The 278,167-nt window shown below is 45.0% G+C and overlaps 2 protein-coding genes, 1 long non-coding RNA gene and 3 pseudogenes across 15 annotated transcripts; 5 read left to right on the plus strand and 1 right to left on the minus strand.

The window, feature by feature from the left end:
- Positions 1–777: 777 nt before the first annotated feature.
- LOC105719408 (arrestin domain-containing protein 2-like) lies at positions 778–1,983 on the plus strand (annotated as a pseudogene).
- Positions 1,984–12,273: 10,290 nt separating this feature from the next.
- On the plus strand, positions 12,274–21,325 carry LOC105719429 (uncharacterized). 9 transcript variants are annotated; one of them, XR_010342819.1, is made up of 4 exons: positions 12,274–12,336; positions 14,224–16,621; positions 17,898–18,157; positions 18,518–21,325. It is a non-coding gene; the product is annotated as an uncharacterized LOC105719429 (long non-coding RNA). The 9 variants fall into 9 exon arrangements; XR_010342814.1 differs by lacking the exon at positions 12,274–12,336 and adding an exon at positions 18,337–18,406 and having other exon boundaries at positions 12,382–16,621; XR_010342818.1 differs by lacking the exon at positions 12,274–12,336 and having other exon boundaries at positions 12,382–14,334; positions 15,424–16,621.
- Positions 21,326–48,783: 27,458 nt separating this feature from the next.
- Positions 48,784–104,080, plus strand: USP42 (ubiquitin specific peptidase 42). 3 transcript variants are annotated; one of them, XM_064376451.1, is made up of 18 exons: positions 48,784–48,870; positions 54,427–54,676; positions 58,108–58,308; positions 77,855–77,965; positions 81,089–81,191; positions 82,117–82,184; positions 82,879–82,949; positions 84,765–84,847; positions 87,066–87,177; positions 87,915–88,055; positions 88,532–88,632; positions 90,120–90,273; positions 91,505–92,224; positions 92,334–92,428; positions 95,822–97,270; positions 99,446–99,747; positions 101,978–102,021; positions 103,079–104,080. In XM_064376451.1, the coding sequence occupies exons 2-17, from the start codon at positions 54,436–54,438 to the stop codon at positions 101,983–101,985; spliced, it is 3,960 nt and encodes a 1,319-aa protein (XP_064232521.1). In that variant the 5' UTR covers positions 48,784–48,870; positions 54,427–54,435; the 3' UTR covers positions 101,986–102,021; positions 103,079–104,080. The 3 variants fall into 3 exon arrangements, with proteins under 3 accessions (XP_064232521.1, XP_064232522.1, XP_064232523.1); XM_064376452.1 differs by lacking the exons at positions 48,784–48,870; positions 54,427–54,676; positions 58,108–58,308 and adding an exon at positions 59,598–60,046; XM_064376453.1 differs by lacking the exons at positions 48,784–48,870; positions 54,427–54,676; positions 58,108–58,308 and adding an exon at positions 65,884–65,938.
- A 213-nt stretch (positions 104,081–104,293) lies between these two features.
- Positions 104,294–216,741, minus strand: CYTH3 (cytohesin 3). 3 transcript variants are annotated; one of them, XM_064376454.1, is made up of 13 exons: positions 216,676–216,741; positions 132,131–132,213; positions 129,264–129,328; positions 128,646–128,712; positions 119,932–120,050; positions 116,452–116,532; positions 113,926–114,038; positions 113,556–113,704; positions 113,260–113,371; positions 108,144–108,220; positions 107,955–108,026; positions 107,682–107,836; positions 104,294–107,418 (listed from the first exon to the last, which is right to left on the minus strand). In XM_064376454.1, the coding sequence occupies exons 1-13, from the start codon at positions 216,707–216,709 to the stop codon at positions 107,346–107,348; spliced, it is 1,200 nt and encodes a 399-aa protein (XP_064232524.1). In that variant the 5' UTR covers positions 216,710–216,741; the 3' UTR covers positions 104,294–107,345. The 3 variants fall into 3 exon arrangements, with proteins under 3 accessions (XP_064232524.1, XP_012310905.1, XP_012310906.1); XM_012455482.3 differs by lacking the exon at positions 216,676–216,741 and adding an exon at positions 203,719–204,037; XM_012455483.3 differs by lacking the exon at positions 216,676–216,741 and adding an exon at positions 135,248–135,270.
- Positions 135,949–136,307, plus strand: LOC105719425 (small nuclear ribonucleoprotein Sm D2-like; annotated as a pseudogene).
- A 25,880-nt stretch (positions 216,742–242,621) lies between the features above and the next one.
- LOC105719407 (small ribosomal subunit protein eS6-like) lies at positions 242,622–243,369 on the plus strand (annotated as a pseudogene).
- The last annotated feature ends 34,798 nt before the right edge of the window (positions 243,370–278,167 follow it).

The following is a 278,167-nucleotide window of genomic DNA, read 5'->3' on the forward strand; positions in this document are numbered from 1 at the left end:
GACTGAGTTTGGGAACATTGCTTGAGGCTAGGATTTCAAGACTAGCCTGGGCAACACAGTGAGACATAATCTCTACAAAGCGTACAAAAGTTGGCCAGGCGCGGTTGTTCACGCCTGTAATCCCAGCATTTTGGGAGGCCGAGGCAGGCAGATCACAATGTCAAGAAATCGAGACCATCCAGGCCAACATGATAAGACCCTGTCTGTACTAAAAATGCAAAAATTAGTCAGCCATGGTGGCTGGCACCTGTAGTCCCAGCTACTCAGGAGACTGAGGCAGGAGAATCACTTGAACCCGGGAGGCAGAGGTTGCAATGAGACGAGGTGATGCCCCTGCACTCCAGCCTGGTGACAAAGAGAGACTCTGTCTCAAAAAAATAAATAAAGAGATAAAAATATACAAAAATTAGCCGGCCATGGTGGTAGGAGCCTGTAATCCCAGCTACTCAAGCTACTTGGGAGGCGGAGGCAGAAGAATTGCTTGAACCTGAAAGGAAGAGGTTGCTGTGAGCCGAGATCGTGCCACTGCTCTCCAGTCTCGGTGAGAGAGCAAGACTCTATCTCAAGAAAAAAAATAAAAAGTATAAAAAAGTTAGACTGGGGCCCAAGTTCGCCGGGGGCCCGGGAGGAAGCTCCGGGAGCGCCCGGCAGCGCCTGGGGCCGCGAAGGGGGGGCCGCGGAGACCCAGGGGACCTGCAGGCGCACCCCGGCTGTGCGCCTCCCCGCCGCGTGTCCAGGCTGTGGCCCTCGCCGGGCGCACCGTCCCCGCCGCGCGCCATGCGCCCTGGGGGCGTGAGCAGCTTGGCGCTGGAGCTGGCGCGGGGCCCAGGCTGCGCCTACCGCAACGGAGAGCGGCTGTGCGGCCGGGTGCTGCTGGAGGTGGCGGCGCCGCTGCGGGTGCGAGCGCTCGAGGTGAAGGCGCGCGACGGAGCGGTCACCCACAGGCTGGAGGGTCGCAGCGTGGGCGTCAACGCCGTGTCCAGCTACTACGCGGCCGCCGAGACCTACCTGCGGCAGCGGCAGCTGCTGCTCCGAGACACGGGGGAGACCACGACGCTGCCTCCTGGGTGCCATGAGTTCCTGTTCAGCTTCCAGCTGCCCCCGACCCTGGTGACGTCCTTCGAGGGCAAACACGGTAGTGTCCGTTACTGTATCAAGGCTACCCAGGGGCCCTGGATCCCAGCACGCAGGGCAAGGAAAGTGTTCACTGTCATCGAGCCTGTCGACATCAACACGCCCGCCCTGCTGGCACCTCAAGCAGGGGCTCACGAAAAGGTCGCCCGATCCTGGTACATTAACCGTGGCCTCGTCTCCCTTTCAGCCAAGATCGACCGCAAGGGCTACACACCAGGAGAGGTCATCCCCGTCTTTGCCGAGATCGACAACAGCTCCACGCGTCCTGCGCTTCCTCGGGCGGCCGTGGTGCAAACGCAGACGTTCATGGCCCGAGGCGCCCGAAAGCAGGAACAGACAGTGGTGGCCAGCCTCGCGGGCGAGACAGTGGGCCCGGGATAGCGGGCGCTGTGGCAGGGCCGGGCGCTGCGGATACCCCCGGTGGGTCCTTCCATCCTGCACTGCCGCGTTCTCCACGTGGACTACGCACTCAAGGTCTGCGCGGACATCCCGGGCACATCCAAGCTACTGCTGGAGCTGCCACTGGTGATCGGCACCATCCCCTTGCACCCCTTCGGCAGCCGTTCCTCAAGCCTGGGCAGTCACGCCAGCTTCCTGCTGGACTGGGGGCTGGGGGCCTTGCCGGAGCGGCCGGAGGCTCCTCCTCAATACTCAGAGGTGGTAGCGGACACCCAGGCGGCAGCCTTGGGGCAGAGCCCCTTCTGGCTCCCGCAGGACCCTGACAGGAGCCTGGAAGGCCCGTTATTCGCCTACTTCCAAGAGTTCCGCTACCGCCCGCCACCCCTGTACTCCGAGGAGGATCCAAACCCACCCTCGGAGGCCATGAGGCCGCGCTGCACGACTTGCTGAACGGCACAGGGACACCTCGAGGAACGAGGTTGTACACCTGCTTTCAGCCACCGTGACTGTGGAGAGAGGCTGGACCAAGGACTGATCTCCAGCCACATCGAAGTTGGGGAAACCAAGTCTCCCAGTGAGGCGGGTCCTTTCCGACATCACAGGGACAGAGGAAGAGCTAGGCTGGAATCTGACTTACCTGGTCCGCTGCCCTTGCGAGGCATTGAATACCCAGGGCAGCATCTGAGACACTGTTTAATAACCTGTCTTCCCAGCCTGTCGGCAGCGCTGGAGTCCTCCAGGAACCTTCAGTCTGGAAGAAGCAGAGCCATAGACAGTTCCAGCATCATGGAACCAGAAGAAGAGACCCGCAGCTGGGAGAGTCCAGACAGGAAGCAGAGAAGTCTTCCTTCCGGAAGGAGGATTTTTAGCTGAGGCTTTGGAGTATGAATAGGAGCTCAGCAGGCAGATGAATGAGGAAGAAAAGTCAGAGAAGGTCAGAGCTGAGTGATGTTTGGAATCTACCCCATTTATTGTAAAATTGGGGGTTCAGAGGGCAAGTGCCTCCGAGTTGAGGGCACACAGTGAGGTCCAGTGGGTGAAAGGACTCAGGAACCAGGCGTTCAGGAAAGAAAGCAGGTTGTCAGAGCTCTGTGGAGTTTGTGGGTGGCAGGGGCAGCCGCTCCAGCCTTTGAAGACTTTGAAAGCCAGAGATCCCTGGCGCAGGCTTGGATTTCCTGGGAGTTCTTCCAAGTACCCAGGGGCATCAGAGCTGCCTGAGTCTTACATGGCCCCGGGGAACCCAGGTTCAGGGTAGGACAGGCAAGACCAGACACCTAATATGCAAAATGAAAACACTGGGCTCACGGTTAAACAATGAAGGATTCGAGACAGGGGCAGCATCACGCCATGCCTGGCGACAGAGGTCAGCCTACAGGGACTGCTGTGCTTCCGGAAGCTCTGTGTCCTGGAGAAAAGCACTAAAAAGGGCAGCTGGACAAGCCCCCAGCTGCAGAGTCGCCGCTCTGCAGGGGCAGGGCCCGGCCTGGGACTCAACATTTCTGATATGCCTTAAGAAATCATTGTTTTGTACAATTATTTTTTAAAAGTAAACGTGTGGAGAAAAAGAAACAAAAAAAAAGTTAGACTGAATCAACTAGTTCATATACATCATCAAGAACATTGAAATCAACACAACAAAAACCTAAATAACATAAGGCAACAAAAATAATCATAATTGCTAATATTTATTGATCACTGTGTCAGCCTAATTCCCCCAGCCTGTTCCTCTTCTAAGTGTTTCTAAAAGGATTTCTAAAAAGTGTTAACTCCACCGGGCACACACACACACACACAAAGTGTTAACTCACTCAATTCTCACAACAAAATTAATAGCTAGAGGCTATAATTATCTCATTTTATAGATAAGGACGGGGAGGCAAAGAAAGTTGTTTTTTTTTTTTTAGATCGAGTCTTGCTCTGTCACCCAGGCTGGAGTACATGACACCATCTCAGCTCACTGCAACCTCCACCTCCTGTGTTCAAGCAATTCTCCTATCTCAGCCTCCCAAGTAGCTGGGACTACAGGTTTGCACCACCACGCCCAGTTAATTTTTGTTTTTTTAGCAGAGACAGGGTTTCACGTTGTTGACCAGGATAGTCTCCATCTCTTGGCCTCATGATCCGTCTGCCTCGAACTCCTGTGCTGGGATTACAGGGATGAGCACCGTGCCCAGCCCAGGAAAGCTTTTTAAATATCTTATCCAAGGCCATGCTACTCATAGTGCATCCAGGATTTTTTTCACATCTCAGCTTTCATTGTTACCTATATTTTTATAATAGCTTTATTGAGATATAATTTACATAGCATAAGTCACTTTTTTTTTTTTTTTGAGACAGAGTTTCGCTCTTGTTACCCAGGCTGGAGTGCAATGGCACGATCCCGGCTCACCACAACCTCCGCCTCCTGGGTTCAAACAATTCTCCTGCCTCAGCCTCCTGAGTAGCTGGGATTACAGATTCATGCCACCAAGCTCAGCTAATTTTTGTATTTTTAGTAACAACTGGGTCTCACTATCTTGGCCAGGCTGGTCTTGAACTCCTGACCTCGTGATCCACCCGCCTTGGCCTCCCAAAGTTCTGGGATTACAGGCATGTGCCACCACACCTGGCCAGAAGTCACTCTTTTAAAGTGTAGAATTCAGCAGCTTTCAGCATACTCAGAGAATTGGGCAACCATCACCACTTATCTAATTTTAGCCACTCTCACTGGACCAAAAAGAGATCTCTGGCAGGCAGGATTTAAACCCAGGCACTTTGGCTCTAAATTCAGCCTCAAAAGGTGCAGAATGATGTCACATACATAAAAAATTTTGTGTATACAAAACAATGTACATTGGCCCGGTGCAGTGGCTCACCAGGTGTAGCCTGTAATCCTAGCATTTTGGGAGGCTGAGGCGGACAGATTGCCTGAGCTCAGGAGTTTGAGACCAGCCACAGTGAATCCCCGTCTCTACAAAAATACAAAAAATTAGCTGGGTGTGGCAGGCATGTGCCTGTAGTTTCGGCTACTCAGGAGGCTGAGGCAGGAGAATTGCTTGAACCCGGCAAGTGGAGGTTGCAGGGAGCCGAGATCACAGCACTGCACTTAAGCCTGGGCAACAGAGAGAGACTCAGTCTCCAAAAAAAAAAAAAAGTATGTTATTTACAGATACATACATTTCTAGTAAAAATAAGAATAGAATGACACCTATTTAAGAATTTAATTACATTTCGAGAGAGAGAGGAGAGTGGGATCAGAAAGGATTATCATTGGAATGTAGCTATATTTGTAAACTTTATTTATTTATTATTTTTGAGATGGAGTTTAGATCTTGTCATGGCTGGAGTGCAGTGGCATGATCTTGGCTCATTGCAACCTCTGCCTCCCGGGTTCAAGTGATTGTCCTGCCTTAGCCTCCCAAGTAGCTGGGATTATAGGCACCTGCCATTGTGCCCTGGGCTTCACCATGTTGGCCATGTTGGTCTCAAACTCCTGTCCTCAGGTGATCCATCCGCCTCAGCCTCCCAAATTGCTGGGAATACAGGCGTGAGCCACCGCATCTGGCCCATTATTTCTTTAAGAAAAGCAATTCTTAGGCCAGGTGCAGTGGCTCACACCTGCAATCCCAGCACTTTCATAGGCCAAGGGGGCAGATCACAAGGTCAGGAGATCGAGACCAGCCTGACCAACATGGTGAAAAAATGTCTCTACTAAAAATACAAAAATTAAAGGCCAGGCGCTGTGGCTCATGCCTGTAATCCCAGCACTTTGGGAGGCCGAGTCAGGAGGATCACGAGGTCAAGAGATCTCAAAAAATAAAAAAAATTAACCATTGTAAGTTCACCCTCTGTCAACAGTATCCACACACATCTTTTTATTTTTACTTGTTTGTTTTTTGAGACATAGTCTTGCTCTGTTGCCCAGGCTGGAGTGTACTGGTGTAATCTCAGCTCACTGCAACCTACACCTCCCAGGTTCAAGCGATTCTCCTGCTTCAGCCTCCTGAGTAGCTGGGACTATAGGTGCCCACCACCCAGCCCAGATTTTTCATTTTTAGTAGGAATGGGGTTTCACTACGTTGGCCGGGCTGGTCTTGAACTCCTGACCTCAGGTGATTCGCCTGTCTTAGCCTCCCAAAGTGCTAGGATTACAGGCATGAGCCACTGTGCCCAGACTATACACATCTTTTTCAATCGTGATACAACTGTCCACCTAATGTGACACAACGGTCTTGTATATAATGAAAAACGCACTAATCGCTTTCCCAGAAGAGGATGTAAAGTTCTTGGGTGATGTTTGTGCTTCTCCTTGATATTTCATAACTTAAATAGTATGCTGTAAGGTTAACAATATTGAAATACTATGATGTAAAGTCAATATATCTTTTGTTATGTAAGAAGGTAAGTGGAGGCCGGGCGCGGTGGCTCAAGCCTGTAATCCCAGCACTTTGGGAGGCCGAGGCGGGTGGATCATGAGGTCAAGAGATCGAGACCATCCTGGTCAACATGGTGAAACCCCGTCTCTACTAAAAATACAAAAAATTAGCTGGACATGGTGGCGCGTGCCTGTAATCCCAGCTACCCAGGAGGCTGAGGCAGGAGAATTGCCTGAACCCAGGAGGTGGAGGTTGCGGTGAGCCGAGATCGCGCCATTGCGCTCCAGCCTCCTGGGTAACGAGAGCGAAACTCCGTCTCAAAAAAAAAAAAAAAAAAAAAAAGAAGGTAAGTGGAGAATGAAAACAAAGACATTTGAGACACACACACACACAGACACACACATCCTATCACAAAACAAAAACAGCATCAATGGCAATTAAAGCCCTCGGTTCTGCAACTGGTGATGTGGTTGTAGTTGGTGTTTATAACCATCTTCTTCCATCACACATTCCATATTCCCGTTATCCTCAGCAAACACCTCAGCTGGCCATGGGTCACCTGGTGGGGCAAGCCAAACCTTTCCCGGACCATTCATAGTCCTGCCAAGATTGGGTTGTTGCAGTTTTCCATTGACACTAATCACAGGGTATTCCAATTCTAAGAGAGATCCTAAGAGCTCTCCTGTATTCCAGACTGTAGAAAATGAAATAAATAAAGGTTCCTCTTTAAATTCTTTTAGCCTATTAAGAATAGATAGTGGTCACTTTCTCTAGGTTAATCTACTCAAAGGCTTTTGTTACCTCTGCTAGCTAAAATAAAGAAATCAGTGTATTTTACGTTCTTAGTTCTTATATTTTAGTCTAAGTATCTCCTCTGACATGCCTGGAAGCCCAGGCAAGCCTTAGGTCGTAGATTGTTCCTCTTTCCTTATTTAGAAGTATTTTCGCCTCTCTCAGCATTCCATAAGCTACTTCCTCTCTTCCTTTGTTCTCCTCTGCTGTTACCTCTTTAGGAAAGGTAGCCAATTGGGTATAGCCTACAATGTGAGGTCCAGTTCCAGCCAATGGTATAAGGACACAGCAACAGGGCCAGATGAGTTCGACATAAATATGCCTGCTCTTCCTCTGTTCAGTGCACTCTCACGGCAAGACTGCTGGCGAGCAGTGCCTTTTCTGCAGAAAGTAAAAGAAAGCCTTGCTGAGAATCCCTTTGTCTGAATGCTGATTCTACCCTGCAACACTGGAAGACAAGCCCTTATTCCCAACACAGACATATGCTTTCCTATCTCCATTGAGGAGTAGTAGTCCAATTTCTTTGGTAGTCAGGGTGAATCACCCAAGCCAGCATACTAACTCCTTTCTTTGCCTATTGATTCAGAGGCAAGAGGAACCAAAAGTGGACAGGTGGCACTTAAGTCAGTTCAATGAAATCACTGTTATGTCTTGGTCCATTTTCCGCTGCTTAAGGCAGAATACCTGAAACTGGGTAATTTATAAAAAAAGAAATTATTTCTTGCAGTTATGGAGGCTCAAAAGTCCAAGATCAAGGGGCTGCATCTGGTGAGGCCTTTCTTGCTGATAGGACTATCCAGAGTCCCAAAGTGGTGTAGGACATCTCATGGCCAGGGGGCTCAGCATAGTAGTTCACATCTCTCCTCTTTTTATTTATACAGTTTTATAGCCACCAGTCCGATTCCTGTGATAATCCATTAATCCATTATGTGATAACCCATTAATCCATTAACCATTAATTTATTAATCCATGGATGGATTAATTAATTCATAAGGACAGAGCCCTCATGACTCAATCAACTCTTTTTTTTTTTTTTTTTTTTTTTTTTTTTGAGACTGAGTCTCACTCTATCACCAGGCTGGAGTGCAGTGGCGTGATCCTGACTCACTGCAATTTCCGTTTTCTGGTTTCAAGCAATTCTCCTGCCTCAGCCTCCGGAGTAGCTGGGACTACAAGTACACACCACCATGCCTGGCTTAATTTTTGTATTTTTAGTAGAGATGGGGTTTCACCATGTTGGCCAGGATGGTCTCCATCTCTTGACCTCGTGATCCGCCCGCCTCAGCCTCCCCAAGTGCTGGGATTACAGGTGTGAGCCACCGCGCCCGGCCTCTTTTTTTAAGACAGAGTCTCACTCTGTCACCAGGCAGCAGTGCAGTGGTGTGATCTTGGCTCACTGCAACCCCTGCCTCCCAGGTTCCAATGATTCTCCTGCCTCAGCCTCCCAAGTAGCTGGGATTACAGGCACCTGCCACCACGCCCCACTAATTTTTGTATTTTTATTAGAGACAAGGTTTTGCCATGTTGGCCAGGCTGATCTAGAACTCCTAACCTCAGGTGATCCACCTGCCTTAGCCTCCCAAAGTGCTGGGATTACAAGCATGAGCCACCATGTCCGGCCAACTGAATCAACTCTTAAAGTCCCCACCTCCCAATGCTGCCACTCTGGGGATTAAATTTCAACATGTGTTTTGGAGTGGACAAATAGTCAAACCAAAGCATGTCTCCTGGTAGAAGCATTGCTCTCTTTGGAACTAAGACCTGTAGGCTAGCAGGGCATAAGTTTATGGGAAGAGGAAGTAAAGATTTGGCTAGTGGAGTGGGCTGAGAGTGGTGGCTCACACCTGTAATCCCAGTACTTTAGGAAGCTGAAGTGGGCAGATCACCTGAGGTCAGGAGTTTCAGACCAGACTGGCCAACATGGTGAAACCCCGTCTCTACTAAAAATACAAAAATTACCCATGTGGTGCCTACCTGTAGTCCTAGCTGCTTGGGTTGCTGAAGTGGGAGGATCACGTGAACCCAGGAGGCAGAGGTTACAGCAAGCCAAGATTGTGCCTCTGCACTCTAGCCTGGGTGACAGAGTGAGACTCCATCTGAAACAAAAAAGATTTGGCTAGTGGGTCACTAGGGGTTATGCTAAGTGGTGCCATTCTCATTTCCAACACTTGATTCCTGGACCCATGCAGAAAGAAAGTACAAGGGCCCTGAGGTAGAAATGAGCTTAGTGTGTTTCAAAGAAAGAGGCCAATAGTAAATAAAGAAGGCAGGAGTGGAAGCAGGAAGATCAGCCTTGTGGTGAGTATTTCCACTGCACTTAGAGCAAAGTACAGACTCCTTCCCCATGGCCTGTAATTTCCATAAATACCTGTTGTTGATCCATCTAATTGAAAGAGTATCTTTTAACTCCTTGCTATATAGATATGTTTACCTCTTCTCATTACTTCCAAACATATATGGATAAAGCATTAATTTTACTTTTTGGCCAGGTGCAGTGGCTCACGCCTGTAAGCCCACCACTTTGGGAGGCCAAGGTGGGCAGATCACAAGCTCAGGAGTTTGAGACCAGCCTGGCCAACATGGTGAAACCCTGTCTCTACTAAAAATACAAAAATTAGCCAGGTGTGGTGGCAGACGACTGTAATCCCAGCTACTTGGGAGGCTGAGGCAGGAGAATCACTTGAACCCAGGAGGTGGAGATTGCAGTGAGCCGAGATTGAGTCACTGCACTCCAGCCTGGGCGACAGAGCAAGACTGTCTCAAAACAGCAACAACAACAACAACAAAATTATACTTTTCACAAGTGCAGAGACAGCTTTCCAGAGCTGTCACCGTGGTCTATGGCATCACACGGATGAATGGACAGAAAAGTAAGACTCATGACTTAAGCATTCATAGAGACAGCTAGGGAGGGGGGGCTTGTTCTTGAGGTCACAACCTCTGGAGCAGGGACAGAGAGTCACCCAGAAAGACAGAAATCTAAGTGACTGATCAAATAATCGTTGACCTGGCTGCATAGATGGCCCTTACCCATCTTCTTCACTGGTGTCACATTTACCATGTATCTTTTCCCTCGTGGTGAAGCAAAGACAAACTCTTTAAAGCAGTGTGGGTGAGTGTCTGTATATATCTACGTCTATATATGTATCTTGGCTGTGTGTATGTCTGTGTGTGTCTGTGTTTTTATGCATAAATTGCTTGCCCACTCTGTTCTCTACCTCCCTCATCACCAAACCACCTAATTTGAGACCTTCCCCTCAATAGCCACATGGACTTGAAAGTCAGTTCTCTCAATTAGGAGAGAGGTCACTAATATCAAAGGAAATCCCCTACTAGCTACCTTTCTTAATCATCATGATTTCAAGAATACTTAATTATGGTTACTCAGTAGAAGGTAAGTGCTGGCCGGGCACAGTGGCTCACGCCTGTCATCCCAGCAGTTTGGGAGGCCGAGGTGGGTGGATCACGACGTCAGGAGTTTGAAACCAGCCTCACCAACATGTGAAACCCTGTCTCTAATAAAAATACAAAAATTAGCTGAGCATGGTGGTGCCCTCCTGTAATCCCAGCTACTCAGGAGGCTGAGGCAAAAAAATCACTTGAACCCAGGAGGCCGAGGTTGCAGTGAGCTGAGATCAGGCCACTGCACTCCAGCCTGGGCTACAGAGCAAGACTTCCTCTCAAAAAAAAAAAGATATACAATTTCTTTTTCTGTTTTTTTTTTTCTTTTAGATGGAGTCTCACTCTGTCTTGCCAAGGCTGGAGGGCAGTGGCACCATCTCAGCTCACTGCAGCTTTCACCTCCCGGGTTCAAGTGATTCTCCTGTCTCAGCCACCCAAGTAGTTGGGATTACAGGTATGCTCCACCACCCCTGGCCATTTTTTTTTTTTAGACAGTCTTGCTCTGTTGCTAGGCTGGAGTGCAGTGGCAGGACCTCGGCTCACTGCAATCTCTGCCTCCAGGATTCAAGCAATTTCCCTGCCTCAGCCTCCCAAGTAGCTGAGACTACAGGCACACACAGCCATACTCAGCTAATTTTTTGTATTTTAGTAGAGATGAGGTTTCACCATGTTAGCCAAGCTGGTCTTGAACTCCCAGCCTCAAGTGATCTGCCCACCTTGGCCTCCCAAAATGCTGGAATTACAGGTGTGAGTCACCATGCCCAGTGAAACTTGTCATTCTTACTCAAGTTTTTAAAATAATATTTTTTCTTATATAGCTAAGACACAGTATATATACATTTTTCTGACATTTCACCCCCTCCCAAAAAACCTCCATGAATAGGATAAACTTTTCCTCACCTATTGACTGTTGTCAGCTTAGCATGTATTATTAATATTCCAGATCTTTTTATAGTAATGTGTATACATCTTTTTCTGTCCATTTACATAAGTATATACCACAAAAACAGTATTGTTTTGAGGGGTTTTTCTAAAAAAAATAAAAAGAATAAAAAAAGGAATTACTGGCCGGATGAGGTGGCTCACGCCTGTAATCCCAGCGCTATGGGAGGCTGAGGTGGGTGGATCATTTAAGGTCAGGAGTTCAAGACCAGCTTGGCCAACATGGTGAAACCCCATCTCTACTAAAAATATAAAAATTCGCCGGGAGGCTGACGCAGGAGAATAACTTGAACTCGGGAGGTGTAGGTTGCAGTGAGCCGAGATCATGCCACTGCACTCTAACCTGGCTGAGCAAGACTCTTGTCTCAAAAAAAAAAAAAAAAAAAAAAATTTACTAATACCCCTTTTTCTGCAACTTTTTAAATCCACGCCCAAATATGTCTTGGGGGAACTTCCTATGTCAGTATAGCGTGGTATTCCATAACTGGATTCTGCAGTACATCTAGCTATTTCCCCAGCGGAATGGGAATTGTGTGCAACATTTCAAACATCTCGAAAAGTAAGGTCTGTATGCAATGTAATGTTTACAGCGAATTCGGCCACTGCTGGCTGATTTTAAATTATTTACCCTGTGCCGCAGTGCTTTATTTATAATGATATTCTACCACCTAATTTACAAGGCTGTGGTGAGGATTACATTAATTGACAAATACACGGCAAGCTCTCAGCGAGTGTTGTACCTAATACCACTATCTGCTCTGATCCTTTAGACCTGGCTCCTAGGAGACTTGATTCTGGTTAACGTGCTGCGACTGTCATATTTCGGATCAGAATAACTTTGAGCCTAGTGGGAGTGTCTTCCCCAGACACCCCTTATACCCCCACTTTAAGGTGAGAGAATCTTCTGTCGGTGCTGGCGTTCAACGACTAACGGAGGTGAGCTGGACACACGTTCCCCAACACCCTCCTCCTGGCCCGCGACCTAAATCCCCACCCCGCTCCCCAGCATCACATTGAGGGCCGGGCCCGCCGCGGGGAAGTTGATGGCAGGCGGCGCAGCCACAGCCGCGGCCCCGTCACCCTTCACTTCGCGCTCGCTTGCCCCAGAACTGCCCTTCAGCATCGCCAGCGAGCCTGACCGAAGATCTCGCCACGCTCCTTGCCCACAGCCTTTGCCCTCCACTCCGGAAGTAGCCCCTCTCCAGACGGAAGACCCGCCCCAGCACTCGCGCGCCGTAGTTTGGGGGCGGAGCCTGTCGCAGACCGTGTACCTTCTACGTTCCGGCGGAGAAAGCGAGGCGGGGCGGGCAGGTCCGGCGCTGGAGGATTCTTGGCGTTTACTCTCCGGTGGGCTCGTTTTGGGGCGGTGGCCAGTGGAGAGCCGAGGAGAGGGTGGTCGCGGGGCTTAAAGGCCACTGCGCCCTCGTGGACCGAGGCTTCCCTCCGGGCCGCCCCTCCGGGCTGTCCACGAGGAAACCTAAAGTCCCTGTTGACCCATGAAACCCGATCTCGGTCTTTCTCCCTTCCTCAGAGTTTACCAGCTAAGTTTCCTGGCTTTTATATTCGTTAACACTCACGTATATAAAAATATAAATAAAATACAGTATACCAATATAAGGAAGTTGCAGAACAACACGTAAAATAACGTATTCCGTGAGACAGTAAAAATATAAACTCCAATAATAGGTATTTCTGTGGGGACTTGTATTAAAAAATGTACATGTATACATATTCGTATGTGTAAATACATAAAATATATACATATACGTGTATGTATGCAGGAAACATTTATGGTAAATATACATCTAAACATATGAAATATATTTTTAAGCTGGGTGTGGTGGCTCACACTTGTAATCTCAGCACTTTAGGAGGCAGAGTCAGGAGAATGGCTTGAATCCAGCAGTTCAAGACCAGCCAGGGCAACAAAGGGAGACTGCATCTCTATTAAATTAAGTGTGTGTGTGTATATATATATATATATTTCTTTTTTTGAGACACAGTCTAGTTCATGCTATCCTGACTCACTGCAACCTCTGCCTCCCAGGTTCAAGCGATTATTCTGCCTCAGCCTCCTGAGTACCAGGAATTACAGGCACATGCCACCATGCCTGGCAAATTTTTGGATTTTTAGTAAATATGAGGTTTTGACATGTTGACCAGGCTTGTCTCCAGCTCTTGACCTCAAGCGATCCCCCAGACCCTGGCCTCAGCCTCAACCTCCCAAAGTGCTGGGATTACAGGCGTGAGCCACCACACCCAGCCTTAAATACATATATATGTATATATACATACATATACACACATATATACCCACAAACCCCAGAGAATATAACGCCAGAATATATAGGTAGTAAATATATAATAGGTAGTATATGTAACGGCAGAATATATAATAGGTAGAGATATGTACACACACACACACACACACACACACACACACACACGCCTTCAGGAAATACATAGTATCAAGTGGCGTTTATGTTTTTATTGTCTTCCAGTGCCTTGTTTAAGAGCCCTCCATCTTAGGGCATGTAAATTCCTCTTTGATTTTTTCCTGGCTTCCTTAATCTGCATAGTCAGAGCTGTTAGGGGAGACGTTAGAAACGAACCAGATGTATTCTGGGGTCTCTAGCAAGGGTAGATTTGTACTGATGCCTAACCTAGTTAACCTCCTGCCTTTCTTTTTTTTAATCTTAAAGTGATTAAGGGTACCCAACTCTTAAGCTGGTCAAGTAGGTCGTCCGTGAGTTAAGGTATATATATCGCACAGAAAAGGGTTTGGGTTTTTTTTATTTTTTTGTTTTTTTTGAGACGGAGTCTCACTCTGTCGCCCAGGCTGGAGTGCAGTGCGCTATCTCGGATCACCACAACCCTGCCTCTCAGGTTCAAGCGATTCTCCTGGGTCAGCCTCCCGAGTAACTGGGATTACAGGCATCCGACACCCTGCCCGGCTAATTTTTTTCTTTTTGTTAGTAGAGACAAGAGTCTTGCCATGTTGACCAGGCTGGTCTTGAACCCCTGACCTCAGGTGATCTTCCTGCCTCGGCCTCCCAAAGTGCTAGGATTACAGGCATGAGCCACCGAGTCCAGCCCTGAAGAGGGTTTTGATCTATTGTAGGTTTCCAGTAACTTTTAGTCCTTGTTGGTATCAATATTTTGTCTTGTGAATGGCTGATGTTTTCATTTTTGCCCTAGGAAGCTTGACTCAACCTGCTGGACACTAAAGGACATCAGTCTGAGCCTGAGGGAGGGCCTCTCCTTTGTTCTCTCTCTTTGTCCAGCCTTGCCCCAGGATATTTCTCTAAGGTGAGTTAGCCACGAGGTACTCCACATTCCTGGCCTCCCTTACCCCTACAAGGACTCTGCTGCATCTACTGTTCTATCTGCTATCCACAAGGCTTTCACCAGTACCCATTGCACCTGGCTCTCTGGTGCAGATAATTCTCAGGTCTCCTTAACGCCCCTCCACTCCTCACCTGATAGCACATGGACTTTTTTGTTGTTGTTTTGTTTTGTTTTGTTGAGACAGAGTCTTGTTCTTTCGCCCAGGCTGGAGTGCAGTGGCACAATTTCAGCTGAACACAACTTCCGCCTCTCAGCAAGCCTCAGCCACCTGCCAAGTAGCTGGAACTACAGGCGCATGCCACCATGCCTGGCTAATTTTTATATTATTAATATAGATGGGGTTTCGCCATGCAGGCCAGGCTAGTCTTGAACTGACCTCAGGTGATCTGCCCACCTCGACCTCCCAAAGTGCTGGGGTTACAGGGGTGAGCCACCATACCCGGCTGTCATTCCCTTTTAGTAGTTGGAACTTGTAAAATGGAAATCTAGTTTCCTCCTAGTGTTGCACATAATTAGAGAGTTAACATGTATAATTCATATAGATTATATAGAAGAGAGACCTGGCGTATAATAATGTCACAATAACAAGTATTATTAGTTCATATATATATATATATATATATAGAGAGAGAGAGAGAGAGAGAGAGAGAGGGAGGGAGGGAGAGAGATGGAGTCTCAGTCACCCAAGCTGTAGTGCAGTGGCACCGTCTCAGCCCACCACAACTTCTGCTCCTCTGATTCAAGTGATTCTCCGACTCCAGAGTAGCTGGTACTACAGGCATGCACTGCCATGCCAGGCTAATTTTTGTATTTTAGTAGAGAGGGGGTTTTGCCATGCTGGCCAGGCTGATTTCGAACTCCTGACCTCATGACCCACCCACCCAGGCCTCTCAAAGTGCTTTGATTACAGGCATGAGCCACTGTGCCTGGCCTATTAGTGTATATATATATATGTATATATGTGTGTGTGTGTGTGTGTGTGTGTGTGTATCTTTTTAAAATAAACTGATATGTTTATTACCTTAATGCCCTATAAACCACTCTTTCTAGGGACCTTGATGCCACCACAGATATTGGCTGACAACATCAAGATGAGAGAAACCATCCTGGTGATAACCACACTTATTATTATTTATTTATTTATTTATTTAGAGACGGAGTCTCACTGTGTCACCCAGGCTGGAGTGGAATGACACAATCTCTGCTCATTGCAACCTCTGCCTCCGGGGTTCAAGAGATTCTCCTGCCTCAGCCTCCCAAGAAGCTGGGATTACAGGAGCCTGCTAACTTGCCTGGCTAATTTTTCTATTTTTAGTAGAGACTGAGTTTCACTGTGTTGGCCAGGCTGGTCTCCAACTCCTGACATCATATGATCCACCCGCCTCAGCTTCTCAAAGTGCTGGGATTACTGGCATGCAGCATCTTGCCCCACCTTTCTTACTTTCTTTTCTTTTTTCTTTTTTTTGAGATGGAGTTTCGATCTTGTTGCCCAGGCTGGAGTGCAATTATGTGGTCTCAGTTCACTGTGACCTCGGTCTTCTGGGTTCAAGCATTTCTCCTGCCTCAGCCTCCCGAGTAGTTGGAATTACAGGTGTGCGCCACCACACCTGACTGAATTTTTTGTATTTTTAGTACAGATGGGGTTTTGCCATGTTGGCCAGGCTGGTCTCCAACTCCTGACCTCAGGTGATCTGCCCGCCTTTGCCTACCAAAGTGCTGAGAAGGTGTGAGCCACCACGCCTGACCTACATACTTTTTTTTTTTTGAGACTGAGTCTCACTCTGTTGTCTAGACCCAAGTGCAATCATAGCTCACTGTAACCCCAAACTGCTGGGCACAAGTGATCCTTCCACCTCTGCCTCCTGAATGACTGGGACTGTATGCACGTGCCACTGTGACTGGCTCATTTTAAAATTTTTTGTAGAGATGGGGTCTTGCCATGTTGCCCAGGCTGATCTTGAACTCTGAATGAAGCAATCTGCCAGCCTCAGCCTCCCAAAATGCTGTGATTATAGGAATGAGCTCCCTGCCTGGCCTCACAGTTCTTTCTCTTTTATTATATTAAATTGAGATATTTTTCAGAGACAGTGTGAATCTTCTCCCACAACTCTTTGAGATAAGTTACACCCTAGTCTTGCCTCATATATTTCCTTTATTCCCTTTTATTTCCGTTTTTGCATATGCTGTCCCATCTGCCTAGAAAATCCCTCTATGCCCAGTCCCCGGAGAGAGGTGTTCCATACTGATGGTAAGACTGTGAACAACATACTTAAACTCTAACCTGTATAATGCATCTGTTTTATAGTCGTGTTGGAAACAGTAAATGAGTTAACATGTCTAAATCATTTAGGAGAGGGCCTGGGACATACATAATACCTCTCGGCAGTTACCTGCTATTAATATCAACTCTAGGCCAGGCATGGTGGCTCACACCTGTAATCCCAGCACTTTTGGAGGCCAAGGTAGGAGGATTGCTTGAGGCCAGAAGTTCAAGAACCACCTGGGCAACGTAGCAAGACTTTGTCTCCTCAAAATATTAAAAAATTAGCAAGGCACTGAGCCATGATTGGACCAGTGCACTCCAGCCTAGGCAACAGAGCAAGACCCTGTCTCTAAAACATAAAAATTTTAAAAACCCTACTCACAGCTGGGTGTGGAGGCTTACACCTGTAATCCCAGAACTTTGGGAGGCCAAGGTGGGTGGATCACGAGGTCAGAAGTTCAAGACCAGCCTGACCAACATGGTGAAACCCTGAGTCTACTAAAAATATAAAAATTAGCTGGGCACGGTGACACACGCCTGTATTCTTAGCTACTCAGGATGCTGAGGCAGGAGAATCACTTGACCCCAGGAGGCAGAGTTTGGAGTGAGCCAAGATAGAGCCATTGCACTCCAGCCTGGTGTCACCCAGGCTGGAGTGCAATGGCTCTATCTTGGCTCACTCCAAACTCTTGCCTCCTGGGGTCAAGTGATTCTCCTGCCTCAGTCTCCCGAGTAGCTGGGATTACAGGCACTCGCCACCGTGCCCAGCTAATTTTTGTATTTTTAGTAGAGACGGGGTTTCACCATGTTGGCCAAGCTGGTCTTAAACTCCTAACCTCAGCAACCTGCCTCAGCCTCTCAAAATGCTGGGATTACAAATGTGAGCCACTGTGCCCGGCCTCCTACTCTCTTTTTTTTGGGGGTGCGGGGACAGAGTTTCACTCTTCTTGCCCAGGCTGGAGTGCAATGGTGCGATCTCCGCCCACCGCAACCTCTGCCTTCCAGGTCTAAGTGATTCTCCTGCCTCAGCCTCCTGAGTAGCTGGGATTACAGGCATGCACCACCACGCCCGACTAATTTTAACTTTTTAGTAGAGATGGGGGTTTCTCGATGTTGGTCAGGCTGGTCTCGAACTCTTGACCTCAGGTGATCCGCCCGCCTCGGCCTCCCCAAAGTTCTGGGATTACAGGCAAGCCACCACGCCCAACCGCTCAGCCTCTTTCTCTTATTACTCTTATTCACGATCCTTCCTTGCTCCTAGGAGGCTAACTTGTCCTGCCAACCCTGACCGACATCACTACCCCAGTGGCAGCGTCGATCTTTCACCATTAGAATCTCCCTAAACAGAAAGATTTCTTCTGAAAATTTATAATTTCTCTTTCCACCAACTCATCAAGGTGAGTTTAACATTTTGCTTTCCTTCTCCCTTGTTCTTTCTCAAACCTCTGAAGCCTGAAGTTTCCCAAGAATGGAGATGATGGACATGGTATGGGACAATTAGTGCAGCCACAGGAGGAGAAGGTGAGAACTAAGCTTGGAAGGAAGACGTCTGTATACTGGCAGGTTCAGGGAGGGGCTCACCAAACGCCAGGAAGGGCCACAGGGGAGTGCCAGGTTTTGGTCAGTTGGCAGAAGCCTGAACCAGAGCTGTATTGGGGTTTCTCTTATTTATTTTTATTTTTATTTATTTTTTGAGACAGAGTTTCGCTCTGTTGCTGAGGCTGGAGTGAAGTGATGCGATCTCAGCTCACCGCAACCTGCACCTCCCAGGTTCAAACGATTCTCATGCCTCAGTCTCCCGAGTGGCTGGGACTACAGGCCCCACCACCAAGCCTGGCTAATAGACTTTTATTTATTTATTTATTTATTTATTTATTTTAGGATGAAGTCTCGCTCTGTCGTTCAGGCTGGAGTGAAATGGTGTTATCTCGGCTCACTGCAACCTCCACCTTTCGGGTTCAAGCAATTCTCCTGCCTCAGCCTCCTGAGTAGCTCCGACCACAGGCGCGTGCCACCAAGCTCAGCTAATTTTTGTAATTTTAGTAGAGACGGGGTTTCACCATGTTGGACAGGCTGGTCTGGAACTTTTGACTTCAGGTGAAACAGGGTCTTTCTTTGTTTCCCAGGCAGGGTGGGGAGGGCACGTGCAGGAGCATCCTTGGTGCATGCGCTCTGGTGGGCTCATCTTCCGGGCGGTCTGGCTGCAGCTGAGAGGGTGATCGCAGGGCTCAAAGCCCACTGCGCCCACGTGGACTGAGGCTTTGCTCTGGGCCGCCCCTCTGGGCTGTCCACGAGGAAACCTAAAGTCTCTGTTAACCCATGAAACCTGTTCTCGGTCTTTCTCCCCGCTAAGAGTTTACCAGCTGAGTTTCCTGACTTTTATATTCCTTAACATTCATATATATATATATATATATATATATATACAGAAATAAAATACAGTATACCTGTATAAGCAAGTTGCAAACAACATATAACATACCCTGTGAGACAATAAAAATATAAACTCCAAATAACAGGTATTTTCTGTGGAGACTTCTGTGTATTAAAAGAAAATGTACATGTATACATACATATTTGTATGGGTAAATATGGAAAACATATACATATTCATGTATGAAGAAAATATATATTTATGGACACATATTTATATATCTAAACATATGAAATATATTTTCAGACAGGGTGTGGTGGCTCACACTTGTAATCTCAGCACTTTAGGAGGCAAAGGCAAGAGAATGGATAAATCCAGGAGTTCAAGACCAGCCAGGGCAACATAGGGAGACCATGTCACTATTAAATTGTGTGTGTGTGTGTGTGTGTGTGTGTGTGTGTGTATATTTTTTTTTTTTTGAGACACAGTCTAGCTCTGTCACCCACCAGGCCAGAGTGCAGTGGTGCTATGTTGGCTCACTGCAACCTCTGCCTCCCAGGTTCAAGCGATTCTTCTGCCTCAGCCTTCCAAGTAGATGGAATTACAGGCGCATGCCACCATGCCCGGCTAATTTTTGTATTTTTAGTAAATATGAGGTTTTGCCATGTCGGCCAGGCTGGTCTCAAACTCCTGACCTCAAGTGATCCCCCGCCTCAGCCTCCCGAAGTGTTGGGATTACAGGTGTAAGCCACCACATCCAGCCTTAAATACATATATATGTATACATTATATGTATATACACACATATATATATACCCACACACCCCAATAAATATATGTAACACCAGAATATATAAATACGTGGTATATTGAGATATGTACACACACACACACAGAGGAAATACATAGTATCATGTGACATTTATGTTTTTATTGTCTTCCAGTACCTTGTTTTAGGAGCTCTCCATTTTAGGGCATGTAAATTCCTCTTCATTTTTTCCTCTCGCTTCCTCCATCTACATATTCAGAGCTGTTAGGGGAGAAGTTAGAAACCAGCGGGACATATCCTGGGGTCTATAGCAAGGGTAGCTTTGTACTGATGCCTAATCTAGTTACCCTCCTGCTTCTTTTTTCTAACTTTAAAGTGATTAAGGGTCCCTAACTCCCAAGCTGGTCAAGTAGGTCCTCTGTGAGTTAATGAGTTAAGGTATATACATCATACAGAAGAGGGTTTTTTTTTTTTTTGAGACTGAGTCTCATTCTGTCGCCCAGGCTAGAGTGCAGTTGTGCCATCTCGGCTCACTGCAACCTCCACCTCCCATGTTCAAGCGGTTCTCCTGCCTCAGCCTTCCAAGTAGCTAAGATTATGGGCATCTGCCACCACGCCTGGGGCTAATTTTTGCCTTTTTGTTAATAGAGATGGAGTTTTGCCATGTTGACTAGGGTGGTCTTGAACTCCTGATCTCAGGTGATTCCCCTGCCTTGGCCTCCCAAACTGCCGGGATTACAGGGGTCAGCCACTGCGTCCAGCCCTGAAGAAGGTTTTGATCTATTGCAGGTTTCCAATAACTTTTAGTCCTTGTTGGTATCATTATTTTGTCTTGTGAACGGCAGATGTTTTCATTTTTGCCCTAGGAAGCTTGACTCAATCTGCTGGACACTAAAGGACATCACTCTGAGCCTGAGGGAGGGGCTCTCCTTTGTTCTCTCTCTTTTGTCCAGCCTTGCCCCAGGATATTTTTCAAGGCGAGTTAGCTAGGAGGCACTCCACATCCCTGGCCTCCCTTATAGCACCGCAGCATCTGCTGTTCTTTTTTTTTTTATACCAAAGGAAATTCTTTATTGTAAACAAGATATAAAGTACAACAAAATAATGTGCAAACCGTAAGTCACAAGGATTTTTTTTAATTAAAAGAAAACTTTTGTTTTCCAAGGGTCTGAGTTTTGATGTCAGAAATCTATACCCAATATACAAAAACAATGTTAAACGGGAAGATGTAGTGACATTTTTCACTATATATTTTAAACAATTTACTTTTGTTTTGCCACTGTGTGTATCATCCACTATATAACAGAATAAAAGAGAAATACTGTTAACAAAAGTGAATGTTCTAATAATAATTTTCCTATCCACCTACCTCCACATCCCCAAAAAACTCCTATAAATTAACAGGACAACATTTGTCCACCTGTGAATAATGGTCACCAGTTTTCTAATTCAATAAAGCACACATTATATCCTCATAAGGGTACTTTACTGATGACATAAGCCCCCTTTTTCAGGAAGTTATCTAAAATTCTTAATATCCCTTCTTTATAATATATATTTTCATCTTCAGATTTTTTTCCTAAACAAAGTGCAGTGTATCTTAGAGTCTACAGAAAACACATTGGTATACAATTTTCGAATCTACACAAGAAACTGCAGGCAAACTAAAGTTCAAAGCATAATGAAATGCCTAGATACAGTCATTTGTTAAACTTTCAAAACAAAAATGCAAATAACAAATTGCAGCTATGCTTCAAAGCAATTAAATTAAGGAGGATTCCAATTCTTTGGGCCCTCTTAGCAATATACAGCCATTTAATTCCAAATATTCACAATAGTGTAAAAATGATAGTTCTAGATATATTTAATCACTACATCCACGATGTTGACTGGAAAGACTAGGAATAATAAAGAAGATAACTCTAGAAAAAGATGACAATATTTGTAATAATACAAACTGATTTTACATCTCCATCTCTGTACCGTAATGTTTATTTCCAGCCTCCATATTCTTGAAACCAGTGCTTCAGAAGAATCACATTGAAAAATTGGTCTCAAGTATAAACAGCAAAAGTAAAGTAACAAATGTGCACACAAATCCAAAATCTGTGCTACCTGTGTTGACCTCATCTGAAACCTTCAAAAAATATTCAAAGAAATAAAAGCTTTCTCATCTCTCTTATGTGATAAGAAATGAAACCTGCCATTCTGTGACTTGCCTGTGGCCAAAGCCCTTTTTGTCACCTAACCCAGGCTGGGCCTTCACGCCAGGCTGTGGGCTTCTGCTTTAAGCCCATGTTGAGGGGCCACAGACTTGCAGTGGAAGCATTTTTACATCACCACTGGCTCCGCTGAGACCAAAGTTAGTTCTGACTCTTCACTTTCCAGTCCGTCACTGTGTGGGAGCAGGGGCTGGAGGTAGAGCAATGTCGTTTAACTCGCTCACTTCCATCTGCCAGTTTGGTAGCTTCTTGGCTAATAGATGGCGCCGGGCATGCTTGGTCAAATGGTCACTCCTCATGAACCGCTGGTCACACATGGGGCATGCAAATTTCTTCTCACCCGTATGGGTTCGCCTGTGTCTGGACAGTTCATCAGAACGGGCAAACCTCCTCTCACAACCTTTCCAGCTACAGCTGAAAGGCTTTTCTCCTGTGTGCGTTCTCGTGTGGGCCTTCAGATGGGAACTTTTAAAGTACGTCTTGCCACATCCTGGGTGGCTACAGATGTGACTTCTTATCCTTGATGAGTCAATCTGAGGAATGACTTTTGCTGCTGAATTCGAAAACCCAGGAGCAGGGGCAATGGGAGAAAGTCTGGTGCCATTTGGGCTTACCACCGGAGGCTTTGAGCTCTGCACAACGGGCTGGGGTACCAGAAACATGACTGTGCCTTTGGGGACTTGTGTGCCCATGAACGGCGCGGAGCGCGGCGGCGGCGGGAGCAGCGTCGAGAGTCTCCGGGCGCCCATCTGTGGCCAGGCAGTCAGCAGCCTAGCAGCCAGTCAGCTCGTGGTCGGCGGCCAAGCAGCCAACCATGCTCAACATCGGTGCCTCTCTCCAGCAGACTGCGGAGGAAAGAATGGAAATGATTTCTGAAAGGTCGAAAGAGGGTATGTATTCCTGGAACAAAACTGCAGAGAAAAGTGATTTTGAAGCTGTAGAAGCACTTATGTCAATGAGCTGCAGTTGGAAGTCTGATTTTAAGAAATATGTGGAAAACAGACCTGTTACACCAGTATCTGATTTGTCAGGGGAAGAGAATCTGCTTCCGGGAACACCTGATTTTCATACAATCCCAGCATTTTGTTTGACTCCACCTTACAGTCCTCCTGACTTTGAACCCTCTCAAGCATCTGCTGTTCTATCTGCGATTCACAAGGCCTACGCCAGTGCCCATTAATTGTACCTGGCTCTTTGCTGCAGGTATGTCTCAGGCCTCCTTAACACCCTGCTCCACTCCTCACCTGCTAGTGCAAGAACACTTTTTTTTTTTTTTTTTTTTTGAGGAGTCTCGCTCTGTCACCCAGGCTGGAGTATAATGTCGTGGTCTCAGATTACAACAACCTCCGCCTCTCAGTTTCAAGTGATTCTCCTGCCTCAGCCTCCTGAGTAGCTGGGACTACTGCCATGCACCACCACGTCCGGCTTTTATAGTTTTAGTAGAGACCGACTTTCATCATGTTGGCCAGGCTGATCTGGATCTCCTGAACTTCAGGTGATCACCCGCCTTGGCCTCCCAAAGTGCTGGGATTACAGGCGTGAGCCACCATGCCTGGCCCCCTAATCTTATTACTTTTGTTGACGATCCTTCTTTGCTCCTAGGAGGCTAACTCGTCCTGCCAACCCTGACCGACATCACTACCCCAGTGGCAGCGTCTTGTCCTCGATCTTTCACCATTAGAATCTCCCTAAACAGAAAGATTTCTTCTGAGAATTTATAATTTCTCTTTCCACCACCTCATCAAGGTGAGTTTGACATTTTGCTTTCCTTCTCTCTTGTTCTTTCTCAAACCCCTCCTTGAAGCCTCAAGTGTCCCAAGAATGGAGATGATGGACATAGTATGGGACAATCAGTGCACCCACCAGAGGGGAGGGCGAGAACCAAGCTTGGGAGGAAGATGTCTGTATACTGGCAGGTCCAGGGAGGGGCTCGCCAAATGCCAGGAAGGGCCATAGGGGAATGCCAGGTTTTGGTCAGTTGGCAGAAGCCTGAACCAGAGCCTGCGCTGGGGTTTCTGTTGTTTTCTATTTATTGATTTATTGATTTTTATTTTTATTTATTTATTTATTTATTGAGACAGAGTTTGCTCTTTTGCCCAGACTGGAATGAAGTGGCATTATCTCAGCTCACTGCAAACTTTGCCTCCCAGTTTTAAGCGATTCTCGTGCCTCAGCCTCCACAGTGGCTGGGATTACAAGCACCCACCACCAACCCTGGCTACTTTTTGTTTGTATTTTTAGTAAAAACGAGGTTTTGCCGTGTTGACCAGGCTGGTCTTGAACTCCTGACCTCAGGTGATCCACCCACCTTGGACTCCCAAAGTGCTACGATTACGATTACGGGCATGAGCCACCATTCCAGGCCTATTTATTTTTAAATGATAGAGATGTGGTCTCACTTTGTTGCCCAGGCTAGCTTCAAACTCCTGGGCTCAGGCAGTTCTCCCTCCTTGGCAGAGGAAGCCATCACACCTGACCATGTGACCTCTTTTTCTTTTTTGAAACAGGGTCTTGCTGTGTTGCCCAGGTTGGAGTACAGTGGCACTATCACGGTTCACTGCAGCTTCCATCTTCTGGACTCAAGCAGTCCTCCCGACTCAGCTTCCCCAGTAGCTGGGACCAAAGGCATGTGTTACCACATCTGGCTAATTAAAACAAAATTTTTCCTCATAGAGATGAAGTCTTGCCATGTTGCCCCAGCTGGTCTCGACTTCTGGGCTCAAGCAATTTTCCTGCCTCAGCCTCCCAAAGTGCTGGGAATACAATCCTTGCCACTGTACTTGGTCTTGTATTGGGGTTTCTGAAGAAAAAGAAAGGCAAAGTGAGTAAACGTTTTAAGACTGAAAAAATTGGAACACTTCTGTTGGGCTTTGGGTTGTAGGGGTGGTCTCTAGTTGCCTGGTACCTGCTCCTGGATATTTTGAATAGGGGAAATATTAGCTTGTGTGTGAGAGTGAGATAAGGGAGTAATTCGGGGCATAGATTTGGGATTGGTTAGTTTTTATATAAAAGATACGCTTCTGGGCCTGGTGCAGTGGCTCACGCCTATAATTCTAGTACTTTGGGAGACTGAGCAAGAGGATCGTTTGAGCCCAGGAGTTCAAGACCAGCCTGGGGAACATAGCAAGACTTTTTTTTTTTTTTAGACAGAGTCTTGCTCTGTTGCCAGGTGCCAGACTGGAGTGCAGTGGCGCAATCTTGGCTCACTGCAATCTCCACCTCCTTAGTTCAAGCAATTCTCCTGCCTCAGCCTCCCGAGTAGCTGGGACTACAGGGGCATGCCACCATACCCAGCTAATTTTTGTATTTTTTAGTAGAGTTTCACCATGTTGGTCAGGATGGTCTCGATCTCTTGACCTCGTGATCTGCCCGCTTCGGCCTCCCAAAGTGCTGGGATTACAGGCGTGATCCACTGCACCCGGCCATAGCAAGACTTTGACTCTACAAAAAATAGAAAAAAATTAGCCAGGTGTGGTGGCACCTGGCCACTACAGGTGGTTCAAGCTGTAGTTCCAGCTACTTGGGAGGCTGGGGCAGGAGGATCTCTTGAGCCAGGGAGGCAGAGGTTGCTGTGAGCTGTGATCTTGCCACTGCACTCCAGGCTGGGTGACAGAGCCAGACCTTGTCTCAAAAAAAAAAAAAAAAAAAGATTAAAAAATGGGCCGGGCACAGTGACTCATGCCTGTAATCCCAGCACTTTGGGAGGCTGATGCAGGTGGATCACGAGGTCAGGAGTTCAAGACCAGCCTGGTCAACATCGTGAAACCCTTTCTCTACTAAAAATACAAAAATTGGCAGGGCATGATGGCACATGCCTGTAATCCCAGGTACTAGGGAGGCTAAGGTACAATTGCTTGAACCCGGGAGGCGGGGTTTGCAGTGAACTGAGATGGTGCCACTGCACTCCAGCCTAGGCTACAGAGCAAGACTCCATCTCAAAACAAAACAAAACAAAACAAAACAAAACAAAACAAAACAAAAATGTATAAAGATATCCTTCTGGTTGAGCTCTTTGGTGTCCTGAAGGAGAGGGAGTCTCTCCCAGGCCAGCAAGCTTTGTAAGATGTCAAAGCATCATAAACACAGAAAATTAAAACCTAATACATGCAGCTTCTGTTCCTTTCATCCGGAACTCTCTTCTGACCCTGTCCCTGTTTCACTTGACTTTCTGATACTCATCCCTCAAGTGTGTGATGAAATGTGGCTTGTTGTGGCTGGGCTGGTGGCTCACGCCTGTAATCCCAGCATTTTGGGAGGCCAAGGCCAGGATCACCTGAGGAATTTAAGACCAGCCTGGCCAACATGATGAAACCCCATCTCTACTAAAAATGCAAAAATTAGTCAGGCATGGTGACGGGTGCCTGTAGTCCCAGCTACTTGGAAGGCTGAGGCAGTAGAATCTCTTGAACCCAGGAGGTAGAGGTTGCAGTGAGCCGAGATTGTGCCAGTGTACTCCAGCCTGGGTGACAGAGCCACTCTGTCTCAAAAAAAAAGTGTCTTGTTGCAAAGACATCTAACTGCTTTCCTGTGTTAGTTTCCTGGTGCAGCCATGACAAAGTACCACACACTGCATGGTTTGAACAAGCTTTGCAGGTCAGAAGTTCCAGATCAAGGTGTCAGCAGGACTGGTTCTTTCTGGGGGCTGTGGGGGTTGTAGGGGAGAATCTGTTCCAGGTCTCTCCCCACCTTCTAGTGGTTGCTGACAATATTTGATATCTCTTGGCTTGTAGATACATCACCCCGTCCTCTGCGTTCATCTTCACATGCTGTTGTCTCTCTCTCTCTCTTGTTCCAGCACTTTGGGAAGCGAAGGTGGGTGTATTGCTTGAGCTAGGAGTTTGAGACCAGACTGAGCAACATGGAGAAACCCTGTCTCTATTAAAAATACAAAAATTAGGTAGGTGTGTGTCATGCATCTGCAATCCCAACTATTTGGGAGGCTGAAGTAGGAGAATCTCTTGAACCCAGGAGGCAGAGGTTGCAGTGAGCAGAGATCACATCATTGCACTCCAGCGTGGGTGACAGAATGACACTCTGTCTAAAAAATATATATATATATACATGGCTGGGCGCGGTGGATCATGCCTGTAATCCCAGCACTTTGGGAGGCCGAGGCAGGCGGATCACCTGAGGTCAGGAGTTTGAGACCAGCCTGGCCAACATGGTGAAACCCTGTCTCTACTAAAAATATGAAAGTTATCCAGTCATGGTGACACACGCCTGTAATCCCACCTAGTTGGGAGGCTGAGCCACCATATCTGGCAAAACTTGTCATTCTTTCTCAAGTTTTTGAAATAATTTTTCTTATGTAGTGAAAATATATATATATTTTTCTGACCACATTTCACCCCCCTAAAAAAAACCTTCATGAATAGGATAAAGTTTCCCTCCCCTATTGACTATTGCCAGTTTAGTGTGTATTATTAATATTCCAGGTCTTTTATAGTAATATATATACATCTTTTTCTATCCTTTTATGTAAATACATACCACAATAAAACAGTATTGTTTTGAGGGCTTTTTCTGTAAAAGAATTACTAAAAAAAAAATAATAAGAAGAATTATTGACTGAGCACTGTGGCTCACGCCTGGAATCCCAGCATCACGGGAGGCCAAGGTGGGTGGCTCATTTAAGGTCAGGAGTTCGAGACCAGCCTAGCCAACATCGTGAAACACCATCTCTACTAAAAATACAAACATTTGCAGGGAGTCTGAGGCAGGAAAATCGCTTGAACCTGAAGGTGTAGGTTGCAGTGATTTGAGGTTGCGCCACTGTATTCTAGCCTAGGTGACAGAGCAAGATTCTGTCTCAAAAAAAAAAAATTACTAATGCCTCTTTTTCTGCAACTTTTAAAATCCACTCCTAAATATGTCTTAATATGTCTTGGGGGAACTTCCTATGTCAGTATAGCGTGGTATTCCATAACTGGATTCTTCAGTACATCTAGCTATTTCTCCAGTGGAATGGGACTTGTGTGCAACATTTCAAACATCTTGAAAAGTAAGGTCTGTATGCAATGTAATGTTTACAGCGAATTCTAGCACTGCTAGCTGATTTTAAACAAATTCTTTACCCTGTTCTAGCACTGCTAGCTGATTTTAAACAAATTATTTACCCTGTGCCGCAGTTCTTTATTTGTAATGATATTCTACCACCTAATAATTTATAGGGCTGTGGAGGATTACATCAATTGACATACATACGGCAAGCAAGTGTTGTACCTAACACTATTATTTGCTCTGATCCTTTAGTCTTGGCTCCTAGGAGACTTAATTCTGGCTGACGTGCTGTGACTGTCATATTTCTGAGCACAGTAACTCTGAGCCTAGTGGGAGTGTCTTCCCCAGACACCCCTTATACCCCCGCTTTAAGGTGAAAGAATCTTCTGTCGGTGCTGGCGTTGAACGACTAACGGAGGTGAGCTGGACACACGTTCCCCAACACCCTCCTCCTGGCCTGCGACCTAGATCCCCACCCCGCTCACCACCAGGACATTGAGGGCCGGGCCCGTCGCGGGGAAGTCGATGGCAGGCGGCGCAGCCACAGCCCCGGCCCCGTGGCTCTCCACTTCGCGCCCGCGAGCCTCAAAACTGCCCTTCAGCATCCCCAGCCAGCGCGACGGCAAATCGCGCCTAGCTTCTTGCCCACAGCCAGTGCTGTCCACTCCGGAAATAGCCCGTCTCCAGACGGAAGACCATCCCCAGCCACTCGCGCGCCTCGGTTTAGGGGCGGGACACGCTACAGACCCCGCCCCCGGTTCAGCCACAGGCCCCGCCCCTTCTCCGTTCTGGTGGGGAAGGCGAGGCGGACCGAGTGCCCCGCGGAAGCATCCTTGGCGCTTGCACTCTGGTGGGCTGGTCTTTGGGCGGCTGCCAGTGCAGCGCCGAGGAGAGAGTGTTCTTGAGGCTCAAAGCCCACTGCGCCCATGTGGACCGAGGCTTCCCTCCGGGCTGTCCACGAGGAAACCTAAAGTCCCTGTTGACCCATGAAACCCGATCTCGGTCTTTCTCCCCTCCTCAGAGTTTACCAGCTGAGTTTCCTGACTTTTATATTTGTTAACACTCACGTATATAAAAATATAAATAAAATACAGTATACGTATATAAGCAAGTTGCAGAAAAACACATAAAATAACGTATTCCGTGAGACAGTAAAAATACAAACTCCAAATAGGTATTTTCTGCAGACTTCTGTGTATTTAAAAATGCATATATATATATATATATATATATATTCGCATGTGTAAGTATATAAAATATATGCATACACATGTATGTATGCAGAAAATATATATTTATGGGTACATATTTATGCATCTAGACATATAAATATATTTTTAGGCTGGGTGTGGCGGCCCATACTTGTAATATCAGCACTTTAGGAGGCAAAGGTGGGAGAATGGCTTGAATCCAGGAGTTCAAGACCAGCCATGGCAACATAGGGAGACCACGTCTATATTAAATTGTAATATATATATGTTTGAGACGCAGTCTAGCTTTGTCGCCCACCAGGCCAGAGTGCAGTGGTGCTGTCTTGGCTCACTGCAACCTCTGCCTCCCAGGTTCAAGCGATTCTCCTGCCTCACCCTCCTGAGTAGATGGAATTACAGGCGCATGCCACCATGCCCGGCTAATTTTTGTATTTTTAGTAAAGATGAGGTTTTGCCATGTCGGCCAGGCTGGTCTCGAACTCCTGAGCTCAAGTGATCCCCCTCCTCAGCCTCCCGAAGTGTTGGGATTACAGGCGTGAGCCACCACATCCAGCCTTAAATACATATATATGTATACATTATATATATACACACACACATATATATATACTCACACACCCCAATAAATATATGTAACACGAAAATATATAAATACGTGGTATATTGAGATATGTACACACACACACAGAGAGGAAATACATAGTATCATGTGACATTTATGTTTTTATTGTCTTCCAGTACCTTGTTTTAGGAGCTCTCCATTTTAGGGCATGTAAATTCCTCTTCATTTTTTCCTCTCGCTTCCTCCATCTACATATTCAGAGCTGTTAGGGAAGAAGTTAGAAACCAGCGGGACATATCCTGGGGTCTATAGCAAGGGTAGATTTGTACTGATGCCTAATCTAGTTACCCTCCTGCCCCTTTTTTCTAACTTTAAAGTGATTAAGGGTCCCTAACTCCCAAGCTGTGTTGAGACCGAGTCTCATTCTGTCGCCCAGGCTAGAGTGCAGTTGTGCCATCTCGGCTCACTGCAACCTCTGCCTCCCAGGTTCGAGCGATTCTTCTGCCTCAGCTTTCCAAGTAGCTAAGATTACAGGGTTCTGCCACCGCGTCTGGCTAATTTTTGCCTTTTTGTTAGTAGAGATGGGGTTTTGCCATGTTGATGAGGCTGGTCTTAAACTCCTGACCTCAGGAGATCCCCCCCACCCCCCCGCCTTGGCCTCCCAAACTGCCGGGATTACAGGGGTCAGCCACTGCATCTAGCCCTGAAGAGGGTTTTGATCTATTGCAGGTTTCCAATAACTTTTAGTCCTTTTTGGTATCAATATTTTGTCTTGTGAACGGCTGATGTTTTCATTTTTGCCCTAGGAAGCTTGACTCAACCTGCTGGACATTAAAGGACATCAGTCTGAGCAGGTTGAGTCCTTTAATGTCCCCTGAGGGAGGGGCTCTCCTTTGTTCTCTCTCTTTTTCCAGCCTTGCCCCAAGATATTTTTCTAAGGTGAGTTAGCCATGAGGCAGTCCACATTCCTGCCTCCCTCACATGGAGGCAGCATCTGCTGTTCTATCTGCAATCCACAAGGCCTACCCCAGTCCCCATTGCACCTGTACACCAGTCCCCATTGCACCTGGCTCTCTGCTGCAGCTATTTCTCAGGTCTCCTTAACGCCCTGCTCCATCCACTTTTCACCTGCTAGTTCAGGAACTCTTTTTTTTTCTTTTTTTTTTTGAGACAAAGTCTGACTGTGTTGCCCAGGTTGGAGTGCAGTGGCACTATTTTGGCTCACCACAACCTCCGCCTCTCCGGTTCAAGCGATTCTCCTGTCTCAGCCTCCTGAGAAGCTAGGACTACAGGCACGCACCACCATGCCCAGCTAACTTTTGTATTATTAGTACATATGGGGGTCTCACCGTGCTGGCCAGGCTGGTTTCGAACTCCTGACCTCATAATCCGCCTGTCTCGGCCTCCCAAAGCGCTGGGATTACAGACGTCAGCCACCTTGCCCTGCCTATTAGTATATATTTTTAATAAACTCTGATATGTTTATTACCTTAATGCCCTATAAGCCACTCTTTCTAGGAGACCTCAATGCCACCACAAACACTGGCTGACAACATTGAGATGAGAGAAACCACCCTGGTGATAACCACACTTCTTGTTTTTTATTAATTCATTTATTTTGAGACAGAGTTTCACTCTGTCACCCATCCTGGACTGCAATGGCAGGATCTCGGCTCATTGCAACCTCTGCCTCCCAGGTTCAAATGATTCTCCTGCCTCAGCCTCCTGAGTAACTGGGATTACAGGCACCCGCCACCACAAGATGCTGGATTTTTTGTATCTTTAGTAGAGACGGGGTTTCACCATGTTGACCAGGTTTGTCTCAAACTCCTGACCTCAGGTGATTTGCTTACTTTGGCCTCCCAAAGTGCTGGGATTGTAGACGTGAGCCACCGCCCCTGGCCGGCACACTTTTTTTTTTTTGAGATGGAGTCTCACTCTATCACCCAGGTGGGTATGCAGTGGCGCGATCTCAGCTCACTGCAACCTCCGACTCCTGGGTTTAAATGATTCTCCAGGCTTAGCCTACTGGGTAGCTGGGATTAGAGGCATGCGTCACCATGCCCAGCTAATTTTTGTATTGTTAGTAGAGATGGGGTTTCACCATGTTGTTCAGTCTGGTCTCGAACTCCTGACCTCAGGTGATCCGCCCTCCTAGACCTCCCAAATTGCTGGGATTACAGGCATGAGCCACTGAGTCTGGCCTATGCACTTTTTTTTTTTTGAGACTGAGTTGCACTCTGTTGTCCAGACTGGAGTGGGATCATAGCTCACTGTAGCCTCAAATTGCAGGGCATAAGTGATCCTCCCACCTCTGCCTCCTAAGTAGCTGGGACTACATGCACGTGCTAATGTACCTGTCTCATTTTAAAATTTTTGGGCTGGGCATGTTAGCTCACACCTGTAATCCCAGCACTTTGGGGGCTGAGGCGGGCGGATCACAAGGTCAAGAGATCGAGACCATCCTGGCTAATATGGTGAAACCTTGTCTCTACTGAAAATACAAAAATTAGCCGGGCATGGTGGCACACAGCTGTAGTTCCAGTCTCAGGAGGCTGAGGCTGGAGAATCACTTGAACCCAGGAGTCAGAGTTTGCAGTTAGCTGAGATCTCACCACTGCACTCCAGCCTGGCGACAGAGCGAGACTCTGTCTCAAAAAAAAAATTTTTTTTTTTTGTATTAGAGATGGGTTCTTGCCATGTTGTCCTGGCTGATCTCAAACTCCTGGACTGAAGCAATCCAGCTGCCAAGGCCTCCCAAAGTGCTGGGATTACAGGAATCAGCTCTCTGCTGATTCCTCACACTTCTTTAATTCTCTTTTATTATACTAAATTGAGAGATTTTTTCAGAGAGGGTGTGAGTCTTCTCCAACAACTCTTTGAGATAAGTTACACCCTAGTCTTGCCTCCTTTATTCCCTTTTATTCCCGTTTTTGCATATGTTGTCCCATCTGCCTAGAAAATCCCTCTGTCCCCAGTCCCCGGAGGAACATATGTTCCATACTAATTGTAAGACTGTGAACAACACACTTAACCTCTGACCTGTAAAATGAAAGTATTAACTGTATCTGCTTTATCATCACGTTGCAAACAGTAAATGAGTTAACATGTGTAAATCATTTAGGAGAGGGCCTGGGACATACATAATACCTCTCGGCAGTTACCTGCTATTAATATCAACTCTAGGCCAGGCATGGTGGCTCACACCTGTAATCCCAGCACTTTGGGAGGCCAAGGCAGGAGGATTGCTTGAGACCAGGAGTTTGAGACCCACCTGGGCAACACAGCAAGACTTTGTGTCTACAAAATATTTTAAAATGTAGCCAGGCACTGAGCTATGATTGCACCAGAGCACTCCAGCATGGGCAATAGAGCAAAACCCTGTCTCTAAAACATAAAAATTTGAAAAAACCCTACTCACATTACTTTTTGTTTTATTTTGTTTTTTTGAGACAGTCTCACTCTGTCACCCTAGGCCTAAGTGCAGTGGTGTGATCTCGGCTCACTCCAACCTCTGCCTCCTGGGTTCAAGAGATTCTCCTGCCTCAGCCTCCCAAGTCGCTGGGATTACAGGCACTGCCACCACACCTGGCTAATTTTTATATTTTTAGTAGAGATGGGGTTTCACCATGTTGGCCAGGCTGGTCTGGAACTCCTGACTTCAGGTGATCGCCCGCCTTGGCCTCCCAAAGTGCTGGGATTACAGGTGTGAGTCATTGTGCCTGGCCTCCTACTTTTTCTTTCTTTCTTTTTTTTTTGAGAGGCAGTTTCACTCTTGTTGCCCAGGCTGGAGTACAATGGCTCAATCTTGGCACACTGCAACCTCTGCCTCCTGGGTTCAAGAGATTCTTCTGCCTTAGCCTTCCAAGTAGCTGGGATTACAGGCATGCACTACCATGCCCGGCTCATCTTGACGTTTTAGTAGAGACGGGGGTTTCTCAGTGTTGGTCAGGCTGGTCTCGAACTCCTGACCTCAGGTAATCTGCCTGCCTTGGCCTCCCAAAGTGCTGGGATTACAGGTGTGAGCCACCATGCCCAGCCACCTGGCCTCCTACTCTTATTACTCTTATTGACGATCCTTCTTGCTCCTAGGAGGCTAACTCATCCTGCCAACCCTGACCGACATCACTACTCCAGTGGCAGCGTCTTGTCCCCGATCTTTCACCATTAGAATCTCCCTAAACAGAAAGATTTTTCTGAGAATTTATAATATCTTCTGAGAATTTATAATTTTCTCTTTCTACCAACTCATCAAGGTGAGTTCGACATTTTGCTTTCACTCTTTCCTGTTCTTTCTCAAACCCTTGAAGCCTGAAGTGTTCCAGGAATGGAGATGATGGACATGGTACAGGACAATCAGGAGGGGACGAGAACCAAGCTTGGAAGGAAGATGTTTGTATATTCACAGGTCCAGGGAGGGGGCTCACCAAATGCCACAAAAGCCCATAGAGGAGTGCCAGGTTTTGGTCCGGTGGCAGAAGCTTGAGCCAGAGCCTGAATTGGGGTTTATTTTCTTTTCCATTTTATTCTTATTTATTTTTTAAGATGGAGTTTTGCTGTGTTGCTCGGGCTGGAGTGAAGCGGCACAATCTTGGCTCACTGTAAACTCCACCTCCCAGGTCCAAGCAATTCTCCTGCCTCTGCCTCCTGAGTGGCTGGGATTATAGGCACTTACCACCAAGCCTGACTAATTTTTTTTGTATTTTTAGTAGAGACAGGGTTTCACCATGTTGGCCAGGCTGGTCTTGAGCTCCTGACCTCAGGTGATACACCTGCCCCGGCCTCCCGAAGTGCTAGGATTACAGGCGTGAGCCACTGTGCTTGGCCCATTTATTTTTAAATAATAGAGATGGTGCCGGGCGCAGTGGCTCACGCCTATAATCCCAGCACTTTGGGAGGCCGAGGCAGGTGGATCACGAGGTCAAGAGATCGAGACCATCCTGGTCAACACGGTGAAACCTCGTCTCTACTAAAAATACAAAAATTAGCTGGGCATGGTGGCGCATGCCTGTAGTCCCAGCTACTCAGGAGGCTAAGGCGGGAGAATTGCTTGAACCCAGGAGGCGGAGGTTGTGGTGAGCCGAGATCGCGCCATTGCACTCCAGCCTGGGTAACAAGAGCGAAACTCCGTATCAAAAAAAGAAAAAAATAATAATAGAGATGGGGTCTCACTTTGTTGCCCAGGCTGGCCTCAAACTCCTAGGCTCATGCAGTTCTCCGACCTTGGCCTCCCAAAGTGCTGGGATTACAAGCAGCCACCACATCTGACCACCTGACCTCTCTTTTTCTTTTCTTTTTTCTTTCTTTCTTTCTTTCTTTTTTTTTTTTTTGAAACAAGGTCTTGCTCTTTTGCTCAGGTTGGAGTGCAATGGCACCATCACAGTTCACTGCAGCCTCGACCTTCTGGGCTCAAGCAGTCCTCCTGAGTCAGCTTCCCCAGTAGCTGGGACCACAGACACGGGTTACCACACCTGGCTAATTAAATCAAATTTTTTCTTTGTAGAGATGAGGTCTTGCCATGTTGCCTTGGCTGGTCTAGACTCCTGGGCTCAAGCAATCCTCTTGCCTCAGCCTCCCAAAGTGCTGGGAATACAAGCCTGGGCCACTGTATTTTGCAGGTCAGAAGTCCCAGATCAAGGTGTCAGCAGGATTGGTTCCTTCTGGGGGCTGTGGGCTGTAGGGGAGAATCTGTTCCAGGTCTCTCCCCACCTTCTAGTGGTTGCTGACAATATTTGATGTCTCTTGGCTTGTAGATACATCACCCTGCCCTCTTCATCTTCACATGGTGTCTTCTCTCTCTCTCTGTCTCTCTCCCCCCACCCGCCGTGTGTGTGTGTGTGTGTGTGTGTGTGTGTGTGTGTCTAAATTTCCCTTTTTGGGGCAGGTGCGGTGGCTCATGCCTGTAATCCCAGCACTTGGGAAGCTAAGGTGGGTGGATTGCTTGAGCTAGGAGTTTGAGACCAGCTGAGCAACAGGGAGAAACCCTGTCTCTACTAAAACTGCAAAAATTAGTCCGGTGTGTGGCATACGTTTGTAATCACAGCTACTCGGGAGGTGGAGGCAGGAGAATCTCTTGAACCTGGGAGGTGGAGGTTACAGTGAGACGCGATTACACCACTGCACTCCAGCCTGGGTCACAAAGCGAGACTGCATCTCAAAAAAAAAAAAAAAAAAAAAAAAATATATATATATATATATATATATACACACACACACATATATATTTTCCATTTTTAGTAGAGACAGAGTTTCTCCATGTTGGTCAGGCTGGTCTCAAACTCCCAACCTCAGGTGATCCGCCCGCGTTGGCCTCCCGAAGTGCTGGGATTACAGGCATAAGCCACCGTGCCCAGCCCTGGCATCCTTTTTCTATTTGTTAACTGCCTGGAAAAACTCCTACGTAGTCCTTAAATACCTATTTCTTTCTTTCTTCTCATTTTTTTAAACAGTCTTGCTCTGTTGCCCAGGCTGGGGTGTAGAGGTGTGATCTCGGCTCACTGCAACCTCCACCTCCTGGGTTCATGCAATTCTCCTGCCTCTGCCTCCTGAGTAGCTGGGATTACAGATGCCTGCCACCACATCCAGTTAATTTTTGTAATTTTAGTAGAGTCAAGGTTTCACCACGTTGGCCAGGCTGGTCTCAAACTCCTTACTTCAGGGGATCTGCCCACCTCTGCTTAACTAAGTGCTGGGATTTCAGGCATGAACCACCGTGCCCACCTCAAGGACCTATTTCAAGTGACGTTTCTGTTGCAAAACTTTTCCTGAACAACATCCACTTTAGGGGTAAACCCACCCCCTAAGTATCACCTTCCTCATTTGAGGCATCATGACAATGTGTAGTAACTAATTAATACCCACAGCTCCGGGTTCCAAACAAAATAGTCTCTGGAAAGTAGGCACAACATCTCCAATGAGCCACTCTTTTTTGTTTTGTTTTGTTTCGAGCTGGAATCTCGCTCTGTTGCCAGGCTGGAGTGCAGTGGCACGATCTTGGCTCACTGAAATCTCTGCCTCCCAGGTTCAAGTGATTGTCCTGCCTCAGCCTCTCAAGTAGTTGGGATTACAGGTGCGCACCATCACATCCAGCTAATTTTGTATTTTTAGTAGAGATAGGGTTTCACCTTGTTGGCCAGGCTGGTCTTGAACTCCTGACATCAGGTTATCCGCCTTCCCCAGCCTCCCAAAGTGCTGGGATTACAAGCGCCAGCCCCTGTTCCCGGCCATGACTCACTCGTTTTTTTGTTTTATTTATTTATTTATTTATTTATTTATTTGGTGAGGACAGCATCAAACTCACTCTTAATTCTAAATTAATATTTTGTCAGTCCATAAAGGAGTGATTTGAGATCTGTCTCCTAAAAACAAGCTGGGCCTGAGACCTGGCCAGCCACAGTCTCAAGTTTCCTTCCTGGGAGACACTGGTCCTCAGAAGGTTAAATATATCCCTCCTTGAACACTTTCACACTTTAATGTCTTATGTTGGTGTGCAGGGCAGTGGTGTTAATCATCCATTGGGATAAACATGGCTTAAGATAAATTAAAACAGCCTTTCATTTCATGAGAGTCAGAAGCAAGGCTCAGAGAACTTAACTGATAAATATAAGCTGGAACTGGGATTTACACCTAGTCTGTGTGTTTCCAAACAGCGCTCTCTGTGACTGAGTCACCAAGTGGGCTGCTGGGACAAGTCTATTGATTGGTGTCATCTGAGCACTCTGAGCAAAAGAAAGGTACTCTTTTTTTTTCCTTCCTTCCTTCCTTCTTTCCTTCCCTCCCTTCCTTCCTTCTCTCTCTCTCTCTTTCTCTTTTTTTTTCTGGCCTTGGGACCGACCAAGTCTCACTCTGTCCCCAGACTGTAGTGCAGTGGCGTGATCTCAACTTTCTGCAACCTCCACCTCCCGAGTTCAAGCGATTCTCATGCCTCAGACTCCCAAGTAGCTGGGACTACAGGCATGCACCGCCATGCTCAGCTAACTTTTGTATTTTTTGGTAGAGGCGGGTTTCACCACGTTGGCCAGGCTGGTCTCAAACTCCTGATCTCAAGTGATCCTCCGCCTCAGCCTCTCAAAGCGCTGGGATTACTGGCATGAGCTATGGCATCTGGCCTCTCTCTTTTCTTTTTTTCCTTCTTCCTCCTTCCTTCCGTCCCCTCCCCTTCCCTCTTCTCTCCTCTCCTCTTTCTTCCTTTCTCTTCCTCTCCCTCTTTCTCTCCCCCTCCCTTCTGTACTTTTTTGTGGTAAAATATGGTAGGTACTTCTTTTGAATATATTTTGTGGCCAATCTATTTTTCACTGTTTATATTATTTTCTTTTTTTTTTTTAATAGTGGTTGTAAAATCTCTAAAAGGTCTGGTTCATATTTGCTTTGAGGGGCTCAGAAAAATGAGGATCAACTATAAGGTTTTGTTGTTGTTGTTGTTGTTGTTTTTAAGACAGGGTTTTGCTTTGTCACCCAGGCTGGAGTGCCGTGGTGTGATTATAGCTCACCGCAGCCTTGACCTCCGGGGCTCAAGTGATCCTCCCACCTCAGCCTCCTGAGTAGCTGGGACTACAGGCACCCACCATCACACCCAGCTAATTTTTTATTTTTTGTAGAGTCAGGGTCTCCCTATGTGGCCCAGGCTGGTCTTGAACTCCTAGCCTCAAGCGATCCTCCCGCCTCAGCCTCCTAAAGTGCTGGGATTACAGGCATGAGCCACTAAGTCCAGCCTGAAGATTCTAAACACAATTCCATTTTGTTGTGAATGTAGAACTCCAAAGGATGGAGTGGGTAGTGGTGGAATTAAGCTGATGCTAGATGAGTCCTTGATAATTATGTTTGCAGTGGTTCATTGTCATCTGTGGTCCATCCAGTTTTTGCAGGGGTCAGACTGGTGAATTAAATGAGCAGATGATGGAGACACCAGTCCTGCATCCTTTACCACTCTGAGCATGGCATTATCTTCTGCCATTTTCTCTTATTAACCCCCACCCCCGGCCTCACCAACTTACTCTCTTGGCCAGAAAGGGCAGTTTTAGGGGCTTCCACTTGGCCTTTTTTTTTTTTTTTTTGGTCTTGCTCTGTTGCCCAGGCTGGAGTCCAGTGATGCCATCTTGGCTCACTGCAACCTCTGCCTCCTGGGTTCAAGTGATTCTCCTGCCTCAGCTTCCTGAGTAGCTAAGATCATAGGCGCTTGCCACCACGCCTGGCTAATTTTTGTATTTTTAGTAGAGTTGCAGTTTTGCCATGTCACCAGGCTGGTCTTGAACTCCTGACCTCAAGGGATCTGCCCGTCTTGGCCTCCCAAAGTGCTGGGATTACAGGTGTGAGCCACCGTGCTCAGCCCCACTTGGCTTTCTTTACTACAATAGCTCTTACAAGTCAGGGAACCCATTGTTAGGTATGACTATTTGAATATCATCACATCTGGGAACCAGGGAAATGACCACTGTGGGCTCAGTGAACCCAGGGAGGGATGTGGGTCAGGACCGAATGTATTAGCTCGATTCCCTTGGCAATAAAGGAAACCTGAGGGTGCTTCAGGTCTGCATTAACTTAGACTCTGTAAGCAAAAGCCTGGAAACATCTGAGTAGGCCCCTTTCCCCAGCATATGATTACTGAGTAAATTAAATGGTCAGAGGTCTCTTTGGGGAAGGACTTGGAAAATCACTACTATGTATACTTGGATGGATCTGGCTTCTCCTTTACTGGATGGGTATTTCAATTTTTTTTTTGAGAAAAAAAAATTACCCAGGCTGGAGTGCAGTGGTGCAATCACAGCTCACTACAGCCTTGACCTCCCAGGCTCGAGCAATCCTCCTGCCTCAGCCTCCCATGTAGCTGGGACTACAGGTGCCACCACACCTGTCTATGTTATTAAATTTATTTTTTGTAGAGACAGGGTCTTACTGTGCTCAGGCTGGTCTCAAACTCCTGCACTCAAATGATTCTCCTACTCCAGTTTTCCAAGCATTGGGATTCCAGGTGTGAGCCACCTTGCCCAGCCTGCATGCGTGTTTTGGAACTGAGAACTGGCTCAGGTGGGGGAATCTGGGTAGGTGTTCGTGTTTTTCCTTTAAGACAGCTAACCTCAGTCTTCTACACAACCATATATTTTTTTCTTTTTACACAACCAGGTTTTTATAGATATATCGTATATCTGGCCAGGTACAGGGGCTCACACCTGTAATCCCAGCACTTTGGGAGGCTGAGGTGGCTGGATCACTTAGGACAGAAGTTTGAGACCAGCCTGGCCAATATGGTTAAACTTTATCTCTACTAAAAATATAAAAATTAGCCAGATGTGGTGGTATGAACCTGTAAACCCAGCTACTTGGGAGGCTGAGGCAGAAGGATCACTTGAACAAGGAGGCAGAGGCTGCAGTGAGCCAAGATCACACCACTGCACTCCATCCAGCCTGGGTGACAGAGTGGGACTGTGTCTCAAAAAAAAAAAAAAACAAAAAAACAAAGGAGATATACACATATATCTGGTGAGCAACAAGTGACTCTCCAGGAGAAAGCAGGTTCAGATCAGTAGTTTTATTACTTGGTGCCAGTAAGAACACTGGGAGTATTCTCCAAAGCAATGTCTCCCCAAGGGAAAGTGACAGGAGGGTTTTATGGAGAGATGGAGAGGGGAGAAGGGTGCATCATTGCTTGGAGAGGAGGGGTCCCAGTGGTGCAGATGCAGTGAGTCATCCTGCCAGCCCATAGGTTGCATGAGATGGGAATGAAGCTGTAACTTCTCCCGGGATGGATACTTTAGCGTGGTCATGCAGAGAGTTCACTCAGGTTCATCTATACATTGCCAGGGTCTGTCAGAAGCTGGGTTTTTGTTTTTTTTTTTTTTTTTTTTTTGAGATGGAGTTTTGCTCTTGTTGCCCAGGCTGGAGTGCAAGGGCACGATCTCGGCACACTGCAACCTCCACCTCCCGGGTTCAAGCGAGTCTCCTGCCTCAGCTTCCTGAGTAGCTGGGATTACAGGCATGCGCCACCACGCCTGGATAATTTTGTATTTTTAGTAGCGACGGGGTTTCTCCATGTTGGTCAGGCTGGTCTCGAACCCCTGACCTCAGGTGATCCACCCGCCTTGGCCTCCCAAAGTGCTGGGATTACAGGCGTCAGTCACAACACCCAGCCAGGAGCTGGTTTAAACAAGGTGACACATTCTGCCCAAGGTTTGGGGAAGAACAGGTGCACGGCAGGAGGCTGTGAAACAGGCTGATTGCTCAAGTTGATTAAATTCCTACAATCCCTGGAGATCCTCCTTGTCTGCTTACAATGATATATATATATATATATATATATATATATATCATGTGTTTGTTGACAGCCTGTCTTGCCCTGTGTTCTATTAGCCATCTCCTTCGATCCCTGCAAGTCAGTGCCTCCCATCTGCAACTCTGACTTGTTGCTCACTACAGCAATCATGCCCACCTTCTGCTGTGTAAGCACTGCTACCCAGCCTCTGATACTTCAGGATCCCATCATCCTTTTTTTTTTGTTTTTTAAAGATAGTCTCCCTCTGTCATCCATGCTGGAGTGTCGTGGCATGATCTCAGCTCACTGCAACCTCTGCCTTCTGGGTTCAAATGATTCTTTTGCTTCATCCTCCCAAGTAGCTGGGACTATAGGTGCATGCCACCACACCTGGTTAATTTTGTATGTTTAGTAGAGCTGGGCTCCTATCATCCTCTTTGCTACCAGATATCCTAGTTCTGTAACAGCATCTCCTGTCATTAGCCCTGGCTTATAGGTGACAGCCACCTTGGGATACCACTTTTCCAACAAAGCTAATGCTGCCTGGGCCCTCCATGGTCCTGATGAAACAGTGCTTTCCAGGCCTTGTGATGGAATGTCATCAGCTGGTAGCAGGCATTTTAGCATGTCCTCTTCCCTGAGAGTAGTACTCCTGTCCTCCACTATCTACCATGGAATTCATGGCCTCTCAACTTTGTTCCATGTGGATCTTTTTCGTTTGGAGACAGGTCATGCACTGTTACCCTGGAGACAGAGCGCAGGCTGGAGTTTGCAGTTGCATGATCACAGCTCACTGCAGCCTCCAATTCCTGGCCTCAAGTGATCCTCCCAGCTCAGTCTCCCAAAGTGTTGTGATTATAGGCGTGAGCCACTGCACTCAGCCATGTGGGTTATCTCTGTTGTCAAGTCCCACGGTGTATCAGAACCTGCCCATCCAGCATCCTTGACAAGGTGTAAGATCTGTATTAAAGGATAGTCACTGCATATCTATAAACTCTCTCCTATCTGCTCCCCACCCTTCGCTCTTTGATCTAGGCCCCTTAGCATTCATTCCTAGGCTTATTTTCAGTTTCTGCTGGTGTATATTAGCCTGGTCTTACAGTTCCTTCAATTTATGATTCCACTCCTTTCTTAGCAGGCCTGATGGGTCTTGATCTTGGTGCCTGATCTGGTGGCCGGGGTGGGGGTGGATACAGGAGCAGTAAGAATGCATTGTTTTCTTGTTTTTGTTTTTCTTGAGATGGAGTCTCTCTATTGCCCAGGTGGGAGTGCAGTGGCGTGATCTCAACTCACTGCAAACTCCACCTCCTGGGTTCAAGGGATTCTCCTGCCTCAGCCTCCTGAGTAGCTGAGATTACAGATGTGCACCACTCAGCCTGGCTAATTTTTGTATTTTTTAGTAGAGACGGGGTTTCACCATGTTGGCCAGGCTGGTCTTGAACTCCTCACCTCAATTGATCTGCCTGCCTCAGCCTCCCAGAGTGCTGGGATTACAGGTGTGAGCCACTGCGCCTGGCCAGGAATGCATCGTCTTGTAGGTACCTGCCTCGTTTGAAGTGTCTGCATAGTCTTCGGGTTGGTGGTACTGTTCTGAAACAGAGTTCAGAGGAGCTTGAAGTTCCTTTTTGTGTGTGTTTAAGATGGAGTCTCGCTCTATAGCCCAGGCTGGAGTGCAGAGGTGCGATCTCGGCTTACTGCAATCTCCGCCTCCCTGGTTCAAGCAATTCTCCTGCTTCAGCCTCCCGAGTAGCTGGGACTACAGGTGCACACTACCATGTCCAGCGAATTTTTGTATTTTTAGTTGAAACAGGATTTCACCATGTTGGCCAGGATGGTTTCTCTCTCTTGATCACCTCCCAAAGTGTTGGGATTACAGGCATGAGCCACCGCACCCAGCTGACCTGGACATTTTTATACTCTGCTTCTTAGGGACCATTCTTGGTATCCACTGTCTTTTTTTTTTTTTTTTAGATGGGAGTCTTGCTCTGTTGCCCCAGACTGTAGTGCAGTGGTGCAAGCCCACCTCCCAGGTTCAAGCAATTCTCCTGCCTCAGCCGCCCTAGTAGCTGGGACTACAGGTGTGCACCACCACACCCAGCTAATTTTTGTGTTTTTGGTTTTTGAGACAGAGTCTCACTCTGTCACCAGGCTGGAGTGCAGTGGCGCCATCTCGGCTCATTGGAACCTCTGCCTGCCAGGTTTAGGCAATTCTGCCTCAACCTCCCGAGTAGCTGGGACTACAGGCGTGTGCCACCACGCCCAAGTAATTTTTGTATTTTTAGTAGAGACGGGGTTTCACCATGTTGGCCAGGATGATCTCAATCTCTTGGCTTCGTGATCCGCCCACTTCAGCCTCCCAAAGTGCTGGGATTACAGGTGTAAGCCACCGTGCCCAGCCTAATTTTTTGTATTTTTAGTAGAGAAGGGGTTTCACCATGTTGGCCAGGCTGATCTTGAATTCCTGACCTCAAGTGATCTACCTGCCTTGGCCTCCCAAAGGGCTGGGACTGTAGTTGCGCGCCACTGAGCCTGGCCAGTACCCACTGTCTTAACCAGGATATCTAGACATGGGGCTTGAGACAGAATTAAGGTGGACATAATTTAGGTGCAATTTGGCCTTGACAGGTGCGCTCTATGGAGGAAGGTAATGAAAAGAGAAGGCAGTGAGAGGAGTGAAGCAAGAATATTGTCTCAGTGGGAGATGAGTCTCCCCTTCAGCTAAGAACAGACTCAGGAGAAGAGGCAGCGAAGCAGTGAACACCACAGTAGTTTGGAAGGGATGTGAGCATCGGCCAGTAACAAGGACCTGGGTGGGGCATTAACAGTGCCCGCTGCAGGCTCCCTATCCCTGGAGGTCGTCAGAAAATAAAATTCACCCCTCTTTGACACTTATTGCTCCATGATCCTGTGATTGTCCGGACTTGGGGGTGGAGCACTTGCAATCAGTTTGCACTCTGCATAAAAACCATATTGGTAAAGGAAACAGTCTAAGTAATTTCTGTGGGTTACACAGCTTATAAGAACAGAAGCAAAGTGAAATCTTCTCCAGGCAGCATTCACTCTGCATTAAACTCTGATCTGGAAGAGAACAAGTTTTGGGGGCCAGTTTGTTCATCATCTCAGCCAAAGACCCAGCTGTTTATAGGCAAGAATGTCTTCATATGCTTTTTTTTTTTTATGCTTTTTGATTTCTCCATTAATGTTGCCAGTTTTCTAGAGTAAGTGGTACTCTTTTTTTTTTTTAGATGGTGTATCGCTCTGACACCAGGCTGGAGTGCAGTGGCGCAATCTTGGCTCACTGCAACCTCTGACTCCTGGTTCGAGTGATTCTTTGGCCTCAGCCTCCCAAGTAGCTGGGACTACAAGCACACACCACCATGCCTGGCTAATTTATGTATTTTTTAGTACCGATGGGGTTTCACCATGTTGGTCAGGATGGTCTCGATCTCTTGACCTCGTGATACACCCACCTCGGCCTCCCAAAATGCTGGGATTACAGGTGTGAGCCACCGCGCCCGGCTGGTGCTCTTTAGAGGAAAAGGGTCTCTACGTTTGCTTTGATGGCATGGGGGGAGGTAGAGTGGGGAGGTAACCCCCAAACCCCTCTAACCTTAGAGCCTGTTTTGGGTAGGCAATGCCAAGAGATGATTTAAAAACAATTCCTTTTCTGGCCGGCCATGGTGACTCACGCCTGCAATCACAGCACTTTGGGAGGCTAAGGTGGGTGGATAACTTGAGGCCAGGACTTCGAGACCAGCCTGGCAAACATGGTGAAACCCCATCTCTTCTCTAAATACAAAACAAATTAGCTGGGCCTAGTGGTGTGCGCCTGTAGTCCCTGAGATAGAAGAATCACTTGAACTGGGAGGTGCAGTAAACTGAGATCGTGCCACTGCACTCCAGCCTAGGAGACAGAGTGAGACTCCATCTTAATTTTTTTTTTTTTTAATTCCTTTTCCTATCTAAGTTGCTCAGATACTCTAAGATTTTTTTTTTTCTTTTTTGAGAGAGTCTCGCTCTGTTGCCTAGGCTGGAGTGCACTGGTGCAATCTCAGCTCACTGCAACTTCCACCTCCCAGGTTCAAGTGATTCTCCTGCCTCAGCCTCCCGAGTAGCTGGGACTACAGGTGCCTGCCACCATGCCTGGCTAATTTTTAAATTTTTAGTAGAGACCAGGTTTCACCATATCAGCCAGGCTAGTCTCAAATTCCTGACCTTGTGATCTGCCCGCCTTGGCCTCCCAAAGTGCTGGGATTTCAGGTGTGAGCCACCACAGCTGGCCTCTATTAAGATTTAAGGGGCAGCCTGGAGGAGCCAGTTTGTCAAGAGTATGAAATGGAAAATGAAGCCAGGCCAGTGTGGTGGCTCATGCCTGTAATCCCAGCACTTTGGGAAGTCTAAGCAGAAAGATCCCTTGAGGCCAGGGGTTCACAACCAACCTAGGCAACATAGCAAGACTCCCATCTCTTTTTTTTTTTTTTTTTTTTTTTGAGACGGAGTTTCGCTCTTGTTACCCAGGCTGGAGTGCAATGGCGCGATCTCGGCTCACCGCAACCTCCGCCTCCTGGGTTCAGGCAATTCTCCTGCCTCAGCCTCCTGAGTAGCTGGGATTACAGGCATGCGCCACCGTGCCCAGCTAATTTTTTTTTTTGTATTTTTAGTAGAGACGGGGTTTCACCATGTTGACCAGGATGGTCTCGATCTCCTGACCTCGTGATCCACCCGCCTCGGCCTCCCAAAGTGCTGGGATTACAGGCTTGAGCCACCGCGCCCGGCCAAGACTCCCATCTCTTAAAAAAAATTAGGCCTGGTGTGGTGGCTCATGCCTGTAATCCCAGCACTTTGGGAGGCCGAGGTGGGTGGATCATGAGGTCAGGAGTTCAAGACCAGCCTGGCCAACATAGTAAAACCCTGTCTCTACTAAAAATACAAAAATTAGCTGGGGATGGTGGCATGTGCCTGTAGTCCCAACTACTCAGGAGGCTGAGGCAGAAGAATCACTTGAACCCGGGAGGTGGAGGTTGGAGTGAGCCAAAATGGCACCACTGCACTCCCGCTTAGGTAACAGAGAGACTTTGTCTCAAAAAAAAAAAAAATTAGCTGGGTATGGTGACCTGTGCCTATGGGGACACACTGCGGGCTGCATGGAAGAGGCGGCATGGGTGGGGTTTTCTATAAGCACATGTGATAGTGGGGTGGGGCAGGGTACTGGAATTGAGGAGTGTGTTATGGTTGTAACACATAAAAAAAGAAAGGGAACTTGGAGCTGTTGATACCAAGCTAAGGAATTTAGACTTTGCTGTGAGCCATAGAATGCTGAGAGCAAGGGTATCAAGTGATCTTGACATTTTTTGGAAGACCACCCAGGCCCCTGTAGGGTGGGAAGGGAGTGCAGCAACAGAGAAGAGACTGTTGAGATGAAGTTGTTGAGCGAAGAAGGGCTGACTCAGGGAGGGTCAGGACAGCAGCCCCTGGAGAGGCCAGGTGAACATGACTTGGTGTAAGGACCACGAGGGAAGGGAAAGAGGCAGTGAGAAAGGAAGGGTCTGGTGAGTACAGGAAAGTCCTTAATCAATGCATGTAGGAGCAGGGTCACAGTGGAGGAGAGATGCAAAGATGAATTAGTTCTGTTAGGCCTTGAGGTGGAGATGTCCAATAAACGATTGGAAGTATTGACTTGGTACCTGGGAGCAAGAGCTGGTTCAGTTGTCGCCTAAGCTTGTAGAATGTCAGGATTTTTTTTTTTTTTTTTTTTTTGAGATGGAGTCTTGCTCTGTCACCCAGTTTGGAGTGTCATGATCTCAGCTCACTGCAACCTCAACCTCCCGGGTTCAAGCAATTCTCCTGCCTCAGCCTCCCGAGTAGCTGGGACTACAGGCATGTGCCACCATGCCCGGCTAATTTTTTGTATTTTTAGTAGAGATTTTGAAGAGTTTCATCATGTTAACCAGGATGGGTCTCAATCTATCTCCTGACCTCGTGATCTGCTGGCCTCCTCCTCCCAAAGTGCTGGGATTACAGGTGTGAGCTACGGTGCCCAGCTGAATGCTAGGATTTGAGATAAAGTCTTGATGGGGTGAATAGGAGTCTATCCCTTTCGGAGCCAGGTTTAAAATTCCCCACCTGAGGTCAGAAGTTCGAGATCAACCTGACCAACATGGTGAAACTCCATCTCTACTAAATACAAAAAGTTAGCTGGATGGGGATTCGGGCGCCTGTAATCCCAGCTACTTGGGAGGCTGAGGCAGGAGAATTCCTTGAACCCAGGAGGCAGAGGTTACAGTGAGCCGAGATCGTGCCATTATACTCCAACCTAGGCAACAAGAGCTAAACTCAGTCTCAAAAATAATAATAATAATCCCTTTCTGTAACTCAGTTCAGTGTGAGTCTGATGGACACTGGAGCCCCGGTGGGGTCAGGTGTGTTTAAAGGCTGCATCAGGTCGTGGGCAGTGGCGCCTGACTGTAATCCCAGCGCTTTGGGAGGCTAAGGTTGGAGGATCGCTTGAGCTCACAAGTTGGAAACCAGCTTGGGCAACATAGCAAGACCACTGTCTCTGAAAAAAAAGCTTTAAAAAAATTAGTTGGGTGCAGCAGCTCATTCCTGTAATCCCAACACTTTGGGAGGCCACGGAGGGAGAGCTGCTTGAGCCTAGGAGTTTTAGACCTGCCCAGGCAACACCGTGAAACTTCCATCTCTACAAATCAAAACCAAATCAAAAACCAAAACCAAACAAAATCCTAAAATTAAGTGGGCATGGTGCCACGCATCTGTGGTCCCAGCTGCTAGGGAGGTTAAGGCGGGAGCATCGTTTGAGCCTGTGAAGTAGAGGCTGCAGTGAGCTAGGTCCTGACATTGCACTCCAGCCTGGGCGACAGAGCCAAACACTGTTTCTTTTCTTCCTTTATTTTTATTTTCAGACGGAGTCTTGTTCTGTCGCCCAGGCTGGAGTGCAGTGGCGCAATCTGGTCTCACTGCAACCTCCACCTTCTGGGTTCAAGCAATCCTCCTGCCTCAGCCTCCTGAGTAGCTAGGACTACAAGCGCGCACCACCATGTCCAGCTAATTTTTTGTATTTTTAGTAAAGACGGGGTTTCACCATGCTGGCCAGGCTGGTCTCCAACTCCTGATCTCGTTATTCCCTCGCCTCGGCCTTCCAAAGTGTTGAGATTACAGGCGTGAGCCACCGCGCCCGGCCAGACCCTGTTTCTAATAAACAAAAAATAAAGTCTGCGTCCACTAGGCCAAGGGAGGCGCAAGGTAGTTGCAGGGGGCGAAGCCCACGAAAAAGAGGTTTCCTCGGAGCGGTGTCCGTTTTCGGGGGCGGGGGACTTCAGACTCTACGGCCCTAGGTGTCCGGCTTCTGGAAAGGCGTCGGGGTTCAAGCGCAGGACAAGGCACAAACCAGGGTTCCTCCCTCCGCCGCGCACCGTTTGGCTTTGCCCCCGGGAGCACAGGGCGGAAAGAGCCCTTCTTCCGGCGCGCAGACGCGCGGCCAGCCCAGCCAATCAGCGCGCGCCCTCCGCCGGCCCGACCGGCGCTCTGGTGACGCGCGACGCCGGCCTTCGCCCACGGCTCTTGGGCGACCGCACCTCCCGCACTCACCGCGCCCGTTAGCTGCGCGCCGCGCTTCTTGTGCGACGGCCCCTGGGCGGCGGCGCGTTCGGGCGCGGTCCTGGCGCGCCCCCTGGCGGCCCGGCGGGGCGCGGCGGGCGCGGCGCTGACCCGGAGGCGGCGGCGGCGGTGCCCGGATGGAGGCACGTCATTGTCCCCCGCCGGGCGGCTGGGCTGTGTGCGGCGGCAGTGGCGGCGGCGGCCGAGGGGGATGGAGCGAGCCCCGAGCCGGGTCAGGTAAGCTCCTGCCTCTTTCCCGCCCGCCGCAGGCCGGCATGGGGCCCGCGCAGCACCCAGCTAGTCTGGGCCGCCCCTGGCCCGGCCGCTTCTCAGCCGGCGCGGCCCGCCGGGGGCTGGCGCGGCCCCTCGCCCGCCTCCCCCTCCACAGCCGCGGGCCGCCCGGGACCCCGTCGCGCCGGGGGCTTCGCCGCCACCGCCCGCCAGGGCCAGGCCGCTGGGGAGGGGGCGGCGGCCGCGGCGGGCGGGCGCCGGGGTAGCTGGGCTGCGCGGGGAGGCCGGGCCCCTTGGTTGCCATAGACACTGCTCTCCCACCCCCACCCGGCCCCAGCCCACCCCCTCGGCCCGGAGGCTGGGCGGGTCAGCGGGGAGGCTCGGGGCGGCCGGGGTGGGCGTGTGCTGGCCGCTGATCTCGGAGTCGGGCGTCCCCGGCCCGCCCGCCGCCCCCCGCGTGGCTGCCACCTCCCGCCGCGGAGCGCCCCTCAGAGCCCCGGGCCGGCTTCCCCGCCCCCACTGCATCCCTAACAGAGACAAACTTTCCCACCCTGGGCGCCCCTCTCCCCGGGCCTGGCCACCTGGCTGGCTGCTCCGCCGAGCGTCCGAGGTGCCCACGCCGGGCTGATCGGCCACCCCGAGGGGAGAGGAGGAGCCGGGCGGCGCGTCCCCAAAAGCATGTGCGCCTCCCTCCCGTTCTTTATCTTAGGGGCAGTAAGAGCCAACTTACCTGGAACGGGGTGGTGATCGGTTGCAGATGTTGGAAATGAAAATTGGACTAGAGTTTTCCCATCTAGGGCTTTAACCTCTCTAACATGCATGCAGCGGAGATGACTTTTGTTGAATGGCTCTTAGGAGGCCGTGGGGTCACTTGTTTATGGGAAAACGTGTTGGTTATGTAAAGTCAATACCCTGGCAGCGAAACTGTTTGATGAACTAGTTAACGCCTCCTTTTCAAGGTAACCACAGAATCCTAGGTTCTCATTTTGGTGTCCTCTCAAAAGGTTTTGAAGAGTTGTAAATTTTAAACCTGATTCTTTTTACCGTGTTACTCATTCAAAGTGCCTAGGGGATATGAATAATTAGTTTCACTTATTTGTTTTAAATTAGGGCCAGTTTCACTTTCTTTTCTGTATCTTTGAATCAAGTCTACAGTTAGTATTTGGTTTGTAAAGCTTAAGGCAAGTCGTTTTGTTTACTTAAGTATAATTAAGATCAAGGTTGTGTCTTTTTAAAGCGTGTTTTCTCTTATAACGGAAATGGTATAAGAACGTGGATTGCATTGTTTACGAAGAAGCAGAGTGTAACACTTTCTTTTTAAATGTGTTGATACTATTACCTCAATGTTTGTAGAGTGCCACAGTGTCTAAATAGTGATACTCTTTTACAAATGAAAAAAGAATAATGCATTCTGGCATTTGATAACAAGGGAGACATACCATATAAAAGACTGGGAATTTTAAGGCGTTGAGTACAAGATTGTAGTAAAGGAAACACTTGTGAAGTCTCATTCCTCCACACTTACCCAACCTCGATTCATGTTCCTGTTGTTTTTTTGAGACAAGATCTCCCTTTGCTGCCTAGACTGGAGTGCGGTGGCGCAATTGTAGCTCACTGTAGCCTCAACCTCCTGAATTCCAGCAGTCCTCCCACCTCAGCCTCCCAAGTAGGTGGGGCTACAGGCACATGCCACCATACTCAGCTAATTTTTTTTTTCTTAAAGAGACAGGGTCTCAGCTGGGCACAGTGGCTCACACCTGTAATCCCAGCACTTTGGGAGGTCGAGGCGTGTGGATCACTTGAGATCAGAAGTTTGAGACCAGCCTGGCCAAGGTGGTGAAACCCCATCTCTACTAAAAATACAAAAATTAGCCAGGTATGGTGGCAGGTGCCTGTAATCCCAGCTACTTGGGAGGCTGAGGCAGAGAATTGCTTGAACCCAGGAGAGTGAGCGGAGATTATGCCACTGTACTCCAGCCTGGGTTGACAGAGTGAGACTCCATCTCCAAAGAAAAAAAAAAAGGATCTCACTGTTGCCCAGGCTAGTCTGGAACTCCTGGGCTCAAGCCATCCTCCTGCCTTGGCCTCCCAAAGTGTTGAGATTACAGGCTTTAGCCACTATGCCTTGCGTGTAAGTGGTAGTTGTTGCTGCTGTTTTTAATGCTCTTGTAAGTTTTGTATATCATCAGAAGATGTTGCTTAAAAGTCCTGATATTTATCGGGCATGGTGGCTCATGCCTGTAATCCAAGCACTTTGGAGGCCAAGGCGGGTGGATCACCTGAGGTCGGGAGTTCAAGATCACCCTGACCAACATGGTGAGACCCCATCTTAAAGAAAAGAAAAAGGAGCTTTGCTGAGAGTAAAGAACATGTAAGCATATGAATCTTAAGTTCTGTGTAACATTGTTTGGCTTCAAGAAAGGTTATGTGTGTAGCAGATGGAGTTCAGTTTGATACCTGATGGTTTTAGGTCAAGACTTCATTGGCTGAATATACAAATAAAGATGAACGGATAGTTTTGGTTTGTTTTCCACAATTATAATGCTGTAGGGTTACTGATGACTTGTTCTTTCCTTAAATTTTTTTTTTTTTTTTCATTTAAGAGGCTTTCATCTCTTCTGAAAGGTAATCGGAGCAAGTAAAATGGTTTTATTTGGTCATTTGTTAATGATCGTTCTGAAGGTATGTTTATCCCTTGAAAATCAAGGTTTTTGCTGCTGTTGAGTGTTACTGTAAATAAGGCTGGATTAACCATTTCTTATAACTCTGTTTGGGTTTTCTTCTTCCTTTTCTTTCTTTCTTTCTTTTTTTTGAGACAGAGTTTCATTCTTGTTGCCCAGTCTGGAGTGCAGTGGCACAATCTTGGCTCACCGCAACCTCCACCTCCTAGGTTCAAGAGATTCTTTGGCCTCAGCCTCCTGAGTAGCTGGGATTACAGGCATGCCCTACCACGCCTGGCTAATTTTGTATTTTTAGTAGAGACAGGGTTTCTCCATGTTGGTCAGTGTGGTCTTGATCTCCCAACCTCAGGTGATCCGCCCACCTTGGCCTTCCAAAGTCCTGGGATTACAGGCATGAGCCCCTGTGCCTGGGCTCTTTTTCCTTTTCTTCTTGCATTTTTTTCTTCTCTCCCCATGCCATTTCATAATTTTTTTAACTGTTAGATGAGGAAAAATGTAAACTGTATTTGGATTATAAGGGTCAAGCTTTCTTCCTGATTGAGGGTCATGTATCTCTAATTGATATAAAATTTCAATTCAGTTTTTTTATTAGTTCATTGAAATATAACAAACATCTTTTCTGTTTCTAGGTGAGTTCAAAAACTTTAAGATTGTATTTTTTTGGGTGATAATTTTACCCTAATTAAAAATTACACCAGCCTGACCAACATAGTGAAATCCTGTCTCTACTAAAAGTACATAAAAAATTAGTTGAGTGTGGTGGCATGCATCTGTAGTCACAGCTACTCAGGACGCTGAGGCAGGAGAGTTGCTTGAACCCTGGAAGTGCTGAGCCGAGACAGCACCATTGCACTCCAGCCTGGGTGACAGAGCAAGATTCTGTTTCAAAAAAAAAAAAAAAACTACGAACAACAAAATTGATGTTTTTTAAAAACAAACTTGGCCTGACTTTGTGGCTCATGCTGATGATTCCAGCATTTTGGGAGGCAGAGGCAGGAGGATCGTTTCAGGCCAGGTGTTCAAGACCACCCTGGGCAACATAGTGAGACCCTGTCGCTCCAAAAAAAAAAAAAAAAAAAAAAAACCCCGCTAACTTTTTGTGAGCAGCCAATGCATGGTTTCGTTTGTTCATTGAAGTGGCAAGCACATGGGTATTTTATTATCCCTACTTTGTAGCATGGATCATACTTTTTTGTACTTTACAGTATCAAATATTTTTTAAAACAAATTTTAAGGGCTGTTTCTACTCTAGTGTTTTTTAGGGTCAAATGACATACTGAATATAAATCACTCAGCACATGCTGGTGCTGAAAGCAAACGCTAGTTGTTTTCTGTTTCCAGACTTTGTTCATTAATTTGTTCTTCATATATATGGAAAGCTGTCTCTCTATGAGGTCAGAGGATGTCAATAAGAACGTGGTAGACAGCAGCAAGGAAAACAGCTGTGGAGTAGATGCTAGCACGCTACCGTAGAAATCAGTGCAGGGTGCTTTGGGGGCCTTTTGGAGGGGTTTCTAACCCAGTCTTGGGGGAATGGCGGTGTCAAGGAAAGTGTCCCAGAGGCAGGAAATTATAAACTGAGAAGTGGAAATGTTAACTGGCTGGAGGTGGAAGGATGGAAGAAAGAGCAGGGACCAAAAAAAGAAAAAGAAAAAAGACTTCAGCATGGTGGGAAAGTGACATAGTGTTTGGAGAGGTTATTAGGTCAGACAGTGCCAAGTCCAGGCATTAAGATGTTGTGCTGTGGGCAGTTAGACCACTCCTGAAAGGTTTTCTTTTTTCTTTTCTTTTCCTTTCCCCTTTCCTTTTTGTATTTGAGACAGAGTCTCACTCTGTCATCCAGGCTGGAGTGTAGTGGTGCAGTCTCGGCTCACTGCAACCTCCGCCTCCCAGGTTCAAGCAATTTTCCCTGCCTCAGCCTCCCAAGTAGCTGGGATCACAGGCATCTGCCACCACGCCCAGCTAACTTTTGCATTTTTAGTAGAGATGGGGTTTTACCATGTTGGTCAGTCCCAGTTGCTGACTGGTTGCAGACTGGTTGGGGTCACAGTTTCTTCATTTTATAGACTTTGGGGATTCTGTCTCATCTCTCATAAGTTCCTTATGAAAATTAAGTTAATGTATGTTTAGCAGTTGATGCAATGCCCAATGCATAGAAAATGCTCAATTAGAGTGGTAGCACTAATATTTTAAAATAGGACTCAGAGAAAATTATAATCGAGTACTTTTGTAACAGCTATTTGTGTTCAAGTTTGATGTCAGTATGGCTTACGGGTTTCATTTAAAAAGTCATACATTCCATATAAATGAGCCTCTTCGGAAAAATGGTTTGTTTTAAAGGTGAGATCTTTATAATTATAATTTTTAAAAATGTAATTTATTTCACATGATGCCATTTATGCTTTAAGTACAAAATTAAGTCTAGATTTTCTCTGTGTAGTTGATGCTTTTCTCTGAGGAATTTACTCAAATTGAAGATTTGGTCAAGTGTATTACTATGTATAATTTTTCTAGTTTTAAGCAGTAGAATGGGAAAATATAGGTACTTAGTAAATAAATAGAATTGAAAATTGAAATGCCCCATTATAAACTGAAATGCCAGACTTTTAGGGGGCATGAAATAAAATGAGAAGTTCTAATCAGATACGTCACTGAAGATTTTAAAATAAAAATTGTTGACATTCAGATTAGCGTAATGCTAAATATCCCAAGGAGATTATTACACAAATGTTAGAAAGTGCCGTTGTTTTTATATTTGGGTGATACATTTGAAAATAACTCCAAAATGGCTGAAATGATTTTCCAAGATCTAATGGTAGGGAAAGTAGATTGCTTTTCTTGAAACCTGATGAAACAAATATGTACTTTTCATCTTTTGCAGAGTTGAACAATGACCATAGTTGACAAAGCATCTGAATCTTCAGACCCATCATCCTATCAGAATCAGCCTGGCAGCTCTGAAGCAGTCTCACCTGGAGACATGGATGCAGGTTCTGCCAGCTGGGGTGCTGTGTCTTCCTTAAATGATGTGTCAAATCACACACTTGCTTTAGGACCAGTACCTGGTGCTGTAGTTTATTCGAGTTCATCTGTACCTGATAAATCAAAACCATCACCACAAAAGGATCAAGGTATTGTTTTTGAAAAGAGAGAATTACTGACAGAAACTCCTGTGTAAATGCTGTTGGTGGGTTGGTGGTTTCAGAGACGGGCTTACCTTGGAAGGCAGGAGGCCACCCGAGTGGCCAGCAGAGTTACATTACTTGATGGGCTTTGTTTTCCTGTTACTTGTTCACAATTAACTTATGTATCACTACAGAGTAGATTATTTTTAGTTACTAGAATATTAGTAGTTTATTTTATTCCAGTTTTTTTAAGGATAGACTTTATCTTGGTGAGAATTGAGATGGGCAAGTATTACGTTAACTTGTTAACCAGTAGTTACTCTAGTTTCCTAAGTAGATGACTTTTACAAATTTAAAGATGTTTTGTGAAATGGTTGTCCTTTGATAAATGTTTACCCAGCGTTTTTTTTTGTTTGTTTGTTTGTTTTTCCTGGCAATTAAAAATCATTTGTAGTAATAAAGCTCTTTGAAAGAAAACAGGCCAGTCGTAGTGGCTCACGCCTGTAATCCCAGCACTTTGGGAGGCCAAGGTGGGCGATCACGAGGTCAGGTGTTCTAGACCAGCCTGGCCAACGTGGTGAAACGCTGTCTATACTAGAGTTACAAAAAATTAGCTGGACATGGTTGCACGCGCCTGTAATCCCAGCTACTTGGGAGGCTGAGGCAGGAGAATCACTTGAACCCAGGAGGTGGAGGTTCCAGTGAACCAAGATCATGCCATTGCACTCCAGCTTGGGTGATAAAGCGAGACTCCATCTCCAAAAAAAAAAAAGAAAACAGCCTGGGCACGATGGCTCACGCCCGTAATCCCAGCACTTTGGGAGGCTGAGGTGGGTGGATCACCTGAGATCAGGAGTTTGAGACCAGTCTGACCAATATGGTGAAACCTCATCTTCACTAAAAATGCAAAAATTAGCCGGAGATGGTGGCGTGTGCCTGTAATCCTAGCTACTGGGGAGGCTGAGGCAGGAGAATCACATGAACCTGGGAGGCAGAGGTTGCAGTGAGCCAAGATCGCACAATTGCACTCCAGCCTGGGCAACACAGCAGTACTCTGTCTGAAAAAGAAAAAAAAAGAAAGTACAATACAAACATTGGTGTAATGATACAAGTGTAGTTACATTTGTTAAAACTCATCCAGATAAATGAGACATTAACACTTTAAGGTGTTACTTCTAAGGCTTTTGGATATGAGGACATGAAGATCTGAAATACAAAGAAAGATAATAAATATAATTTGTTCCTAGTTGGATTGTTGTTTGGCTTAGATGATCCAGCCCAGGACAGCTTTGAATGTGGCCGAACACGAACACACAAATTCATAAACTTTCTTAAAACATTATGAGATTTTTTTCGCAATTTTTTTTTTTTAAGCTCATCAGCTATCGTTAGTGTTAGTGTATTTTATGTGTGGCCCAAGACAGTTCTCCTTCTGATGTGGCTCAGGGAAGCCAAAATGTTGGACACCCCTTAGCTTCGAGTAATTTGATGGTCATGTTGTTTTGAGTCCCCTTAGTAAATTTCATATTGTGATGTGGGAGTGGGTGTTGCAGTTTGGTTTGCTGAAGATGCTTTGGGTAGGGGAAAGTTTCTATCATCAAACACAACCTGATCAAATGTTGCAGAGAGGTGTAAAGGCCTTTGGCTTCTCTCCAGCAGCACTTTTTCACAGGACCTCTTTCTCCACAGCCTTTAACCTCCTGTCATGTTGCTGGGGCTCCTCTCTCTTCTTAGGGCTTAACTCAACATCTCCCCACTCTGCCCTTTTCTGGGGCTCTCATCTCATTCTCCACAGAATCCCTTCTCTTGTCCTAATTTTGCCGTCTATTCCCCAGCAAGCTGCAGCCTGCCTATGCCTGCCTAAATAACCACTAATATCTGTTCAAATGAAGAATGATTCCACATGGCATCTCAGCCTTTTGTTAGAGCTACAAAGCCTTTAAAAAAGTCACTCTTGCCATTGATGATTTTCAGATTTCCTAAATAAGTTGTTTCTTGAGCTTCACCTTAGTTCCGTTAGCATTCTTAGTTATTAGTAATCTGTTGATAATCTTCAAAATGGATAAAACCTTTTTAGGTCACAGACAGTCTACTCACAGATGTGTATAGTGGTGCCTTACAGCCTGAGTTCAAAGCCTGCTTCCTTAGCAGTAAAATGGGGATGACATCAGTACCAACCATTAGAATTGCAACTATTTGGCCTGGTAAGGGCTCCCTACATGAGATGATAAGGATGACAGTGATGGTGGTACTGAAGTAGCATCCATGGCAGATGTTATAAGGAATCAGTTTATCCCATTCTTTTTATTGATTGTGTTACTTATTTTTAAAATGTTGAAACTAGATATAAAAGAGTAATTATAATGGCCATCAGCCAACTTTGACATTCATCAACTTGTGGCCAGTTATACCTGCACCTACTTACCTCTCATGACATTATCTTAAATCCAATACTTCATCTTTCATTTGTGTTTTAGTCTCTACATCTAAAGAGTTTTTTTCTAAAAATAAAAAATGTCTTTATATGAAAAAGCCATTCAGTGTTTATATTTCTCTGGTTGTTCATATATATATATATACACACACACACACACACACGTGTGTATATATATACACACACACGTATACATATACACACACACGTATATATATATATAATATATATGTACATAAAATACGTGTGTGTGTGTATATATATATGTGTATATATATTTTTTTTTCTTTTTTTTTTTGAGACAGAGTTTAGCTCTTGTTGCCCGGGCTGGAGTGCAGTGGCGTGATCTCAACTCACTGTAACCTCTGCCTCCTAGGTTCAAGCAGTTTTCCTGCCTCAGCCTCCTGAGTAGCTATTATTATAGGCATGTGCCACCCCGCCTGGCTAATTTTGTGTTTTTAGTAGAGACAGGATTTCTCCACGTTGATCAGGCTGGTCCAGCCTGACCTCGTGATCCACCTGTCTTGGCCTCCCAAATTGCTGGGGTTACAGGCATCAGCCCCTGTGCCTAGCCCTGAATGTGTGTGTATATTAAATATATATATTAAAAAAAATAGACAAGAAAAAAAATCTCCTCGTTGGCTGAAAAAAGAAAAAATAAATAATACATATATATGTATTTAAGCAGTTGTTCAGAGCAACATCCTAATGACGTCTACACTTTGCATTTGGTAGATATCTCTCTCAAGTAATCTGTAATCTCTCTTTTAATCTGTAACCCTCTCCCCTTTCTGTCCTTCCAGTTTGTTTATTGGAGAAACTAGATCATTGAAAATTTCTCATGTTCTGGGTCTTTTAAAATGTCCCTCTTCCCCCTGTATTTAGGCAGGCTGGTCATGAGATTTCAGATCTTGAACAGATTGAGGTTTGACCAAGTGTTGCTATTTATTTAGCTTCAGTATGCAAAGATTGGTTTCTGACTCTTTCTTGTTTATTTTTCTAGCCGTAGGTGATGGCATCGCTCCTCCACAGAAAGTTCTTTTCCCATCTGAGAAGATTTGTCTTAAGTGGCAACAAACTCACAGAGTTGGAGCTGGCCTCCAGAATTTGGGCAATACCTGTTTTGCCAATGCAGCACTGCAGTGTTTAACTTACACACCACCTCTTGCCAATTACATGCTATCACATGAACACTCCAAAACATGTAAGTGTTCTGTGTTGTGTTTGTAATATTGTGGCATGCTAACCTACTTTAATTCTTTTATCTGAAATGAAAGTGAAGAATTAAGCCAAGAGTTCTATGATTACTAAGAAGTTGGTTTATTCTTTTAGAAACCAAGGAGGAGGACTCAGGGTTGGTATTCAGGTTGCATAAAAAACATTTTGTACCTCATTGGATCTGTGAAGGTATTTAAAAAGAAACATTTTATCAGCTTTTGGCATTTCTGAACTCCTTGCTGGTTTTCTACACTTACTAAAAAAAGTGAGTGACAGAAATAACTGACATTAGCTGAGCTTACACCTGTAATCCCCGGCGTGTTGGGAGACCGAGGAGGGAGGATCGCTTGAGTCCAGGAGTTGGAGACCAACCTGGACAACATAGTGAGGCCCCATCTCTGCTAAAATAAAAATTAAAAAATTAGTCTAGCATGGTAGCACACACCTGTAGTCCCAGCTACTCAGGAGGCTGAGGCAGGAAGATTACCTAAGTCTGGAAGGTTGAGACTGCAGTGAGTTGTGGTCGCACTGCTGTACTCCAGCTTGGGCAACAGAACAAGACCCTGTCTAAAAAAAAAAAAAGTCTGACATCAGCAACTTGGGACAAGCAGGGTGTTAAGAAATCCTGCCTCTCCTGGCATTTATACCATTTTGGAAGACTTGATTCATTTACAGGGTTATAAGCCTTAGAGGAGAGGAACTCTCTTGCCACTGCCCTCAACCTCCTGGAATTCAGAGTAGACTTTCCCTTTAGCATTTGAGAACCTCATCTTCAACCTAAATGGCAGGAAATCAGTTAAAACATTAAAATGTCTTTAATTAGACAGAAGCCAACTCAGTGGTTGACTGTCAACATTCAGAATTTGGTATGTCCATTTTTGAAGTTTTGGCCTTCTACATATGTTGTAAATACTCTTTTTTTTTTTTGAGATGGAGTTTCGCTCTTGTTACCCAGGCTGGAGTGCAATGGCGCGATCTCGGCTCACCGCAACCTCTGCCTCCTGGTTCAGGCAATTCTCCTGCCTCAGCCTCCCGAGTAGCTGGGACTACAGGCGCGCGCCACCATGCCCAGCTAATTTTTTGTATTTTTAGTAGAGACGGGGTTTCACCATGTTGACCAGGATGGTCTCGATCTCTTGACCTCGTGATCCACCCACCTCGGCCTCCCAAAGTGCTGGGATTACAGGCGTGAGCCACCTCGCCCGGCTGTAAATATTCTTTACTCTTTATAAATGCAGTCTCCCTGTTCTTTGATCTAAATTAATGCTCAGATTCATATGTGTATGTTCTGGTGCTATTCATTAGTTACTAGGATTTAAAAAAAAAAAGCTCCTTGGTTTCTTTTTGAATAGTTCTTTACTTAATGGAGATTTAAATTGATTCTTTAAACTGATTTTTTTTTTTTCCTCCAGAGAGCCAAATAATGTTTGTAAAGAATTTGGAAAGTACAGAAAAATTTAAAGAAACTAAAGAAAAATCACCTAGAATCTCACCACCTACCTAGAGGTGTCTGTTATGCCAAGGGGTTTTAAATTACAGAATAAACGTTCTGTTTGCCCTCATTTTCTCCCTTTCTAAGTCCATAATTCATTCCCCACAGACAGCTTTCCTATCACTTTTGCGCTTAATGAAAGTAGGGTGTGGATGAAAACCCAGCAGTAGCACCTGGACAGCAAGAGAGAGGACCAAGACAAAATTCAGAAGCTCCCGGTGTCCAGAATTAGGTGCCTATCTTTTATGCTATTGGTAGTTTTTGCGCTTGCTCCCTCCCTCCCTTCCTCTCTTTCTCTCTCTTTTCCCAGCTTTATTGAGGTATAATTGATGTATAATAAATTATACATATTTAAAATACATAATTTGATGCATTTTGACGTTTGTATATGCTCATGGAACTAGCATCAAGATTAAGATAATGAACATGTTCATCACTCTGAAAAGTTCCCGGATGCCCCTTTGAAATCACTCTTTCCATCCTTTCCCCCACCCCTCATCCACTCCTACCCGGCAACCACTGATCTGCTTTCTGTCACTGTAGATAAATTAGTTTAGATTTTCTAGAATGTTGATTATGTGGAATTGTACAGTATATATTCTTATATTATCTTGCTTCCTTCACTCAGCATATTTCAACATTCTTCCATTTGTGACATGTAACAGTACTTCATCGTATTGCTGAGTAGTATCCCATTTTATGGCTGGATCACAATTTGTTTCTCCATTCATCTGTTGATGGGCATCTGGGTTGTTTTTCACTTTGTGCCATTACAAATTAAGCTGCTATGAACATTTGCAAACAAATCTTTGTTAGGGCATGTTTTCATTACTCTTAGGTAAATATCTAGGAGTAAAACGGTTTGGTCCTGGAGTAGGCGTGTAGTTAACATTTTAAGAGACTTCAAAATTGTTTCCAAAAGGGATTGCAGTGTTTTATAGTCCCACCACTGGTGAATGAAGCTTCCATTTGCTCCACATCCTTCCCAGTACTCGGTGTGGTCAGTCATCTTCAGTTTTAGTCATCTCTGTAGGTATGTAGGGTGTAGTATCTTGTGGTTTTAATTTGTACTTTCATAATGAATAATGCTGAACATCTTTTCTTTCTTTTTTTTTCTTTGAGATGGAGTCACACGCTGTTGTACAGACTGGTGTGCAATGGTGCGATCGAGGATCACGGCAACCTCCGCCTCCCAGGTTGAAGTGATTCTCCTGCCTCAGCTTCCCGAGTAGCTGGGATTACAGGTTCCTCCCACCACACCTGGCTAATTTTTGTATTTTTAGTAGAGATGGAGTTTCACCATTTTGGTCAGGCTGGTCTCAAACTCCCAACCTCAGGCGATGCGCCCACCTCGGCCTCCCAAAGTGATGGGATTACAGGCATAAGCCACCTTGTCTGGCCTTGTTTTTATTTTTAAACATCCTTTCATGTGATTATTTGTCATCGGGCATTTTTCCTTTCAAATGTCAAACAGACATTCCTTCAAATGTCTGTTGAAATCTTTTGCCCATTTGAAAACTGGTAGTTTTCTTATTGAGCTTAGAGAATTCTTTATTCTCAATTTAAGTCTTTTGTTAAATAGGCTGGGATTTTTCTTTTTATTCTTTTCAGTGTCTTTTAAAGTGCATTTTTTGTTTTGGGAAATTTCATTTCATTTTTTTTTTCTTTTTTTTTTTTTGAGGTGGAGTCTCGCTCTGTTGTCAGGCTGGAGTGCAGTGGCACAATCTCGGCTCACTGCAACCTCTGGCTCACTGCAACCTCCACCTCCTGGATTCAAGTGATTCTTCTGCCTCAGCCTCCCAAGTAGCTGGGACTACAGGTGTGCACCACCACACCCAGCTAATTATTTTTGTATTTTTAGTAGAGATGGGGTTTCACCATGTTGGCCAGGATGGTCTTGATCTCTTGACCTCGTAATCCACCTGCCTCAGCCTCCCAAAGTGCTGGGATTACAGGCATGAGCCACTGTATCTGACCTTTTTTTTTTTCTTTTTATTAATTGTGCTGTAGGTGTTTTAAGAAGTCTTGGCTGGGCTCATGGCTCATGCCTGTAATCCCAGCACTTTGGAAGGTGGAGGCAGGCCAATCACTTGAGCCCAGGATTTCAAGATTAGCCTGGGCAACATAGGGAGAACTCATCTCTATAAAAAATTCAAAAATTAGACCAGGTATGGTGGCTCATGCCTGTAATACAGTGTTTTGGGAGGCTGAGGCGGGTGGATCACTTGAGTTCAGTAGCTTGAGAACAGCTTGAACAACATAGTGAAACCCTGTTTGTATAAAAAACACAAAAATCAGTGGAGCATGGTGGTGCACACCTGTAGTCCCAGCTACTTGGGAGACTGAGGTGGGAGGATTACATGAGCTCTGGAGGTTTAGGCTGCAGTGAGCAAGACTGTGCCACTTTATTCAAGAAAAGACAGGAAAAAGAAATGTTTGCTTACCTAGAGGTCACAAATATTTTTCCTATACTTTCTTTTGGAAGTTTTACAGTTTTAGCTTTTGTATTTGGGTCAGTGATCCATTTTGAGTTAATTGTTGTTTGAGGTGTGAAGATGGAGCAAGTTTATTTTTTTGCATATGGATGTTCAGTTGTTGGAAAGATAATCCTTTTATCACTAAATTGTCTTTGCACCTTTATCAAAAATTGGTTGATTGTAGCACCAGAGACAAGAAAAAAAAATCATTAAACCATGTAAATACGATGTATTTTTGGACTCTATTATGTTGTATTGATCCATTTTTTATCTTGACACCATAACAAAATGTTTTGATTACTATGTATTTTCAAGTTTTGTGGCAACTGCAGGGACTTATGTCTGTAATCCCAGTGTTTTGGGAGACTGAAACAGGAGGACTGTTTGAGCTCAGGAGTTTGAGAACAGCCTGAGCAACATACCAAGACCCTGTCTCTAAAAAAAAAAAAAAAAAAATTAGGTGCATGTGGGAACTCATGCCTATAGCCCTAGCTACTTGGGAGGCTGAGACAGGAGGATCGCTTACACCTAGGAGTTTGAGGCTGCCATGAGCTATGATTGCACCATTGTATTATAGCCTGGATGATAGAGAGTGAGATACTGTCTCAAAGAGAAAGTTTTAGAACTAGGTAAGTCCTCCAACTTTGTTCTTTTTCTGAGTTTTTCTGTAGCCTGGGCAACATTGTTAGACCTCATCTTTACAAAAAATAAAAAAATTAGGTGAGTGTGGTGGCAAGCTTCTGTAGTCGTAGCTACTTGGGAGACTGAGGTGAGAGGCTTGCTTCAGCTTGGGAGGTAGTGACTGCAGTGAACTGTGATTGTGCCACTGCACTGCAGCCTATATCAACCAAAGTAAAAAAATTGTTCTGGCCATTCATGGTTTCTTGGCTGTATTTCCAAATGAATTTTAGAGTCAGTTTGTCAGTTTCTATATATAATCTTCCTGGTATTTTGATTGGGACTGTGCTGAATCTTTAAATCAATTTGATGTGAATTGACATCTAAACAGTATTATTTTCTGACCCATAAGCAAGGTATATCTGTTTATTAAGGCCATCTTTTTTTTTTTTTTTTTTTTTTTGAGATGGTCTTGCTCTGTTCCCCAGGCTGGAATGCAGTGGTGCACAGTCATGGCTGCCTCAGCCCCATGAATACCAAGACTACAGGCATATGCTACAACACCCAGCTAATTTTAAATTTTTTTGTAGAGATAGTCTCACTGTGGTGCCTGGGCTGGTCTCAAACTCCTTGGGTCAAGCAGTTCTCTTGGTTCAGTGTTGTTTTTTTTTTTTTTAAGACTGAGTAGTCTTGCTCTGCCACGCAAGCTTGTGTGCAGTGCCACTATCTCCATTCACTGTACTCTCTACCCCATGGGCCGTGGGTTTAAGTGATTCTCCTGCCTCAACCTCCCAAGTAGCTGGGATTACAGGTGTGCACCATCACACCTAGCTAATTTTTGTATTTTTAGTAGAGATAGGGATTCACAGTGTTGGCCAGGCTGATCTCAAACTCCTGACCTCAAGTGATCTGCCTGACTCAGCCTCCCAGAGTGCTGGGATTATATGAGCCACTGTGCCCAGCCTCTTGCCTCAGCCTTTCAAAGTGCTGGGATTATAGGCATGAGCTACCATGCTTGGCCTAGGCCATCTTTAGTTTCTCTTAGCAGTATTCTGTAATTTTCAATGTGCATGTACAACGTACATAGTTTTTATCTGAGTTATCCTTATTAAATACATAGGGATCAATTTCTTTTTTTGAGATGGAGTTTCGCTCTCGTTGCCCAGGCTGGAGTGCAATGGCGCAGTCTCATCTCACTGCAGCCTCCACCTCCTGGGTTCAAGCAATACTCCTGCCTCAGCCTTCTGAGTAGCTGGGATTACAGGTGCCCACCACCACGACCGCCTAATTTTTGTGTTTTTAAGTAGACATGGTGTTTCACCATGTTGGCCAATCTGGTGTTGAACACCTGACCTCAAGTGATCTACCCTCCTTGGCCTCCCAAAGTGTTGGGGTTACAGATGTGAGCCACTGTGCCCAGTCAGGATAAATATTTTCATTAACTATTGCAAATGGTATTTTATTTTTTAAATTTCAACTTACTGATTGTTTATTGCTAGAATATAGAAATATATTTCAGATATTGATCTTATATCTTGGAACCTTGCTTAACTCACTTATTCTAGTAGGTTTTTTTTTTTTTTTTTTTTTGACACAGTTTCGCTCTTGTTACCCAGGCTGGAGTGCAATGGCATGATCTCGGCTTATTGCAACCTCCGCCTCCTGGGTTCAGGCAATTCTCCTGCCTCAATCTCCTAAGTAGCTGGGATTACAGGCACGCACCACCATGCCCAGCTAATTTTTTGTATTTTTAGTAGAGACGGGGTTTCACCATGTTGACCAGGATGGTCTCAATCTCTTGACCTCGTGATCCACCCGCCTTGGCCTCCCAAAGTGCTGGGATTACAAGTGTGAGCCACCACGCCCGGTGGTTTTTTTTTTTTTTTTTTAAGGATCTCTTAAGATATTACAGAGGCAACCATGTGATATGTAAATGAAGATAATTTTACTTCTCCATTTCCAATCTGTTTAGGTTCATTTCTTTTTCTTGCTGTTTTGTTCTGGTTAAAAGACCTCCATTACATTGTTAAATAAATGTCATAAGAGTAACCATTCATGTCTCTTAGAGGAAAAGCATTCAATATTTCACCATTAAGTATGGTGTTGTAGGTTTTTCATAGATGCCTTTTACTAGGTTGAGTTGTTTGATGCTTAAATGTTAAGCCAACCTTGCATTCCTGAGATGACCCACACTTGGTCATGATGCATTATTCTATGTATTATTGGCTTGGATTTGCTAAAATTGTAAAACAGTTTTGTCTTCATGAGTATTATTAGTCTATAGGTTCTTATAATGCCTTTTTTTTTTCTTTCTTGTTTTGGCATCAAGGTAATGATGGCATCATGGCATGTGTTGGGATATGTTTTCTTCACTTCTGTTTCCTGGAAGAGATTGTACAGAATTGATGTTACTTCTTTAATAAATGTTTGGTAGATTTCAGCAGTGAAGCTATCTGGGCCTTGCAGTTTCTCATGGGCAGGTTTTAAACTACATATTTAATTTCTTCTTTTCTTTCTTTTGTTTTTAGGAGACAGGATCTCGTTCTTTTGCCCAGGCTGGAGTACAGTGGCAAGATCTTGTCTTACTGCATCTTCCACCTCCTGGGCTCAAGCAATGCTCCCACCTCAGCTTCCTGAGTAGCTAGGACTAGAGGTGTGCATCACCACACACAGCTAATTTTTAAATTATTTTTGTAGAGACGAGATCTCTATGTTGCCCAGGCTAGTCTTTAACTCCTGGCTTCAAATGATCCTCCCTGCTTGGCCTTGAGAAGTGCTAGGATTACACCACCATACCTAGCTTTCTCTCTTTTTTGTTACATCAGTCTGACCAGAAGTGTTTTAATCTTACTGATCTTCTCAAAGAACGAGCTCTTGGTTTCATTGTTACAGTTTTCTGTTTTATTGATGTTTGTTGTTATTGTTATTATTCCCTTTCTTCTGCTTACTTTGGATTTAATGTGCTCTGTTCCAGTTTCTTAAGGTGGAGTCTTAGGTCATTTGATTTGAGATCTTTCTTCTTTTCCAATGTAAGTGTTAAATGCTATAAATTTCCCTATGAGTGCTGCTTTAGTTATATCCCAAACATGTTGATAAGTCATGTGTTAATTTTTTTTTTTTTTTAAAGACAGGGTCTCACTCTGTTGCCTAGGCTGAAGTGCAGTGGTGCCATCATAGCTCACTACACCCTCAACCTCCTGGGCTCAAGTGAATCCTCCCACCTCAGCTTCCCAAGTATCTGAGACTACAGACATGCACTACCATGCCTGGCTATCAGTAGAGACTACAGATATACACTACCATGCCTAGCTTTTTTTTTTTTTTTTTTTTTTGAGACAGAGTCTCTCTCTGTTGCCAGGCTGAAGTGCAGTAGCATGATCTCTGCTCACTGCAACCTCTGCTTCCTGGGTTCAGTTGATTCTCCTTCCTCAGCCTCCTGAGTAGCTGGGATTACAGGCACACACCACCACACCCAGCTAATTTTTGTATTTTGGTCAGGAGATTGAGAGACCATGTTGGCCGGGATGGTCTCTCGATCTCCTGGCCTTGTGATCCACCTGCCTTGGCCTCTCAAAGTACTGGGATTACAGGCATGAGCCACTGCACCTAGCCTAATATTTTTTTTTAAATAGAGATAGGGTCTCTCACTAAGATGCCCCAGCTCATCTCAAACTCCTGGCACCCAGGCTAGAGTGCAGTGGCATGATCTTGGTTCACTGCAGCTCTGCCTTTCAGGTTTAAGTGATTCTTGTGCCTCAGCCTTCTGAGCAGTTAGGATTACAGGCATGCACCACCATGCCTGACTAATTTTTGTTTTCTTTTTAGTCATGATGGGGTTTCTCACCCATGTTGACCAGCTAGTCTCAAACTTCTGACCTCAGGTGATCCACCCACCTTGGCCTCCCAAAGTGCTGGGATTATAGGTGTGAGTCACTGTACCTGGCCTCTTATGCCCTCTTGATGAACTCGCTTGGTTATCATTTATGAAATGACCCTTTTCATCCCAAATAATATTCTTTGCTCTGAAATCTTCTTCCGAGATAAATTTAGCCACCCAAGCTGGGCATGATGGCTCATGCCTGTAATCCCAACACTTTGGGAAACCGAGGCAGAATGAACAGTTAAGCTAGGAGTTCTAGACCAGTCTGAGCTACGTAAAAAAATTAGCTAGGCACAGTGATGTGTTTCTATTGTCTCGGCTACTCGGGAGGCCAAGGTGGGAGGATCACTTGAGCCAGGAGGTTAAAGGTTGCAGGAGAGCTGTGATTATGCCAGTGCACTCCAACCAGGGTAAAAAAATGTGACCTTGTCTCTTTAAAAAAAAAAAAAATTAGCCACTACAGTTTTTGTTTACTTTTTCTTTTATTTCTTGTTTTGTTGTGTTGTGTTGTGTTGTGTTTTTGAGGTGGAGTCTTGCTCTGTCACCAAGGCTGGAGTGCAGTGGTATGATCTTGGTTCACTGCAACCTCTGCCTCCTGGGTTCAAGTGATTCTCCTGCCTCAGCCTCCCAAGTAGCTAGGATTACAGGCACGAACCACCATGGTTAACTTGTATTTTTAGTTGAGATGCGGTTTCACCATGTGTTGGCCAGGCTGGTCTCAAACTCCTGACCTCAGGTGATCTGCCCACCTCAGCCTCCCAAAGTGCCGAGATTATACAGGTGAGCTACCATGATTCATGTCAGCATAGTATATTTTTTTCATCTTTTTATCTTTAGCATATTTTTGTCTATATATTTAAAGGGGGTTTCTTTTTTTTTTATTTTGAGATGGGGTCTTGCTCTGTTGCCCAGGCTGGAGTGCAGTGGTGCAATCTTGGCTCACTGTAACCTCCATCTCCCAAGTCCAAGTGATTCTTCTGCCTCAGCCTCCTGAGTAGCTGGGACTACAGGCACACATTACCATGCCTGGCTAATTTTTGTATTTTTGTTAGACACGGGGTTTCACCATATAGGCCAGGCTGGTCTCAAACTCCTGACCTCATGATCCGCCCTCTTTGGCCTCCTAAAATGCTGGGATTACAGATGTGAGCCACCTCGCCTGGTTTGCCCCTGCCTCCCATCCTCCCCCCGCGAGATGGGGTCGTGCTCTTTCTCCCAGGCTGGAGTGCAGTGGTGGGATCTTGGCTCACTGCAACCTCCACCTTCTGGATTCAAGCAATTCTCTTGCCTCAGTCTCCCAAGTAGCTGAGATTACAGGCATGCACCGCCATGCCTGGCTAAGTTTTGTATTCTTAGTAGAGGCGGGATTTCACCATGTTGGCCAGGCTGGTCTCGAACTCCTGATCTCAAGTGATCCACCTGCCTCAGCCTCCCAAAGTGCTGGGATTATAGGTGTGAGCCACTGCCCTGGCTGTACCTGGCTTTAAAGTGGATTTCTTATAAATAGCTTATTAGTTTGATCTTGCATTTTTATCAATAGTAGCCTCTGCCTTTTGAGGTGTTACACCTTTTACATTTAATGAGATTGTTGGTATGATTGCGTTTAAATCTATCATCTTGCTATTTTTTTTCCTATGTCTCCCATTTATTCTTTGCTCTTTTTTGAAATCTTTTTTCTGCCTTCTTTTGGATTGAGGTGTGATATTTAATCTGCTTTATTGGCATATTCAATGCTTTTTTTTCATGGTGGTTACTTGAGGTTATATCTTTAACTTATCACAGTTTACTTTCAAGTAATATACCACTTCTCAGGCTGGGCGTAGTGGCTCACACCTGTAATCAGTACTTTGGGAGGCCAAGGCAGGTGGATCACTTGAGGTCAGGAGTTCAAGACCAACCCGGCTAACATGGTGAAACCCCATCTATACTAAAAATACAAAAATTAGCCGGGCACGGTGGCGCATGCCTGTAATCCCAGCTACTCTGGAGGCTGAGGCAGGAGAATTGCTTGAGCCTGGGAGGCGGAGGTTGCAGTGAGCCAGAATTACGCTACTGTACTCCAGCCTGGGCAACAGAGCCAGACTCTGTCTCAAAAACAAAACAAAACAAAAAACAGGCCAGATGTAGTGGCTCATGCCTATAATCCCAGCACTTTGGGCGCTGGAGGTGGGAGGATGACCTGAGGTTGGGAGTTCAAGACCAGCCTGGCCATTATGGTGAAACCCTATCTCTACTAAAAATACAAAAAATTAGCCTGACGTGATGGTGGGTACCTGTAATCTTAGCTACTTGGGAGACTAAGGCGGGAGAATTGCTTGAACCTGGGAAGCGGAGGTTGTAGTGAGCCAAGAACATACCACTGCCCTCCAGTCTAGGCAACAAGAGTGAAACTCTGTCTCAAAACAAAAAACAAAACAATATTCTGGTTCTCATGTAGAATCAGAACATTTTGACAATATACTTCTTAATCTTTCCTTTCCCACCTTTGTGCTATTATTGTAATGCATTGTTGTATTTTTTTCTTTAAATATATTTTAAAGGTTTTGTGTTAAATAGTTTAAAGCTTTTAAAAATTATTTATATTTACTTGTTGACTGTATCCACTGCTTTTTATTCCTTTTTATATATACAGATTTCCATTGGTATTTTTCCTTACTTTTATATGTTTTGGGTTTTTTTGATGGGCAGGGGTTATTTTGCTTTGTTGTTGATTTCCAGGGTTTTTTTTTTCTGGTCTGAAATGTCTTTATTTTGCCTTTTTAAATAACTCAATTTTTTATTTGGGGGTAACTATAGATTCACATGCAGTTGTAAGAAATAATACAGAGAAATCCCATGCACCCTTTCTCAGTCTCCCCCAGTGACACACTGTAATGTAGCATCACAAGCACAAGCGCAGTAGTGACATTGATAGAGTCGAGATACAGAGTATTTCCATTGCCTATAGAATCCATCGTGTTTCCCTTCCATAGCCAAGCCCACTTGTGTCCCTCCCTTCTCCTTTACCTCTGATGACCACTAATTTATTCTCCATTTCTATGATTCTGTCATTTCAACAATGTTACATGAATTATATAGTATGTAACCTTTGGAATTGGCTTTTTTATGTAGCATAATTCTCTCAAGATTGATCCAGATTGTTGCATGTATTAATGATTGTTTCATTGGTAGGTAGTATTTCATGGTATGGATATGCCAGTTTCTTTAACTACTTTTCCATTAAAGGACATCCAGGTTGTTTCTAGTTTCGGGATATTATAACTAGAGCTGCTGTAAACATGAGTGTATATAGCTCTTTTCATCAGCAGGTCTTCATTTCTCTGGGATAAATGCCCAGGCCTGCAGTTGCTGGGTTATATGCTAGTTGTATGTTTGATTTTATAAGAAACTGCCAAAGCGATATATGAAAGTTTCAGTTTCCCTGCATCTTTGCCAACATTTGATGTTGTCACTAGTGTTCATTTTACCTGTACTGATAGTGTATAAGTGATAACTCATTGTGGCTTTCATTTGCATTTCACCAGTGCCTGAAGGTATTGAACATTTTTTCATGTGCTTATTTGCCATCTGTTTGTCTTCTTTGGTGAAATGTTTCTCTGAATCTGTTGCTCATTTTCTATCATGTTCTTTGTTGTTGTACTGTCAAGTTTTGAGGATATGTGGTTTCCAAATATTTTCTCCCTGTCTGTAGCATGTCTTCATCCACTTAATGGATGTTTTACAGACAGAGGTTTTTAATTTTGGTGAAGTTCAATTGGTCAGCCTTTAATGAATGGTGCTTTTAGTGTCAAGTTTAAGATCTCTTTGCCTAGTTCTTGATCTAGCAGATTTTTTCCTATGTTAATTTTTTCCTGTAAGTTTTACCGTTTTGTGTTTTACATTTAAGTCTGTGATCCATTTTGAGTGAATTTTTGTAGTAACTGTGAGGTTTAAGCTGAGTTTTTTATCTGGATGTCCATTTGCTCCAGTGTCATTTTCTAGAAGAAGCTGTTTTCCCTCCGTTGAATTGCTTTTTGTATCTTTGTAATTAAAAAAAAAAATCATTTGGGCATATTTGTGTGTCTGTCTCCGGGTTCTCGATTCTGTTGATGTGTGCATCTCCCTGCTACACAGTCCTTCTCACTGTAGCTACCTAATAAGTCTTGATATCAGATAGAATGACTCCTTCAACTTTATTCTTTTTCAAAATATTTTCAGCTATTCTAATTCCATTGCTTTTCATTACAAATTATAGAGTAATCTTCTGTATATCTATAAAATACTTTACTGGGATTTTGATAGGAAGTACAGTAAAATTGTATCTTAATTTAGGGGGAATTAACATCTTTACTATGTTCCTAAAGTCTGCTTTATTCTTTATTAATGTAACCATTACTGCTTTTTTTGTTGTTGTTGGTTTCTTTGTTTTTGTGACAGAATCTTGTTTTGTCACCTGGACTTGAGTGCATTGGTGTGATCATAGCTCACTGCAGTGTCAAAATTTTGATCTCAAGCCATCCTCCTGCCTCAGCCTTCCTAGTAGCTTAGGATTACAGGCGTGTGCCACCATGATCAGCTAATTTTTTATTTTTTATTTTTTATTTTTGTAGAGAGTCAGTCTCGCTATGTTACCCAGGCTGGTCTTGAACTCATAGTCTAAAGTGATCCTCCTGCCTTGGGCTCTGAAAGTGTTGGAATTACAGGTGTGAGCCACTGCACCTGGCCCCTGCTTTTTTTTTTTTTTCCCTTGAGATGAGGTCTCACTCTGTCACCCGGGCTGGAGTGCAGTGGTGTGATCATGACTCACTACAGTCTCCAACTCCTGGGCTCTAGCGATGCTCCCATCTCAGCCTCTGGAGTAACTGGGACCACAGGCATGCACCACCATGCCCAGATAAAATTTTTTTCCCCATTTTGTTTTGAGTAATGCTTGTATGACATATCTTTTTCATCCTTTTACTTTCAGCCTGTCTGTATCATTACATTTGAAGTGAGTTTTTTGTAAACAGCATATAGTTAGGTTCTGTTGTTCAATCCATTTTGTCAGTCTGTGTCTTTTAATTGTCTGCTGCTCTAGGCTGGGTGTCCTTTACCCTCATTTATTTAGAACATTTACCTGTAAAGTGATTATTGATATCTTGAGACTTAAGGCTTATTCTGCCATTTAATGTTTTGTTTTTTGTTTGTTCTGTTATATATATATATCTTTGTTTTCTTGTTCTTCTCTGTGAGTTATTTGAATACTTGAAAATATTTTTCAAAACTACATCATTTTGCTTTACTTGAGTCTCTTTTTTGGGGACGGGGGAACAGGGTCTCACTCTGTTACTAGGCTGGAGTGTGGTGGTGGCACGATCTCAGCTCACTGCAGCCTTAATCTCCCAAGCTCAAATGATCTTCCTTCCTCAGCCCTCCAAGTGGTTTGGACTACATATAGGTGTGTGCCACCATGCCTGGCTAATATCTGTAGAGGCAGGGTTTCACCATGTTGCCCAGGCTGGTCTCAAACTCCTGGGCTCTAGCGATCTGCCTGCGTCAGGCTCCCAAAATGCTGGGATTACAGGTGTGAACTACTGTGCCTGGAGCTTTTTTAGTGGTCACTCTTAGGGACCACATTACACACACATAACTTACCACAGTTTACTGGTATTGTCATTTTACTAGTTTGAGGGAAGTATAGAAACATTACTTCCTTATGTCCTTTACTCTCTACTAGTTATAATTGTTTTAAAATATTTCTTGTAGGCCAGGCACGGTGGATCACCTGAGGCCAAGAGTTTGAGACCAGCTTAGCCAACATGGTGAAACCCCGTCTCCACTAAAAATACAAAAAAGTAGCCGGGTGTGGTGTTGGGCGCCTGTAATCCCAGCAACTCGGGAGGCTGAGGCACGAGAATCACTTGAGCCCAGGAGATGGAGACTGCAGTGAGCTAAGATTGTTCCACTACACTCCAGCCTGGGTGACAGAGTAAGACTCTGCCTCAAAAAAAAAAAAAAAGAGTGAGACTCTCCCTCAAAATAAATAAAGGCCAGGTGCAGTGGCTCACACCTGTAATCCCAGCACTTTGGGAGGCCAGGCAGGCAGGGAGAGTTGTGGAGGTGGCTTTTTACTACTGGGTAGGTGGAAACCTGGGCTCCCCATGTGATTGTCACTAATAACGTGGGGTGGGACAGGGTTTCTTATCATCCAGTGTGGTTTCAAGTCCCAGCTCCTTGTCTACTTTCTCTACTGTTAACCCAGTGGGTGGGGTAGAGTGCCTAACTACAGCCTGCTGAGTGCAAGTGTAGGCTGTTTACTTGGCTTTTGTTGGTGTGGGTAGAGGTGAGGCCACAGTTCTTCTGTGGTATTTGAATGTCTTTTGTATTCTTTTATGAGATGGTCAGTCAGGCGCAGCCACAAGAGGAGACATAGGAGAGGCTCAGGAAGACAAAGATTTTATGCTCACAGGTCACACCATGCAGGGCCACGTGGAAAGGACCCCCAAGGGGTCAGGAGGCAGAAGACAGGAGTGAAGGGAAGGCATCATTGGCCAGAGCCTTCGTTGAGGTTTCCATGAGACAAACAGGGTAGGGCAGGGGGAAGAATTTGGGATTGGCTGGTTTGAATAATTTCAGCGGGCTCTAAGCCACAGGCATGTCCCAGAGTTGCCTGGCACCTGGCCCTGAGGTGATTAAGGCAGGAGTGTTGCCTCCTTGGGTGCTCTGGCAGGTGGAGGAAGAAGGAAGGGCTCTGGATTGGTTAATTTGTATAGCAAAGGCTTGCACCAACTCTGAGTCCTTTGCTACTTCTAAGAATTGACTAGCCTTGGGGGCAGTCTCTCCCCAGCCAGAAAGATCTTTAGAATGTCAAAACATCATAATAGTTCCTCAATTCCAGCAGTTTGGGCGTAGGAGGGCAGATCTCTTGAGCCCAGGAGTCCAAGACCAGCCTGGCCAACGTGGTGAAACCCTGTCTCTACTGAAATACAAAAATTAGCCGGGTATGGAGGTGCACGCTTATCATTCCAACTACTCGAGAGACAGGTTGGGGGATCACCTGAGCCTTGGGAGGTTGAGGCTGTAGTGAGCCATGATCCCACCACTGCACTCCAGCCCAGTGACAGAGTGACACCCTGTCTCAAAAAAACCAAACCAAACATCATAATATAAAAAAAATAGACACAGAAGCTGAAGTAGAGCGATGATTTCAAAAGGTTTCTATTGTGTGAGGCTGCCCCTTCCTCATCCTTTGGCTGGAGAGAGCGGGAGCAGGCTTTCGCTGGAGCTTTGTTGTGTGCGTTTGTTGGGGTTTCTGGGTTGCTGACTTCTTCAGCTCCAAGTCTGGACTAGAAGCAGCACAAAGAAACCCAGGGAACTCAACGCTGTCTTCCATGGGTCCTGAGGTCCCTAGCATGTCTTTTTCTCTTTCACAGCCCTTTTTTTTTTTTTTTGAGACGGAGTTTCGCTCGTTACCCAGGCTGGAGCGCAATGGCGCGATCTCGGCTCACCGCAATCTCCGCCTCCTGGGTTCAGGCAATTCTCCTGCCTCAGCCTCCTGAGTAGCTGGGATTACAGGCACGCGCCACCGTGCCCAGCTAATTTTTTGTATTAGTAGAGACGGGGTTTCACCATGTTGACCAGGATGGTCTCGATCTCTTGACCTCGTGATCCACCCGCCTCGGCCTCCCAAAGTGCTGGGATTACAGGCTTGAGCCACCGCGCCCGGCCTCACAGCCCTTTAAGGGTTGTTTTATACATAGTGGTCAGGAATTTTTGTTGTACTTGGCAGGAGAAATAGAAAACTACCTCTACTCCATCTCTCAGAAGCGCAAGTCTCATGTTTGTTTTTGAAGGATGTTTTCATGGGGTGTAGAATTCTGTGTTGATGTTATTTTTCTTTTTCTTTTTGAGACAGACTCTCACCCAGGCTGGAGTGCAGTGGCGTGATTATAGCTCACTGCAGCCTCAACCTCCTGGGCTTGAGTAATCCTCCCACCTCAACCTCCCAAGTAGCTGGGACTGCGGTTACCCACCACCAGGCCTGGCTAATTTTTTGTAGAGACAGGATTTTGCCATTTTATCCCTGCTGGTCTCGCTCAAGTGATCCACCCACCTTGGCCTCCCAAAGTGCTGGGATTACAGGGCAGCCACCACACCTGGCCCATCCTTTTCTTTTAATACTTGAAAGATGTTATTCCACTGTCTTCTGGCCTGTACTGTGCCTAATAAGAAATCTGTTGTCAGTTTTACCTTTGTTCCTATATACATAATGTTTTTTTTGTTTGTTTGTTTCTTGTGTTTTTTTTTGAGATGGAGTTTCACTGTGTAGCCCAGGCTGGAGTATAGTGGTGCGATCTCAGCTCACTGCAACCTCTGCCTCGTGTTCAGGTGATTCTCCTGCCTCAGCCTCCTAAGTAGCTGAGATTACAGGCATGCACTACCATGCCCAGTTGATATTTTGTATTTTTAGTAGAGATGGGGTTTCACCATGTTGGCCAGGCTGGGCTGGTCTTGAACTCCTGACCTTAAGTGATCCCCCCACCTCAGCCTCCCAGACTGCTGAGATTACAGGCGTGAGTCACTGTGCTGGCCTATGTAATTTTTTTTTTTTTTTTTAATCTCCAGTGCTTTTAAGATTTTTATTGCTGATTTTAAGCAGTAGTCCTTTGTGTAGTTTTCTTCATGTTTTTACTGCTAGAATTTGTTGAGGTTCTGAGATCTGTACATGTATTATTTCTGTTAAATTTCTGTCAACTTTCACTAACTTTTAAAAACTTAACTTCTTTGGTGTAAGTTTTTCTTGAATATTAATATAGATTAATGTGAACTGACAGCTCGGTCAGGATACGAAACCATGCCTCATCCCAAAAATCTCCCTTGTGCTTTAACTTTGTAGATAATTGTTATTTCTTGAAATATTTATGTTATCCTTTTACCTTCAGACTCTAATAATGAATGTCAGGGACAACTTAAAATTGTCCCATAGTTTACTGATAACGCTGTGTTGTTGTTATTTTTAGGTTTTTCTCTTTGTGTTTTATTAGAGAGATTTTCTACCCATAATGAATATCTTCAAGTTCACTAATCTTCTGTGGTGTCTAATCTGTTACTAATCACATCTGGTGTTTTTGTTATTGTTTGTTTTTGTTTTTTTGAGACAAGATCTTACTCTGTCACCCAGGCTGAAGTGCAGTGGTGCTGTCATAGCTCACTGCAGCCTCCAACTCCTGGGCTCAGGTGGTTCTCCCATCCCACATCAGCCTCTGGAGTAGTGCCACCACACCTGTCTAATTTTTGTATTTTTAGTAGAGATGGGATTTTGCTGTGTTGCTCAGGCTGAGCTCCAAACTCCTGGGCTCAAGCAGTCTGCCTGCCTCAGCCTCCCAAAGTGCTGGGATGACAGGTGTGAGCCACCGTACCTGGTGTATCTGGTGTATTTTTCATCCCAGAGATTCTGCTGTTCATGTGTAGAAGTAGATTTATATCTGTTTCCATGTTTCTTCTTAGTGTGTTCTTCCATTTTTCCATTTTCCATCTCCTTGAACATACGAATGTATTTATAATATCTTTTTCAGGGTCATTGTCTTCTGATATCATCTGTGTTATTTCTGGGTCTTTTTCTATTTATTTCCTCCTTGTTACTGGTTATTCCTACATCTTTGCATGCCCTGTACTGTTTGATTGGATGCCAGACTGGATGCTGGGGTTTATATGTTCCTTTAAAAAATGTTTTGAGCTTTATTGTGGGACAAAGTTAATTGGAACTAATTTGATCCTTTTGCGGTGTTGAAGCTTTATTAGGTAGGTCTCGGCAGCCTTTAGTCAGGCAGTTTCTCAGCCTCAGTACTGTCGGCACTTCAGGTAATTCTTTGTTGTGAGGGGCTGTCCTGTGCATTTGAGGCTGTTTAGCAGCATCCCTGGCTTCCACCCAGTAGATGCCATAGCACCACTTAGCACGCTCTAAGAATGATTTTTACATTTTTAGAAAGTTGTAAAAAAAAGATACGCCATAGAGACCACCATCTGTGGCCAGCAACACCAGAGTATTTACACAGAGATTACTTTCCTTTTTCTTTGCTTTATTTTTTTGAGACAGAGTCTCACTCTGTTGCCCAGGCTGCAGTGCAGTGGTGTGATCACAGCTCACTGCAGCCTCAACCTCCCTGGGCTCAGGTGATCCTCCCACCTCAGCCTCCTGAATGGCTGGGATTACAGCCTTGCGCCACCACACTGGGCTAATTTTCTTTTTATTTTTTGTAGAGACAAGGTTTGACCATGTTGCCCAAGCTGGTCTCAAACTCCTGGCCTCAAGAGATACACCCACCTCGGCTTCCCAAAGTGCTGAGATGATAGGTGTGAGTCATGGTGTCTGGCCTACACAGTGATCTCTAATCCCTGCTGTGGGAGACATTCTTTTAGTATTTGAGATAAATGGTGGTATGAGGGGGAAAAAAATCTTGCTTTTCCAGTATGGAGAGTAGCTAGAAGCATTGGCTTTGTAATTAGAAAGAGTATGAGTTAAGTCCAATTATGTCTGTCACATAATAACTCTTTTGACATTGTGCAAACTTTTAAACTCTTTGAGCCTTTTTCCTTTGTTGTGAAAGAGAGCTAATACGTACTTATCACTTAGATTTGTTAGAAAAGTAAATGAGGCCGGTTGTGGTGGCTCACACCTGTAATCCCAGCACTTTGCGAGGCCGAGGCAGGTGGATTGCCTGAGCTCAGAAGTTCAAGACCAGCCTGGCTAACATGGTAAAACCCTGACTCTACTAAAAATACAAAAAAAAAAAAAAAAAAAGCTGGGCGTGGTGGCACATGCCTGTAGTCCCTGCTACTTGGGAAGCTGAGGCAGGAGAATTGCTTGGACCCGGGGAGGCAGAGGTTGCAGTGAGCAGAGATTGCACCACTGCACTCCAGCCTGGGAGACTCCGCCTCAAAAAAAAAAAAAAAAAAGTAAATGAAAATGCATAAAAGTAGATAGCTCAAGGCATGCATATAGCAGCTATTATTTCACTACAGATGTGTGCCCCTGATCTGTAATTAGCTTCGATGTGTGTATATAGTTGTATTTTGCTAATTTGGAGGATTATCATCTATCTTTCAGGTCATGCAGAAGGCTTTTGTATGATGTGTACAATGCAAGCACATATTACCCAGGCACTCAGTAATCCTGGGGATGTTATTAAACCAATGTTTGTCATCAATGAGATGCGGCGTAAGTATTTACTGTTGTAGTTTATATTCATATTTATTATCTAGTTATTTTTTATTTTTTGAGACAGAGTCTCGCTGTGTTGCCCAGGCTGGAGCATAGTCTTGCTATCTCGGCTCACTGCAACCTCCACCTCCCAGTTTCACACCGTTCTCCTGCCTCAGCTTCTCGAGTAGCTGGGATTACAAACATGCTCCACCAGCCTCTTTTTAGTAGAGATGGAGTTTCTCCATGTTGGTCAGGCTGATCTCGAACTCCTGACCTCAGGTGATCCACCTGCCTTGGCCTCTCAAAGTGCTGGGATTACAGGTATGAGCCACCACACCTGGCCTATTACCTAGTTATTTTTAATGTCCAACTAGTAAAAAAAACTGAACCCATTGTGTGTTAGAAAACAAATGTATTTTTATCATATGTGGCTGTGTCTTCAATGACAAATTTTTAGTAAAACATTTGCTATATAAACACATTTTGAAACTTTTAAGCAAAAGATGACAATATAATAAAGACTATTCAATTTAATATAACAAATTTTAAATTATTTAAAATCAGTATGTTAAAATCATTGGTAAGTTTTACAGTGTTTTTGCTCCAACACTTGGATTTCTATGCTGAGTAATACTAATTCTCATATTGTCTGGCAGGTTTTTGTAAACAGCTTTTAATTAGTTTCAGTTTGGTAAATGAATATTATACTATACACAGTGACAGGAAATGTCAAAAATAAAGGTAATTAGGCTACTCTGGACACACTGCCTGTGGATTAGCAAGCTCTGCAAGGAGCAGTAAAAATAAAATAAATAAATAAATAAATAAATAATGTTAATTCTCTTTTTTCTTTTTCTTTTTTTTTAGTGAGACTGTGTCTCACTATGTTACCTAGGCTAGGCCTGAATTCCTAGCTCAGGTGATCCTCTTGCCCAGTTGAGTAACTGGGATTACAGATGTGTACTAGTGGGCCCAACTTTATTATAGTCTTCAAAGAATTTATACTCAGAGCCTAGCAAATTTGTGGATAAATTTAACTTTTTTATAGTTAATTTTTAAATTTTAAATGGATAGGTGCATGAAATTTTTTTTGCATACTTTTTGTGTGTTTTTGCAATAAATTTTTACATCATGTTAATTAACTGAGTTGGAATAAAAAATGCAAACCAACAAAACTATAACTCTTCATCTGGTATCTAACTGAATAATTATAGGGATGCATAATTATACACTAACAAACTGTAATCTTTTTCCCTAGAAAGCCACTGAAAATTAAAGAGGTGTTATTGGCCCTTGGCATTATTGATAGACCACAACAGACAAGCCAAAAACCTTTGAAATATTATAGAAGCCTGGCAAAATTTAGTCAGGCAGGTTTGGATTGTTCATTCATTCATTCATTCATTCATTCATTTGAGATGGAGTCTTGCTCTGTCGCCCAGCCTGGAGTGCAGTAGCATGATCTCGGCTCACTGCAGCCTCCACCTCTTGGGTTCAAGTGATTCTCCTGCCTCATGCTCCCGAGTAGCTGGGATTACAGGTGTGTACTACCACACCTGCCTAATTTTGTAGTTTTAGTAGAGACAGGGTTTCACCATGTTGGCCAGGCTGGTCTTGAACTCCTGACCTCAGATGATCCATCACCTCAGCCTCCCAGGCATAAGGTACTGCACCCGGCTGTTGATACATATATTTATTTTTTAAATTTTTATTTATTTTTTTGAGACAGAGTCTCACTCTTGCACAGGCTGGAGTGCAGTGGTGCCATCTTGGCTCACTGCAACCTCTGCCTGCTTGGTTTAAGCAATTCTCCTGCTTCAGCCTCCCGAGTAGCTAGGACTACAGGCACATGCCACCACGCTGGCTAATTTTTTGTATTTTTAGTAGAGACGGGATTTCACTGTGTTAGCCAGGATGTTCTCGATCCCCTGACCTCGTGATCTGCCTGCCTCCGCCTCCCAAAGTGCTGAGATTACAGGTGTGAGCCACCATGCTTGACCACATATATTTATTTTTATACATACTTATATAGCAGGCATGACTAACATTTTTAAACCTAGTCTTTTAAGAAAATGTCACTGTGCTCTGTGTGTGTGTGTGTGTGTGTGTGTGTGTGTATGTATACATCCACTGATACACACATGGTTGAATCATGAAGTTGTCACTTGTAGGTCTAAACTGGTGGAGTGTTGGCAGTTTCATATGATTTAAGCTAGAACATATTTTTATACATTCATACACACGTAAAATTCAGTATGTATGTTTTATTGTGATATTGCTTATACTTTTGTGTTAATTTTTAATTATAATTTAAAAAATAACTTGGTCTTGTAGCTGTTTAATTAGTTAGAAACAGGACTGAAATATTACTGTGCACCTGCAGATATAATTTCTTCTGTGGGTCATTGGAATAGAGTTAGATAGGATGTGATATTTATGTTTTGAATGGATTCTCTTACAGAGATCTAGCACCAATTTAAAATCACCAACATAACATTTTGGACAAACTTGAGACAAAACAACCAGTTTATTTAAGTGTAACTTTATTAACTTGCTAAAAACATGAGTCACTCTGTAGCTACTCTCTGGACTCTCAGAAACTCTAGGCGCTGTGGACTTTTAATGGTCTAAAGCAGGGGCCCCTAACCCCTGGGCCGTGGACTGGTACCGGATGTGGCCTGTTAGGAACTGGGCTGCACAGCAGGAAGTGAGCAGCAGGTGAGCATTACCGCCTGAGCTCCGCCTCCTGTCAGATCAGCAGCAGCGTTAGATTCTCATAGCAGCGCGAACCCTATTATGAACTGCGCATGCCTGGGATCTAGGTCACACGCTACTTATGAGAATCTCATGCCTAATGATCTGAGCTGGAACAGTTTCATTCCAACCTCCTCCTCTGTTCTGTGGAAAAATTGTCTTCCATGAAACTGGTCCCTGATGCCGAAATGGTTGGGGATTCTCGTCTAAAGGGCATGATCCTGCTTATAGCTTTTATATTAGTGGCTTATGTTAGTGCTATTTCCTCATGATATAAGTATTTGGGAGTTTTCCAACCAACATATTATAAGATATATTTTGGGGGATACCACTTAGGGTAATTATATGTAATGATAAAGCCTTGTCTTTACTGAAATTTTATAGGTATAGCTAGGCACTTCCGTTTTGGAAACCAAGAAGATGCCCATGAATTCCTTCAATATACTGTTGATGCTATGCAAAAAGCATGCTTGAATGGCAGCAATAAGTAAGTACAACAAAGTGCCAGTTGTTCCTTCATTTGGCATATCTGGTTGTAACTTACCAGAATCATTTTCACCTTTTTTGTTGGAAGCACATAGAACTTCATTCACTTTACCTTTTGGCTTGCTCTGCCTCTTCCTCAGATGATAGGCATCATTTTAAAATGGTTGAAATTTATAGATGTATCTTACTATAACAGTTTGCATTTTCTCAATGACAGATGTCAGGAAATAAGCATTGGTCTTGCCCGTATTTAATTTCTGGTTATCAGCAGATGTCTGCACATCTCACACTAGCTGCTTCTCCTTTCTAATTGTGCCTGATGTTTTCTTTTCTCTGCTGCCCTCCAGCCTGTATTTATTTCCTGAACCTCCACCCCAGTCAGTTACTGATTTCTGCAGCTTGTTCCTTAAAATGTAAATGCAGAGTCGAGGAAGATGAGGCGACAGTTAAATATTGCATCCTAAGCCTCTTGGTGCTGTCTGAGTACACCTGGTAGCTCTCACTCTGTGTTCTCCCTGCCCTGGCACCACCCTGTCTAGACCTTCAACGTCTGGCTAGTGACAGACTCGGGTCGGAGGAAGACTCTCTGCCTTTTCTGCCTCAGCTGCCTTTCCTCCCGCCCAGGCTGTGGCACCCCGAGGCTGCCTTCTTCCTGCTTCACGACCAGACTCCTGCCTTGCTTCCCGAGTCCCTTCCTGACAGACACAATTCCCACAGCTCTGCCTCTCCTCCCACCGCTCCCAGACCTCCCTGTGTTCTGGCCAGGCAAGGCTGCTCTTGGGCTGCCACACATGCGTCCTTTTATTTTCTGTGGCTGTCCTGTTTGAATTCTTGCCCTTTTGTAAGCTCATGTGTTTGAAATCTGGTCACAGCATCTGCAGTTTTTGCAAAGCTCTTCTCTCATGTCACTGTTCGATGTTTTTCAGATTAGACAGACACACCCAGGCCACTACTCTTGTTTGTCAGATATTTGGAGGATACTTAAGATCTAGAGGTAAGCTTTTGCTTTTAAGTTGATAAAATGATATACACATGCGGTTAAAAAATGCTAATCGTAGGACAGGGTTAATAAGGAAAAGACTTCTCTCTAGCCCAGATTCTCATTCTTTTTACCCAAAGGCAACCCCAGTGCCAGGTTGTAGTAAATCCTCTGGTAGTTTCCTATGCGTGAACAAACTGGGAGCATACTGTGTGCACTGCTTCCATTTGTCTCTTCATATTAGTCTTTTCACATTTCAGCACACAGAGGTCTAACAGAGCCTTCGACAGTTGCATTAGTGGCTGTTTATTTCGTCCCCATTTAGGTTGTTTCAGGTTTGTTGTTGTTACCATCTGTGCTTCATTGAGCATCCATGCACACATGCTTTATGTCTGGGTAAAAGTGTATATATAGGATCAATTCTTAGTATTAGAATTTCTGGGTCACAGCATGTGTGTATTGTAAATTTTAATACTGTCAAGTTGTCCTTCTAAGAGGTTATATCAGTTTTGATTCAAACCCATGAGGGGCCAAATTTATGACACTTTTCACCCGCATTATGAGTAGTAGTAATTTAAAAAATTTTTTGTTCAATTGATAGAAAAATTACAGTTAAAAAATTTTAAATTTCAAATTGTATTTTGTCATTTCAATAGTTGATGTTGCTGTAATGATTACACTTATCTTTTGCATTTTGTTTTTATTTCAGTCAAATGTTTAAATTGCAAGGGCGTTTCAGATACTTTTGATCCATATCTTGATATAACATTGGAGATAAAGGTAAATTTCATAATTATGGGAGTAATTACATTTTTAAAATAAGCCATTTTATATAACTGTATAGTTCATTTATAATTTAGACTACTTGTTAGAGAATATAAATTGAATAATTCAGTATGCTAAGATTTCATATGGAGGGATTATTCAAGTTTTGTAGTAAGTATTGTAAAAAAAGCTTCTAAAAGTCTTTTATTATCCTTTGAATTTTCTTTCTTCTTCTTTTTTTTTTTTTTTTTTCTTTTTGAGATGGAATGTCACTCTGTTGCCCAGGCCTGGAGCACAGTGATCTCAGCTCACTGCAACCTCCGCCTCCCAGGTTCAAGTGATTCTTCTGCCTCATCCTCCTGAGTAGCTGGGACTCTACGGTCATGCACCACCATGCCTGGCAAATTTTTGTATTTTTAGTAGAGACGGAGTTTCACCGTACTGGCCAAGGTCTCAAACTCCTGACCTCGTGATCCACGTGCCTCAGCCTCCCAAAGTGTTGGGATTACAGGCGTGAGCCACTGCAGCTGGCCTGAATTTTTCTTTAATATGTTAATAAAACCAGTTTTTCATGTCTATATTAGCCAAATATAGATGGTTATTCTTTAGAAAACTGTTTTGCTTCTTGCATTTTCCTTTTTTTTTTTGAGACAGGGTCTCACTCTGTGCCCAGGCTGGGGTGCATTGGTGCAATCTCACTGTAGCCTCAATCTCTCAGGTTTTAATGATCCTTCCACCTCAGCCTCCCCAGTAGCTGAGACCATAGGCATGCACCACCACGTCCAGCTAATGTTTATATTTTTAGTAGAGATGGGGTTTCACCATGTTGCCCAGGTTGGTCTCAAACTCCTGAGCTCAAGTGATCTTCCAGCCTCAGCCTCCCAAAGTGCTGGGATTACAGATGTGAGCCACTGCACCCAGCCTGTCTTTTAGATTTTCTGAATTCCTATTTTTTGTCATTCTTGAGCTTGCATTTTTCTGATTATAGATGTAATACATGCTTATGATAAAAATGAGTAACATTGGAGATATATGTAAAATGCTGTCCCTCAGAGTGAATTCTTTTTAACAGTTCGATATGTACTGCTTCAGAATATATTGTTTACTTTTTATATAAATGGGATTGTGTCTGATGTCTGGCCACTCACTACTTGCATGTAATTCTGTTGGAGACCTTTCTGTGTGAATGTGTTCTCTGGGCAGTGTGTGGTGCAGTGAATGGATGGACTGGGATTCCTATGCTGAATTCCTTGCTGGTAGATATTTGGTTTGCTTCCAGTTGCATGCTGTTTTAAGTAATGCTGCAGTGAGCATCCTCAATATATTTTGTTCACTTTAATCTGCCCATTTTAATGAAAGGGATATAATTTGGTGTGTAGATGTATGAAAGTGAACATCATACTACTAAAGGAAAATTTTTTCATAAAAATTCTTATTTGCTTTTATATCTTTGAGTCTTCCATTCTTTCTTTTAAAAAATAGGTGGCACGGCTGGGCATGGTGGTTCACATCTGTAATCCTAACACTTTGGGAGGTCAAGGTGGGAGTATCGCTTGAGCCCAGGAGTTTGGGACTAGCCTGGGGAATACAGTGAGACCCCTGTCTCTACAAAAAAATGAAAAAATTAGCTGGGCATGGTGGCCATGCCTGTGGTCTGAGCTGCTCATGCCATGGTCTGAGGCTGAGGTGGGAGGATTGCTTGAGCCCAGGAGGTCAAGGCTACAATGGGCTGTGACTGTGGCACTGCACTCCAGTCTGGGCAGCAGAGCGAGACCCAAACACAAGTGGCAGTGTGTGGTGATGTGGTATTTGTGCCTCTTCTTTTCCCAGGCTGCTCAGAGTGTTAACAAGGCATTGGAGCAGTTTGTGAAGCCGGAACAGCTTGATGGAGAAAACTCATACAAGTGCAGCAAGTATGTTGGGTGGTGACTTGTTTCTTGCTGCTGGCTCTTCCAGTGGGGACAGCCGGCAGGCTTTGTTTGAGAGCGTTTGGTGTGTCTGAAAGCCCCCCTCTAGGTTGCTTGAGTTTCCGATACTCTTGGGGAAGACACTGGGTTCCTGTTACCCAAGGACCAGAGCCTGCAGTGTCTCAGTGTGTGCATTCCTCTAAGACACGCAGCTCCGTGCCTGTCAGAGCCTGGGGCATAACATTATTGGGCAGATTTGGATGGTAGGAGAGAGGTAAAATTATCTTTGTATCCCATGGCAATGCTGCTTCCGGTGTGGCTGGGCACCCCCCATCTGCTGAATAGCATTCTTACTGACTTTCTTATGATGAGAGGGCTGATGTTGGTGGAGAGTCACTTTCTTCTGTGATAGCTAGGATCCTTCTCTCTTAGGGTGGGTACCCAGGGCTTGGAATAGCATTTGCTGGAAAACGCTAATTTTGATTATTCAAACTAATATGTTTCCCTGTGAAGTCAAGAGTACCTATTTTAAGAAAACTCATGCCTGTAATCCCAGTACTTTGGGAGGCCAGGGTGGGTGGATCATAGGTCGGGAGTTCAAGACCAGCCCAACCGAAATGGTAAAACCCATCTCTACTGAAAATACAAAAATTAGCCAACCATGGTGGCACATGCCTGTAATCCCAGCTACTCAGGAGGCTGAGGCAGGAGAACCACTTGAATCCAGGAGGCAGAGGTTGCAGTGAGCCGAGATTGTGCCACTGCACTCCATCCTGGGTGAGAGAGTGAGACTCTGTCTAAAAAAAAAAAAAAAAAAAAAAAAAAGAAAGCTCTTTCATACGCTGTTAAGTAGATTTCCATGTTGTAGTCAGGTAATATGGGTAATTTTTTTATTATCAAATCTTCAAGACCAGAGGGATTTTGCTTTTGTTTTAAATTCCACAGACATTTCTAATCTTTATTTTTCCTCCTTTTATTTCTGATTCGGGTTTTCTTTTCACATAATAATAATTATTATTTTTTGAGATGGAGTCTTGCTCTGTCATCCAGGCTGGAGTACAGTGGCGCGATCTCAGCTCGCTGCAACCTCCACCTCCTGGGTTCAAGTGATTCTCTTGCCTCAGCTTCCTGAGTAGCTAGGACTTCAGGCGCGTGCCACCACGCCCAGCTAATTTTTGTATTTTTAGTAGTGATGGGGTTTCACCATGTTGGCCAGGATGGTCTTGATCTCTTGACATTGTGATCCGCTTGCCTCGGCCTCCCAAAGTTGTTGGGATTACAGGCGTGAGCCACTGTGCCCGGTGAATTCTTATTTTTAAATCAGATGAATTTAAGACTTACTTTTTTGGCCGGGCACAAACATGGTGAAACCCATCTCTACTAAAAAATACAAAAAAATTAGCTGGGGTGGTGGCGCACGCCTGTAGTCCCAGTTACTCAGGAGGCTGAGGCAGGAGAATAGCTTGAACCCAGGAGGGCGGAGATTGCAGTGAGCTGAGATGGCCCCACTGCACTACAGCCTGGATGACAGTGCAAGACTCCATTTAAAAAAAAAAAATTCTTTTCACATGATTATACCAGTCTGAACATGTTCATTTTTCAGTTTCTTTTGAATTGAAATAAACTTGTGTTAACCTAATTTTAACATTATTGGTGGCCTGTGTGGCTTGGTTTTTCAGAATTGTCCTATCTTTCTTTCCTTTCCTGCTAATTAAGCAGTTTCCCCCTGTATGTGTATATATATATATTTTTTAATTTTTTTTGAGACGGAGTTTCACTCTTGTTACCCAGGCTGGAGTGCAATGGTGTGATCTTGGCTCACCGCAACCTCCACCTCCTGGGTTCAAGTAATTCTTCTGCCTCAGCCTCCCGAGTAGCTGGGACTACAGGCGCGTGCCACCATGCCCAGCTAATTTTTGTATTTTTAGTAGAGACGGGGTTTCACCATGTTGACCAGGATGGTCTCAACCTGTTGACCTTGTGATCCACCGGCCTCGGCCTCCCAAAGTGCTGGGATTATAGGTGTGAGCTGCCAAACCCAGCCCTCCACCTGTATTTTTAATGTTAATATTTTCACTGTTGGTTGAAGGCTGGTGGTTCTCATCCAGTGTCCTTTTTGGAACCTTAATGTAAAATGTTTAGAATTATAACAAGAAAGACCAAAATATCAAAAATTGTGTATATATATTCATCTTCTTAAACTTTTGTTTCTGTTTATTTCAAGGTGTAAAAAGATGGTGCCAGCTTCAAAGAGGTTCACTATCCATAGATCCTCTAATGTTCTTACACTTTCTCTGAAACGTTTTGCAAATTTTACTGGTGGAAAAATTGCTAAGGTATGTGGATAATGTCATTAATCATCTTTTATGTGGAGCCTTTCAAGGCTTACATGTCCGGAGCTATTAAGGATTCTAAATAACCTGGTTGAACAACTTTGGTGACCAGTTTTCTAAGTTCTGTCAGCATTTGGTGGTAGAAAAAACAGGTCAGAGCATGGAGGCAGTGGTTCTGCATGTGTGCTTATGAGGATGGGCCCTGCAGCACACTGGACTTTCTAATGACAAAATTGGTAACTGTTACCTCCATTTGGGCTTCATTGTCAGTTTTGTTGGTACCTGTGGTTATGAGGGGATATAGGGAGAGCCTGTATAATCTGAAATCCAAAGAGGACTTCCTGCTAGACTTTGGACAGGAGGTCAGGAGTTCGAGACCAGCCTGGTCGACATAGTGAAACCCCCTCTCTACTAAAAATACAAAAATTAGCCTGGTGTCGTGGTGCACCTGTAATCCCAGCTACTCAGGAGGCTGAGGCAGGAGAATGGCTTGAACCAGGAGGTGGAGGTTGCAGTGAGCTGAGATTGTGCCACTGCCCTCCAGCCTGGACAATAGAGTGAGACCTCATCTCAAAAAAAAGCAAAAGGTGGCTAAATGCATTAGGTTTTTGCTAGAACATCACAAGGTGCAAGTGTTCTGTGGGTCTCCCCACCTAGGAAGTCCTAAATACCCTCGACCCTGAATGTGTGGAATGATCTGTGCCCTTAGAAATGTTTCTCCTTTTTCTGTTTCTGTGTAGGATGTGAAATACCCTGAGTATCTTGATATTCGGCCATATATGTCTCAGCCCAACGGAGAGCCGATTGTCTACGTCTTATATGCAGTGCTGGTCCACACTGGTTTTAATTGCCATGCTGGCCATTACTTCTGCTACATAAAAGTAAGCTGTGCAGATTTGCTGAAGACTATTGTTACATACATGCTGAAAGACAGCACTAGCATTCTTGGGGTGGGGAGAGATGGAACTTTTACAGTTAAAATGTGAATACCCGTTGTAATAGTATCTTGGCTGGGCATGGTGGCTTACACCTGTAATCCCTGCACTTTGGGAGGCTCAGGCAGGTGGATCACTTGAGGTCAGGAGTTAAAGACCAGCCTGGCCAACATGGTGAAACCCCCTTTTTACTAAAAATAGAAAAAATTAGCTGGGTGTGGTGGTGTGTGCCAGCAATCCCAACTGCTCCAGAGGCTGAGGCAGAATTGCTTGAATCGGGAGGTGGAGCTTGCAAGATCATGAGACTGCACTCCAGTCTGGGTGACAGAGTGAGACTCCATTGCAAAAAAATACAATTCTCTTGACTCTGTTTCACGTTTAATTAAATCTAATCTCTCTTTTTTACTGGCTCTCATTTACAGGCTAGCAATGGCCTCTGGTATCAAATGAATGACTCCATTGTATCCACCAGTGATATCAGATCGGTACTCAGCCAACAAGCCTATGTGCTCTTTTATATCAGGTATTGTCATGAAAACAAATTGTCAAATTTTTTGGTATGTCATTTCTTCTCTTGTTATCAACATATTTAAATTCAGTATTCAGTGTTGTTTTTTTTTTTAAAAAACCCAGCAGCTTAAAGATCAACTCTGGCCTGGCATGGTGGCTCATGCCTATAATCCTAGCACTTTGGACAGCCGAGATGGGAGGATCACTTGAGCCCAGGAGTTCAAGACAGACCAGCCTGGGCAACATAGTGAGACCACAACTCTACAGAATACAAAAAAATTAGCTAGGTGTGGTGTTGTGAGCCTGTGGTCTCATCTGCTTGGGAAGTTGAGGTTAGAGGATCACTTGAGCCTGGGGAGGTTGAGGCTGGAGTAAGCCATGATTGAGCCACTACATTCCAGCCTGGGTGACAGAGCAAGACCCTGTCTCAACAAAACAAACCAGCAAAAACCATCAACTCTGCCGTGTGCCTGAAAAGTATGGAAGGTAGTCTGAGTGTGATGATGAGTTTGCTCCGCTTCCCACTCTATGGCCGGGAGCACTGAAGGTGCAGCTGCAGGCAGAGGTGGTAGCTGAGCTGGGTGGGCTTCTGCTGTGGGCAGCAATGGAGTGGGCCAGGAGCCACAGGACAGTGAGTAGAGACCTCTGGAAGGGGCCTCTGAGCACCTGGTGTGGTCACAGCCAGCACCTCCCAATCGTGGAGCACAGGTCAATCATCGCCTTCCGGGCCAAAGCCAGTGCCCACGCCCAGCTCTGTCCTATTGTGGCTGCATACTCTTTTGACTCACTCATTCCATTTTTGGAAAAATTTTTGATAGCAGAAAATTAAGAGTATCCTAAAATGTCTTAACTGGCAGAATGCTCATGTCTGCATGTTGAAATAGTAAACACTGGCATTGAATTTCAGCAATTGGGCTGAAGCACAGATGATGATCAGAGGAGGCCTCTGAGGCCAAGATAAGGGGTAGGGTTTTGTTTCTCACTTTTTGGGACACTATAGATTTTCTAGAGTGGCATATATTTATATTTAGAAAAATATAAGCCTGGGCAACAAAGTGAGACCCCATCTCTACAAAAAATGAAAAAGCCAGGACTGGTGGTGCATGTCTGTGGTCCCAGCTACTCAGGAGGCTGAGGCAGGAGGGCGAGGCCACAGTGAGTGATGACTGTTCCACTGCACTCCAGCCTGGGCAACATAGCAAGACCCTGTCTCAAGATAAAAATACAAGCAACAGAAAAGAAACACCTTTCAGATAAAACAGCACTTTCAGAACACACAGTTTTAAAAACGTCATTTACCCAATTATCCTTGTTTCCTGATCTGAGTGCCTGACATCAGCCTAAAGGAGAAGATGCCTGTAGCTCTGTACCGTGTAGCATAAACATGCTATTTTTTCCATCAGTTTTCTGCCTGAAGGGTTAAATGGTGTTGAATCTGTGAATGAATCTCTCCTAAGGAGGTATCCTGTGTCACCCTAAGTATCACTCTCCTTGCTCCAGGTCCCATGATATGAAAAATGGAGGTGAACTTACTCATTCCACCCACAGCCCCGGCCAGTCCTCTCCCCGCCCCGTCATCAGTCAGCGGGTTGTCACCAACAAACAGGCCGCACCAGGGTTTATTGGACCACAGCTTCCCTCTCACATGATAAAGGTAACGGTCCATAGGGAAAATAAAATTTTTATGTCAATTTTAAAAATGTAACTTCAAACACTCAAGTTACAGTTGTAGTGGTTGCTGTGTCCCCATATATATCTGAATTTCTTCTCACAGTATAATCAAACCCTCTGTTATATAAATATTTTAAATATACAGAACATGGCCAGGCACAGTGGCTCACGCTTGTAATCCCAGCACTTTGGGAGGCTGAGACAGGTGGATCATTTGAGCTCAGGAGTTTGAGACCAGCGTGGGCAACAGGATGAAACCCTGTCTCTACAAAAAATACAAAAATCAGCCAGGTGTGATGGCGTGTGCTGTGGTCCCAGCTGCTCAGGAGGCTGAGATGGGAGGACCGCTTGAATCCAGGAGGCAGAGATTGCAGTGAGCTGAGATTGCTGCATGCTTTATTTTATGGACATCAGGCAGTTTTTGAGGTATGACAGAGTCACACATCAAATATCCAGCAGGCTCCCCTAATGGGCTCTGCTCCAGAGTGACATCAGGGCTCTGGCAAACAGGAGGGCATGTGCCCTGTAGGAAGGGGTAGTTGGCATTGCTTTTCCAAAGACTGTTTTTGTTTTTATGGTGAAGCTTTCCATTGTTAAGATAGCAGCTAATTTGGGTATCTGAGAAGGCCATGTGAAGGCCACACATGATCTATTAACCATGTTTCAGGCCTGCGCCTCCATGGGGATGCAGCAGCCCTGGTGGGAACCTGCAGTGAATGTGTTACTGCATGAGGAGAATTTGGAGACATCGAGGGGCAGTGGTGGGGGTCATGGCTGAGTGAGCGGTGCCTGAAGCAGCCCCTCCTTTCTGCCCACATGACCGTCTCCTTTGCTCCGAGGCCAGGGTTATTCCTCCTTCCTTGCACTCCGTGCAGTGGTGAGCTCCCAGGAAACCCAACCAGGGAGCAAGTGTGTGACTCCATGCCACAGGGCCTGCTGATTTCTATCTGATCTGGAACAGAGAGAGTTTGGTCTGAGGATTGTATTCTGTGAAACATGTATGTCCTATTTGTTGACTGATTGCCAGAAAAGTAGAGCCTGTGCAGAGTATGCATGGGTAGGAGGGATTGAAAAGAACAGAGAACATTTCTAGATGTGTGAAACTTGTTAGTCCTGAAAAAGCAAAATGGGAAAGACCCATCAGCCAAAATGGGTTCTGTTTCTGTGACCGTGTTTCTGGAGCTCTGACCCGGTTGTGCTTTTCTTTCTTCCAGAATCCACCTCACTTAAATGGGACTGGACCATTGAAAGACACGCCAGGCAGTTCCATGTCGAGTCCTAATGGGAATTCCAGTGTCAACAGGGCGAGTCCTGTTCATGCTTCAGCTTCTGTCCAAAACTGGTCAGTTAACAGGTCCTCAGTGATCCCAGAACATCCTAAGAAACAAAAAATTACAATCAGTATTCACAACAAGTTGCCTGTTCGCCAAGGTCAGCCTCAGCCTAACCTTCATAGCAATTCTTTGGAGAACCCTACCAAGCCTGTTCCCTCTTCTACCATTACCAATTCTGCAGTACAGTCTACCTCGAACGCATCTATGATGTCAGTTTCTAGTAAAGTAACAAAACCGATCCCCTGTAGTGATTCCTGCCCCCAGCCCGTGATGAATGGCAAATCCAAGCTGAACTCCAGCGTGCTGGTCCCCTATGGCGCTGAGTCCTCTGAGGACTCTGATGAGGAGTCGAAGGGGCTGGGCAAGGAGAATGGGATTGGTACGATTGCAAGCTCTCACTCTCCCAGCCAAGATGCCGAAGATGAGGAGACCGCTCCGCACGAGCTTCAAGAACCCATGATCCTAAACGGTGCTAATAGTGCAGACAGCGACAGTGACTTGAAAGAAAATGGCCTGCCGCCCGATGGTGCCAGCTGCCAAAGCCAGCCTGCCCTGCACTCAGAAAATCCCTTTGCTAAGGCAAACGGTCTTCCTGGAAAGGTGAGCATGCACCAGGATCTTCAGCCTTGTCCATGGCGGTTCCCTTGGCTGGATTTCAGGAGGCATGGAGCTGGCACCTGAAGCTGAAATATTTTTGTTTTTATTGCAGTTGATTCCTGCTCCTTTGCCATCTCTCCCAGAAGACAAAATCTTAGAGACCTTCAAGCTTAGCAACAAAGTGAAAGGCTCCACAGATGAAACGAGGTAAGGCAAGAATAAATTAGAAGCACTTGTGGCTGCATAGTAGGAAATCCAGTCGCGCCTATAGATGTGTCAGTATTTTAACACTGTAGAAGTTTTATAATGAACATTTTGAATCCTAGAATGATTTGAATTATAATGTATAGGATTTATTAGCTTGCCTTTTAAAAGAGTAAAGAAAAAAGTGTAGCGTATAGGACTGAGTCCATGGAAACTTGATGTGCTCACGGTGCCATTTCTCCTCCTGTGTAGCCACCTCTCTCTGGTTAGCAGTGTTATTGGCGCACTTTCAAGCGCCATCTCATTTCGTCTTTTCATGAGGAATGATTGTGTGAGGTGTGCTGAGGTTCTAGGGCAGGGCCAAGTGGCGGATACAGTCATCCCTCCGTTAACAACAGGGATGCTGAGAAATGTGTTATTTGGTGATGTTGTTGTCATGCCTACACCACAGAGTGTCACACAAATCTAGAGGGTGTGGCTTGCTGCTCCTAGGCCACAAATTGCACAGCCTGTGACCGCACCGGATACTGTAGGCAACTGTAACACAGTGGTAAGTATCTGTGTCTAAGCACATCTACACATAGAAGAGGGACAGTAAAAATATGGTACTGGCACACCTGCAGAGGGCACTTCCCATGAATGGAGCTGGCAGGACTAGAGGGTGCTGTGGGTGAGCCAGTGAGAGGCGAGTGAGTGTGAAGGCCCAGGACACGACACTCCTGTAGACTCTCTAAACACAGCACTAAGCTACACTCCATTGTTTAAAAATTTTATTTCTCCAGTAGTAAACACATCTTAGCTTACTGTTAACTTTTTACTTTATAAGCTTTTAATTTTTAACTTTTTGACTCTTTTGTAATAATACTTAGCTTAAAACACAAACATTATACAGCTTTACAAAAATAAGTTATTTATATCCATATTGATAAGCTTTTTTCTACTTTTAAATTTTTTAACTTTTATGTTAAAAACAAAGACACAAACACACACACTGGGCTAGGGTCACAGGGTCAGTGTCATCCATACCACTGACTTCCACCTCCACATCCTGCTCCACGGGAAGGTCTCAAGGGCAGAACACTTATGGAGCTGTCATCTCCTGTGACAACAGTGCCGCCTTCTGGAGACCTCCTGAAGGACCTGCCTGAGGCTGTTTCACAGTTACCTGACATCTCGTAAGAAGGAGCACACTCTGCAATAATCATAAAAAGTACAGTTGGTAAATACATAAACCAGTAACAATCATTTTTTTGTTTTTGTTTTTGCGATGGAGTCTCCCTCTGTCGCCCAGGCTGGAGTGCAGTGGTGCAATCTCTTTCCACTGCAGCCTCCGCCTTCCGGGTTCAAGCAATTTTCCTGACTCAGCCTCCTGAGTAGCTGGGACTATAGGCATGCACCACCACACCCAGCTAATTTTTTTTTTGTTCTTTGAGTAGAGATGGGGTTTCACCATGTGAACTCCTGTCAGGCTGGTCTCAAACTCCTGACCTCAAATCATTTGCACGCCTCGGCCTCCCAAAGTGCTAGGATTACAGGCATGAGCCACTGCGCCCGGCAAACGGTCATTCATTACCATTACCATGTTTTATGTACTAATTGTATGCACTATACTTCCATGGGACTGGCAGTGCAGTGGGTTTGTTCACACTAGCACCACCACACTCAGTCATGCGCTGCTCTAGGCTGTCAGGACAGTTAAGAGGACAGGGATTTTTCCACCTGTTGTCATCCGATAGACCACCGTCACATGTGGTCCATTGTTGACCGCATGTATGAGGCATGTGACTGTACTTTGTAATGGCCCCTCTAGGATTCTGAAATTATAGATAATAAAACCTCCCCCATAATTAAAAAAAATCAATATAGTAACCTAAATGTAATTCTAGTCAAGAATAAGAGGAAAGGAATTTGTCATGCAGTGACAGTGGCTTCACTATGCAAAGAATCAGGCAGGACGGTCCTGCAGCGAGAGGCTGTGGCACGGGTGTTGCTTGCATCTGTGCGCAGGTTGGCTGTGAGCGATGGCTTAGAGCATGGCCGGATATCGGCCTACTTGGTGCCAGGCGCAGGTTCGCCATCAGGAAGTCACGTTCTCACGGTGAACAACTTCTGGTGAAGTTCTGATCAAATCACAGCATGACCATCTCTAGATTTATATACTAGTTGCATTCCTGGAAACTTCAGTGTCTGTGAAAAACGTGCCAGTAACACACTGTGCTTTTACCTGCATGGTCGTTGGCACTCACTCACCTGTGGGGTTGCCTGTTGTGCTGGTGGGGCTCCCATCATTGTGGCAGCTTCAGAATGGCCCCTGGCAGGGGAGTGCCCTCACTGAGGCCCTCTGTTAGGGGGGCTTAGATACTAAAATCAATGTGGTGAACCCTGCAGGCAGGGAACACTCACTCCCAACCTAAGAATAGGCTAGCTCAGACACTCACTCCCTCGACCAGGGGACTCTCACCTTTTGTAGGCCAGGTAGTGTGAGGATGAGGCAGGTGGCTGTGCAGACAAGCCCAAGCCACGGCAGCTTTCATTAACCTTGAGGATACATTGAAAGCTCTGCGGGAATCAAAGGACAGAGTTAATTTACTACAGAAAGTGTTTCTAAAGCCTCAGTGATGCCTCACAATTTGTCAGTAATTGGAGGAGCTGCTGGCTCTGTTTGGAGGTAGCTGCTCTACCTTTGAGGCTCCAAGAAAAATCAGAGAAAGGGAGTCCAGAGGAAAAGGAGGAGGCCCCGTCATTACTGGACTTTTTTCTTTAGACTTAGTTGTTAGGAAGAACTAGAGGAATTGCGGCCAGTGGCTCACACCTGTAATCCCAGCACTTTGGGAGGCTGAGGCGGGTGGATCACCTGAGGTCAGGAGTTCAAGACCAGCCTGGCCAGAGGATCATGAAACCCCATCTCTACTAAAATACAAAAATTAGCCAGGCATGGTGGTGGGCCCCTGTAATCCCAGCTACTTGGTTGGGAAGCTGGGTCAGGAGAATTGCTTGAACCTGGGAGCTGCAGGTTGCAGGGAGCTGAGATTGTGCCACTGAATTTCAGCCCGGGCAACAGAATGAGACTCTGTCTCTTTAAAAAAAAAAAAAAAAAACTAGAGAAATTAGAAGAACTAGAAGATTATCTGGAAACAGGAAGAGCCTAGAACTGCAGGATAATTGTTGTGAAAAATAGGCTAGGAGCTGGGCTTGATGAGATAACATTTTTATTTCATAAGAGAAAGAGAAAATTGGGAGTTTCCAGAGATGATAGGCCTAATATTGGGCTTCAGCCAGATATATTTAAAGATATGAAATGTGAACATTTTGAAGTATTTGTCCCTGTAATGCAGTGACACGAGCCTGTCAAATCACCACACTAATGGTGTGTGTGTGTGTGTTTGGGGTCCACAGTGCACCTGGAGCAGAGAGGGGCCCTTCCGAGGACTGCATCGCAGAGCCCCAGCCCTGCAGCCCCGCCGCTGAGTCCCTGGAGGAGCCGGACCTGGCCGCCAGCCTCAGCAGCACCAAGGTTCCACCGCCCCCCGACCCCGGGACCCCCGCTACCAAAGAAGGCACCTGGGAGGCCATGTCCGCTGCCCCCGAGGAGCCTCCGCCCAGCGCCGGCCAGGACATAAACACAGGGGACACCACGCCCCCTGACCTGTGTGACCCCGGGAGCTTAATAGGCGACCCAAGCCCTCAGTCCCAGGACACGGGGATGATCGTGGAGAGTCCACGAGACTTGGTGTCAGCAGAAGTCCAGGAGGGGTTAAGCCCGGCTCCACCCATGGGGTCGGAGGAGTCCTACGAGCAGCCGCTTCTGGTTCACCCCAGCAGGGACCACACCCGGGATGCTCAGGATCCGCCCCAGAGCTCTGGCGCGCCCGAGGCCTCAGAGGGACTGCCAGCTCCAGCACTGGAGGCGGCCCCGCCCAGTCACCCAGTGGGGGACCCTGAGCCTAGCCCTGGGGAGAAGGGCGAGGATGCTGCGGTGGGGCCGAAAGTCCCAGGCCCTTCCCCGGCGAAGGAAAAAATCGGCAACCTCCGAAAGGTGGACCGAGGCCACTACCGCAGCCGGAGGGAGCGCTCGTCCAGCGGGGAGCCCGCCAGGGAGAGCAGGAGCAAGACCGAGGGCCAGGGCCACCGCCACCGGCGGCACCGCACCTGCACCCGGGAACGCGACCGCCAGGACCACCACGCCTCGGAGCACCACCCTGGCCACGGCGACAGGCTCAGCCCCAGCGAGCGCCGCTCCCTGGGCAGGTACGGCCACCACCACTCCCGACACCGCAGCGGGGCTGAGCTGGACTGGGGCCGACACCACTACGCCGAGGGCGAGCACAGCTGGGGCCGGGAGAAGTTCTACCCCAACAGGCCTCGCTGGGACAGGTGCCGGTACTACCACGACAGGTATGCCCTGTACGCCGCCCGGGACTGGAAGCCCTTCCACAGCGGCCGTGAGCACGAGCGGGCCGGGCTGCACGAGCGGCCACACAAGGACCACTACCAGGGCCGCAGGGGCTGTGAGCCGGCCCGGGAGAGGGAACGGCACCGCCCAGGTAGCCCCCGCGCAGGCGCACCCCACACCCTTGTCCCGCACCCCGACCGCTTTTCCCACGACAGAACTGCGCTTGTAGCAGAAGACAACAACTGTAACCTCTCTGATCGGTTTCATGAACATGAAAGTGGAAAGTCACGAAAACGGAGATACGACAGCCTGGAAAACAGTGACAGTCATGTCGAAAAGAAATCCCAGAGGAGCGAACAGAAGGATCCTCTAGAAGAGCCTAAAGCGAAGAAGCACAAAAAATCAAAGAAGAAAAAGAAATCCAAAGACAAACACCGAGGCCGCGACTCCAGGTGAGGCTGGGGCCTCATGCTCACCCGGAGGCGCTGTCAGCTCTGGGGCCTGGCCCTTCTCACCCAACTCAGGAACAAGGGACCTGCCAGGCCACCCTTATATCCATTTGATTTGTGTCTTTCATCTCTAGGTTTTGAGATTTCACTATTTTTACAGAATTGTAAAAATTTGCTCTGCTTTGAAGCTGTATCTTAATTTGATGATGATGTTAACTGCCTAACAACCACCTTTTTCAAAATGATAGTGCCATATTTGGTGAATGCTTCATAACTCTTCCAGGAGTAAGCATGCAAAGTCCCATAAATGAAAAATCAGGAGTCTCTGACTTTAGAATTGGTGTTAACTTTTTTTTTCCCTCAGACACAGAGTCTCACTCTTGTCACCCAGGCTGGAGTGTAGTGGCGTGATCTCAGTTCCCTGCAACCTCCACCTCCCAGGTTCAGGCGATTCTCCTGCCTCAGCCTCCTGAGTAGCTGGGATTACAGGCGCCTGCCAGCACACTCAGATAATTTTTGTATTTTTAGTAGAGATGGGGTTTCACCATATTGGCCAGGCAGGTCTTGAACTCCTGACCTTGTGATCCGCCCACCTGGGCCTCCCAAAGTGCTGGGGTTACAGGCATGAGCCACCGTGCCTGGCCTGGTGTTAATATTATTTGTCAGATGTAGTTATGTTTTCATATCTGTTGTATTTTCCTGAAACTCAGTGGCTGTGAGGTCAGCAGACAGCGGGAGGCACACCTCTCACGTGCCTGCCCACCTGCTTGCCTGCCCAGCATCGCATCTGAGACACCTTTGTTTCTTCGGCCTTTGTCTGTTTTTGTCTCCATTTCTTAACTCGAAATCCAATTAGGATTTTTTTTTTTTTTTAAGAGACAGAGTTTCGCTCTGTCACTCAGGCTGGAGTGCAATGATGCCATCATAACTCACTGCAGCCTTGACCTCCTGGGTTCAAGCGATCTTTCTGCCTCAGCCCTCAGCCTCTGGAGTAACTGGGACTACAGGCATGTGCTACTGCCCTCAACTAGTTTTTTCTTTTTGTAAAGACAGGGACGGCCGGGCGCGGTGGCTCAAGCCTGTAATCCCAGCACTTTGGGAGGCCGAGGCGGGTGGATCACGAGGTCAAGAGATCGAGACCATCCTGGTCAACATGGTGAAACCCCGTCTCTACTAATACAAAAAATTAGCTGGGCATGGTGGCGCGTGCCTGTAATCCCAGCTACTCAGGAGGCTGAGGCAGGAGAATTGCCTGAACCCAGGAGGCGGAGGTTGCGGTGAGCCGAGATCGCGCCATTGCACTCCAGCCTGGGTAACGAGCGAAACTCCGTCTCAAAAAAAAAAAAAAAAAAAAAAAAGACAGGGTCTTGCTATGTTGCCCAGTCTGTTCTCAAACCCGTAGGCTCAAGTGGGCCTCCTGCCTGGGCCTCCCAAAGCTCTGGGATCACAGGCATGAACCACTGCACCTGGTCTGTTTTTGTATTTTAAAAAAGCTAAATTGGTCAGTGATTGTCTTGAAGATGACTTACCTATGATGAGATGGATGAGCAGGAACAGAATTAGTAACTTTAGTTGACATCTCTTGAAATTGAAATGCTGGGAAAAGATTACCAAAAGCCATATGGAAACTAGGCAGTGGTTACTTGAAGGAAAAAATAATATTGCTGCCAGGTGTCCAGGCACATGGGAGGGAAGGAGGCTTAGTATTTCCTTTCCCCTCAAGTAACCGCTGATTTTGGGAAAAGCTAGCAGAATCCTCCCTGCAGCATTTGTCCAGCAACCTTAGTTCCTGAGAAAGCTGAAGGCAGCGGTGGGAGTCTTCAGTGATGGAGCTGAGGCTGGTGAATTTATGACCCTAGACTTAAATAGTTATTATAGTGAAGGGAGACTTTTTAAATTTTTGTGAAAAGGTCTTGCTCTGTTGCCCAGGCTGGAGTGCAGTGTTGCAGTTTTTGGCTCACTGCAGCCTCAGCCTCCTGGGCTCAAGCAAGCCTCCCGCCTCTTCCTCCTGAGTAGCTGGGACTGCAGGTGCTCACCACCATGCCTGGCTGACGTTTTTCATTAGAATTGTGGATGTTTGCAAAGTGCATGTCCTCAGTGGTGTGAAGGCCAAGCTCCAGGGTCTGCTCTGGTGGTTCTGTGTTTTAGGGGTTTGAATTCTGGCTTTTCCTTCTGCAGACATCAGCAGGACTCAGACCTCTCAGCAGCATGCTCTGACACTGACCTCCACAGACACAAAAAAAAGAAGAAGAAAAAGAAGAGACATTCAAGGAAATCAGAGGACTTTGTTAAAGATTCAGAACTGCACTTACCCAGGGCCGCCAGTTTGGAGACTGTTGCCCACTTCCGGAGAGCACAGGGCGGTTTTCCCCTCCCTGGTGGCCCGCCTCTGGAAGGCGTCGGACCTTTCCGGGAGAAAACGAAACACTTACGGATGGAAAGCAGGGAGGACAGGTGTCATCTCTTTGAGTATGGCCAGGGTAAGAGGAGATACTTGGAATTAAGAAGTTAGAAACTATTTCTTAATACAGTTTGTTTGCAAAGGTGATCAACACATAGAAACCCTCAGGTGGCATCAGAGGGTACACAGTTACTTGGCACACCCCTGCCCTGTCTGGTCCAGCCTCAACGCTCAGGCCTGCAGTGTAGTTCCTTGTGCGGTTTGGCTCCTTAGCACCAACCCCTTAGCGTTTATTGAAGGCCTGAGTGACCCAGGACTGAGCGCAGCATTACCTGTGTCACCAAAGCCCTGGAACTTAGGGCCCTGGGCTTCTGAGTGTCTGCCTTGTGAAGGACCAGAACTCTTGGTTTTAAAGCATTTTTTTGTGTTTTTTTTGTTGTTGTTTAAAGCATTTTTGATAGAAATACTTTCGCAGTGTTTTAAGTTACTCTCCCGAATCCTTAAGCCCGTAGCATTCTGAGTATACCCTAACGCTCGGTACTGATTTGCTGGCTTGGGTCATAGAAGCATGGGTGCCGGCCTTTGCCTGAGTGGTGCCACAGAGGCCTCCGTGTAGCGGGCACTGGCTGCCACTACTGGCTGTCCTGGATTCTGCATCTGTCCTGTGGGGCTGTGTCTCCTTTGTCATGTGGCCACACACTGTGCTCTGATGGCACTTGAGGCAGCCCTCCCTCCCTCTCTGGTTGGTATCCAGTGACCGCTGGCCCTGGAGAGGAGCCCTGAGCCTGTTAGAAGCGGGTGTCACTCCACTCAGTGGACCTAGAGCAGAGCTTGGCAAACTGCAGCCCCAGGGCCAGCTTCAGCCGGTTGCCTGGCTTTGCATGAACTGAACTTGGAGTTAAGAATGGTTTAACCTTTTTAAGTGGTTGGAAATAATCCCAAAGAAGAAGTTTGTTTCACATGAAAATGCTGTGAAATTCAGATTGCAGTGTCTGTGGCTTTATTGGGGTGCAGCCAGGCGCGTTTGCACATTGTCTGGTGGCTTCACTGTCACTGTTCAGCAGAGATGATTGGCTGCAGCAGGGACTGTGTGGCTCACAAAGTGGAAAATGTTTATTATTTGCCCCTTGACAGAAAAAGTGTGTCACCCCTGCCTGGACGCCCGATGTTTGCTCTCACATGTGAAGCGCACGCCCTCCTCACAGGGAATTGGACATATCATCGGGACTGCCCTGACAGGCCTTGGCTGCTCGGCTGTCGTGGGCTTGGTGGAGCTGTGTGTTCTGGGAAGGCCTCTTCTGCCAACAGCCCAGAGCTGGCGTCCACTGTTGATTGAGAGGCAAACGGTCCTTAGAGTGTGTGAGCGAGAGCCGGGGGCTGACGGGCGAGCCTTCCGTGGGGGACACTTGCCCGTGGAGTGCTGGGGAAACGGCCAGAGTCGAGGACAGGCACCAGCACTGCCGGCGAGGAAGGGAGCCTGCCGGTGTTTGCTCTTTGTATTGTAGACATTCTGGATGTTTCAGTGAATTGGGGAAGGGGATTGGAGAGGGCTGCTTGGTACCTGAGGATGTAGTGGGTGGGCTCATCCTGCATGTGGTGCAGGCTTCCAGGATGGCGGCAGGATCACGGCCCACTCTCAGGCCTCTGTGCTAAGTTCTGTAGCCCGGGGCTGCTGGGAGACAGTGATGGCCCCAGAGGCAGCTGGTCCAGCGAGGAGGAGGAGGTTGAATGTGAACCTGTTTGCCTTGCATCTCAGGTGCTGCGGTCAGGCGTGTGTCTGTGTGGTGTCCCTGCATTTCTGTTCCCCGTCCCCAGTCCCACTGTACCAATGACAGGGTTTGCAGCTGGTGCTTCTGCCATGAGCACAGACTGAGGAGACTTCCTCATCCTCCCAAGAAGGCTGCTGCCCAGCTGCACCTTACCCAGCATCCCACAGTCCTGCAGGCCTCCCTCTGCCCTGGGTTTGGCCCCTTGCCTTTCTCTTTCAAACTCCTCCTCTGGCTCTCTTCTGCTCAGTTCAGTTCTTGGGCCTGAGATCTGTTTTCCTCATGTTGAGGTGCGTGTGGGTTGGATGGAGCCAAGGATGGGCATGGCTGGGGCCCTCAGTCATCACGTAAACCCTTGATGTCAGTAAAACCCTGGGAGCAGCAGCTGCGCGCTGGGACACTCCTGCTCACCTGGCCGGGAAGCGGCCTCAGGCACTCAAATGGAACAGCAGTGACTGTCTGTAGCCACTTAACACGCAGAGTACAGGCACTGGCAATTTTGCAACCATAATTAAAATCTCTTTCCTGACCTTTGCTTTCTAGGTGATTGAAAACTCGGCCTCAAAACAAAAAATTCACTAGTTATGGTAAGCTGTTTCCCATCTGTCCATTTCTTCATTGTTTGTGGTGGTGTTGAGGGGGCGCAGGCAGAGGAGTTGTAATTCTGCAGCTCTGCCTGGGGGCTGGGCCCACAGGAGTAGGCAGAGCCATGGAGAGGCCCTGGCAGGTTCCCAGCCAGCCCAAACCCAGGCCACGCACTTGGGGACAGATTTAGACTCCACCTCATCACCTTTGCATTACTGGCCAGGGAAGACCTGCATCTGTCACATAGGCAGTGTCTCCCCATTCCCTTGCCCTTCACTAGGAAAAGCCAGCCCAGCTCACAACAGCTGAGCCTTTGAGAAACAACTGGGAGGGAGAGGCCTGGTCCCTCCACAGATGTCTCACTGAGAATGGAGCCTCATTCCCTCCCCCGGCCCTCCCCCTTCCCGTGCTGCTGCAGCCCCCGAGGTCGCAGTGAGCCAGAGCCAGTACTCACCACACAAAACCACCGGAAGGTGCTGGATGGCAGATCAGGACCTTGGAGCTGCAGGGCTGTGTTCAGTCACTTCACACAGGGGTCCTGGGAGAGTCACTGGTTTCATACCTGAGTCTTGGGGAGCTAAAAAAGGGGACAGTGAACCATTTTTCCCTTGAAAGGAAACCTTGTCCAAAAGTGTCTGTCACATGTAGTCAGTCAGCAAAGGGAATTTAAAATGAATTTCCAAGTGAAGAGTCTGTGGATTAATTGGCCATTAATTAAAAGGCTTTATCAATGTGTCCTCAAGGGAGAGGCCCAACCCTAATTAAGGAGCTAAACTTCCCAAGTGAGGGGCTGTGAGGATGGAGGCAGAGGAGGCAGCTGGGGTTCGGCAGCTGCCGGGCCCAGCAGATGGCGCCTCCCTGGCTGAGCCCCCTGCACCGCCAGTTCCCTCATTTCGACTCAGGAAGGCAGAGTGACCTTCTCAAGGAAGAACAGCTTCCCCAGCCCTGGGGAGCAGCTGGCAGGGCATCCAGGGATAAGCTAAGCTGCGGCCTCACCAGGCCCCCGCGCAGCCGCCTGCCCGCCTTCTACTCACTAACCCTGCGCCTCTTGTCTTTCAGATTCAATGCGTTCAACAGAAGCCATCCCCAGCCCAGCTTAAATTATAAATATAGAAAATAACTGTTCCAATCTGCGTGGTGCTTCTTTAGTAAATACTGTACAGATTTTACCATGGAGAACTTTTTTTTGTTTTTACCTTTTCTTAATTACCCTATTCCAAATGGATGAACACTTTCTACCACTGCTGACCATTGTAAAATACCGTGTATATAAATCCCACTGAAATAATGCCCTGGAATAGAACATCTCAAATGCTGCTTAATTACAGACTCAGGTCGATTACTTGTATTTCATGTAATGTTCCTCCAAGTTAGACATCTGGTGCAAGACCAACCGGGAAACCATGGAATTGTCAAAAGTACAAACTGACAGTGTGTATATTTAATTTAAAGACTTATTTAAAAACTCACACGCTCTCACCTAGACTTTCGAGAGCAGTCTGTTTTCTGTAATGTCTGATACTAGAAACTAATTTGCTTATTTTAGTTGTATTCAAGATTTGAAGATGTATTTTATAGACAAGTTCTGTTTTTGAACTTTGTGGAACTGTTCCAATCAATTTCCCAGTTATGATTATTTACATTATGAATGTATAACCCAGACATGATTTGTAAGCCTATAGTATGTTTCTATTACACGACACTTTTTGATACAGCGTCTTTTGTCTTGACTATGATACTGGAGTCTCAGTTGTCTGCTTGGTCCCTTCGAGTTTCTAGTTACAGACACAATCATACTGTGATTTTATTTTTAATATGGATATGCTATCAAACTGTGATACACTTCTTATAATTCACTGGTCCTGCATCAGGAGATGGAGTGGGGAAAACTGTATTTAATACAGTTTGTATCTGAATAATCTGTATGGTTTATACAGTTTGTGTTGTTCAGAGATGTTTAAAGTTTGATCTTTGTTTTTTTAAAGATTAAAAAAGCACTTGCCCCACTGTAAATATACAGCATGTAAAATTTCTATAGTATATAAATGGCAGCAAATCACACACTTTGCGTCTTATTTTTTTACTGCTGTTTTCCCCATTTGCTTCCAGACTCCTTCCTGTCATCTGAATTCACTTTCTTAAAACCTTCAAGTGTTCCTGCTGAAGTCAGCACCTTCGGCCAGGCTGTCCTGCCTGGGACAGGGAAAGGAAAATCGGAGGGGTTTGCTGGACCCAACAGTATCTGTTTCAAAGAACTGAGTCTTTCTTAGACAGTCTTGTTTTAACATGTGATTTTTATTTAGTGAACACAGTATTTGCGAGAGCTCTGACAGCCATCCACCCTCCAATCAATCTTACTGTTCACTTTACAACCAAATATCGATAGAGGCTATTTCTTCATGCGAGCTGTGGGAGTATATACATTGAATAACACTCCAGAAATCAATAGATGTACATTATTTACATATTACTATGTTTATCGCAAATAGAAATATTTTCTAAGAAGAAAGTTACAACTTGTGGTCTCTGGTTTACCACAGACCTAACTTCTCGGCAAAGCACATCTATGTAGATATCTGCATTTGTAACTTTAAAAATAGGCATTGCTTTCTCTGAAGCACTAAGTGCTGCTCCATCTATAAATAGCTCCGATTTTCACTCAGTTTGGTACCACATTAAACTGCCCAAAAATGTTCTGTGACCCCAAAGACATTGCTGCTTGTCTGGGTCCAGGGTCAGCCCAGTTAAACTCAAATGTAAACCAGGGCCCAGCAAGACAGAGGCTGGAAGGGCTGTGGCAGCTGCCGCCTCCCCACAGGGCTCCCTCACTGCCTCCTGGCCTCTATCCCTGGAAGAAAGTATGTCTTTGGCCAGAGTTGGGACTAACAATTCAAGCCCTGCGCTCAGACATCGGGGTGGGGAGGAGGATCATGATCGTGATGGGTCACACCTGCCCAGGGTGAGGGACAAAGACAGATGTCCTGCTTCAGGGCCGTCCTGGTGGCAGCTGGCCCTGTGCAGTCACTGACCCAGAGTTTTCTGGACCAGGCCTGCCTCAGGGCTCAGCAGGCATGATGGCTGCATGGCCTTCATGCTAATACTGTCGTAACATGGCCTGGAGCCGGGAGATTTCTAACACACTGACTGCCAAGTACCTGGAGTCTAACTCGGCACCACAGCCTCTGCGCAGCTCCCGGATGCCCACTGCCCAGTGAAGCTCACTCACAGATGACTGCAACAAGGGAGCTTGATCATCCAGCGACTCCTTCCTGCTGCTGCTCCCAACACCCAAACCACACAAAGCTCTGCATCCCCAGATCACACCTGGGTCAGTCAGGAGGAGGACATGGCTCGTGTGAGCATGACATGCTGACAGAGCTGGCTGCTGCCAGTCCTAAGTGCGGGGCCAGCCTGAGGGGTGGGCACCGCTGGAGCCGGCCGTCAGTGTGTGGTCTGGGTGGGGATCCAGGCAGCATTTGTTTTCATGGAAGACTGGAGGCCAGAGCTGCAGATCTACCAGCCAGGCATTTCAAGAACGCTGACTTGTCTTTCTTGAAACTAGTTTCCAATGTGAGGTATCAGTGCAGTAAGAAAGCCTAAGAACTTGGGAATGAACCAGTCTCATGCAGGACGGGGCTTCTGGCCTCCAACCCCTCTGCAGTCTAGTGTGACTTAAAGCTACATCAAGGTCAGCCACAGGGAGCCTCCTCCTCCCTCAAGGCAACTCAAAGTCTCTGATGCTGAGAAGGAAACCTGGGGGCACACAGCCTGAGGTTTTGTCTCCTGGACTGTGCATTTTGCACAGGAGTCCAGAGCATGCGGATTCAAAGTGTGTGCACCTGTGAAGGTAGGGTGGGAAGTGGAAAAGCCAGCCACCAACCCAGCGGCCCAGTGTGCAACAGGGTCCTCTAGACAGAGCAGCGTCTGCCACCGACCCAGGTCAACCCAAGCACGCCATGCCCCCTTCCAGCCCTGCACCCTCTCTGTAGGTGGGGCCCAGATCCACCTTTCTTGGAGCAGAGCACCGGGTACCTGCAATCGTTACATCCACAGCAATCTGATGGCCTCCTAGGCAGGCGTGGAGCTTCACCAGTTCCAGCACCAGCATCTACCTGGGGTTCTCAGCTTCCCAGAACCCTAAGTGCTGGGCCTCTGCACCCATGGCCTGTTCTTCCCTCCCTGTAGGGAAAGCACCTCTCTCAGGACACGGCACACTACATGGAGTGAGACTGATTCCTTCCTTCCTTCTGTGTCTATTCATTAAGAAGCCTGTTCAAATGATAAGGTCTGTAAAATAAGCATTGATTTTGCCACAGGTTTTAAAGTGCGATATGGTCAAAAGCCGGTCTAACCCATGGATTGCGTTGACCTATATGAAAAGCTGCCGTTTGTGTGCGTCTAAGCAAAACATTAGCAGTTTCACGTGGTTCAACGTATGGACCATCTGTGTCCAAGGAAAAAGCTGTTTCCTAGGATTTAGCAGTTACAGGCTAAACACCCCCAAACCATTAACTGTTACAATTTAATGATTTGTTTTTTAAAGTATTTGTGGGGCCAAAAAGCCTGGATTGAAGGGAGGCCACAGGGGAGTCACACTGGAGCCCCCAAGCGCCATGGTCATCCCTCCCCAGCCTGCCTGCTGCCCCCAGGGCAGCCCTCCCCTTGGGTGCTGCATCTAGATGGGTACTTTTTCAGTGCACAGTATATACTTGTGTCCAGGAGTTAACTTTATAGCTGCCATTCTAAAAATACTACTGTTAGAAAGTATCTTTTGTTATAATTTCAGTATATAAAAAGGCATATAAAAGCTATAATCCTATATATCTGAGAAAAAATTCTGAATAAAAAACTGGTAGCTTTTCCTTTCCTGTTTTGCTATAAAACAGTGGCTTTCTAGAACAGCTGACACTGCCACAAGTGGACATGTTTGGCATGTTACAGATGAGGCTCCCGTCTGTGGAATCCATCCCGTATCTGCTGTGGAGAGAGCAGGAGCTACTGTCCTGGCTTCTCCCCCTGGGGCACCGGGACGGTCGAAGGAAGGAAATGCTTCTGGACACGCACAGCTGACCACGACCCCAGCCACGGCACAAGGCCTGGGGGATCAGTCTGGGCCACGGTACGCTCTGGAGAAGCAGCAAGCACCGCAGGATGACCACCTCCCAGGACCCCAGCCATAGCATGAGGCCTCGGGGATGAGTCTGGGCCACGGTATGCTCTGGAGAAGTGGCGAGTAACCGCAGGGCGACTGCCTCCCTGCCACGCCTTCTGCGGAGGGGCGGCCCACGGTGTCTTTCTGCTGGGGCTGGGTCTTTTACCAGGAAAGCTATTTTTTATTGGCAATCCTTCGTTTCCTTGTTGCCAACATGTCATAGAAGGGATCCCTGCTGATACTGGCTCTGGTAATAAAAAAAAAAAAAAAAAAAAAAAGGAAAACACCCAGGTTAGGTCGTGTCCCCTTCCCCACCACCCCAGAGGCTCCTCAGACAGGACTGCAGGCTCAGATCTGAGCATCAGCTTCGGCAGCCAGCCCTCCAGGGTTTCTGGAGGCAGAGGGTGGTCCACTCTTGCAAATGGAAGCGTCCATGTTCCAGACCATACACCCCACCTCCAAGTGGCACGAGAAGATGGGCGTGACCCCGGCCCCCAAGGTCCCACTTACTTGATGGATTTCATCCACTCTTCCTTCTCCTCCGGGCTGGGTGCTGAGATCCGGTACACCACGTGGTTCCCCTCTACCACACGGCCGTCAGCCTCTGTCTTACAGGCCTTGATGACCTGCCCTTTGTGGCTGGGATTGTAGAGCTCAAAACAGTTCTGGTGGAGAAAAAGAGAGGGGAGGCCATCACAGGGGCTTCAGGCCAGGTTCCCTACAAGCAGTAAGCATGGCTCCCAGGTGGCTGGTGGGAGAGAAGGTGCAGGAGGAGAAGCTTACGGGTTTCCGGGGGTCCTCCACCTCCCTGATGCTGAGGTTTTCTAATGGGATGATTCCCCTGGGCTCCTTATCCTACAAGAGAAAAGTGCATGGCAGGACTCACTGTGGGTCACCGGCCTGAGGGTCCCTTGGCCCTGGGACAGTTCTGTGACTGCTGGGAGGAGGCCAAGAAGGCCTGGCCTTACTTACTGTTGTGTATTCAAAGTAATAGAGGCAGTTATCGGTCAGGATGAACCACCGGCGCTTCCAGGTCTTCACGCGCCCTCCTAGAAGCAGAAGGGCCCCATGAGTCCACGTTCCGTGCACAGGGAGCCCGTGGGTCCAAGAGGGGGCCCTGGACCTGCAGAGACCACTGTGTTTTCAGAAAGGCTGCCAGGCACCAGGCTTGGGTTTAGGTGTCCTTCGGTGTTCCCACTGCGGGGCCCTGCATGCATCCACCCCGCCCACGCCGGTGCCCTCTCCGTGGCACCGAGGGGCCCCCTCCATGACACGACCGCGCTCCAATTCACTTCCTGGGAGAGTTAGTGGGATGGATGGCCTCATTTCCCAACATGAGATGGCAGCATGATGAAGTCAGGGCTGCTCGCCCGGCTCTGTGCAGGGCCTGACCCCACCGTGTCAGGCGGTTATCACATTATGGAGGCCCTCAGGCAGCCCTGGGATCCATCAAAATCAATCACCCTGGGCCCAGGGAATCATGAGATTGAATTAATTTTGTAACAAGATCTGGAGCACACATGCACACTCACGCACCCCCATCTGTACCTGCCCTCCTCTAAGGGAAGGAAATCTCTGATCCTTAAACATTCAGCAGAGACAAACTCACTTCAGCTGCTAGCCTTGCCTGTGTTTGTTTTTTAAATAATTCAACAAAAAACGCGCATGGCAATGAATTCAAGTGCTCCCTGGGGCACTAGGCCCTCTCTGCCCCATGACTCCCCAGCGCTGTGGAGCACACTGGCTTTCTCTGTGACAGGTGGGTAGGGGAGGAGCCCTCGGGGCTGAGGGTCCCAGGCCTCCCTGCGTGGGGGCCAGCACAGGTGTTGGGGCCTGGAGGGAAGATGGTGGAAGAAGGGCTCTGCGGGTCACCAGGACACAGGGTGCTATCCCTGTTGGGGCCTGGTTTGCAGAGACCATGGGTGAGGGGAACCAGCTGCAGGTGGGAGGAAACCCTGGCCCAGCAGAGCAGGAGGCCAGACTGGGTCTCCGCAGCCCCTCTGGGACCCTCTGGCCCCTGCCTCACTCAGCGCTGCCATCCTCCTTTGATGCCTAACACAGCCTGCAATGCGGCTGCCACCTCCAGCTTGAGAGAGGAACCCAGCATCCAGCGGCCCTCCCCTCCCCCCAGGACTCAGTCTCACCAGTGTCCCAACAGTCCACCCATTAAAGGTTCTGTCTAGACCATGGTCTGGCCAAATACGCCCCCAAGATTCTGGCTGCATCTCTCCTGCCCTCAAATCTGCCCCTCCCAACATCTCTCCTGTGCCCTGGCCGAGGCTTCCACTCCCCGAGCCCCTACAAGCTGCTCTGTCACTGGAACCCTCTGCCCCAAATGTGCAGGTCCACCTCACTCATCCCCTTGAAGACCCAGCCAGGCCCACAGCAAGACCCAAAGTCCTCAGGGCCCTCGTGTGCCTGTTTCACCAAGGGTTCCATGCTCCATATGCAAGCTGTTGGCCTTCACCTTCCCCACCTCGGCTGCAGTGTACCAGGGGGGCCCAGGTCCACGAGGGAGGGCAGGAGACCCTGGGGGCAACCCCACCTTGTCTCACAGTCCTCCAGTGAGCAGGGAGACACGTTCTCTGTCCCCAAGACCCTGGGACAGGAGGACAGTGCTGATTCCTTCCAGGCACTTGCTCCAGCTGGAGCTGCTGTGGCAGAATCAGCTGACAGCAACTCCACTACCCTGACATCCATCACTGTCACTGTCACCTCTGTTTCCCTCCAGAGACTCCAGAGCATGCCCCGCTCCAGCTGCACTTATGCCACCTGCCATCCCCCAAGCAGTGGCCAGAGGCATCTTTTCAAAAAATGTGGCAATCATGCCCCTCCCTGCTTGAAGCTCCTGAAAGGTCCTACTGCACTAGGCCTTAGACAGAACTCCTTGGTTGGCAGCAGGGGCCACCCTTCCAGGCTCACTAGCTGTGGCCTTCCTCCCTGGCCAGCTGTCCAAGTCTCGAGCTCTTGGAGAGTTCATCCAGGAGCCCCCAGGCCGTGTGCTTCTATCCAGTGCCTGCTCCACGGTGGACAGCCAAGGGCCTGTGTGTTGTACTAGCCTGCCTGCCTGGCTCCTGCCTGGGAAGGGTCTGCCTGGAGGCCTCTCAGCTCCACCCTGGGCCCCCGCTCACACCCGCCATGGAGAGCCCCATCCCTGTCCAGTCCACAGGGCCAGGGGATTCTTGCAGGCTGGGACTGCAGGCCTGGGGCAGTGGGGTGAAGTGCTTGGTCTCAAAGCCCAGCCAGGCTCTGCTCATGTTTGTTTCTGGCCACATCACACAACACTCTCACCTACAGACGAGAGCCTGGCTTCTGGAACCTGCCGACAGGAACCACACTTTCTCTCTGCAAGTTTCTGTTTTCATTGCTGTGACCAGGCATGTGCGTGGGCGTGCACACATGGGTCCACATGCATTAACACTCACAGCACGTGCACACACTTTCTCCACGACAGCTCAGCTTGGACCACCTCCTATGATTCTTTTTTTTGGTAACTGAATGATTCAAGACTCAAAGTCTTAAGTTACCAACAATCATAAGCCATCCCTGTGTACACAGCAGGGCTCCTATGCTCTGGCAAAGCATCCAGCCCTTTTCAAGACCACCTGCTCTACAAGCAAATCTACAATAAGAACGCAACCAAGCCAGGCCACACTCCCTGCTGAGCATACGCCTGGAAGCACATTCTAGATTCTGCACCCATCTCGTCCGCCTCCAGCCAGGGCCCTAGCTCACCAGCCTTTGGTCTCAAACTTTGCTCCTGAGACCACAGTGGACACAGAGGCTGCCTGGGTGGGAGAGGCCAAGGAAGCCAGCACCCTGGAGCAGTAGCCACTCACTGCGCCACCCACCACACTGAGGCCATGCCAGCTGCACCAGTCTCACCAGGGCCCCCGCTTGGCACCCGGCGCCCAGCCAGCTCTTGGTTCCCGTGAGTGCTGTGTGCACTCATTTCATGGCCTGTTTATCTGCCCAACCAGAAAACAGGTTAGACAACACGAGCTCTGCTGTGCCTTCATTTCATTCACGAGTTTACATCTCTAGAGCCGATCCCTCCCTGGTGGCAGAGGACACGTGAGCTGCCAGGCAGGCTGACGGCATCACTGTCCCTCGAGAGGACACTGGGGGGCAATGCAGGAGCCAGAAAGGAGGCATCAAATCCAACAAACACCCCAATGATCCCGGCCAAAGTGCCTACTGGTGTTTCAGACACATCCCTCCTCCCGCCCTCACTCTAGAACATCGCAGGATGTTATCTGAATCGGTCTCTTAGGCACCCACGCCCAAGGCCATGGTGCTAGGTTTTCAGGCAAATATCTAGAATTACCCTAAACCTCAGCATAGCCAGAAGAAAGTCAAACAACAATGGCCAAGGTCAAAGACCCTAATGGGGACAGCAGGCCTGTGGGGCTCACATCCGTTCAATCAGCTGAGGAGGCCTGTGCCTTTCACACCACCATTATGCCATGTCTCATCCTCCCTTGATAATTTTTTTTTTTTTGAGACAAGGTCTCACTCTGTCGCCCACACTGGAGTACAGCAGCAGAGTCACAGCTCACTGGAGCCTCAACCTCAAGGGCCTCAGGCGATCCTCCTGCCTCAGCTTCCCTTGTAGCTGGGACTACAGGCACACACCATCATGCCAGGCTAGTTTTTATTTTTTGTAAAGACGGGGTTTCACTATATTGCCCAGACTGGTCTCAAGCTCCTGGCCTAAGCAATCCTCCCGCCTCAGCCTCCCAAAGCACTAGGATTGTATGCATGAGCCACTGAATCTGGCTGATAAATTTTTCTTTTGAGACAGAGTCTCACTCTGTCACCCAGGCTGCAGTGCAATGGCACAATCTCAGCTCACTGCAGCCTCCACCTCCCAGGTCAAGTGATTCTCCTGCCTCAGCCTCCTGAGCAGTTGAGATTACAGGTGCACACCACTATACACAGCTAATACTTTGTATTTTTAGTAGAGATGGGGTTTCACCATATTAGTCAGGCTGGTCTTGAACTCCTGACCTCAGGTGATCTGCCCACCTCAGCCTCCCAAAGTTTTGGAATTACAGGCATGAGCCACTGCACCCGGCTGATAAAATTTTTTAAAAATCACTAGGATGCTCCACCCCAGGTCTTACGTGCTGCCCAGTGGCCACTTGCTCTCAGAAGGGCTTGCGTGAACTCAGTCACTGCATCTCTTGGCTTCACTGTGGGTATAAGGCAACTGTCCCCACCCCACAGGCAAAATGCCCCTCAACATTCCTAAAACTACCTGTAAGTGCCCTAAATTGCCCCAAAAGCCTCTAGAGCGCTCCCGAAATCCCTCCATGAGCTGCTGGGTTAGTATGGGGTGGATGGTGATGCCGCAGGGACAGGGCTGGCTGTCAGCTTCTCTACTGCTGCAGGCCCCTAAACACACGGGATGGGGGACAAGTCGGTTCCCCCACAGCATCCCCATGTGCTCCAGGTCCCGGCCACGCTCAGCCCCGTCCCTGAGGGTAGGCGTAGCATTCACCGCACCGTGCATGGCGCAGTCCCAGCAAGTCCACAGATGGATCAGATGAATGGCAGCCACACAGCGGAGCTCACACAGACCAACGTGGGGAGACCGAGAGGAATGAGCCGCTGGGGTGCAGGAAGCCACTGGGTACCTACCTCCTAAAGCAGGACAAGCAGGGACAGCCCGTCACAGAACAGAAAGGTGGGAGCCACAGGCAGAAGGAAAACAACAAGAAGGCACATTTAAACCACGCGTCAAAAATCACAGCCACACCAAACCAAGAGAGAGGCACACAGGTTCTGTGGAGATAATGAGCTTGCTTCTCGTGCAGGAAGCTGCCCTGGCTGGACCTGGACGCTAACTCAGTAGTTTTCTGGGATGGGCCATGCAGCCCGGGCATTACTTTCTGCACAGACATGGCTCAGACAAGCGGCCGTGGTCCGTGCGGTTACTGAGAGCAGGCTCTGGCTTAACTGTGTTTCTTTTTAATGTCTCTGCCTGAAGTGGGGGACATTCCTACAATGAGCTTGGGAGAAACCCAAAGGGCTGCTGCCATGGGCAGAGGGGTCACGGCCCAGATCCCACTCAGCCGGGGCTCACCCAGCTTCAGGAGCCAGCCCTCGCGGTCAGGGTTGAAGAAGGTGTGTGTCAGGTCATTCCCATCATCCTCTGGAATCTTAAATGGCTCGTTCTTAATGCTCTCATACAAATTCTGCAAGGAGGAAAAAACAGCAGCAGGTTCAGCGATTCAGAGGAAAGTGGCTGGCCAGGCGTAAAGCTCAGCAGGATCAGGGCAGCAAGGAGACTTGGGAGGCACATCTACAGTCACAGGCACTGTGGCCGCTCACAGCGAAGAGATCCTAGAGACGGCAGCGGCCTCGGGCCGGGGAGCTCACCCTCAGCAGCTCCTCAGGGAGGTCCCCGCCCTCGTTGATGCCGCGGTTCATGGCGATGAACCGTTCTGCCGTGGGCTTGTCACGCACGTTGTGGTTGTGCAGGCTGGTGTTGAGCATGATGATGGCGAATGACAGCACGTAGCACGTGTCTGCAATGAGTCCGGGGGTGCTGGGCTCAGCCAGAACCTCCATGGACAGTGGGACCCTGAGTGCTGGGGGACCGCCTGCGAGAGGTGCCTGGCCCACAGCTCATCCTCGCTCAGGGAAGGTAGGCCCCAGGAACACACGCTGGACTGTGCCCGCTGAAGCCACCCGCTCCAGAGCTGGAGGCTGTGCCTGGCGAGGGGCCAAGCTGTGACTCTGCACTGACCTGTGGACTGGAAGACCCCGGGGTTGCACAAGCAGTATCGAGAAGCGAAAGCCTCCATCATACGATCAATCTTCTGGGCCTCCCCGGGCAGCCTGAAGCTCCATAAGAACTGCCTGTGGAGACAACCAAAGCCAAGGGGCGGCCGTGTCAGAACCAACACCGCATCATGGCCAAGGACAGCTTCTGCCCTGCTCAGGAAGGGTGTTTTCCTCCTGGGCCTGGGGTACAGCTCTGGCAGGGGCTTGGGGGTGCAGAGACAGAAAGGAGAAGAGCCAGGACAGTTTCCTTCTGTTTGGTAACTCAACACACACTTACTGATGGTCCACCTTTTTGTAACTACAACCAATTCAGCAGCGAGGCCAGTTGTCTCTGCCTAAAAAGTAAATGTCCAGGATCCTGGCACTTCTCCGTCCCCACTGCCATCATCTCCTGCTGCTGCCAGGTGATCACCAGAGCCCTGCCTGTCCTCCTCTCAGAACTCCCACCCACGAGGCAGAGCCAGAGTCCACAGGACAGTGTCCAAACCCCCCCTACAACAGTACTGGGTGCTGTGGCCTGAAGCTGCTACTGCCACTGCCTTGCTGGGGAGACATACTCCTGCCTCAGGAACCAGGCCCAGTAGCCACTCATACCCTCAAGCATCCCCTCTGACTGAGGTCTCCCTGGCTGCCCTGCCTGGAATTGCAATCCCCCCAGCTGAGCACCACCCCCCACCCTCCCCACCCCCGCTTCCCTTTCTTGCTTTCCTCGGCTATGTGGCACCGCCCCCACTACCTGCCTTATCCACTTCCTAGCAGCCCAGGTGTGAGCCCCAGGGGCAGGGGCTGCAGTCCCCATGGCCAGCTGTGGCCTCCCCACCAGCTGCTCAGCTATGTCTAACACTACTGTGGATTTAGCACAAGGATTAGGACTGAGTTAGACAAGGCTCCAATTAAGTCTCTGGGCTATCCATGGTTTTTAAATATGGATCCCACCAGCCATCGGTGGGGGGATGCAGCCTGGCCTCACTGGGGCTCCTCCTCTGTGCATCCCTCACACGAGGTAGGCCCCCAGGCTCCTTCCTCTGCCCTTTCCTCCTAGGATTCCAGCCACATTTGGCCCCACTCTCTGCCAGGCCCCATCTTCTCCGCCAGGCCTGCACTGGCAGCCTTCAGATTCAACACGACTGCCTCTCCTCCACTCTTAGGCCGGCCACCCAGGGTCACCCCTCACTCCCTCTCTGCTTCACGTTCACCAGCAAAGATGCACCTACCTGCCGCCCCACTGCCGCGGCCTCCCTGCCCACCTCACAGCAGTGATGAGTCCCAAGTCAGCCCGCACACCTCTCCCCATACAGGCTTGCCGTTTCCCTTAGGGCAAAAGCCAATATCCGCACAGCAGCTCCTCAGGCCACAGGACCTGCCTGCATCCCTGCCCACCCTATGCCTTCATCAGGCTCTCTCTGCAGGGCTATGCCAGGCTCCCACAGCTGTGGGGAATTAACAGGAATCTCTCCGGCTCTGGCAAAAGACTGATGGACTGAAAGAAATGAAGTCACAGCAGCAAGGGGTGTGCCAGATGCCCCTTCCAGACTCACCAGGCCTGTGCCTCTCTGGACGTACAGCTTCCCGAAACGGGATCTGATAAGCCTGAACTGTGGCTGCAGGATTCTTATCTGTTGCTAACTCTCAGCGCACTGTTCAGCCCCAGGCTGCACTGTGAGCACGTCACGAGGGTCCCACAGAAACGCTGCCAACATTGCAGTCTGCACTTGAGGAGGGGCCACAAGGAAACAGACCACGTAAACGAGAACAGGGTAAGAAGCAAAATGTCCAAGAACATGACAAGATGTGGCTCGATTTTCTCGGCTGAGGGCAGGCTGAGGCAGCTCCCACAAGAGGCCCTGCCTCCTCTCCCGTGGATGCTGCTGAGTGCTGGCTCAGGGTCAAGGCCCAGAACAGATGAAGAGCCCCCACAACTCAGCCGGGGCACCAAGGAAGGAGGCAAGATGACTTCTTGCTTCCAGAGCAGGAAGAAAACGTGCAGGAAGGGCAGCTAGAGGAGGTGTCCAGGGAGTGTATCCCAGACACAAAAACAGGCCTGCCAAGGGTGTCTGGCCAGGGGTGGCCCCCAATGGCAAGAAACCTACATCCTCCCTGGCACACTCAGGTATCCATGAGTTTGGTGTCTGAGGTCAAATCTGGTGGAAGTAACCCCATGTAGCACCAATGCCACTTCATACAGAGCTTGGGAAGAAGGCTTGAACTATTGCCAAACAGCATTAAAAACAAAAGCAAAATGAACAGAAGGAGCACCAGTGGCCATCGTGAGGAGAGCATGGCCCCGATCCAGAGCACATGCCCCAATTCCTATCCAGACCTGTTCAGTGTCACACAACATTAGCTGGATCATCTGGAACAGGAGCCAGCATCTGCTAGACTTGTGTGGGACTGAGTTACCTGGAGTCAATTCACTACCACTGCTGCTCAGGCAGCAATCCTCTGGCCTCCCCCATCCGCTCAACACCTACCAAATGGTAACACTTACCTTAAGGCTTGGACAAGGTTGAGATCAGCAAACTCATGGAGTTCAACAAAAGCTTGAAGAACTTTAATATTAAATTCATCCCTGGGAAAAAAAGAAATCAGTTTCAAATCTAATGCACATTATTCCAATCATTTTAAAAGATACGGTTTATGAATAATGTGGCTATGAACATTTATGCACAAATTTTTGCATGGCCATATGGTTTTTTAAAAAACTAGTATTTTTTGTAGAGGCAGGGCTCGATATGTTACCCAGGCTGGTCTGGAACTCCTGGGCTCAAGCAATCCCCCCACCTCTCTTGGCCTCCCAAAGCACTGGGATTACAGGCATTGAGCCACCACATTTAGCCACATTTTTATTTCTACTGAGTAAAAATCTAAGAGTGGAATTACTGGCTTCCATGTTAAAGTTTATGTTTTGCATTCTGAGGAACTCCCAGACTGATTTCCAAAGCATCATTTTATATCTCATCAGCAATGTATAAGGGTTTGACTTCCCTGCAGGCTTGATGGCATTTGTACATGTCCCTTTTATTACAGCGAGCCTAATGGGTATGAAATGGTATCTCATTGTGGTTTCAATTTCCATCTCCTTGATGATCAACTGAGCATTTTTTTTTTCCTGTGCTTACTGGCCACTTGTCTATCTTCTTTGCAGAAATGTCTATTCAGATCCTTTGCCATTTTACAATTGAGTAATTTTTGTTATTTTTACTCTTATTTGGAGAAGTTCTTTATATAATCTAGATATAAGTCTTTAGCAGATTATAAGGACTGAATCAGTATGATAGTCTTTATAATCTGCTAAGGACTTATATCTAGATTATATAAAGAGAAATATTATATTAAGATATTTGCAAGTCATACTGATTTATTTGTATTTTTTGTAGAGGCAGAGCTCACTATGTTACCCAGGATAGCCTGTGGGTTGTCTTTTTACTTTTTTTTTTTTTTTAGGCTAGTCAAATGAAGCAGGGGGAGTGGGGAAGGAACAAAGAAATCTGGGACTGATAAACCAGCTGTAAACACCATCACACCCGGCCCAGCCTTCACTTTCTTGATGTCTTCTGAAGCACAATATTTTGATGAGGAGTTCAACAAATTTGTGCTTTTGGTGTCATATTTAAGAAATTCTTACCTAATTTGAGATCACAGAGATTCGCTCTGTGTTTTCTTCTAAGTGTTTTACAGTTTTACGTCTTACATTTAGGTCTTTGATCCATTTTAATTGTTGTATCTGGTTAGGTGCCCACTACCATTCTTTTGCATGTGGATTTCCAGTTATCTCAACACCATTTGTTGAAAAGACTATTCTTCCCGCCACTGAAATTATCCTGGTACCTTGTTGAAAATTATTTGACAGTAAATGTGAGGGTTTTATCTCTGGATTCTCAATGCTATTCCATGATTTATATACGTCTATCCTTATGTCAGTCTTACACTGTCTTGATTATATATGGTGTTTCGTTTTTGTTTTGTTTTGTTTTGTTTTTTTGCTGTTTGTTTTTTTAGACAGAGTCTCACTCTGTCACCCAGGCTGGAGTGCAATGGAGTGCATGATTTTGGCTCACTGCAACCTCTGCCTCCCAGGTTCAAGTGATTCTCCTACCTCAGCCTCCCCAGTGGCTAGGATCACAGGCACCTGCCATCATGCCTAACTAATTTTTGTATTTTTGTTGATGAGGTTTCACCACGTTGGCCAGACTGGTCTCAAACTCCTGACCTCATGATGCACCCACCTCAGCCTCCCCAAGTGCTGGGCTTACAGGCATGAGCCACTACGCCTGGCCACTTTAGTCTACTTTGTAATCGGGAAATGTTAGTTCTGCAACTTTGTTCTTTTTAAAGACTGCTGTGGTTATTCTGGGTCCCTTGAATTTCCATACTAATTTTAGGTTGAGCAACTTCTACAAAGAAGTCAGCTGGGATTTCAATAGAAAGTACATTAAATCTGTAGATAAATGTTGGAATATTGGCATCTTAGCAATAGTAAGCCCTCCAATCCATGAACATGGGATGCTTTTCCATTTATTTAGGCGTTTTCATTTTTTTCAACGTTTTGTGGTTTTTGGAGTAAAAATGTTGCTTTTTTGTTAAATTTATCCTAAGTATCTTATTCCTTTTAATGCTATTATAAATGGAGCTGTTTACTTAATATCTTCTTCAGTTTATTGCTTGCTATTGTATAGAAATACAATTGAGTTTTGTATAATGACTGTATCATGCAACCTTACTGAATTTATTACCTCTAATAGTTTTTAATGATTCCTTAGGATTTTCTACATACATGATTGCATCATCTGCAAAGAGAATTTAATTTCTTCCTTTCCAATTTGAATGTCTTTATTTTCTTGTCTAACTGCCCTGGCAAGATGTGCCAGCACTGAGCTGAACAGCAGTGCTAAGAGGAGACATCCTTGTCTTGTTCTTGATCTTAGGGGGAAAGCAGTCAGTCTTTCAGCATTAAGTATGATGTTAAGTTGTGGGGGTTTTTTTATAGGCACCCTCCATCATGTTGAGGAAGTTCCTCATCTGTCTTAGCTTTTTATGGGTTTTTATCGTGAAGGAGTTTTGAGTTCTGTCAAATGCCTTTCCTATGTTTGTTGAGAAGATCATGTGGGTTTTGTCCTTTATTTGAATGACATGGTATATTACTTTAACTGACTTTTATATGTTGAACTAACCTTGGCATTCATGGGATGAGTCCCGCTTGGTGCATAATCCTTTTCACATATTGCTGCCTATATATTATAGTCATAAGAGATATGGGCCGCAGTTTTCTAGTGATATCTTTGGTTTGGGTATCAGGTAGTACTGGCCTCACAGAATGAGTTGGGAAGTATTCTACTTTCCATTTTTGATCAAGTACTTTAAAAAAAAAAAAAAAGCTAAAAACAGAAACCACCCAAATTCAGGAACTGTTGGGATTCTGTTTAAAAACACTTTCTTCTGGTCTTTGACAAAAGTCTGTTTTGGTACACTTAGGGCGTGTGCTGCCTCAGCATTTTGCCCTAACCTCTGCTAAGCCAGTAGAGGTCAGAAAGTAAAAGTAAATCTGACTTGCTGCTTTCCATTTAAAAAATTAACTTTCCAAAGCCTTTATTCATACTACAGGTAACAGAGGAAAGAAAACCATTAAGAAATCTGGCATATTTCTGGGCAAAACAGAAGATACAGTAAGATGCTTTCCAAGATAAGGAGAAAGGGGCAGCAGCATTATCAGTTCTAAGAAAAGGATTCCAGAGAAGCATGGATCTCATCTGGCCCCAGAATACCCTAATGCCTCCCTCCTCCCACGGACATGGGAGAGGAACCGGTTTCAAAGGGCTTACTTGGTATTGAGAAGAAGCATGTGGATGCCCAAGCCTGTGACTGTATCATGCCTTTAGGCTGTGATGGCCCCAAAAGTGGTGTGTGAGCCTAGATCAAGCTGCAGGGCTGAGTGGCCCCAGGTAGGGCTGTGCATCCTCCTCTAACTCACCTTTCACCCAGGTAGTCCCCAATGACAGTCTTATTTAGGCCTTCTCCTTTATAAAGGAACTGGGCGACGTCTTCTGGGGAACTCTGTAGCAGGTCATTTTCTATTAGAAACTGAATTCCCTGAAGAACATTAGAAAGGAAGCACTGGTTAGGAGCGTCACTCAAACTCATTTTTCAAAGACAGAAATACACTTAGTGTCATGATTTTACTAGTATGGACACTGCAAAAATAATACCAGAGACACCCATACAACTGCGCAATCTGATTTTCCCAACTCCATACTACATTTTATACAACAAAGAAATGCACATTCATTACTCCTGGCAGTTTAACAAGTTAAAAGACAAATAAATGGGTTACTGAACAAACCATTACAAGTGGTTAATAAAAACTATAAAGGCAGAAGTAACAATAATGTTAGATCTCCCAAGCTTAGGAAGATGGATTATTCTGTGTCTGCGAGGAACACTTTGTGGATGGTGGCCACTGCTGGTTGGCCAACCTGGCACCAGTCCCAGGGAGGCAGGGAGCAGGTGGTACCAGTCCCCACTCCTTGACATCCCTTCACTAGAGAGGCACTTTTCTGGCTGCCTTTGGCACTAGAAATGACCTTTTGACCCAGATGTAGCCAAACAGACAGAAAGAGAAGGCTGGAGGGAAAGCTTTTCATTTCCTGGTAAAAAGGGGCCCATGAGCCAGCACTGCTCTTCCGCCTCCTTTCTGCCTTGAACACAGATGTGATGACGTAGAGGCCACTACGTAAGAGCCATAGTGGCCATCTTACGTGGGGATCCCTGAGATGAGCACGGGGACCCCATTCTTGCCACTCAGAAGCCATCTACTGCTGCTACACAGCTGTGTGAGAAGATAAACCTCCACAGTGTAAGATATTTTTTGTTGGATTTTCTGCTACCTGATACCAAAAACATATTAACTGGCATGATGTGCCACCGAGCTCATGACAGTCAAAGTTCATGCCCACCCTAGGCACTGCAGCACAGCTGGCAATCTCAAAGGCAACAGGCTGCACCTGGCCTGAATCAGCTGAGCACTGTCTCATGACAAGTCCCAGGAACCTATAATAATAGAAATTTTTACCTCTGACATAGCTTTGCAACTAGTTTCAAAGTATGTGTTGGCAAGGCTGGTAAAGGAATGGGGAATTCAGAAATCAAATTGCCAGGAGGCCATTTCTACAAATTCAGAGAGGCTCTATCCAGCTAAGATTCTCAGTACCCAAGACCAGGGCTGCCTCGTACCCTCATGGTCCGTCCAGAGACTTTCTATTATTATTATTTTAAACACACGAGTGTCCACAGCAGCCTTATTTCCAAAAACTGCAAACAGCCAATAAGAGAACTGATCAATACATTCTGACATAATCACACGATGGAAGACTATATAGCAATGCAATGGAATGAACAGTCACTAACATGAATGACTCTCACAGACATGATATGAAACAAAAGACAACATGGAAGAGTATTTCAATTCCATTCACAGAAGGTTTTAAAAAGGCAAAACTAACTTATGGTGATTAAGGACTGGTTACCTTGGGGAGTGAATTCCCTAGGATAAGGCATCGGAAAGGTACCCTGTAATAGTCTACAACTGCAGCTTGTTCTGGGTTGTAGTTATGTGAGTATACTAATTTACAAATATTCTTTAAGCTGTACATTCGGAATTTGTGCACCATAATTTAATATATTAACCTCAAAAAAATTAGTAAGTCTAACAATCCTAAATCAATTCTCATATGTATCTGGGGGAGTTTAAGTGGGTATACCCAAGGGGAAACCATCTAAATTGCAAGACACACATACACTGTAGCAATGCAGGACTGGTCCTTAGACATCCCTAATCCAGCCCAAGTTCACTGAAAACAAAGCCTGAGGCAGGAGAGACAGTCCTAGGGCTTTGCTACTGGCTGCAAGTGAGGAAAACAAGTGAGGAAAACAAGTGAAGCAGGTGGAGAAGCCTGGTGAGGCCATCAGCTGCAGGTGGGAGGGGGAGGCAGGGACACCCTCAGGGACCATTAGTTGTCCTGTCATCTCTGAGGTCCCAAGGCTGGGGGTCTGACCTTGCATGGCAAAGACCCCTGCCACTGTCAGCTGAAGTCCCAGGAACTGAATGGACTTGGGCATGAGGCTTCCATGAATTCCTCTGGATGCTCAAGACCTGCCCTAAAATTCAAAACATCCAAAAAAAACTAGGGCATTTATTGGAGAATGCTATCTGGAAGGTGACACAGAGACAAGCAGAGGAGGAGGACACAGAAGCTCTGTGTCCAATCACATGTGTCCTGTGAGACAGAGGAAAAGGCGCAGAGGAGGCCACAAGACGATGGAGGCCGAGACCACAGTGAGGCACCCACAGCTGTGGAGACCAGGAGGGCAGCAGCCGCCAGAAGCCAGAAACAAGGCTGGAAGGACTTCTCAGAGTCTAAGCAGCAATCCTGCCCACACCCTGGATCTTGGACTTCTGGCCTACTGAACTGAGCGACAATAGATTTCTTGTTTTTTTTGTTTTTGTTTTTTTTTTTGAGACGGAGTTTTGCTCTTGTTACCCAGGCTGGAGTGCAATGGCGCGTATCTCGGCTCACCGCAACCTCCGCCTCCTGGGTTCAGGCAATTCTCCTGCCTCGGCCTCCTGAGTAGCTGGGATTACAGGCACACGCCACCATGCCCAGCTAATTTTTTGTATTTTTAGTAGAGACGGGGTTTCACCATGTTGACCAGGATGGTCTCGATCTCTTGACCTCGTGATCCACCCGCCTCGGCCTCCCAAAGTGCTGGGATTACAGGCGTGAGCCACCGCGCCCGGCAGATTTCTTGTTTTAAACTACCAAGTTTGTGGTCATTTGACATGGAGCCTTAAAATACTAATACATTAGGTAAATACTCATAAAAGAAAGTGAGTGTTCTAACACTAGAAAATGTTAGTACTTTAAAATGCCATTTATAAAGTCAAACAGCAGAAATGGGGGCGGTGGCACCATTTGACCCACTATACCTGTTTTATCTTTTTCCGTTTCTCTTCTACGTGATTAGGTGATAGACCTCCTACTTCTAGGTGTGGGTAGCAGTCAGAAGACAGCTGGATTTTATTTTTTTTAACTTAATATCCAGATGTCTGGGTTTTAAGTCACTTTTCCTCAGCACTGCTTCCCTGCCGTCTTTGATCCAGTGTTCCCTGATAAGCTCGCTATGCTTCTCATTTCTTCTTAGGTAAGCTGATCTTTCCTTCCTGGAAATTTAATGAATTTCTCTATCCATGAGTTTTACGATATTTTATTTGAAACATCTATGTGTATAAGCCTTTTAAATTTTTATCCAGCTTGGCATTTGGTGGGGCCTTTAAATCTAAAGATTTTTCTTAGTTCTAAAATACTCCAAGATTTCTTTGAAATATTTCCTCTCCTCCATTTTTCATTCTCTCCTTCTGAGACTTCTATTAGATGAAATTTGGGCTGCTGGACCCATCTTGTATGTTTTCTTGTAGTTCTGTGCAAATCTGGATAAAGAATTCTTAAACTCTCCTTTAGCACACATCCACTCTTCAACCACATCTTCTCCATGTGCTCAAGAGATTACGTGATAGACCTACTTTTCATTTCCAAGGTTCTTTTTCACAACACTCCATTTTTGTATTACGGATAAGAAACGTCCAATCGTATCTCTTTGATGATATTTATAATGTAACAAACATCCTACTTTAAAAAGTTTCCTTTATTGTTTCTTTTTTGCTTTTTGTTTTGTTTTTGTTTTTTGAGATGGAGTCTCGCTCTTATCACTCAGGCTGGAATACAATGGTGCAATCTTGGCTCACTGCAACCTCCACCTCCTGGGTTCAAGCAATTCTCCCACCTTAGCCTCCTGAGTAGCTGGGATTACAGGCACCCACAACCACATCCAGCTAATTTTTTTGTATTTTTTAGTAGAAATGGGGTTTCACCCTGTTAGCCAGGTTGGTCTCAAACTTCTGACTTCAGGCGATCCACCCACCTCAACCTCTCAAAGTGCTGAGTACAGGAGTGAGCCACTGCACATGGCCTGCTTCTTCTTTTAAGAGACAAGGTCTCGTTCTGTTTGCCAGGCTAGAGTGCAGTGGTGTAATCACAGCTCACTGCAGCCTCAAACTCCTGGACTCAAGCAATCCTCCTGCCTCAGCCTTCCCGTAGCTGGACTACAGGCACATGTCACCACACCCAGCTTGAAAAAAGCTTTTTTTTTTTTTTTTTGTAAGAGACAAAGTCTTACTGTCACTCAGGCTGGAATGTAGTGGTGCGATCATAGTTCACTATAGCCTCAAACTCCTGGGCTCAAGTGATCTTCCCACCTTAGCTTATCAAGTAGCCGGGACTACAGGTACATACCACCATGCCTGGCTAAATTTTTAAAAAACTGGGGGCCTCGCTATGTTGCCCAGGCTGGTTTTGAACTCCTGAGCTCAAGCGATCCTCCCTGCTGGCCTTCCAAGGTGTCAGGATTACACGCATGAGCCACCCTCCACACCTCTGTTGTTTCTATTAGATCTGTTTCCTCCAGCCTTAGGTCTGTTTGTCCGGTTTCATGTCTCTTTCATGGTGTAGGTTTCCTCAAACATTTGGTGGTGCTTAGTAGGTGTTTGTCTTTGTATTTAAGGGTCCCTGTTTGTCTTAACAGAATGCTGCCTACTTCTGGTTTTCGCTGCAGCAGCCTCCAGTGATCTGGCAGAGGAGGTCAGGCAATGGATGGCTAGTCTCTGGGAGTTGGTATTTCTCCTTCTTGGTCCTGCCACTCACCAAGAACGCTGCCTGTTTTGATGGACTAAGGGCTCCCTCTTGCTTTTCCCACCTGGAGACACAATCGCTGCTAGGCACAAGGTCATGAAAGGGTGACCAGTCTCGGTCCCTCCTACAGTTCTGTTCCCTGAACGTACCTCCTTTGTGCTCAGGGAACCCTGACATTGCTCTCACCACCCACGGCAGTTCTTTCGTGTGTGTGCTGTGGGCACTGCTTCCTTCTTCAGTTTATCCCATTTATCTTCTTTTAGGGATTCCTCAATTTCAAGTCCACTAAGTGAACCCCTGCTTGTCATATAGATTTATAAATTTTATTTAAGGCATTTCTAGGAAATCAGGAATAAAAAAGAGTCTGCAGAGCATTTTCAGCTTCCTTGATCGAATCAAACCTTCCATCTTACTCGTTTATAAACTCAAGTGCTACTTCTAGAAATAATGCACCTGAAAGAAACCAAAGCTCCTTGTTTAAAGTGTTATCACTCTGGGACTTAGAAAACATCACGGCCTGAAGGAATTTATTTACTCTGACAATGCCTTGTTTCACAGTTACATGTTTAGTAGGGGTATGGGGAGGTAGATACAATTTTAAGTTTTGTCTGAAGGATATGAGATCATCCATTGCAGCTGTGAAAAGAATGTCTGTGTCCCCCACAATCCATATGTTGAAACCCAAACCGCCATTGTGATGCCTATCTGGAGATGGAGTCTTTTGGAAGTAATCAGGGTGACCAGGTACGGTGGCTCACCTCTGTAATCCCACCACTTTGGGAGGCCGAGGCAGGCAGATCACGACGTCAGGAGTTCAAGATCAGCCTGGCCAACAAAGTGAAACCCCATCGCTACTAAAAATACAAAAAAATTAGCCAGGCGTGGTGGTGGGCGCCTGTAATCCTAGCTACTCAGGAAGCTGAGGCAGGAGAATCACTTGAATCCAGGAGGCAGAGGTTGCAGTGAGCCGCGATTGTGCCACTGCACTCCAGCCTGGGTGACAGTGCGAGACTCTGTCTCAAAAAAAAAAAAGGAAGTAATCAGGGTTACATGACATGAGGTCTTGGCAGGGGTCCTGGTCTGATGGGATTTGTGCCCTTATAAGAATACCACTCTAGAGTGAGCAAGCTTTCTCTACTCCCCAACATGTGAGGACACAGCAAGAAGGTGGCTGTTAGCAGGCCAGGAAGAGAGCCCTGACCAGAAGCCAACCATGCTGGCCCTCTCATCTCAAACTTCCAGCCTCCAGAACTGTAAGAAAATACATTTCCATTGTTTAAGCATCCCATCTGGGGTACTGTGTTAGGAAAGCTCAAGCAGACTAAGAAAAGTGCTATATCCAACTCTACAAAACCAAGGGACTTTGATAATTTTCCCAGCAAAAGGCCACATGCAGACTCAATGTACCATCTGCTTTTATCAAGCAGCATAATTATAAATAAGTACAATCAGTAATCAATAGTTTTAAAATCTTTTAGGTGAAGAGGAACAAAAAAATGAAGCCTGGTGACCAGTCTGCCACAGCCCAGGCAAAGCAGGTTATGCCAAGTGTTCCATTATTGGAATGCTAAGCATGTGGAGGTTGTTTATATCCTACTGCCCAAGGTCATCACCAAGGTCTGACTGCAAAAATTCAAAAAATTGCAACCTCAGGCATAATAAATGGGTTAAACACAGACTTCCCTGGCTGTGGTAAGCCAATGCCACAGGGATGACTGCTTAGGGCTACCTAGAAACCAACCCCAGGGGCTTCTACCCAGTGCAGCAGATAGTAGCAGTCACAGGCTGCCTTGGAGTCAGGTTCCTCGCTCAGGACAGTGGCGAGTTCCTTGGCTGTTCCGTGCCTCATTTTCCCCAACTGTGAAAGAGGAATTAAAATGGACCCTCCCTACCTCATAAGGTTACTGTAGGAACTTAAGTGTATTAACTAAAGTGCTTCCTCATCATGGTTCCTGACAAACAGTGAGTTCTCTATGTTGGCCCTTATTATAAATCTGACATACGATATATATAAAACAGGAAGACAGGCAAACAGCCTGACAGAGAGGACTTCATAGGCATGAAGATAACTTAATGCTCATGAAGCTGAAAACTCATGCACAGTGGTGCATCACTTTATTTTTTTTTTTGAGATAATCTCTCTTCTCACCCAGACTGGAGTGCAGTGATGCGATATCGGCTCATTGCAAACTCTGCCTCCCGGGTTCAAGCAATTCTCGTGTCTCAGCCTCCTGAGTAGCTGGGATTACAGACACCCACCACCACGCCTGGCTAATTTTGTATTTTTAGTAGAGACAGGGTTTCCCCATGTTGGCCAGGCTGGTCTTGAACTCCTGACCTCAAATGATCCACCTGTCTTGGCCTCCTGAAGTGCTGGGATTATAGGCATGAGCCACCATGCCTGGCCTCAGTGGCATCCCTTTAAAAAGTAAGTATTTATTTATATGTATTTCATGAAATTAGTGTGCTGCCCTGTGCTGCACCACTTGGGTTCCCTTGAAACATAAGGTCCAGTTTTAAGAACATTCACTTTCATAAAGAATCCTGAGATGCTTCCAATGCCTTATTAAATCTGCTGATCACTCTGACTCCATAGTTTCAGCTCCTTAAAGAAAAGCTGTTACCCAAAATACCAAATCATTTCCAAATTCACAAAAGTGACAATTTTCATTCCATCTTGGAGTTGATTTATGCCCCATAAGCAGAGAATTAGAAAGCAACAGGAAAATCTTCACAGTGGCTAGAATGTATGTGTTAAACAAAAACCCTCTTCTGGCTGCAGATGTGCTGGACCTTAAGAAAATCCAGACCTGGCCAGGCACGGTGGCTCATGCCTATAATCTCAGCACTCTGTAAGGACAAGGCGGGCAGATCATCTGAGGTCAGGAGTTCGAGACCAGCCTGGCCAAAATGGTGAAACCCCACTTCTACTAAAAAAATTAGCCAGATGCAGTGGTGCGCACCTGCAGTCCCTGACGTGCAAACCATGAGTAGGGAATAATGACACAAATTTCTGTAAACATCATCTGCAACTGCACCTGCACATATATGAGTTTACAGATCTTAGACCTTGTACAGTGGAATTCTGTAATCAATTAAACATTTCTGAATGAGCAAACAATTAACTGATTAGCACAGAGGCTCAATGCCAGAAAATCAAGGGGAACGTTACAAGTGCAGACTGACGAGACCACAGGAGGGACAGGAACCAGCTCTGCAGCGAGACCTTCCCATGGAAACGCCGTTCCTCTCCTCGACCCTGAAGACTCAGGTCTACCCTTCTTTCTCAAAACCAAAATGTCTTCCAAAGAGCTTCACAGATTCTGCCAAATCCTTTAGATCAGTTTCAAAAACAAGCACTACATGTTTCAGATTTCACTGTTTTCAGGTGTTTCCCTAGAAAATTCAACTTGAGGAAAGAGGAAGATCCTGGCTTAAATGTGGAGGATCCCTTGTTCTTTCACAGACACCTGCTTTTTAAGGTGAATGGAAGAATAAATTCCTGTTATGTGAACCACTTAACCCACCCAGATTATAAAGTCCGTAACCTCTGGACACCTGGCCACTCCCATCCCTGCACCTTCCTAATCACGTGATTCCCTGACTGTAGGGCCCAGCTCAAGCAGGAAGACAAGAACATGAGCCTCAACAGCAATGGCGCTGCCTGGAGTCGTCTGAGGCAGGCCTGGGAGGCCGCTTCCTCAACCAGCAGCTCACTCTGGAAGAAAGGCCTTTCTGTTCAGGGCACCAGCCCTACAAGGCACTTCTGCTTCACCCCACTCGTGAACAGCCCCTTTTTGATAAAAATGTGCCTTCAACTCCCAGCCTCTTATGAGGTGTTATCACCGACCACCTCTGACTTCTGTCCAAAAGGGAGACGGCAATTCAAATCAACCAATCAGTCAATCTCCTGCAGGCCAGAAAATGGAGAGTATTCTCTTACCTTTTTGGGATCCATGTTGAATTTCTTTCTTCCCATGGCTATCTGTTTGTTCCTCTGAGTCGTTTTGCTATTGGTGTGAAATAATTTAAAAATCACTCACGGAGTTTTCATAGTGCAGCTGAGTCATGGCCCTCCAGTGTACTTTCCCCTCAACAACGGGCTCAAGGAAGGGAAGCACAGGCCTTCACGGAGGGGCCTCCAGCCTCCGCGGAGGCGGCAGGAGTGGTGCAGCCGCTGTTGCTCTTTTTTACATTTGATAACTTGAGAGATACTTCAGAAAAAGTTAATGATGCAAACAGTGATTTTAATAAAGCACAGCTCCTTATGATGCAGGCAGGTTAATTTCTGTGCGGGTGAACCCTGAAGTGCCTGTGCTTATGCCTGAATCTATAAAGCTAGATGATGACTTAGAGAGAGGAGGCAATGAGAAGTAACATCCAGGGAAACACCCCTGAACCTCTCCATGAGGAGCAGAAAGGAGCAGGGGGAGAGGAGAGGAATTAACAACTCCACAGGCTACCCACATCCCAACCACTCTCACCCTACTTTTTGCAAGTTTGACTAGAGGATGAAGGTAGAAAAAAAGAGTAAATAGCTTGAAGGTAGTCACATCGTTACCTCTCCTCTGCGGAAGTCAGATTGTCGATCTCTGTCATCACTTCTGCAATTTCATATTTCAGCCTCTGTCAAAAAAGAATAATTTTGAGGTGGGGGGTAGATCTTAACCTTCCTCCCCTGAGACTCAGAGAAATTTCAGTCCTCTTTTTTTTTTTTTTTTTTTTTTGAGACAGAGTTTTGCTCTTGTTACCCAGGCTGGAGTGCAATGGCATGATCTCGGCTCACCGCAACCTCCGCCTCCTGGGTTCAGGCAATTCTCCTGCCTCAGCCTCCTGAGTAGCTGGGATTACAGGCACGCGCCACCGTGCCCAGCTAATTTTTTGTATTTTTTTTAGTAGAGATGGGGTTTCACCATGTTGACCAGGATGGTCTCGATCTCTTGACCTCGTGATCCACCCGCCTCGGCCTCCCAAAGTGCTGGGATTACAGGCGTGAGCCACTGCGCCCGGCCCAATTTCAGTCCTCTTGTGACAAGCTTCCCCGAGGTCTCATCTGAGCATAGTCACAGGGATGGAAAAACCAATACTATTATCAATACAGCTAGAACTTCACAGTCAAAGCCATCACAACTTAGGAGAAAACAAAATTATTTGCTCACTTTTCATCAAATACCAGATTCAGAGGGGTCCACTATGCAGATCCTGGGGTGTCTGTATATGAAATCAAGAAAGGACAGTGGGAGGGAATATCATAGCCGTAAAAAGATAAAACCAAGCCAGGAGTGGTGGCTCACGCCTGCAATCCCAGCACTTAGGAAGGTTGAAGCAGAGAGATCACTTGAGGCCAGGAGTTTGAGAACAGCCTGGGCAATGTAGTAAGGCCCCACTGCTAGAAAAATATAGAAAAATTAGTTGAGCGTGGTAGTACACATCTGTAGTTCTAGCTACCAGAGAGGCTGAGGAGGGAAGATTGTGTGAACCCAGGAGTTCGAGGCTATAGGAAGCGACGATCATACCACTGTACTCCAGTCTGGGAGATAGAGCAAGACTTTGTCTATTGGTGAGGGGCGGAAGGAAAAAAACAGCAATACTACAAATTGCAAGACTTTGTCTACTGGAAAAAAAAAGATAAAACCAGCAATACTGCAAACTGCACTATTCAGCCCTGTCTTGCACACAGTCATCTGCCTCCTCCTTCAACATTGTCTATGTTCTTGGGGAGAAGCTGAGGCTGGGGTGTGTCTCAGGCTTACATCAGTGGTCTCACGCTGAAGCTCAGGTATGTTTAGGTTGGTGGTCTCAGGATCACTTCTATCACCTTGAATAAGATGAAGCACCATGGACAGAGCTCAGAGGGGTGAAAAGAACTGACTCAGGGCACCCAGAGAAGCCAAAGGCATCTTGGGAGACAGACCCCCATTTCCTTTGATGTGGCCCTTACTAATGAGAGAGACCTCTGGAAGTCTCCAACTTCCCTGGATCTCGGTGCTCTCAATGATAAAATGAAGTAGTTAGAGCTAGATTATGAATCCACATTTATCAGCAGGGTGATGACTAATGTCCAAATAATATACATCCTTATTCTTCAACCAGAGAACCAATTTTGGATTATCTAATTTTTTCCAAGAATGAAGGGTAACCTTAGAATAAAAATTTCCATGAATCTCTTTTCAAATACAAAGACATTTTTATTCAGGACCCTATTATTCTGTATGCCAAGACACTCAGACTTAAAATGCAAGCTCTTAGAAAGGAGCTATTGTCTGGCACAAGGCCTGTCCCTGCCATGGCCTGTGAAGCCACATTTATTTTGGCAATGACAATGATTAGGAAGCTTCTCAAAGAAGACCTCCATGTCTGATTGACTTTCCCAAGGAAGCCCCAAACAGAAGGAGCCAAGGCTGGCCACAATTTGACAGAGCAATGCACTGGTCTAACAATCACAGGCTCTCCCACACAGAGACTGTGGCTTTGTTCATGAGCTTCTCCTGTGGGATCTCCCTCTACACCCTGTCCTCTGAGTAAAGTACACAACACAAATGTGGAAGAGCCCATGTTTGTGTGCCTGTGTTTTTATTCCTCTTTGTTTAATGCGTCTTTTTTTTTTTTATTTTGAGACAGGGTCTTGCTCTGTCACCTAGTCTGCAGTGCAGTGAGGCAATCACAGCTCACCATAGACTTAAATTCTCGGGCTAAGGTGATCCTCCCACCTCAGCCTCCCAAGTAGCTGGGACTACAGGTACATGCCACCATGCCCAGCTAAGTTTTATATTGTTTGTAGAGATGGGGTACTTTTTATAAAGATGGAGTATTTTGTATTTTTTAGTAGAGATGGGGTTTCACCATGTTGCCCAGGCTGGTCTTGAACTCCTGGGCTCAAGGGATCCTCCCGCCTCAGCCTCCCCAAGTGCTGGGATTACAGGCGTGAGCCACCGCACCCAGCCTAATGTGTCATTCTACTTCTACCACCTGGTAGGCACTTGGTACACAGCTGGAACCCAATATATGCCTACACATTCATTCAAAGGGTATCTGAGTGCCAAAAATAGAACAGGCAATGTTCTAAGTGCTAGAACATTAACATGCTGGTTAACCAAAGAGGGTGCACAATTTGACAGAGCAATGCACTGGTGGCTTGCTGCTATTAGATGATATGCTGACTGTGGCTCTGGGTTCGCAAGCTGGCTACTGCTGACCTCAGTTCCACAATGTCTTGATTTCTACCCAGGGTCTCACTGCCTGTGTGGAGTCTTTGCTTTCCCTCCCAACTTGATAACTTTTTCACGGTCTTACTGTGATTCTTATATGCACACACTGAACAATTTTTTTTTTTTTTTTTTTTTTTTTTTTACATTTTTTGTGAAGCTACTCTTTTACTATTTTACTCATAAGCAAAAAATAGAGTTTTGGGTTTTTTGGTTTTTTTACCTCAATGTCATCAATAAGTTCCTTTTTTCTTCGACGAATGTCTAGAAGTTCTTCTCTCTCTTCTAATGAGAGGTCTTCAGGAACTGAAAGAAAAAAAATCAAACAACTACTTTGGAGGACAATTTGACAACACCTAACAAGGTTGAGGTGGGTACAGGCTGCCACCCGGTAATTCCACACGCAGGTATTTATCCTAAAGAAATGCTCCCATTGAGACTGTGTCTAAGACACTCATAGGAGCACTCTTTATAACCAGAAAACAGTCTAAGTATTCATCATTAAGAACATGAATAAATTGTGGTATATTCATGAAACAGAATCCCATCCAACAAAAAAATTTTTTTAGGCCAGGCATGGTGGCTCACACCTATAATGTCAGCACTTTGGGAGGCTGAGGCGGGAGGATCACCTGATGTCAGGAGTTCAAGACCAGCCTGGCCGACATAGTGAAACCCTATCTCTACTAAAAAAACAAAAATTAGCCAGGCATGGTGGCAGGTGCCTGTAATCCCAGCTACTTGGGTGACTGAGGCAGGAAAATTGCTTGAACCTGGAAGGTAGAGGTTGCAGTGAGCCCAGATCGCACCACTGCACTCTAGCCTAAGCAAAAGAGCAAGACTCCATCTCAAAAAAAAAAAAAAAAAAAAGAAAAAAAAAAAATTCTTCAGTTGTGTATTTAATTCCTATTTTGTTATTTTGTTAAAGAAACAAAAGATAATGAGTGAAGAGCAAGAGAATATGCAGAGTTTCTAGAGACAAAGAGAATGTGAGAATGGGGTAGTGGAGGAACTGACAGATGAACCAGAAGACAACGCCCAGGAAAAGACCAAAGGCTGACAAAAATGATTCACAGCAGAGCTGACACTCCACTCAAAGACAGGCTGGACTCTTCAATAAATATGTGTGAAGCCAGTTATTTATATGAAAAAAATAAAAGCAGAGTGTACGTTATCAATCATACATATTTTCAATCAATTACAAGTAGATTAAAGGCTTAAATGTGAAGGGCAACACTATACAATTTTTACAAGTGAATACAGGAGAATGTTTTATAATTTTGGGGTAGGGTAGGAGAGGACTTTTTCTTTTTTTGACATAGTCTGTTTCTGTCGTCCAGGCTGGAGTACAGAGGCACAATCTCAGCTCACTGCAACCTCCATCTCCTGGGTTCAAGTGATTCTCCTGTCTTAGCCTCCCAAGTAGCTGGGATTATAGGTGCCCACCACCACACCCAGCTAATTTTTGTATTTTTAGTAAAGATGGGAGTTCACCATGTTGGCCAGGCTGGTCTCGAACTCCTGACCTCAGGTGATTCGCCCAACTTGGCTTCCCAAAGTGCTGGGATTACAAGCGTGAGCCACTGCGTCTGGCCAGGGAAGGACTTCTTAAACAAAACAGACAAAATATAAGAAACTAGGCCAGGCAAGGTGGCTCATGCCTGTATCTCAGCACTTTGGGAGGCCAAGGTGGATCACTTGAGGCCAGGAGTTCAAGACCAGCCTGGGCAACACAGTGAGACCACATTTCAACTAATAAAACAAAAAATAGCCATGCCTGTAGGTCCAGTTACTTGGGAGGCTGAGTTGGGAGGATCACTTAAGCCCAGGAGTTTGAGACTGCAGTAAGGTATGATCACATTGTGCCACACTGCACCCCAGTCTGAGCAACAGAGTTAGAATCTGTCTCTCAAAAATAAATAAATAAATAAATAAATAAATAAAAATAAAGAACCAAAAGTTCCACACCACAAAGTGAAGAGCTAAGCCAGAAACTGCCAAAGAACTGGGATTCAGAATATCTAACTTCTACAAATTATACTATTATCTTTTGTAGAGACAGGATCTCACTCTGTTGCCCAGGCTGGAGTGAAATGCTGCAGTCATGGCTCACCGCAGCCTTGAACTCCTGGGCTCAAACAATCCTCCCACCTCAGCCTCCTAAGTAGCTAGAATTACAGTCATGTGTCACCACGTCCAGCTAATGTATTTTTTTTTTTTTACTTAGAGAGAGGTTCTTGCTATGTTGCCCAAGCTGGCCTTGAACACCTGGTCTAAAGCAAAACTCCCACCTTGGCCTCCTAAAGCACTGGGATGACAGGTGTGAGCCACTGTGCCCAGCCACAAGTCAATTTTTTTAATTAATTATTTTTCTCCCTCTTCTCCCCTCCCTACAAGTCAATTTTTAAAAGACAAAAAACTCAGTGCTTAGAAAATGGACAAACAAGGCCAGGCATGGTGGCTCACGCCTGTAAGCCCAACACTTTGGGAAGCTGAGGCAGGTGGATCACCTGAGATCAGGAGTTCTAGATCATCCTGACCAACATGGTGAAACCCCATCTCTACTAAAAATACAAAAAATTAGCCAGGTGTGGCAGTGGATACCTCTAATTCCAGTTACTTGGGAGACTGAGGCAGGAGAATCACTTGAACCAGAGATGCAGAGGTTACAGTGAGCCAAGATCACACCATTGCACTCCAGCCTGGGCAACAGAGCAAGACTCCATCCCAAAAGAAAATAAAAAAAAAAGGAAAATGGGCAAACGACTTGCATAGGCACAAGACCAAAAAAGTAATATGAATAGGCACATGAAAGGATGTGAACTCTCTTAATAATCAAGGAAATACAAATTAAAATCCCAACAAGAGACCGCCATGAAAACTACAGTAAACATAATTAGCAATTTTAAAATTCCAAAACCCGTCACAACAAAGAGAATGGGAACAGAAAGAACCACCACCACATTCTTATTAGCTGGATGCCAAACTGAACTAGCCATAGCTGATTTAACCCACGTGGAAAAGGAAACTCTCAAGCCTACAGTGGTGTAGACCAAGTAACCTAATGTACATGACAGAATCCCCAAAAGACTTAGGCTTAGGATCTGGCTGCACCAGATAACTCTGGAGGGGGGCTGCGAAGGGGGGTCAACTAAAATAAGGAGAACTGGTTGAGAGGCTCTTTGAAGTGCCATTGGATGTCTGCCTCTTCTCTCCCATGCCACAGAAGACCGCTTACTTGTTTCTAGAGAGTAAAAGAGAGAGACTAGGGCACTTTGAACACATTTTAGGGCAAGAGCACCCTACCAAAAACAGGGGCGAGAGATAAATGCAGACATACTCATCACTAAGCTGTCTTCCCCACTGGGCTCCCAGACTGCAGGCCATGGGCCATTTACTCCTCTTCCACCAACCTGGACAGAGGTTAGGACAAGCGTCTTCTCTGAAGTATCCCACAGGCTTCAGCTCTAAAGATACTGATATGACGGGCAGATACTGACAACCAGCATACCCACATTACCCTACAGAGAAATTACCATACAGAGAAACAGTCAACACAGCCTCCTGCTCCACTCAGAGCTTCTAATACACTTTTAGTTCTTCATTTTCAAACTGGAGGTAAGCTTCTGACATGCAAAACAGATACCAAAATAGACACAAAAAAAGTGAAAAGGGATAAAAGTGGTCACACTTTAGGGGCAAAAAAGTGAGAAGGCAAGGCAATGCTGCCCCCTTGCCCCCATTACAAAGCTTTTGGTTGACTCTTTAATACATGTGCAACTAATAAATATAAAACCTTGGGAAAAAAGCCAGGCATGATCATGTGCACCTGTAGTCCCAGGTATTCAAGAGGCTGAGGTAGAGGATCTCTTGAGCTCAGGAGTTCAGGCTGCAGTGACCATGATCACGCCACTGCATGCCAGCCTGGGTGATAGAGCGAGACTCCCATCTCTTAAAAAACAAAACCAACAGGCCTCTCTCTCTCCTCAGGCAGCAGCAACGCGGAGGAAACCGGAGTGAATCGAGAGCTTAGTGACCGACATGAGCCTCCTCAACAAGCCCAAGAGTGAGATGACCCCGGAGTGCTGCAGAATCGAGAGGAGGAGGAGGAATTTAACACGGGTCCACTCTCTGTGCTCACTCAGTCCATCAAGAACAACACCCAAGCGCTCATCAATTGCCACAACAATAAGAAACTCCTGGGCCGCGTGAAGGCCTTCGATAGGCGCTGCAACTTGGTGCTGGAGAACGTGAAGGAGATGTGGACTGAGGTACCCAAGAGCGGCAAGGGCAAGAAGAAGTCCAAGCCAGTCAACAAAGATCGCTACATCGCCAAGATGTTCCTGCGTGGGGACTCAGTCATCGTTGTCCTGTGGAACCCGCTTATCGCTGGCAAGTAGGAGCTACCTATCCCTGTCAGTCAACAGAACTCACTCCCCTGTCCTACAGAGACTGCTGCCGCTGGTGTTGAGAATAATAAAGCTCTGTGTTTTTTTTTCTAAAAAAAAAACAAAGCCAACAAAAAAACACAACCTTGAAAACAACACATGCATTTCAACCTCACCGGACTGTGACCTCTCATCCCTCAAGAAAAAGTGGGGGAGGGAGGGAAGGAGGGAAAGTCTGCTGCTGTGAGTGTAACCTGGCACAACCACTTTGGAAAACAATTTATCTACTAATATCAAAGGCATGCATATGCTATGACCCAGCAATTTTACTCCTAGATATATCAGAAAAATTCCTGTGCACTGCAACATAAGATACGTATCAATAACATCAAAGAAGCCCAATTTGTGTAGATTAAAAAAGGAAACAGGCTGGGCCCAGTAGCTCATGCCTGTAAATCCCAGCACTTGGGGAGGCCAAGGCCAGTAGATCACGAGGTCAAGAGATGAAGACCATCCTGGCCAACATGGTGAAACTCCATCTCTACTAAAAATACAAAAATGAGCTGGGCATGGTGGCACACACCTGTAGTCTCAGCTACTCAGGAGGCTGAGGCAGGAAAATCTATTGAATTAGGGAGGCAGAGGCTGCAGTGAGCCGAGATTTTGCCACTGTACTCTAGCCTGGTGACAGAGCAAGACTCTGTCTCAAGAACAAAAGAAAAAAAGGAACCTAAATGCCCATCCAGAGCAGAATGGGTAATATGCTCTTGTGTGTTTATGCAACAGAATCCCAAACAGCAGTGAAAAATGAATAAATACAAGCAACAAATCGATGATCTCAGGAAAATAATGTAAAAATGAACACTTTTTGTAAATCTGAGAAGTATAAAAATATATTGTTTAGGGGTGTGTGTGTGTGTGTGTGTGTGTGTGTGTGTGTGTGTGTGTATATATATCTATATAGCAAAATAACAAAGAAAATAATTAGAATGATAAATACAGAATTGAGAATAATATTTACCTACTAGAAAGGAAGGGTAGGCATGGATCAGGAAAGGAAGCTAAGGATACTTCAAAAGTATTATCAATGTTCTTCTGCCAACAAATATTATTTAATATAAATTTAATTTTTAAATCTTTAATAACATTTAATTAAAATATTTTAAAGAAGTTAGCAAAACTCTTAATCCTTGAGTTTCAAAAGCACTTCCACAAATCTGTTGACTACTCTGGAATTTACAAGTCTGTGAATTTAGATACAGCAGACAAAGCTCTTTTTCTATATATTACTGCATCTAGTGTATTTCAGTTTGGAAAATTCATTGCTATTTGTAACTAAACAGACAGGCTGGGCCAGTGTCTCATGCCTATAATCCCAGCACTTGGAGAGGCCGAGGCAGGTGGATCACCTGAGGTCAGGAGTTCGAGACCAGCCTGCCCGTGTGGTAAAACCCCGTCTCTCCTAAAAATACAAAAATTAGCTGGGTGTGGTGGCAGGCACCTGTAATCCCAGCTAATCCAGCGGCTGAGGCAGGAGAATTGCTTGAACCACTGAGGTGGAGGTTGCAATGAGCTGAGATCGTGCCGTTGTACTCCAGCCTGGGCGACAAGAGCAAAATTCCATATCGAAAAAAAAAAAAGAAGAAGCCGGGCGCAGTGGCTCAAGCCTGAATCCCAGCACTTTGGGAGGCCGAGGCGGGTGGATCACGAGGTCAAGAGATCGAGACCATCCTGGTCAACATGGTGAAACCCCGTCTCTACTAAAAATACAAAAAATTAGCTGGGCATGGTGGTGCGTGCCTGTAATCCCAGCTACTCAGGAGGCTGAGGCAGGAGAATTGCCTGAACCCAGGAGGCGGAGGTTGCAGTGAGCCGAGATCGTGCCATTGCACTCACTCCAGCCTGGGTAACAAAAGCGAAACTCTGTCTCAAAAAAAAAAAAAAAGAAGAAGAAGAAGAAGAAAAACAGACAAATGAAAACAGAAAAAGTAGACCATATCCTCTCCCTAAATAAGCCAATGGTCATCTGAAACCCAAAAGTTTTTCAGCAGAGAAAAGCTTTTTTGGCAATGGTTATGCCTAAAAATTGAGAACAAATTTATTAATGTTTTCATGAGTACTGTAGGTACTGTGTCTGATCCCTAATCAGTTAAATTTTTTCATTATGATATAAATTAAGAAAACAATGCTCAGCTCATGATAAACATGGCAAAGAAAAAAAAGAACTTTTGCAAAAAGATACTATATTTTCTTGAGATCTTTCTTAATAAACTTTTGTCCCAAAAAGAAAAACATAAAATGTGCTTTACAAAGATACACATAATACAAATAACATAAAATGTCTAATTTCCTGCTTCCTGTATTAGATCTGAGTGTCAATAAATTCCACACTGTGGTTTTCTTTTTTTTTTTTTTTAATTGGAGATGGAGTTTCGCTCTTGTTACCCAGGCTGGAGTGCAATGGCTCCATCTCGGCTCACCACAACCTCTGCCTTCTGGGTTCAGGCAATTCTCCTGCCTCAGCCTCCTGAGTAGCTGGGATTACAGGCATGCGCCACGATGCCCAGCTAATTTTTTGTATTTTTAGTAGAGACAGGGTTTCACCTTGTTGACCAGGATGGTTTTCTTTTTTTTTGCGATGGAGTCTCACTCCGTCACCCAGGCTGGAGTGCAGTGGGGCAATCTTGGCTCACTGCAACCTCAGCCTCCCGGGGTGGGGTTGGGGGGCAGGGAGCAGGTAGGGGGGTGGGAAGGGAGCAGGGGGCGGGGGGTGGTCAAGCAATTCTCTTGCCTCAGCCTCCCTGAGCAGCTGGGACTACAGGCATGAGCCACCACACCTGGCTAATTTTTAAAATATTTTCAGTAGAGATGGGGTTTCACCATGTTGGTCAGGCTGGTCTTGAACTCCTGACCTCAGGTGATCCGCCTGCTCAGCCTCCCAAAGTGCTGGGATTACAGGTATGAGCCACCTCGACTTTTTTTTTTTAGACACAGTCTTTCTCTCCCAGGGTGGAGTACAATGGAGCGATCTCTGCTCACTTCAACCACCACCTCCCGGGTTCCAGCAATTCCACTGCCTCAGCCTCCCAAGTAGCTGGGATTACAGGTGCCCACCATCATGCCCAGCTAATTTTTTGTATTCACACTGCAGTTTTATTAAGCAATCCTCTATGTCAAGCAACGAAAGAGAAAGGAACTATAATTTACTGATTAACTACACTGGGCTGCATACTTAACAGGTCATCTCCATTAAACCCCCCAAATAACTGAGAGCAGCATTATCCTCATTTTATAAATGAGGAAACCAAAGCCAGGAAAGGTCTAAATATTTGAAGAAATAATGGCTGAAATGTCCCAAATTTGATCAACGACATGAATATATACCTCCAAGGGGCTCGTCAAACTCCACGTAGGATAAGCTCAAGGAGATCCAAAGTCATGCAATATGTTATTGGGTGGTCTGGGAGCTCAACGATGTCATCAGTAACCCAGTCTGTTCATCCTGCCTTCCAATGTGTCAGCTCATCCTACAGGCAGTGTCTCTTTCTCGCTCCAGGCTTCTCCAGCAACTGAGGCTACATGCTTCCTTAGTCCTACGTCTCTCTCAAGAGTGAGAAGGCTTCCTTCTGAGAAGCCCATAAAGTCTATGCTCAATTCTCCTTGGCTCGGCCTGGCTCCACCTGAGATTACTGTGATCAGCTAAAGAGTATGAGTGGAATGAATGTGCACCGCACTTAGCATTTAAGGAGAACAGACACAAAGAAATCCAGATCACGAGATAATGTGACAAGTAGGAGAGAATGAAAACCAGTAAAGAATTTCAAGAGGCAGAAAACCAAAATCAAATGCCCAGAGATCAAAAAGAATAAAGAAGCAAGCAGGCAGTTCTCGAATCTTCAAAACTATTACTCTTATGCATCTGAGGGAGCATCTTATTTCAATATGGCAAAAAGTATATCTAAAAGTAACCAGTTGATTGACAATATCCTGTTACTAAAAAGTAAATGTACCTGAAGATTCAAATCAAGTCTATCAACAACATTTATGAAAAGAATTTTCTTCTGCTGAGCTCTCCTGTGTAGCTTTATGAAAACAAGAGCCTGCAAGGGTAGAGCTTTAATTCAATCATCAGTACATATTTTTGTTTCCTTTTCAATACATTTTCTCTCCTCCTACTTTGAGGATAAGCAGGGTTGGTTGATAACAAAGACTGAAGACATACAAAGTGAATCTAAACACCAGAATGATTGAACTCTAAAGATCCTGAAATTCCTTTTAATCCGAATCAAAGGATTTCCTTGATTTTTCTCTTTCAGTACTGTCTTTTCCTACCCCCTTAAGGCCCTAAGGAGTTAAATAAGTACTAGCCATTTACTTTACCAGTATTGCAATCAGAATTTGCATGTCTAAAGGAAAGTTTTATACAGTGGGACAAAGATATAGTGGCTGGCTGTGTAGAGAAACGTCCTTATTTTCTTTCTTTTTTTTTTTTTTTTGAGATGGAGTTTTGCTCTTGTTGCCCAGGCTGGAGTATAATGGTGCAATCTCAGCTCACCACAACCTCCGCCTCCCCGATTCAAGCGATTCTCCTGCCTCAGCCTGCCAAGTAGCTGGGATTACTGGTGCCCACCACTACCCCCAGCTAATTTTTGTATTTTTAATAGAGACAGGGTTTCACTGTGTTGGCCATGCTAGTCTCCAACTCCTGACCTCATGATCTGCCTGCCTCCCAAAGTGCTGGGATTACTGGTGTGAGCCACCATGCCCAGCCAAAATGTCTTTATTTTCTAAAGATTCATGCCATAGTGTATAAGGATATAATGTTATTATGTCTATACTTCCAAACACTTCAGCAAAAAAAGAATTGAGGATGGGCACAGTGGCTCACACCTATAAGCCCAGCACTTTGGGAGGCCGAAGCAGGCAGATCACCTGAGATCAGGAGTTCGAGACCAGTCTGATCAACATGGTGAAACCCCTTCTCTACTAAAGATAGAAAAATTAGCAGAGCGTAATGGTGGGCACCTGTAATCCCAGCTACTTGGGAGGGTGAGGCAGAAGAAACGCTTGAACCCAAGAGGGGGAGGTTGCAGTGAGCCAAGATCATGCCATTGCACTCCAGCCTAGGCAACAAGAGCAAAACTCTGTCTCAAGGGAGGGGGGAAGAAAGAATTGAGCAAAATTGTAACGATTGTTCAATGTATTTGACTCATTATCCATTTTACATTCTAAGAGTTTGAACTTTTCATATTTAAAAAAAATTTAAGTTTCAGGTATTTGGCCAGGCACAGTGGCTCACTCTTATAATCCCAGCACTTTTGGAAGCTAAAGCCAGAAGACTGCTTGAGGCTAGGAGTTCAAGACTAGCCTGTGCAACACAGAGAAACTGTCTTTACAAAAAATAAAAAAGAAATTAGTCAGACATGGTGGCACATGCCTGTAGTCCCAGGTACTCAAGAGGCTGAAATGCTTGAGCCCTGGAGTTTGAAGATGCTGCAAGGTATGATTGTGCTACTATATTCCAACCTCAGTGACAGAGTGAGACACTGTCTCTTAAAAGAACAAGAAAAGGGGGGAAAAAACCTTTCAGGTATTAAGTGGCTAGTAACATCTCCTACAGTAGTATCACTTAGGATATTTGGAGAAAACATAACTAGGAAGTAACAGAATGTTCCTTGACACATGAAAAGGAATAAATAAAAGGAATAGGAGTATGTGATAAAATATTTCTGAACTGGTCTCTGAGAAGCTTCTGTCATTTAAGTACCTTGCTGTTCTATTATGTCTTTGGACATCCAGATTATATTGCAAATACCAACATTTAACTGTTATACCAGCTGTTTAGTGACGTTCTATCAGTATCTCTCTGCATCCAAAATAACTTTGCAGTCACATAATCTGCTGATACACAGACAATTTCACACATGTGGCTGCCATACTAAAAATGGGAAGATAAGCAATGTTCAGAGAAGGTGTCCTTAATTATCCAGATCTTTTCCACAGCAACAAACCAGCCTTCACTAAATAAAAGGTGTCTAAGGCTTGGGTTCACTTACTGACATCATCTATGTCTTGTCACTTGGACTCTGTTAGGTCAGAAAAAACAAAGGTCAAGTGGTTGATTTTTTTCTCCCAAGAAATCTAGTAGTTCATTTTTTAATGGATAAAGTAATATATGGATATGGTTACACATATACAAACATATAAAAAGGCATACAATGAAAATTTCTCCTCCAATCTCAATAAAGCTGCTTTAAAAAAAAAAAAAAAAAAAAGTCAGGTAACTGGAAATCACTGGTCTGGTGTGAAATCTCTGATGTTGGTTGAATGCACCCACCATGAGCTTCCCTATAAAATCCTGACATTCCAGAGAAAAGGACCTTCAAAAACTCAGTTCTCGTCTGCAAATTGATGGAGGAGGTTGGACACACTGAATTATTTCTAATGATGCATCAGTCTCTAAAAGAGAATGAGTCTGTGCAGCACATATGGTTTAAACATTCTTACTCTAATTCTTGATAGCAAATATAAATGTCTCCACAAGGAAAAAACAATGTGGAAAGAAGGCAGGAAATCCTCCATTTTAGTAAAAGGGTGCTGCCAGTGAAGCTTTAGAATAAGAATCAGGAGCAAATTCACATAATTCAGCCCAAATCCTTGCTTTTCTCAGGCACTAGCCTTCCACAAACGGAGATCTGCAAAACCACAGAGACTCATAGTTGGTGAGCTCTATGTTTTGAGTTCACGTTTGTTGGAATTTAATTAAAGTACGTAAGTGGGAACCTTCCGTTTCCAGCCACAATGGAGTAACAGGGACTGGATTTATCCTGTTGCCTGAAATGATGGGGGTAGGAAAACAGTCAGGCACAGTGGTATGTGCCTGTAGTCCCAGCCACTGGGGAGTCTGAGGCAGGAGGATCTAGAGCTCGAGAGTTTGAGGTTAGCCTGGGCAACATAGAAAGACCCCACCTCTAAAAAATAAACAATAAAAAAACAAGCAAACAAAATAACAAAATTCCACACCCTGCAAAATCTCTTTTAAAAATAAAGGTGATCACGCCTGTAATCCCAGCACTTTGGGAGGCCGAGGCGGGTGGATCACGAGGTCAAGAGATCGAGACCATCCTGGTCAACATGGTGAAACCCCGTCTCTACTAAAAATACAAAAAATTAGCTGGGCATGGTGGCGCATGACTGTAATCCCAGCTACTCAGGAGGCTGAGGCAGGAGAATTGCCTGAACCCAGGAGGCGGAGGTTGCGGTGAGCCAAGATCGCGCCATTGCACTCCGGCCTGGGTAACAAGAGCGAAACTCCGTCCCCCCAAAAAAAATAAATAAATAAAAAATTAAAAAATAAAGGTATGACAAAGACATTTCCAGACCTAAAAACTTAAAATAATTTGCCGCTAGCACATCTGCACTATAAGAAATGTTAAAGCAGTCCTTCAGGCAGGGGGAAAGAAAAGTAACCAGATAGGGCTGGGTGCGGTGGCTCACGCCTGTAATCCCAGCACTTTGGGAAGCCAAGGTGGGCAGATCATCTGATGTCAGGAGTTCGAGACCAGCCTGACCAACATGGAGAAAGCCCGTCTCTATTAAAAATGCAAAATTAGCTGAGTGTAGTGGCACATACCAGTAATCCTAGCTACTTGGGAGGCTGAGGCAGGACAATAGCTTGAACTTGGGAGGCAGAGGTTGCGGTGAGCCAAGATCGTGCCATTGCACTCCAGCCTGAGCAACAATAGTGAAACTCCATCTCAAAAATAAAAAAAAAAATCAGATAAAAATTTGTTATTGATGCAAAAGAATGAAAGTATTGTTAATGATAACTACGTGACTAAACATTTTCCCTGCATGACAGGTATCTCTTTAAAAGATTTAAAGAGATACTGTTACTGTTTAAAACATAATAATAAAAATGTATTGGGTTAATAACAAAGATAAAACAGAGCAAAGGTTGGGAGGGAGAAAGAAAAGCACACTGTTATAAGCTGCTTATCCTGTATGTGAAAGGGTATAATATCATTTGATGGTAGACTGAGAAATGAAAGGCATATATACAAATCCTAAGGCAACCACTAACAAAATGTTCAATGATAATATTAAGAAATTCAGAATCATTACCTCATTTACCATCTTTAATAAAATCTAAAAGCCCGTCAATTATACGATATATTCTTAATTTCAGAGTTTAAAATGTATACAAATTTCTATCTCAGAATCAATGAAAAATAGCTGATTGTCACACATATTGCTATTAAAAAATAAGCAAGTGGTATCTCCAAACTGATTCAGTACTTTCTAACTTTTGAGTTATATTAATAATCTAGTTATCTAACAGATTCCAATCTACCAAGAAGCTGCAACTTTCTAGTTTACTGCTAAAAATAGAGTGACACCCTTACACATTTTATATACACACATATACAAACACACGAGATCTTCCACAGAATTCACGTGCAGTTCTGTAACTTCTCGTAGGGGAGAGAGATGGAGCTTCCTAGCTATGAATTTTGGCTGGAATCCTTACTATGTTTTAGTCACTGTAAGTCAAATGTGATAATTTAACAAATACGTACACTGAACAAAAATGTGGTCATTTAACTCACAACTATGTATTTTTTAGCTACCTAGTCCTAATTGAAATTGATTCTCTTACTCTTAAGTTTACCTTTATTACTAATCAATGCTAATTTTTTGTTGTGATATGGGGCTTTTAGATTTTTGGTCAGTTCAGGGACCAGCTAACTCTACAGGAAACTAAAAACACTAAACACTGTCAAAGCACGGACTTTGAGCTGGTCCCAGTTAATCCACTACATGGAAACTTTACATGAAGCTGTGGTTTAACTTACACAGAAATGACAACTACCTCATAACATTGTAAAACCTGGCAATGTAAACTGGTTGTTTATTTTGAGAAAGGATGTTGCTCTGTCTGTCTCTTGGTCTGGAGTGCAATGGCACAATTACAGCTCACTGTAGACTCAATGTCCCAAGCTCAGGCGATTCTCCTGCCTCAGCCTCCTGAATAACTGGGACTACAGGCATCAGCCACTATGCCCGGCTAACTTTCAAATTGTTTTTGTAGAGACAGGGTCTTGCCATGTGTTGCCCAGGCTAGTCTCAAATTCCTGGGCTCAAGTAATCCTCTACTTCGGCCTCCCAAAGTGCTGGGATTGCAGGTGTGAGCCACAGCACCTGGCTAAACTGTTAAATAAGCATGAGTTTCTGGAGACTACTGAAGGAGTACGATGACACGCAGAACAGGCAGGCAGGCTGTGAGCTGCCAAGGGCTGTGCTCTGCCTCTCCTCACCTCTTGATAGTTATGTGATCTCAGAGAGGGGATAAAGCAGCGTTCAAACAATGACATTCAGGTGGGTATCAGGGCAGTCACATGTTAGCAACAATGGGAAGGGCCAGGTGAGTGGGGTGCTGCAGCTAGCTAGGATGCTGCACTGAGCTGCGGGGGTGGGCAGGAAAGCTGCAGAGGCTCCAAGGGCCTGATCCTTGCCACCTCCTTGGAACCTTCTCTTTTGTCATTTCTCCTCAATCTCCAAGTGCTGATCTTTACTGTCCCAGGACACTGGTTCTTTGCCCAGTCTTCACTGGATTACAGGAAAGGTAACATTTTCAGACAAAAACTGGAATTGGTCACTGGTGCACCCTTATCACTAACAGAAATTCTTAAAGAATAAACTTTAATCAAGAGAAGAGATCCAATACAGGAGGTATGAGCTGCAAGAAGGAATGATGAGCACAGATTTCCATAAGTAAATCTAAAAAAAAAAAAAGCTGTGTAAAATAATAACATCTCACAGAATAAGAATAGAACCAAAACGCTCAATAACAACAGCATGTAAATAAGAAGGGAAGTAATTTGCTCTAAAGTTCTTAAGAGTTCTAAGGAAGAGGGGATACAAGATTAACTTTAGACTTGGCAAGTTAAGAATGCATACTAAAATTTCCAGGGTAAGCAGGAAAGGAATGGAGCTCAAAATGCCCAAATTGGGAAAGGGAAATTAAAACTGGAATGAGAAAAAATAATCCAAAAAAAGGCAAGGAAAGAGAAAGAGAAACAGAGAACAACTGTTGGAAACACAAAATGCAAAATATTGGGTACAGGAAAAAAATCCAAATATATTGATCTTTACCATGGTAGACAGAAAAACAGCCACGATATTTTGCGTTTCCTCCTTTCAAGAAGGAAAGGCTATTTCCCACTGTGTTCTCTGACTGGCTTTGGGATTTCCTTTGACCAAGTGAAGATGGCAGATGTAACAGTGTGCAGAGCGCAGCACCCAGGCCTAAAGATCTTGCCCCTGTGCTATCCTGGAACCTGAGACAACCATCCTCTGGGCCAGCAACCTTGAAAATGAAATCAATTGTGTAAAGAAACCACATTGAAGAGTCCCCGATGTCCTAGCTGCTGCAGTACCTCAGTCAAGGCCCCAGACAGACACGTAAGTGAAGTCATCTGGGATGGGCTCAGCCCCCGCTGAATGCGACAACGTGAGTGAAACCAGACAAGAGCAGCACATCAACCGCCAGCCAACTCAGACCGAAAGACAACAGGCCATTGCTGGTTTAAGCCAATTCCATCGGAGAAGTTTGTTATGCAGTACGAAGTGACTGATACAAAGCAGGGAGTGGTGGCTCATGCCTGTAATCCTAGCACTTTGGGAGGCCAAGGCAGGCAGATCATCTGAGGTCAGAGGAGTTTGAGTCCAGCCTGGCTAAGATGGTGAAACCCTGTTTCTACTAAAAAACACAAAAAAGTAGCTGGGCGTAGTGGTGCACACCTTTAATCACAACTACTCAGGAGGCTGAGGCAGGAGAATCACTTGAACCCGGGAAGCGGAGGTTGCAGTGAGCCAAGATCATGCCATTGCACTCCAGCTTGGGCAACAAGAGTGAAACTCTGTCTCAAAAAAAAAAAAAAAAAGAAGTAACTGATAACATTTACAATGAACATAAGTTAAAAAAAAAGGAGTTAAGTTTTAAAACTTGGATTTAAAAATAGGAACAAAAAATATCCCACTAAATGCTCTTTACAAGGGGCATGTTTACAACACGAAACACATAAAAGTTAGAGGTAAAAGGGTAGAAAGTGATATACCAAATTCTTACCAAAAAAAGTTGGTACTCCTATATAAGCAAAACAGACAAAAAGACTTTAAGAAAAACAGACTAAAACTATGAGTCACTAGATAATGACATTTTGCTCACTTATTCACTAACAAGTCAGAATTTATATGCATCTAACAAAATACCCTCAAAATATATAAAGCAAAAATTGACAGATGTACATGTAAAAATAAAATTTTTCCCAAAGGCAAAAAAAAAAAAAAAAAAAAGATGGTGAAGATCTTACTAACACAATAGCAAGTTTGATATAATGGACATAATATACTTCACTGATTATAAAATGTATCTTTTTTTCACATTTTAACATATCTGAAGTGAACTTTGACATTTACATATCATCGCCTACATAGCTGTGAATCTGATTATTGCTAGAGGCGAAAACTAAACACCTACTATTCCTTAATGTTTCAGGCAAAAACAAAATTTAAGAATAATCTGGCTGGGTACAGTGGCTCATGCCTGTAATCCCAGCACTTTGGGAGGTCGAGGTGGGCAGATCACCAGAGGTCAGGAGTTTGAGACCAGCCTGACCAACATGGAGAAACCCCGTCTCTACTAAAAATACAAAATTAGCCAGGCGTGGTGGCTTATGCCTATAATCCCAGCTACTCGGGAAGCTGAGGCAGGAGAATTTCTTGAACCCAAGAGATGAGATCGCACTATCGCACTCCAGCTTGGGCAACAAGAGCGAAACTTCGTCTCAAAAAAAACAACAAAAAAAGAATAATCTGATGAAAGATTATGAGTCTAGTCATTGCCACAGATTGTTTATTGATACTTTCTGTTAAGATCAACAAAGCCTCAGCACAAAAATCTGCAGAAATGTGAAAAAAATCCAGGAGACAAATATAGGAGCACTCTTTAAGAACTGCTGTCACTAATGCCTTCTATGGTGACAGTACTACATAGAATAACACAAATATCAACTTTCTGAGTAGACAACTGATTCAGGAGAGTGGGAATCTGTGAATAAGCTTCAGAAATACCTTGACCAACTAACTATACTCATATTTCACTTTTTATATGTGTGTACAATACTAAAAAAAAAAAATTAACATTTAAATAAGTTGAAAGAAATGTCAGCCAGTATAAATAAAAGATTCTAAGTGAGAAGGAATCATTGCTCCTGGTTTAGGTGCCAGCTTTTTTCTTCTTAATGGAACATAAGCTAACAACACATCTTAAAATTGATGCAGACAGATTCAATGGGATCATGGCACCCAACAAATGTGCAATATACATTCAAGCACATATGAAAAATAAAGTCTTAATAAATTTCAAAAGATTGGTGTAGTGAAGATGAAGAAGTGGTTTTGCTCAACTTCTGGAGGTGCTTTTGCATAAAGCAGAGTTTAGAAAGCTCAAAATTACATCTCCAGATCCTCTTATAATTAGGCTTCCAAAATAAACAAAGTTCTGACAATCGGAGGCAGTGCAGAGGATTCAAAACAAAGCAGTGAAGCAGAGGACCTCATCCTGCCTTTTCACACAGGCCGCTTCTCAGCTAGCCCACCAAGAAGATGAAAGGTGAGGATTTTCCAGAACAGCATTCTATCTAGTGTTCGTTCTCCAGATTCCTAGGAATTGAGAGTTCATTCCAGCAGCAGTGGCCTTGGACCTCCATGGTTCCAGGAGTTGCCTAGCAGGCAAGAATTACTCTGGTGACTTAATTCTGGAGAGCCAAGCCAGGGCCCACTACTTTCGCCAATGCATGGCTCCCCAATCACAACATCCCTTCCTGCTCAAAATACTTAAGAGTGCTCTATGTTTCTTGTATGAAACTATGACTGGAAGGAACCATTGTTGTCATAAAGACCACATTCTGTGACCAGCAAACAATAAAGTTAGAAATCAATAGCAAAACAGTGACTAGAGGATGAGTGCAGTGGCTCACACCTGTAATTCCAGAACTTTGGGAGGCTGAGGTGGGTGGATCACTTGAGCCCAGGAGTTTGAAACCAGTCTGGGAAACATGGTGAAGACCCTGTCTCTACTAAAAATATAAAAATTAGCCAGGCATGGTGGTGCATGCCTGTAGTCCCAGCTACTTGGGAGGCTGAGGTAAGAGAATTGCTTGAACCGGGGAGGCAGCGGTTGCATTGAGCCAAGATCGCGCCACTGCACTCCAGTCTGGGGACAGAGTGAGACTCCATCACAAAAAAAAAGAAAGAAAGAAAATACTGGCCAGGTGCAGTGGCTCACGCCTATAATCCCAGCACTTTGGGAGGCCAAGGTGGATAATCACCTAAGGTCAAGAGTTCAAGACCAGCCTGACCAACATGGAGACCCCAACTCTACTAAAAATACAAAATTAGCCAGGTGTGGTGGCACATGTCTGTAATCCCAGATACTCAGGAGGCTGAGGCAGAAGAATCACTTGAACCCAGGAGGCAGAGGTTGCAGTGAGCCAAGACTGGGCCATTGAACTCCAGCCTGTGCAACGAGAGCAAAATTCTATCTCAAACAAAAATAAGAAAAGAAAGAGACAATACCAAGAAAGGCCAGACACGGTGACTTATACCTGTAATTCCAGCACTTTGGGAGGCCAAGGTACACAGATTACCTGAGGTCAGGAGTTTGAGATCAAGCTGGCCAATACGGTAAAACCCCGTCTCTACTAAAAATACAAAAAATTAGCTGGGCGTGGTGATGCATACGCGTAATCCAAGCTACTCAGGAGGCTGAGGCAGGAGAATCACTTGAACCTAGGAGGTGGAGATTGTGGTGATATGAGATCTTGCCACTGCACTCCAGCCTGGGCAACAGAGTGAGACTCTGTCTCAAAAACAAACAAAAAAACAAACAAAACCAAGAAGAGAAGAGAAAGATAATTAAAAATTCTACTTGTGTGCTACAGCTAAAACAACTTAGAAAATCACAGCTTAAAATGCTACCACAGCCTGGGCAATATAGCAAAATGCTGTCTGGAAAAAAACAAAACACATTAGCCGGGTGTGGTGGTACACACCTATAGTCCTATCTACTTGAGAGTCTGAGACAGGATAGCTTGAGCCCAGGAATTTGAGGCTGCAGCGAGCTATGATCAGGCCACTGCACTCTAGCCTGAGTGACAAAGCAAGGTCCTAGCTCTAAAAGAAAAAAAAAAAAAAAAATGCTTATTTTATTGTTAAGCACTCATTTTTAAACATTAGAAAAGTAACTGCTTAAACCCAAAAAAAAGAAAATATAGAAATCAATTATTAAAATGCAATAAAGTATAGCCACCTTAGAAAACAGTTTGGGAGTTCTTCAAAATATTAAATAGTTTACATTCCAGTAATTCCACTCCTAGTTATATACTCCAAATACGTAAAAACATATGTCTACACAAAAACCTGTACATGAATGTGCACAGCAACACTATTCACAAATAGCCAAAACAACCTAAATGTCCATCAACAGACAAATGGATTTTAAAATATGTTACATATAGGTACAATGGAATGTGATTCAGCCATAAACAGGAATGAAGTACTGATACATGCTGTAACACAGATGAACTTTGAAAACATTATGCTAGGTGAAATAAGCCAGCCACAAAAGACCACATATTGTATGATTCCATTTATAGAAACATCCAGAGTAGGTCAAGAATAGACAAAACTAATTTGTGTTGACAGAAATCAAAACAGTGGGTAATGTAGGGAGGCAGAAAGTACTGCCTGAAAAAGGGCATATCACAGCCTTCTGCGACGTTGCATATGTCTACTTCAATTTAGGCAGTAGATGCAAAAGACTGTGTGTACCTGAATAGGTGGAAAACGGCTTTAGTTCTAGGTAAACTTAACATTTGGGCATTTTACTTATTGCCCTTAAAAGTCTATGTCAAAATAACCGATCCCTTTTAATCCTCAACAAAGAAAGGGAAGAATTTCCTGAAAAAGACACTGAAATAGCATTCTAAGAACGTGCCAAACACTAACAGAACCAATGCTAATCGCCCTAGGATGACTTTAGGACAATCCAGTCTAAGGTACAAACATGAGTCAGGCGACCTCACTGCCACCTCTGACTTAGAACTTGTGGCTCTAAGATACAAAGCATCCAGTAAAGCGCAAGTCCCAGCAGTGTTTTAAGGGACACTGGGGGAGATGTTTTTTCCTTTTTAGAGAGATTACTAACTATAGAATAAATGCTTCATAAAATCTAAAACTCATAAATTTTAAGTGAACTATTATTTTTATGTCCTGTTTAAAAGAAAAAACACCAGTACTGTTAACTTTAAGATGCCATACCATAGGACACATTCCAATTTCACAGAAATTAAAATTTGCACTTTATAATCAGTGACATACAGCTATAAAGAATACTTACTTTTGGATGGAATAACTTTTCTTTCTTTTTTTTTTTTTTTGGTGGTGGGAGGGGAAGACAGAGTCTTACTCTGTCACCCAGGCTGGAGTGCAGCAGAATGATCTGGGCTCACTGCAACCTTTGCCTCCCAGGTTCAAGCAATTCTCCTGCCTCAGCCTCCAGAGTAGCTGGGATTACAGATGTGTGCCACCACACCCAGCTAATTTTTGTATTTTTAGTAGAGACAGGGTTTAATCATGTTGGCCAGGCTGGTCTCGAACTCCTGACTTCGTGATCCACCCACCTCGGCCTCCCAAATTATAGGCGTGAGCCACGGCGCCGAGTTAGGATAGCATTTCTTAATTCAAACTTGATATTTGGGTCAGGCAGAGTGGCACACACCTGTAATCCCAGTACTTTGGGAAGCCAAGGGAAGAGGATCACTTGCGACCAGGAGTTGGAGACCAGCCTGGGCGATACAGGCCACAGTGAGCTAGGATTACACCACTGCACTTCAGCCTGGGTGACAGGGCAAGACCCCATTTCAAAAAAAAACAAAATAAAGTCTAGACACAGTGGCTCATGCCTGTAATACCAGCATTTTGGGAGGTCAAGGCAGGCAGAGTACTTGAGTTCAGGTGTTCAAGACCAGCCTGGGCAACATGGTGAAATCCCATCTCCAAAACAAATATAAAAATTAGCTAGGTGTGGTGGTGTGTGCCTGTAGTCCCAGCTACTTGGAAGGCTGAGGTGAGAGGATAGCTTGAGCCCCAAAAGGCAGAGGAGAGGTTGCAGTGAGCTCAGATCATGTCACTGCACTGCAGCCTGGATGACAAAGCCAGATCCTGTCTTTTGGCAGGGGGCGGGGGGGGAGGTGTGGTTTGGAGCAGATTAAAAAATCATTAATAACTGTTCTATAGGATGATACTTTTAAGCACTGCTGTTCTTATTCTTCCAAGTCTCCTTCTACCTTAGGTATACACATCTATCTATCGCTTCTCAGACTGTTGGCTAAGATTAAATGTAGGTATACACATCTATCACTGGATGAGGTAGATAAGAATTTTTGTACACTACAAAGATGAAAGATAAACTTAGCAATAAACTAGGAATTAGAGCAGTCACTGCAAATTTTTTAAGTAACTGCTTTGTATTTACATGGTGTTACATGTAAAACAAACACAGTGTCACAACCCTACCCAAATCAGCCTTTCGGACTCATATGTAAGCATCCTCATGACAACAAACATACCAACTCACAATTGCTGCTCTTCCTGTTTGGTGATGCAGCCAATCACCAACAAGCAATGGAAGAATCACTGCAGTGGCATGTGTCTCACCAAATGCAGTAGTCAAGGACAGTTTATTCCCCAGTTCCATACAGCAAAACTAAGCATAAGAGCCAAGGACTTAGCCAGCTCCTTGGGATCCTTAGCAAAAGTGCTTCATTCCAATCATTCATTCTAGCTTTTTTTTTTTTTTTTTTGAGACGGAGTCTTGCTCTGTCACCAGGCTGGAGTGCCGTGGCGCGATCTCGGCTCACTGCAGCTTCCATCTCCTGGGTTCAAGCGATTCTCCTGCCTCAGCTTCCCGAGTAGCTGGGACTACAGGCACGCACCACCATGCCCAGTTAATTTTTGTATTTTTAGTAAAGACAGGGTTTCACCATATTGGCCAGGCTGGTCTCGAACTCCTGACCTTGTGATCCACCTGCCTCGGCCTCCCAAAGTGCTGGGAGCCACCATGGGAGCCCTTTTCTTTCTTTCTTTTTTGTTTTTTAGAGGTGGGGGCAGGATCTCACTCTGTCACCCAGGTTGGCGTGCAATGGCCCAATCATAGCTCACCCCAGCCTCAAACTCCTGGGCTCAGGCAATGGCCCTGCCTCAGCTTCCCAAGTATCTGGGAATACGGGAGCCTGCTATCATTCCCAACTAATTTTTATTTTTGTAGAGATGGGGTCTTGCTATGCTGCCCAGGCTGGTCTGAAGCAAACTGTTGGGATTAAAGGTGTGAGCCACCACGCCTGGCCTAGAGCTCATTTTCTGTAGCAGTTTTTTTGTAACATGGTCTAAAGAACTTCTCCATCAGAAATACTTGGAAGTACTTGTCTAAAATAGAGTTCCTAGGCCCTATCCCAAGCCTACCAAATCAGAACCGCTGGGTATGAAGCCCAGGACTCTGAATGTTAAAATTTTAACAAGCTTCCCAAATGATTTTGTTGAACATGGAAATCTGAGAACCACAGCTAAAATACAGCACTGAATAGACAAGTCTTTAACTCAAATCATGAATGTAATGTATTAGGTAGAGAGGCAATGTGACACAGTCAATCTTGCAGCTGGACTTGTCTCAAATCTTCTCTCTGCCACTTACCAGCTCTGTGTCCTTAGCCAACTTATCTAACCTCTCTGTGCCTCAGCCTCCTCATTCCTAATGGGATACTACTATCTCAAGCTAATAAAACTCTCTTCGTGAATGTTACTAGAAATTTCAAATTAAATACTGCATCTCAAAACAAATCAAAATGAAAAATATTTTAAGATCTTGAACGATGGATGACCATGTTGACCTCAGTCATGAAAAACTAGTAATAGACACTGAGACTTTCTACCCTAGCTAACTGAAAAAGAGAGTAAAATAAACAACTTCTGACACCAAACCTGAAGGACTGGGTTTCTTTCACAGCCAGAAGCTGTCGTTGGCAGTGCGGGGGAACAGCTTCACAAATACACGTGACTAAAAACCATGTGAGGACACTTTGGATGACAGTTTGGCAGTTCCTCTCAAAGCTCAACAGCCTTAACATTACGATCCAGCAACCGCCCTCCTTGGAATTTACCCAACTGAGTTGGAAACTATGTCCACATGAAAATCTGCCATAAATATTTATAGCAGTTTTTTTTTTTTTTTTTTTTTTTTTTTAAAGACGGGGTTTCACCATGTTGGTCAGGCTGGTCCTGAACTCCCAACCTGAGGTGATCCGCCCGCCTTGGCCTCCAAAGTGTGTGGATTACAGGCGTGAGCCACTACGCCCGGCCTAGCAGCTTTATTTATAATGTCGAAAACTGAAGCAACCAAGATGTCACTCAATAGGTGACTTGATAAACTATGATGCATCCAGACAATGAAATATTATTCAATGATAGTAAGAGATAACTCTCAAGCCTTGAAAAGACATAAAGGAACTTTAAATGTATATTGCTAAGTGAAAAAAAGCCAATCTGAAAAGGCTACATAGTACAATTTGAACTAGATGGCATTCTGGAAAAGGCAATGCTATTGAGACAACAGAAGGATCAGTGGTTGCCAGGGGTTCAGGGGGACATGGAGAGGGATGAATAGTTGAGCACAAGAGACTCTTGGGCAGTGAAACTCTTCTTTATGGTATAGTAATGGTGGATCCATGTCATTATGCACCATCAGAACCCCAAGGATCCCAAAAGGGAATCCTATTGTAAACCATAAACTTCAGTTAGTAACAAGGTATCAATATTGGTTCATCCATTGTAAGAAATGCACCACACTAATATACAATGTTAATAACGGAAAAACTATGAGCTGGGAGGCAGGGAGCAGATGGGAACTTTATACTGTCGGCTCGATTTTTATGTAAATCTAAATTTGTTCTAAAAACTAAAGTCTATTAATAACATTTTTAAAGTAAGGATAATGACATCCAAAGCTACCAAATAATTCTCTTAAAGACAAGTTTGTGTAAGTCATCTCTGACAATTTAATCAACCCAAACTCCCAACAAGTCCTCTTGAAGATCCGACAGAAGATGAAAGAAGATTCCTTATCAAATTTCAAATGAGTTTTCAACTACAATGTCAGGAAGATGTCACCTAAAATTTAAGATTAGATTTTATCTTTTTCATTGAAGTTTTTTCAAAATCTTTGGCCTGGAGAACTTCATTAAGTTGGGAAGATAAAAACATTTTTATAACCAATTTGCTATATCCATAGGTGAAATTTTGGCTAAAAATGCATGAAATCCAAGACAGTGTTCATGTTGCTGGTGTCCCCAAAAGAAACCCTCAGTCCATGTCAGTAAATTTTTTCCAATTCATTTTATTAACTCTCATGGATTCTGACACAACATCACACATCATCTTGAGTAGTGGTGCCAGGCTTAGGAAAGCAGTATTTTTTCCTCCTCAGCATCTTTAAGTATTTTCCAAGAAAACAGTTGGGCATATTGCCTTCATTGATAGATGTCACAATTAAAATGCTTAAACAGCACCAAAAAGCAGGATGAGGATTAATCTTTTGTAAAACCTCAAGTATTCTATTTGATATTTGATCACAAAATGAAGAAACAGATATTCTGGAATTTCTTCTCAATTTCCTTTCCAAGTGAAGTTTTGGCAGTACTCACTAAAATATAAATCAAATCATGTCTCTTCCCTGCTTAAAACACATATGACTTCCCACTGGGTTCAGAATAAAATCCAAGTTCCTCACCTGAGTCTACCATGCCCTCCTTGATCCAACCCTATCTGCTACAGGGGCACCGTCCCCTCCTGTGAACCACTCTCCTGAGCACCTGGCTGGCTCTAGCTCTCTCCAGCTCCCTTGCTCAAATCAGGGCCTCCCTGATCACCCTGTCTAAAAGGACAGACTCCCAGCTCCCTGCACAATCATTTTCTACCAGACATGGCTGTTCCATTTCTTTCACAGCACTTTTTACCCAGAGTGTTTTGGAAGCAGAACAGAATGATGGCTCAATGCACGGGTTGTGGAGCCACAATGCGGAGCCTGACTGCTCCTGGCTCTGCCACTTTATTAGCTGTGCAAGACCAGACACCTATGCTTTACTTTTCTCATTTCAAAAATTTTTAAATTTTTAATTGTGTTAAAACACCTAACAGCTGGCACAGTGGTACATACCTATAGTCCTAGACTCTCAGGAGGTTGAGGCAGAAGGATCGTTTCAGCTCAGGAGTTCAAATCCCCAAGTACTAGGATTACAGGAATAATCCACCACGCCTGGCCTAATTATATTCTTTTATTTTTAAAAGTACAATTAAGTTATTATTGACTATAGATACCCTGCTGTGCTATCAAATATTAGCTCTTGGCTGGGCACAGTGGCTCATGCCTGTAATCCCAGCACTTTGGGAGGCTGAGGTGGGTGGACCACTTGAGGCCACAAGTTAGCGACCAGCCTGGCTAAATAATGGTGAAACCCTGTCTCTACTAAAAATACAAAAATAACCGGGTGTGGTGATGTGCGTGTGTCATCCCAGCTACTTAGGAGGCTGAGACACAGCAATCGCTTGAACCCGGGAAGCATGGGTTGCAGTGAGCTGAGATTGCACCACTGCACTCCAGCCTGGGTGACAGAGTGAGACTCTGTCTCAAAAAAAATAAAAATAAAAAATATTAGGTTTTATCCATCCTAATTTTTTATGCCCATTAACCATCACTATCTCCCCCTTATCCTTCCCAGCCTCTGGTAACCATCCTTCTTCTACTCTCTATCTCTGCGAGTTCTATTTCAACTTTTTTTTTTTTTTTTTTTTTTTTTTTAAGCAGGCTTTACCGATGTTTCCCAGGCTAGAGGCTAGAGTATGGTGGTGTAATCATGACTCGCTGCAGCCTTGAACTCCAGAGCTCATGTAATCCTTCTGCCTCAGCCTTCCAAGGAGTGTCTACAGACATGTGCCATCAGGCCTGGCATCCATTTTTTTTTAAGTGTCCTGTTCAGTGCTGTTAAGTATAGTCACAGTGTTTTGCAACCATCATCACTATCCATCTCCAGAATTTTTTCATCTTGCAAAACTCTGCACCCATTAAATACTAACTCCCCAATTCTCCTTTTCCTCAGCCCCAGGCACCCACCATTCTACTTTCTATCTCTATGAATTCAATTATTCAGGTAACTCACGTAAGTAGAATCATACAGTATTTGTTTTGTGACTGGCTTATTTCACCTAGCATAAATATTTTAAAATGTCCTCAAGGTTCATCCATGTTGTAGCATGTGACAGTTCCCTTTTTTAAAAAAAATCATTTTCAATTTTTTTTCTTTTTCTAAAGATTAGTCAAGTGCAGTAGTGAGAAGGGAGGAAAGAGTAGAATAAGGAGATAGACCTGTAACTGACTGAACAATCGAGACAACTTACTACCTTCAGACCAGCCTTCATTTATAAGGCTGAATAATATTCCATCGTATGGACAGACCACATTTTGCTTATCTATTCATCTGGCCATGAACACTTGGGCGGCTGCCACCTCTTGCCTATTGTGAAGGATCACAGGGTAATGCTATTTTTAATTAGAGGAATCTCTGCACTCTTTTCCACAGCAGCTGCAACACTTTGCATTCCCACCAACGGTGCGCAAGTTTTGTAATTTTTCCACAGTCATCTCATTTTTAATAGAAATAATAGTAACTACTTAATCGGATTGTTGTTGCACCTGGAAGTGCCATGTATCAATACTGTTAGTAGCATCCCACTGGTTTATTGCTTAGTTTAACTCTCCTCCTATAAGAATGTCAACTCCCAAAGACGGGGTTCTTGCCTGCCTGGTTCATTACTAAATTTCCAGCACCAAGAACCGTGACTAGCACGTAGTAGGAACTCTGAGATATTTGCTGAATTATACGACTACTCAGAACACAGTCTTTTCAGAAAAGGTGCTCTAGAGATGAGACGTATGTTTAATAGCTCTTTGCAATTAAAAGAGCTACTTCATTCATTTTCATGGTCTTCACGAATTCCTGAAAATATATCCCAGCACTGTCCACTGTCACATGGTATAGAAAACAGTTTGGGGAAAGGAAGAACCTCCAACAATATTTTAGTAAGATTTCCACAATTCTGTGTCAATCGTAAAGTGAAGAAGGCTTTAACAACACTGGTGCCTGTCTACAACAATGAGGTCTCTGATCCCATTCTTTGCAACAAAATCTCAATCTCAGTAAAGTGTCTCCACATTTTTGGGCCATTGTCTTTAATTACTCAATTTGAAAATTTTAATCTCCTTGGCCCTCAACCCTCAGGGCCCTCAATAACCAATGGTCTAGGGAGGTACAGTTCCTAAGTAAGACTGTCTCACAGTTTTGGTGCTCTCTTTGGGTGTGTGAAGAAGACACAATCTCATGCACTCTCCTAGATTCCTCAGTTAATTCAAGATTACACCCACGCAGAAGATTAACACTGTTCCTTGGAAGCCAGCAAAGCAGGAACCCATCACAGGGGCCCATCCCAGCAGAGAGTCCATTCTGCCTGGATGTTCTCTCCATCCACCAGGAGAACTCTGCTCCATGAAGTTTCAGAGCTTCTCAGCCACATACACATCTGAGCACAGGAGTTCTCAGCATCCTTTTAGGAAGGCTCACGGAGTGCAGGGAAAGTAAAGTGTCACAGTCTCCTCTGACATCGTAAGAGGAACTGGAGCTTTTCAGAAGACATATTTTGATTCAAAGTTTTTAGAGGGTACATCTTGGACCATACAAATAAGATAAAAACAGGTCCAAAAGATAAAGTATACTGATATCTCCAGCTTTGAAACGCCTAAAAAGTAAGATGGATTGATGGATAGATGAGAGACAGATAAACGGATATGTGATAAAGCATCCACAGTGAAAGGTTAACCGTGGATCCCAGGTGGTGGGTTTATACAGTGGCTAAGCCACTGTATATCCTTTCAACATTTTTGTGTATTTAAATTTTTTCATACTAAAATGTTGAAAAGTATTTTGAAAATTCAAAACATAAGAAATAAATTTTAAAAGCCTTATTGACTACTAGAGAATGCTACAGATTTCTAAATGATTTTAATGGCATTTTCCCTTAATTTTGTATATAAGGAATGCTTTACAAAAAAAAAATTACTTTTATTTTCTCTTCAAATATTACTAAGTATTCCTAAATAACTTATACAATCTGGCTCTTCACAACCATACAAACTGGTGTTATTTCCAAAGAGAAGTGTATATTTTCAGCCCTGGAGTTCCCACTATGAGAGCAGGTACTTAGTAGGGCCACATACTCTCACCAAACCATACAAAAATTTTTTTAAACGAGCAAGAATAACTTGCTAAGGGACAAGTAGAGCTTGTACTATCTGTTGTTTCCTTCTCATCTAACCTGAAGGACACACGCGATTGACAGGATTTCCCACAGTAATATAAAATTACCACCTATGATAAAAACTGAAGCTAATGCTAATATTTGCTTGGTCAAAGGCTGTGGTTCCTTGCAACCACAGGCAAAGAGCTACCTAGTCATACTCTTAGTATAGAGACAAAAGTATTTTCTTATCTTGATTTTGATTGGCTTTAAAAAAAGAGTAAGGTTATTTTGGTAAATATTTTTTAAAAGACAAAAATTTAAACAGAACTCACCCTACACAAAACTAGAGTTATTTATATGTGAAGAAAATGGGATGGAATCCCCCCTCTTCCTCTAAGAATTCTGTTACTTCAAGCATTCTGAAAGAGTATTGGTAGGATTTTAGAAGGCCACTCCACAACAAGGAGCACGTGAGTTGATAAGGAAAATCGCAGCTGAGCAACACCAGGACATTCTTTCTGATTATTCCCCCTGCTCGAATGACCTGAGAGTAGAAGATGCTCCACAATTAAGGGGTGCTTGATAGGCCAGAAAAGTACAGATAATTTCCCTAAAGACAAATGAGGACAAAAAGGGTGGGCTAAAACAACATTTTTATGGGTGAAAATTTCCCAAATTTGGCAAAAAACATAAGCCTATGAATTCAAGAAGCTAAACAAACTTGAAACAGAATAAACTCAGAGACCTCTGTCAAGACACATCATACATAGTTTTCTGAAAGAGAAAAAAGTTGGAAATCAACCAGAGAAAATAACACCTTACCTATACAGGAGAAAGATCAGTCAAATGATAATGGGCTTCTAATCAAAACCACAATGACCAGAGGAAGTAGCAAAACATTCTTCAAGTAAAGAAAGAAAAGAACTGTCAACTCTGAACTCTTTATCTGGTGAAGATATCCTTTGGGAATGAAGGGGAAATTGAGACATTCTAAAATAAAGGAAAACTAAAAGAATCTGTCACCAGCAGACCTATCCTAAAAGAATGGCTAGAGGAATTTCTCTAACTAGAAGGGAAATGATAAAAGAAGTCATCTTGAAATATTAGAAAAGAACAACAGAAAGAGTAAAAATATGTGAGTATAAAAAACTTTCCTTCTCTTGAGTTTTCTCAGTCACGTTTGATGGGTGAGGCAAAAACTAACACTATCTGATGTAGTTTTCAATGTATACAGAAGAAATATTTAAGAAAGTTAAAAACTTGGGAGAGTAAGGGACACAAAGGGAGGTAAGGGTTCAACATTTCATTTTAACTGGTAAAGTGACACCACTAGTAGATGTTAATTATATAAATATATATTACTTATTATACATACATATATACACCTAGAGCAATCATTTAAAAAGCTATACAAAGAGATATATGCAATCAAAAACAGAGGCCAGGTGCAGTGGCTCACACTTGTAATGCTAGTAGTTTGGGAGGCTGAGGTGGGTGGACTGCCTGAGCTCAGGAGTTTGAGACCAGCCTTGGCAATACAGCAAAACCCCATCTCTACAAAAAAATTAAAAAATTAGCTAGGTGTGGTGGCACATGCCTGTGGTTCCAGCTACTCAGAAGGCTGAAGTGGGAGAATAGCTTGAGCCCGGGCGGTGGAGGTTGCAGTGAGCCTAGATCACACCACTGCGCTCCAGCCTGGGCAACAGAGCCAGACCCTGTCTCTAAAAGAAAAGAAAAGCAGCATCTTAGATGGAGATGATTATTCTGAATTATCCAAGGGATCTAAATGCAATAAAAAATGTCCATATAAGAAGAAAGCAGGGGAGAAATGACACAGAAGGCGGCAATGTGACGCTGAAACAGGATGCTAGGCTGCTGGCTTTGAAGATTAAGAGAGGGTTCATGGACCAAGGAAATGCAGCTCTAGATGCTGGGAAAGGGAAGAAAATGCATTCTCTCCTTCAGATGGAGCATGGCTCATTGGACACCTTTATTTTGGCCCAGGGAAGCTTGATTCCAGACTTCTTACTTCTAGAACAGTACAAGAATAAATGTGTGTTATTTTAAGCCACAAAATGTGTGGTAACTCGTTACAACAGCCTCAGGAAACAAAGAACTAGGGTGCTGCTATAACAAATACCTAAAAATGTGGAACCAGCTTTCGAATTGTAAGAAACACAGGCTGGAAGAATTTTGAAGAGGACGATACAGAAAGCCTAGATTGCCTTCAACAGATTGTAGAAACGTGTATGTTAAAGATTCTGCCACTGGCCAGGTTCGGTGGCTTATATTTGCAATCTCAGCACTTTGGGAGGACAAGGCAGGCAGATCACCAGGTCAAGAGATTGAGAACATTCTGGCCAACATGGTGAAATCCCGTCTCTACTAAAAATACAAAAATTATCGGGGCGTGGTGGTGCATGCCTGTAGTCCCAGCTACTCGGGAGACTGAAGCAGGAGAATCGCTTGAACCTGGGAGGTGGAGGTTGCAGTGAGCCAAGATCGAGCCACTGCACTCCAGCCTGGTGATAGAGGGAGACTCCATCCCCCCTCCAAAAAAAAGACTCTGCCACTGAGGACTCAGAAGAAGTGAGGAGCAGACTAGAGAAAGTCTGTATCATCTCCGAGAATACCTACATCATCGTAAGCACACTGCTGGTAGAAAAATGGACATTAAATGTACCACTGATAGGACTCTAAGAAATGAGCTACCTTTGGCTGGGCATGGTGGCTCATGCCTGTAATCCCAGCACTTTGGGAGGTCGAGGTGGGTAGATACAAGATCAGGAGTTCGAGAGCGGCCTGGCCAGTATGGTAAAACCCTGTCTCTACTGAAAATACCAAAAATTAGCCAGGCATGGTGGCACACACCTGTAATCGCAGCTACTCGAGAGGCTGAGACAGGAGAATCGCTTGAACCTGGGAGGCGGGGGTTGCCATGAGCCAAGATCGCACCACTGTGCTGCAGCCTGGGCAAACAGAGAGAGACTCTGTCTCAAAAAAAAAAAAAAAAAGAAGAAGAAGAAATGAGCTACTTCTTTTTAAAAGTTATTACATACTAGCAGAAAGCACAGCTGAATTATCTCCTACAACTGTGTGAAAAGCAGATAATGTAAGTGACGAACTTGGATATTTAATTGAGACAATTTCCAAGCAGAGTGTTAAAGGTGCAACCTGGTTTCTTCTTGCTGCTTATAGTAAAAATGCAAAAGAGATAAGAGAAACGATTATGCAAAAAGGAACCAGGACTTAATTTGGGAAATTCTGAGCCTGTCTGGATTGCAAAAGACAATAAAATTAGGAGATTCACTGGCAGGAAAAAGTGCTATAAGGAAAGATAAGGGTGTGGCTGACCAATGTTTTGTTGACCAATGTATGTTGAAAAAATTAAAAGGTCAGAGTATTCATTCACACAGAAAGCTCTTTGAAGAGTTTAAGCCTGTCACTTACGGATCCCCTCAACTCTCTCAGCAGAAGCCAGAAATAGAAACAGAACTGCACAGGGACTTCTTGTCCACTGTGAAATACACAGGAGATCCACAAGGTTTTTGAGGATGTTATGAAAGTAGAATCTCCACCAGCATGGAATGAAAAAGACTCATTCCTATCAAAATTCCAGTAACTTTTTTTTTTTTAGAGATAGCAAAGAGCCTTCTCAAATTTGTAACGGCAAGTCAAAGGAATCAAAATAGCTAGAACAATTTTGAAAAAACACAAATTGGAGGAATTATTCTCAATTTCAAGGCTTACATAACTATATTACTCAAGACTGTGATGTTGGCAAGAGGGACAGACACAAATCAAAAGAACAGAAGAGAACTCAAAAGAGCCACACTCATAGAGCCAAGTGATTTTTTTTTCTTTTTTTGAGTGAGAGAGTCGCACTCTGTCGTCCAGGCTGGAATGCAGTGGTGCGATCTCGGCTCACTGCAACTTCTATCTCCCAGATTCAAGCGATTCTCCTGCCTCAGCTTCCCGAGTAGCTGGGACTATAGGCTTGCACCACTGCACCCAGCTAATTTTTCTATTTTTTTGGTAGAGACAGGGTTTCACCATGTTGGCTCGACAGGTCTCGAACTCCTGCCCTCAGGTTATCTGCCTGCCTCAGTCTCCCAAAGTGCTGGGATTACAGGTGTAAGCCACCATACTGGCCTAGCCAAGTGATTTTTGATAAAGGTATAAAAGTAGTCCAATGAAGAAAGGATATTCTTTTCAATAAACGTTACTGCAGCAATTGGCTATTCATAAGCAAAAGAATGAACCTTGACCTAAACCTCACATTTTATACAAAATTAACTCAAAGTAGACCATAAGTTTAAATGTAAAACTATAAAACTTGTTGAAGAAAACATGAGAGAAAAATCTGAGAGCTATGACTGAGAAGCCACAGACATGACTGAGAATCCATAAAAGAAAAAAAAATCAATAAATTGGACATCAAAATTAAAAACTTTTGCTCCGCGAAGCATTAAAAGGATGAAAAGAGAAGCTACAGATTGGGAGAAAGTATTTGCAAGCTACATATCTGATAAAGATCTTATGTAGAATTTATATAGAAGATGCTCAAAACTCAACAGCAAAAAGCAAATGATCCAATTAGAAAACGGGTAAACCACATGAAGAAGATATACAGATGCCAAACGAGCACATGAAAAGATGTTCAACATCACTAGTCATTAAATAAATGCAAATTAAGGCCATGATGAAATATCACTACACATCTATTCAGACAGCTAAAATTAAAAAGCAACAATATGTCAGGCATGGTGGCTCACACCTATAATCCCAGCACTTTGGGAAGCCAAGGCAGGTGGATTGCTTGAGCTCAGGAGTTCAAGACCAGCTTGAGCAGCATAGCAAATTTTTTTGTATCTTTTTATACTAAAAATAAAAAAAAATAGCCAGGCATGGTGGTGTCCACCTGTGGTCCCAGCTATTCGGGAGGCTGAAGTGGGAGGACTGCTTCAGCCCAGGGGTTGGAGGTTGCAGTTAGCCAAGATTGCACCACTGCACTCAAGCCTGGGTGACAGAGCAAAATCCTGTCTTAAGAACAAAACAATACCAAAGGCTGGCAAAGAGATGGAGAATCTGGATCTCTCATACATTGCTGGTGGGAACGTAAAATGTTACAGCCCTCTGGAAAATAATTTGGCAGTTTCTTATAAAACTAAACATACACTTATCATGTGATCCAGCAATATCCCTCCTGCACATTTATCCTAGAGAAATTAAAATGTATGTCCACACAAAAACCTGTACATGAATGTTCACAGCAATTTTACTTGTAATATCCCAAGACTGGAAACAACCAAAGTTCTACAATAACTGGATGGATAAACTGTGATACATCCATACCGTGGAATATTATCTAGCAATAAAAATGAACTATTGGAACTACTGATACACACAACAGTCTGGTTGGATTGTAAGGTCATAAAGCTGAATTTTTAAAAAACCAAAAACCAAAAAGAATCCCGGTCTCAAAATGTTACATATTATATGATTTGATTTATATAACATTTCAAAATGACAGTATCACAGAGGTGGAAAATGGATTAGTCATTGTTTGGGGTTTAGGGTGGTTGAGGAAAGGACATCTGGAGTAGTATGAGGGAGGGAGACTGAGGTCTTTGTGGTGATGGAACAGTTCAGTATCTTGATTGCAGTTGTGGCTACATCAATCTACGCATGGGTGATAAGATGACACAAAACTATACACACACCTTATGCCAATGTCAGCTTCCTGATTTTGATACTGTATTGCAGTTACATAAGATGTAACCAGTGTGAGGAAATGGGTGAAGGGCAAGTGAGACTTTTCTGTACTGTTATCTTTGCAACTTTCTGTGAATCTACAAAGTAGTTAGAAATAAAGTTAAAAAAAAAAAAAGTTAGGCCAGGCACGGTGGCTCACGCCTGTAACCTCAACACTCAGGGAGAGTGAGGTAGGAGGACAGCTCTACGAAAAATAAAAAGGAGGCTGGGCACGGTGGCTCACGCCTGTAATCCCAGTACTTTGGGAGGATGAGGCGGGCGGATCACAAAGTCAAGAGATCGAGATCATCCTGGCCAACATGGTGAAACCCTGTCTCTACTAAAAATATAAAAATTAGCTGGGTGTGGTGGTGCGCACCTGTAATCCCAGCTACTTGGGAGGCTGAGGCAGGAGAATTGCTTGAACCTGAGAGGCGGAGGTTGCAGTCAGCCAAGGTCACGCCACTGCACTCCAGCCTGGCACCTGGCGACAGAGCAAGACTCCGTCTCAAAAAATAAAATAAAATAAAATAAAAAGGAAAAGGAAATTAGCCAGACATGGTGGTGCTTGTCTGTGGTCCCAGCTACTGGGAAGGCTGAAGTGGGATTATTTGATGCTTAGAGTCCAAGGCTACTGTGAGCTATGATGGCATCACTGCACTCCAGCATGGGTGACAGAGCAAGACACTGTCTAAAAAAAAAAAAAAAAAAAACTTAAAAACAATCTTTACGCTACCTAAGGTAAGGAAAAATCAGGTGTTTCCTATACCCTCATGACCAGAGAGAAGGACATGCACATCTGACCTCCAGTCCTACAGGTCCTGGGAGCCATCCCAGGAGAAAACAGCAAAAACAAAGCAGAGTATGTGGCAAAGAGCTTGGTCTCTCCTGCTAGGGTGCCCTTCACAGCCTCCGACTGGGATGTGATCAAGGTGCTAATGAAACACTAGCTGCAATTCCAAAAGCACAAATGTCAAGGTACATCACAGAAGGAAGACTGGGGCTTAGTCATTTCAAAATGTGATACCAAACGAGCACCTGTCAATAATGCCGCTGTCTCTGTTCTCCTCAAGGCAAGTGACCTGTGTTTCCCCTATATCCCTGTCATAGTGATGACACCTGCTGAAGGGAGGAGTCGTTAACATTTTAACATACAGAGAAGAATCCGAGGCAAATGTTACTCTGAAGTGCTGAGTCTTAAAACTGAACCAATTTTATATAACCATTATATATTATTATAATTCATTACAATAAAGTGTTCCACATTTTCAGGTGATGGTTAACTCTTATTTGACAAAACAGCTAATATGCCAAAAGAACATTTTAAAATGCAGTTTCAAACAATAGTTGGCCTGCTCCTAATAGTCAATCAGTCAATAATTAATAAATGTAAAGTGAACTAAACACTCGCTGACAGCCTTTACTGACAGGTAATTTTTTCCTTCATTTTTTGAAGCAAGCAAAAATGAGTAAGGATGTTTCACTTCTTCTCCTCTTAAATGGAGATTCGGTACTTATGCCCAGATTAATTCTCCCGAATTGCAAAACAGATCATGTGTATAACTACAGCAGTCAAATCATCAAAACCTATGAATAATGCAAATACTTTAGCTTTCACATATATAATCCTCACTGATTCACAACTGTATCCTATTCACATATTTTTACATTGCACAAAAAGCAAAAAAAAAAAAAAAAAAAAAAAACATGCTCATGGAGAAAAAGCAAATGAAAAGCTGGACTCAAACTCTTGGACTCAAGCAATCTTCCTGTCTCAGCCTCCTGAGCAGATGGGACTACAGGCATGCACCATTATGCCTGGCTAATTCTGTTTCTTAAAGACAAAGATATCCTGAATGCTATTAACAGGCTTGAGTTGGTAGGTATATATGGAATGTGTACACATTCCCTGAAGCACCATTAACAAAAGTGTGATACTGATGCAAAAATAGGTGGAAAAAAAATCGATGAAATAGACTATAGAGCCTAAAAAGTAAACCATCCGTGTGTATGTGTGTGTGTGTACACACACACATACACACACACACATTTTTTTTGTTGTTTTTTAGAGGGAGTCTTGCTCTGTTACTCAGGTTGGAGTGCAGTGGCGTGATCTCAGCTCACTCCAACTTCCACCTTCCAGTTCAAGCGATTCTCCTGTCTCAGTCTCCTGAGTAGCTGGGATTACACAGGCACGTGCCACCACATGCGGCTAATTTTTGTATTTTTAGTAGAGACAGGGTTTCATCATGTTGGTCAGGATGGTCTCAAACTCCTGACCTCATGATCTGCCTGCCTTGGTCTCTCAAAGTGCTGGGATTACAGGCGTGAGCCACTGTGCCCAGCCAACAAAAATGTGTATTAAAAGTATTTAAAACAACAGTCTCTTCAACAAATAATGCTGGGACAATTGGACATCCACATGCAAAAGAATAAGATTAGACCCCTACATTATCCCATATACAAAAATTAACTCAAAATGAGTGAATGACCTAACATAAGAGCTAAAGCTAGAAGAGCCTTAGAAGGAAAGACAATGGCAGCTCTTGTGATCTCAGATGTGGCAATGCACTGTTAGATGTGACAGTAAAAGCACCAGCAACAAAAATATGTAAAAAGTAGACTTCATCAAAACTTAAAATTTCTGTGTATCAAAGGGCATTATCAAGAAAGTAAAAAGCCAATCCACAGAATGGGAGAAAACATTTGCAAATCATATCTGATAAAGGTCTTGTAACCAGAATACATTTTAAAAACTCTTATAATGCAACAAAAAGACTAAAAAATCCTATCAAGAGATGGGAAAGGAATTGAATAGACAATTCTCCAAAGAAGATATACAAATGGCCAACAAGCATATGAAAACCTGCTCAACATGAGTCATTAGGACATGCAACTCAAAACCACAATGAGATTCCACTTCATATCCACTAGGATGGCTATATTCTAAAAAACATACTAACAAGTGTTGGCAAGGATGTGGAGAAATTTGAACCATCATAAATTGCTGGTGTAAATGGAAAATGGTTCCATTTTGTCACTATGGAATACAATTTAGTGGCTCTCCAGAAAATTAAACATAGAATCACTATGTACCTCAGAAATTCTACTTCTAGGTATATATCCAAAGAGCTGAAAACAGGTATCCAAACAAACGTGTACACAAATGTTCACACCAGCATGACTTACAATAGCTGAAAGGTGGATACAACCCCAAATGTCCATCAATGGATAAATGGATAATAACTTGCAGTATTTCCTTACACTGGGATATTCAGGTAAGAATAAACTACAGCACTTTGGGAGGCCAAGGCGGGCGGATCACGAGGTCAAGAGATCGAGACCATCCAGGCCAACATGGTGAAACCTCATCTCTACTAAAATATACAAAAAATTAGCTGGGCGTGATGGCGCGTGCCTGTAGTTCCAGCTACTTGGGAGGCTGAGGCAGGAGAATTGCTTGAACCTGGGAGGTGGAGGTTGCAGTGAACCGAGATCGTGCCACTGCACTCCCGCCTGGCACCTGGTGACAGAGTGAGACTGTCTTAAAAATAAATAAATAAATAAAAGAAGAAGAAGAAACTACGGATATGTTACAACATATATGAAACTTGAAAATATTATGTGAAGTAAAAGAAGTAAGATGCAAAAGACCACATACTCCATGATTCTATTTCTGTTAAATATCAGAAAGGGCAAATCTATAGAGGCAGAAACCAGAGTAGCCAGTGGCTGGGGTTGGTGTTAAGGACTGATGCAAACAGGAATGAGGGATCTGTTAGGTGTGATGAAATGTTCTAAAATTAGGTCAGGTGATGGTTGTAATTCCAAAATAAATTATTAACCAATTATTAATCTATCATTATTGAACAAAATAATGACCTCAGGGATCCACTGCCTCAGCCTCCTAAAATGCTGCGTTTACAGGCATGAGTCACCACGCCCAGCCTGAAAATTTTAAATTAAAAAAAAAAAAAAAAAAGATTTTGCCTTTAAACAAAACTCAATCTGAAACATTCATCCCTAGGTGGCCCAGAACATAAACCCATGTCACTAGCTTGGCAAACCCTACCTTAAAGAAGGTGTTTTTTAAAAAATAAAAAATATAAAGCAATGCATCTGTGATTGGCTTCCTTTTAAAACTGGAAGGCTCTGAGAGGTCTCCATAAAGATCTAGACATCCTCCCATACTTATCACACACCCACACCCACAAACAATATTCCCTGCAATGCTTTGATTAGAAAGTTGGTATGTTACTTCCAAGATTAAAAAAAAAAAAAGCAAGCAAGCACTGGAGTTACTTTCTCATTCCTTGCCAGGAAGCCTGAACCACAGCTCTGTCTTCCACAGACTGAATACAGCTGTAGAACATCTGGCATTCCATTTCTCATTCACAAACCTCTAAAAGGTGGAACACTTGAGGAATTTAATGTTTAGATGAGGGTGGGGAGGTAGGAGAGCACTATTTTAGGGCATGGCAGGCAAACTGGAGTGGAATCCATCTGGTTTTTATCTCACAGTCCAGGAAAGACGGTGAAGCTGGCAGTCTGGGCTAAAGCCCCAGTGAGGATACTTCCAGCCACTCCATGGCTAACGCCCTGATGAACTTTTTAGTTCAGTTGCTTCCCAAAATTTCAACCCGTGTTGTGAGGTTTTGTATTCTCAACTCTGATTCTCAGTCAGCATCTCAAAGTAAAGCAACACAACATCTCAAAGATTGTAAGAACTTGAAGGTTCCTATGTAGCAGAACCTGAGCAAGGAAGGATGGCATTTTTAAAGCCCTAGAGACTGGTTTAAGAGGAAAGGGCTGGCACATGGTGTGCGCTCGCTCGCTCGCTCTCTCCTCTCTCTCTCTCTCTCTCTCTTTCTCGATAAACCCGTGAAATGACAGAAGAGGCTTTTTAAAGAATAAAAAATCACCAACAGCTGAGAAATACTGAAATCACTATAAAAAAAGAAAGCAGATAAGAACAGATTGATGGAAAAGTTGAATTCAAAGAAAAACACACGCAGAAGATGGTTGTAAAGTTAGCATTTTGACGAAATTTTAAGCCTTAAGTCAGTGGATACAATGCATGCAAATTGTTTCTTTTAAAAAAGTCAAATAGTACTGAAAGGCTCATAATGAAAAACAAATGTTCATCTCAATAGATGGAAAATACCATTTGATAAAATTCAACAGCCCTTCCTGATTAAAAAAAAAAATCAATTAACTAAGAACAGAAGATGTCTCAACCTAAGTGAAGGACCTCTGGCAGAAACCTACAACAAGCATCAGACTTGGAAGCGTTCCCACTACAGACAGGATCAAAACGAGGATGCCACTATCAGGGCCCTTACTCAACACAAAAGGTTTTAGGTAACTTTGCCAAGGCTTGAAAACCTCTTGTTGGGGCCCAAGCTAGCAAACCAAAAGGAAGCATTTACAACAACTATGTTTTCAATAATTAGCGAGCTTATATTCCTGTACCCAAACAGGTTGTCAAATTCTTTGTGTATGTTCCAAGCCAATACAGTATCTCATAAACTTTATTGAAAATGTTCCTGAACATGATGGTTTCCGAAGCAGAGAATTCCACAGCGAATGTGAACATGTAACCTTACTGGACCTTGGCTGAACCAGGATATACAAGAGTTCACTTTCTGGAGAATGAGAATCTCTGATGTTTGCCTCAGGCCAGTGTTTAATTATGAAAATATGGTAGGTGGGCTAGATTTCAGCAACAACCAGATAATTGCTAGGGTTCACGCTGATTCAGGTTCTTCTATTTAAAAACTGTTTGTGAATAATGAATGTGGAAATGGGAAGCTTTCCCTTATTTTATGTTCTTATTTAAGTATTTAACTCTAGTAACCTAAGGCTTACAAAAGAATGGTCAGAGAAAGTATTTTCTTGATTCTCTATTCCCTTTCATTACCTCTAGCCATTTCTGGTCACCTTTTTTCCAGTTTCAAAGAGGCAAGTTAAAGAGAATGAATCACATAAGTACAGCACATTCATAAAAGAAAATAATGTGTCCCTGGCTTAGAGGAACATTTTCCATTTTTTATATACATTTGCTTTAAAGCTTATACTTTTCCATGTACATGGGACAGAAAAACATATGTAATATGCCCTCTGGCCAGGGCTTTGTTCAAAATACTCAGTTCCAAATATGGAGTCTTCTGGGGGAGGGGAGGGGTTGGAAAGAAGTCTTTGTGAGAAAAGAAGTTCTCAAGTTGTGTAGGAGGGTAGGATTCAGGGGTCAGGCCACACTGAGAGATCCAGGCTGGAAGCAAAGAAATTCCCCCCAAATGACCTTAAAAACAAAAAATGAACAATTTTAACGCAAGTGGAGGAAGCAAAAGAACTTCTTATCTGCATCCAAACCATGCTCAACTTTAACATTTCGCTTCTGGAAATCCGGGCTGCCTCCCGCTCTGAGCAGGGTCCTCCCACACTTTCTATCAACCCCTCCCACAGACCAGATCCACAAAAGGATTCCCTCACACTCAAGAACACAGCTGTGTTTTTAAGAATGTAAAATCTTTCCTTTTTTTCAATTGATTTCTTCCTTCCACTTAATCTTATCTTCTTTTCCTTTATCCCTCTGGTAGGAAAAAATAGCTAATTTTGTTAGACATTTTTATTGGTAATTAGTGAGTTATTGAGGATGCAGTCACAAGAAAAACATAAAGCATTGTGAAATCACTATCCAAGCCCCTTCATTCTGAAGGCTCCTAGGGCACATACGAACAGGATACAGAGAGCCACTGTGTAGACACAGGAAAACAACCACACGCTCTCTGAGCACAGGGAACAGATGTTTAACAGCTGTCTAGCAACAGAATAAAACAGTGGAACAGAAGGTAAAACCTGAATTAGCCAAATAAAGTGCAGAGGACCTAAAGAGGAACCATGTCTTTATCAAAGTTGGCCAGAATGCCAGCGTCCCCTTACTTACTTCTCTTCATCTGCTACTCCTCTGTAGCCCAAGAAAGAAAAGCAATCACACCTAATTTTATGTATGTCTAAATAATGACATAACATTTGTTTCTAGTTTAAAAACACAGTCTCTTTAACCTTATAAAGATATTATACCTCACTACTATCAGGTGTGCTCATCTTCCTATGAGACATATGGAATGAAGAAAGCGTGCTTGCTACGGCAGACTCCAGGAACAAGCAACAGTGGGTCCACTACTCCACTCCACCCTTACAAACCTGTGCAAGTTATCCAATCTGCTTAAGCCTCAGTTTCCCATGGGCAAGTAGGGCTTATAGAACTTTCTCAGGGCTGGGCAAGTAGCTTATGCCTGTAATTCCAGCACTTTGGGAGGCTAAGATGGGTGGATCACCTGAGGTCAGGAGTCCAAGAGCAGCCTGGCCAACATGGTGAAACCCTGTCTCTACTTAAAATACAAAAATTAGCCAGGCATGGTGGCAGGTGCCTATAATCCCAGCTACTTGGGAAGCTGAGGTAGGAGAGTTACTTGAACCTGGGAGGCGGAGTTTGCAGTGAGCGGAGAGCATGCCGCTGCACTCCAGCCTGGGTGACAGAGACTCTGTCAAAAAAATAAAAAATAAAATAACAAACAAAAAAAGGATTATCTCAGCCTGATTTGGTGGCTCACAAGGTCAGGAGTTCCAGACCAGCCTAGCCAACATGGTGAAGCCCTGTCTCTACTAAAAATACAAAGTCAACCAGGTGTGGTAAAGCACACCTGCAATCCCAGCTACTAAGGAGGCTGAGGTAGGACAATCTCTTGATCCTGAAAGGCAAAGGTTACAATGAGCCCGAGTTTGTGCCGCTGCACTCCAGCCTGGGTGACAGAGTGAGACTCCATCTCAAAAATAAATAAATAAAAATAAATAATAAAATAATAAAAAAAGAACCTATCTCAAGGGTGGCTATGAGAATTACAAACTCAGTCCAAATGGAAAGTGAAGCATGTAATCGTTATTATTGTTGTTATTATTGTTCTGATTATATTAACTACTAACATCAGTGCTTCAGCTGGAAACTTACACGAAGTATCTCCATAAAGCAGAGTCTCAGCACCTCAAGTTAAAATGCCTATTCAAAATCTCCTGAAACTGATAAGCAACTTCAGCAAAGTCTCAGGATACAAAATCAATGTGCAAAAATCACAAGCATTCCTATACACCAATAACAGACTTAAACAGAGCCAAATCAAGAACGAACTGCCACTCACAATTGCTACAAAGAGAATAAAATACCTAGGAATATAACTAACAAGGAAAGTAAAGGACCTCTTCAAGGAGAACTACAAACCACTGCTCAACGAAATAAGAGGACACAAACAGATGGAGAAACATTCCATGCTTATGGTTAGAAAGAATCAATATCGTGAAAATGGCCATACTGCCCAGAGTAATTTACAGATTCAACGCTATCCCCATCAAGCTACCAATGACCTTCTTCACAGAACTGGAAAAAACCACCTTAAACTTCATATGGAACCAAAAGAGTGCCCGCATAGCCAAGTCAATTCTAAGCAAAAAGAACAAAGTGGGAGGCATCACACTACCGGACTTCAAACTATACTACAAGGCTACAGTAATCAAAACAGCATGGTACTGGTACCAAAACAGAGATATAGACCAATGGAACAGAACAGAGGCCTCAGAGGCAACACAACATATCTACAACCATCCTATCTTTGACAAACCTGACAAAAACAAGCAATAGGGAAAGGATTCCCTGTTTAATAAATGGTGTTGGGAAAACTGGCTAGCCACGTGCAGAAAGCAGAAACTGGACCCCTTCCTGACACCTTACACCAAAATTAACTCCAGATAGATTAAAGACTTAAACATAAGACCTAACACCATAAAAACCCTATAAGAAAATCTAGGCAAAACCATTCAGGACATAGGCGTAGGCAAGGACTTCATGACCAAAACACCAAAAGCATTGGCAACAAAAGCCAAAATAGACAAATGGGACCTAATCAAACTCCGCAGCTTCTGCACGGCAAAAGAAACAGTCATTAGAGTGAATCGGCAACCAATAGAATGGGAAAAAAGTTTTGCAGTCTACCCATCTGACAAAGGGCTGATATCCAGAATTTACAAAGAACTAAAACAGATTTACAAGAAAAAAGCCCATTTAAAAGTGGGCGAAGGATATGAACAGACACCTTACAAAAGAAGACATACATGAGGCCAACAAACATATGAAAAAATGCTCATCATCACTGATCATTAGAGAAATGCAAATCAAAACTGCACTGAGATACCATCTCACACCAGTTAGAATGGCGATCATTAAAAAATCTGTAGACAACAGACGCTGGAGAGGATGTGGAGAAATAGGAACACTTTTACACTGTTGGTGGGAGTGTAAATTAGTTCAACCATTGTGGAAGACAGTGTGGCGATTCCTCAAGGACTTAGAAATAGAAATTCCATTTGACCCAGCAATCCCATTTCTGAGAGAGAAAAGGGAAAAGGGACCTGGTGGAGGAGTAGGAGGTGGCCAGACGAAGAGTGGGGACTAAGAGAAGAACCTCCTGAGCAAAGGAAACAGAGTGAGCATGAAGACTCCAAAGAGCTCTGCAGGAAGGCAGAACCTGCCTGCTCACAGCTCAGGTGACATGAAGACAGGTGTCTCAGTCTCCACAGGGTGGTGAGGCAAGGGTGTCTCCCAGGAAGCCTCGCCCAGCGGTGCTTATCTCCAGGATTAGTTTACATGCCAGGAACAGACCCACCTCTCAGGTACACACACATTAAGCACACTGAAGAAATGTATGTATCCAACCAGTGTGCCCATGTATAAATTAACAATAAGAAATAACAACGACCAAACAAATTTGAGTCTTTGGGCATATAGTGAACTGCATTCTCTCAATGCTAATTGATCAATTCATAGAGACAAATATAAACTTATCACAAGTAAGAGATTCCTAGAAATTAACATGATCACTATCTCCCAAGTGAGGAGCCCGTTTAGAATTAGAAAATTGTCATGTGAGCATATGATCAAACCAAAGGACAGGAGCTCAAATAATGGTTTAAAGGCATTGGGACCCCAGTCTCAGGCACCCTGCTACCACCACCTGAATCTTCACTGTCAGGACAGGCTCTCCAACGAACCTGACCTCCTGAGGCTGTGCTACAGTTCTGTCTCACCTCTGGGCCAATCCTTTCTTTCAGCTGACATCCCCCAAGATGGCATATTCTTTCCTTGTCTCTGTCTTAGCGCACAGGCAGCCAGCCATTTTCTTCCAAGAAGGAGAGACTGTACTGGTTTTAAAGTGTGGATCTTACTGTCTGTAATCATAAGGACGGAGTCAATTTCCCCTCATGCATAAACTCTTTGAGGGTACCTCATTCCAGTTCTGAAAAGCTGACACGGCACTCTTCCAAATTCTCTAATCCTAAAGTTCTTCTCTGGCCATAACCTGCAACAATCTACCTCTTCTGCTTTCTTGCCCCCACCTGCACCTGAGTTTTAAATTTGCCTCTTTTCCTGATCTCTCTGCACCCTCAAGACTTTGCTTCCCTCCCAGATCAGCAACAAGATGTACCTTTTTTCAATGGCTGTCTTACCTTTTACCCTTCCACTAGACCCACTGCCAATCCCCAATCCTTGATAAACGTAACCACTCTTAAACTCATTCCAGACATATGCACAATTCTGGTTATTAATGAAAACAAACCAGCAGGCTAATTGGTTTTCCAATCTTGGGAGTACCACAGCGAGACTCAAGGAGGCCTTAGGAGTTGCAACAGGAAGCACCCAGAGACACACTCTTAGATTAAGCAAGCTCTGGGTCTGACTGCTGGTCTTGGGGATACTCTACCTGGCACTCCCACTTCCTATTCTCCATTTATTCTCCCAACTACTATTCCCCTGCTTCTGCTAAGGCCACCAAGAGCACCGTGAAAGGTGGATCACATGGCCGGTACTGTTGTACTACTTGCCACCACAGAAGCAAAAAAGCCAGACCCTGGTTCTACCTGCACCTTCCTGTTGTAAACCTGCCCAATCACAGAAGCCCGACCTTCTGCCCAGGGTTCAGATCAAACAGAGTGTGACAAGAAACGGGCAATTTGGAAATCATTTTGCCAGAACTGTAGCAGTGGTGGCTGTAGCAGCGGTCACTGGGCAACCTCAGCCAGACTGTGTGGTCTTGGCTGTGGCTGTGGTTCTGACTGACCTGCTTCCCTCATCTGTGGTCAGTTTTCTGGGAGTGGCTCTCTACACTTCCTGTAGGTTCTGTAACTTCCCCCACACCCTTCCAATGATTTCCTTATACACTTAAATTAGCCAGAGTCATTTTCCGTGATTTGCAATTAGGAGCCTCGACTGTATATCCACTTCGGGTGCCAGCCTCTTAGCCATAGTATTTGGCACCTCCTACCTCCCTGCAGCCCTCTGACCCTTGGCTCACTTGAAACCACTCTCTACCACTTCCACTCTCGTACCTCTACAGTCCATTCTCTCTCAGCCTCCTGGTATCCCAGGATTCCTCTTTTTCCCAAGTTCCTTAAATACTGCTGCTCCCTAGGCTTCATTCCAGTCATCTACCTTTCTCATTCTAAACTTTCTCTTATTTCAGTGCTTTCGCAACTTCAACTATCACCTAGGTTTTCAGCATACCAGTATAATCAATGCCAGCTAGACATCTCCAACAGGACTGCAGATACAGTAGTGTGTCCAAAAAGTAATTCATTACCTCATCCTGTACACACTGTGTCTCCTACTCCATGCCTTTAAGTCTTTACTGTCTACCAAGTTAGACAAGCTCTGGCTTTGACTCATATTTAAGAGATCACCGAATCCTGCCAATTTTACCTTCGTAACAAGTTTTTGCTTTGTTTAAAACAGTAAATCTGTCTCTTCATCACAGTCCCAGCGCCTACCTGTTTCAGGACGTTTCACCAGTCCCATCTTTACAACCAGTCAGTTTGAGCTGCTGTAACAAAATGTGGAAGACTGGGTGGATTGTAAACAGAAATCTATTTCTTTCAGTTCTAGAGGCTGGGGAGTTCAAGATCAAGGTGCTGGCATGTTTGGTGTGTGATGAGGGCTGCTTTCCGGTTCTTTCACAGCAGCCTTTTCTGTGTCCTCACAGGGTAGAAGGGGCAAGACAGCTGTCTGGGGCCTCTTGTATAAGGATCTCATTCATGAGCTAATCACCTACAAAGGCCCCACCTCCTAGTACCATCTCCTCAGGGCTAGGATTTCAACAGGAGTTTTGGGGTACATTAACATTCAGTCCATTACACATCATATCATCATCTTTCTAAATCACAGAGCTGATCAACTATCCAGTAACCTTTATCCAGTGCAGCAGGAGCCTTGTGAGGGGAACCTTCCCATGTGTTAGAGGCCACTGGAGATACCTGTTAACAAGGGAGGGTTCTGGCGTGGCCCTCCCTTAATTATGCAAGGATCAGGGAAGGAGGCACCTACTGCCCTGGAAAAAGAAGTTATCTTTTAGGTTCTGACCAAGGATTGCCTTCCAGAGAATTCAAAACTCACTGGCCAATTCCACATCTGAGCCATGAGCCTAATGGAGGAAAAGAAAAAACCCCCTCAATCCTTCCCATTAGAAGTTCAAAAGGAACATAATATACTGATGTCCCCAACTGAGGTCTGCTGTAGGCAAGGACATCAAAAGCCTCACAGAGGAAGTCACCATGGGAGAGTGACTCAGGCTCAACACCAAGGTCTGGATGCTCATGAAGAGAGCTGGTCTCAGGACATCTGACACCTATGACTGGAAGCCCCTGGGGGACGCAGTGACCTGTCATGCAGCTATGCTTAGGGAATAAGAGCTGGGTGCATGAGAGCAAGCTGAAGGAGCTATAGGGCCCTCCAGCTCTCCCACCACACAGTAGGACTAACCCCTTTGAACATGATGAATCCTTGCAGCTCTACAGGACAATTCTAAGTCAAGAAAAGTCACCCTGAAGGGGACATTGGACTTCCTGCTAATTGGTAACAAGACAGCTTGAGCAATTTGTTAAAAATAGTAACAAAAGGCTGGGTGCAGTGGCTCATGCCTGTAATCTCAGCACTTTAGGAGGCCGAGGCAGGTGGATTGCCTGAGCTCAGGAGTTCACAAACAGCCTGGGCAACACGGTAAAACCCCGTCTCTACTAAAATACAAAAATTAGCCATCATGGTGGTGGGTGCCTGTAGTCTCAGCTACTTGGGAGGCTGAGGCAGGAGAATCGCTTGAAACTGTGATGCAGAGGTTGAAGTGAGCCAAGATCGCACTACTGCACTCCAGCCTGAGCAACAGAGCAAGACTCTGTCTCAAAAATAATAGTAATAACAAAAATACGAGACGTGGCCCAAGCTGGTAAAGAAAGTCATTCTGTTATCAATGGTTCTTCCCCAGCTACGTACCAAAAGAATGAGAGCCTCTGACCCCTCACTTAAGTGCCTCAGATCTGGTCCTAAATGATGTTCCCAATTTGATGTCCCACTCATGACTCATTCCCCAAGAACATCATGCTCCTCTGCCATGCACATGTATATTTCCTCCTTACAGAATGCCTGTCGCTCATCGTTTAAGGGTGGATGACCACCTTTCCCAGCACCCTGCTGATCCCTGCAGTCAGAACTGCTTAGTATGCTGGGCACAGTAGCTCACACCTATAATCCCAGCACTTTGGGAGCCCAAGGTGAGCACATCATTTGAGGTCAGGAGTTCAAGACCAGCCTGGCCAACATGGTGAAACCCCATCTCTACTAAAAATACAAAAATTAGCTGGGTGTGGTGGTACATGCCTGTAATCCCAGCTACTCAGGAGGCTGAGGTAGGAGAATTGCTTGAACCTGGCAGAGGTTGCAGTGAGCCGAAACTGCACCACTGCACTCCAACCTGGGGGACACAGTGAGATGCTATCTTAAAAAAAAAAAAAAAGAACTGCTTAGTGCTTGCTAGATCATGCAGCACATCTCAGCCAGTTATTTCCACAGCACCCTCACAAAGCTTCCTAAGAGCAGCCAATAGGTCTTTCCTAACTCTGTAATTCTCAGAAACCTACCACGGGTTCTTTCTTATACATAAGAGTCATTAGATACTATACCGAAATAAAAAATACAAAATGCCACATGTGAGTAAAGCAATACAACAGCTGGTAGTATCTTGCCACTCATTTACACAGTTTTTTCAAGTCTAGAGATCAAATTATACAGCCATTAGAGATAGAAGCCCCTTTCAAATGTGAAGTTTTATATTATCCTCTCCACAACTCTATACTACCAAAAGAAGAAAGTCTCCCCCTATCAAAACAAAACAATAAGTAGAATCAGTACAGGTCAGTAGCTCCAAATCTAGTGCTGTAAAGAAATTATTTTCAAATGTTTTTATCTACATTTCTTCAACTAGGATTCCCCGTTGCTTAAAAATCAAACCAGCCTAGCCAATTCAGGAAGTCACACATCTATCTCTCTCTAACAACTAAGAGCTTCAGCAAACCTGACTACCTGGTACTTAACTAACTACTCTAGGATTACATCCTAAAGTATGAAGACAGCTGAGGAATCTTAAACTATATCATGCAGACACAGACAAGGGTTTTAGAAATGTTAATACATAGAATATATTAACAGCAAATAACGCTTTCTCCCCCTCCTCCCCCCCAGACTGTTGGAGTACAGTAGTACGATCTCAGTTTACTGCAGCTTTGACCTTCTGGGCTCAAACAAACCTCCTACCTCATCCTCCTGAGTAGCTGCGACCACAGGCGTGCACTATGCCTGACTTTTTTTCATTTTTTGTACAGACAGGGTGTTGCTTGTTGCCTAGGCTGGTCTTGAACTCCTGGGCTCAAGGAATCCTCCCACCCTGGCCTCTAAAAGCAGGGATTACAGGTATGAGCCATTGTGCCTGGCCCAAAAATAACTATTTCTTATAATTAAGTCTTCTTTTTTTTTTTTGAGACGAAGTCTCGCTCTGTTGCCCAGGCTGGAGTATAGTGGCACAATCTCAGCTTACTGAAACCTCCACCTCCTGGGTTCAAGCATTTCTCCTGCTTCAGCATCCTGAGCAACTGGGATTACAGGCGCATGCCACCATACTCAGCTAATTTTTTGTATTTTTTCTACAGATGGAGTTTTGGCATGTTGGCCAGGCTGGTCTTGAACTCCTCACCTCAAGTGATCCACCTGCCTTGGTCTCCCAAAGTGCTGCGATTACAGGCATGAGCCACTGCACCCGGCCAAGTCTCCATTTTTATGACAGTGTACCTGTTACATACAAAGTAGTGTTTCAAAGAAATTTTCAAAATTTACAAATTTCCCAAGTAATGTTCTACAAAGGCTCTCATGGTCAATAGGCCTAGATCTGAGGTCTTCTGAGTTTTGGTGAAATGTATTTTTTCACACAACAGCTCACAGAAGGCCCATGTCAAAGCAGAGGAGTAGCTGTTAGAAAAGCAGCTCAGAGAAGTCCTGATCAAAGGAGACATCACTTAGAGCAGGAAGCTGCTCCTACCATCAACACCTTGGCAGGCGTTGCTTCAGCTCTCCCAGAGTGATCTCTACACAAACTGTCTTCTCAATCCACTTTTAGACTAGAACTGTTGGTCTGTTAGGCACTGGAGGCCCAAGTGCAACAACACTGCTGCAGGGAACAGTTGCCTGGGGAACAGTCAGAGTTAATGTTAGTTTTCAGAGGACAGCTCACATTCCACTGATAAAAGGCTGAGAAAAAAAATCTACCACATTGACGAAATTAGTTACAAAGAAGGAAACACCCATCTTTTCCCATCCTACTCTCTGATTTCTATTAAAAAAACACACATGCAGCCAGGCACGGTTGCTCACGCCTGCAATCCCAGCACCTTGGGAGGCTAAGGCAGGCGGATCATGAAGTCAAGAGTACGAGACCAACCTGACCAACATGGTGAAACCCTGTCTCTACTAAAAATACAAAAATTAGTTGGGTGTGGTGGTACATGCCTGTAATCCCAGCTACTCAGGAGGCTGAGGCAGGAGAATCACTTGAACCCAGGAGGTGGAAGGTTGCAGTGAGCTGAGATCACACCACTGCGCTCCAGCCTGGGTGACAGAGTGAAACTCTGTCCCAAAAAAGAAAAAAACTTTTAGTGTAAGGTGTCAGGAAGGGGTCCAGTTTCTGCTTTCTGCACATGGCACTTTACACTAAAATTAACTCCAGGTAGATTAAAGACCTAAACATAAGACCTAACACCATAAAAACCCTAGAAGAAAATCTAGGCAAAACCATTCAGGACATAGGCGTAGGCAAGGACTTCATGACCAAAACACCGAAAGCATTGGCAACAAAAGCCAAAATAGACAAATGGGACCTAATCAAACTCCACAGCTTCTGCACAGCAAAAGAAACAGTCATTAGAGTGAATCGGCAACCAATAGAATGGGAAAAAAGTTTTGCAGTCTACCCATCTGATAAAGGGCTGACATCCAGAATTTACAAAGAACTAAAACAGATTTACAAGAAAAAAACAAACAAGCCCATTTAAAAGTGGGCGAAGGATATGAACAGACACTTTACAAAAGAAGGCATACATGAGGCCAACAAACATATGAAAAAATGCTCATCATCACTGGTCATTAGAGAAATGCAAATCAAAACTACACTGAGATACCATCTCACACCAGTTAGAATGGTGATCATTAAAAAATCTGGAGACAACAGATGCTGGAAAGGATGTGGAGAAATAGGAACACTTTTACACTGTTGGTGGGAGTGTAAATTAGTTCAACCATTGTGGAAGACAGTGTGGTGATTCCTCAAGGACCTAGAAATAGAAATTTCATTTGACCCAGCAATCCCATTACTGGGTATATATCCAAAGGATTATAAAGCGTTCTACTATAAGGACACATGCACATGAATGTTCATTGCAGCACTGTTTACAATAGCAAAGACCTGGAACCAACCCAAATGCCCATCGATGATAGACTGGACAGGGAAAATGTGGCACATATACACCATGGAATATTATGCAGCCATCAAAAACGATGAGTTCATGTCCTTTGTAGGGACATGGACGAACCTGGAAACCATCATTCTCAGCAAACTGACACAAGAACAGAAAATCAAACACCGCATGTTCTCACTCATAGGCAGGTGTTGAACAATGAGAACACATGGATACAGGGAGGGGAGCATCACACACTGGGGTCTGTTGAGGGGAAATAGGGGAGTGACAATGGGGGGTGGGGAGTTGGGGAGAGATAGCATGGGGAGAAATGCCAGATATAGGTGAAGGGGAAGAAGGCAGCAAATCACGCTGCCATGTGTGTACTTATGCAACAATCTTTCATGTTCTTCACATGTACCCCAAAACCTAAAATGCAATAAAAAAAAAAAAAAAGAAAAAGAAAAAAACACCACACATGTAATGTTTGTTTCCAACAGTATTACTGCCAATTAGGAGGTTCCATGTACATGTCCAAGCAATACACAAAAACTTTACTACTACTTATAAATGTATCTTTACTCTCTTGCTGTAAGTCTCAAAAGTCAGCCAACTTCCAAGGATAGCAACAGTGGCAAACCCAAGGCTGAGAAACACTTGTGCAAGTAATTCACCCTATAATGCTAGAATCTGGCCTGCAAATCAGTTTGGATGAGATGTTATGCAATGAGAACAGAGTCAGCTATAGGTAAAGATACCAGAGTCTCCACTGATTGTTAACATTCTAATTTATAGAAGAAAATACATTTTAAATATCCTAGACAATCTTTATACTTCATCAAGTCTCCTTAGAGGTTGGTTACTATTCAAATCCAGGAAAATGACCACAGAACATATTCTAACCAGAATAAGAATAAACTATTAATATTTTAAGAGTTAGATGTGTTCTTTTGAATTGCTTTTTAAATTCCCTTCCATAAATTCTTTTAAATTGTGAACCTTAGTATGTATATAATTCATTCATTTGTAATCAAAAGTAATAACCCTAAAGCACAATTCCTCTCTAGAGGTAACTGTTGAAACAATTTCTACTAAAGGAAATGATTTACTCCTTTAAAAAGAACAAAAGGACAGAGAAATAAGTACTGAAATATTAAAGAAATGATGGCTAACAAACAAGATGAAGTTCAATAAAGACTAATGAAAGTACTATGCTTAGTAAAGCATACTAAGCCATATGCATAGTAAATACATTACAGCTAATGTAAATAACCTATACAAATGGGTAGGCAAATTGAGTAAGAAGTAAATTTTTTTTAAAAAGCCCTTCAGTGAAACAGTTCTGGATGATACTATAATGGTGGGTACACATCATTACATCTTATACATTTGCCCAAACCTATAGAATGTACCATAACCAAAAGCGAACCATAATGGAAACTCCAAGTGACAATGATGTGTCAATGTAGATTCGTTGATTGTAACAAATGGACCACTGCGGTGAGGAGTGTGGATAGTTGGGGGAGACTGTGCATATAGGAGCAGGGAATATATGACAGCTCTTTATTTTCTGCTCAATTTTGCTGTGAACCTAAATATGCTTCAAAAATTAAGTCTATTTAAAAGGGAAAAAGATTGGAAATCAGAACTCCAGTTTAAAAAAAAAAAAAAAAGCCATGCACAGTGGTTAGCACGTGTAATCCCAGCACTTTGGGAGGCCAAGGCGTACTGACTGCTACTGACCAGGAGTTCAAGACCAGCCTGGCCAACATGGGAAAACCCATTCTACAAAAAATACAAAAATTAGTGAGGTGTGGTGGTGCATGCCTGTAGTCCCAGCTGCCTGGGAGGCTGAGGTGGGAAGATCAGTTGAGCCAGGAGATGGGAGACGACAGTGAGCTATGATCACAACACTGTACTCCAGCCCAGGTGACATGGCAACCTTTATACTTTATCAAGACAACCTTTATACTTAGGAAGGGAAGAGAGAAAGGCAAGAGAGAAGCAGCTCTTCCTTCCCAGTCTCTGCCCACCACTGCCCTGTCTCCATCCCCAGCTCTGACCTCTCCCCTTTAGCCAACGTAAGTTCTCACAAGTGTTTCAACCACCATCTTTAAGTTAATGACATCCAAAATCTATGTCTAGCCTTATTATCTCTCCTAAACTCCAAACCTACATCTCCACATGGAGGACCCAAGTGAACATTTTTTTTTAAGAGACGGGGTCTTGCTATGTTGCCCAGGCTGGAGTGCAGTGGCTATTCACAGGTGCGATCCCACTACTGATCAGCACAGGAGTTTTGACCTGCTCCATTTCCGACCTGGGCCGGAATTGGCAACCTGGTATTCCCTCACTCCTGGGAGGTCACCATACTGATGCTGAACTTAGTGCAGACACCCAATGGGCATAGCACGCTACAGCCCAGAACTCCTGGGCTCAAGCGATCCTCCCACCTCAGCCTCCAGAGTAGCTGGGACTACAGGCACGCCCAAGTGAATTTTCAAAACAGAATGCACTGGCCAATGCAACTGGACAAGAGACTAAAATCAGAAGAAAAATTAGAAAAGAGGAGATAACTTTATCACTTGCCAAAGAAATGACTGTTTAAGTGGAAAAATCCAAGAGCACCAAATGAAAAACTATGTTTCTAAAAACAGTAAGATAATTTGCTAAGCAAATGAGATATAAAATTAATATGCAGAAATCAATAGCTTTCATAAATTCAAACTAGACAATAAAGTGGAAAAGAATACTTCATTTATGACAGCAATAAAATACTAAATATCCAAAATAAATTTAATAAGTGTATAAAACTTATATAAGTAGAAGGAAAACTTTAACACATTTGAATGATACAACAGACTTGAACAAACAAGAAGGCATATCATGTTCCTGGAAAGAAAACTATAATGTCATAAAGATCTACTTTCTAATTTATAAATTTAATGTAATCAGAAACTGCAACATCATAAAGATACGTTTTCTAAGTTAATTTATAAATTTAATGAAATCAGAGGCTGGACGAGGTGGCTCACGCCTGTAATCCCAACGCCTTGGGAGACCAAGCCAGGTGGATCACCTGCCTGAGGTCAGGAATTCCAGAGGATCCTGGCCAATATGGTGAAACCCCATCTTTACTAAAAATATAAAAATTAACCAGGCATGGTGGTACCTGCCTGTAATCCCAGCTACTCAGGAGGCTGAGGCAGGAAAACTGCTTGAGCCTGGGACGTAGAGGTTGCAGTGAGCTGAGATCGTGCCACTGCACTCCAGCCTAGGCAACAGAGTAAGACACCATCTCCAAAAAAAAAAAAAGAGAGAATGATCAGAAGCTGTTTCTTTTCTGTTGATGAGCAGATTCTAAAGATCACAAGAAAAAACAAGCAAGAATAAACAGGAAAACTCTGAAATGAAAGAAAAATGAGGCGGGGAGGGGAGATTAACCCTGATACTAAAATATCATGGTCTCAATAAGTAAACCCATGTCATTGGCATATGAATAGACAGAATGGAACAGAATAGTAAATCCAGAAAGACTCAGATGGTAATTTAGCATATGATAAAAGTAGCAGGGTAAAGATGAACTTTTTAATAACTAGTGTTGGGACAATGTAGCCTTTTGGGGAAAGAAAATTAAAGCTGTATCTATACCTCACACCATACATCAGAATAAACTCCAAACAATTCAAAGATTTAAATGCAGAATATGAAACCACAGAAATACAGGAAGAAAATAGACAACATGGGAAAATTCCTTTATAATCTTGGAATGGCCTTCCTTTCTAAGTGTGACTTATAACTTAGGTGTGAAAAAAAGAAATACATTTGGTTGCATTAAGCAAGCGCACGCGCGCACACACACACACACACACAAGATCTTCTGCATGACAAAAAAAAAAAAAAAAAAAAGCAAACCAAAATGTCAAAAGAGAAATGGTAAACTGGGAGATAACATTTGCAATCCATGGGAACTAATCCCCCTACTACGCGAAGACCTTCGAGAATTTGAAAAAGACTAACAAACCAATAAATAAATGGGCATATAACTAGAGAAGGGCAAATGAAAACTAAACATAAATACCATTTCTGACCCATAAGAGTGGCAAAAATCCAAAAGTTTGACAGAATACCCTGTTGACAAAACTGGAGAAGTAGGCAATCTCATACATTGTTGACGGGTGTAAAAAATAGCGAGTGTGAAGGGAAGTCTGATAACGTCTACCAACATTTTAAACACATTTTCCTTTTAGTGTAAGAATCTCACTTCTGAAAATCTCTCAGATAAATGTGTAAAAAATGGCATATTCACAAGGCTATTCTCTACAACATAATAGCAAAAGATTAGAAACAATCTAAGTGCCCATCAATAAGGTACTGGATAAATAAACTGATCCATTAGCACAACAGAATACTATAGAGCTGTTTAAAAAAAGTGGTAGGGTTGCAGTGGGGAGGGAGAGAAAGCGCTAGAACAAGGCCTAGAGTGCAGAAAAAGCTCAATTATAACAGCTATTAGCTTAAAAAAATAATAAGGTGAGAAACGGCTCTGTGTAGCAAAATGAAATGATCTCCAGATATTACATGAAAAAGCTGACCTGTAAGAGAAGGCAGTGATAAAAATTTACATTTATATTATAATTGCATAAATAAGCATTGTAAGGATAAAGAATAAACTAATAATTATTTCTAAGAGGTAGGACAGGGGACAGAATAGGCTTGCATATACCACTGTGAATACATCTTAACACGAAGGAAGGGAACAAATAGGGTAGAGGGGCTGCCTTAGGAGACTCTACATAGGTCCAGGATCATTTACATTTCCAACAAGTGAAGGCCTAAAGGGATGAGCTCAAGATTGAAGCCAGATCCTTTCAGTCACAAGACTTCCCTATCATACTACAATCAACACCATCCTACCCAGTGCCTCCCAAACTCCTCCCAGACCCACTGCCACCCGTTAGGCAGCCCCTTAGCTGGGACCCCAGAATGGACCAAGGGTCACCAATCGGGAGGCTGCAGACAGGCCTGGGAACAAAAAAAGAACCAGGTGAGGGAGACCTGGGTTCCACAATGAAACTTTAACAGCTTTCCATGGGTGTCCTGGGCATGTCCCTTCAGTTCTCTGAGAGGTAAAACTAGTGCCTGTAAGGTTTGAATGAAGCAACTGATGTTTAAATGAGGCAACTGAGGCCAGTTATCGGAATAAAGAAATTTAATCAGCTCCTGGGTGAGGTTCTACGGTCCGACAGGAGGGGCCAGAGAAGTCGCGCTTCTCTTCTTGGGGCGTGGGGTTTTATAGGGAGTGGAGGTAGCTGATTGACTGCGGGGAAACAAAGAGGAGGTAATTTCATTGGATATGAAGGGACCGGGCACGGACGAGGGGCTGGTCGAGGATGTACGGGGCAAGCTTGCCATACGGCAGGTCTTTGGCAGGCTTTTTTAAAATTTCAGTGGGTGCAGGGCTGAGATTGGAATGCGGAAACGGGTACGGGGAGCCCGCATGGAGAGGGCAAATGCTGAGTAATGCGCTCAGAATGGTGACGTAGTTTTCAGGCGCGGAGAGAGAAGGGCGTGTCCATTCGGCTGCCAGCGAGGCAACCGGCCTTACAGTGCCTCCCAAGGTGGTTGTGATCAATAGATGCAAACCTAGCCACATGCTTAATTGAAGGCCAAAAAATGTTACTTCTTCCCCAAAACTTGTCAAGCCAGAACTCTCTGTCTAAGTCTGGCCTGAAAAGTTAACAGAGATTGAGAGCAAAGATTAGGGCTTCTCACCTCCAGGCATGAGAGAGCAAACCGCTGGGCTCTTCTCATCTCAACTTGGTAAGATGAAAAGAGCCCAATGGGTTGAGCCTGTGTCTCTGTGGGTGGAGGAGCAGGCCTGTGAAAAGGTAGCACGCACCTGTGACTGGCCAGATCTGGCTCTACCACCTGACCCACAGCAACGGTAACAACAAAGCTAACTGAGCACAGGCCTTGGATCAAAGCATTGGTGGGATGGGGAGGGATGGGTGGGGGAAAAGCAAAGTAATTTAAAAAAAAAAAAGAGTTTGGGGAGGAATCACAAATGATCTGTGTTTCTGAACAAATACATTTCACAAAATGGATTATCTCCCATTAACCCTCTCCCCAAAAAAGGCATTTGCATCTTACAGATTTTCTAAAACATGGGCCAAAATAGGTAATTATCCTCTAAATTTTTTAATTTTTAAAAAACTTTTTTGAGACAGAGTCTTCCTCTGTCACCCAGGCTGGAGTGCAGAGGCATAATTGATCATAACTCACTGCAGCCTCAAACTCCTGTGCTCAAGTAATCGTCCTGCCTCACCCTCCTGAGTAGCACACCATCCACACTTGGCTAATTTTTTTTTTGAGATGGAGTCTCACTCTGTTGCCCAGACTGGAGTACAGTGGCTCGATCTTGGCTCACTGCAACCTCTGCCTCCTGGGTTCAAGCAATTCTCCTGCCTCAACCTCCCAAGTAGCTGGGACTATAGGTGCGTGTCACCACACCTGGTTAATTTTTTGTATTTTTAGTAGAGACAGGGTTTCACCATGTTAGCCAGGATGGTCTGGATCTCCTGACCTCGTGATCCACCCACCTCAGACTCCCAAAGTGCTGGGATTACAGGCGTGAGCCACCACGTCTGGCCTTTTTTTTTTTTTTTTTTTTTTTTTTTCCCCAAGAGACAGGGATTTCATTTTGTTGCCCAGGCTGGTCTCGAACTCCTGCCTCAAGCGTTCCTCCTGCCTCAACTCCCGAAGCCCTGGGATTATACTCATGAGCTACCAAACAAAAATTCTAAGTGAGTTTTAAAAGCCAATTTAAAAAAACCAAAGACCATAAAATTTTTGCCTGACATGAACTTATCCTGTGATCAAATTTATTTTTCTTCTTCCTCTGGTGAGGAATCCGTATCTCCTCATACATGTAGATGTGTGATGTGGAATGTGTACGTCCTACTTTGAATTTTCTAGTGGTTATCTTTAAATATTTTATAAACCACACCACTACCTATATTATTCTAATTATCAAAAACAAAAATAAAACAGTAAAAAAATAAAGGCTGGGCTTTTCCTTTCTCCCAACAGTCCCTGCCCTGCCCCCACCTACTTCTAGTTTCTACTAGTGAATCTGACCCAGCTTTAGTATTGTTGGCATTGTTATTGAATAACTGGGATTTTTCTTTTTCCATTACATTATCTTCTCTTTCAATAATTATTTACAACATTTGAATTTTCATTTGTAACATCTGTAACCAAGTTTATAATTATTTAGACTTAAATTTATGTTTAAATGTTTTCAATTCAATGTCAGTTTTTTAATATCACAAGTTCCCCATTCTTGAGTTATTCAATCAATCTTTTAGTTGGTTAGAATATATCTACAAACAAATTTTGTTTTTTAAGAAAAATTTACAGATGGCATACAGAAAAATTTCAGGTACAGGTAGCAGAAAAAAGCTGATGGCTTTAAACAATAAGGAAACATACTGACTCACGTAACTCCTTAAAAAATACAGGTGAGCTCCCACTGAAGGCAGTGTGCTAGCTCCAACTTCTGTATGCTCAGAGAACATCTTTCTGCTGCCTTCACAAGTTAACAATTAGTATGATTATTTAATTCTTAGTTACAACCTTTTTTCCTTTATAACTCTTAGCCTCAGCTCCACGACACTACCTTCTGGCAATGTTATATAGAAAAGCCTAAAATTTACTTGTAAGTAACCCTCTCCCCAGCTTCTGACTAGCTGTTTGCAGGGTACTTTCTTGCTCTTCCCACTAATTTCATCTAAGGCAGAGGAGCTCTTTGGATATACAGAAACAGCTGGTGTTTTTTTCAGCTCAAAGATACTTTTTCCCATTGAATTTGATTATTGTTTCTGTTCTATTTGTTTTGGTATCTTCTTCAGGAACAACACTTATTCAGATCACAGCAATAATTTAACTTTATACACTGTACTTTTGCTCTTCATGAATCCCAAGGGAGTTTAAAATTCTGCAAATGCGGCCAGAAGCGGTGATTTAGGCCTGTAATCCCAGCACTTTGGGAGGCTGAGGAGGGTGGATTGTGAGGTCAGGGGTTCAAGACCAGCCTGGCCAATATGGTGAAATCTTGTCTCTACTAAAAATACAAAAAAAAATTAGCCAGGCATGGTGGTGGGTGTCTGTAGTCCCAGCTACTTAGGAAGCTGAGGCAGAAGAATCACTTGAACCCGGGAGGTGGAGGTTGCAGTGAGCCAAGATCGTGCCACTGCACTCTGGCTTGGGCAAGAGAGTAAGATATCATCTCAAAAAAAGAAAAAAAAATGATCTGCAAATGCATTTACTATCATTATAGTTTCTTTCTCTCAGCTCACTCATTTCACTTTATAATTTTTATTTCTTTTTGAGACAGGGTCTGTCACCCAGGCTGGAGTGCAGTGCCATAATCACAGCTCACTGCAGCCTTGACAGCTTCTAGGGTCAAGCGATCCTCCCACCTTAGCCTCTGAGTAGCTGGGATCACAGGTGCAGCATGTACCATCACACCTAGCTAATTTTTTTTTTTTTTTAAGAGACAGGGGTCTCACCATATTGCCCAGGCTGGTCTCGAACTCCTGGTCTTAAACTCTTGGGCTCCAGTGATACCCCCGCACCTCAGCCTCCCAAAGTGCTGGGAACACAGGCGTAAGCTTGCATGCCCAGCCTCATTTTATAATTCTCTCTGCCCTAGTTTTCAGCTTGGCCTGTTGCTTTATCTCATCTTTCAACCACTTATTTGTGCTTCTTGAATTTTATTAAGAACAGCACAAAGTAGATTCAACCAGAAATTTCTCATTCCTGTAAATATTATTTTCAAAATTAAACTTTTTTCTTTTGGAAACATGTTGTTTTATTCTTTATTTCTGAACAATAGTATTTAGACCCATTCCCCCTGCGCCCCTCACCCCAACCAATCAAAATAAAAAGAATAGCTGGCCCTCCTCATGCTACTAAATGTTTGGTGCGGTTGTTTTTTTTTTTTTTTCCAACTCTAAGTTTACAATCTGGAGGATGCATATATAAACTGCACTGCCTATTCAGAGATGTGGCCCATCTTCAAGAGAACATCAGCTCTGGAAGCCTCCTTCTCTATAAGCCTATTGTGTTGCTTTTGTGTTCTAGTTTCTGCATCTAACTCTCTCTGTCTGGACCTAGCTTCCACTCCAGATGGGTAGGATGCCACTCAATGCACCAAGGAGGAGGACTGTGGTGCCCAGGAGAATCTCTAGTAGTTTTGAGCGTGTTGAAGCCACAGGTATCCTCTGGCTTCCCAGTTCGGCCGCTCGTCAATATTGCTGCTGCACAAGCCCACCCTGGCTGCCCGTGGCCATTCAGGATCATCAGGCCTCCCTCGCTCTCTGCTCTCCCAAATTAGCACAGCCAACATCACATCTCTTTACGTTCTTCACAATTCTGCACTGAGTTCTCAGGAAACAGAGTGATGAGTCAAGCCCTGGTATTTCTTCACCCTGATCCCACTATCTATGATTCAGCTTTTCATCTCTTTTTTTCTCAATCACTTCCATCAGGATCTGGTGATTCAAGGGAGGGGAGGTAGGAAGTTAGACAAACACTAGTACCCAAGTCACATCTTCCTGGAAGTTGCCAATGATCATTTTTTAGTGTTTTTCTACCTTCTAAATTCTTTCTTCTGATGTCAGCTTTCTCTCTTTCTATAGAAATTTTATTTTAAATTTTCTCCTTCATGCTGTTGGGTTTTTTCATCCATCTGGAGGTCCTTGCTGTCTGTGAGCATTTAAAAATGAAATGAAGCTAGCTCTGTGTCTTCCTTTGGTGTTGTCTGTAGGTAACTTTTTTCACTAGATTCTCTCAAATAGGAAGGTTCATTATGTTCTCTGTCTGAGAGCAAAGCCTGTCCACTGAAGGGCTTCCCTTTGGGATGAAAAGACAGGGCCCTTTAGTGGAGAAGCCCTATAAACAGAAAAAACAAACAAAAAATGTTAAAAAGCATTATTTGGGGTGTTGATACACACCCCTAGAGTTCCAATTCTCCCCAGGCAAGGAATCTAATCTCTGTAAAGAAAATTTGCTTGAGGGTAAAATGCTGTAGACTGCTCAAAACAAGAGGAAGAAGAGAGGAGGCCAGAGAAAATGTAGAAAACACTCCCAGCACAGTGGCTTCAAAGGGCCTTTGAATTCTCCCCGTTTGCAGCACAATTTTCATGCTCACCAACAGAACCCAAACCCAAACACTAACTAGTCTGAGCAGAGCCCCACAAAGGGCTGCCCAGAAACTGCTCCTGTTTACTCTAAATCCTCCTTCGGTTTTATCTGCTTATAGGTTTCCAATTTCTAGCTTCTTTCCAAAAGTGTGTTACACTCTGTCCTCTGCTAAAGGTCCCTTCCCAGGCTCTGTTTTCCCACCTACACTGAGGTATAATTAACAACTAAAAATTGGATGTATTCAAGGTATTCAAGGTGTACATCTCAATGTCTTGGTTAAGGAGATATTATGAAATGACGACCACAGCCAAGAAGATTAACATACCCATCACCTTGCATAGTTACCTTGTGCGTGTGTGGTGAGAACAGTTAAAATCACTCTCTGCAAATTTGAAGCATACATTATTTCTAACTGTAGTCACAGGGCTGTACAAGAGGTCTCCAGAATTTATTCATCTTATAAACGCAAGACTGCATGCTTTGACCATCCACTACCCATTTGCCTCCTAACCAGTCTCTTCCTTGTCATTTGTTGAGATTTTGGGGTGAACAGGGGATGGAAGTTTGGTGTCCTATGTCCACCACTGGGATCACACTAGAATTCCCGAGAAGTAGACTTTTCAAGCTTCTATTAACAGATTTCAGTATGGCTCTCTTGGGAAATTCCGTTTCTTAAACCCATTATTGGTCTTCAGAGAGAGTAAAAACTTTCTATAGACAACATGATTCTGCTCCAGATGCAACTGTTCATGAGATTATCAACAAAAGGAGTACTACAGCAAGGATTTGATCTGGTCCTTCTCCAAATAGTAAGGCTTAAAATAAACTTCAACGTTTGTCAACAGGAAGAAAACACAAGCAAACCTAAAAACCTTCAAGATAGCACACAGCCACAGATTCAACCATGTGAGAGAGGTGAGCAAAACCTCTCTGACCACTCCCAACACTAAAACCAATCCAAGTCTCAGTTCCACCCACAGAAGAAGCAAAGGCACTGACGCTGAATCGAGCCACGACACGGATGAACCTGGGAAAGTGACTCATGCTACAACGTGAATGAACCTGCTGAGTGAAAAATGCCAAACACAGAAGGCCACATATTGTATGATTCCATTTACACACATGTCCATAGAAACAAAAGGTCAATGAGTGACTATCAGGAGTTGGAGAGGAGGGAATGATGGCTAATGGGGACCAAGTTCTTTCTGAGGTGATAAAAATGTTCTAAAATTAGATAGTTGGTGATGGTTGCACAACTTTATGAATATATTAAAAGCCACTCAATTGTGCACTTTAAAAGAGTGACTATTACATATATGAATTGTAGTGATTTCTAAAAAGAGAATAGGTGCTTTATTACCAAATAAACTGAAGGTGCACAGTCCCTCACTCCAGTAATACTTCACTGGATCAGAAATTACTTCGGAGCACAGGGGTCTCTGCCACAACACAGAGCAGCAAACCAATCATTTATAAATCTGAGAAGAACTGGGCACCAGCACTTTGGGAGGCCGAGGTGGGTGGATTACCTGAGGTCAGGTGTTCAAGACCAGCCTGGCCAACGTGGTGAAACCCCGTCTCTACTAAAAATACAAAAATTAGCTGGGAGTAGTGGCGGGCACCTATAATCACAGCTACTTGGGAGGCTGAGGCAGGAGAATCACGTGAACCCAGGAGATGGAGGTTGCAGTGAGCCAAGATCACGCCATTGCACTCCAGCCTGGGTAACAGAGCAAGACTCCATATCAAAAACGAATAAATAAATAAATCTGAGAAGAAAGCTACCAGACTATTCTTAAGTTTGTTTGTTTGTTTTTAAAAAGGAGCAATAATGAGGCAGGAGAGAGGGAGGGGAGACATGTAGGAAACTTCTCGAAGGGCTACAAAAGCATTTCTTTCAGTGGGAGGCAGAAAATAGAAACGTGTTTGAGAAGCATGGAGATGAAACCCTCTTAGTGTAAAATAGGAAAGGATTCTTCAAAATACCGTTCATGCCGGCACAGACAGAGCAGCAATCTGTGAAGTACCACAAAGTTCTCCATCCTTAAAGTACAAGTAGTGCTTGTACATCCACTGAAGTGTCACTGGTTTATTATTTCCATAAAGTTTAAACAGCCTTAAGACACTGAACAACATTTTTGTGCTGAATAATAAATACATTTATGACTGATGCTCTGAACCAGGGAAATGTAAGAAGAGCATCTAAAAATAGAGTACAGGACTTCAAGGAAACATGTCCATAAAACCAAATCTACAAAGAATAACTCAGATGGTTACCACAGCATCTCATGAGTTCTTCACAGGCAGTATTGGTATTTAATAATCCCCAAACAGGACGTGTGGCTACAATTACAAGAAATATGAGAAATCTGACCCCCTTAACATGAAAAAAAGAAAAACAAAATGCTTGAGACACTCAAGTATGTGAAAACCACTAGTCTTATGATCATTACATTGATCATAAAAACCATTTTAAAACACATAATTCATCTTCAGCTACAGGGTAGTGATATGGACTGGGTCCTAATAAGAGCAGAAGACACAAAACTTTCATAGAAATTATGCTGAAACAGATAGGTAAATGTGGAATTAATTTGATTGAGCTGCTGATTCTGAATGTATTTGCCGCATGGTAAATATATAAACTTGAGTACCGAACACATTCAAGAGAACTTGGCTTTCTTTCCCAGATTACTGCTATCTCTATACCAGCATGAACATGAACAGTATTTTGAAGAATCTTTGCCCTATTTTACAAGAGAAAGGTTTAGTTTTCTGGGTTCTCACACGTTACTATTTTTTGCCTCCAAGGAAAATAATGTATCGGCCTCGAAAATACTGTATCGGTCTCACGTATATTCTCTGGATACATGGTGTGCAGATAATTAAAAGGGAAAATTAAAATGCCTTCTAGACTAGTCACAAACAAAATTAATAGTTCAGAATGGAATTTAAATCAGTCATCTGAAAGGGAGACTCCTAGATCCTGTTGCTATTTCTTGAATACTTTCAGAGGAGTGTCATTTTTTTTCCCACCCTGCCCTTTCCTTTATTAACTTTTCATACAATGAATTTGCTGTGCCCATCACCGGATACATGAACAACAACAACGAAAAAGCTACAGCTGGATCCTGTATTAGTCTCAGCTGCAGCTAAAGCTCTTTTTTTTTAATCAATAGGAAAGTGTTGAGGGAGGGAAGAAGAAAAAGATGCATTCCTGAGAGATTTAAGGTTTATTCTTCATCCAAGGATCTGACAGCAAAAGTGTCTCTTTTGAATTATGTAAATATAGTTTGTCTTACTAAATTTTCCAGTGCTTAAGTTCATTTCTTTATAAAACCATGGCCAATATTAAAATAAAATCCTTACTATGTTAAGTCAGATAACTACCTCCAGATGGGTATGGGTCTAAGAAACCACTGTGTATGCTCGTTCCAAATTCACCCACACACATATTCCATTGACATCTGAGCTATTCAGTAACTCCTTTTGGTTACCAACTTAATCCACACTTATCAAAGAACAAGAAAAATGAATGTCACTTTGACCTTGAATCAAAATGATTTTTAACATATTTACATTAAAAAAAATTAAAGAAACCGAAGCACTTATCTCTTCTGCTTACACATGCAATCTAATCTACAGGATCCAAATAATGATATTAGGCAATGAGCCTAGACTCTTTAAAAAAGTGTCACCCAAACATTTTTTAATTTTGAGACAGAGTCTTACTCTGTTGCCCAGGCTGGAGTGCACTGGCAGGATCTTGGCTCACTGTAACCTCCGCCTCCTCAGTTCAAGCAATTCTTGTGCCTCAGCCTCCTAAGCGGCTGGGATTACAGGCATGCACCACCATGCCCAGCTAATTTTTTTGTATTTTTAGTAGAGACAAGGTTTCACCATGTTGGCCAGGCTGGTCTTGAACTCCTGGCCTCAAGTGATCCACCTGCCTTGGCATCCCAAAGTACTGAAATTACAGGCATGAGCCACTGCACTCAGCCACCAAAACAAATTTTAAAATAAAAATAAATAAAAGAGAACAGGTGTGGTGGCAGCCATCTGTAATCCCACCTACTTGGGAGCCTGAGGCAGAAGAATCACTTGAACCCGGGAGGCGGAGGTTGCAGTGAGCCAAGAGATTGCACCAAGTGCACTCCAGCCCTGGCCACAGCAAGACTCCGTCTCAAAAATAAATAAATAAATAAATAAATAAATAAATAAGACTGAAGAGTATTACTAAATAGGAGGTATAAATCTTAATTAGAGCCTAGATAGGTAAAAAAAAAAAAAAAAGAAAGGAAGCTATAAAATCATTTTGGTAACAACTGGGGAAAGCAGAATGTGTACTATTTTGGAACAATATTATGGAATGTCTGTTAGTTATCTTAAGAATGATAATGATTGTACTTGTGTAAGAGAATGTCCTTAGGAGATGAGTGCTAAAGTATTTCTGTGAAAAGTGTTATGATGTTTGTAACTTTTTTTTTTTTTGAGACAGAATCGCATTCCGTCACCCAAGCTGGAGTGCAGTGGCATGATCTCAGCTCACTGCAAGCCCTGTCTCCCAGGCTCAAGCAATTCTCGTGCCTCAGCCTCCCAAGAAGCTGGGATTACAGGCACACACCACCACACTTAGCTAATTTTTTGTAGAGACAAGGTTTCACCATGTTGGCCAGGCTGGTCTCGAACTCCTGACCTCAAGTAATCCATGGGCACCTGGGCCTCCCAAAGTGCTGGGACTAAAGGCAAGAGCCACCACGCCCGGCCATCATGTTTGTATCTTGCTTTCAAATGGGTTCAGTCTCAGTGTCTGTCTGTCTGTCTGTCTGTCTGTCTATCTGTCTGTCTCTCTCTCTGTGTCACACACACACACACACACACACACACACACACACACACAGAGTGTAATATAAAGACAGACAAGCAAATGTGGCCAAATGTTAGCAGCTGGTGAATTTTGGTGAAAGATATATAGGATTCATTGTACTATTCCTTCAACTTTTCTATAGATTTGAACATTTTCAAAATACAAAGATACAATAATCATATTGCCAATCATCGGTTATTCCTAAACCCAAATACAACAATTCTTCCAACTCACTCCGCTCGATATGTAAACACAGGTAGGCCACAGGCTTAATATATTGATGACTAACAGTTTTGAATGCCTACTATTATAATCATCTGAGATTTTTAATAAATTCTTCATATAAATAATTTCACTTGGGTTTAACATCCACCTTGCATATTAGAAAATTAAAGCTTAGGGAGATTAAGTAACTTAAAGTCATAAGGCTAGAAATGACAGAGCTGCAGATACTTACTTAAAAATATGCCAACACCAAATATTTGTCAACACCAGTCAGGTTCAAATGTTTAAACAAACTTACGTACACATACAGAAAGTATAAATACAAATTCTCAGAACCATTAACATTACAGTTGATGATATTCTGCCTTGAACAAGGGGAATTAGCCAAAATATCCTCAATGGCTGACCTGATACAGCAAACAGGCAAAAGTTTTGAAATCCTAATTCCCAGAGATCCCAAGGGAAAAGAGGGCCTCTCCAATCCCACAGAACTAAGACTGTTTAGGGAGGAATGGCTACATAGTCATCTCCAGCATGATGCATCCCAACAAAGTAGGCCATGAAGAAGCTGGGCTGAGGACCAGAAAGGCTCCCACCATAGCACTGCAGTAGTGCTGTGGGTCCAGTACTCAATCAGGAGAGGGAGGGAGGGATATGTTAGGGACATCAGGAGAAAAGAGCTTCAACTTCAAGTCTCTTATGAAATTAAGATCTTAAAGACTCCCCTCTAGAATGTGGTGGAGATACTCAGGTTAGTGTGAATATCTAAGCTTGATCTTTAATCTCTTTAACCAAAGTTGATATGGCCTTGTCGATAACTTTACAACTCTAAGGAAATAGCTCTCCTGTAAAATCTGTTCCTGAAATTCCCAGTCACTAATCCAATCAATTACATTTCTTGGTTGCTGACACCAAGATAAAACCACCTACACCAAGTCCTGAGACTGGAGACCTTCTGCTGGGAGGTATTCTCTCCAAAGGGAGTCACTGACCACTGGTTCAGTGGGTCCTAGAGCACACTCCCATTTTTGGAACTACTAGGGAGGCCTGCACCAAACCTCAAGGTGGCTGGAAGGACTAGGATAGTGGACTTTTCTCTGAAGACAGAAATTCTTTGCTACCCTTTACAGGTAAAACAGAAATTGGAGATAGAAGTTTTAGTGCAGAACTTAGCCAAATGACTTCTGAAATAGATGGTCTTCATTACCTTGAGATGCAAGACAGTCTGCTCTTCACCATGATCATAAAAGGTAATACTTGACAAGACATGCAAACAGAGAAGGCCCCAGACTCCTGTACTGAGAAGGGAAATGTGGAGGGGGGTGGAGGCAGTGGGAAGGTAAGAGAGACTTAAATCCTAAAACCAAATGTCCAAATACTAATAGCAGCAGAACCCAGAGGAAATAGCTTATGTTCTTTCCAGATTAAAAAAATTAAAAAGTCATGTTCTGTATGTCCAGCCAAATTACTGGGCACTTGTTAGGCAGAAGTACTACTGGGGAAGCCAAAAGAGGGCGAGACACACCGTGTGCATTTGGACTCTGCTCCCTCTGCAAGCTGTCACCAAGTGTGAGTGCTAGCAGGACAATGTGTGGGGAGCAAGAGCTGGCAGACTTCAAGACCAGTCTGACCACAAAAAGGAAGGAAAGAAGGCATTTGACTTTCTTTTGTGAAAACTGAAACACCCTAGTAACCACCTGACTAGTATACAGCATAACCACTACTTTAAACTAAATTTCAGGAACACAGTCCATACAGACACCCTGTGATTCCTGAGAAAATTAGAAGAACACTTGTCCAACATGATGATTCTTTTTACATAAGGCAATGAAAGGCATCATTTATTCTCAAAATGTGTCATGCTCTCAGAAGTGTAGTCATATACTGAATCAAAGTCTCCAATAACTCCTCCTCCCACGCTTGGGAAATACAACCTCATCATGTGAACAGGCCAAACATTCAAAAGACACTAAAATTCTTCAATTTTCCCATACTCTAACACAAACAAAATGAATTCATTTGTTTGATCCTTTCTCAACTCAAAAAAATTTTAATCTAATTACTGAAACTTGGAAAAGGACATTCTTGATCATTTTATTTCCTCTCTGTGAAGAACTAAAAGGAAGTCCTGTCTTCTAACAGAATATTAAATTGCCAATGTCTGCCACTTTTGATTACTGTATTTTTCTAAATGTACATGTTAAAATAAAAATATTTACCAAATGCAACTATTAATGTATTTCTAAGCATATGAGAATATACTGTTATATTAAAAGGGGAGAAAGTGTTAATCTCAAAAAGAAAATATAACCTAGTTAAGTTCTTAAATATATATACGCTTATGAATATTTATGGAAGAGAAAAGGTGTTTTTCTCTTTGCACTCTATGGCGAGGAGATCCTTACTGAATGAAACCTACCTGCTGCTACAGCCAGTATCAGGCTAGATGCCTTGAGCTCCAAGTTACAGTACACCGCTACTCAATCATTTAAACAAGAGAGGTATTTACTGTCCCACATGACAGAAGTGTGAAGACAGGGAGGCTCCTGGGTGGGTGAAATTCAGCAACAGCACTATCTAGAATCCCGCTAGTCATCATCAGGGTATGTCCTTGGAAGTGGACAGGCTTAAGAGCCATTGTGAATGGAAGCTGGCTACTCATCCAGGCACAACAAAGTCTAGCCTAAGAAATGCAACGGGGCTGAGCACAATGACTCATTCCTGTAATACCAACCCTTTGGGAGGCCAAGGTGGGAAGATCACTTGAGGCCAGGAGTTTGAGACCAGCCTGGGTAACATAGCAAGACCTTGTCTCTACAAAAAATATTTTTAAATTAGCTGAGCATAGTGGTGAGCACCTGTGGTCAGCTACTCGAGAAGCTGAGGTGGGGGATCACTTGAGCCAAGGAGGTTGAGACTGCAAAGAGCTGTGATCATGCCACTGCACTCCAGCATAGGAGACAGAGCAAGACCCGATCTCAAAAAAAATGAAAGAAAATAAATGCAACTCCTCATATATTTATTTATGAAGGAAGAAACTTCTTGGAGAAATCTCCCTGCAAACTGCCCAGCACATTGGCCAGATTTTGGTGGCACTCCCACCTCTCCTTCACCACTTCATGGATAAAGAAAGATAGAATATCCCACCTGCTTAGACCATTTAAGATGTTACCCTGGCCGGGCGCGGTGGCTCAAGCCTGTAATCCCAGCACTTTGGGAGGCCGAGGTGGGTGGATCACGAGGTCAAGAGATCGAGACCATCCTGGTCAACATGGTGAAACCCCGTCTCTACTAATAAAAAAAATTAGCTGGGCATGGTGGCACGTGCCTGTAGTCCCAGCTACTCAGGAGGCTGAGGCAGGAGAACTGCCTGAACCCAGGAGGCGGAGGTTGCAGTGAGCCGAGATCGCGCCATTGCAGCCATTGCACTCCAGCCTGGGTAACAAGAGCGAAACTCCGTCTCAAAAAAAAAAAAGATGTTTCCCTTTGTGGTGATAAGGTCCTCTTCCCTGAAGGGTAAATACCTAAACAATTCATGGTTCTACGGGCAAGGAAGCAAAGAAGGGCGGATTTGCAATAGGGTAGCAACAATATCTCTACACAGAGTCAAATATGGCTGTAACAATAACCACAAGCTACAAGGCAATAGGCAACAGAGAAATAAACTGGTTGATCAATCCTTCTTCTGACCCCCAAAATATCTACATCCCATTTTATGGTTTCAAATCAAGAGTTGTTATTTAAGTTACATTTTACAAAAAGGAAAAAATACTGTTTAAAGTCCATCAGCCACCCTATTTCTTGAATCAGCTATAAAAATAGCTAAATAATTCAGCTTTAATGAACATTCATATTATCAAATTGTGGTTTTAAAGAACCTCCAGAATGTGAAATAATAAATGCAACCCAGATGTTCACTAAAAAATGAAAACAAGATTGTTTTTACTTCATAGCAACCAAATAGGTCAACCCATTTCCTCCTTCAGAGAATTCTCAGAGGACCACAAACTCCACTCAAAAAGCATGTGTTTCATATGTATCTATCCAGAGAAAAAGGAAACTCTGCTGTCCAAAATAAACGGAGAATATTACATGTTCCCATGAAAGTGAATTAGAAAGTTGTAGTAAGGCTGTGTCTGCACATTGCCAAACATCTGGATGAAAACTTGGGGGAAAAAAAGTACTAATTACCTAGATATTGGGAAATACTTTTCGATCATCATCCAAATGCTTAGTTTTATAGCAAATTGATTTTATTAATTACAGGAATAAGTTTTTCAAAAAGACTACAGTAATTAACAATAGACCTGTTGAGAGTTTAAAGCAGGAACTTTTATTGTCTCCTATTTGAACAGTGCTCCTGGTGACTTACTAAAAATCAAGTCAGCTAAAAGAGTAAATTTACTCTAGGAAAGTAAATCACAAAATCTTCTTGGCCAACTGAAATTGACTCAGGTGAGTCTTTTCTAATATTTACACAATAGTGAAAAGATATTTATCTAAAATACATGCTTGCTGTATTGGCACCAGCCAAATGATAAAACACTACAGAATATTCTAAGTTACTTAGGAGCAATCTTGGCTCACTGCAACCTCTGCCTCCCAGATTCAAGAGATTCTCCTGCCTCAGCCTCCCAAGTAGCAGGGAGGTGCCCACCACCACGCCAAGCTAATTTTTGTATTTTTAGTAGAGATGGGGTTTCACTATGTTGGCCAGTCTTGAACTCCTGACCTCATTATCCACCCGCCTCAGCCTCCCAATGTGCTAGGATTACAGGTGTCAGCCACCTCATGCAGCCAGTTAACTGGGTACTTGACATTAACCATAAAAAGTTTATGTTTGGTTAACTTCAAAAATCAGGATGGAGAGTCATGTATTTTCTACTCTAATTTAAATGATTTAGTACTTTTCCCACAAACTCAAAATATTTAATATATCGGTTTTGGGTTCTGTTGTTTTTGTTTTTTTATTTTTGAGATGGAGTTTCTCTCTTGTTGCCCAGGCTGGAGTGCAATGGTGCTATCTCGGCTCACAGCAACCTCTGCTTCCGAGGTTCAAGTAATTCTCCTGCCCTCAACCTCCCAAGCAGCTGGGATTACAGGCATGCACCACCACGCCTAGCTAATTTTGCATTTTTAGTAGAGCCAGGGTTTCTCCATGTTTATCAAGCAGGTCTCGAACTCCCGACCTCAGGTGATCCACCCACCTCAGCCTCCCAAAGTGCTGGGATTACAGGCATGAGCCACCATGCCCAGCCAATATTTAATATATAACTTAAGCAGCTTTTAGGGTACTTTGACAAAAACTATTTTTTAAATTTCACTTCATTTCAAAAGTTTCAATGGTTCCATATTACAGGCTGACAAACCTGCTTTCTAAAGGATCTGGAATAATTTCTTAAAACTAATCTTCCTCTAGGCCAGGCACTGTGGCTCACGCCTGTAATCCCAGCACTTTGGGAGGCAGAGGCAGGCGGATCACAAGGTCAAGAAATCAAGACCATCCTGGCCAACATGGTGAAACTCATCTCAAAAATTAGCTGGGCATGGTGGCGCACACCTGTAATCTCAGGTACCTGAGAGGCTGAGGCAGGAGAATGGCTTGAACCTGGGAGGCGGAGGTTGCAGTGAGCCAAGATCACACCACTGAACTCTAGCCTGGCAACACAGGGAGACTCTATCTCAAAAAAAAAAAAAAAAACACTAATCTACCTCTCCCAAAGTTACTTATACTGAGAGTATGACAATGCAAACAGCATTATTTTGTAACACACCTGATACAAACTATTGGTCTCCTATGAAAACTTCCTTGAGAAATACTTCGCTGCAAAACAAATGTACCCTTCCCTCACTGAGCTCCAACCACTGGGGCTTCCCCTCTATTCTCATAACGTGCCACATTTCCAATTAAGGCCCTGGCACATGCCTTTCCTTCAGCAAGGACACACCTTCCCCTACTCCGTTCTCGGCCCACTCCCGTCTAGCTAGCTCCCTGACTCTCCCCAAACTGTTTTTTCTCTCACTCACCAAGTTCAGTAGACATGTCTCCAGCCCATTTTAGGCTATCTCTGAGGCATTCAACACAGCTGATCACTCCTCTCTTCTGCAAGCCACAGGTTTCAAGGCTTCCTAGGCCTCACTGGTTACCTTCTCAGTCACCTTTGCTGCAACTCAGTCCTAGGATTTTTCTCCTCTCTCGACTCTCTTCCCTATGTGAGTTCATCCACTCACATGAATTAAAATCTCCCCAATGTTTATCTCCTACCCAAATTAGTCTTCTGAGCAGCAGACCAACACAGACAGCCAACTGCCTACCTACCATCTCCACTAGGATATCTCACTGACAAGTCCATTTTAAATAGCAAAATTGAATTCCTGAGAGTCTGCTTCCAGTAAAAGCTGACTAGTTCACTGCAGACCAACCTTTCTGCCAAGAACAACTTAAAAAGCTGAACAAATTATTAGAAACAACTGTCTGAAGGCATCAGAGAGCTACCCATGCAGTGAGGGCTCTGGAGGCCAGGATTCCAGAGAGAGAAGGGAAGTACAGAGAAGTGAGCCCAATCACCCAAGCCACTCTTCTCCTTGAGGCATTTGCCAATTCACAGCCGAAGCTGGGAAGCCAAAATACTAAACAGAAACAAGTGACTGAGAATCCAAGAAGGTCAGCAGACTCTCCACCAGTTTTAGGGGACTGAGGGGACAAAAAAATTAGAGTTCAGGGGCTGCCAAGTAGAAGAGGCCCTGGGAAGCATCCCAAGCTTTCAGTGGGAACCCATAAGAAGGGTAAACCAGAAGTAGATCAAGCCTCATAATTTTAAAGTGATATTCCGGCCAGGTGAGGGGGCTCACATCTATAATCCCAGCACTTTTGAAGGCTGAGGCAGGCAGATCACTTGAAGCCAGGAGTTCAAGACCAGTCTGGGGAAACATAGTGAGACCCTGGCTCTACAAAAATAAAAAGTAATTAGCTGGGCATGGTGGCATATGCCTGTAGTCCCAGCTACTTGGGAGGGTGAGGTGGGAGGATCATTCGAGCCTGGCTGTGCTCCAGCCTAGGCAACAGAGACCCTGTCTCAAACGAATAAAATAAAAAGAGCAAAGTGCTATTCCCTTACTTTAACTGCCTGCCAAATCCTCAAATGAACATGACAAGCAGCGTCTTGAATTATCTCTATAATTTTTTTCTTTTTTTAACGGAGTCTCACTCTGTAGCCCAGGCTAGAGTGCAGTGACATGATACTGGCTCACTGCAACCTTCTCTTCCTGGGTCCCCATTCAAGCAATTCTTCTCAGCCTCCCAAGCAGCTGGGATTACAGGCACGTGCCACCATGCCCAGCCGATTTTTGTATTTTTAGTAAAGACAGGTTTCCCCATGTTGGCCAGGCTGGTCTTGAACTCCTGACCTCATGATCTACCCACTTCAGCCTCCCAAACTGCTGGGATTTCAGGTGTGAGCCACCACACCCAGTCTCTCCTGTAATTTTTCATATACATTGTCCAGAATTTAATTAAAGGTCCACAGGCATATCTAGAATCAAGATCACATGACTGAAAACCAAGGGTAAAATAGACAACAGAACACACTCACAAGGCATCCAAATACTGGAGTTATCAGAAACAGACTTTAAAATAACTGTGCTTCATATGATAAAGCAGTTGAAAAGATAAAAATGCCAGCAGAAAATTAGAATAAAAAAAAAATGAAGAAAACTGGAAAAGACAATAATGGAAATTAAGAACTCAGTAATTTTTTTTTCTTTTTCATTTATTTATTTTTTAAAGACGGAGTTTCAACATGTTGGTCAGGCTGGTCTTGAACTCCTGACCTCAGGTGATTCGCCCACCTTAGCCTCCAAAGTGCTTGGATTACAGGCATGAGCCACCATGCCCAGCCGAACTCAATAAGTTTTAACAGCAATTACAGCTGAAGAAAGAATTAGTACAATGGAATATAGGTCAGAAGAAGATATAGAGTGAACCATGGAAAGGCAAAGGGATAAAGAACACAGAAAAGAATCTAAGATATATAGGACACAACACAGAGAACATGGTTTTGTTGTTGTTGTTTTTTTCCTGGGAGGAGAGAACATGTTTAATGCACAGATAATTAGAGTCCTGGAAGGAGATGAGATAGAAAATGCAGCAGAAGCAATAAATGAAGATATAATAAGAATTTTGCAAATCTAATTTAAGATCAAGCTTTGTCACAGCACTGCCAAAAAGAAGAAAAAGAACAACTAATCCCAAGCAGGATACATTTGTGGAAAACCACATCTGGACACATCCACAGTAACAGCTGAAAACCAAAGCCAAAGAGAACATCTTAAAAGCAGCCTAAAGGGAAGAAAAACACACTAACTTGAAAAGAGCAACAATAAGACTGATGTAGCCTATTTCTCCACAGAATCAATGGAAGCCAGAAGGCAATAAAATGACCCTTTCAAAACAATGCAGGAAGGCCAGGCTCAGTGGCTGATGCCTGTAATCCCAACACTTTGGATCACTTGAGGCCAGGAGTTCAACACCAGCCTGAGCAACATAGTAAGACCCCCTAACTTTACAAAATTAAAAATTGCAAGATATTAACTTGAAAGCCTACAACTGGCCGGGCGCGGTGGCTCAAGCCTGTAATCCCAGCACTTTGGGAGGCCGAGGCGGGTGGATCACTAGGTCAAGAGATCGAGACCATCCTGGTCAACATGGTGAAACCCCGTCTCTACTAATACAAAAAATTAGCTGGGCATGGTGGCGCGTGCCTGTAATCCCAGCTACTCAGGAGGCTGAGGCAGGAGAATTGCCTGAACCCGGGAGGCGGAGGTTGCGGTGAGCCGAGATCGCGCCATTGCACTCCAGCCTGGGTAACGAGCGAAACTCCGTCTCAAAAAAAAATAAAAAAATAAAAAAATAAAAAAAAAAATAAAAAAAAAAAAGAAAGCCTACAACTATCATCCTGATGAAACTATCCTTCAAAAATAGAGGCAAGCTTGACACAGTGGCACACGCCTGCAGTCCTAGCTACTCGGAGGCTGAGGCAGGAGGACTGCCTGAACCCAGGAATTCAAGGCTGCAGTGAGCTATGATGGCGTCACTGCTCTCCAGCCTGGGCAACAGAGTGACACTCTGTAATTTAAAAAAATTTGTTTAACTGGAGGCAAAGTAAAGACCTTCTTGATCAAAAAAAAAAAAACAAAAAACCCTCAAAACAGTTTTTCCCCTGCTCATTAAGCAACCACCACTACCAAGCCAGACACCTAAAGTCATATTTGATTCCTGCAGTTCCTGTACCTCTAACATTTTCCAAGCTGTATGTCCATCTGATTCTCCAAAATACATTCTATCCTGTAACAAGAGCTCACCTGTAACAACTCTTCACATGTACCCCTAAACCTAATATAAAAGTTTAAAAAAATACATTTCAACACTACAAAGCAACACAAATTAAAGCAATACATGCATTTCTTATTCATGACAGAAGTAAACATTTAAAAGAAAGGCAAACACTGAGTGCTGATTAGAATGCTGGGAAATCACACTACTCACAAGCCCCTAATGAGAAAGCAATCTGTTATTATCTATTAAAACTGAAGCATGCCTGTAACTCACAACTGCAATTCTGGAAATATACTCTAGATTAACTCACATTTGTGAGAAGAGAGAAGACTAAGGCGCTCACCTCAGTACTATTTGTAACAACACTAGTGTAATTAATACTGACATTAAAAAGTTCAACACAGGGCTCAGCCCAGTGGCTCACGCCTGTAATCCCACCACTTTGGGAGGTCAGGGCAGGCAGATCACTTGAGGTCAGGAGTTCGAGACCAGCCTGGCCAACATAGCAAAAACCTGTCTCTACTAAAAATACAAAAAAATTTAGCAGTGCCTGGTGTTGCAAGCCTGTAATCCCAGCTACTTGAGTGGCTAAGGCAGAAGAATCGCTTGAACCCAGGAGGCAAAGGTTGCAGTGAACTGAGATCACACCACTGCACTCCAGCCTGGGCAACAGAGTGAGGACTGTTCAGGAAAAAAAAAAAAAAAAGTTCAACACAAGACAAGATAGATAAAATCGCATTGCAGTTAAAAGAAATAAACAAGGTCTATATATATAATCACAAGGATAATCTCTAATGCAAGGTACAGAAGATTATATACAGTGTGATCTCAGCTTTATAATCTTTTTAAAACAAATTAGGGCCGGGTGCAGTGTGGCTCACACCTGTAATCCCAGCACTTTGGGAGGCTGAGGCGGATGGATCATCTGAGGTCAGGAGTTCAAGACCAGTTTGGCCAACATGGTGAAATCCTGTCTCTACCAAAAATACAAAAAATTAGCTGGGCGTGGTGATGGGCACCTATAATCCCAGCTACTTGGGAAGCTGAGGCAGGAGAATCACTTGAACCTGGGAGGTGGAGGATGCAGTGAGCAGAGATCCCGTCACTGCACTCCAGCCTGGGCAACAAGAGTGAAACTCCATCTCGAAAACAAAAATTTAAAAAGACCTACCTGTACATTGCTTATGGAGGCACACGCACATCTATTTAAGTATGAAATATATACCAGGCTGGGCACGGTGGCTCATGCCTGTAATCCAAGCACTTTGGGAGGCTGAGGTGGGTGGATCATTTGCAGTTAGGAGTTCAAGACCATCCTGGCCAACATGGTGAGACACTGTCTCTACTAAAAATACAAAAGTTAGCTGGGTGTGGTGGCGCATGCCTCTAATCCCAGCTACTTGACAGGCTGAGGCAGAAGAATCGCTTGAACTCCAGGAGGCGGAGGTTGCAGCGAGCCGAGATTGCACCACTGCACTCTAGCCTGGGTAACAGACTCTATCTCAAAAAACAAAAAACACCATACACCAGAGGTGCCTATGTCAAATTCATAATGGTTGCCTCCAGGAAACATGAAAGCAAAGAGCAAAAGGACCAGGGATTGCTAGACAAAAGTGACTTCAACTTTATTCAATATTTATTAACAAATATTTACTGAAGGCCTACTATGTACCAAGCACTGTTCTAGATCTTGGAGATATAACTGTGGATAAAAGCAGAAAATATTCTTACTTTCACAGAACTCACATTCTAAGAGAAAAGACACAAATATATAATAGGTAAGGGGTGACACGTGTTAAGGGAGAAAAATAAAGCTGGGAGTAACAATGAATATGATTTCAGACAGGTTGGTCAAGGAAGACTTCGGTGGTAAGGAAACATTTGAGCAGAAACTTGAATGAAGCAAGGACACACCACATACAGGTATCTAAGCGGAAACCACTACAGGGCAGCAAGTGCAAAGGCCCTGAGGCAGGAGTATGCTCGGCAAGGTGACCAATGAGACAAGACCAGAGCAGAAAAGGGAGAGGAGTGATGGGAAATGTCAAAGAGATAGCAGGGGACTAGAGTAATGGTCAAGGACAGTCCCCAAGGTCAGAATGTTTTTTACATATTTAAAAGGTTATTTAAAAAAAAAAAAAAAGACGTGACAGAGACCGTATGTGGCCTACATGGCCTATGATATTTACTATCTGGCTCTTTTATAAAAAGAGCTTGCAGCCCACTAAACTACAGTGGGCCATAAGGTCAGAGGATAGGATTCTGAATAAACTGAGGACAGGGCAAACTTTATAGGAGTGACATGACCTACCTGTCAAAGGGAATTGCCCTGGCTGCAGTGTGAACAAGGATGACAGTGGGATAACTGTCGGAAGGCTTAAGGCAAAACAAGTGAAAGATGGCACCAAAATTTGGCTGGGTGAGGTGGCTCACACCTATAATCCCAGCACTTTGGGAGGCCGAGGTGGGTGGATCACCTGAGGTCAGGAGTTCCAGATTAGCCTGACCAACATGGAGAAACCCCATCTCTACTAAAAATACAAAATTAGCCGGGTGTGGTGGCACATGCCTGTATTCACAGCTACTCAGGAGGCTAAGGTGGGAGAATCACTTGAACCTGGGAGGCAGAGGTTGTGGTGAGCCAAGATCGCGCCATTGCACTCCAGTCCAAGCAACAAGAGTGAAACTGTCTCAAAAAAAAAAGAAAGAAAGAAAGAAAGAAAGATGGCACCAGAATTTCGGCCTGAGCAACTGGAAGAATAACACTGCAATATACTGAGATGGAGAAACTTACCAGTAATGCTTTATTTTTAAAAAATAGACCTAAAAAAATGCAACAGAACACTGACGGCTATTATGTCAATTCTGAGTAGTAGGAACAAGAGTGCTTGTTTCATTATTCTTTATACTTTTCTGTATGTTTTATATAGACATGTTTGATATATATCCTTTCCTTCATATTTCCCACTACTACCCTAACCCATCAAGCCCCTGTAACTCTCACCTGAACCACTGCAACAACTTCCTCACAGGTGTCCCCAAGTCCTCCCTCCTCCTCCTCCAATCCATTCTCCACTCAGGAGTCAAGAATACACTTCTTTAAAAAGCAGGGGGACAGTGGTTGAGAATAGGGATTCTGAAACCAGAAGGCCTGGGTTCGAATCTCAGCTCCACCACTTATTAGCTGTGCAATTTGAGACAAATTACTTAGCTTCCCTATGCCTCCATTTTCCAATCTACAAATAGTAATGTTATGACGAGTTAATAACATATAGGAATAACACAGGACACATGGCATCAAGTAAATATTAGCTAAAATTATTGAAATGTAAATCAAATGTCATTTCCCTGTTTAAAAATCTTTCAGCGGCCTTATGTACTTAGACTAAAATCTGCATTCCTTAGCTACTGAATGTCTGACATGCCCCCAGTCTATCTCTCCCCCTTCTCTGTTTGTTCAGGCCACACAAAGCTGCTTTTAATACTCTAGAGAATACTCAGCTCTTGCCAATTCTGTGCCTTTCCTTCTGCCTGATCCACTATCCCTCTAGGTTGCACCTGGAAGGGCATTTCCTCAGAGGCCTTCCCTGGCCACAGGTTTTCCCTACATTCCTCCCATCCCTCACTCGTTCTCTTCCTCAACCTCTTGTTGATTTCCTTTAATGCACCTAGCATGATCAGTAATTATTTTATATATAGCTGTTTACCTTTTTTGTCTGTCTCCCCATCTAAACATGAGCTCCATGAACGTGGGAAATTTATCTGCTGTATTCACCACTGTTAGGCATCGACGTAGTTTGAATACACGCCTTGCCCAAATCGCACGTAGAACTGTAATCCCCAATGTTGGAGGCAGGACTTGTTGGATCTCATGGCTCAGTGCTGGTCTTGCAACAGTGAATGAGTACTCCTGAGATCTGGTTGTTTAAGGGTGTGGCATCTCCTTCCTCTTGCTATTGCTCTGGCCATGTGATGTGCCTGATCCTGCTTCACCTTCCACTAAGATAAAAGGCTCCCTGAGGCCTCCCCAGAAGCCGAGCAGATACTGGCACCACGCTGGTACAGCCTGCAGAACCATGAGTTCATTAAACCTCTTTTCTTTATATATTACCCAGGCATTTCTTTATAGCAATGCAAAAATGGCATAACACAGGCACTAATAGCTCTTGTGCCATGCACAGAACCTGGTATTTGGTAGAGACACTATCAACATTTGAGTAAATGACTACAAAATAATATGCTCTAAGCATAATCTAAAAGCACCCATCACGTCCACCTTTTAAACTCTCCAAAGTATAGTAACTTACTATAGACTGAAAAAATAGGTAACATTTTATAACTTTACATTGGATATCTATCATGTTCTTTTTTGTTGTTGTTGCTGCCTTCCTAGAATATTTTTTAATCTATAAAAATTCCCTCAGGCTGGGCGCAGTGGCTCACGTCTGTAGTCCCAGCACTTTGGAAGGTTGAGGCCCGTGGATCATGAAGTCAGGAATTCAAGACCAGCCTGGCCAAGATGATGAAACCCCATCTTTACTAAAAATACAAGTAAAGATACAATTAGCTGGGTGTGGTGGCAGATGCCTGTAATCCCAGCTACTCGGGAGGCTGAGGCAGGAGAATCGCTTGAACCCGGTGAGGAGAGGTTGCAGCAAGCCAAGATCGTGCCACTGCACTCCAGCCTGGGCTACAGAGTGAGTAAGACTTTGTTTCAAAAAAACAAAAAACAAAAAACCTCAAAAAAGGTCAAAAATGGTATTTTCTTACTAGCATACTATTTTTCTATGAAACTGTTTTCCAATTTTAGAAAATAGATTATTCAAGCTTTTTTGAATTTCATAAAATAAAAAGGTACACAGTGAAAAGTTTCCTTCCCACCTATATTTCCTAATCCTCAGTTCCCATCAACCTCCCCAAACAGGTAACCATTGTTATTAGTTCCTTGTTTCACCTTCCAGGAAATCTGCATGCATCAACCATCACTTCCTCTTTCAAAAAACAAGAATGGGAGAAAACAATGCACATTTTCCTACAATTTGCTCTTGTAACTTAAGATATTTTGGAGCTCTCTCCATGTCAACTAAAAAAAGAGCTTTCTCGTTCCTTTCTACAGCTGTATAACCTCATTCACCATCTGGGTACGGATTTCTCTGTTAAGTCTCCTGCTTGCTGATGGACACTCAAGGCAATAAATTATCTTATACCTATGTTATCTCACACATGTACAAATATATCTGCAGGTTAAATTCTTAGAACTGGATTGTGGGGTCAAAGGATTTAAACACCTGTAATTTTTAAAGCTACTGCCTAAAGCTCCTGTATCTATCAGGGTCCACTCAGAGAAACAGAAACATCCAGAGAAACCACCCCTTTAAGAATCTGAGCTGGGCGTGGTGGCTCAAGTCTGTAATCCCAGCACTCTGGGAGGCCAATGTGGGCAGATCACAAGGTCAGGAGTTTGAGACCAGCCTGGCCAGCATGCTGAAACGCCATCTCTACCAAAAACACAAAAAAATTAGCTGGGCATGGTGGCATGCGCCTGTAATCCCAGCAACTCAGGAGGCTGGGGTAGGAAAACTGCTTGACCCCAGGAGGTGGAGGTTGCAGTGAGCCGAGATCATGCCACTGCACTCCAGCCTGGACAACAGAACAAGACCCCATTTAAAAAAAAAAAAAAAGAATCTGAAATAGAGGGAATTTAATATAAGGTATTAGTGACAGGTGTGATGGAAAAACTGAAAAGCCAAACAGGAAATGATAATCCAGAGATTAGCAAAAGCAAGCTGCTGTTACCACTTCTCAAATAGAGGGTAAAAGGGAGGGGGAATTTCCAAGGCTCAAAGGCTAGGAGGACCAAGGGGCAGAAGCTGGAGCCAAATGGAGACAAGGCAACTGCCAGAGACACTGCCTGAGGCAGATCGAGGGGAAATAACCTGTTTTCATCCTTCCTCCTGCCAACCCTCCTGCCAGTGGTTCCCAGTGGCCAGTCTCAGCCAGAAGCCAGCTGACCAAGAGCCTGGGAAATATTGCCTGCAGGGATGAGTCCCTGCAGAGAAAGGGCAGGAAGAAATGGATCTGAGCCAAGAGGACATGGACTGGCCCTGCCTCCTGTGACTAAATTTACCTCCTACCCGTAAATGTTTGAAATGGCCTTGCCAACAGACTTTTCACACTTGGGGGTTACTGCATGTCTGAAGGTGAAAGGTGGGAGCTCAATCTAGTCTTAATTTGCATGTATTTTATTATGAACGAGGCTCAGCATCGCTTCACCTGAAGCACAGACCTAACCCTGACTTACACTGATCAGGGAGGGAACGAGGTAGGGAGAGGAATCCCAATCTCATCTGCCAGGGATGCTCCAGCCCAAACAGGGCATGAAGACAATGCCAAGGAGCCAAACTAGCCAGTCACCCTCCACGCAGAGACTTAGCTCAAGAACTGTTCTGAAAAAACTGAAGGGCAACAAAGTCCCAAAGGAATTAAAAATGCCTTAACTCCACTCTGCACACATTGTAAGGAACAATGTGTTCTTGTAATCTTGTACCCCCCACTTGCTCCTCTTGTAACTGCCTTCCAGCCATTCACACCACCATCCTCTCTCTCCTTATCTTGCATTAAAAGAACAAACAATACAGTGGACAAAAAGCTAAATTAACTTACAAAAACAGCAAGTAGGAATCAATTTTTCAAGTATTTTAATCTGACCATTAACAAAAAAGACCTTTTAAATTATCTTTGGCCTCTACCATAACTACTGTTTGAATAGATTATTTATCTTATCTTTTAAACAAGCTGAAACTGACTCCCACATATACAGTTCAATGTTAAGTATTACACTCTAAAAATATATCAAAAAGTGTTATGCTTTATAATCTGCTGGCAACTGAAATGGTTTTCCATCAGAGAGCTGAACTTTATTTTTTTAAACATGAATTTTAAACCATTTTTTTAAATCTAAATGGTATTAACTGTAGAAGTATGTTAACTTCAAAACTTCCGACTGCCAAGAGTTAAATATAAGCACATCAAGTTTATACAATAATTACAATATGACTCATATTTCAAAACTTTGCTTTTCACCTGTTTCAAAAATACTTATCCTAAGACTGCTAAACATATATATATATATATATATATATTTTTATTTATTTTTTTTTTTTTGAGACAAAGTTTCACTCTTGTTGCCCAGGCTGAAGTACAATGGCACGATTTTGGCTTGCCACAACCTCCGCCTCCCCAGTTCAAGTAATTCTTCTGCCTCAGCCTCCCGAATAGCTGGGATTGCAGGCATACGCCACCACGCCCAGCTAATTGTGTATTTTTAGTAGAGACGGGATTCACCATGTTGGTCACGCTGGTCTCGAACTCCCAACCTCAGGTGATCTGCCCTCTTCGGCCTCACAAAGTACTGGGATTACAGGAGTGAGCCACCGCACCCAGTCTACCAAAAATATTTTTAAGTGTCTGTCACAAAGCAAAGGAGAAAGCTATTTATAAACTAAATCGATAAAAGTTATTTTCCAGCACCTAACATGCTGACTGGCATTTTACTGGGCAATCAATAAATAAATCTTCATTGTTGAATGTTCTGGTGAGGTGAATTAAATAATACACTTATAACATTCATGTCTTTTATAAGAGTTTTGTTTTTCAAATCTGAAATACACGCTTATTCCAGAAACTTGGAAAACTTGAAAAAATAAAATAATCCATAATGTCACCAGTTTTTACATTGTTTAACCCATGATGTATAAAACTGCTTATTTTAAAGGTTGTACAATACTTGAATAAACTTCCCATAATTTACTTCACCATGCCCCTACGGTTGGTATTGCTGTTTTCAATGTTTTGCTATTACAAACAGCATAATACACCATCTTTATACATGAGGGTTTTTTTTATTTTAAGGTTGCTTCCCTGTGCTATATTAACAGCCCAAGGACAGTTTTAAGACTTTTGATACTTAATATCATCCTTTGTTATACTATTCAAGATCTGCAAATTGCTGGAGCACACTAAAGCTTCCTTTTTTTCCTCTTTATCCCTGCTTTTATCTTCAAGTCTACATTTCTTTTCTCAGAGCCCAAAGCACCTTACAAAACAAACTGCCAAGCCAGCTAGCTGCCTTGACTCTAATACCCAACGTCTGCATATTACAGTTGTTTGTCCTTCTTTTCTAACAAGAGAAAACTGCTCTGCCCAAATTATAACAGGCAGGAAACACGACCTCCACCGGGAATCCATTCCTTAGGATCTCGTGGCTCCAGACGGACAGCCTGACTGTAGGAGGGTTTGCAACTGGGCTCCTTCGTTCCACAGCGCTCCCTTTTCATAAACACACCCACTCGGTGCCACAGTGCTACCCCTAGCTTCAACTATGAGAACTGAACTCGCCAAATGCCATGACGGGTGCCAACTTCCCACCATCCTAGCTGCATCGCGTCTTTCAGCAAAAAAAATCTCCCTCTGAGCAGCACTTGAATTCTAGAAGGCACCTTGATGATGAACCACTTCATCCTGAAGCATTCAATACTGCTGATTCTTACAGGCAGCTGCTGCGGCAGCCTGTAATTAAGATTTCTCTAAACTGCTCCCTTATTACATGGGGTTCTGATGATTCTGATGATTTCTCTGTCAGCTCAAAGGAGATCTTTAGCTCAAAAAGAAAAAAAAACAAAAAAGAAAAAAGTCTAGAGAACCTCAACTTCGTCTGTTCCTGTAAAAACATAGTCATTAACCCTTTGCTTTCCAAAGCGAACAGCCACTCCATACAAACAGGCACGTTCTTCTGTTTTTAAAATCTAATTCGCAGCATGACCCAACAGTCATTTGTATTCCACGAAATAATTTCCAACAAACACGATTCCTCCAGCAAGAGGAAACCGAACGTCAGGCACAGACACCTGGGGCAAGTCAGGCACCGACCACTTGGGAGCACACCTGGCTCCGGGCACACCTGGCTCTCCGGTCTCGCCTCGGTGCTGGGTGCAGCTCGTGACCCCCACCCTCCGCTCCACCGAGTTTTTTGCTCACTGTCGCGTCTGCCGTTCCCTAAAACGCCTACCCCAACCTGGACTCCAGCTGGCCCCCTCCCCGTTCGAGCAAATCCAGCGACCGTTTCTGACCCAAAGCCAAGCAGCCTGTCACGCTTTCCAACCGTTCCCCCTGCCCTCTCCTCCTGTACCCCCGAGGAGCCCCCCATGCCAAACTTTCCCCTCCCGGTTCCCCACCGGCTCAGCCGCTTCTGCCCACCTGAGCTCAAAGGGGGCGTCCGAAACGCCGGGCTCCGGAGGGCGTGGACGCCCTTGGCGACAAGATGCGGGGAAGGTCGCCCGACAAGGTCCCCCGCCGCAGAGGAGCGACCCCCGAACCCCGGCCCGAGACTCCGAGGCGACCCCGGCCCGCGATGGCCCCGGCCTGGTACCGGGACCCTCGCCAGCCCTGGACGGCGACCCCGGCCCGCCGCTTCCCTCGGGCCCCCGAAGTCCCTGTGTCGGCCCCGGCCCGGGGCGCCTCAGGCCTCCAGCGGGCGCCGCCGCCGCCCCAGTCCCAGTCTCCTCAGGCGGACCCCGGGTCGGCGCCGCGCCCGCGACCCCCAGCCCCCGGCCCCAGGCCCCCGGCGAGCCCGCCACACCTCCGACACTCACCGCCACCACCCTCGCCGCCGCCGTCTTCATCCATCTTGAGGCCACTCCCGCAGCCGGCAAGCCCCGGGCGGGCGGCAGAGGGGACGCGGGCGGGGGACGCCGCCAGAGGTAGCGTGCGGACGACCGGGCGGCTCCTCAGCGCGCAGCCCGGGTCGCGGCCGGGCCTCCTCCCGCCGGGCGGGGCCTCGCTGGTCGGCGTGCCGTCACGTGACCGACCCAGGCCCCGCGGTGGGCGGGGCGTGAGGCCGCACGGCCCCGCCCTCGGGAACCGGCCGGGCCCGGCGGCGTCTGCAGCTGGCGGAGGCTGTAGAGCCGGCCCCTGGGGCGCCGGCGGACCTGGAGCGCGCGGAGCGAAGCCTTCTCGCCCTCAGCCTTTCAGTAGGCTGCGGACGGGCGTGGGGCCTCGGACACTGGAAAACCACATTCTGCAAAACCCAGTGGCCAAACCCACTTGCACGTGCACTCGGGGTAAAAGATCAAGAAACGAACGCATTTAGAAGTCAGACCTGGCCAGGCTCAGTGGCTCACACCTGTATTCCAATACTTTGAGAGGTCGAGGTGGAAGGATCGCTGGAGACCAGAAGTTCAAGACCAGCCCCTGTAACATAAGGAGACCCTGTCTCTACAAAAACATATGTTTAATTACCCGTGCATGGTGGCGCGTGACTGTAGTTCCAGCTACTGGGGAGGCTGAGGTGGGAGGTCACGTCACTTGAGCCCAGGAGGTCGAGGCTGCAGTGAGTTATTGCACCACTGCACTCCAGCCTGGGTGAGAGTGAGACTGTCTCAAAAAAAAAAAAAAAGGAAGATAAAGTTCAGGCCTTCTCCTTCCTAAGATATGCATGTCAGAATAATTCCAGCCTTTCAGCTGTCTCATATATAATAGAGCCTCTGGCGGTGAGTGCATTTTTAAATTAACAAAATGCAGAGCTTGTAAATGAATGTTTTCGTGAGGCTGGAACGGAATCCCAATCCAACACACCTGGGACTCAGCCCTCAAAGGGCATTGTAGGGGTTGGCCAATCCGGCGGCAGATGCCCTTGGAGTTTAGCGCCAGTCTCCCTTGGAGAGCTGCCAGCTGCCCTGGATTTATGATGCAGAAGGAGCTCTGAATTCAATTTCCCTTGGGCAAAGCCAGGGTCCTCAGCGCAAGTCTCCTGGGCAGAAGGCCTCGGCTGGCCCCTGCTCCACATCGATGGATCTCTTCTCTCATTCCCCATATCTTGCTTCCAGTAACTCCTGAAGCATTGCTTGTGGCCTCTCCCAAGCCTTTCTGCTGGAACTTAATTGCATTACAGAAAAGCAAACATTGTAATGGAGGAGATAGTTCATCTCTAATATAATTTTCCAGCAACTGTTTTATATTTACAAGCTGTCCATTGAACCAAAGGATCCTTCCGTTGTCATCTATCAAAGTGGAATAGCTGTCACCTTTTGGTTCAAGGTTGCGGGATGATTTCAGAGTTCAATCTCCTAATAACTTTAAGAATTAAAAACCGAGCATTCTGGTGCAACCAAAGCCACGAGATACACTTTTATTTTTTGAGACGGAGTTTCGCTCTTGTTACCCAGGTTGGAGTGCAATAGTGCGATCTCGGCTTACCGCAACCTCTGCCTCCTGGGTTCAAGCAATTCTCCTGCCTCAGCCTCCCGAATAGCTGGGATTACAGGCGTGTGCCACCATGCCCAGCTAATTTTTGTATTTTTTAGTAGAGACGGGGGTTTCATCTTGTTGACCAGGATGGTCTCGATCTCTTGACCTCGTGATCCACCCGCCTCGGCCTCCCAAAGTGCTGGGATTATAGGTGTGAGCCACCACACCCGGCCCCACTTTTTTTTTTTTTTTAATTAAAGACAGGGTCTCACTCTGTTGCCCAGTATGTAGTGCAGTGGCTCAAGTGATCCTCACACTTCAGCCTCCCAAATAGCTGGTATAGGCTACCACGCGTCCACTAATTTTTGTATTCTTTTGTAGAGAAACAACCTTGCCATGTTGCCCAGGCTGGTCTCAAACTTCTGGACTCAAGCAATCCTCCTATCCTGGCCTCCCAAAATGCTGGGATTACAGGCGTGAGCCACTGCACCCAGCTGAGGGACACTTCTGCATGCAAAGATGTTTACAGCTTGAGAGACAAAGAGGCACCAGAAAAGGGGTCTAGGGGTCAGGAGATGTAGGGTTCAACTCCCAACCCCCAGACTCCGCTTCCTAATCTTGTTCCTGTCAGCTTTGTTATCTTGGAGATAAGAGCATAGTTACTGAGAAAAAAGGACAGCACTACTTTGAACTTGATAATGAGATAGTGGAGCTTTGAACTCAAAGATACTATCAATTATAAATGCTTTTTCATGTCAATTCTTTAGGTGTCTTCGAATGTGATCCATAGGTGCTTCTCTCAGAGTTTTTTTTCTTTTCTTTGAGACAGAGTCTCTCTCTGTCACCCAGGCTGGAGTGCAGTGGCACCATCTCAGCTCACTTGAACGCCTCCTGGGTTCCAGCGATTCTCCTGCCTCAGCCTCCCAAGTAGCTGGGACTACAGGCACACGCCACCATGCCCAGCTAATTTTTTTGTATTTTTAGTAGAGACTGGTTTTCACCATGTTAGCCAGGATGGTCTTGATCTCCTGACCTCATGATCTGCGCGCCTTGGCCTCCCAAAGTGCTGGGATTACAGGTGTGAGCCACCGTGCCCAGCTTTTCTCAGAGTTTTAATCTGAAAGTGGCTTCTCTGATCTCCATCTAATCTAATTTTCATCAGACTTAAAGCACAGCCCAGTTACATAAGCAGAATATTATATTATCCCCATGGGTTAGCCTTGGCCTGCATTTCAACAAATTCTGCAAAAACATTGTGGGGATAAAGTCTTTGGGTGTCATTTCTGCGCTTTAATGGAGAAACTGGAAGACTTCAAAATCTTCACAACTCAAAGGAATTAATATCTAAGGGGAAAATTAGATATTTTCAAAAAGAAGTGCTTTTCAGGATCTCTCAAATCCCACCAAGATAGCAATGATCTAATCTGCTTCATACATATTGTCCCTACATATAGGAACATTAAATATTTTAGTTACCCACTAAGACAGGCACTCACTTTATGCATAGTTTATGAGTGGTTTGCTCAGATGCTGAAAGCTTTATAAGTGAATTTGTAAGGATAATAATCCATGCAGCTGGCATCGCTCCAGAATCACAAGTATTAAACCCAATTATTAAATTGTTGCAATCATTTGGTCAGATGATAAATATTTAGGCACCTCCTGTATTCCAGGCACTGTCTTAGGTGCTGGGAAAACAATGATGAAAGAGATAAATTCAGTCCCCAGCTTTATGGAACTGATGGCCTAGAAGCCAACAGAGCAAAAGCCTATCTCAAAAAAAAAAAAAAAAAAAAAAAAAAATCCACTCCTTTAGGACAGAGACTGTACTCTGTATTTATTCTGTCTCTGCTGTCTGCTGCAGGGTGTGGCCATGTCAAAAAAAAAAAAAGAGTGAAAAACAATAATATTTGTTACCACTTCTGGATGAACAGGGCCATCAAAAATGGGAAACATTTTGAAAGCATGTTGAAACCCATTTATCAGCCTTTTGACCACTGTAGAAATAGTTGAAGAAATCAAGAATGTGAACATTCCGGAAAGGTCAGAGGACTTCTTTGTACATTCATCTCATCCTCCAAGTAGAAGTCTGTGAAATCAGACAGAAGTATCCTCTCCGGGCGCTGAGGGTCACAAGAGCCAGAACCCTGCCAAGGACGGTTTCTTGATATTTGGCCATAAACAGGCTTCCTGAGCTGCCCAGGCAAAAGCTGCTCCAGACCCTGCCCAGAGCAGCACTCTTGTCTCCCCTGATAACAGTTAAGAAATGCAGGCACAAATGTGACCGTCAGCAGATGGGGACATCAAGTAATCTGTTACATCGGCAATCTGGCCCAGTCCGGAGAAGACACGCACTGTGGCCAGCTCACTGTCAGCTCACAGTTATGAAAGGAAAGGAATGTTTTCTGCAACCTAATTTCATCTAGGAAAGAAAACATCTCTTTGGAATGGAGATGATCTTGTGCAAATTAACGTGCGGGCAAATGATAGGGGTTTATGTGTCAGGTCACATCCTTATTAAATTTTCAAAAGCCCAGACGTTCCAGCCTTCACAATACCCTGTCTCTCTTTCCAGTCGTTCAATGCAGTCCACCTCAGTCTTATTCTTCCTATCCCCAGAATAATCCACGCTATTGACATCAGTTCTCTGGCCTCACATTACCAAGGACAGCTTAATTCCTTTCAGATTGATTAGTGACTTGCATTTTAGTAAGAACAAAAGTAGTCAGATTTCTCTGTGGTAGACTTGGAACAAATAATTTGACCACAATTTGAGCTATTCGTCATTGGAAGAAAAACATTATAGCCACTTAAATCAGCATCAGTACTGAGAGTTACTATATACAAGGTGTCTTCTATAGTACTAAAAACTGTTATTTTTATCTACTTCTTTATTTTTTTTTTGAGAGAGGGTCTCGCTCTGTTGCCCAGGCTGGAGTGCAGTGGTGCCATCACAACTGACTGCAGCCTCAAACTCCTGGCCTCAACCACCCTCCCACCCCAGCCTCCCAAAAAGCTGGGGCTGCAGGCGAGCACCACCACACCCAGTTAATTTTAATTTTTATTTTTTGTGTAAGAGTCTCACTGTGCTGCCCAGGATGGTCCCGAACTCCCAGGTTCAAGCAATCCTCCTGCCTCGGCCTCCCAAAGTGCTGGGATTGCAGGCGTGAGCCACTCCACCTGGCCCGGTTCTTCATTTTTATAGTATGTCCCTGACCTACTAAAAACAACAAAAAAAGTAATTTAAAAAATTAAGTTGGTCAGAGTCTGCAGTGTGCAGCTTAAAATCATCAAGAGAATCCATCCTGGGGTGCAGAGTGTACTATCGGACAGGCAATTAAAAAGAAAAAGGGTGAAAATGACAACCATCAAGATGTAGCACATCTGTGTCTGCGATCATGGTCCTTGGAATAGAAAGTGTGCTGCTAGGCTAGGCATGGTGGCTCATGCCTGTAACGCCAGCACTTTGGGAGGCCAAGGCAGGTGGATCACAAGTTCGAGACGAGCTTGACCAATATGGCAAAACCCTGTCTCTTCTAAAAATACAAAAATTAGCCAGGCATGGTGGCACGCACCTGTAATCCCAGCCACTGGGAGGCTGAGGCAGGAGAAACGCTTGAACTCGGGAGGCGGAAGTTGCAGTGGGCCGAGATCATGCCACTGTACTCTAGCCTGGGCAACAGAAAGAAAGTGTGCTCCTAGCCAGCAATCAAACCTCCCGACACAAGTCACAGGGCACTGTAATCTGGAGGGCTAACGGCACCCAAACCAATGTGATACTGCAATTTGACTGGTAAGACAGCAAAACCCAAGCATGAGTTCTGGTCATTACACCGAGCAATGACCAGTAATCGTCACTGGGTCTCAGCCATGACATATTACAAAGTACCACCTCTTGGACCTAGATAGCCTAGGCTCTAAAATCAGATGGCCCAGGCACCTCTGTTTCTTGGCTGTGTGACCTTGGGCAAGTTGCTTCACCTCTCTATGCCCTAGTTCCTGTGAAGTTTCTGTGAAATGGAACCAACAACAACCTGGCCCATACAGTTACTGTGAGAACCAGTTACTGTCATATACAGTGTATAGCACACAGTAAGGACTCAATAAATATTCGTCATTGTTTTCCACAGAAGTAGGAAGTTTTCCAGACTTCTGATTCACAAGCCAGAGAGAATCCGCCGCCCAAGCTGGGAGGCAAAGCTGAATTTTGGTAAGGGCTCCCTCTTTCCACCGCCACCTTCTCACTGCTATCTTTCCCTCCAAGCCTGCCTTCTGGAACCCACTCCTGCCAAGCTCCGTGATCTCTACTTATGTGTCACCACTGCATACCTCATCAGTCTGCCAAAGAACTGGGTTATTGGGGCCACAGACACAAAAAATATTTTATTATTTTTTGAGATGGAGCTTTGCTCTTGTCGTCCAGGCTGGAGTGCAGTGGCGCAATCTCGGCTCACTGCTCCTTCGCCTCCCAGGTTCTAGCAATTCTCCTGCCTCAGCCTCCCACGTGGCTGGGATTACAGGCCCCTGCCACCACACCTGGCTAATTTTTTGTTTTTTTAGTAGAGACGGGGTTTCTCCATGTTGGTCAGGCTGGTCTCAAACTCCTGACCCCAGGTGATCTACCCGCCTCAGCCTCCCAAAGTGCTGGAATTACAGGCGTGAGCCACAGCACCACACCGAGCCACATGGGCATTTTCATAAGGGAATCTGGGGACCCTGAGCATCCTCTTTTGATGTTGTTATTTTCATTCTGGACAGGCATGGTGGTGCACGTCTGTAATCTTGGGAAGTTGAGGATTGCTTGAGGCTAGGCATTCAAGGTCAGCCTGGGCAACATAGTGAAACTTTGTTCCTACAAACAAAACCTATTTCTTAGCCTCTCTACGTAGGCCCTGGGGAGTCAACAGAAGACAGCAGTCAGTAACTTTTAAATTTTTTTTTTCTGAGATGGAGTCTCACCCTGTCGCCCAGGCTGGATTGCAATGGCACAATCTCAGCTCACTGCAACCTTTGCCTCTCAGGTTCAAGTGATTCTCCTGCCTCAGCCTCCCTAGTAGCTGGGATTACAGGTGCGTGCTGCCACACCCGGCTAATTTTTTTCTGTATCTTTAGTAGAGATGGGCTTTCACCATATTGACCAGGCTGGTCTTGATCTTCATGTTGACCGGACTGATCTGCCCACCTCAGCCTCCCAAAGTGCTAGGATTACAGGCGTGAGCCACTGTGCCTGGCTGACTTTTAAATTTTTATTTATTTATTTATTTTTGAGACAGGGTCTTAGGCCCAAGCTGGAGGGCAGTGGTGTAATCATGGCTCACTGCAGCCTCAATCTCCCTGGCTCAAGCAATCCTCCCACCTCAGCCTCCTGAGTAGCTGAGAGGCGCATACCACCACACCTGGCTAATTTTTAAAAATTGTTTGTATACATGAGGTCTCAGTATGTTGCCCAGAGTGAGCTCCAACTCCTGAGCTGAAGCAATCCTCCCACACTGGCTTCCTGAAGTGCTAGGATTACAGGCATGAGCCACCATGCCCAGGCAATCAACGACCTTCAGTGAAGGATGTGTTGGAGCTTAGCACCTGGAGTCACCACAAGGGCCCTAGAAACCTTTACCACACCCTGATGCAGCCAACCAGCCTTTGCTTAGAAAAATTTAAAAAGAGACCCGCCTGGGCACCACAGTGAGGCCTGTAATCCCAGCTGCTTGGGAAGCTGAGGCAGGAGACCTCATGTCTACAAACCAGAGAAATTTGTCTCCACAAAAAACTTAAAAATTAACTAGGTGTGGTGTCATACACTTATAATCCCAGCTACTTGGGAGACTGAGGTAGGAGGATTGGTTGAGTCCAGGAGGCTGAGGATGCAGTGAGCTGTGCCGTGATCACGCCACTACTGCACTCCAGCCTGGGTGACAGAGAGACAGAGAAAGACCCCTTCTAAAATTAAAAAAAAAAAAAAGTCAACATAGAAAATTCCACCTGGTTAAGTGGCTCACACCTATAATCCTAGCACTTTGGGAGGTCGAGGCGGGAGGATCACATGAGCTTAGTTTGAGACCAGCCTGGTCAACATTGTGAAACCCTGTCTCTACTGAAAATGCAAAAATTAGCTGGGTGTGATGGCAGGTACCTGTAATCCCAGTTACTGAGGAGGCTGAGGCAGGAGAATCGCTTGAACCCAGGAGGTGGAGGCTGCAGTGAGCGGAGATCTTGCCACCGAACTCTAGCCTGGGCAACAGAGTGAGACTCCATCTCAAAAAATAAAAAAAAGAAAAGAAAATTCCAAAGAATCTACAAAAACCTCCTAGAACTCATAAGTAAATTCACCAAGGTTACAGGATACAACATTAATGTATATAAATCAACTTTATTTCTATTAATATGTACTAGCAATGACAACATGGAAGCTAAAATTTGGAACACAATGCAACGTACAATTTATTTAAACGAACACGTGAGGCCAGGCGTGGTGGCTTATGCCTGTAATCCCAGCATTTTGGGAGGCCGAGGCAGGCAGATCATGAGGTCAGGAGTTTGAGACCAGCCTGGCCAATATGGTAAACCGCGTCTCTACTAAAAATATAAAAATTGGCCGGGCGTGGTGGCTCACGCCTGTAATCCCAGCACTTTGGGAGGCCGAGGCGGGTGGATCACGAGGTCAAGAGATTGAGACCATCCTGGCCAACATGGTGAAACCCCGTCTCTACTAAAAATACAGAAATTGCTGGGCATGGTGGCGCATGCCTGTAGTCCCAGCTACTCGGGAGGCCGAGGCAGGAGAATTGCCTGAACCCAGGAGTCAGAAGTTGCGGTGAGCTGAGATCGCGCCATTGCACTCCAGCCTGGGTAACAAGAGCGAAACTCCGTCTCAAAAAAAAAAATATATATATATATATCTAAATTAGCTAGGTGTGGTGGCACGTGCCTGTAGTACCAGCTACTCGAGAGACTGAGGCAGGAGAATCGCTTGAACCTTAAACCTTAGAGGTGGAGTTTGCAGTGAGCCAAGATTGCTCCACTGCACTCCAGCCTAGGCAACAGAGTGAGACTCCATCTCAAAAAAACAAACAACAACAACAACAAAAAAAAACACCTGAGTGTAAATTTAACAAAACCTATACAGGATTTGTATGTTGAAAATGGAAAACACCGAAACGGAAGAACTAAAACTAGATCTAAATAAATCAGGAGGCATGCTGTGTTTATGCATTAGAATCCTCAACATAGTAAAGATACCAATTCTCCCCAAATTGAGATACAGGTTTAAAGCAATTCCTATCAAAATTCCAGCAAGATATTTAGGTTATTCTAAAGCTTATATAGAAAGACAAAGGAACTAAAGTAGCTCAAACAGGCTGAGCACAGTGGCTCACACCTGTAATCCCATCACTTTGGGAAGCTGAGGCAGGTGGATCACTTGAGGTCAGGAGTTCAAGAATAGCCTGGCCAACATGGTGAAACCACATCTCTACTAAAAATAGAAAAATTAGCCAGGCATGGTGGCATGCACCTGTAGTCCCAGCTACTCTGGAGGCTGAGGCAGGAGAATCGCTTGAACCCAGGAGGCAGAGGTTGCAGTGAGCCAAGATTGTGCCACTGCACTCCTGCCTGGGCAACAGAGCAAGACTCCATCTCTAAATAAATAAATTAATTAATTAAATATAATAGCTCAAACAATTTGGAAAAAGTAGGAGAAATCACTGTACCCAATTTAAAGACTTACTACGTAGCTCTAGGAATGAAGACCATGTGGTATTGGTGGAACGAAGGATACACAGGTGAATGGAATAGAGTAGGCAGGAGTAACCTCACACAAGTACAGCCATCTGATTTTTTTTTTTTTTTTTTTTTGAGAAAAGGTTTGGCTGTCACCCAGGTTGGAGTGCAGTGGCATGATCTCAGCTCACTGCAACCTCTGCCTCCCAGGCTCAAGCCATTCTCCCACCTCAGTCTCCCAAGCAGCTGTGACTATAGGCGCCCACCACCTGGGCAACATGGAGAAACCCTGTCTTTACCAAAAATACAAAAATTAACTAGGCATGGTGGTGCACATGCCTGTAGTCCCAGCTACTCAGGAGGCCAAGGTGGGAGGATGGGTTGAGCCTGAGAGGCAGAGGTTGGAGTGAGTCGAGATCACACCACTGCACTCCAGCCTGGGCGAAAGAGCCAGAGTCTGTCTCAGCAGCAACAACAAAACACACACACACAATCCATAAAAGAAAAAACATCAATAAACTGAACATCAAAATTTAAAACTTATACTCTGTGAAGGATCCAATTAAAAGGATGAAAAGACAAGCCACAGACAAGGAGAAAATAATAGCGAAAATATTTCCAATATTTGCAGAGAGAGATTTGTTGCATATCTGAAAAAGTACTTGTTTCCAGAATGTATAAAGAACTCTAGCTGGGCACAGTGGCTCACGCCTGTAATCCCTGCACTTTGGGAGGCCAAGCCAGGTGGATCACCTGAGGTTGGAAGTTTGAAACCAGCCTGACCAACATGGAGAAACCCTGTCTCTACTGAAAATACAATATTAGCTGGGCATGGTGGTACATGCCTGTAGTCCTACCTACTCAGGAGGCTGAGGCAGGAGAATCGCTAGAACCCAGGAGGCAGAGGTTGCAGTGAGCCAAGACTGCACCATTGCACTCCAGCCTATGAAACAAGAGCAAAACTCTGTCTCAAAAAAAAAAAAGGAACTCTAAAACTTAGCAGTAAAAAAAGAATCCGGGGTTGGGCATGGTGGCTCACGCTTGTAATCCCAGCATTTTCAGAGGCTGAGGCAGGCAGATTACTTGAGGTCAGGAACTTGAGACAAACCCAACCAACATGGTGAAACCCCATCTCTACTAAAAATACAAAAAATTAGCCAGGCATGGTGGTGCGTGCTTGTAATTCCAGCTACTCGGGAGGCTGAGGCAGGAGAATCGCTGGAAGCTGTGAGGTGGAGGTTGCAGTAAGCCCCCTAGATCGCACCACTACACTCCAGCCTGGGAGACAGAGCAAGATTCTGTCTCAAAAAAGAAAAAGTTATTTTCGGCTGGGCATAGTGGGTCATGCCTGTAGTCCCAGCATTTTGGGAGGCTGGGGTGAGAGGATTCCTTGAGCCCAGGAGTTTGAGACCAGCTTTGGTAACATAGCAAGCCCCCATCTCTACAAAGAATACAAAAATTAGCTGGACGTGGTAGCGTGCGCCTGTAGTTCCAGCTACTCAGGAGGCTAAGGCGGAAGCATCACTTGAGCCCAGGAGGTAGAGGCTGCAGTGGACTGTGATCCTGCCACTGCACTCCAGCCTAGGCAATGAGTAATTTCATTGTCTCAAAACAATAAAAAAAAGTTATGTCCAAACAAAACCATAGACATGAATACTCATAGCAGTTTATGTGTAATAACCAAAAACAGGAAACAACCAAGGTGTCCTACAATGGGTAAAAAATTAAACTGATACCTCCATACGATGAAATACTACTCCACAATAAAAATATGAACAAACCATCAATACGAGCATCGATTTGGATATATCTCAAGGGCATTATGCTGAGTGAAAAAAGCCAATCTGAAAAGATCGCATATGATAGGAATTCATTTACATAACATTTTCAAAATGACAACATTATAAAGATGGAAAACAGATTAGTGATTGATAGGGGTTGGTATGTTTGTGGGGAAGGAGAGTGGGTATGACTGCAGCAGGGAAGCAGGAGGTTCTCTGGACTTTGAGATCATGGAACAGATCTGTATCATTTTTCGGGGAGTGGGAGACAGGGTCTCATTCTATTGCTCAGGCTGGAGTGCAGTGGCACAATCATAGCTTACTGCAGCCTCAACCTCCTGGGCTCAAGTGATCCTCTCATGTCAGCCTCCTGAGTGAGTAGCTGGGACTACAGGCACAAGCTACCACACCCAGCTAATTTTTTAAGTTTCTTCTTGTCGTTGTCAAGACGGGCTGTTGCCCAGGCTGGTCTTGAACTCCTGGCCTCAAGCGATCCACCCACCTCTGCCTCCCAAAATCCTGGGATTACAGGCATGAGTCACCGAGCCTGGCCCAGATCTGTATCCTGGTTGCAGCGATGATCACATGACTCTACACATGTGATATGATGACACAGAACCACATATACACCTTATGCCAATGTCAAACTCCTGGTTTTAATATTTTACTATAATTACATGAGGTGTCACCCAGTGGGAAACTGGGTGGACAGCAGGGAACAAGGGCATTCTGGGGCTCCTCCCCAGGCAGCTACTACTCAGGGACCCCATCGAGCTGGCTGAGACACTGAAAGCTGCACCATAGCCGAGCTTTCTTTTCCTGGCTGGAAAGTTCTATCTCTACCAGGAGTCTTCCTTGCTATCCAGCTCCCTCACCACACAGCCCTGAACGAGCCCTCCCACTTCTAACTGCTTCCTAGAGAGCCCCAACTGTACAGGGGCTACCTGGGGTTGGGTGGCATTGACCAGGAAGGGCCACAAGGGAATGAGAATGACTGAACCTCAAAAACAAAGCACAGTACTGCTTCCAAGAGAAGTAGAGCTGGGCGCGGTGGCTCACACCTGTAATCCCAGCGCTTTGGGAGGCCAAGGCGGGCGGACTGCCTGAGCTCAGGAGTTCGAGACCACGCTGTGTAACATGGTGAAACCCCATCTCCACTAAAATACAAAAAACTAGCTGGGTGTGGTGGCAAACACCTGTAGTCCCAGCTACTCGGGAGGCTGAGGCAGGAGAATCGCTTGAACTCAGGAGGTGGAGGTTACAGTGAGCTGAGATGGCGCCACTGCAGTCCGGCCTGGGTGACAGAGCAAGAAAAAAAAAAAAAGAAGAAGAAAAGACACATTCAAGGACGAAGGCCACGTGACAATGGAGGCAGAGGTTGGAGTGATGCAGCTACCATCTCAGGAATACTAAGGATTGCTGGGAGCCACCAGAAACTGGAAGAGAGGCCTGGAAGGATCCTCCACTTTTCTTTTTTGAGGACAGAGTGTCACTCTGTTGCCTGGGCTGGAGTGCAGTGATATGATCATAGCTCACTGCAGCCTTCAACTGAGTTCAAGTAATCCTCTCATCTCCAGCCTCCCGAGTAGATGGGACCACAGGTGGGTGCCACTGAATCTGGCTAATTTTCTTTTTCTTTTTTTTCTTGAGACAGAGTTTCGCTCTTGTCCCCCAGGCTGGAGTGCAAAGGCACAATCTCGGTTCACTGCAACCTCCGCCTCCTGTGTTCCAACGATTCTCCTGCCTCAGCCTCCCAAGTAGCTGGGATTACAGGTGTCCACCACCACGTTCGGCTAAGTTTTGTATTTTTAGTGGAGACAGTTTCACCATGTTACCCAGGCTGGTCTCGAACTCCTGGCCTCAAGCGATCCTCCCGCCTCAGCCTCCCAAAGTACTAGGATTATGGGCATGAGCCACATTGCCCAGACAATTGCTGTTGCTTTTTTTTTTTTTTTTTTTTTTGAGACGGAGTTTCGCTCTTGTTACCCAGGCTGGAGTGCAATGGCGCGATCTCGGCTCACCGCAACCTCCGCCTCCTGGGTTCAGGCAATTCTCCTGCCTCAGCCTCCCGAGTAGCTGGGATTACAGGCACGCGCCACCATGCCCAGCTAATTTTTTGTATTTTTAGTAGAGACGGGGTTTCACCATGTTGCCCAGGATGGTCTCGATCTCGTGACCTCGTGATCCACCCGCCTCGGCCTCCCAAAGTGCTGGGATTATAGGCGTGAGCCACCGCGCCCGGCTCTACTGTTGCTTTTAAGACCCCCGCCTGCAGTCATTATTACAGCAACTCTAGGACCCTAATACTGTTTTATTCTGTCTCTGTGATGGTCTTGGGTAAGTGGAGTCTTTTGCTAAGGACGTCCAGAGAAGGCAGTCTCCACCATCCTGGAGCTGTGAGCATAGCGGCTCACAAAGAAGATGCATCCCAGACTGATTCCATCTGGGAAGTAAAGGATTGTCTTCTACAAAAGGAAACAGGAGACACACCCTCAAGCATGCAACATTTTGCTATGTGTAAAAAAAGGAGCTGGAAAACAAGCAAACAAAAGTCCAATTCTGGCGCCACCACATAAATGCACTGCCTGGGGCACAGTCTCCCGGCGCCTGCCTGCTCATCAGAAGACGGCCAGTCAGCTGGCTGGGAGCTCAGTCACCGCCCTTCTAATCCCTCCACAATGCCAAGTTCAAAGGAGACAAGAAATAAGGGCTCCTGGAAAGACACCCTGACCGAGCAGGTGGGTCACAGGGAAAGAGCGCTTTAATTTCTTTTCTTTTCTTTTTTCTTTTCTTTTCTTTTTTTTTTTTTTTGAGATGAAGTCTTGCTCTGTCACCCAGGCTCGAGGGCAGTGGCGCATTCTCAGCTCATCGCAACCTCCGCCTCCCGGGTTCAAGTGATTCTCCTACCTCAGCTTCCTGAGTAGCCAGGAATACAGGGGCCACCATGCCCAGCTAATTTTTTGTATTTTTAGTAGAGACCAGTTTCACCATGTTGGCCAGGCTGGTCTTGAACTCCTTACCTCAGATGATCCGTCTGCCTTGGCCTCCCAAAGTGCTGGGATTACAGGCGTGAGCCACTGCGCCTACCTAATTTCTCCCCTCCCTTCTTTTCTTCCTTCTTTCCCTCCTTCCTTCCTTCTTCCTTTTTTCTTTCTCCTCTCTCTCTCTTTCTCTCTTTCTTTCACAGGGTCTCACTCTGTTACTCAGGCTGGAGTGCAGTGGTGCAATCATAACTCATTGCAGCCTCCAACTCCTGAGCTCAAGCAATCCTCCCACCTCAGCCTCCTGAACAACTGGGACTACAGGCATGTGACTCCACACTTGGCTATTAAAAAATTTTGGGGGCCAGGTGTGGTGGCTCCCGCCTATAATCCCAGCACTTTGGGAGGACAAGGCGGGTGGATCATGAGGTCAGGAGTTTAAGACCAGCCTGGCAACACAGTGAAACCATCTCTACTAAAAATACAAAAATTAGCTGGATTTGGTGGCATGTGCCTATAGTCCCAGCTACTCAGGAGGCTGAGGCAGGAGAATCATTTGAACCTGGGAGGCAGAGGTTGCAGTGAGCAGATACTGCACTCGAGCCTGGGTGGCAGAGAGAGACTCTGTCTCAAAAAAAAAAAAAAATTATGTAGCGATGGGGGTCTCACTATGTTGCTTAGGCTGGTCTTGAACTCCTGGGCTCCAGTGATCATCCCACTTCAGCCTCCTGAGTAGCTGGGACTTTTTTTTTTTTTTTTTCCAGTTTTTTGTACAGACAGGGTCTCACTTTGTTGCCAAGGCTGGTCTCCAACACCTGGGCTCAAGTGATTCTCCTGCCTTGGCCTCCCAAAGAGCTGGGATTACAGGTGTGAGCCACCACACCCAGCTGAATGTCCTAATTCCTGAAAAGGCTTTCGGTTCTCTTGGCTTCTCCTGAGTGGAGGCAAACTCTTCCAGATGTCTCTCTCTCTTGTTATTCGCCATCCTGCATCATTTTCTCTCTCGGATTTAGGATAAGAAGTGAGCTACTGGGGCTTTGATTTTGCCTGGCACTTCTGTCAATACCCCCATCACCATCGCAATCTTCATCATTTAATAAGTACAGCAATATTATAGTAACTACTTTTTTTAAGATAGGGTCTGGCTCTGTCACTTAGGCTGGAGTGCAATGATGTGATCACAGCTCACTGCAGCCTCAACCTCCTGGGCTCAAGCGATCCTCCCACCTCAGCCTCCTGAGTAGCTGGGACTACATTTGCACACCACCATGCCCAGTTAATGTTTTTTCATAAATGTATTTTTTGTAGAGATGGAGTCTCACTATGTTGCCCAAGCTGGTCTTGAACTCCTGGGCTCAAGTGATCCTCCTGCCTCAGCCTCCCAAAGTGTTAGAATTATAGGTGTGAGCCACCGTGCCTGGCCTTGAATTGCTCACTTTAAAATAGATAATTTCATGTGAATGTCACCTCAGTAAATTAAAAAGGTATGGAAACCACACAGCAGAGAAATTCTGTGGCTGATTATTTCTAATGCTATTGGCAACTAAAAGCCCATTGTCCTTTGCTAGAAGCTCACTCTGTCCACCAGATGTGTTCAGGCATCAGTAACAATTCCCAGAGCCTCTCGTGGTAAGCCTTGCTGGGCAGAATTTCGGACTCACTGTCCTCCCCTCCCATTTCAGTGTCATATCTTACATCCTGTTAACACTAAAGTTGAAATGAGACAGGATGTCCACAGACTTGAAGGCTCTCCAAGCGGTGACTCAGAGATCTGGATTCTCACTGCACCTGCCCCACAGAGGCTGGGACATCTCCTGGGTGCTTCCAGAAAGCCCACAGACAGAACTGCCAGGCCATAGGCTCAGGTGCTGTCTCTGGAGAGCATGACAAGGCAGTTCCTAATTGCTGGGTGGCCGCCGAGTGCTGTGACCCTCTGAGACATGTCACCCAGCAGGTTCTCCAAGAAGCACCACTTGTCCCACAAGCTCCAGGAGGCCCCAGCAGGACCAACCCGACCACAAGTGAGGAGAGGGATCTGGGAGCCCTCTTGGTAAGGTTGGAAGGAAACTGAGAGCAAAAAGCAGCCAAACATTCCCAGCGGAGGCACCCAAGCAAATCCTTGTATGTGAATGCTCACAGCAGCACTCTTCACAATAACCAACAGGTGGCAACAAACCGAATGTCCATCCACAGATGAAGAAACAAATGGTAATACATCCACACGGTGAAATACTACTCAGTCATCAAAAGGAAGGAAGCAGCTGGGTGAGGTTGCTCACGCCTGTAATCCCAGCACTTTGGGAGGCCCAGGTGGGAGAATCACGTGACCCTGGGAGTTCAAGACCAGCCTGGACAACATAGAGAGACCCCATCTCTAAAAAAATATTTTAGTCAGGCATGATGTGCGCCTGTGGTCCCACCTACTCAGAGAGCCGAGGTGGGAGGATCACTTAAGCTCAGGAGATTGAGGTTGCCCGGAGCTGTGATCGTGCCAGTGAGACCCTGTCTCAAAAAAAAGAAAAAAAAAAAAAGAAAAGGGAAGAAAGTGCTGACACATGACACAATGTGGATGAATTTCAGAAACATTGTATCTTTTTTTTTTTTTTGAGATGGAGTCTCGCTCTGTGGCCAGGCTGGAGTGTAGTGGTGTGATCTTGGCTCACTGCAACCTCCGCCTCCCGGGTTCAAGCAATTCTCCTGCCTCAGCCTCCCGAGTAGCTGGGACTACAGGTGCACGTCGCCATGCCTGGCTAATTTTTGTATTTTTAGTAGAGACAGGGTTTTACCATATTGGCCAGGATGATCTCCATCTCTTGACCTGGTGATCTGCCTGCCTCAGCTTCCCAAAGTGCTGGGATTACAGACAAGGTTCCACCGCACCTGGCTTTTTTTTTTTTTTTTTTTTTTTTTTTGAGATGGAGTCTCACTCTGTCACCCAGGCTGGAGTGCAGTGGTGCAATCTCAGCAACCTCTGCTTCCTGGGTTCAAGCGATTCTCCTGCCTCAACTTCCCTTGTAGCTGGAAGTACAAGCACACGCCACCATGCCGGGCTAATTTTTGTATTTTTAGTAGAGACGAGGATTCACCATGTTGGCCAGGATGGTCTCAATCTCTTGACCTCATGATCCGCCCACCTTGGACTCCCAAAGTGCTGGGATTACAGGCGTGAGCCACCGCATCCGGCCAGAAACATTGTCTTTAATAGAGATGGGGTTTTGCTATGTTGCCCAGGCTGGTCTCAGACTCCTGACCTCCATTGATCTTCCTGCCTCAACCTTTCACAGTGCTGGGATTATACGCATGAGCCACCATGTCTGGCCCAAAAACGTGATGCTAAATAAAATAAGCCAAATGCAAAGACCACATATTGTATGATTCCATTTATAGGAACTATCTAGAATAAGTAAATCCATAGAGACAGAAAGCAAATTGGTGGTTGCCAGGGGCTGGGGTGGCAGTAGAATGAGGAGTGACAGCTTAATGGGGATGAGGTTTCCTTTTCATGGTGTTAAAATTTTTTGGAACAGCCGGGTACAGTGGCTTCAGCCTGAAATCCCAGCACTTTGGGAGGCCAAGGTGAGAGAATCACTTGAGGCCAGGAGTTTGAGAGCAGCCTGGGCAGCGTAGCGAGATCTTGCCTCTACTAAAATTAAATATAGATATACACATGTGTAGGGCGTAGTGGCTCATGCCTGTAAACTCAGCACTTTGGGAGGCTGAGGCGGGCGGATCACAAGGTCAGGAGATCAAGATCATCCTGGCTAACAAAGTGAAACCCTGTCTCTACTAAAAATACAAAAAAATTAGCCAGGCGTGGCGGCACATGCTTGTAGTCCCAGCTACTCGGGAGGTTGAGGCAAGAGAATTGCTTGAACCCAGTAGGTGAAGGTTGCAGTGAGCCAAGATAGCACCACTGCATTCCTGCCTGGGCAACAGAGTGAGACTCTGTCTCAAAAAACAAAACAAGCCGGGTGTGGTGGTGCGTCCCTGTAGTCCCAGCTACTCGGGAGGCTGAGGCTGGAGGATTGTTTGAGTCCAGGAGTTCTGGGCTGAAGTGTGCTATGCCGATCAGGTGTCCGCACTGAGTTCAGCATCAGTATGGTGACCTTCCAGGAGTGGGGGACCACCAGGTTACCTAAGGATGGGTGAACCATCCAGGTAGGAAATGGAGCAGGTCAAAACTCCCGTGCTGATCAGTAGCAGGATCGCGCCTGTGAATAGCCACTGCACTCCAGCCTGGGCAACATAGTGAGACCCCGTCACTTAAAACACACACACACACACACACACACACACACACACACGTATATATATATTGGAGCTAGATAGAAGTGGTGGCAGAACCATGGGAATGTACTAAAGCCAACTGAATTGTACGTTTTAAAATGGTTATTAAAGTTTTCCATATATATGTACATACATACATATTTTTTGTTTGTTTTGTTTTCGTTTTTTGAGATGGAGTCTCACTCCATCGCTCAGGCTGGAGTGCAGTGATGAGATCTCAGCTCACCGCAACCTCTGCCTCCCAGGTTCAAGTGATTCTCCCACCTCAGCCTACCAAGGAGCTGGGATTACAGGCATGTGCCACCACACCCAGCTAATTTTTGTATTTTTAATAAAGAGATGGGGTTTCACCATGTTGGCTAGGCTGGTCTCGAACTTCTGACCTCAGGTGATCCACCTGCCTAGGCCTCCCAAAGTGCTGGGATTATAGGTGTGACCCACCGCACCTGGCCTTTTTTTTTGGTCTGGCTCTGTTGCCCAGGCTGGAGTGCAATAGCACAATCTTGGCTTACTGCAAACTCTACCTCCTGGCCTCAAGCGATCCTCCCACTTAAGCCTCCCGAATAGCTAGGACTGCAGGCACACCTCACCACTCTGGCTAATTTTTGTATTTGTTGTAGACACAGGGTTTCACCATGTTACCCAAGTTGGTCTTGAACTCCTAGACTCACAAGTGATCTGGCTGCCTCAGCTGCCCAAAGTGCTAGGATTATAGGCATGAACCACCCACCATGCCCAGCCATATATATTTTATGTAATATGTGTACATTTTACCATTTTAACCATTTGCAAGCAACCATTTGAGCAGCACTAAACACATTCACAGTGTTAGGCAACCATTACCACCACCCATCTCCAGAACTTTCTCATCTTCCCAATCTGAAACTGCACTCATTAAACACTCAGTCCCCATTCTCCCTCCTCCCAGCCTCTGGCAACCACCATTCTACCTTCTATCTCTACAAATTTGACTATTCTAGGGACCTCATATAAGTGGAATCATACAGGATTAGTCCTTTTGTGACTAAAATGGTTGATATGATTTGGCTGTGTCCCCACCCAAATCTCATTTATAGCTGCCATAGTTCCCACATGTTGTGGGAGAGACACAGTGGGAGATAACTGAATTGTGGGGGTGTTTCCTCCCATACTGTTTTCCTGGTTTGCCTCACAAGACCCGATTTTTTTTTTTTTTGGTTTTTTTTTGAGACAGAGTCTTGCTCTGTCTCCAGGCTGGAGTGCAGTGGCGCCATCTCAGCTCACTGCAACCACCTCCTGCGTTCACGTGATTTGCCTGCCTCAGCCTCCAGAGTAGCTGGGACTACAGGCATGCACCACCATAGCTGGCTAATTTTTGTACTTCTAGTAGAGATGGCGTTTGACCATGTTGGCCAGGCTGGTCTTGAACTCCTGACCTCATGATCCGCCCACCTCGGCCTTCCAAAGTGCTGGGATTACAGCCGTGAGCCACCTCGCCCGGCCTGATCTGATGGTTTTATAAGGGGAAACCCCTTTCACGTGGCTCTCATTTTCTCTCTTTGCCTGCTGCTGTGTAAGACATGCCTTTTTGTTCTTCCCTTGCCTTCTACCATGATTGTGAGGACTCCCTAGCCATATGAAACTGTAAGTCCATTAAACCTCTTTTTCTTTATAAATTACAGAGTCTCGGATATGCCTTTATCAGTAGCATGAAAACGGACTAATACAATGGTTAATTTCATGTTACGTAAATTTCACCTCTATTTCAAAAATTTTCATAATCCCAGAACTTTTGGAGTCTGAGGCAGACAGATCATTTGAGGTCAGGAGTTCGAGACCAGCCTGACCAACATGGTGAAACCACATCTCTACTAAAAAATACAAAAATTAGGCCGGGTGCAGTGGCTCACACCCGTAATCTCAGCACTTTGGGAGGCCGAGGCGGGTGGATCACCTGAGGGCAGGAGTTCAAGACCAGCCTGGGTAACATGGTGAAACCCCATCTCTACTAAAAATACAAAAAATTAGCCAGGCATGGTGGCAGGCGCTGTAATCCCAGACACTCGGGAGACTGAGGCAGGAGAATCCCTTGGACCTGAAAGGCAGACATTGCAGTGAGCCGAGGTCACGCCATCGCTCTCCAGCCTGGGCAACAAGAGCGAAACGTTGTCTCAAAACAAAAACAAAAATTAGCCGGGCATGGTGGCGGGAGCCTGTAATCCAAGCTACTCAGGAGGCTGAGGCAGGAGATTGCTTGAACCTGGGAGGTGGAGGGTGCAGCAAGCGGAGATCGAGCCACTGCACTCCAGCCTGGGTGACAGACAGAGTGAGACTCTATCTCAAAAAAAAAAAAACAAAAGCAACAATACCAGACTCATATTTACCCTGACTGTTTTAGCCAAGGACTAAATCTGAGTTGAGGTGACCACAACCCCTTCTGAATCCACCCACCACTGTCATCCCCAAGGACAAGACTGACTTGGCAGAGGATCAGAATCTGTGTGCAGTGGCAGCAGCAGCCAAGCCCTGTCCTTAGGGGGCCTGTGAGATCCTGGTAGGAGGAAATGCTGTCCAGGGTCTCAGACAACGGCTCCATGGGCACATCTCAAGTTTAAGTGCATAAGAAAAGTGGCTGTGGTTTCCTCTCTAAGTCTTCAAGAGCAGACAGCTCATTTCTGCTAATGGAAAGGGCTGTATCCGCTTCCCGGATTTTGTGAATGGTGTAAAAACCCATGAGAAAAATCTCCTATGCAGCCCTGCCAATTGCACCCCATCTATTTGTTTTCTGAGCGTAACTTCAGGTTAATTATTTATAATGGGGCTACAAATGAAGTGTTAGGAGTAGACAGCTTCCTCCTCTAATTGCCAGGTTTCTGAGAAGGAGCCTTAGCCTGGAGGGATTTTGTGATTAGAAAGAAAGAAAATAGAAAAAGGTGAAATGTGCTTTGGCTTGCTCTGGAAAACAGCCACAGTACTACTGAGAATTAAAAGGAAAAATTAATCTCTGGTAACCAGATTATGGAAGAGAGGGAAGACTGAGGAAAGATGGTTTCACTGAAAGTCCTCTTGTTACTTGGACTTGAACTTTGTTTTTCTTTGTTTTGAGATGAAGTTTTGCTCTGTTGCCCAGGCTGCAGTGCAATGGCGTGACCTCGGCTCACTGCAACCTCCGCCTCACAAGCTCAAGTGATTCTCCTGCCTCAGCCTCTCAAGTAGCTGGGACCACAAGCATGTACCACCATGCCTGGCTAATTTTTGTATTTTTATTTACTTATTTATTTGATACGGAGTCTTGCTCTGTTGCCCAGGCTAGAATGCAATGGTGTGATCTTGGCTCACTGCAACCTACACCTCCCGGGTTAAAGCGATTGTCCTGTCTCAGCCTCCTGAGTCCCAGCTAATTTTTTTATTTTTAGTAGAGACAGGGTTTCACTACATTGGCCAGGCTGGTCTCGAACTTCTGACCTCATGATCTGCTCGCCTCGGCCTCCCAAAGTGCTGGGATTACAGGCGTGAGCCACCACGCCCCACCCAATTTTTGTATTTTCAGTAGAGACGGGGTTTCACCATTGGCCAGGCTGGCCTTGAACTCCTGGCCTCAAGAAATCCACCCACCTCAGCTTCCCAAAGTGCTGGGATTACAGGTGTGAGCCACCGCGACTGGCCTGCTACTTGGACTTTATTTGAATCACCCACAGCCAGAAGCCAAGCGGTAACTGCCTACTAAGTCGCCTGCCTGATGCTGAGTAGACTCCTTGCTGATTCTAAAGATGAAATGGCACAAGCCCACCTTCTGGTGGGAAATCCCAGAGCCAGGGGAGGGGCTGAGGTAGAAGAGCCTTGACCATGAAATCAAATTGAACTTTGGGTAAGGCGTGGTGGCTCACACCTATAGTCCCAGCACTTTGGAAGGCTGAGGCGGGCAGATCAATTGAGGTCAGGAGTTCAAGGCCAGCCTGGACAACACAGCAAGACTCCATCTCTGCAATAATAATATTTTTAAAAACCTAGCATGATGTGGTGGCACATGCCAGTACTACTAGCTATTCAGGAGGCCAGTGTGAGAGGATCACTTGGGGTCGGAGTTGGAGGTTGCAGCGAACAACTCCAGCCTGGGCAACAGAGTGAGACCTTGTCTCAAAAAAAAAAAAAAAATGCTGGGTGTAGTGGCTCATGCCTATAATCCCAGCACTTTAGGAGGTTGAGTCGGGTGATAACTTGGGGCCAGGAGTTCAAGACCAGCCTGCCCAACATGGCAAGACCCCCTCTCTACTAAAAATACAAAAATTAGCTGGGCGTGGTGGCGGGCACCTGTAATCTCAGCTACTCGGGAGACTGAGGCAGGGGAATTGCTTGAATCCAGGAGGAGGAGGTTGCAGTGAGCCAAGATCGTACCACTACACTCCAGTGGGTGACTGAGTGAGACTCTGTATCAAAAAAAAAAAAAGGTCCCATGGAGAGGACATGATTTGTAGCTTGATTTCGACTGCTGGAGGATTTTTGCATCCCACCACGTAGGTCTGAGTTTCTGTGGATTCTGAGGCTCATGTTACTTCCTCACATTGCACTCTGTACACCTCAGCAAGAATTATTCATTTAGGGGTGAAATTTAATAACTTATACATTTAATTCTAGACATGGCATTTGCCTGTCCCAGAGGAACAAAAAAAAAGTGTCTCCTAGAAAACCCAAGACAAGGAGTGAAGACGAGGCTGTCACTCTCAGGTCAAAAAACACACGAAAGACTGAAGACATGGAACAGTGATGAAGTGTGATACCAACCCTCTTCTGATGTTAACCACAAAACCATCACCCCTGTAATGGGGCGGGCACCATCGTGCACAGGACCAAGTTGGAAAACATTGCTTTTGGCGAGGCGCAGTGGCTCACGCCTAATCCCAACACCTTGGGAGATCAAGGTGGGTGAATCACCTGAGGTTAGGAGTTCAAGACCAGCCTGGCCAAGAGGGTGAAACCCTATCTCTACTAAAAATACAAAAATTAGCCAGGTGTGGTGGTGCACACCTATAGTCTCAGCTACTCAGAAGGCTGAGGCAGGAGGATTGCTTGAGCCTGGGAACTGGAGGCTGCAGTGAGCTATGATGGCCCCACTGCACTCCAGCCTGAGTGACAGGTCAAGACCCTGTCTCAATAGCAAACAAACAAAAAAGGCCAGGCACAGTGGCTCATGCCTGTAAATCCCTGCATTTTGGGAGGCCAACGTGGGCAGATCACTTGAGGTCAGGAGTTCAAGACCAGCCTGGCCAACATTGTGAAATCCCATCTCTAGTAAAAATACAAAAATTAGCGGGAGTGGTGGTGCGCGCCTGTAGTCCCACCTACTCAGGAGGCTGAAGCAGGAGAATCACATGACCCCAGGAGGCACAGGTTGCAGCGAGCTAAGATCACACCACCGCACTCCAGCCTGGGCAACACAGTGAGGCTCCATCTCAAAAAAAGAAAATGTTGTTTGTGACTTCCTCTACCAGAAACACACCTTCCTGCTTTCTTTCCCTGGTCAACTCTACATTCTCGCCTCCTCTGGAGAGCCCTCTCTGAACCACTACTTCTAAAGGCACAGATTTTTGTTCCAAAGACAGGAGAAGGGTCAATGAAGTCACTTTCCATGCCACACTGATGGGAACACCCCATCACAGAACGCATTCAAAGTGAGGTGAGAGAGAAGATATGTTTGACCTACATTTCCTCCAAAGTCTCTCCCAGCTCATGCAATTGTGTGAAATGTCAAGTTAAAAGAATTAAGGAGAGGGCTGGGCGCGGTGGCTCACGCCTATAATCCCAGCACTTTGGGATGCTGAGGCGGGCAGATCACGAGGTCAGGAGATCAAGACCATCTTGCCAACATGTGGAAATGCTGTCTCTACTAAAAATACAAAAATAGCTGAGCGTGGTGGTGCGTGCCTATATCCCCAGCTACTCGGGAGGCTGAGGCAGGAGAAATGCTTGAACCAGGCAGTCGGAGGTTGCAGCGAGCCAAGATTGCACCACTGCACTCCAGCCTGGCAAGAGAGTGAGACTCTGTCTAAAATAAATAAATAAATAAAGGGGCCAGACAGGGTGGCTTACACCTGAAATCCCAGCACTTTGCAAGGCTAAGGTGGGAGGATCACTTAATCTCAGCAGTTTGAGACCAGCCTGGGCAACATAGTGAGAGCCTGCCTCTACTGAAAATAAAAATTCAAAAAATCAACCACATGTGGTGGTGGGCACCTGTAGTCCCAGCAACTTGGGAGGCTGAGGTGGGAGGATGTCTTGATCCCAGGATGTTGAGGCTGCAGTGAGCTATGATTGTGCCACTACACTGCAGGGTGACAGAGAGAGACCCTGTCTCAAAAACAACAAAAAAATTAAGGGCCATTATCAGATCCCAAAAGCTGGCCCTCAGTCAACATTCCATCATGTGAATTGCAGGGGGAAATAGCAGTGGAGAGTATCAAAACTGATAATGAGCAAACCACAGTGACAGAGAATCAGAGAAGGCCCATCCAGCTTCAAGATACGGTTCCTGGCTAGGCACTGTGGCTCACGCCTGAAATCCCAGCACTTTGCAGAGGCCGAGGCAGGAGGATTGCTTGAGCCCAGGAGTTCGAGACCACCCTGGGCAACATACTAATACCCACCCCCTTCCCTACAAAAACACAAAAATTAGCTGGGCATGGTGGTGAGCTGTAGTCCCAGCTACTTTGGAGGCTGAGGCAGGAGAATCACTTGATTTCAGGAGTTTGAGGCTACAGTTTTATTGCACCACTGCACCCCAGCTTTTATTTTTATTTTTTAAATTTTTATTGTTTTTGAGATGGAGTCTCGCTCTATTGCCTAGGCTAGAGTGCAGTGGCACGATCTTGGCTCACTGCAACCTCCACCTCCTGGGTTCAAGCGGTTCTCCTGCCTCAGCCTCCCAAGTAGCTGGGATTACAAGTGTGCACCTCCACACCTGGCTGATTTTTGTATTTTTAGTAGAGACAGGGTTTCACTGTGTTGGCCAGGGTGGTCTTGAATTCCTGACCTCGTGACCCTCCCGCCTCGGCCTCCCAAAGTGCTAGGATTACAAGCATGAGCCACCAAGCCTAGCCCCCAGCTTTTATTTTTTAAAAGCGAGACTCTCTCTCTCTCTTTAAAAAAAAAAAAAAATTATTTTATTTTCAGTTCTGGGGTACATGTGCAGGATGTGGCAGGTTTGTTACATGGGTAAACATGCTCTATCTCTTTTTTTTTTTTTGAGAGGGAGTTTCCCTCTTGTTGCCCAGGCTGGAGCGCAATGGCATGATCTTGGCTCACCGCAACCTCCGCCTCCCGGGTTCAAGCGATTTTCCTGCCTCAGCCTCCCAAGTAGCTGGGATTACAGGCATGTGCCACCATGCCAAGCTAATTTTATATTTTTAGTAGAGACAGGGTTACTCCATATTGGTCAGGCTGGTCTTGAACTCCCGACCTCAGGTGATCTGCCCACCTTGGCCTCCTAAAGTGCTAGGATTACAGGCGTGAGCCACAGCGCCCAGCCCATGATCAATTGCTTAAAATTTTTTTTTTTTAAAGCTGGGCACGAGCCTTTTTTGTGGCACCTCGGAGGCGTTCAGCTGCTTCAAGATGAAGCTGGACATCTCCTTCCCAGCCACTGGCTGCTAGCAACTCATTGAAGTGGACAATGAATGCAAACTTCATACTTTTTATGAGAAGCGTATGGCCACAGAAGTTGCTGCTGAAGCTCTGAGTGAAGAATAGAAGGGTTATGTGGTCCGAATCAGTGGTGGGAATGACAAACAAGGTTTCCCCATGAAGCAGGGTGTTTGACCCGTGGCCATGTCTACCTGCTGCTGAGTAAAGGGGCATTCCTGTTACAGACCAAGGAGAACTGGAGAAAGAGAAAATCAGTTCGTGATTGCATGGTGGATGCCAATCTGAGCGTTCGCAACTTGGTTATTGTAAAAAAAAAGGAGAGAAGGATATTCCTGGACTGACTGATACCACGGTGCCTCATCTCCTGGGGCCCAAAAAAGCTAGCAGAATCCGCAAACTTTTCAATCTCTCTAAAGAAGATGATGTCCGCCAGTATGTTATAAGAAAGCCCTTAAACAAAGAAGGTAGGAAACCGAGGACCAAAGCACCTAAGATTCAGCGTCTTGTGACTCCACGTGTCCTGCAGCACGAACGGCGACGAATTGCTCTGAAGAAGCAGCGAACTCAGAAAAATAAGGCAGAGGCTGCAGAACATGCCAAACTTTTGGCCACGAGAATGAAGGAGGCTAAAGAGAAGCGCCAGGAACAAATTGCAAAGAGACACAGACTTTCCTCTCTGCGAGCTTCTACTTCTAATTCTGAATGCAGTCAGAAATAAGATTTTTTGAGTAAAAAATAAATAAGATCAGATTCACAGAAAAAAAAAAAAAAAAGCTGGGCACGAAGACTCACTCCTGTAATTCCAGCACTTGGGAGGTCAAGGTGAGAGGATCACTTGAGCCCAGAAGTTCAAGACCAGCCTGGGCAGCATCATGAGATGCAGTCGCTACAAAAAAAATTTAGAATTAGCTGAATGTGGCTAAGCTAATTTTAAAAAAATTAAGATCATAGCTTACTGTGGCCTACAACTCCTGGCCTCAAGTGATTTTCTCACCTCAGCCCTCCAAATAGCTAGGACTACAGGCATGTGCCACCATATCAGACTCTTTTTTTTTCTTTTTTCTTTTTTTTTTGCGATAGTTTCACTCTTGTTGCCCAGGCTGGAGTGCCATGGCATGATCTCGGCTCACCGCAACCTCTGCCTCCCAGTTTCAAGTGATTCTCCTGCCTCAGCTTTCTGAGTAGCTGGGATTACAGGCATGCACCACCACGCCTGGCTAATTTTGAATTTTTAGTAGAGACAGGGTTTCACCATATTGGTCAGGCTGGTCTGAAACTCCTGACCTCAGGTGATCTGACTGCCTTGGCCTCCCAAAGTGCTGGAATTACAGGTGTGAGCCACCGCTTCTGGCATTTTTTTGTTTTTTGTTTTTTTTAATGCTGTGTACCTGTAGTCCCAGCTATTTCGGAGGCTGAAGCAGGAGAATGACTTGATCCCAGGGAGGTTAAGGCTGCAGTGAGCCCTGATCATGCCAGTGCATGGCTGCCTGGGTAACAGAGTGAGACTCTGTCTCAAAAAAAAAAAAAAGAGAGAGAGAGAAAGAGATGATCTCCATAAGAGAATGTGGAACCCTCATATGTTGCTGAAGGGATTGTAAAATGGGGCAGTTGCTATGAAACAGGGTCTGGCATTTCCTCAAAAAGTTAAACATAGAATTACCATACGACCCAGCAATTCCACTCCTAGGTATGTGCCCAAAGGAGCTGAAAACAGGTGCTCAGATGAATACACATACACACAAGTTTAATGCAGCATTATTCACAACAGTCAAAAGATGGAATCTTCCCAGATGTCCATCAATGGACAAATAAACTAATTGTGGCATACAAACCATAGAATATTTATCAGCCATAGAAAGGAATGAAGTACTGACATGTGCTACCACGCAGATAAAGCTTGAAAACATTCTGCTAAGGGAAAAAAGCCACAGGCAGAAAGTCACACATTGTACATTCCACTTATATAAAATATCTATAATAGTGCTGGGTGTGGTAGCTCATGCCTGTAATCCCAGCACTTTGGGAAGCCAAGGCGGGCAGATCACTTGAGGTCAGACATTTGAGACCAGCCTAACCAACATGGTGGATCTCTGTCTCCACTAAAAATACTGAAATTAGCCAGGCGAGGTGGTGGGTACCTGTAATCCCAGCTACTCGGGAGGCTGAGGAAGGAGAATTGCTTGAACCTGGGAGGCAGAGGTTGCAATGAGCTGAAATTGCACCACTGCACTCTAGCCTGGGCAACAGAGCAAGACTCTATCTCAAAAGATACAAAATAAAATAAAATAGGCCGGGCGTGGTGGTTTATACTTGTAATCCCAGCAGTTTGGGAGGCCAAAGTGGGTGGATCACTTGAGGTCAGGCAGGAGTTTGAGAACAGCCTAGCAAACATGATGAAACCCTGTCTCTACAAAAAATTAGCTGGGCGTGGTGGTTGCCTGTAATCCCAGCTACTCGGGAAGTTGAGGCAGGAGAATTGCTTGAACAGGGAGGTGGAGGTTTCAGTGAGCCAAGATTGAGCCATTTCACTCCAGCCTGGGTGACAGAGCAAGACTCTGTCTAAAATAAAATAAAATGTCTATACGGGAAGCAGATCGGTGGCAGCCAGGGGCTGGAGGGAGGAAGAATGAAGAGTGGCTGTTTAATAGTATAAGAGCTCCTTTAGAGGTAATGAAAATGTTTTGGAACTAGATAGAGGTGATGGTTGCAAAGCACTGTGAATGCACTAAATTGCACTGCTCACTTTAAAATGATTTGTTTTCTTTTATTTTATTTTTGAGACAGGGTCTTACTCTGTCACACAGGCTGAAGTGCAGTGGTGTGATCACAGCTCACTACAGCCTCGACTTCCTGGGCTCAGGTGATCCTCCTGCCTCAGCCTCCCAAGTAGCTGAGACCACAGACACATGCCACCATGCTCAGCTAATTTTTTTACTATCTGTAGGGAAGGGGTCTTGCTATATTGCCCAGGCTGGTCTCAAACTCCTGAGTTCAAGAGATCCTCTCATCTCAGCCTCCCAAAGTGGTGAGATCACAGGTGTGAGCTACTATATCCAGTCTAAAACAGCCAATTTTATTCACTTCAATTTAAAATGTGTATATGCTACTCAATCTAAGTGCAGAATGAAGAGAGGGTTACTCCAACTCATCTGCTGTGTGACCTGAGACAAAGAGGTTGACTTCTCTGAAAGTCAATAAACCAAAAGCCTTTTGGTTTATTAATGAAGACAATAATATCTGCCATGCAGTGTTGTTATTAGGATTATAGATCATTTACATTATGTGTGTGGCACATGTATTAGCTATGATGAAAATAGGTAATATTAGCTACGTGATCGATAACATATATTAGCCATGCTGGGCATGGTGGCTCATGTCTGTAATCCCAGCATTTTAGGAGGCCAAGGTGGGAGGGTCCCTTGAGCCCAGGAGTTCAAGATCAGCCTGGGCAACATAGTGAAACCTTGTCTCTCCAACAATAATAATAAAAAAAATAGCCTGGCATGGTGGTGCCTGCCTGTGGGCCCAGCTACATGGGAGACTGAGGAGGGAGGGAATCGCTTGAGCCTGGGAGGTCGAGGCGGCAGTGAGCCATGATTGCAACATGCTTGGATGACAGAGCAGCAAGACCCTGTCTCAAAAAAAAAAGAAGAAGAAGAAATAGAAGAGAGCTGTCTCTGTATGGTGACTTTTCAAAGACACGCAGATATGAATATTTTTGTACTGCGATATGGAGCCAGTGTCCACGATGCCGATTTCAAATCAACAAAATCAGTTGTCCAGGTGCTAAGAATCTACTTCTCCCTCCTTGAGAATCAGTGTAAAAGGGAAAGGTGCAAATGTTGTCACTTACATTTGGCTTTTATCCAAAATGGAATTTGGCGGCCAGGCACGGTGGCTCACTCCTATAAACCCATCACTTTGGAAGGCCGAGGTAGGTGGATCACAAGGTCAAGAGATCAAGACCATCCTGGCAAACATGGTAAAACCCTGTCTCTACTAAAAATACAAAAATTAGCTGGGCATGGTGGCGCTCACCTATAGGCCCAGCTACTCAGGAGGCTGAGGCAGGAGAATTGCTTGAACCCAGGAGGTGGAGGTTACAGTGAGCCGAGATGGTGCCACTGCACTCCAGTCTGGCAACAGATCGAGACTCTGTCTCAAAAAAAAAAAAATTGAATCTGGCTAGAGTCTGTGGCTCACGCCTATACTCCCAATACTTTGGGAGGTTAAGATGGGAGGATTGCTTGAGGCTAAGAGTTTGAGACCAGCGAGGGCAACATAGGGAGACCCCTTGTCTACAAAAAGAAAAATTAGTTAGGCATGGTAGCATGCTCCTGTAGTACCAGCTACTTGGGAGGCTGAGGCAGGAGGACTGCTTTAGCCCAGGAGTTTGACACCAGCCTGGGAAACAGGGAAATCCTATCTCTATAAAAAAGTTAAAAACTACCCAGGCATGGTGGCATATGCCAGTGGTCTCAGCTACTGGGAAGGCTGAGATGGGAAGATCACTTGAGCCTGGGAGGTCAAGGCTGTGGTGAGCTATGATTGCATAACTGCACTACAGACTGGGCAACAGAGAAGGACCCTGTCTTTAAAAAAAAAAAGAAAAAAAGAGGCCAGGAGCAGTGGCTCATGACTATAATCCCAGCACTTTGGGAGGCAGAGGCGGGTGAATCACCTGAGGTCAGGAGTTTGAGACCAGCCTGACCAACATGGTGAGACCCCATCTCTACTAAAAATACAAAATTAGCCAGGCGTGGTGGCGCATGCCTGTAATCCCAGCTACTTGGGAGGCTGAGGCAGGAGAATCACTTAAACCCAGGAGGTAAAGGTTGCAGTGAGCCAAGATCATGCCATTGTACTCCAACTGGGGCAACAAGAGTGAAACTCAGAAAGAAAAAGAAAGAAAGAAAGAGAGAGAGAGAAAGAAAGAAAGAAAAGAAAGGAAGGAAGGAAGGGAAAGAAAGAAAAAGAAAGAAAGAAAGAAAGAGGGCCGGGTGCGGTGGCTCACACCTGTAATCCCAGCACTTCGGGAGGCCGAGGTGGGTGGATCACGAGGTCAAGAGATCGAGACCATCCTGGTCAACATGGTGAAACCCAGTCTCTACTAAAAATACAAAAAATTAGCTGGGCATGGTGGCATGTGCCTGTAATCCCAGCTACTCGGGAGGCTGAGGCAGGAAGAATTGCCTGAACCCAGGAAGTGGAGGTTGCGGTGAGCCAAGATCGCACCATTGCACTGCAGCCTGGGTAACAAGAGCGAAACTCCGTCTCAAAAAAAAAAAAAAAAGAAAGAAAGAAAGAAAGAGGGAGGGAGGGAGGAAGGAAGGAAGGAAGGGATAAAAGAATACATATATGGGCCAGGTGCTGTGGCTCACACCTGTAATCCCAATACTTTGGGAGGCCAAGGCAGGAGGATAGCTTGAGCCCAGGAGTTCAAGACTAGCCTGGGAAACAAAGTGAGACCCTGTCTCTCCAAAAAATTTTAAACATTAGCCAGTCATGGTGATGCACAGCTGTGGTCCCAGCTACATAGGAAGCTGAGGCAAGAGTATCACTTGAGCCCAGGAGGTGGAAGCTGCAGTGAGCCATGATTGTGCCACAGTACTCCAGCCTTGGTGACAGAGTGAGACCTTGTCCCAGAAAATAATAATAATAATACAAGATAATAATAATAAGAAAATGGTTAAGTGTAAAATATTGCCAACAAAATAACGAAATAGGCTGGGCGAGGTCTCACGCCTGTAATCCCAGCACTTTGAGAGACCAAGGCAGGTAGGTCATGAAGTCAGGCGTTCGAGACCAGCCTGGCCAACATGGCGAAACCCCATCTCTACTAAAAAATACAAAAATTAGCCGGGCATGGTGGCGGGTGCCTGTAATCTCAGCTACTCAGGAGGCTGAGGCAGGAGAATCGCTTGAACCTGGGAGGTGGAGGTTGCAGTGAGCTGAGATCATGCCATTGCACTCCAGCCTGGGCAACAAGAGCAACTCTGTCTCAAAAAGAATAAAAAAACAAAAACCAACGGAAATAATAACATTGGTTACCTTTTGGTAAAATGACTAATTTTCCTGCCTCTGTTTTCCTGAACTTTCTATATATTCTGCTATGTGGGCATACACTGTAATAGTAAAAAAACTTTAATTTTTAAATGCAGCCTAGTGGAACAAAGGAAGAATTGAAGTTTCCACTGTAGCCTCTCTCCATAGTTAAAGCACGCATGTTAAAAAATAAAACACAATGCTCTCAAATATAGCAACCTCCCTTAGCGTCTTTTCCAAGATGAGAAATTGTTCTCTGAAACTATTTTTTTCAAAACAGCATTTACAGCCTGAGCAACATGGCAAAACCCCGTCTCTACTAAAAATACGAAAATTAGCCGGGCGCAGTGGCACACGCCTGTAGTCCCAGCTATTCGGGAGGCTGAGGCAGGAGAATGGCCTGAGCCCAGGAGGCGGAGGTTGCAGTGAGCTGAGATCTTGCCACTGCACTCCAGCCTGGGCAACAGAGTGAGCCCCTGTCTCAAAAAAAAAAAAAAGGAAAAAGATCATTTAAGAAATTATTGAAAATAAATCCCATGAATGTTTATGGCCTCCTGATTTATCATCCTGTTTTGTTTTAGTCTGCTCTTACTCTAATTCCACTGTGAATCTGGAAGACATAGCCAGAGTGCAGCTAAAATTTCGCCTTTGCTAATAACTTAGTTTATGAATGTTATAAATATAACTGGTTTGTAAGAGAGAAAGCAGATTCTTGGCAAAAACTGAACGTCTCTTAAGATGGGCTTAATTAAAACAAAACACTCTAAGAAAATACTTCATCAGCACACACGAAAATTTTAGAAGCTGAACATGACAAAGTAGCTTTAAAGACATTAACAATATTTAAAGCAAACATTCTTCTGTTTAAAGAGTCCCAAAATATGTCTGGGAGTACACAAAACATCAAAACCACAGAACAAAGACACTGTGCTTGAAATTTTTAAATGCACATTAAAAAGACCAAGAAATATGACTGTAATCTGGGCGAGATTAGACAAAACCAGGAAGGTGATAAAATAACAGAAGGAAGTACCTTTCAACATAAGAATGTGCAGCTTTATTAGAGAGACCTTAACTCTAAAAAAAAAAGAAAAGAAAAGAAAAAAAAAGACAGTGGCAAGTAGCCACATTCGAGGCAAAAGTTAATGGTTAAAAGACAATTTAAGAAGTTATTCCGGCCAGGCAACGTGGCTCACGCCTGTAATACCAGCACTTTGGGAGTCCAAGGCGGGCGAATCATGAGGTCAGGAGATCATAGACCATCCTGGCTAACAAGGTGAAACCTGTCTTAGAAAAAAATTTTTTAAAAAAAGAATTTTTTTCCGGCCAGTCTTGGTGGTTCACGCCTGTCATCCCAGCACTTTGGGAGGCCAAGGCAGGTGGATCGCCTGAGGTCAGGAGTTTGAGACCAGCCTGGCCAACATGGCGAAACCCCGTCTCTACTAAAAGTACAAAAATTGGTGTGGTGGCACACACCTGTAATCCCAGCTACTTGGGAGGCTGAGGCAGGATGATTGCTTGAACCCAGGAGGCAGAGGTTGCAGTGAGCCGAGATCACGCCACTATACTCCAGCCTGGTGAAAGAGCCAGACTCTGTCTCAAACGAAAAAAAAAAAAGAGGTTATTTCCAGGTTCCCACTTTGAAAAGGCTTTCTTCATTTGTTCAGTTTAATATGAAGTTTTACTACATTTTCCAAAGTGATCTTAGCCACATATCATGTAAGTAACAAAGAACAAAGTTCTCCCATTTGAATTTCTGAAACAGATGTGATTTATAGGGGCTCCTCTTGAAGTTTCATATTCCAAGTAATTGGTTAAAAACTTCTGAAGAGCAATGACCTTTTAAATGTATTTGCCAAAAAGGAAGCATTACATTTTTATTTATTCTTTGTTTTTTTAGAGACAGTGTCACACTGTTTCACCCAGGCTGGAGTGCAGTGGCATGATCACAGCTCAAGGCAGACTTGACTTTCTGGGCTCAAATAATCCTCCCACCTCAGCCTCCTGAGTAGCTGGGGCTACAGGCCCATGCCACTATGCCTGGCTATTTTTTTTTTAAGATGGAGTCTCACTCTGTTGCCCAGGCTGGAGTGCAGTGGCTTAATATCTGCTCACTGCAACCTCCACCTCCTGGGCTCCAGCGACTCTTCTGCCTCAGCCTCCCAAGTAGCTGGGATTACAGGTGCGCACCATCACATTCGACTAATTTTTGTATTTTTAGTAGAAACAGGGTTTTGCCAATGTTGGCCAGGCTGGTCTCAAACTCCTGACCTCAGGTGATCCACCCACCTTGACCTCCCAAAGTGCTGGGATTACAGATATGAGTCACGGCATTCAGTCTATTTCTTTTTCTTTAAGTAGAGACAAGGTCGCCGGGCGTGGTGGCTCATGCCTGTAATACCAACACTTTGGGATACCGAGGCATGAGGATAACCTGAGGATCACCTGAGGTCAGGAGTTCGAGACCAGCCTGACCAATATGGAGAAACTCCATCTCTATTAAAAATACAAAATTAGCCGGGTATGGTGGTGGATGCCTGCAGTCCCAGCTACTCTGGAGGCTGAGGCAGGAGAATCACTTGAATTTGGGAGGCAGAGGTTATGATGAGCCGAGATCATGCCATTGCACTCCAGCCTGGGCAACAAGAGCGAAACTCCATCTCAAAAAAAAGAAAACAAAATAAGGAGACAAGGTCTCACTATGCTGCCCAGGCTGGTCTTGAACTTCTGGCTTCAAGCAATCCTCCTACCTTGGCCTCCCAAAGTGCTGGGATTACAGGTGTGAGCTAACACACCTGGCTGTCAAATTTTTAAGTAGCAAATGTTGCAATTAAGTATATCATTTTCAATCTTTATTTCTGGAATTCTCAGTGCCTGAAAGTGTTCACGTATAATTTTTCCTAGATGGGTAGACTCCAAATATTTACAAGGTTTCCAAGTAAACAACCTACTTTCTGTTTCCAAATACATCAAACACTCTTGAGTATTATCACATTATTTACCCTTTTTTTCCAGAGAGGATCTGGGGGTGTGCTGGGATAAAGTGAGGCAAGGTATTTAATTACAGTGACTTCCGTTTCTCTAAGCTATGAATTTTTTTTTTTTGAGACAGAGTCTCGCTCTGTTGCCCAGGCTGGGGTGCAGTGGCATTATCTAGGCTTACTGCAACCTCCACCTCCCAGGTTCAAGCAATTCTCCTGCCTCAGCCTCCCAAGTAGCTGGGATTACAGGCACTCGCCACCATACCTGGCTAATTTTTGTATTTTTAGTAGAGATGGCATTTCACCATGTTGGCCAGGCTGATCTCGAACTCCTGACCTCAAATGAGACCTGATGGATTTACAAAGGGGAGTTCCCCCACACAAGCCTTCTTGCCTGCTGCCTTCTAAGATGTGCCTTTGCTTCTTCTTCACCTTCAGTCATGATTGTGAGACCTCCTCAGCCATGTGAAACTGTAAGTCTATTAAATCTCTTTTTCTTTAGAAATTACCCAGTCTCAGGTATGTCTCTATTAGCAGCGTGAGAATGAACTAATACACAGCCATATTCACAAGAGCCAAAAGGTGAAACCAACTCAAGTGCCCATAATGGATGAATGGCTCAACAAAATGTGATCCATCCATACAATGCAATATATTCAGCCTTAACAGGGGAGAAATTCTGATATCTGCTGCAACACGGACAAGCCTGGAAGACAAAGGACAAATACTAGATTCCACTTATGTGACTCACCTCACATATACGTTATATGATTCCACTTATATGAGGTCACTACAGTAGTCAAATTCATAGACACAGAAAGCAGAATGGTAGATGCCAGGGGCTGGGGGAGGGGGAATGGGGAATGAGTGTTTAATGGAGTCAGAGTTTTTGTTTTGCAAGAGGAAAAAATGTTCTAGAGATGGATGGTGGTGATGGTTGTACCATGTGAATGTACCTAATGCCACTGAACGGGTTGCTTAAAAAATGGTCACAATGGCAAATTTTACATTATGTATATAATACAATTTTTTAAAAGACAATAAGGGCTGAGCTCTTTTTCCACAGCAGCTCTTATCATATATTTTTTTCTTTTTTTTTTTGAAATAAAGCTTCACTCTTGTTGCCCAGCTGGAGTGCAATGGCTTCATCTCAGCTCAGCACAACATCCACCTCCTAGGTTAAAGCAATTCTCCTGCCTCAGCCTCCCGAATAGCTGGGATTACAGGTATGTGCCACCACACCCGGCTAATTTTTTGTATTTTTAGCAGAGACAAGGTTTCTCCATGTTGGTCAGGCTGGTCTCAAACTCCCGACCTCAGGTGATCCGCCCATCTCAGCTGCACAAAGTGCTGAGATTACAGACACTGCCCGGCCTTATCATATATATATTTTTTTAGGCTGGGTGCAGTGGCTCATGCTTGTAATCCCAGCACTTTGGGAGGCTGAGGGGGGCGGATCACAAGGTCAGGAGTTTGAGACCAGCCTGGCCAATATGGTGAAACCCTGTCTCTACTAAAAATACAAAAATTACCTGAGTGTGGTGGCAGGCGCCTATAATCCCATCTACTCAGGAGGCGGAAGCAGGAGAATCACCTGAACCTGGGAGGTGGAGGTTGCAGCGAACTGAGATCTCACCACTCACTACACTCCAGCCTGGGTGACAGAGCGAGACTCTGTCTAAAAAAAAAAAAAAAAAAAAAAATTTAATGATAATCTGAGCAAGATTACCATGTTAGCTCAGGCAATCAGAATTCCTTTTCATAGTTTCAGTCACACTTGATTAAAAAGAGGGTTTTAAAACCCGCTCTTTGGAGATAGAATTTTATTCTAAATCATTGTGCCATTGTGAATAATATTTATGCAAAGAGAATTATGTAATTCATATGCTTCTGTTATCTGAATAAAGGAAGAATATTCTAGATATTTAAGAGCTATGCCTTACATGGCTGAAATAGTTCGCCAAACTTTATTGAAAATATGTGTAAATTGGGATATCATACTACTACCCTAGATTGACAAATATACTAATCTTAAATTGTGTGTGTGTGTGTTTTAAGAAAATGACTAGGAGCAAAAATGTAAAGGCAGGGAGGCAGCTACTTGGGAGGCTGGGGTGGGAGGATTACCTGAGCCTGGGGAGGTGTCAAGGCTGCAGTGAGCTGTGATCATGCCACTGCACTCCAGCCTAACCAATAGAGCAAGACCCTATCTTAAAAAGAAAAAAAAAAAAAAAAAGGCAGCATGGAAGTGCACCATGTCCCTGTGGGCTTCTGGGGAAAAAAATAGCACAAAGAAGGTGCCACAGGGCAAAGCCCTCAGCCAGCAGCTGTCGTCTGGGCAGCTCTCAGCTGGGCTTCCGGAAAGGCCCAGAGGCTGGTGTGGCCAGATCAGTAAGAAGGGAGGCAGGAAAGGTCAGAGAACAGGGCATGGAAGAGGCAGAAACTAGGAGGCGTTGTTAGGACTTTGATTTTCAATCTGAGTCAGAAGGGCAGACAGGAGCTTTTGTGCAGAACATCAGATCAATTTCAACAAAGTAGCAAAGACAGAGTTCTGTACCCAGGATTGAAGGTAGCTTGAAACCTGAAGTTGTTTTTCCCTGCTGTTTAATTTACACCAGAAACAGGAGACTCCTAGAATTAAACTGGAGGTTAGGAAGTTACAGGCCATTAAGAAAACTTGATGTGGGGCCGGGCATGGTGCTGCATGCCTGTAATCCCAACACTTTGGGAGGTCAAGGCGGGTGGATCACTTGAGGTCAGGAGTTTGAGACCAGCCTGGGTGACAGTGTGAGACTTCGTCTCAAAAACAAGAAACAGAACTTTATGAAAACATAGTAAGTCATTAGTCCACAATGCTAATTTCTCAGTTAAAAGCATGAGTTCTCTTAAAATTGTGGGTGGTTTTGGCTGCTACTGCTTTTTTTTTTTTTTTAAATAGGGATGGGGTCATGCTGTGTTGCCAGAGCTGGTCTCAAATTCCTGGGCTCAAGTGATCCTCCTGTCTCAGTCTCACAAAATGCTGGGATTACAGGTTAGAGTCTCTGGGAACCCATGCAATAGAATATTAATCAGCCTTTAAAAGGAAGGAAATTCTGGCACCTGCTAAAATATATAAAGCTCAAGGACATTATGCTAAGTGAAATGTGTGAACTTGAAAGAGCCAGTCCTTCAAGACGGATCCCAATTGGTTAACTGGGCCTAAATTCAAACAGAGGCAAGTGCCCATTTGATGTCACACACATACTCTGAGTTCCCTGAAAACCCACACCTCTGTCTAACTTTGAGATTTTTGTAACTCATTAGAACCAACCAGTCAGAGCTCACCTGTCTCAACCAATCAGGGCTCATCTGTGTTAACTAATCAGTACCCAGTTGCATCAACCAACCAGAACTGAGTAAGTTCGAATCCTTCATTTGCATAGTAGACCTGATTGGGAATGTCTGTGGGAACTTTTACTATAAAATTTGAGCCTTGAACCGGGCTTGGTGGCTCACGCCTGTAATCCTAGCACTTCGGGAGTCCAAGGCAGGCAGATCACAAGGTCAGGATATCGAGACCATCCTGGCTAACACGGTGAAACCCTGTCTCCACTAAAAATAAAATTTAAAAAAATTAGCCAGGTGTGGTGGCATGCACCTGTACTCCCAGCTACTCAGGAGGCTGAGGCAGGAGAATCCCTTGAACCTGGGAGGCAGATGTTGCAGTGAGCCGAGATCATGCCACTGCACTCCAACCTGGGTGACAGAGGGAGACTCCATCTCACAAAAAAACAAAAAACAAACAAAAAAAACTGGCAGGCTCAGTGACTCACACCTGCAATCCCAGCACTTTGGGAGGCCAAGGTGAGAAGATCACTTGAGCCCAGGAGTTTGAGACCAGCCAGGGCAACATAGCATGATCCCATTTCTTTTTATTTTTTTTTCCAGGCCCATATTGGCTAATTTTTTTTCTTTTTTCTTTTTTTTTGAGATGGAGTCTCACTCTGTCACCCAGGCTGGAGTGCAGTGGCACGATCTCCATTCACTTCAACCTCAGCTTCCCAGTTCAAGGGATTCTTCTGCCTCAGCCTCCCGAGTAGCTGAGACTACAGGTGCAAGATACCACCCCCCGCTAATTTTTGTATTTTTAGTAGAGACAGGGTTTCACTATATTGACCAGGCTGGTCTCGAACTCCTGACCTTGTGAGCAAGATCCCATTTCTACACAAAATAAAAAAATTAGCTGGGTGTAGTGTACACACCTGTGGTCCCAACTACTCAGGAGGCTGAGGCACAGGGATTGCTTGAGCCCAGGAGGTCAAGGCTGCAGAGAGCTGTGATTGCGTCACTACATTCCAGCGTGGGCAACAGAGACCCTGTCTTCAAAAATCAAAACAAAACAAAACTGAACCCTCCTTTTGTTCTCTGGAAGACACCTTTGTTTTACACCAAGGCTGCATTGCCCCTATTTTCAAACTGTTCACTGGAATAAAATCTCTTTTCTCCAATTCCTTTTCAGGAAACTTTTGTTCACACATGACAGTCACAGAAAAGACAAATACTGTATGATTCCATTTGTATGAAGTCCCTGGAGTAGTCAAATTCATAGAAATAGAAAGTAGAATGGTGGTTACCAGGACTCAAGAAAAGAAAGGATGGAGAATTATTTTTCTTGTTTGTTTATTTTTTGTTTTTTTGAGATGGAGTCTTGCTCTGTTGCCCGGGCTGGAGTGCAGTGGCGTGGTCTTGGCTCACCACACTTCCGCCTCCCAGGTTCAATTGATTCTGCTGACTCAGCCTCCCAAGTAACTGGGACTCCAGGCGCACACCACCATGCCCAGCTAACTTTTAGTAGAGACGGGGTTTCACTATGTTGGCCAGGCTGCTCTCAAACTCCTGACCTCATGATCTGCCCGCCTCGGCCTCCCAAAGTGCTGCGATTACAGGTGTGAGCCACTATGCCTGGCCTGTTTTTGTTTTTTGAGATGGAGTCTCACTCTGTTGCTCAGTCTGGAGTGTGGTAGCACGATCTTGGCTCACTACAACCTCTGCCTCCCAGGTTCAAGTGATTCTCCAGCCTCTGCCTCCCAAGTAGCTGGGATTACAGATGTACACCACCACGCCCGGTTAATTTTTTTGTATTTTAAGCAGAAACGGAGTTTCACCGTGTTGGCCAGGCTGGTCTCGAACTCCTGATCTCAGGTAATCTGCCCACCTTGGCCTCCCAAAGCTGGGATTACAGGCATGAGCCACTGCGCCCAGCCTCAATTGTTTAATGGATAGAGACTTCGTTTTGCAAGATGAATAAGTTGTGGAGATTGGTTGCAACACAGTGTGAATATACTTCACTGAACTGTACACATAAAAATATTTAAGATAATAATTTTATGTTATGTATTTTTACTTACAATTAAAAGAAAATATATGGGAGCTGATAAAAATTTCCACAGGATTAAGAAAACATTTTTTCCTTAAACTTTAAAAAAAATTTTTTTTTCAAGATGATCATCAAACATTTTAAAACCTTTCTTCCATTTTAACATACATATATTTCCCGATGTTCTTTGGAATTTTATTAAATTATTTTCAATATATCTTTCAATTTGTTATGTCAAAAATAAATTTCCGGCCGGGCATGGTGGCTCAGGCCTGTAATCCCAGAACTTCGGGAGGCTGAGGCAGGTGAATCACCTGAGGTTAGAAGTTTGACATCAGCCTGACCAACGTGGTGAAACTCTGTTTCTACTAAAAATAAAAAAAATTGGCCGGGCGCGGTGGCTCACGCCTATAATCCCAGCACTTTGGGAGGCCGAGGCGGGTGGATCATGAGGTCAAGAGATCGAGACCATCCTGGTCAACAGGGTGAAACCCCGTCTCTACTAAAAATACAAAAATTAGCTGGGCATGGTGGCGCATGCCTGTAGTCCCAGCTACTCAGGAGGCTGAGGCAGGAGAATTGCCTGAACCCAGGAGGCGGAGGTTGCGGTGAGCCGAGATCGCGCCATTGCACTCCAATCTGGGTAACAACAGCGAAACTCCGCCTCAAAAAAAAAAAAAAAAAAAAAAAAATTAGTTGGGCATGGTGGCTGGTGCCTATAATCCCAGCTACTCCAGAAACTGAGGCAAGAGAATCGCTTGAACCCAGGAGGCGGAGGTTGCAGTGAGCCAAGATCACGCCGTTGCACTCCAGCCTGAGCGAGACTCCATCTTAAAAATAAATAAATAAATAAATAAAGTTCCATTGTGCAATCTGATAAATTTATCTTGTTTTATTATTATTTTTTTGAAACAGGGTCTCTCTCTCTCTGTTGCCTAGGCTGGAGGGCAGTGGTGCAATCTCGGCTCATTGCAACCTCTGCCTCCCGGGTTTAAGCGATTCTCCGGCCTTAGCTACCTTAGTAGCTGGGATTACAGGCATGTGCCACCACGCCCAGCCAAGTTTTTGTATTTTTAGTAAAAATACAGTTTCACCATGTTAGCCAGGCTGGTCTTGAATCCCTGTCCTCAAGTGACCTTCCTGCCTCGGTCTCCCAAAGTGCTGGGATTACAGGCATGAGCCATCACACCCAGCCCAATCTGATAAATTTATTAAATAACTCAAGATATCTGTGAATGCCATTGTTTCACAAAGTGTAGTTGATAAACTACACCTGGGGTGCCTGAAAAGGCACCAGGGACCCTAGGAGAATCTGCATCTTTGCAGATTGGGGGAACACTTAGCCATCTATACTTCTGTTAAGTTTTTCCAGTGATTTTTATGACCAGTTGAGCTTGAGAGCTACTGATACAGTTTATACAACTGAAGTTAGGGAATGCTCCAAATAAAACAACATTTTGCATGGTTTGGAATAAAACACTAGGGAGTCGATGAACGTGACAATGACCTTACGTAATTTTCTGTTATTAAAAGAGCATGAAGTCTTCCAAATGTCAAATACAAAAATGAATCCTAGGAGGATAATAGTCCCCAAGGGGTGATAACTTACAAATCTTAGAGCTAGGAATTTCAGTAAACTTTATTTTCATTCATTTAATTGTTATGTGTAACAACTGCTCTGGCACATAAAGAAGAAAATGTTGTAAGCTGTCAGTGCATTTCAGTTATTACATCTGCCATTATTCCATCAGTTCCAAGGGCCAATTAGGCCCATTAGTCTGCCAGAAACATCCTATTCCATGTACAGATGAATGGATAAACATCATGGTATGTCCATACAATGGCATATTATTCAGCCATAAAAAGGAATGACGTACTGATTCATGCTGTAACACTGATGAGCCTCAAACACGTTATGCTAAGTGAAAGAAGCCAGACATATCTGGGCGCAGGGGCTCACATCTGTAATCCCAGTACTTTGGGAGGCCAAGGCGGGTGGATCATGATGTCAAGAGATGGAGACCATCCTGGCCAACATGGTGAAACCCTGTCTCTACTAAAAATACAAAAATTAGCTGGATGTGGTGGCACACACCTGTGGTCCCAGCTACTTGGGAGGCTGAGGCGGAAGAATCACTTGAACCCAGGAGGCAGAGGTTGCAGTGAGCCGAGATTGTTCCACTGCACTCCAGCCTGGCGACAGAGCAAGACTCCATCTCAAAAAAAAAAAAAAAAAAAAGAGGCCAGACATAAAAGGTAACATATTGTATGATTTTACTTACATGAAATATTCAGAAAAAGAAAAGCCACAGAAACTGGGTGCAGAGGCGCATACCTGTAGTCCCAGCATTTTGAGAGGCCAAGGCAAGAGGATCTCTTGGCCCTAGAAGGTTGAGGCTGCAGTGAGCTGTACACCACTACAGTCCAGCCTAGATAGCAGAGTGAGACCCCATCTAATAAGAAAATAAAAGAAATCCATATTTCCTAGTAAGCAGACTCAGGAAAAAAAAGAAAAAGAAAAAGAAAAGGAATCCATAGAAAAATAATATAGATTGCTGACCAGGCACGGTGGCTCACGCCTGTAATCCCAGCACTTTGGGAGGCCAAGACAAGCAGATCATGAGGTCGTTAGATCAAGACCATCCTGACTAACATGGTGAAACCCCGTCTCTACTAAAAATACAAAAAATTCGGTGGCTCAAGCCTGTAATCCCAGCACTTTGGGAGGCCGAGGCGGGTGGATCACGAGGTCAAGAGATCAAGACCATCCTGGTCAACATGGTGAAACCCCGTCTCTACTAATACAAAAAAAAAACTAGCTGGGCATGGTGGCGCGTGCCTGTAATCCCAGCTACTCAGGAGGCTGAGGTAGGAGAATTGCCTAAACCCAGGAGGCGGAGGTTGCGGTGAGCCGAGATCGCGCCATTGCACTCCAGCCTGGGTAACGAGCGAAACTCCGTCTCAAAAAAAAAAAAAAAAAAAAAAAAAAATTAGCTGGGCATGGTGGCACATGCTTGTAGTCTGAGCTACTTGGAAGGCTGAGACAGGAGAATTGCTTGAACCTAGGAGGCGGAGGTTGCAGTGAGCCAAAATCGCGCCACTGCACTCCAGCCTGGGCAACAGAGCAAAACTCCATCTCAAAAACAAAAGAAAAATAATATAGACTAGTGTTGGCAGTTAGGGGTGGGTGAAGTGGGGAGCAATTGCTTAATGGGTGCAGGTTTCCTTTTGGGGAGATGTTTTAGAACTAGATAGAGGTAGTATTTGCACAGAGTATATTAAATGCCACTGGAATTATTTACTTTAAAATGGTTAATTTGGCCCAGGCATGTGCTCATGCCTGTAATCCCAGCACTTTGGAAGGCCGAGGTGGGTAGATCATCTGAGGTCAGGAGTTTGAGACCAGCCTGGCCAATATGGTAAAACCCCCATCTCTACTAAAAATACAAAATTTAGCTGGGCATGATGGCCGGCACCTATAATCCCAGCTACTCATGAGGCTGAGGCAGAAGAATCACTTGAACCCAGGATTCAGGTTTCAGTGAGCCAAGATCATGCCATTGCATTCCAGCCTGAGAGACAAGAATGAAACTCTGCCTCAAAAAAAAAAAAAAAAAAAAAAAAAGGTTAATTTGGCCAGATTTAGTGGCTCATGCCTGTAATGCCAACATTTTGGGAAACTGAGGTTGAAGGACTGCTTGAGCTCAGGAGTTAAAGTCCAGACTGGGCAACAGAGCAAGACTCTATCTCTACAAAAAATAATAATAATAATTACCTGGGCATAATGGTATGAACCTATAAGCCCAGGTACTTAAGAGGCTGAGGCAGGAGGATTGCTTGAGCCCAGTTCAAGTCTCAGTGAGCTATGATCACATTGCTGCACTCCAGTCTGGGTAACAAAGCAAGACCCGGTTTCAAAAAAAGTCAGGTGCAGTGGCTCATGTCTGTAATTCTAGCACTTTGGGAGCTGAGGCAGAAGGATCACTTGAACCCAGGAAGTGAAGGTTTCAGTGAACCAGGACCTCACCATTTCACTCCAGCCTGGGCAACAGGAGTAAAACCGTCTCAGAAAAAAAAAAAAAAAAAAAAAAAAAAAAAAAAAAAAAAAAAGACACACCTGCATTTGAGATTAGCAACCATGAGGCTGAAAATTAGCTTTGTTTTGTTGTTTTGGTTTTTCTTTTTTTAAGAGATGGGGGGTGGTCTCTGTATGTTGCCCAGGCTGGTCTCAAACTACTGGCTTCGACTGGTCCTCCTGCCATGGCCTCCCAAAGTGCTGGAATTCCAGGCCTGGTCCACAGTGTTCAGCAAAAATCAGTTTTTAATATTAAGTTTTACCAGACTGCTAGCTAGGAAAAAAAAAAGTGCCAGCTGTGGTGCTGAGGGCCCTAGATCACCATAAATGGGCCTACAGAAGATCACTGCATTTATTTATTTATTTATTTATTTTTAATTTTTATTTTTATTTTTTGAGATGGAGTCTTGCTCTGTCACCCAGGCTGGAGTGCAGTGGTGCATCTTGGCTCACTGCAACCTCCACCTCCTGGGTTCAAATGATTCTCCCACCTTAGCCTCCCTAGTAGCTGGGATTACAGGCGTGTGCCACCACGTCCGGCTTATTTTTTGTATGTTTAGTACAGACAGGATTTCACCATGTTGGCCAGGCTGATCTCGAACTCCTGACCTCAAGTGATCTGCCCACCTTGGCCTCTCAAAGTGCTGGGATTACAGGTATGAACCACTGCACCCAGCCCATCTTAACCTTTTTTTTTTTTTTGAGACGGAGTCTCACTGTGTCACCAGGCTAGAGTGCAGTGGCACGATCTTGGCTCACTGTAACCTCTGCCTCCTGGATTCAAGCAATTCTCCTGCCTCAGCTTCCTGAGTAGCTGGGACTACAGGTGTGCATCACCATGCCCAGTTAATTTTTGTAGATTTAGTAGAGATGGGGTTTCACCATCTTGGCCAGGATGGTCTTGATCTCTTGACCTCATAATCCACCTGCCTCAGCCTCCCAAAGTGCTGGGATTACAGATGTGAGCCACCACACCCGGCTACTAACCCTTTTTTAAGTGAACAGTTTTGTGGCATTAAGCATATTCATATTGTTGTGCTGCCATCATCATCACCATCCATCTCTGGGACTTTTTCTTTTTTCTGTTTTTTTTTTTTTTTTTGAGATGGAGCCTCACTCTATCGCCAGGCCAGAGTGCAGCGGTTCGATCTCGGCTCGCTGCAACCTCCCCTCCCAGGCTCAAGTGATTCTCCTGCCTCAGCTTCCTGAGCAGCTGGGAATACAGGCCCGTGCCACCACACCCACCCAATTTTTGTATTTTTAGTAGAGACAGGCTTTCACCATGTTGGCCAGGATGGTCTTGATCTCTTGACTTTGTGATCCACCCGCCTTGGCCTCCCAAAGTGTGGGGATTACAGGAGTGAGCCACCGTGCCCGGCTGGACTTTTTCATCTTCCCAAATAGAAACTCTGTCCTCGCTAAACACTCACTCCCCACTCCCTTCTCCTAGCCCCTGGCAGCCACCATTCTACTTTGTCTCTCTCTGGATTGGCCTCTTCTAGGAAGCTTGTATAAGTGGAATCATACAATATTTGTCCTTTTGTGTCTGGATTATTTCACTGTGAATGTTTTGAAGGGTGGGTTTGTTTTCTAAGTAAAAAAGCAGCTTCTTGCACTTCCCAAAAGGAAATACTCTGTTTACTTTGAAGACAAAGCCTAACTCTGGACCCATGGCCACTGGGATTGAGGGAGGTTGACACTGCCCCCCTAAAACAGTGGGGAGATGGGCCACATGCGGTGGCTTATACCTGTAATTCCAGCACTTTGGGAGGCCAAGGCAGGCAGATCAAGAGGTCAGGAGTTCAAGACCAGTCTGGCCAGTATAGTGAAATCCTGTCTCTACTAAAAACACACACAAAAAAATTAGCTGGGCATGGTGGCATGCACCTGTAGTTCCAGCTACTCAGGAGGCTGAGGCAGAATTGCTTGAACCTGGGAGGTGGAGGTTGCAGTGAGCTGAGATCAAGCCACTGCACTCCAGCCTGGGCGACAGAGCAAGACTCAGTCTCAAAAAAAAAAAACAGTGGGGAGAGCCCTGTGGCCAGATTATTCCCAAAGACACAGAACTGGATCAAACCCACTGAGCAATCAGCAGATGTACAGAGCTGACCCAAAAAAAGTGAGAGGGCTATTTCTTTTCTTTCTTTCTTCCTTCTTCTTCTTCTTTTTTTTTTTTTTTTTGAGATGGAATCTCGCCCTGTCACCCAGGCTGGAGTGCAGTGGCATGATCTCGGCTCACTGCAACCTCCACCTCAAGCAATTCTCCTGCCTCAGCCTCCTGAGTAGCTGGGATTACAGGCGTGCACCACCACGCCTGGCTAATTTTATTTTTAGGAGAGATGGGGTTTCACCATGTTGGTCAGGCTGGTCTCGAACTCCTGACTTTGTGATCTGCCTGCCTCAGCCTCCCAAAGTGCTGGGATTACAGGCATGAGCCACTGCACCCAGCCAACTATTTCTTAATATAATTTACATTTTGGGCACCACAATTTTGGGTCAGGTATATGCTATTTAACACAATGAAGGTAAGTTTTTCAGTTAAAAAAAGACGAATCTTGGTTCCAGTAAGGAATTCACTATTCATAGACATCCATAGCAATCTTCTCTTCTTCTTCCTTTCTTCTCTCACCCTGAGAGCTTCCCTGAACAGAAACATATCTCCTGTATTTACCAGATTTGAGCTATTTAACAAGTGGCTATTTTTGCTAATCTTTTGGATTAGTCTTTATGACTGCCAGAGAAACACCACCTTAAAAAGGAAATGTTTCTGCCTTAGAACTTCTACTGAGTTGAAAATAGTCATGATCGGTTCAAAAATAATAATAATGCTGCATAAGCACCCAAAGGATTTGTCTCTAAACTGTTCCAGAGGGCTAAAAATAATCTCTAAACAAATATCAAAACCTGTCACTTTATAATAACAAAACCAGTATAAGAAGACAGACCCAGCCGGGTGCGGTGGCTCAAGCCTGTAATCCCAGCACTTTGGGAGGCTGAGGCGGGAGGATTTCTTGAGCTCAGGAGTTCGAGACCAGCCTGGGCAACATCATGAAACCCTGTCTCTACAAAAAACACAAAAATTAGCTATGTGTGGTGGTGTGTGCTTGTAATCCCAGCTACTCAAGAGGCTAAGCTTGGAGAACTGCTGGAGCCTGGGAGGCAGAGGTTGCAGTGAGCCAAGATCCCACCACTGTGCTCCAGTCTGGGCTACAGAGTGACACCCTGCCTCAAAAAAATAATATAGGCCAGGCGCGGTGGCTCACACCTGTAATCCCAACATTTTGGGAGGCTGAGGCAGGCGAATCACAAGGCCAGGAGTTCGAGACCAGCCTGGCCAATAGGGTGAAACTCCATCTCTACTAAAAATACAAAAATTACCCAGGCATGGTGGCGAGTGCCTGTAATCTCAGCCACTCCGGAGGCTGAGGCAGGAGACTCTGTTTCAAATAAATAAATAAATAAATAAACAAACAAAAGAAAAAAAGAAAAGAAGCCAGAGCCAACAGATCCTTAGCTCTTGGCTTAGTTTGCTCTGGAGCCAGGATCAAAGCTGATGCAGGACTTATTCCTATTGTTGCAAAAGTGCAACAGAGCTTCTTACAGCCTTGGGTAGCAAAGTGCTAAGATGCATGATGTCAACATCAGGAAGTCTTCCCTAGGCAGTGTTTTCAGTCGGGGGCATTTTTTTTTTTTTTAGAGGGAGTATCACTCTGTCACCCAGACTGGAATGCAGTGGTACGATCTCAGCTCACTGAAACCTCCACCTCCTGGGTTCAAGCGATTCTCCTGCCTCAGCCTTCCGAGTAGCTGGGACTACAGGTGCCTGCCACCACGCCCAGCTAATTTTTGTATTTTTGGTAGAGACGGGGGTTTCACCCTATTGGCCAATCTGGTCTTGAACTCCTGACCTTGTGATCTTCCAACCTCAGCCTCCCAAAGTGCTGAGATTACAGGCATGAGCCACCATGCCTGGCCCTTTGTATTTATTTATTTATTTAAGATAGAGTCTTACTCTGTCTCTAGGTTGGAGTGCAGTGGCGAGATCTCGGCTCACTGCAATCTCTGCCTCCTGGGTCCAGGAGATTCTCCTGCCTCAGTCTCCGGAGTAGCTGGGACTAAAGGTGCATGCCACCACGCCCAGCTAATTTTTGTATTTTTAGTAGAGAGCCACTACACCCAGCCCCCGCGGGGGGCAATTATTAATGTCCAAGGCTCACTTGGGCCTTGAAGGAAGAGTTTAGCTTTCCTGGCTCCCATTCCCAATGCTGACAGCATTTCTTCCTAGCCATTGAGTCAACAAATATTTGGAAATATTTCAAATCCCCCCTGGGGTTCAGTATAGCCATTTCCAACTAAATCACTGAGACAGCACACTAAAAATTGCCTAACCTGGCTGGGAGTGGTGGCTCACGCCTGTAATCCCAGCACTTTGGGAGGCCGAGGCGGCTGAATCACCTGAGGTCAGGATTTCGAGACCAGCCTGTCCAACATGGTGAAACCCCATCTCTACTAAAAATACAAAAGTTAGCCAGGTGTGGTGGAAAGCGCCTGTAATCCCAGCTACTTGGGAGGCTGAGGCAGGAGAACTGCTTGAACCCAGGAGGCGGAGGTTGCAGTGAGCTGAGATCATGCCACTGCTCTCCAGCCTGGGCTGGGTAAGAGTTAGTGCTGGCAGCTGGGAAGGAACAAGAAAAGCAGGCTGATCGCAGCAGATCTAAAAGGAAGAAAAGGGGCTGGGAATGGCCAGTCTACGATCAAGGGGAGGACTGGGTGCCCTACAGAAAAGGGGTGGGGGTGCAGCTTCCCAGGGCAGCCGGAGCAGAAGCATTGAATGGTCCCATCACCGCTGCCTCCGACAATTTCATTTTCACTCTAAGTGTTCCTAGTAATTTGCTGTTCAATACACCCACTTAATAGCAAACCCAATTAATGTGGATTTTCCCCATTTGTCATCTTAAGTAACTGTGGCTGTGCCTACACTAGAACTTATAATAAAGCTACGTGTGGTGGCGCATGCCTGTGGTCCCAGTTACTCCAGAGGCTGAAGCAGGAGGATCCCTTGAGCCTGGGAGGTCCAGGCTTCAGTGAGCTATGATTGTACCACTGCACTCCAGCCTGGGTGACTGAGTGAGACAAAAAATAAATAATATATTTTAGAGACTCTGTCTCTAAAAAATAAATAAAATATAATAAATTCTATTTTATATGATATATAAAATAGGCCAGGCACAGTGGCTCGTGACTGTAATCCCAGCACTTTGGGAGGCCAAGGCCAGTGGATCATGAGGTAAGGAGTTCGAGACAATCCTGGCCAACATGGTGAAACCCTGTCTCTACTAAAAATACAAAAATTAGCTGGGTGTGGTGGTACGTGCCTGTAGTCCCAGCTACCCGGGAAGCTGAGGCAGGAGAATTGCTTGAATTTGGGAGGGGGAGGTTGCAGTGTCGAGATTGTGCCACTGCACTCCAGCCTGGCAATTGAGTGAGACTCCATCTCAAAATAAAATAAAATAAAATAATTTATTTTATTTATGATAGAATAAATATTGGGAGGCGGAGGCAGACAGATCACAAGGTCAGGAATTCAAGACCAGCCTGGCCAATATGGTGAAATCCCTTCTCTATTAAAAATACAAAAATTAGCTCGGCATGGTAGCACACACCTGTAATCCCTGCTGCTCAGGAGGCTGAGGCAGGAGAATTGCTTGAACGCATGAGGCAGAGGTTGCAGTCAGCCAAGATTGAGCCACTGCACTACAGCCTGGGCAACAGAGCGAGACTCCGTCTCAAAAAAAAAATTTTAAAAATTAGCCACATATGGTGGCTCGTGCCTGTAGTCCCAGCTACTTGGGAAGCTGAGGCAGAAGAACCGCTTGAACTTGGGAGGGGGAGGTTGCAGTGAGCCGAGACTGTGCCACTGCACTCCAGCCTGGCAACAGAACAAGACTCCGTCTCAAAAATAAAATTAAATTTAAAAATTATTTTATTTAGTTTTCAGAGACAGGGTCTTGCTGTGTCCCACAGGCTGGAGTACAGTGATGCAATCTCTGCCTCCGAGCCTCCAGTGATCCTCCCATGTCAGCTTCCCAAGGAGCTGGGACTACAGGCATGTGCCACCACACCCGGCTAATTTTTCTATTTTCCATAGAGATGGGGTCTCGTCGTGTTGGAGGGCATCATTGTTAGCACTCAAGCATGCTTTGTCTATGAAGCAGAAACACCCAAGAGCATCTACATCCAGCCAATCTAATCTCTTTCACTGCACAGTGTGGAAGAGCAGCCTGTGCTTCCAAATAGAAGAAAATCACCTTAGAATCAAGGCATGGACGTTCTACTGTGAAGGAGGACGAGGAGGGAGTGCCCTCCCAGCCCATCTCCAGAGGACTTCACAGGCCTGGCAGGAAAACAGCCACTTCCTGCCCATGACTGTAAGATGCATTATGTCACTTGGGGAATAAGTTCCAAATCCTATTTTTGGGAAAAGAGGTAACGTTGGAGGCAATGAGGGGGAGGCCAAGTTCCAGCCTGGAGCTGGAAGGAGCCCAGAGACTCCTTAATAAGCCGGCAGTTCCCAGGAGACACACGTCTGCAAGACCTGCCTCCATTCCTCGAGCGGTTCCGCTCTCACGTTTTGAGGCCCCCAGTGGCTCTGGAGGGAGAGGGGGCGGTACAGGATGTTCTCATGAATCATCCCTTGTTCGATGAACTGTCCGGTTACCAGAGCCAAGGTCAAGTTTTAAACCTTGTATTTCCTCTGGAGTGTGCTAAAGGGTAGTGGACGCTCCTGCAAGTCACACGCTCAGGCTACAGCGTCAGAAAAATTGAAGGTTTTCTTTGTTTTCTTTTGTTTCTTGAGACAGGGACTCACTCTGTCACCCAGGCTGGAGTGTAATGGCACCAACGCGCCTCACTGCAGCTTCAACTTGACTGGCTCATGCCGTCCTCCCACCTCAGCTTCCCAAAGTGCTGGGATTACAGGCATGCACCACCGTGCCCAGCTAAAAGTGAAGTTTTTATTTTCTTTTTCTCTTTTTATTTATTTTTATTTTATTTATTTATTTTTGAGATGGCGTCTCCCTCTGTCACCCAGGCTGGAGTGCAATGGCACAATATCAGCTCACTACAACCTCCGCCTCCCGGGTTTAAGCGATTCTCCTGCCTCAGCCTCCTGAGTAGCTAGGAGTACAGGCACCCACCACCACGCCCAGCTAATTTTTGTATTTTTTAGTAGAGATGGGGTTTCACCATACTGGCCAGGATGGTCTCAATCTCCTGACCTTGTGATCTATCCACCTCGGTCTTCCAAAGGGCTGGGATTACAGGCGTGAGCCACCGAACCTGGTCAGCCCTACTATGTTTAACAAGTGTTATAAATAATTTTTTTTTAGATGAAGTCTTACTGTTGTCACCGAGGCTGGAGTGCAATGATGAAATTTCGGCTCACTGCAACCTCCACCTCCCAGATTCTAACAATTCTTCTGCCTCAGCCTCCTGAGTAGCTGAAATTATAGGCACCCGCCACCATGCCCGGGATTACAGGCATGAGCCACTGAGCCCAGCCTCTTCTTTGCTTTTTTTGAGATGGAGTTCCCTCAAGTTGCCCAGGCTGGAGTGCAATGGTGCAATCTCGGCTCACTGCAACCTGTGACTCCCAGGTTCAAGCAATTCTCCTGCCTCAGCCTCCCAAGCAGCTGGAATTACAGGCGCCCACCACCACAACTGGCTAATTTTTGTATTTTTAGTAGAGACAGGGTTTCACCATGTTGGCCAGGCTGGTTTTGAACTCCTGACCTCAAGTGATCCATCTGCCTTGGCCTCCCAAAGTGTTGGGATTACAGGTGCGAGCCACCTCGCCCAGCCAACAATGAAGCTTTTCAAAAGGTTTGAGACAATGAGATGTTGAAACCAATTGCTATTGCACAATAAAGTACTTAAAATACAAAAGATTATACAATTTTAAGTTAATTAATTAATTAATTTTAGAGACAGGGTCTTGCTTACTCAGGCTGGAGTGCAGTGATGCAATCGTAGCTCACTGCAGCTTTGAACTCCTGGGCTCAAGAAGTCCTCCTGCCTCAGCCTCCCTTAGTGCTAAGATTGCAGGTGTGAGCCACCATGCCCAGCCTACATTTTAAAATATACAAAATAATATAAAATCAAGGCAAAGAGATGCTGCCACTCATGGGAAATTGACTAGGTATCTGGCACTGTGCTGAATTATTACGTCTTATTTATTTATTTGTGAGACAGAGTCTCGCTCTGTTGCCCAGGCTGGAGTGCAGTGGCACCATCTTGGCTCACTGCAACCTCTGCCTCCTGGGTTCAAGCGATTCTCCTAACTCAGCCTCCTGAGTAGCTGGAATTGCAGGCGCAAAACACCATGCCCGATTAATTTTTTGTATTTTTAGTAGAGAGTTTTGCCAGGTTGGTCTGGATGGTCTCGAACCCCTGACCTAGTGCTCTGCTCGCCTCGACTTCTCAAAGTGCTGGAATTACAGGCGCGGGCCACTGTGCCTGGCGGAATTCTTACATCTTTTACTCAAAGAGAACTATGAAACACCTCATAAATAAGATAAAAAGTGAGAGGCAAAGTCCCTTTTTGTAGAACAAAAGCTTACAGAAAATCATGGCAGACTCATGATCTTCTTTCTCCCACCAATTTAAGAGAACGGTGTCTTTGTCTTGTATTGATGGAATGTGGTTAAAAGTAAGAAAAAACATCACATACTCTAATGTATTGAAGTCAGATCTTTTCCTGAAGAGGCAAAGTTGTCCCAAGTATGTCTACAAGGGCCAAGAGGCTGTCCACTAGAAACTTCTGGGATGACGGAAATGTTCTTTATGTGTATAATACAGTAGCCACTGGCTGCATACAGCTATTGGGCATTTGAAATGTGACTGGTGTAAGCGGGGAACTGAATTTCAGATTTTATTTATTTAAAATTAGCAGCCAGGCACAATGGCTCACTCCTGTGATCCCACACTTTAGGAGGCTGAGGAAAGTGGATCATTTGAGGTCAGGAATTCGGGACCAGCCTGGTCAACATGGTGAAAACTCACCTCTACTAAAAATACAAAAATTAGCCAGAGGTGGTATTGTGCGCTTGTAGTCCCAGCTACTCGGGAGGCCGAGGCGGAAGCATCACCGGAACCGGGAGGCCGAGGTTGCAGTGAGCCGGGATTGCGCCACTGCACTCCAGTCTGGTGTCAGAGCGAGACTCTGTCTCAAAAAAAAGATGGAAATAATAGACACTGATGTTTCCAAAAGGGGAGAGGGTGAAAGGGAAGTGAGGGCTGAGAAATTACCTATTGAGTTCAACGTTCACTATTTATTTTATTTATTTATTTTTTGAGACAGGTATACTAGAATCGAAAACTTCATCATTATGCAATATATTTATGGAACAATCCTACATGTGTACCCCCCTGATTCTAAAATAATAATAAAGCCGGGCCCAGTGGCTCCCGCCTATAATCCCAGCACTTTGGGAGGTTGAGGCGGGTGGATCACTTCAGGCCAGGAGTTCAACACCAGCCTGGCCAACATGGTAAAACCCTGTCTCTACTAAAAAATACAAAAAATTAGCTGGGCATGGTGGCATGCGCCTGTAATCCCAGCTACTCGGGAGGCTGAGGCAGGAGAATCGCTTGAACCTGGGAGTCAAAGGTTGCAGTGAGTGGAGATGGCAGCCACTGCACTCTAGCCTGGCGACAGAGCGAGACTCCGACTCAAAAATAAATAAATAATGAAATAATAATAATTTAAAAAAGACAGTAAGCTGAGTGTGATGGTTCATGCCTGTAATCCCAGCACTTTGGGAAGCCAGAGTAAGAGGATCACTTGAAGCCAGCCAAGAGGTTGAGACCAGCCTGAGCAACATGGTGAGACACCCGTCTCTACAAAAAAAATTAAAAGTTAGCTGAGCATGGTGACACAAAACTGTAGTCCCAGCTACTCAGGAGGCTAAGGCAGGAGGATCACTCGAGCCCAGGAGTTTGAGGCTGTAGTGAGCTATGTTGGTGCCACTGCACGCCATCCTGGGTGACAGAGTGAGACCCTCTCTCAGAAAACAAACCAACAAAAACCCAGGCTCTGCCACTTCTGAGCTATGTGACCTCACCTTCATGTCTTTGGTAGGAAAATGAAAATGATTGCTTTTCAGGACTGTTACACCCAGCAGCTTTACCACCTGTTCATACCTAGAGGTGCGAGCTCAATGAGTAGTTGCTATTAGTTGTTAAGATCATCAATTGCCTGATTGCAGATGAAATATTCTTAGGAATTATGCCATTATTGTCTGTTTCCCTCTCAATAAAATATATTAGAAAAATAGTGAATATGGGCCGGGCGTGGGTGGCTCACGCCTGTAATCCCAGCACTTTGGGAGGCTGAGGCGGGTGGATCACAAGGTCAAGAGATCAAGACCATCCTGGCCAACAGGGTGAAACCTCGTCTCTCCTAAAAATACAAAAAAATTAGCTGGGCGTGGTGGCGCACGCCTATAGTCCCAGCTAATCAGGAGGCTGAGGCAGGAGAATTGCTTGAACCTGGGAGGCGGAGGTTGCAGTGAGCCGAGGTCACGCCACTGCACTCCAGCCTGGCACCTGGTGGCGGAGTGAGACTCTGTCTCAAAAAAAAAAAAAAAAATAGTGAATATGGGAGATAGCTATGTGCATAAAGATATAAGCTTTTATAACAAAAAGATATGATTTTATAATAAACTTATACCTGGTCAGGTGAGGTGGCTGAGGCCTATAATCCCAGCACTTTGGGAGGCCGAGGCTGGAGGATCACTTGAGGTCAGGAGTTCAACGCCAGTGTGGCCACCATGGTGAAATCCAGTCTCTACTAAAAATACAAAAATTAGCCGGACATGGTGGCAGGTGCCTGTAGTCCCAGCTACTCGGGAGGCTAAGGCAGGAGAATCACTTGAACCCTGGAGGCAGAGGTTGCAGTGAGCCAAGACTGAGCCACTGCACTCCAGCCTGGGTGACAGAGTGAGACTCTGTCTAGAAAAAAAAAAAGAAGAAGAAAGAAAGAGACCAATTATTCATTGATGTTATAGAATAATACAATAGCAGTTCTTAATATTTTAGTAGATTTAGTAGATTCCTACATTTTAAGGACATCTCACTACAAGTCACAAAAGAAATTTAGCTGGGCGCGGTGGCTCACACCTGTAATCCCAGCACTTTGGGAGGCCAAGCAGGTGGATCACCTGAGGTCAGGAGACTCCATCTCAAAAAAAAGAAAGAAATTTAAAGTTGTGTTTCTATAGTACAACACTGACTTTTTTTTTTTCCTTGAGATAGGGTCTCCCTCTGCCTTGCAGGGTGGAGTGCAGGGGCATGATCATGGCTCATTGCAGCCTCAACCTCCCAGGTTCAAGCAATCCTCTCACCTTGGCCTCCGAAGGTGGTTGGATTACTCACGGTGTGAGTCACCATGCTCGGTTACAACTGACTTGTTCTGTGTGACAACTTTCCCTGTAAGGGTGTCTATAAGGCTCTCATGCAAAGGAACAGGCTGAGGAGGAACCCGCTGTGGGCCCCCAAATCAGAACAGGACTGCCTGAATCAGCCCAGGCCATCCCTGTCCCCTGCCCTATCCTCCTGAAAGGGCTCAGAAAAGCTCCCAGCATTGAGAACCTATGAACATCCTTGGCAGAAGTGAAAATTCTCAGCCCACTCTGAAGAAAACTGCTGCTCTTTAAAAATTTTTTTTTTTTTGGCCGGGCGCAGTGGCTCACGCCTGTAATCCAAGCACTTTGGAGGCCAAGGCGGGTGGATCACCTGAGGTTGGAAGTTCAAGACCAGCCTGACCAACATGGTGAAACCCAGTCTTTTAAAAAAAAATAAAATAAAATAAATTTTTTTTTTTAGTCAAAGTCACACTCTGTTGCCAGGCTGGAGTGCAGTGGCGAGATCTTGGCTCACTGCAACCTCCGTCTCCCAGGTTCAAGCGATTCTCCTTCCTCAGCCTCCCAAGTGGCTGGGACTACAGGCACACACCACCATGCCCAGCTAATTTTTGTAGTTTTAGTAGATACAGGGTTTCACCATGTTGGCCAGGATAGTCTCAATTTCTTGACCTCATGATGCACCCACCTCAGCCTCCCAAAGTGCTGGGATTACTGGCATGAGCCACTGAGCCAGACTTAAATTTTTATCTTATTTTATATCTTTTTTTTTTTTTTTTTGGTAGACATGGGGTCTCACTATGTTGCCCAGGCTGATCTGGAACGCCTGGCCTCAAGTAGTCCTCCCACCTTGGCCTCCCAAAGTGCTGGGATTACTGACATGAGCCACCACGCCTCGCCCTAAAACTACTGTTCATGTTGTTGCAGTGTGAAAATGTGGTTTCTTACTGAAAGCCATGCATAAAAATTAAAAAAAAACACACACACACATTTTACTTTTCTACCACATTTACCTTCTTACTTTAAGCACCACCTATGGGTACTGAATTAAGGAGCGCTGGGCCAGGCGCTGTGGCTCATGCCTGTAATCCCAGCATTTTGGAAGGCTGAGGCAGGTGGATCGCTTGAGATCAGGAGTTCAAGACCAGCCTGGCCAACATGGTGAAACCCAATCTCTACTAAAAATACAAAAATTAGCAGGGCGTGGTGGTGGGCGCCTGTAATCCCAGCTACTCAGGAGGCTGAGGCAGGAGAATCGCTTGAACCCAGGAGGTGGTGGTTGCAGTGAGCCAGGATCATGCCATTGTGCTCCAGCCTGGTCAACAAGAGCAAAACTCCATCTCAAAATAAATAAATAAAATAAACAAATAAATAAAGAGCTGCAGCTGGGTTGGGCACAGTTGCTCACACCTGTAATCCCAGCACTTTGGGATGCCAAGGTGGGAGGATTGCTTGAGCCTATTAGTTGGAGACCAGTCTGGGCAACATAGTGAGAACTTATCTCTACAAAAATATATATATAAATATATATATAATATATATATATATATTTTTTAGATGGAGTCTAGTTCAGTCGCCCATGCTGGAGTGCAGTGGCGCGATTCAGCTCACTGCAACCTCTGCCTTCAGGGTTCAAGCGATTTTCCTGCCTCAGCCTCCCCAGCAGCTGGGATTACAGGCACCCCCCACCATGCCACATTTTTGTATTCTTAGTAGAGACAGGGTTTCATTGTGTTGGCCAGGCTGGTCTTGAACTCCTGACCTCGTAATCCCCCTCTCCCCCGCTCCCCGCCCCTACTTTGGCCTCCCAAAGTGTTGGGATTACAATTGTGTTACAATTGTGAGCCACCTCGCCCAGCCAAAAAATTTTAAATTTAAAAAAGAAAATAGTTACAATCTTGATGTGAGGTTTGATACATTACACTTACTTACGTTAACAACCCATACCGAAATAAGTCTGACGTTTTTATGTTAATTTTTGCTTAAGAATTTGGGTAAACAAAATACCCGTGAAAAACATCCCCAAACAGCACACTCCCTAGATGAACACGTGGCTCCCTCTTGTGGTCAACTCGAGCCTCACGTGCACAGCGGCTGGGGCTTTCTGCCCAACCTCACCCATTCCCCCTAAATTATTATGCAGCTACATAAATTACTGTGAGATTCACTGAATACAGTCTGTCCCGGGGCAGCGTTCCATCCACTGGGGCTTGCTTCAGTCGTTCACCTTCACAGGGAGGTGAGAAATTTCCACTGTAACTTAAAATTTGCCCAGAATAAAGGCCACTTAAACGAAGTGATTATTTGGCATCCTATAATTACACATGACCTCATCTTTCAACTTAAACGCAATACATATATATATATATATGCCCATATCGCTTCAAAAATAAGCATTATTCGACCGGGCACAGTGGCTCACGCCTGTAATCCCAGCACTTTGGGAGGCCAAGGGTGGGTGGATCTCTTGAGGTCAGGAGTTCGAGACCAACCTGGCCAACATGGTGAAACCTCATCTCTACTAAAAATACAAAAAAATTAGCTGGGTATCGTGGTGCATGCCTGTCATTCCAGCTACTCGGGAGGCTGAGGCAGGAGAATCGCTTGAACCTGGGAGGAGGGGGTTGCAGTGAGGCAAGATCATGCCACTGCACTCCAGCCTGAGCTACAAGAGTGAAACTCTGTCTCAAAAGTAAATAAATAAAGTTACAATTAATAGAGATGGGGGGGTCTCCCTATATTGCTCTGGCTGGTCTTGAACTCCTGGCCTCCTGCCCCCTGGTCTCGAACTCCTGGCCTCCTGCCCCAGCCTCCCAAAATGCTGGGATTGCAGGCATGAGCCACCCTCCCTAGCCAGGAGAAGCTGATTTTAATGGAAGTTCCAAATGCTTAAACATTTTTAAATTCACATATTTGCCAAATCCTTCTTTCACACAGTGGAGTAGGAAACGTGAACATTTATTTAACAATGAACCTGGGCCAGGCGAGGTGGCTCACGCCTGTAATTCCAGCACTTTGGGAGGCTGAGGCAGGCAGGTGGATCACGAGGTCAGGAGTTCAAGACCAGCCTGGTCAAGAAGGTGAAACCCCGTCTCTACTAAAATACAAAAATTAGCCGGGTGTGGTGGTGGGTGCCTGGAATCCCAGCTACTTGGGAGGCTGAGGCAGGAAGTGCTTGAACCCGGGAGGTGGAGGTTGCAGTGAGCCCAGATCATGCCACTGCACTCCAACCTGGGCGACAGAGTGAGACCCTACGTCAAAAAAAAAAAATGAATCTGCCTGTGACTTAACCTACTTCTCCCACTTTCCCAAAGGCACCACAACACAAAGCTAAAAAGAGCTGTTTTCCTAAGGCTCTAAGGCTGCATTCTCAATTTTTAGATGAATGAAGACATGGAACAAAGCACCTGCATTTAAAATCAACCAAACTCCCCTCTTTTCTCAGCTCACCCTCACATAATAGGTTTTCCTCAACAAGTATGAGTCATCAAGTCTTGGAAGCTGGGGGTGTGAAAAGAAATAGCACTTTCTGGGCCGGGTGTGATGGCTCACACCTGTAATCCCAGAACTCTGGGAGGCTGAGGCTGGCAGATTGCTTGAGCCCAGGAGTTGGAGACCAGCCTCAGCAACACAGTGAGACCCCATCCCTATAAAAAATTTAAAAATTAGCTGGGTGTGGTGGTGCGTGTCTGTAGTCCCGGCTATTCAGTGGGCTAAGGTAGGAGGATCACTTGAAACTAGGAGGGGAGGCTGCAGTGAACTATGATTGCACCACTGTGCTCCAACCTGAGCAACAGAACAAGACCCTTTCTAAAAAATAGAAACAGGCCAGGTGCGGTGGCTCACACCAGTAATCCCAACACTTTGGGAAGCCAAAGTGGGAGTATCACCTGATGTCAGGAGTTCGAGACCAGCCTGACTAGCATGGTAAAACCCCATCTCTACTATAAATACAAAATTAGCCAGGTGTAGTGGTGCACGCCTGTAATCCCAGCTACTTTGGAGGCTGAGGCAGGAGAATTGCTTGAACCTGGGAGGTGGAGGTTGTGATGAGCCAAGATCTCGCCATTGCAATGAAGCCTGAGCAACAAGAGCAAAACTCTATCTCAAATAAATAAATAACAGAAACCAAAAACCCAAGAAACAGCGCTTTTCCTACATGGAGTCATAAGTATGTACCTATGTTCTCGACATAATAGCCCTTTAGGTGTCCTACAAAGACCTAGATGTTTCCAGGCATCTGAGAACTCCGCTGAAAAGAGGCAGGCATACAATTTACCAGGAGAATAGATACCTTTCTCCAAGTCACTGAAAATAAGCTGCAGTGGAGTGCTGGTAAATCCAAGTGTAATATAAGATAAGCTGGCTCGGCACAGTGGCTCACACCTGTAATCCTAGCACTTTGGAAGGCTGAGATGGGTTGATCACCTGAGGTCAGGAATTCGAGACTAGCCTGGCCAACATGGTGAAACCCTGTCTCTACTAAAAATACAAAAATTAGCCGGCATGGTGGCAGACGCCTGTAGTTCCAGTTATTCAGGAGGCTAAGGCAAGAGAATCACTTGAACCCAGGAGGCAGAGGTTGCAGTGAGCCAAGATCATTGCACTCCAGCCTGACACAGCAAGACTCCGTCTCAAAACAAAACAAAGCAAAACAACAGAGCCTGCTTAGCAATCCTCAAATTACTGATTTTTTTTCCTCACAGCAGAATCAGAACTCTTTGTGGGGTTTTTGGGGGTGTTTTTGAGACAGTGTCTCGATCTGTCACTCAGGCTGGAGTGCAGTGGTGCAATCACGGTTCACTGCAGCCTGGATCTCCCAGCTCCAAGTGATACGCCCTCAAACTCCAGCGTAGCTGAAACTACAGACACACGCCACCATGCTAATTGTTTGTATTTTAGTAGAGATGGTCTTGCTGTGTTGCCCAGACTGGCCTAGAACTCCTGAGCTCAAGTGATCCAACATGCTGGAATTCCAGGTATGAGCCACTATGCAAGGCCCAGAATCAGAACTCTTAGGATGTGGACAGGGAAAAAGAAAACAAGTTAGTTTACCACCTTAAAAAAAACTAAAAGCAGGCCAGGCGCAGTGGCACTCATGTCTGTAATCTCAGCACTTTAGGAGGCTGAGGCAGCAGCAGCCTGGGCAACCTATTGAGAACCTATATCAATTTAAAAATAATATATATATCAGAAATAATAAATAAATAACGTGTGTGTGTGTGTGTGTGTGTGTGTGTGTGGCCAGGTGAGGTGGCTCACGCCTCTAATCTCAGCACTTTGGGAGGCTGAGGGGGGTGATCACTTGAGGTCAGGAGTTCGAGACTAGCCTGGTCAACATGGTGAAACCCTGTCTCTACTAAAAACACAAAAATTAACTGGGCATGGTGGGGCGCTACTCAGGAGGCTGAGGCACGAGAATTGCTTGAAGCCAAGAGGCGGAGGTTGCAGTAAGCTGAGATCGCACCACTACACTCCAGCCCGGGTGACAGAGTAAGACCTTGTCTAAAATAAAACAAAATAAGAAAGCATCACGTTCAAGGACTTCTCAGACACAACAGGCCACCTGGAACATGCCCTCCCAACTCAACCAAAACACTTCATTAAAAGTCTTGATATACCTCCATAAAGCAAGATCA

This window comes from Aotus nancymaae, unplaced genomic scaffold, assembly GCF_030222135.1.
Source record: "Aotus nancymaae isolate 86718 unplaced genomic scaffold, 86718_ANA_hifiasm-v0.15.2.pri h1tg000015l_0, whole genome shotgun sequence".
Lineage (NCBI taxonomy): Eukaryota > Metazoa > Chordata > Mammalia > Primates > Aotidae > Aotus > Aotus nancymaae.

Excerpts from the sequence above, each read along its gene's own strand:
- USP42 (XM_064376451.1), top strand. The coding sequence starts at position 54,436 with ATGACCATAGTTGACAAAGCATCTGAATCTTCAGACCCATCATCCTAT. Across the intron at positions 88,056-88,531 it reads ATTACTTCTGCTACATAAAA|GCTAGCAATGGCCTCTGGTA; the intron begins GTAAGCTGTGCA and ends TCTCATTTACAG. Across the intron at positions 90,274-91,504 it reads TTCCCTCTCACATGATAAAG|AATCCACCTCACTTAAATGG; the intron begins GTAACGGTCCAT and ends TCTTTCTTCCAG.
- CYTH3 (XM_064376454.1), bottom strand. The coding sequence starts at position 216,709 with ATGGATGAAGACGGCGGCGGCGAGGGTGGTGGCG. Across the intron at positions 128,713-129,263 it reads CTGACTTCCGCAGAGGAGAG|CAAAACGACTCAGAGGAACA; the intron begins GTAACGATGTGA and ends TCACACCAATAG. Across the intron at positions 107,419-107,681 it reads GAGTGGATGAAATCCATCAA|AGCCAGTATCAGCAGGGATC; the intron begins GTAAGTGGGACC and ends TTTTATTACCAG.